A 288,358-nucleotide genomic window follows, 5' to 3' on the forward strand; every position below is an offset into this window, starting at 1 on the left:
CTACACAAATGGTATGCCTTTACTTCATGTACAGAGAAACAAGATATCCCATTTGTGTACAATAAAAATAAATTTAAAAAAATAAAAATAAACTGCTACTCAGTCATTCCTTGATGAATATTTGTTGAGTATCTACTGTGTGCCTCTGAAAATGCAAAGATAATTTTTTTTTTTTTTTTTAATAAGGAGGGGAGGGGATTACACTTCCCAGGATGCCTCTCCATACTTTCACCACCATGCTCTGGCCCAGGGCTGGCATCATTCTTGCTTTTCCATCTCTCTACCCTACCTCAAGAGAGTTTATTAACTAATATTTATAGATTATTTGGCCTTTTCTCAGCTTCTCTCACAAAAATACCCAGAAAAGTAAGAGTCTTAACTTTGTTCTGAAATATATTGATGGTTTTTCATTTTTTTGTATAAAGGCCTATCAATTTTGAAAGCTGCCCTTTTTGAGTCACACTATGAAAAACCTAATGTCAATCTCTTACAACATTTTAGTAAAAATTTCATCTCCTAGAAAAGTCCAGATTTAGATGATTTAATAAAAAAGTTCTGTTTCTATTTTACCAGTTAAATACCTCTTCAGTATACTGCTGAAGTAACCATAGTTACATCATTTTTCTTAGTTTCAACTTCTTAGTGATAATGAAGCCAGAATTGAGGACAGGCAGTTAGTGTAATGGAGACCATCATGGAATGGAGACCACTCCTGGGAGATTGGAATGTCAATGTCTCCAGAGCTATTTTGATCATCAAGGATACCTGCCTATACTATGCTCCCCAAAAGCTGCAGGCAGGGAATTGCTAATTAATGCCCCCTAGGCCCCTGCCTGCCTGAATGTCTCCTTGTGACCCTTCCCCCATCCCCCATCTGCTTCTCACCTTTTGCCATCTCACTGGCATCTCCTGGGCCTAGTCATGTAGGCAGGAAGGAGAAAGAAAAGGGGGGAGAGAGAAGGAGAACAAAGGAGATTCTAATGTATAAAAGATGCAGAGTGCACTCACTTCTTGCAATTTCAGAACACCAGTCAAAGTCCCCTTCTCCCTCCCAGAAGTCTCTGTTACTACCTTTAAATAAAACCTGCTTAACATGCTTGCTTTGGCGTGCTTCTCTGGTGTTATACTTCAACATCTGAGGAAGCAGAACTCATCACTGATAAACACGGTATCAATAGTACTTTGTCTTTATGATGAATATATTTCAGGAAAAAAAAAATCTGCACACTTGGGCCTAGAGTGAGGAGCAGAATTCTGTGGCATTGCCTTCTTTCAAAGTTGAGAAATTTGGTGTTAGCTCGGCAGGCACAGTTAGCAGCCAAATAAAATCAGTCAGAAAGTGGCAGGAGCAAGCTTTATTGGAATTTGGCTCTCGGGTGAAATTCCCAGACCCCCAGGTTACAGCTCAAGTAGGGACCAGGAGAAAATTGCAAGTGGCCCCAGCTGCCCAGGGTTTTTATAGGCCGGAGTGGGAGGGGGTCTGGCTGAGTGACAGGTGGATGTTAAGGTCAGTGGAATCTTCTAGCCCACTTGATCGATCACCTTTTGGCGGACTGGCCTTTGTTCCAGCTGCTGAGCTCTGCCCCCTACAGTTGCCTAAATTCCGACCTAACATTTGGGAACATGATCTCAATTCAAATATAAATGAGCTTTGGTCTCAGCTTTGGAATTAGAGAAATTCAGGGCCTAGTCTTGGAATCTGATGCTTAATTTTACATGTCAACTTGGCTGGTTCACAGTGCCCAGATGTTCAAATATTATTCCATAAGTTTCTGTGAAAGTGTTTTTTTAAATGAAATTAACATTTAAATTGGTATACATTTAAATAGACTACCCTCCATAATGTGGGTGGGCCTCATCCAGTCAAAGGTGTAGGTAGAACAAATACTGACTTCCTCTGAGCAAAAATTCTACCAGCAGATTGCCCTTGAACTCTGACAGCAACCCTTCCCTTGGTCTCCAGGGAAGGGGGACATTAGACTTGGTAAGCCAACCCTCCACAACTATGTGAGCCAATTTCTTAAAATAAATCATTCTTATATGTCCTTGGTTCTGTTTCTATTCAGAACCCTGACTAATACATTGGCAAGATGTTTAACCTTTCCAAGCCTCAGTTTCTTCAACTGTAAAATGAGGATTACAGACATCATAGAATTTCTGTGACAATTCAATGACACAGTGCTTAGGGAACAGTCCCAAACCTGCTAAGCACAAGCAAGCGTCAGCCATTTTGTGCTTACCTGTTCTGCATTATTTGCCTTAAAGAAACCTCATAATTTAATTAGTATGTTCCACTTTTAAAGAGTTTGAACAATTTAATAATCTAGCAGAACCTTATTTTTCCAGCTGCATATGTGACTGGAAATGTTCTAATGTCAGGTCTGACTTCATCCTCTCTCATTTGTATTTCCTGCTCATTCCCACCTTACTGGATGTGGTAGTGTTCCCACCACCTTTCTGCCAATTGTATTTCTATTCATTCTCTCTTCCTCTCTCCTGGTTCCTACCCACACTCATCTTCCATATCACTTCAACTCTTCTACACATGGTATTATGTCTTACCTTATTTTCTATTTCATTTGTGTACATTCTCTTTACTGAAATAAATCAGGATAAGGTATGCTATTATGTTACTGTAGTAACAAGTCATGCTTGAAATCTGTACAAAGTCAGACTGTAGGGCTGTCCTCCACATGGTGACTCAGGGATCTTGCTGCTTTCATCTTTGGTTCTTCCAGCTTAACACATGACCACCATAGTCACTAACAAAAGGGAGATGGGGAAGAAGAGCTACACTGATTCTTTTCAAGGGGAAAGCTTGGTGGTAGCCCAATCCCTGTCACATGGTCCCAGACCAACTGCAGAAGAGACAGGGAAATAAATTCTTCCTAAGTGCTCAAGAATCGGAAAAGAAAATAGGATTAGTGAGCACCATCTATGTCACATTTAATTAGTGGTAAAACAAATTACTAAATATCTATTTGAGATCCATAATCTTTGCTACATATCTTAGGCACCATAAGGAAAAAAAAAAGTTATTGCCCTCAAAGAGCCTACAATCAGTAACAAGAACATGATACAACCACAGAATGAAAAATCAATAATTACATATCAGTTTAATTGACAGTTAAAAAAAAAAAAGTCTTCCACCTTCCAGCACAGTATCTGATTAAAATTCCAAATGACCACACAAATAATAATTGGTACAAACATTTAGGAAAAGTAGAGATTTTGTTATTCAAAGGGATCATAAAAATGATAGGGAGGAGGAAATATTCACTGAATCTTGGAATAGTATTAAGATTTAGTTGGACTGGGGTTGTAGCTTAGTGGTAAAGGGCTTGCCTAGCACATGGAGGCACTGGATTTGATCCTCAGCATCACATAAAAAAATAAAGTTATTGTGTACATCTACAACTATATATATATATATGATTTAGTCAAGGGCCAGGCACAGTGGCACACACCTGTAATCCCAGTGGCATGGGAAGCTGAGGCAATAGGATTGCAAGTTCAAAGCCAGCTTCAGCAATTTAGCCAGGTTCTGAGCAACTTAGCAAGACCCAGTCTCAAAATAAAAAACAAAGTATATATCCATATATCAGAGAAAACATTTGGCCTTTGGTCTTTTGGGCTTGATTTCCTTTAGCATGATATTCTCCAACTCCATCCATTTTCCAGCAAATGCTATAATTTCAGTCTTTTTTAAATCTGAGTAATATTGCATCGTGTGTGTGTGTGTGTGTGTGTGTGTGTGTGTGTGTGTGTGTATAATATACACCACATTTTCTTTATCCAGTCATCTGTTGAAGGGCATGGAAGTTGGTTCCATAGTTTAGCTATTGTGAATTGAGCTGCTATAAACATTGATAAGGCTGTGTCACTGTAGTATGCTGATTTTAAGTCCTTTAGGTATAAACCAAGGAGTGGGATAGCTGAGTCAAATGGTTTATATTAGATAGAGGGAAGTGAAGGGAGGGGCGATGGGAGGGGGTAGGAAGGATAGAGTGAAACAGACATTATTACCTCATTTACATGTATGTATGACTGCATCACTGATGTGATCCAATATGAACAATCAGAAAAAAGAGAAATTATACTCCACTTTTCTATGATTTATCAAAATGTACAAATGCATTCTACTGTCATGTACAACTAGTTAAAAATTTAAAAATTAAAAATAACAATAATAAATAAATCAGGCTGGGGATGTGACTCAGTAGTAAGTGCCCCTGGGTTCAATTTCTGGTACAAAAAAACAAAAACAAAAAAAAACATTTAGTTGACAGAGTATAGCAAGAGGGTTGGGGAGGGGGGAGGGCAGGGAAAGGGAAGAAACTGGGAAATGAGATTGATCAAATTATGTGCATGCAAGAATATGGCATAATGAATTCCACTATTATGTATAATTATAATGTACCAATAAAAAGATTTTGTCAAAGGTGGGCATAGTGGCACATACCTATAATCCCAGCTCCTCAGGAGGATAAAGCAAGAAGATTGCAAATTTGAGGCCAGCCTGTGAAACTTGTGTGGAAAGAAACTGAAGACTTTGGAGTCAGGGACATGTCTTTTTATTCATCTTATGGTGGGTTTTTGGTATATTCTCAATTTTTTACTGAATTGAATTCTTAGAGCAGTGGTACTCAAGAATGTTCTGGACATTCGTTAGTGGGGACCATGAGGTCAAAATATTTTCATAGCACTATTACGTTTATACTTACCCTTTGTACTCATTCTTTAAGAGAGAGTATGGTGAAATTTTTCAGAGGCTCTGTGATATTTGATATTGCAACAAATTGAATTGGAGGAAGATGTGACAATCCAGTTATCTTCTGTCAAGCCAGATATGGACAAGCTTTCCAAAAATGTAAAATAATGTCAATCTTTTCACTAATGTTTTTTGTTTGAGAAAGTGCAGTTATTTTCATAAAAATGTCTTGTGTATTAACATGTTATGAACCTCTTATTGTTATTTGTGTGTTATTATTAAGTGAATCAACAATTTAGTGGAGTTTTCTGTTTTTTGTTTTGTAGTGGTAGCACTGGGTATTGAATCCATTCATGCATGCTAAGCATATGATCTACCTTTGAGCTACACCCCAGCCCTTAAGTTAGTATTTTTAAGTTTTCTCAGGTTTGATTTCTAGCATAGTAATATTAATAGTTCTAATTCACTGAAATAAAAGCTCCTTGGAATCTTTAATAATTTTTAAGAGTATAAAGGAATTTTGAGACCAAAAAAAATTCAAGAACCTATTTTAGAACATTAAGCTAGACATAGAGTCTACAAGTTTCTGTTCCTAGAACCCATCCAAAGCTAATTTTCAAGTTTCTAGAATTTTGATATATTGAGACCTCGAATGCTTCTTGCTACCTGAAACCATCTGCAGTAATTATCAGGAAATGTAATTCACAAATACAAATGAACATGGCATTGATAAGCAAACATGCTTTATATCTAGCTCAAAATGTAGATACAGAAATGCAGATAACTGAAAGGCTTTTTGGTACGCGATGCTGGGATCCAACCCAGGGCTTCACACATGCCAAGCAAGCACTCCACTGAGCTATATATCCCAAGACTTTAAAGATGAATTTTTAAGGCATCAATAAGTATAAACTGATAAAGTCAGAAAGATTATTTAATTCTAAACATTCTCATTCTGGTCACATCTTTTTTTTTTTTTTTTTTTTTTTTTTTTTTTTTTTTTTTTTTTTTTTTTTTTTTGGTACTCAGGGGCACTTGACCACTGAGCCATATCCCTAGCCCTATTTTGTATTTTATTTAGAGACAGGGTCTCACTGAATTGCTTAGCATCTCACTTTTTCTGAGGCTGACTTTGAACTTGTGATCCTCCTGCCTCAGCCTCCCAAGTCGCTGAGATTACAGGCATGCGCCACCATGCCTGGCTTGTGGCCACATCTTAAGTCTACCAAAAACATAACATTCTCAGTCCTCAAAAAATAACAATGAGTAGTGTACCCAAAAATGTTTGAGAAAGAGATTTTGCAGTCAAGTGACTTTAGGAATTCTTCAGTTGAGCTGAGCTGACTGCATTTCTGTGACCATCTTAGATCCTTTTTGGTTATCCCAACTCTAAATTTCTTAACTGGGAGAATCCTTTTTTTGCAAAATGATAAACCTCGTATCCCTCAGATACTTTAAGAAATGGTGCTGTAGATGTATTAGGAAATGATGATGCACATGTAGAAATGTCTGCATGCTGCTACTGACGTGTTTAACAAGCTCCAGCTGAATACATGCAGCTAAAGGGAACACAATGTGATGAAAACTACAGAACTAAATCCATATTTGTTATAACATGGACTTAGACTACATATCCTGTGCTCTAAAACATAACCCCAATCAATCAAAGCTTCTAGAACATGATTCACTTGTAAAACAGGTACAAGACATCCTGTATCCAGCACTGTGAAAGGATCCCGCTACATTTCATAACTTAATATGACATTTGAGGAAATCTGGCAGATTTCCATTTAAGGCCACAGGTTGTATTGTCTCTTAAAGGAAAAGACAGGAAGTTGACAGAAGCCATATGTTTCAAAGAGTTGAACGGTAATAATTCCCTCTGGTAATATAAATGGAAGAAGCTGGCTGGAAAAGACCTTGTTTAAAGGATAATAAAGTATAAAGCACTCTGAGAAGTGTCGAAGGTAAGACCTCAACCCTACAAGCTGATAAGCAGACCCAGACTTTTATTTATAGTGACATGAGTGACATTTATCTGCCTTCACTAGAACATCTAATCCACTTGTCAAGGTGTGTCTTAAATGGAGACCTGATTTCTGGTCATAGTTGGCAGGCTTCGAATACAAATGTGACTGCCTTGGCTGAAATTCCTGATTGGAAAAAAGAAATCATTGAGATATGAAATCATCAGGTAACTAACTGTGTAACTCCATTTAATTTTGCCTCAGAGAGGACAATCTCTGAAGTGGGTCTTGACTTTATGATAGAAATTATGGTCTGTCAATTAAAGTAGGAGTGGAATGAATTACTGAGGGATTCATAAGACTCAATATCGCCTTACCAATTCTCTGAATAGAATCCTAATAGAATTGCAGATGCTCCTTCCTTACCCCAAATTATAACCCAATCCAATTTCAGGAACTGAAAATCAAGACAAATCAAAACCATCTACAAAACAGTCCATAGTAAAGGAAACTATGGGAATCCAGGGTCCCATACTTTCTTGATGAGCTTAGTCTTGGATGATAAAGGATAAACACATCTAAAATTATTAAGTCAAATAGCAGTTCAAGGTGGGGGAGGCCACAGCTATTCACAAATAAACAGAATTTACTATAAGAGTTCAAAAGAAAGAAAAGTTTAATGTGGGTAGGGAGTCAAGCAAGAGCAAGAACTTATGAAAGAAGTGAAGACTCAAAACAGGACTTGATGGGAGAGAGAGACAAAAACCTCCACTACAATGATGGGTCATTAACTGAAGGGCATAGTGGTCCCACACCCCTCCTCCCCCTTTTTCTCTCTCCCTCTCTCCTTCCTCTTCTCCTCTCCTCTCCTCTCCTCTTTTCCTCTTCTCTTCCCCCTCCTCTTCTTCTTCCTCTCCTCCTCCTCGTCCTCCTCCTCCTTCTTCTTTCCCTCCCTCTCCCTCTCTCCCCTCCTTCCTGCCCCACTTACATCTCTACTTCTTGTCCATATGCGTCTTTGACCACATAATTCATTCTGCCTTCTGTTCAGTTAAGGGCCCTGTGTCATGGTTCTGCCCCTTGGCCTCACCCTAGATCATAGTGTGGAGAGTCTCTTCTGTTTTCTCCTCTTTACCTTGTATATAGCTGTTCCTAGCTATAGTCCTTTTAAACAATAAAACCAATTTTATTGAGGTATAATTTGCACACATTAAAATTCATCCATTTTAACTGTAGGGCTCAATAAGTTTTGATAAACGTATATACATGGGAATCACCAGTATAATCAAAATATAGTCTAAAAGGTCCCCTTGGGCTCCTTGTGGGAGAAGCTTCCTCCCTACCCCTGACCCTGAGTAATCATTGATCTGGTTTTTGTCCTTCAGTTTTTTTTCAAGGATTTCATATAAACAAAACCATTCCATTTATGGTCTTTTGTCTGGCTTCTTTTATCTTAGAACAATGTTTTTTTTTTTTTTTTTTTGTTTTGTTTTGTTTTTAATGCATCCATGCTGTGTCAATCATTAGTTTTTGGTTTTAGGGTTGTTTTTTGTTTTGTTTTGTTTTGTTTTGTTTTGTTTTCAGTGCTGGGGATTCAACTCAGGGTCTCACCAAGTGTCTACAACTAAGATATACTCTCAGTCCAGTTTTTTTGTTTTGTTTTAATTGCTGTGTGGTATCTCATATGGATATACAACTTGTTTACCCATTCACCTGTTGATGCATATTTGGGCTCTTCCTAGTTTTTTGGAAAAAAGGTGCTATGAACATTCACATATATGTCTTTTAGTGAAAACATGTCTTCATTTCTTTGAAGCAAATGCCTGGGAATAAGGGTTGCATGATAGGCGAATGTTTAACTTTGTAAGAAATAGCAAAGTAGTTTACAAAAGGGGTTGTACTATTTTACCTAAATATAATGTTTGATGATTATAGAAATGGCCTTATGAGCATTTTAATGGCCTCATCAAAAACTGCGGGAGTTTTTGATGTGTGTTTGTGTGTTGCTGGGGATCAAACCAAGGTCCTTGCACATGCTAGCAAGCACTCTACTACTGAGCTACACCACTATCCCTGATTCCTACAGAATGGGATTCACAGTCCTGAGTCTATCATCTCTGCTCTCCACCATCTATCTGCCTTCATTTTCTTTTCAGATTGCACCTTCCACTGTTTCTTTTATGTGCTTATATCATGCAACATTAAACTACTTGCCCATCCACAACTGGGCCACACCTGAGTGGCAGTTCGTCCAGGACTGCAAATGGATTTACATTAACCATGCAGTTGTCTATGTGGCTGATGAAACACAGTTACCAATCAAAAGGTTCAGGGCTAGGACTCAACAGTCCTACTTGGTTAGGCACCAATGTGAATGTTTGACTGAACTCAGAGGTGCTTTACCTCTAGAGCTGCATCCCCAGACCTTTGATTTTTTTTTTTTTTTTTTAAATTTTGAGACAGGATCTCACTAACTTGCTGAGACTGGTGCCAAATTTGTGATTCTCCTGCCTCAGCCTCCCAAGTCACTGGGATTACACACATTTGCTACTGTGCCTGGCCAGACATTATTAATCTTGATGTTTAATTTGTCTCTAAGGAAAACCATACCAAACCTGTTTCTAGGATTTTAGAAATCCTGTTTTTGAATGGGGGGAAATACAAAGAGCATTCTCTCTTCACAGATTCAGTCAACAAACTTTTAATAAGCATCTACTATGAGCAAAGCTTTACAGAGATACAAGTAATATAATGTCTTTGTAAGATGAAACTCACTGCAGCCATCAAAAAGTGGGGACACTAGCAGATGGCTCTTAGAGAACCCGAAGTGACTAAGGGGACTGATGCGATTTTAACTGAAGCACAAACTGGAAAATTGGAATGTATGGATCGTGACAATTACAAAGAGGAAGAAAAAATAAAGAAAAATGCAACCCATCCTGCCTCATTATTCACTCATTACTTAAGCAAATAAAAGTAAATCATCCATTTGGTGATGCTGAATTTGAATTAAGTCTACAGACTATTAGAAGCATCATCAGGCAAGATTTGAACCCATAATGTCTCCTGGGTTCAGTTTGTCATTTCTTCAAGGTAATGCTAATCATAAAGATGAAAACAGAGATGGGAGAGGAATGGGAGTAGAAAATTATGTATTTTAAAAGTCACTACTAGCCAGTTTTTCTTTCTTATTAAGGTGATAGTAATTTGAAGGAGAAAATGCATTAGTAATTTGGTGTTCAGAGTATATAAGCCCCCTTTCTCACTTTTTCTATTTTTCAAACCTGATTCGCACTGTTCTGCAAATCCATATATATATTTTTTTCTCTGAAATGAATCTTCCACCTGAATTAGTAGTGTATTTCTTTGTCCTAACACAGGTTGTTCGAATAGGGTCATTCAAGAAACTTGAATAAAAACTAAAACATGGGACTAAGGATGTTGCTCAGTGGTAGAGAGTTTACCTAGCATGTGAGAGGCCCTGGGTTCAATCCCTAGATTTGAAAAAAAAAAAAAAAGCACTGAAACACAGAATTGGGCACTTGTGTTACACAAAAATGAGTCATTATCTGGCTTGTAGCTATACAATTTGGGAACTGCGCACACTCCAGGATTTAGCACAGCACAATAGGAGAATGCCTTAAATTAATTAGTGCTCTCAAAAATGAAACAAACATTTTCTTCCAGTGAATGGCAGGAACATATTTCTATCCGGGAATCACCTGCTTAAGGAGAACTAGAGAGAACTACCTTTTACAGAGAAAACTTTAGCCTATGGTTAAAAAAAAAAAAAAAAATAGGGGATTCAGTGACATCAAAAGACCAGGAATATTTTCTGTGTGGTTGATTCCACCACCAAAGGTAAACGAAATGACCCTAAACTTCAAAGCAAACACATTTCCCTTCTGCCTAGCACAAGGAGAACCAGTAAAGTGTGAACTTGACTTTGATGGTCCAATTCACAGAATCGGTTTCATTTCTGAAATCCCATCTAGCAGCAGGGTCTAAGCAGAGAGAACATCCAATCCAAAGGCCCCAGAAAGGAAACGAGTTTGGGAAACGACAGAGACTTATGTGACCTGAATGGAGTGAGCAGAGAAAGGAGCTAAGGGAAGGATAAAGGGTCAGAATAAGCAGTCTGTGCAGAATTAAAATGTTTTTTCTGGAAAAAAAGGGAGCAGCAACATTGGAGAGTTTTTAGGACTTATCTTTTTAAAGGAGATTTTTGGAAGTTATGTGGGAAATTTTGAGGTGGCAAGGATAGAAGCAAGTAGACTTGTATACTGACTAAAGATGACCACAAGTTCATTGCCACTCTTCCTATTGAGAAGTAGATTATATTTCTTGCTCCTTGAATCTGGGCAGAATCACAGAAGTGGTTCTATTTAACTTCCACAACTGTGATTAAAGAAATCTTCAGCTTGCCTTTCAGTGCTTGGAGTGTTCCCTCTTGAAACCTAGCCACCATGCTGTAAGGAAGCCCAGGCAGTTATGTGGAGAGGTGAGGCTAGATGGAAGAAAAACCAGGACCCTGGCCAATGGCTCCAGTGGGGCTCTGACAGGGTAGCTGTCACCAACTGTCAGCTATGGGAGTGAGGCTGTATTGATCCTTCTAGCCACCCTCGAACCCCACTGACATTGCGTGAAGTTGTGGAACCACTTGATCAACCCACAGAATCATGGAAAATTATAAACTGTTGTTGCTTTATTACCAAATTTTGGGGTTGTTTGTCATATAGCAAAAGATAATTGAAAAAAATCTGTTAGAAAACTATTCTTTACTCTAGGTTGGAGATAAAGGTGGCTTTGTCTAGGATAGCAGAAGAAAAGTGGGGAAAAGAAAAATGACAGGATTTGTTACTGTGTCATAAGAAAGAAAGAAAAAACAGGATGACACCAAGAATTTAAGGCCCAGTACTTAAAGGAATGGAATTGTCATTTACTGAGTCAGTAAAAATAACTCAAAAACAGGATTGGGGGAGAAATAAGAATTCAGACTTGGACATATTAAATCTGATAATCTGCGGTGTTGGGGATTGAACCCAGGGCCTTGTGCTTGAAAGACAAGCACTCTACCAACTGAGCTATATCCCCAGCCCCCTGGCTAGATTTTCAAGTGGAGATGTTGAGTAGTTAGGTCGATATGTGAATCTGAAATCCAGAAAGAATTTGGGCTGGAGACTTAAATTTGGAAGCCAGCAGCATAGAAGAGGTATTTAAAGTTATCAAGGGATGTGATTACTTAGTTTTAAAAAAGGAAGAGGAGAGTTATGAGGACTGAGTCCAAGGGTACTCACTATGATTTGGATAAATGTCCCTCAAAAACCTTGATGTGGAGTTGGGGTTGTGGCTCAGTGGTACAGAGCGCCTGCCTAGCATGCTTGAGGTACTGGGTTCAACCCTCAGCACCACATATAAATAATGAAATAAGGGTCCATCAACATCTAAAAATATATTTTTTAAAAAAGCCTTGGTCCCCAGCCTGTGACATTACTGAGTGATGGTGGAAACTTTAAGAGATGGGACCCAGTGGGAGGAAATTAGGTCATATGGGGGTGTGCCCTTAAGGAATAGTGGAAGTTTGGTCCCTCATCTTCCTCTCTCATTACATCCTTGCTGCCATGAGGTTAGCAGCTTCTTCTTTTTATTTTTGGTATTAGGGATTGAATTCAGGGGCACTCAGCCACTGAGTCACATCCCCATCCCTATTCTGTATTTTATTTAGAGATAGCATCTCACTGAGTTGCCTAGCACCTTGTTTTTACTGAGGCTGGCTTTTAACTCACAATCGTCCTGCCTCAGTCTCCTGAGCTGCTGAGATTACAGGAGTGTGCCTCTGCACCCAGCAATTAGCAACTTCTTATGCCACATACTTCCACTATGTTGTAATGCCTTGCTTCAGGTCCAAAAGCAATGAGGTCAAGCAACCAGAGAACCAGAGACTGGAATCTCTGAAATAGTCAGCCAAAATAAACCTTTTCTCTTTATAAGTCTATTTTTTTCAGATATTTGTTACAGTAACAGAAAGCTGACTAATACAGTGTTCCAATATTTATAACTCAAAATAATGGGGAAAAAATCTCAAAGGAGACTGAGTAGGAGCTTCCACTGAGATGGGAGAGAAGTCAAGAGTGTCCTGGAGGCCAAGAGAAGAACATATTTCAAGGAGGGAGTAAACAACTGTGTCTAATATAGCTGACCCACTCCTTGAATGCACTATTCAATCACTATTCATACCAATTATTTGATATTTGCTGAAACTTGGTCTGTGGCTAAATAGGCAATTGACTTATTAAGGTGTTGTCTATAACAGTGGGGTGTGATACTCTGTGTATGTCAGTTAATTGTCTGTCTATCTATGTCCCTGCTAATTGTGTTCACATCCTCTCTTTCATGATTTTTTTGTCTGTTTGATCTAGCCATTACTAAATGACATGTTCAATTTGCCCACAATATCAATGATTTCATATATTTCTCTTTGAAGTTCATCAATTTCTTCTTAGCATATTTTAGGTTATGTTATTAGAGGTATTCATGTTTACAATTGTTACAACTTTATGAAGTGACTATCTCAAGAAATGTTTTTGTTGTAGAAATTAATTTCATATGATGTTAAAATAACTATATTAGCTTTCTTTTGATATCTTTCAGATATATTATTTTTGAAACTTTTCCTTTAACCAGTTTCATATTTAGATACTTACAATGCAAATGGAAAATTACTATTTTTTCCTATTTCTCTTCTTCCTCCTCCTCTTCCTCCTCCTCCTCCTCCTCCTCCTTCTTCTTCTCCTTCTCCTTCTCATTCTTCTCCTCCTCCTCTCCTCTTCCTCCTCCTTCTTTTTCCATACTGGGGATTGAACTCAGGGCACTCAACCACTGAGCTACATCTCCAGCTCTTTTTATTTTTTATTTTAAGACAGGGTCTTTCTAGGTTGCTGGGGCTGGTCTCAAACTTGTGATCCTCGTGCCTCAGAAGACTGAGGCACGAGGATTACAAGTGTGTGCCATTGTACCTGGCTTGTAGAAATTTTAAAATTCCAAGGTAAAACTATAGGTAGTCATATTTTATAATTCATAGCACTTTTGTAATCAAAACCATAAAATTTTGGATTTCTAAATGTAAGTGTATGTTTGTAAATACACAGCAAAACACTCCTAAGGATACTTAACTATTTATTGTTTCAGTATTATAGATGAATTACTTGGACATTAAAAATAAAACTTTATAGAGAAATTAGAAGTAAATGAAGCTAAATATTTTTAGTGCTTTCTTAGTAGAGTAAGATTGATGTTTATCTCCTTGCATTTTCGTTCTTATATTTATTACATTTTTAGAATGGGTATTATTTGGGAAAGAAAGACAATGTTGAAATAATAATAGAATTCAGAAAAGAGATACCTTCTCCCTGACCCTCACACAAACACACATAGAATGTGCTCATTAAAGGATGTTAGAAATTACACAGTGAGTATATTCTGGAATCTTCTCCCCATTGGGCATAAACCTCCCCAGGGAGGACTGAGTATAGCAGTGGGGGTGGAGAAAGGTTGATGAACTTCTGGAATCACTCTTTTTTAGAGACTCATAATTGGAACAGAAGCCTGTTGTGACCAGGTAGTAGGGGCATCTCTGTGGGCACAGTTGTCTTGCTCCAGAGAGACAACAGATTCCACAGACAAGCTTTGCATGACTACCATGCAAAGCTGTTTGTCACAGGCAGAGCCAGCAACCCCACCATGCGTATCTTCTTCGCTGGATGGAATTGCATTCCCACCAACTGCCAGACACTGAAATTTCCCTTCATTTTCCCTCTGCCTCTACTTCTGCTGGTCTGCTCAAATGGCAGCAAACTGGTAGGGGTGGTTTGCCAGCCAAAAGACTGCCTGCCCCTGCTCAAGGATGTCTCCCTTTTTCTCTCCCATAGTGCTGATATTCTAAGACCATAGTCCTCCCTTGAGCAAAGGTTGCTCACTTAACCACTAGCACTAGTTTAGGGTCCACACCTTCCCATCCCCATCCCTGGTTTCCTCATCCTCTGGATTCTGCTGGTCCTAGTTGCATGTTAATTGACCAAGGACCTTGAATCTTGGCAGAGCTCAGAGGTCAGGTGTGAAACCTGAGTGTGGGGTGTCTCTGGGAAGTATAAACAAAACATGAGGTTGAACATTAACATTTTTTAGGACCTGATTCCTATTTCAGGCCAAAGACTGTGAACATGAGAAAGAGATCCTAAGAGATTAGAAAAGATTTGGCACTCCAGACTAGAAAGCTTTAAGACAAGAAGAGCACAAATAAAGCAAGGAAGTTGCTTTACTGTCTAAATAAAATTCTTTGAACATTTGGGAGTGAGAAAATACTGACATAACCTACGGGTACCAAAAAGGATTACTGGTGCCCTACATTAGGAAAGAAGACAACTGATGATTTCAGACACTTGCTTTATTTTTAGATATTTTCAAACTCCTCTCAGAAAAATTGTATGAATAGTACAAAGAACCCCTGTATGCTCTTTATTCAGATTTCAGGAATTGTAAACATTTTGCCTTGTTTCTTTCATCATCATTCTCTTTCAATCTCTCTCTCTCTCTCTCTCTTTCTCTCTCTCTCTCTCTCTCTCTCTCACACACAGTCACAATTTTTTTGAACCATTTGGGTAAAGTGAGAGATACAATGCTCCTTTATCCATAAATATCTGAGCACATTTTGTAAGAACAAAGAAACTCACTCTCACAACTTCTGTTCAATTATCAAGATTCAGAAAATTACCAATACAATGTCATTATTAAATATTTCACATTCAAATGTTGTCAGGTGTCCTAATGGCATCTTCAAAAGCATTTTTTTTCCAGTCCAGGGTCCACCAATGATCACACATTTGCACTGAGTTTCCATGATTCTAGTTTAACCTCTTTCAATTGGTACTGGTTTTTATCTTTCTTGACCTTACCATTTTTTTTTTTTTTCGTTTTGGTTTTGGTACTGGTGATTGAACCCAGGGCCTCTTATCCACTGAGTCACATCCCTATCCCTTTTTTTGTATTTTCCTTGAGATAGGGTCTCCCTAGCTGAGGCTGGCCTTGAACTCGTGATCCTCTTGCCTTAGCCTCCCAAACTGCTGGGATTACAGGTGTGCACCCTTGCAACAGGCTTTCTTACAATTTTTTAAGAAGCACAAGCCAGTTCTCTTATAAAGGGTCCCCCAGCATAGGCTTGTCTGATATTTCTTCCTGATTCATTTTAGATCACACATTTTGGGAGCAATATCACAGACACAAAGCTATTCTCTTCTTAGGGTGTCATATGCTGATATGTCTCATCAGTGACAATGATCTATTGTAATGCCACACATTGCAAAATGGCTGTTTATTAAAAGGGAAAACTTTTTAGAATAATGATTATTAGGGACTGGAAAGGGTTCAGCAGGTGGAGCTTGAAGGTGTAAGAAGACTAGATGGATATGATCCATGTATACTGTATGCATATGTGAAAATATCACAGTAAATCCTATTAATATTGTACAATGTGTGTTAATAAAAAATAAAGAAATTTTAAAAACGAAATAGACATATCCAGCAGGTATAAAACCAGTAAGGACAGAGTTGAACGTATAACACCATCAATCACCTGGCTATAATTGGCCTCTGTAGATTACTTCATCTGAAAGAGCAGAAAACACGTTCTGCTCTGTGAGCAGAACATGGAGCATTTACTAACATATACCATATTGTGGGTCCTAAACACATCTTAAACATTAACAAAGAATACAAATCATAAAATATCTGCTCTCAGATTACAATAAAATTTAACTACAAATCAATAACACAAAGAAAAATTGGAATATGCCAACATTTGGGTGGTGAAATAATTATAAGAACATTACTTTAAAAAAAGAAGGCTTTGGTTTTTTTTCAAGATGGTGGAATAGAGGAGGTCAAGTTCCTGGCTGCTCCATGGTGTGAAACCAAAAAGGGAAATAGGCAGCTTCTTGTGAGGCGGGTGAACATAAAAAAGGTTGTGGGGGAGACTTTACTGGAATTTAAAACTGGACATTCAAAGCAGACAGGGGACACAGGAGGCTGGATATAATAAAATGAGGAAAACATCCCCAGTGGCACAGCCACTCCACAGCCAGGCCACAAGCACCAGTCAGAGCAGTCCTTGCAAGAGCATAGTAGAGGGATAAGGAAATTAAAGGAACCCACATTTTTGAGAGGCCTGAGGCTTGTCTGGGTAAGGAGATCAAGAACATTGCCCAACAAACCTGAAAGATGTGCTGCATGATATCCATGTACAGGGAAAGAAGCCACCATCTCTCCAGGTGGTGTGCAGAGGACAAAGGAAGGAATCATTCTGCAGCCTCAGCACAGGGGCCGGCAATGGAGGAAGCCGATTCCTGGCAAATCCTAGTTTGGCCTGAAATACAGGCCCACTAAACACACACCGCACGACATAGAGTGAGCTTAAGTGAGCAGGAGAAAATCAAACGTGGAGAGAGGTTTACACAGGGAACAACTGGTCACAGAAACCCACCTGGCTCTATTCTTCCCCCTCCAATCTGACAGCTTGCAGGAATTGCTGGGACATCTGGCCAGGAACTTGGAATAGGTTGAGGGGCAGGAGAGATTGGAGACTGAATCTGAGACTAGGAAATGTGGGGTCTACAGGTGACATAGGGGACATAAGGGACTAAGAATTACCCCCCTATAAGATAAAGCTGCTCCCCCACCCTTCATGTTGCATTCACTTTCCCACCACCCAACTTCTTGTCAGTCTGTGAACATCCTAGCTAGCTATTGGTTCATCAGTCAGCTTGCAAGTATCCTTCTCCGTTATTGGTCCCCTGTTAGCCCCACGGAATTACAGCTTCCAGGCCATCTTTTCTCTTGCTTTCCTTCTCCTACTCACTTTTCTCTTTTCCTCCTTGCCTTACACACTCTTTATTGAGCGTGCCCTTTCTCATTTTCACTCATTTTCTCTCTTACCCTGCAAGGAGACACTCTGTTTGCTTAATAAAACCCCTTATGTCAATTCCCGAGTCCCGCGAGTGTTTTCTGGGTTCTTACACGGCGCCCCCCACACACATGAGTGGAACCATTGGAGATCCAGCTTGGACCAGCAAGTACTGAGTGTTGGAGGTGTGCTAATTTAAAATCTCCAGACCCATTGGCATTCAGCAAATAACCTGGAGCTCACCTAAGCCTAAACCCTGCCTCCAGGAATTCAGCCTACGGGATTACCTGTCTCGCTCTAGCAATCCAGAGGGTGGAGTATCATGCTCCTGATGACCCCATCTAAACTTCTGAGAAGAGAAGCTGAGGATATTTTTAACTCCAATGGAAAGAATTCTTTAACTTTTCATCAATATTTTGTTTTCTTTTTTCTCTTTCTTTCTTTTTTAAAAATTCTTTTTTCCATTTAATTGTGACCTTGATGGTACATGGACATTTATACATTTTCGTATTTTTTCTCATTTCTAGCATTTTTGAAGCCAGTTATGTTTCATGGATTAGTTTTTTGTGAACTAGGATATTTGATTAGTATATTTTGGTTTTGTTTTGTATCCCTTTATTTCTATTTTTAATTTTTAAAAAATTTTTACTTTATATATTTTTTCTTCTGTTTCCCTTGATTCTCTCTTTTCTTCCACCAACAGCCAATCTCTATTGTTCTCTCTTTCACTCTGCCTTTAATCTTTTACTTCTGTCTTCTCTACTACTCCCTCATAATTATCACATCCTGTGTCACTTCTGTTCTTTCCCTGTCCACCATTTGAAATTGTAAACCCTTTGACAAACTTGCTGCTTTTATTGTAGATAATAACTGATATCATTTGTTTATTGTGATAATTAACATTGTAGATGTCATAGTAGGAACTATTTGGTTTAATGCTGTGTATTGTTTGCATCAATTGCTGTTATTATTTGTCTCCACCTAAAGAGTGAGGTACTGGAAACATTCAGGGACACTATAAGTCCCCAGGATAGAAACTCTACTGTCTCAGATCTATACTGTTAGATGGGTAGACACACAAACAACATGAAAAATCAAGGGAACAAATTGTGGCAAACAAACCAAGATACTCCAATAATAGAATGCAGCAACACTACAGTGGAAGAAATATCAAAGAAGGAGTTTAGAGTGTACATAGTTAAACTGATTTGCAAAGTAAAGGATGGCATAAAGAATGAAACCAGAGAGGAAATACAGGAAATGAAAGATTACTTCAATAAAGAGGCCAAGATTCTGAAAAAAAAAAAAAAAAAAAAAAAAAAAAAAAAAAAAAAAAAAAAAAACCCAAGCAGATATCCTTGAAATTAAGAAAACAAACCAAATTAAAAATTCAATAGAAAGCACCACTAATAGACTAGACCACTTGGAAGACAGAACCTCAGGCAATGAAGACAAAATATATAATCTTGAAAACAGAGTTGACCACTGAGAGAAGATGTTAAAAAACAACGAACAGAACTTCCAAGAATTATGGGACAACATGAAAAGACCAAATTTAAGATTGATTGGGATAGATGAAGGCACAGAGATACAAACCAAAGGGATGTGCAATCTTTTCAATGAAATAATAACAGAAAATTTCCCAAATCTAAAGAATGAAATGGAAAATCAAATAGAAGAGGTTTACAGGACCCCAAATGTACAAAATTACAACAGACCCACATCAGGTTACATTATAATGAAAATGCCTAGCATTCAGAATAAGAATAGAATTTTAAAGACTATGACAGAAAAATATCAGATTACCTATACGGGGAAACCAATTCAGATCTCAGCTGATTTCTCAACCTAGACCCTCAACACTAGGAGATCCTGGAATAACATACCAATCTCTGAAAGAAAATGAATGCCAACCAGAATTTTTTTTTTTTTTTTTTTTCAGTACTGGGGATCGAACTCAGGGCCTTGTGCTTGTGAGGCAAGCACTCTACCAGCTGAGCTATCTCCCCAGCCCCCAACCAGAAGTTTTAAATCCAGCAAAATTAAACTTCAGATTTGATGATGAAATAAAAACCTTCCATGATAAAAGTTAAAAGAATTTGCAACTAGAAAGCCTGCACTACAGATTATTCTCAACAAAATATTCCAAGAAGATGAAATAAAAAAAAAAAAGTGAAAACCAGTCAAGTGAGGAACTACACTAAAGGAATAGTTAATCAAAGGAGAGACTAATTCAAATTAAAAATTAGAAATAAACCAAAATGACTGGGAATTCAAATCATATCTCAATAATTACCTTGAAGTTAATGATCTAAACTCATCAATCAAAAGACATAGACTGGCAGATTGAATCAAAATGCAGTCTGTAAAAATAAAAAAGATTTTAATTAAAAAAAAAAAAAAAGAGAGAGGGCTGGAGAGGTAGCTCAGTTGGTAGAGTGCTTGCCTGGCAAGCACAAGGCCTGGGTTCGATCCCCAGCACCGGAAAAAAAAAGAGAGAGAGAGAGAGAGAGAGAATTGTGTTCATAGCTGCTGTCGCTCTCTAAGGCCAGTACTGCCAGCAGAGCTCCAGCAGAAGGAGAAGAGGGGTAAGTAAGAAAGTCTTTCTACCATGGCTTGTACAAAGCACCCTGCCTGCAAATGAACCGGTGGTAAATCAAATAGACCACAACACAATAATACTGGGTGACACACCTCTCTCACTACAAACAAAAACTAAACAAATTAACTATATAACTAAATAATACAATCAATAATTTAGACTTAACAGACATATATAAAATATTTCATTCATCAATGAGTGAATACACTTTCTTCTCAGCAGTACATGGATCCTTCTCTAAAATAGACTATGTCTTATGCCACAAAGCACCTCTTAGCAAATACAAAAAAAAAAAAAAAGTAGAGATAATACACTACATTCTATCAGATCATAATAGAATGAAATTAGAAATCAATGATAGAATAAAAAGTAGAAGCTACTCTAACACCTGGAGACTAAATAATATGCTTTTGAATGATGAATGAATAGCAGAAGAAATCAGGGATGAAATAAAAAGAATACTTAGAGTTAAATGAAAATAGTGACACAACATCAAAATCTCTGGGACAGTATGAAGGCAGTGCTAAGAGGAAAGTTCATTGCATTGAGCTCATTCATTAAAAGAATAGAATGTCAATGAATAAATGACCTAACATTTCATCTCAAAGTCCTAGAAAATGGCACCAAAAAGGCATAGAAGACAGGAAATAATTAAAATCAGAGTTGAAATCAATGAAGTTGAAACAAAAGAAACAATTCAAAAAATTGACAGAAAGTTGGTTCTGTGAAAATATAAATAAAATTGATAAACCTTTAGCCATGCTAACAAAGAATGAGAGAGAAAACCCAAAGTGCTAAAATTTGTAATGAAAAAGGAAATATCACAACAGACACTACTGAAATATGGAACATAATCAGAAACTATTTTGAAAATGTATACTTCAATAAAACAGAACATCTTGAAGACATTGACAAATTTCAGGAGACATATGACCTACCCAAACTGAATCAGGAGGACATAAACAATTTAAACAGATAAATTTCAAGCAATGAAATAGAAGACACCTTCAAAAGTCTACTAATTAAGAAAAGCCCAGGACCAAGTGAATTCTCAGCCAAGTGCTCCTCAGTAAACTTGGAATGGAAACACCATTTGACCCAGCTATCCCACTCCTAGGTTTATGCCCAGAGGACTCAAAATCAGCATATTACAGTGACACAGCCACATCAATGTTTATAGCAGCTGAATTCACAATAGCTAAGCTATGGAACCAACCTAGGTGCCCTTCAACACATGAATGGATAAAGAAAATGTGGTATATATACACAATGAAATATTACTCAGAAGAATGAAATTATGTCATTTGCCAGTAAATGGATAGAGCTGGATAATATCATGCTAAGCAAAATAAGCCAATCCCAAAGAACCAAATGCTGAATGTGTTCTCTGATATATGAATGCTAAAACACAATAAAGAGGGGGACTAGGGAAGAATATAGGTACTTTGGATTAGACAGAGAGGGATGAAGGGAGGGAAGGGGTTGTGGGGGTAGGAATGATAGCAGAATGAATCAGACATTACCCTATGTGCATTTATGACTACATGACCTGTGTAACTCTACATCATGTACAACCAGAAGAATGAGAAGTTATACTCCATTTATGTATGTTGTGTCAAAATGCATTCTACTGTCATGTATAACTAATTAGAACAAATTTTTAAAAAGAATGCTTATTGCTTATATATGCATGTAAAACTACTTACCAATAAAATAATGTGATACCTTGCAGTTGTTCTAAAATAATATAGGTGGGTTATGGAGTAATGAAAGGAAATATAAGTGAAGCAAGGTTTTGTGTACATTTGAAATTCTCCATAATGAAAATTAAAAGGAAATAAAAATTAGCATCCAAAATTAAAAATAAATAAATAAGAGACTTTTGGTGTACTCTATGTTTATATGCCATATGAAATTTAGGAGAAAATATAACATGATTTGCTACCTTTAGTTTTTGTGTAAAATGAGCAATTGCAGCCACACCTAAGCCACTCACATAAGCTTTGACAGGCTGATCTGAACTTAGCCACCATAAAGAATACTTGTCATGAGAAAATGGGTTGAGGGTGAAACAACCAATTTATGAATTAACTTTGAAAGAATATTTGTAAAATTTAATCAAAGGTAGTTGAACTAGCTGATGAAGTTTAAATTCTCTTCCACTCCTGAAATTTCATTGCTTCTATTCATCTAGGATTACCTTTCCCTGTAAATCAATGCAAAGCTCGTCTTTATTTTCTTTTCTTTATTTTGGGGTTTGGGGGGTGCCAGAGATTGAACCCAGGGGTGCTTAACCACTGAGTCACATCCCCAGTCCTTTTCATATTTTGTTTAGAGACAGGGTCTCCCTGAGTTGCTTAGCGCCTTGCTAAATTGCTGAGGCTGGCTTCTAACTCATGATCCTCCGGTCAGCCTCCTGAGCCCCTGGGATTACAGGCATATACCACTGTGCCCAGTGCAAAACTCAAGTCTTACAAAAGCTCAAGTGCTGGAGATTGAACCCAGTGACTTTCTACCATTGAGCCACATCCCTGTCTTATTTTGAGACAGTGTCTTGTTAAGTTGTTAAGGCTAGTCTCGAATATACAATCCTCCAGTCTCAGCCTCCCAAGTCCCTGTGATTTAAGGCATGTGCCATTATTCCTGGCTATACTAGGATATTCTTAACAGAGAGGTCAAGGCCAGGGCTTAAGGCTGATGGGTGGGTAGGAGCAAAGGTCAGAGGAACTTCCCTCTGACCTTCTTATCTGTTTTGCCTCTTGAGGGCCAGGCATCAATTCCTTACTCCCACCCTGCACTGGTAATATGGTCACCTCAGAGTTCCCTTTTATAGTTGCTGGGATGGGAGAAGGTGGCTCTGATCCTAAAACACAACTATAATAATATTTGACACCCACTTTAACATCTCTGGATAAAACTTTTTGCTGCCCTAGAAAAGAGGTAGGTCATTTTTAGCAAATGAATGCAGTTAGGATGGAAGGGTCAGGAGAGGTCACAGACAAGTCTCGTGGAGGAGCTATTCCAAGGCAGTTCAAAGGTCATCTTCCATTTTCTGAAAAGGGAGGACAGGAATGACTTCAACCTTGTGCTCCTTCAGGAAATTATAAAGCCAGGAACTACCTATGACGAGTGCTGTTTGGACGAGGGCAGCACCGGCAAATTGAGATCCAAATGCTTTTTTTTTTTTGGGTTGTTGATGGACCTTTATTTTATATATTTATATGTGGTGCTGAGAATCAAACCCAGTGCCTCACACGTGCCAGGCAAGCGCTCCACCACTGAGCCACAACCCCAGTCCCCAAATGCTTTTTATTTAATGATGAACTCAGGCCAAGATTAACCATGGAGGGAAAACCTACCAAGTCTCTTTTCTCCTCACTCCAGAGCAGGGTTTGAGAGTCCTAGTGGGCTGAGAGGCTCTTCAAGGATCTCAAGTTTGCCCATCAGGAACAATATTGACCTTCTGTTTTTAATCAGTGGTTCTTCCCTAGAGGCTACACAGAAGATAGAGACTGCAATCTGTCCTTTTGCCTTCTCTCTCTCCGAGGTCCTTTCTCAGCCTGGCAGAGAGCTTTAAAAAGAAATAGGTAAACATTTACACCTGACTCCCAAGATCCCAGTTATAGCCTGTGGGGATTCACTACGGAATTCTGCTTTCTTAGCTTCCAAAGGAAGAGGGGGACAAGGGGAACTGTCTGCACGAGGATATGGTCCCGTTCTCACCAGGCAGAGTACTCTTGGTAAAGGGCTCACACCAAAAGGGCCTGAGACCAAAGAGAACCTTTGAACATCCTTGTAAACAACTTGTATTAAAATAAAATTATGACTCCTTCACTTGATATAAAGTCAGGATCAACTCACTAGGAGCCTTCAGGATCCTTTCATGCAACATGAATATGAAGTGTGTGAATTCATTTGGCTCTGGAGCAGTTAAGGTACCAACCAAGAAGAATTGGTGTGTGTATGATTTTTCATGCAAGAATATTTTGAGTTTGAATGTTGTGACTAAGGTTTATCGTCTCCTATATCTTGATGGTTCTGTTTCTAGAGATGTTCTGTCACCTCTTCTACCAAGAGAGACTGGAATACCATGGGTTTATTTTCTTCTCTCAACACCACACTGCAAAGACTGCTGGGGTGCCTTCCTCTTTGTTCTTTACCCCCAGGGCTCACTTTTTTTTTTCTTTTTTCCTTTTGACATTGGGGAAGGAACCCAGGGACGCTTTATCACTGAGCTGCATCCCAGCCATTGTAGTTTTTATTTTGAGAGAGGTTCTCACTAAGTTGTGAGGCTGGCCTCAAACCTGTGATCCTGCTAAGTCAGCCTCCTGAGTTCCTAGGGCCAGGTTTCACTCTTTCTTTCTTTCTTCTTTCTTTTTCTTTTCTTTTTTTTTTTTTTTTAAATATTTTTAGTTGTAGATGGAAACACTACCTTTATTTTATTTATTTATTTTTATGTGCTAAGGATCAAACCCAGTGCCTCGCAGGTGCTAGGCAAGCGCTCTACCACTGAGCTACAGTCCCAGTCCCAGGTCTCACTCTCTCTAAGCAACCTTCTTCAGAGTGATGTATTTCTAACTCCAAAATGGTACATTGAATGAGTTAGATATTTCCATAGGGAGATGTGCAGGTGGAATTGCTCTATAGAGAAATAAATGATCCATCAGGAAATAAAGTAAGAACATGGATAAGGTCCCGTGAAGAAGCCAATATGTGAAAATAGTAAGTACATTAGGTGTTTAGATGTGACTATAAATGAAAATAACATATGTGAAAGCACTTATAACCGAGAAAGGTCTAGTTTGGAATAGGGTTCACCATAAATGATGGCTTTTACTGGAATCTATAACCCAAGAAGTATGTAGAACAGGAATTCCCAATTGAGGTGAACAAAGAGTTGCCTAGGTAATAACTGCACAGGAATTTCTAGCTATAACCTCTTTCTTTGATAAAATTCCTTTCAATAATTCTTCATGGAGGAATAATTCTTCATGTCCATAAAAAACAAATGCAATGGATGAGTCTTAAGTGACTCCTTTAGTTAAAAAAAAAATACTCTGAGAGAACATTTTTTTGTACAAATAAGAAAATGTGACTAAGAACTATCTTTTGGATGGCATTATTGAGTTGGTGATATGGTCTTAAATGAGATATTAGTATTATAATCAGGTAGGAGACATTCTTTTTCTTTGAAGATGCCGGCTGGAACATTTAGGCTATCAGGAAAGAAGCAGACACCATAAAAGAATGGAGATTGAAGGTGTCAGAGGACCCAGCATATTAGTTCAGGAGTTCACTCAGTCAGAAGGAAAATACACTGTTTTGAGTGTAGTGGAGGCCTAAACCAACATAAGCTTATTTGCTGCTCCTGGTCTGCACTTTGAACACTCATCTCTTCTTTATGTGGCATCTCCTGTGATGCTCAAAAGATTGTGGCTGAATGGGATAACTTGCCATTGACTGGATTCCTTGGTTTCCTCCAGGTGCCCTCTCCATGTGGTTGGCTTGGACTTCCTCACAGCATGGTGGTCTCAGAGATCAGACTTCTTGCATGACAGCTGGCTTCCCACAACGTGCAAAAGAGGAAGCTGCCAGACCTTCATGAGGCTAAGGCCTAAAAGGGGCACAATGTCAATTCTGCTGCAGGTCACAGGGCCAGGGCAGCTTCAAAGGACTTTAATACCAGGTGAAAAGGCTCATGGTAGACCACTGAAGGGACAGTTACCACATGTAGGAAAGAGAAGCTGTGGTTAGTGCAAATTTCTTGGAGGTCAGCAACTACAGGAACAGGGTACCCAAAGGGAGACTGTGTTTCAAAATTCTTCATCTCCTTGTCTATACCAGTGTACTTCAATTGAAAAGCAGTGGTCAAAGCATTCCATGACAAAAAGGGAAAATAAGAGTTTCCTTATTGCAGGAACTTTCCAGGAACTTCAGCTAATGTGCTTGGGGATATAATGAAAAGCAGTTCCCATCCAGGGCATGTCCCCGATGACCTACCTCCTCCGGCCTTGTCCCACCTACCTATTGTTACCACCCAGTTAGTCCATTAAACTAGGATGAACTGAGTGAGTTACAGTTCTCATAATCCAATCATTTTACTTCTGAACATTCCTGTATTGACCCAGGAACTTTTGAGGGACACCTTATATCTAAACCATAGCAAAGTCAATTATGTAAACCCTCATTATAGGTACATTAGTTCTTGAGGAACTGCTGTGCCCTAGGCACTATGCCAGGTCAGATATATAGAAAGATGAATTTGGCTTGGTCTCTGCCCTCAAGGACTTTTTTATATCAAAGGAAAAATATAAAAAGACCATTTCAATATGAATTGTTTAGGGTGAGGTTTCAGCTGCTGAAAACAGGCCCCAAAATACAGTGGCTTAGGGAATATGAACATTTGTTCCGCAACATCAATAGCCCCAGAATTAGCAGATGACTCTGTTCCTTGTATTCAGAAGCCCAGATCCTTTCCCTTTGGTTCCTCCACTATCCCCCAGAGTACCATCCTGGTATGTGTGGTCACTCTGCATTCCAGGCTTTGGAAGATGAAGAGAGGAGAAATCCTAAGAAAGGTTTCACTTTCAGGAGTGAACTGGGAATTTCTTACATGTCATTGGTGAATACTTAGTTACTTGACCACACCTAGCCATAAAGTAGGTAGGAAAACATTTGCCAACTAGGCAACCATGTTCCTAGAGAGAAGAGGAAAGTCAATTTTGATGAAAAACTGAAAGTCTTTGCTCCCCAGTACCATATGCTAAATATAGAGGAATATTCAAAGAGAAACTGAACCATGCAATGGTTAAACATTTAAGTTCAGTAGTTAGCAAGCCTATACTTGAATCCCAGTACTTAAATATTATATACATATAGCAAGTCCAGTAAATATTAGCTGACAATAGCATTATTTGCCATTCCATCAAAATGCACTTAATGCATTAGAGAGACTGCCTGTGAGGTAGGTCCTAATAGGCTTGGATATGAAGATAACATTTGAGCCGAGTCTCAAAAGCCCAACAGAAGTTCATCAATGTGACCTCTGGGGGTTTAGTAATTCTCTGCCTGGGTAAAGGAGTGCATAATCAGGATATCACTTTTCTCTGTGAAGCAATTAGAATTTTCTCATACCAAGGGAGCTTGTATCAGACTCCCAAGATTCACATTCTGGCCCTTGGTGACACTGAACCTCAGAAGATCCCTTGGGAGGATGTGGGAAAAGAGAGATTATCAACACACATTTTGAGAATCACACGTGTCATGGTGACACTAAGGACAGGCAGCAAAACAGCCAGGACTATAATCCAATGAGAAACTAGTACTTCATATCTGGAGGATAAGAATCTAGACTGGAGCCTTTCTGGTCCTGATGTCCCAAATCAATGACTTAAAAAAAAAAAAAAAAAAAAGGCAACTATAGTAAGATGGACCAACTGGGTACTAACTATAGGTAGATGAGACAAGGTTGGAGGAGGTGGGTCACTGGGCGCATGCCCTGAAAGGATCCATTCATCTTTCTTGCAGCACCTTCCTTTTCTTTCTCTCTCTTTCATTGTGATGTTCTACCTCACCTTGGGCCCTGAGCAATGGAGGAGTCAGTTTACCACAGACTAAACCTCTAAACACATAAAGCCCAAATAAACTTTTTCCTCCTCCAAGTTGTTCTTGTTGGGTATTTTGGTCACAAAAAACTGACACAGGCTACTTCTAATATCATAGCAAAAATGCTTAGGAGAACTTTGTGCATTGAGACCGGATGGAGGTATATCTGAAAAAGGAGAAAGACTGGTCTAAGCAAGAATCCAGTCCACATGCAGAACTGACAGCATTCTTATGTGAATGCAGGGAGGGATGCACTCTGATTCAGTTGATTTCAGACAGTGGCTCTAAGTGTGCTTGCAAGGGCTAGGAAAATCCAGCCAGCAGTACCCTACAAATGCCATTTAGTAAACTACCATAGTGATTAAACTGCAGGATGCCACAGAATGGCTCCCTAGCTCTTTTCTCTAGCACATTTCCTGGGTTGAGTAGCACCCAGCTTTAAATTTGGGAAGGCAAGAGATGGTGTGGTACTGTCCAATGGTGTCATCTGTTGTCATCTTTGAGCTGCCAATGTGACAGCTGGGGAAGAGTAGGATCAAGTTGACTGGCAGAATGTTTTACATCTAATGAGTTTGTGCGCAATAATAGTATAATAAATAAGGCTCTAGAGGAACTCAGTTATCACTTGCATTCCAAAAGTGAGATATGGCCTTAACAGAAGCTCACAGAGCCATCTGTCATCAAATATTAGTCTTTGTGTCAATGGCTAGACTGGATGGAGGAAATGGAAAACATCAGTGGAGGAAAGGAAATGATGACACCGAGTTGTTCAAAAAGATTTAAAGGGAGCTACCTTAAGGAGCCAGAGATTTCCAGATGATTTTGAAATAAGTATTCGCAACTACTACCAAAAGCAGTTAGACTTGAAATCTTAGCTGCTGAATGCTAATAAGTCTTTCCATTGGACAAGTTCAGTTCCTGTCACTTGAGGCAAGTTCTTCAGTCATATCATCTTTATCTGCTTGGATTTGGGGCTGGAATTATTGTGACCATCTTTAATGTAATTTTGCTAGTTTGATCCATCGAAATCTGACCGTCACTGAAGCACTGTGCTGAGGACACAGTCATCAGTGACAGGAATATTGAAAGTGGACGAAAGCTTCAGAATCAGATAAAAGCTGTTAGGATTTGTAGTTGTTTGATTTTCTCTTTTTCTGGGGGATGTTGAGGGAAAGAAGGAAGTTCACAAAACTGTCACAAATATGAAAACCATGGTCTTAAAACAGAGTCTTAATAAAAGCTCATCAATCAATAACACAGCTAAATGCTAAGCATATCAAACCACATGGTAACTGGTAAAGTCAGTGACAGTATGTTGATTATTTTTTAAAATGTGAAATTAGCCAGATGTGGTGGCACATGTCTGAGTTGCAGCTTGGGAGGCTGAGGCAGGAGGATCATGAGTTCAAAGCCAGCCTCAGCAACTTAGCAAGGCCCTAAATAACTTTGCAAGACCCTGTCTCTAAATAAAACACAATGTGGCTCGGTGGTTAAGTGCCCCTGGGCTCAATTCCCAGCATCCCCCCACCAAAAAAAAAAAAAAAAACAACCAAAAACAAATGTGAAATTAGCTGGGCATAGTGGTGCACACCTGTAATCCCAGCAACTTCAAGACAGGAAGACTGCAAATTCAAGGACAACCTTTCTCAAAATAAACAAACAAAAACTAAATAAGAAAGGCTGAGGATGTAGCTCAGTAATAGAGTGCTCCTGGGTTTAATCCCCAGAACTGTATCAAACAATCAATCCATTAAAATGATTAAAAAAATGTGAAATGAGAAAAATAATTCATTGAAATGAAAAAAATTAAAGGACAGCCAAGTCCCAGTGACAGCAAATGCAGGAAGTTTTATGGGGCTTATCTGTGTAAAGTTTTCAGTCAAGACTTGCCTTGTTAGGGTTTATGTCTGGATGAAGTGTGGGAAATCACAGGGGTGGATTCCTAGGATAGGGATTTAGCACAGTTGATTTTAGTGGCTCTGATAATTCACCTCTGGAATTTGGTTTCCCTGTTGAGAGCAATCTTTCTAAATTGCATTTCTAGGCCAGGACTGGTGGATATTTACAAAGGTTATGGTAGAAAAACATTTAACATCCATTCTAGCCTTATGTGGTATGTCTGGTTATTTTGCAGAGCCTGAAAGCTAAAGACTATTTTCTTCTTCTTCTTTTTCTTTTCTTTTGTACTGGGGATTCAACCCAGGGGTGCTTAACCATCAAGCCACCCCCCCAGTCCTTTTTTGTATTTTATTTAGAGACAGGGTCTCTGAGTTACTTAGGGCCTTGCTAAGTTGCTGAGGCTGGTTTTGAACTCATGATCCTCCTGCCTCAGCCTCCCGAGCTGCTGGGATTATAGGCATGTGCCACCATGCCCAACTAAATACTGTATTTTCTAGACTCTGGTAGCTAGAGTTCTATTGTGATTTAGGTAGGTCTCACTAATCAGATGTACTTGGCAGATGACTTGGAGAATGAGAAGCAGGCAGGGCTGTGCTACAGCTTCTTGGGTTGCAAACTTGCTTGTGGAGATATCAGTGGAGGTCCCAGGGTGTTGAGGCACAGCACAAGACATCCATTTTGCTGTTGTAGATGGTAGAAAGGGAACTTGATTCTCAGAAACTGGCAGTTTTAATGGGATTTACGATCATGGCAGTTTCCTGATTGGGGCAGTTTTCTTATCACTGTGGCATTCTCATTGTGGCAAAGGGGATGTTTTTGAAACTGGAAGCTGTAGAGTAGCTTTCCAGTTTGGTGAGTGGCTTCCTCTGAACAAAAGGCAATCAACAGATCCTTTGATGGTCCAGTTTCTGTGGTGTGTGGCTTTGTTTTTCAGTCTTCTTACCACTTCCTTAAGCTATTCAATAGTCTATTGTGTCAGAGAGTTTCCAAAGATGGGCTTCAGTTGTTTCCCTTCTCATATACAAAGGCAATTCCACCTAGTAGGAGGTGGAATCTAATCCCCGCTCCCCTTTCTGGCATTAGTAATTTGCTTCATGGATAGGACGCTGTGGAAGTGATGTTCTGGGACTTTTGGGGGTAGGTCACAAGAAGCATTGTAGTTTCTTCCTGGGTCTCTTGGAATGCTCAATTTTAAAGAACTGAGCTTCTATGTAGGGAATCCAACTTGGCTTGAGTCTTGCTTAAAACTGTCATGCTTTGAAGAAGCCCAAGATAACCACATGGGAAGCCAACTATGGTCAGGAGATAACTTGCTGAGCAAGAAGGAGAGCAAGGGGAGTGAGTGGATAATATTTCTGCGATGGTCTGATGTGCTCTTCTTCACTGAAGCTCACTTCCATGCCCCATGAATCTACTCTATGTACTGGATGGGAAAATGGAAGTGTCACGTCACAAATACTTGCCTTTTGGGTGTCCTTCCAAAGAGCCCATGTTAACTACTTTTCATTGTACTGGTGATGAGTGTACACATTTATCAAAACTCTACTTAATATTGGAGGATTTTATTGGATATAAATTATACCTCAATAAAGTTAATTTGAATGAAGTTGTCAGCTCTCTGGAGATCTATCCATGCCCCAGGTCTTAAAAGGTAGGTAAGGGGGTGACCTCTACAGATGTGTCTGATACCTGGCTTCATAGAACCCAGATATTGTACATTATCAGAAATCATTAGGGAAAAAAATCTTTCAACCTAATATGTCTGTTATATTATGATCATATACTCTTTTTAAAAAAAATTTTTAGTTGATGGACCTTTAATTAACTAATTATTTATAGGCAGTGCTGAGAGTTGAACGCAGTGCCTCACATTTGCTAGACACATGCTTTACCACTGAGTCACAACTCCAGTCCCACATACTATAATATTTGTGTGGTATTCATTCAACAAATTCCTTGGAATGGAGTCAATACATTTTTCCCTTCAAAGACAGAGGGAAAAAACTTTCATAATAAAAACTCAGCAATGTAGCAAGCATTTGAGACTGATGATAACTCCTATTTGTCCTATTTTATTAAAGATAAACAGGACTTACTGGTTACAAATGATGGATTGGGGTTTTGCCTGTTCCAGTCTTGATCATCTGCCTTATCTGATTGCTTTTCTTCTTCTGATGTTGACACCTTGTCTACTTCATATGCCCCATAGGTCCCAAGCTCCTATTTTATTGCATTTGGTAAAGATATGAAATTAACTATTTATAGTTGTTAATTATTTAAACTTGAGTTTCAGTCCAGGGGTTTGGCAGCTACTGTTAAATTTATCAACCTAACCCACATTTCCTATTCCAACCCCTTTTATTTGCCTTCCTATGTCATGAAGGTGAGAATGTGAAAAATGAACTTTCTTAGATTCCTTTGCAGCTGTGAGGCAGGCAGATGACCTAGGACCTTACAATCAGACATAACCCTACAAACTCTGATGCAGAAGTAAACCATGGGGTAACCCTGCAGCTTGGTGTGAAAGCGAGGCATTCTAGAGAACATGGTAGCAGAGGCAACAGGTTCCCCAAGAGTTCAGGCAGAGTGGTGATATCACAGTTATCAGGCAATGGAAGTGGAAGCATTTTCACTACAACAGTAACTTGGACATTTTTCCTGTTTTCCTTGTAGTGGCTGGACACTTCAAGACACAAGTCATTTACTGTTCCTCAGTAAATCTCTTCCTGACTAATCTCAGTGAGAGTGGACACCATTGCCCACAACTAAAGACTGATCATTGGGAGTGATTACTGCAATCAGGCAATCATATTTTAAATGTCTCTCATTGTGAATCAAAATTGAGACTTTTTATTCAATGAAAGGAATTAGTGACAAAGGAGTAGAAGAGAGAGGAGGCAATCTAAGGATTTTCTACAATAGCAACAGTTGTATTCCTGAGACAAATTCTGATAGATCCAATTCTGATAGATCTGATTTGGTTCTTTTAGAAGAGAAGTAGAGTTTTCTGTGTGACTCTAAGTGGTCTCCTGTCACTAAGGAGATGGCACCCCCCTGCTTCTTTTCCTGTGAAGGAAATAACATTAAAACAAACACACATTGACATACCATCTCCTTTTATTTCTCTTTCTCTTTTTTGGCAAACCCAGATTTGCCTAAGTAAAATTATGATAATTTGTTGCCAATTCAATTATTCTAGTTCATTTACTATATTTGGATTCAAAAGAATCCAAATTAAATAATAATTATTTAAATATATTTTAAGTCCTACATTTGTATGTGTGTCTATAAATATATCCACACACATGTAATACATATACACAATGGAATACGGAAAATTCTTCAGTTAATTTAGAAAAGAAGGAAGTTCTAATATGCTACAACAAAAATAAACTGGAACACATTATGCAAAGTGAAATAAGCCAGACACAAAAAGACAGAGATGGTATGATTCCACTTATGTGAGATACTTAGAGTAAGCAAATTCATGAAGACAGAAAGTTATTCAGTCACAGTGGCACACACCTATAATACCAGCTATTCAAGAGACTGAAGAATGAGGCCAGCCTGAGCAATGTAGAAAGACCCCGTCTCAAAATAAAAAAATAAAAAAGGGCTGGGGATGTAATTCAGTGGTACAGCACCACTGGGTTCAATCTCTAGTACTGTTAAAAAAAAAAAAAAGTTAAAACATAGTTGCCTGGGACTGGAGAAGAGAGGAATGGAAATATGGGGAAGTATGGAAGTTGCTGTTTAACGGTACAGTTTCAGTTTTACAAGATGAAAACTTGTGGAGGTGGATGGTGGCAAAACGATGTGAATGTGCCATCAAACTGTACATTTACTTACGGTTAGATGGTAAATTTTGTGTATTTTACCAAATTTTTAAGAAACAATTTAAAAAATCTCATTCTTGTGCACCTATAGAAAAGAATATTCACACCACTAAACAAGTTAATGCTTTCCCCAAACTCCTCCACATGTAGAAGCTGCCTCTCATAAATAACTTTTGAATTCCAAGTGGCTGATGTCACTATTTGCCACACCATGTCTTCCATGGCACCCTTAAGTGCATTTGGTGATGTAGCATGCTCCTCCACTGCCTCTGGGACTTCACCTGAGCAGCGGACATCATTCTGCAATAACCATGTTATGAGTGCTGTCTGACCAAAAGGACACATCTTTATGTTAAAATATAAAAAATGTGGCAGAAGCAAAGAAATATGGTAATGCTTTCCTTGACTTTCATTAGTGGGTAGGCTGGATGATCCTACAGGAAAATGACAAAATGCAAATGTGCTCTCAAAATGGAAATCTCCAATTTAAAATCCTTTAATGGCTTCCAGAATAAAGTCCAAATTCTTATTATCACAAAGCACTTCATGACCTATCTTTTTAAAATTATGAATTATTTTAAACACAGAAAAATGCAGAGAACATAAAACATGTAGACACCATTCAGATTTGACAAATATTTGATAAATTTTGACATTTTGCCATATTTGCCTAGAATATATATTTTTGTATGGTAAACATAAATAACATTTATAATAGATCTTAAAATTCAGGATAAATAATAATAAAACCATTCCAGTAGGGTGCTGTGGCATATGCCTACAATCCTAGCAGCTCCAGAGGCTGAGGCAGGAGGATCATGAGTTCAAAGCCAGACTCAGCAAAGTGAGGTGCTAAGTAACTCAGTGAGATGCTGTCTCTAAACAAAATACAAAATAGGATTGGGGATGTGGCTCAGTGGCTAAGTGCTCCTGAGTTCAATGCTTGGCACCACCTCCCCCCAAAAAATTCTGAAAAATATAAATTTTCCAATGTATACTAGTAAATTCTAGAAAGACAAAACCGAAAATTACCGTGTAATATATTCTAAAGCCTTTGGCTCCATCGTACATTTTTATAGTAATCAATCTTTGGAAAATTGTTAGGAAATGAGTGGTTATCAATGAGTGAAGAATATGGCCTTGTCTTTTTATACTCACAAGTACATGAAGTTGAGGGAATATTTTGACCAGCATGTGTGTGTGTGTGTGTGTGTGTTATATATATATATATATATATATTAAAGAAATAAGTTGCTACTGATGCACTGACATAATTCTTATCCCACCCACCTTCCTGCCCCTTCTTTGCATTCTTTCATTTTTGTGATCAAATCCAGGGCTTGCTAAGCAAGCACCATATCACTAAACTGTACTCCAGACTTATTTTGCTCATCCTTTTCTCTTTTCTTCCTCAGAGCTTGAAGAAGATCAATCACTTTCTTGAAGATCTCATGAATCCCTTATGCATGTTCTTACCTTTACTACATGTGAACCTTGTTATATATGGTTTAAATATGAGTTCTTCCCCAAAAGCTCATGTGAGACAACAGAAGAATGTTCTGAGGTAAAATAGATTGTGAGAGTTGTAAGGTTACAATGATCAGTGTGTTAATCCATGGATATGAATTAAATGAGTAAGCAGGTGGGGTGTGGCTAAAGGAGGTAGGTCACTGAGGGTATGCCTCCCAAGTAGCTGCGACTATAAGTGTGCACCAACATGTCCAGTCTAAAGTTAACTTTTGTGTATAACGTAAGGTAGAGATCCAACTTCCTTTTTTTGCATGTGGCTGTCCAGTTGTTCCTTCATCATTTGTTGAAAAGCCTGTTCTTTCCACACTGAATAATTTTGACATGCTTGTTGAAAATTATTTGACCATAAATGTGAGGGATTATTTCTGAATTTTCAATTCTAGATTACTTATACATCAGTGGAATCAATATTCCATTGATCCGGGTCTATTCAGGACCAGACCATCTTAATTACTGTAGGTTTTTATAAGTGTTAAAATCAGGAAGTGCAGGTGTTTCAACGTTTTCTTTTTCAAGATTGTTTTTGGTTATTCTAGGTCCTTTGAATTTCATCTTGCCAATTTCTACAGAGAAACAAAATTGAATTCTTATTTTCAGAAACACAAAGATTTATTTAGGAAAGCAAAGATACATTCAAGGAAAAATGTGGGCTATCGTGAGAGTAAGAAGCTTTGGCGGTAAAGCAAAGAACAGACATTCAATGGAGAATATGGGCCATCTCCAGAGGGAGAAACAGTGGCCAACTTGAGTTTAATGGGCATTGAACTCATCACTTTGCTTCTTGATGACACTTATAAATGAATATGCTAGTTCATATTTCTATCATGAAATTTCACTTGAATAGCAAATGCGTTCCCATGTTTTCCTCTTGAACAAGGATGTGTTTATTTTGGATACCACATATAAATACAGGGTTTCAGTTTATTTAAAGCCTTTATTTTCCAACAGATGTTACAGCTTACTAGTCATAAAAATCATCAAAATCATCAGCGGATGTGTTATAGTTTTTAGGACGCAAAGCAGCTTCAATTTCTGAGTTACTGTCATCAGACTCTCCCCAGAAGGCTGGAAAAGAAAAGCAGGCAGTTATGCAATGTTTTCTGCATTCTGATTAAGAGTTTAAGAAACAGCACTCTATGTCATGTATATCTAAAAAGAACAAATAAAAAAAGTTTATGAAACAGCACAGTGGGACTGGTTAATTAGAGCACTGGCCTGCAAGAAGTCTAATAAGTATACCACATAAGGTACCTTACAGATACACCCAGAATAGATGTTGGTACTGTAAAAAATCTAGATATTTCACACTATGTTCTATGCTTTGTTATGGAAATTCTTTTGCAAGAAATTCTTTTCCTTCTCCCTTCTCTTGTGCCCAATTTTTTACTATAGGATAGGGATTTAAAATCAGGCTTAACAAGGATGCAGGGCTGCCAGGGGTTTTCATCAGGTCTGATATTAACTACCTTCCTCTGTTCTTTCTAAGAGCAGAGAGGAGAAGGGAAAGGCATGGTAGAGGAATAAGCAGTGAAGCTAAGCCTAAGAGAGGACTTGGAAACACATCACTTATTTGAGGGGTGATCTTATGAACCATGTGGAGGAGAGTGGGGGAGTGCCACAGGGAAGAGAGGAAGCCAGTAAAAATTATATTAACAAGTGGGTGCTGGCAGGGCACAAAAAGGACTCAATTCTGCTCTGAAAGCCTGGGTAGAACTAGAACTCTCTTTACATTATCCCAGTGAAGAGTAAAGAAGTAGAGTTATTGATCTATCAACTCCCATCTCCTGGTTGAGAGTTCTCAACTCAGGGCATCAACTCCTTGCACTTGGGCTGCCTTCTGAAGGCTGGACATGGGGCATCCTGTGGCCAGAGAAAGCCTTTAGACAGAGATTCACAGCTGCCTGATAAAGAAGGCAGCAGGCATGTCCATGAACTGGAGCTGAGGTAACCTCTGGACAGCTGTTAGGATGTGGTAGGGTCATCAATAGTGACTACTACCCTGTCAACTGCATGACTACTGATATCTATATGACATGGCCTGGCAGCTTTTTGCTGACTTCTTATAGATGACTCCGTTTTAATTTTTCATCAACCTGGTAAGGAATTATTAATATCTCCATTTTACTAAGCAAACTGAGGCTGTGGGTGGTCAAGCTGAATGTCCCACCCGGGTCATGACTCAAACCCATATGTTCCATTACCACCTGCTGGGAATGGGGGTTAAGGAGACAAGAGGAGAGAGAGTCCAAGGTTGGTAGGGGAGGTGCCACACACAGTGTTAGAGTAAGAAGAGAATTAGACTCTCACTTCATCTTGGCACTAAAGGATAAACAGGAGCTCATGAGGCTGAGAGGAGGGGAAAGAAACTTCATGAGCAAAGGCACAGAGGCATAAATGTGGTGTATACAAAAAGGCTGGTTGTGGCTGACCCAAAGAGGACAGAACTTGGGAGGAATGAGCTGGAAAGTGGGATTGGCCACACCACAAATGGAAAAAGGTTAGACTCTATCCTGCAGGTAGGGGGAAACACTGACAATTCTTAGGAAGGTAAAAAGGGGAAATCAGGTTTTGGATTCTTGGTAATCAAGTAGATGATACCTGGGGCTGAGGAGAGGACTGAATGCGAAGAAACCAGTTAGAGTTACTGCAAGACCCCTGCCACACCATGAGCAATGGATTTGAAAAACCATGTCTTGAGAAGTCCTCAGATCCCACCCTATGGGTACTACAAGGATGCGGGCACACTTCACAGTCCTCACATAAGGATGTAGAAGACTAATACATGTCACATACAACTGTTTTGATTAAAATTAAAAATGAAAATTCATGTCTAGTTATTTCTCTTACCATTTGACTTTAAATTGGTCATTATTTTCTTTTTGTTTTCATGCCTGTAAAATAAAGAAAGAGCCTGAAAAAATTACAGACTAATAGTTTTACAGAGTACATTGGGGAAGAAGCACTGTTATTTACTAGAAGGCCTGCAACTTAGTATACTTCCCAGATTTTTAAAAGCACAAAGAAAGCACAAAGAAAATGTCAAGACTCCTTGTACCTATAGGTATTTGTTGGTGCTTTGGTGTGTACTGCTACTCCAACAGCATCACCAGTGACCTCTGTGTGTTTCCCTCAGCAGGCTCTGCCCGCATCCCATCTGCCCTAGTGCCATGTGTGCACTGGGCACTGTAAGTTCTTGCTGGAGGGTGGTTACGTGGGAAGGGAGACAGAGGAAGGTTTCTATCCAACAGTTCTCTGGAAACACTGATGTATAAAGTTTTATTGCTTTTAGGCAAGCACAAAGTGAACTACCTGAAGTAGGGAATTCAAGACCTTAAAATGTAAAGAGATGTTAGTGAGGGAGTTAAAATATGTATCTCCCTACTGCCAGTAACAGCAAAACTAACAGTTTAACAAAGGAGGTCACCAACAAACAATAGAAAAATACAAGCATCATGGACACTTACATGCTTAGGTTTCTATGTATCAAATACATAAAAATGCTAGAGTTGGTGGCATCTAGTTAGTACCCACTAACTGAAGACAACAGGACAAGGAACCTGGCTCTGTGGGATGGGATTTCTTAGTGTGCCTTTTCAGGAGCTTTTGCAATTTCAATAGAATGGACAAGTGCTCAAAGGAGGTATTAGGAAAGGGTGAGTTATTCTCCCTACATGGGGCCACTACTGCTCTTCTCATGGCTGGGACCCTTTTCCTCTTGATGCAGAAAACCCTAGAAATTCATAGTTTCCTTTCCCTCGGGCCAAGCCTGGTTAACTTATGGCTTAAAAATCTGCCTTTTGTCATAGCTGCCATAATTTGCTTATGTTTTTCCTTCAGTAAAATAAGTTTCAATGAGGTAAAATTTTCTAGGTTCAGTAACTGTCAATATTCCCTTGAAATTTAGTGCCTATTATTTGCCATAATCAAATACTGCCTGTGTCATTTCTCCATAAAGAGCAGAAAACCCCTATGACCCTCAGCAAAGACCGAGAAGCTAACCAGTAGTCAAGCTACTATGAAAGTGGGCACCAATGAAGGGAGTTTAAAAGAATTCATATTACATAAAGTACAAACACATGTGTGTGTACATGTAGACAGTAAATGTAACTGGGGGTTAAGTTACTACTTACCCAACTGAAGATATTGGGCTAAGTGTTCAAGGGGAGGGGTGGATTATAAAAATACTGGTAGGCATTCAAGGATGCAAATTTGCCAGGTATGGTTCAAATAATAAGCCTCATGGGGAAAAGGCAAGTTTGCTGCTGGCTGGGAGAACTTTGTGCTCAGTGGTGAGTGATGGGTAGGTGATTACAGAATCCCCAAGGAGGCAAGATGCCTCTGGACTGAGATTTTAAAGATGGAGAGGATGTCACAAGATAGGATGTGGGAGGAGGAGGCAGTAGGGAGCCTTGATACAGGAGCAAGGGCACAGAGACAGGCAAGCTCAGGTCAGGTTCCTAGAATTTAGGCCACTTTTCTGAGCTCCAGAAACATGTCCAGTGTCCGTCTGGTATTACCATTTGGCCTCCTCCAAAGCACCTTGTGGTCAATACTTCCATCATGAACAAACTCACCATCCTTCCAGTGTGGTCCCCTCCCTTGCCAAGCCAGGGCTTTCATCTCATCTCGGTAAATGATCCACAACTTTCTATTTCCTCCCAAGCCACACCAGGACATACACTTAATCCCAAGCCTGTTTGTCCTGCCAAGCTGACCTCCCAATACTTTTCAGGTCTTCATCATTTCCGTGTATACTGCTACCATACTGGTAAATGAATCGATATCTCCTCCCTGGATATCTGCAAAAATCTCTTCACTGCTGGTCATATTTCCTTGTCCTACTGTCATCCACTTTCTACTCAGTAGCAAGGAGTGAGCTCTTTTGAAACACAAATCTGATCATTCACTTTCTTGCATAAAACTCTTCAAATGCCTCTACAATGCTTTTGGCACAAAGACCTAAACGCTGAGCAGTGCTTCCAAGATTGATCTCCTTAATGACATTGAGTTCTCCCACTACAGCCTTTCCTATTCTTCGCCCTACCCTATCCCACCACCAAGTCCTCATCAGAGTTGCTGCTTTACACCCATTTGTGTCACTGATTGATTAGCCTCTGCTTCCCCACTAGACTATTAGCTCCACGATGATAGCAACCATATCTGCTCAGCTCACCTGGGTAATCTGGTGCTTAGCACTTAGTAGGTGCTCAGGGTGGAGTGAATAAATGAACCTCACTCAGCACTGGGCCCTGCTTGAAGGCACATGATCAATGTTTAATGATATAATATCAATGATAAAATATTTGATTTGCATGTTTTAAACTAATATGTAGCTTTAGAATCAGTAAAGTTACATATTAATTAAATTTTGTTCACCTTTTTGGCTTATATGCTGGCAAGTGGTGGCATGAGGGGGTAGGGGGGACCCAGAGAAGACAAAAAAGAAAAAGTCTTGCACAATGCCACATCATGGCTAAGTGGAAATCATCTATGTAAGTAACTGTTCATAATCACACAGCTCATCAAAAGCAAGTGAGCTAGCAATGCTGAGTGCTACCACAGAGGTGACCCACAGAGTATGTCAGGGACTCTGCATTCTAAGTTTACCATGTGTCTGTGAGGCTACTTGAACTTACATTTTCTGTTTGTCCTGTAGTTACACAATGTGACTTTGAGAACATTTAAGTCACAGGGATCCAGTGAACATCTCAGTGAAATATAATTGTGCAATGGTTCCTAATTGTCTGCTTTATTAGATTTTTCAGAAAATATATTTTAGAACCACAATGCACCACAGTTCACCCACTGAGAAAGGTGGAGGACACTTTTTAAGTGTTTTCTACTCCACCCTCACCTAAGCAGCAGTTATTTTTTCTTTTGGGAATCCATCTTTAAGACTCAATGTGACACTGCAATTCAAGGTCAATTTTTATTAAACACAATTCTTAGGGTCAACATTTCTTTCTCTGGGTCATACCTAATAAGTAAAGATATGGAAAGGATGAATAGAAAAGAGGGAAAGTTTCCCTTGGAGTATTGGATAGAGCTAACTTATTAGCTGCCATAGTCAATTAGAGAAAAACAAAACCAAATTCACTTCTGAAAGCAAAAGAAATGGAAGAGTTAAAGTTACAGGCTAGGGGATATGATCACCATACTCCATCGTACGTGCTTGGAATCCGACTGCCTAATCTCTGAGAGGGTGAAAGTAATGTCTGTTTTATATGGCAGAGGTTGGCAAAGATTTTCTGTAAAGAATCACATAGTAAGGAGTCAAGATAGTAGATCAGAAGCACCTAGCATTCTCCTGTTTTCCCATGTGAGAAAGTCAAAACAACAGCTGGGGATCAAGACCAGAAATCTGAACACACAGGGTGGGTGCTATGCCTCTGAGTGAGAGGAACTGCATCTAACTCCAGCCATGATCCAGCCCTGCCCAACCTTGGCAGATAGACAGACAGACAGAGAGACATGGGGTAAGGGAAGAGATAGATATCTCAAATAAATAACCTAATGACATATTTGAAATTGGGAAAACAAGAAAAACCTCAAATCCCTAATCGATAAAAGGAAAGAAATAATAAAGATCAGAGCAGAAATAAAGAGACTAAAAGAACAATACAAAGCATCAATGAAACAAAGAGGGGTTCTTTGAAAAGATAAACAAAATTGACAAACCTTTAGCTGAACTAACTAAATGAGAGATTAAGACCCAAATAAATAAAATTATAAATGAAAAGGAAGATATTACAACAGATATCACTGAAATTCAAAGGGTCATTAGGGAATACCTTGAAAAATTATATGGCAATAAATTGGAAAATCTAGAAGAAACAAATTTCTTGATACACACACCTGTCAAGATTGAACCAAAGAGGATATAAATAATCTAAACAGATGAATAGGTCAACAAGTAATGTGACTGAAACAGTAATAAAAAGTCTCCCAACAAAGAAAAGACCCAGGACTAGGTGGATTCAAGGCTGAATTTTACCAGATTTAAGAACTGACACCAATGTGCCTCAAACTATTCCATAAAATAGAAGGGAAAGGAAATTTTCCAATTTCATTCTATAAAGCCACTATTACCTTGCTACCAAAATCTGATAAGGATACAACAAAAAGAGAACTATAGACCAATATCCCTGATGAATATAGGTAACAATAATTCTTACTAAAACACATGCAATTCCAATTCAATGGCACATTCAAAAGATCACTCACCACGATCAAGTTTATTTCATTCCAAGGATGTAAGGATGGTGCAACATATGCATATCAAAAAATGTAATACACCACATAAATAGATTCAAGGATAAAAATCACATGATCATCTCAATAGATACGGAAAGTCTTTGATAAAATTTAACATCCCTTCATGACAAAAGCTCTGAATAAATTAGGTACAGAAGGATCTTATCTCAACAATCCATAGCCAACATCTTACCAAATGGGGAAAAAGACCACTCTCAACAACTCTCATTCAATATTGTACTAGAAATTTTAGCTAGAGCAATCAGGCAAGAGAAAGACAGAAAATGTATACAAATAGGTAAGACAGAAGTCAAATTATCCCTATTTGCTGATGATATGATATCCACACAAAGAAGAATGAAACTAGATACCGCTCACCCTATACAAAACTTAATGTGGACCAGAGATAAAAACGCTTGAGGAAACACTTCAAGATACTGAATATCTTATAATAATTTCTTGTATAGGGCTCCAACAGTTCAGGAGAAAATATGAAAACTGAATTAACAAGTGAAATTACATCAAATTAAACTAAGGAAACACGAGGATGAAGATAACCTATTAAATGGGAGAAAATCTTAACCAGCAATTCATCTGACAAAGGATTAATATCCAGAATATGTAAAGGACTATAAAACTTAACAAGAAAAAAACCAAGTAATTCAATTTTCAAAATGGTTATATGACCTAAATAGACACCTATCAAAATAAGACGTATGAGTGGCCAATAAATTTAGGAAAAAATGGTCTAATTTAGCCATCAGAGAAATGCAAATTAAAACTACATCGGGGCTGGGGAGATAGCTCAGTTGGTAGAGTGCTTGCCTTGCAAGCACAAGGCCCTGAGTTTGATCCCCAGTACTGCAAAAACAAACAAACAAAAAACCCAAAAACAAACAGACAAAAAAAACCACATCTAGGCCAGATGTGGTGGCATGCATTTGTAACACCTGTAACACCAGCAACTCTGGAGGCTGAAGTGGGAAGATGAGTTGCTAGCCTGAGCAACCCAGTGAGACCCCATCTCAAAACAATAACTAACAAAACAAAAGAACTACACTGAGATTCCACCTCATCCCAACTAGACGGTTATTATAAAAAGAAAATGCTGGCAATATGTGGAGAAAAAGGAAATCTTATACACTGTTGGTGAGAATGTAATCTAGTACAGTTACTATGGAAAACAGTAGGGAGTTCTTTAAAAAACTAAAACTAGAATTACCATTTGATTCAGCTATACCACTCCTTGGTTTACATCAGAAGAAAATGGAGTTAGCATACAAAAGAGACACTTGCATACCATGTTTACTTGCATACCATGTTTATTGTGGCACTATTCACAGTAGTCAAGATATGGAATCAGCCAAGGTGCCCAGTAACAGATGAACAGATAAAAAAAAAATATGGCGTGCACACAAACATGAGAATTCTTAAGCCATAAAAAGAATGAAATCTATCATTTGCAGGAAAATGGATGGAACTGGAGGACATATCAAGTGCAGTAAGTCAGACACAAAGAAGAGTATCCATATTTCCTATCATAGGCATTAACAACAACAACAACAACAAAAGTAGAAGTAGAAGAGGGACTGTTAGGGTCTGGGAATGGGGGCAGAGGAAAGGGAAAGAAGAGGGCAAGAAAAGGTAAAAAGGAGGGTGGTGTGATAAGTGCACATCATATATATATGTGTAGAAATGTCACAGTGAAACTCATCGATTTGTACAATTGTTGCTGTTAATTAAAGAAGAAAGAAAGCACCAGATAGTAAACAATTCAGGCTTTGTGGAACATGTGGCCTGTCATAGCTACTCAGTTCTGTGGTTGTAGTAAGAAATCAGCCATGGACAATACCTAAACTGATAGAAGTGGCTGTTTTCCGAAGAAACTTCATTTTACAGATACTGAAATTTGAATTTCATATACTTTCAGGTATCATGAAACATTCTTCTTTGGACTTTAATCACTTCAGAGTATAAAAATCAATTTTAAGTTGTAGGCCATACAAAACCAAGTCTGGTCTTGGTTCAAGGGCTGTTATTTGCTGAACCTGTTACCAGCACTGCCAATGTGTGACACATGTGCAGCAAAAGAGAGAGCCCACTTTTCCCCTTCATGGTATCTCAAGGGTAACTCTTGGAACCTAAAACAGACCACTTGAATTTTTTTCCTTAAAAGTTTACAATTAGACTGGTGGTCCCATTTCAAACAAACCACAGACAACTGAGTAAATTAAAATATAACTGCATTATATTAGACACTTATCTGCAGAATTTCTCAGTAGGTTTGGTAATTTTCCCCCAGCTGTATCGTGAACAACCACATACTCATCAGGGGGATATTCAATAATTAACATCTTGCCATACTTTTCCATTTTCTGATGACTTTTGGTAACTATTTGAGTTCTTCTGCTATTGATAAATCAGATTAGAAGGACTGTAATTCAAAGCCACTTTCTTTGTACTCATCCCTTGTTAAGTTTAAGAAGTCAAGGTCAGTCATGATCTTGTAACAGCTTCTTTAAACGCAACCCTCGCACAGATGAACACCCCTACCTAAGTAATCATAGTAGCACAGCATACTAATGAAATAGGAGAAATTATATGCATCAGGTGTTAATTTTATATGAGCAAATGGCTAACATAGCTAGAAAAAGTCTACACAATCAACATAAACACAAAATTAGATGGTAAAAATTATTTTAAGTACTAGGTTTTGCTTTGTGGAGCTGGCAAATGGAATACAAAATGAGATGCAGAAAACCTAAAGGTAAGAAATCCACATTAAAGTAAAACAGAGCATTTATGTTCTACAAATCCAGATCCTTCAATGTATGGGCATACTGAGTCCAAAGGGGTTGAGGGATATGTCCCAGAATGAAGTTAGCCAACAGTGGAATAGAACTGGAACAAAAAGCTCTTCTGGTATACTGATCAGCCTTGTGAGAAGCAATAAAATACCAAGGTGAAGGAGAACCTTCTGTCAGTTCCATTGGGCCCCCACCCCAATGTGGGACTGATTGTGTGAGTTGCTTTCAGGAACTGGGATGTATCTGCTCTGTGACAGATGGTCTTGGCTTCTAATGCCCAACTCTGCTCACTTTGTGGTTATGGGCAAATTCCCTACCTCTCTGAGCAGCAGTCTTCTTGTCTGAAAATGGGAATAGTAATTTCTTTCTTAACATGTTCTGAGTAGTTAAAAGAATGCTATATGAGAGCATGGAGCAGTAGACTTCAGTACAGAGGTGCTGCACTATCAGAGCATTTGCATGAACAAAGGCACGTAATTGGCTGGTGATGTGCAGGTGGTGGTGATCAGCCATCAGGCACAGGGCCAATGAAAATTAAGGTTTGGGGCAGACTGAGAGGAGACAAGCCTATATGTATGTATTCCTGAGGGGCCTGACAGGTGGGAACACTGAGGATGACTTGTTAGGTTCCTAGAGGAGGAGAAGTGCCTTAGCCGGGCCTTAAAACAAGGGTGGGCAGAGTATCTAGTTTGAGTTCATGCACTCCTTCACTCATTTCCTCTCTGAGCAAATGAAAAAAAAAAAAAAAAATACGATAAATAGGACATCATGAGCCAGGCTCTATGCTGAGGCAATAGTGAACAAAACTGACTTGATCTCTGCCCTCAAGGAGCTCATGCTCTATTGGGGAAGACAGATACCAAAATACTAACTGTGATACAGGCAAACTATGGGGCTGGCAGATAATTTAGGGCAATGGAACTAGAGGATGACATTTCAGGTCCCTGACATGTGCCAAAAGTTTGTACACCCCTGCCAAGGTCAGGGCCAGAAGGCAGATAACCTTTCCATCAACAGGATAGCAGTCAGGAAGGAACCCGATAAGGCTCTCTGTAAGTATATTCCTCCAGGTTCTGCTTCCTGAAACTGTGAAAACGTATTGCAGAGCAGAGAGAAACTATTCAAAACTGTCCATGATTATTTCTCTTTAAACATATGTACATGCACACATGTGCATGCAAACGTATGCAGATAATTGTACAGAATACACAACTCTATCTCTACATGTGATGCCATATGGAGACGAGGGCACTTTATACAATTGACTCTTGTAAGGAATAACACTTGAGTAAATGGTGAAGCTCTATACTGATGCTCACTGTCTCAGGAAGTACTGGAGATTCAGAAACCTGCCACCCCAATGGAAAGCTCACACAGGGGGAGGGAGCAGAAGACGCATGTGTTAGATGATGGTAGGAACAGCCCCAGGGGCCATAGGAAGGGCATCCTGTAAAGCCAGATCCTTTGCTCAAGAAACTTTGAGAAGGTTGAATGAAACCCGGTGAAGAGCATTTCAGCAAGAGAACAGGTATAAAAGCCATGGACATGGAACCACATGTTGCATCAGGGTATGACAAGTAGCCTGGTGCTGTGCAGCATATTCTGGAAGCAAGGGACATAGAAGATAGGCTGGCAAGGGCATACCGTGTATGGCTGCTCTATACTGGAAGGGGTTCAGGTGACAAGGGCTTCTTGAAAGACACGCAGCAACAGAGGTGAAGATATTGGGATGGGGACTCAGATTCTTGTTTCTGGCTCTCAGGGGAGGGGAAATTTGTAAAGAGCAAATCTGGGGAAAGTTCTGTTAATAACACATTGACTCTCAATTGCATGAACACTATCTTCTTTTTCTTTTTCTTTTCTTTTTTTTTTTGGAACAGAAAAATATACCTCAAGTCTATTAATAAACATACCCAAGTTACTGCCACTTTGAGGACATGTCAGTTGCGTTTGGCAATGAAATTGAGGGTTCTGCCAAGAGAACAGTCTGTGGTTTGTGCTAGGGAAAAGGAATGGCTCCAAGTAGAAAGTGTCCTTCTAGTTCTAGGGCCTTGGTATAATGATGACGGAAACTCATCATTATAACTCATGTTGTGGTCTCTAGGCTTTGAATTCTAAAAATTTAATGATTGCTAGCTGAAATCAATATTAAATTTCTTAAATAGCATCTTCAGTTAGAATATTCCTAAAGCAGACATATGTTTCTAAAAAACAGAAGGAAGAAAATAATATAGAAAGAAAAAAATTCCAGTGACCATGCCAACAAATCTCTGTAAATACTAATTTTAAGTTTTAAAGACCCATTCAAGTTGGAGGCAGTTTTGATTTGAAAAGTCTGAGTGCCCCCTGATGGTTAATTGAGGATCCTACAACAGATACCATTTTCAGCTGCCTGGGGACAACTTGTTAACTTCTTCCCTTCAAACAATGGAGTGAACTGTTCTTATTACAGAAGTGCTGTGTGCATTAAAAAAATCAAAGTATATGGGCTTATGATAAGAAGTGTGGGATATTTTGGAAGCTACTAATTCAGTAGAATTTAAAGAGAATGCAAATTTACTAAGCCAGAGACAGAGATGGGCACTTCTTTTTATAAGAGAAATTAAAGGACTTCCAGGAAAAACTTATTTTCATTTTACTGGAAAATTTGGTTCTTTGTGATCTTTGTATTATTCCAGGGAAAACAGCACAATGACCAGGCAAGAGGAATCCATGGCCCCTATCAGTGCATGGAGCATCAGCAGCAGGCTGGCGCCCTCCACTGGTCGCTCCCATTGCTGCAGGGCTGGCATAGAATGCCACCCACAGCGGCCCTGCCAGTGTGCACTGGCTGGGTGACTTCTGCTACCTTTCCCCCAGGCAATTATGTTGCAAGTACACACCCCTTTTCTTTGGGCAAAACCTGGCATTTCTAACCAACCAGTAAGCTGAAGTTACAAGGCAGGAACCAGTAAGCTGAAGTTATAAGGCAGGCAGTTAAGATGTACTCTTCATTGAATAAATGGATCCGGGAGAGTGAAAATCGCTTCCTGGGGAAGGTAAAGCGAGACAATGTTTGCAGAAGAGAGGAAGCTCTGGCATGCACCCCTGAACAAAAGGGAACAAGTGGTCTTTACTTGGAGAACAGCTTCCTATTAGGACTCACTCCTTCGTACATTATGCCTTTCATCCCCACTCAACCACAAAATGATTTTGCTGAAGCAAATACAATGGTAGAAAAAGATTTACACTGAAAGAATCTTTAATAATAAACTGTTGCCGATCTGCCTACTTGCCCGTGATTTATAATACAATAAACATCGGATTCTATTACGGCTCATGCACTGAAGCTGCTGCTCTGAAAAACGGAATATGAAAGCACCCAGATCCCACCACCATCACAATGAAATGAGCATGTATAAATGTGCTAAGAGTATCTCTTTGCATCTTTTATAGCTTGTGTGTATTAATCTGTAACGCTTATTAAGAAAGTCATTGCTATGCAAAGCAGCACCCAATCCCTTTCTCTGGCTTTTCAACAGAGTGCACTGTTTAGCCAATAGGACGGACCCTCTGGCCTTCATTCTGCATTCATCACAGGCAACATTTGCACAATGTATCTCTCAAAGGCGGCTGAAAAGAAGGCCTTAATACTCATGTAAACAACTGCAAACCAATTACTTAATGAATCAGGCCCACACATAATGAGGTGCAGACAAAGAGCTATAAATGCATTTTTGCACCCAAGCTGCTGCTTTAAAGTAAAATCCCTCAGCTGTAGTTTGGGCTTAACTAGCACATCATAATTATTGTCTCTAGGACATCAGAGGAAGCCATTTTTTTTTTTTTTTTTTTTTAGGTCCAGCGGGGTCTTTTTTTTTTTTTTTTTTTTGAGGTTGCTCATCAGCTCACTGACAAAATAGAGCAAAGAAGAATTTTTAAAAGTGCTACAGCAGCGCTGCACTGTTATGTTTATTCTCAAGTACTAGGTTTCGAGACCACTTGTAAAAGCAATAAAGCACAAGGAGTGACTGCAGTAAGTGGGATCCTTAAATGTAAGCCTTTAAGAAATTTCAGTGAACCCAGGCACAAACAGCAAAACCAGAGCTCTCCAAAGCCCAGGGTGGGGTATTAACAATACCAAACCCAGCACAAGAACCAAACTGTGACAAACAGAGCACCAAACCCAGGCACTTGATGGCCAAGTCTTTTCATCACTGGATTATTATCAAGTGTCTAAAACCAAGGGTTCATTGAAGGTCTTTTGAGGTTTTTTTTTTTTTTTTTTTTTCTTAAAGCTGATGATATTACTTGTAATTCATTATGAAATTAATTTTATGAAGAAGCAATAGTAATAAGAAAAGATCCATGCCTTAATTTGTAGGACAAAGAAGTTCAATTTTAGTTTGGTGAAATATAGACATGATGTGAAATTATTAAGCTGAGAAAATGTTCTGTAAAACCCAATTACTTTTGAATATATTAAAAATTACCCAAAGATCATATATAAAGTAAGTTTAAGAAGAATTTGGGTTTTTAGTGTCTTTAAGCCAAACTGTATCATTAACTCTGAAAGCTATCTATAAATTTATTGTCCTTTAACAACTTGAATTTATAATATAGTCATAACAATATAATACTTTAACACTTTTCCTGACCCAGTTATTTCCCACTTTAACAATATGGATAAAAACTTGAATATTAAAGACAATAATTTCTGATAATTAAATGAGCAATCTGGATGCTTGTCAAGTTCAAAAAACAAGAATTTTAGAAAAACTCCCTCATTTTATTATATTTCAAGTTCTAAAATATTATGTTTTTACAAAATATAAATCAAAGTAAGATTTTTTAAAATTTTCATTTTCACTTCATTTCAATATGACATTTCTGGATCAGATCATTTTATATTACGGGACATACTACATAACATTAGAAATGTAAAGTTCCTGTTTCAAAATTTCACTAGGGTCAAGTACAAAATTCAAATGTAATGCAATCATCTAAAGGTCATCTTTTTAATGAGCAATGCTATTACAAAGGGAAACTTGCTATGCTGTTTTAATGGCATTTAGCCTAAGTAAAAGGGCAGATAATTGCTTATATTCCCATCTATAAATTCTTTCTACGACTTGAAGGCACTGAATGCTTAATATTTATCCTGATGACAAATTCAGCACACAACTCACTTATCATTGTTCAAAAACTTACACAAGATGTGCCATCGTTTAACAAATGTAAAAAGAAAAATTTTGTTCTTTAAGTAAAATAAGAAAGTGCCAGTAAAGGCAAGCGTACTGTAGCCTAAATACTTGACATAAAAGAAGAATACAAAATCTAATATCCAACAATTGCTAGTTTATATATCAGCGGTCTCAGAAAGAAGAAACATGTCACTTTATTTCTTTTAAGGCCTGATGTTTTCTCTCTGCCCTTTTTCTGACAACCTCCATTGTGTGGTCTCTAAGCAGTCCTACTGCGAGCAGCTGTAGACGCTAATTTGTGGTTCACTGAGGTGTCAATTGAGTCTTAAACCAAGGAAACAACAGCTGCAAAACAATACTTGGCTCTGGTGCAAACATTTTCAAAGGTAGACTAAAGTTTCAACTGTTATTTTAGATGAACAAAACCCCAAACCATCACCCCTCCATCAAGTCACAAAACAAAATAATATGTGGCCAGAGTTTAATTCATTGCACGGTGACATTTCTCATCTTGTTGCTGCTATTCAAAGAGGCTTTCACGACTTTACCTTGACAAAAGACTTCCTTCGCTAGATGAAAAACTAGCTTCTGAAGCGATTTTGTGAGTTGTCTTTGTCTTGAGTGTACTGCTGCCAATATTCAAACCTGTGGTAAGCACAAAACACGGAGAGCAAGCCTTAGCGGCTGTGCAGCAATGGAAGAAATGAATGATGAGCGGCTTCCCACTAACTTAGGTAAAACAAACACCAACAGAGAAAAATGTTGTTCAAGCCAAAGAAGTCATGGGAGCTTCTGGGGCAGACTGAAATGTTTCTAACATACTGAAAAGAAATGATACTCAAACAGAAGCCACAAAATGTAAAAAATAAAGCCACCCAAAGAACTCTATTTTAAATGACAAAGATGAATGTAGGTATAAGCACAAAAGTCTCTATGATGGGATGGAGTACTGGATAATTCAAATTGTTATGACAAACAGGCAGTGACAACTCACCAAAGTATCATGTGCTGGGAGCCAGGGTTCAGAAATAATCGACAGTCCTGGATGACAGTTACCTACCCCATCCACTTTTAAGCCCCTCTGCCAAATCCTATTTTTCACACCACAGAGGAGAATGAATCTCCATTGAAAACCATCAAGGCCACTCTTCCCAGTTTGAAAAGGTGGAGGAAGAAGATGCACAATCCACCTCTGCCTAGGGCTGGAGGAACTGAACTGTCTCCACTGTTCCCAGCATCCCTGATCTCTGCTTCCTGGGTGTCTTCAGCCTTGGATATTTTGCTACATGTCTGGTTCTTAGATGGCAGTCACTTGAGATCCCAGATAGATAGTGCATGGGCATCTTAGCAAAGGATTTGTTGAGTTTCTAGTCTGTAACCTGTTTGCCTTTATGTAACCTCAGTAGCAAAGCATTTCTCTGAACCATGTTGTCCACATTAAGCCTGAACAGAGTTTCCAACATGCTTAATAGGAGATGGACTTTTGGAAATGAAAACCTAGGCTCAAAGTTTAAGTGGCTTTCCACAGTGACACCCTGAGACAGAGACCTAAAATATCTGATTCAGAAAGTAACTGAAAAATACACTGCTTCTTTCATAGTTAGATTTGGAGGTAGAATTTAAGTTCAGAGCACACATTTCCATCACTACCTGTAACAGTGCTGTGAAGTTCCCCTTTACCTTCCCAACTGGCCTTCTGCTTCCCATTGGAGCTCAGAGGAGAGGAGGGATAAAAAGGTAGTTCCTGACCAGAAGTAAAAATGAATACCAGAGGTCCTATCTAACTATAATGACTGCCAAGGCCACCAGAAGCACTTGTGTCTGCCTGCCCACCTTCCTTCATCCCTTCTTTCCATACATACTGGGGATCGATCCCATTGGTATTTTGCCTCTGAGCTCCAATCATTTATACTTTTTATTTTGAGACAGGGTCTCACTCAGTTGCTGTGAGTCTAAGTTGCAAAGGCTGACCTCAAAATTGTGATCTTCCTGCCTCAATCTCCCAAATTGCTAGGAACCTGGCTGTACTTGTGATTCCAATACCGGAACATTTGGAATCTCGTAAAGTATGTAGTATAATTTGCAGTGTGGAGTGAGGGGACTGATTTGTAAAGTATCATTTTACTTATAAATACATTAATAAAATGTTAATTATTAGTATATTAATAGTACTATACTTTTTGATACATATCCAAAGGACTACAATTATGCCAAATTTATTCATCTTTTGTACCTGTACAATTAGGTACCAAAATATACTGACCAAAAATATTTGTGGAGTCACTATGTGTGTTTGCTAAGCAGCTGTCATGCTCAAAGCAAGATTTATAGTCTTTTCGTTAAAAGAACTCAAAACCTGCAAACATTCTAGTGATGGAGGGCAGCCCAGCACATTGCCCATTTGATGATTAAAGAATGAGGACAGGTAGAGAAGAGAAGGAATTTGGGGCATCTCCTTTGGTGGTTAGTGACAAGCTACCACCATGACATGGCAGGCAGAATCCAAGGTCTGTATGGGGTACTGCCACACTGGGCCAGTGCACATTCAAAAGGGAAGACTTCCAAATGACTACTTCCCTAAGATGAAAAGGTGCTCATTCACTCTGATCCACGGACAGACTGCTACAAAGTAAGTTCTAGAAACCTTCAAAGAATGACCACCCTTCCATGAATTCAGTACTGGCTGCTGCCCTAGGACCCTGTGGCTTTGAGTGCTGATTCTGCCCTTATTTACCTGAAAATTGTGATGTAGAAGCACGTGCCTTTGGAAATCTGTCTTCAGTTTGATTTGTATTATCTTGAAGGGTAGACTTCTTCAGTAACTTGTAGGCTTTTGTTTCTATAATTTAAGAAAAGCACAGAAATACTGAATTTCCTACTGCACAGAGAAGTTTCTTAAATGCTTCCCATAATGTTAGTTTTTCAAATGCATAAAAATTACTTTTTTTGAAATGTTACCTTTTTAGAAATTCTGAAAAAAACAACAAACACAATTTAGTTGAATCCAGGTTTCAAGACTCAAAGATGAGTTGTAAGAGAACATTTGAGGCAGCAAATGACAGTTATTTGGGGGGGTGGGCCTATGGAAAGGTTAAACATCACACTAAAATAGATCTCTTTCAACCAGACCTTGCAGAAGCATCCCCAGGAATGAATTAGAAGAGACAGCACTGACTTCCTAGGTGGTCAGATCACTAGGGATGCTCCTGCTCCAGATGTCAGGTTCTTGCCCTGGAGCTGGGAAGTTCTGGGAGAGGGCTGGGTGAGTGGTGAGAGGGTCAGGAAGGACAGTGATAGCAGGGTAAGCTCAGAGTTCCACAGCCGAGGAAATCTAACCCCATGTGGTAGAAGAAAGAAATATCTGAAGAGAGCAAAACCAGATGTCCAGAGGGATCAGTAGCAGTCTAAACCTGGCTCAGGTTCACAGGATGCCCTTGGTCATGCAGGGTTTCTAACAGCATTTCCTGCAAGTTACATTGAAGGTTGTTGGGAAAAACAGAAAACAAAAATTATGTAAAGGACCCCAGTGATATAGCCTTTTCCATTACCTTACCTCTTGAGGACATCTGCATGAAATGGAGAACAGAAAGTTAAGCGTTTTAGCACAGACAAGACAAGCAGCATCCTTGTCCACGTCTTCAACATGGCCACTGCTGACAGGGTCAGGAATCAGTTGTATTCCTGCTTTTGTTGGCTCAATTTAAGAACTTAAGTGCAGCCTCTTTATTACTAAATAAAAACTACTATTACACTGAAGAATAAAGTATAACAATCATGCTTTAATGAGAATCATTCAAGTTAAAAAACAAGTCTTTGAAATGAGCACCATACTTGGAAATATTAAATGTTACATAATTAAAATATTACAGATCTGGTAGTCTTAACTCTGAAGATAAGAAATCCTAAGGCAACACTTTTTTAGGCTACTGGATTATGAAATGAATTTGATGTGATGGAACTAGCATTTTGAAAACATTAATCAAGAAACCATGAGATTTAGGGAAAATATTGCTTTGTGCTTTATAGTGTGCATGAGTGTTGGCCTAGGGCAGGAAGTATTTCCTGGTGGAAGAATGGCTCCAATGGGATGGCTCTGCAATCCTAATATTTGTATTACTGCCAATGTGTTGTTAAGTGATTTGGGGAGGGGGAAAATCAGAGTGTCTGAATTTAAAGGTAAAAAAAATCAGTATAAAAGGAATTTTAAAAAAAAAGTGTTTTATTTTATAAAAATCAACCAGAAAAGTTTTTCAGCTTTTAGGATACCAGTCCAGATCTTAATGACCACAAGTTTATTACAGTATTCAATTAAATTTATTCAATCAAAAAAAAAAAAAAAAAAAGACAGCAAAAATTAAAATTTTTAAAAAAGAATAAAAAATGAAGTAGCTATTTTAAAAAAGGCTCCTGGTTCCTGGCCCCTGGAAGCTAAGCCAATGTTTATAATTCCTTTCTACTATTTTCAAGGTAATAATCATCTGACTCCAGGGAGACTCTTCTGCTTTTCAGAAGCTGGGTTGTGTCACAGACTTTCAGAAGAGGATTTCTGGGAGAAATATCAGGTTCATGAAATAATTTCAGACTGGGGGAAATTAAGCATTCTGACCAAACATAAGTCAATGCTGATGTTATACTGGTCTGAGAAGGGAGAAGATTATCAGTGTAAAGTGAAATGACTTTAAACAACACTCTAAAAAAGATGGGCCCTATTCATTTCCCTCACACTTTCTATCTGGTTGCTTTCCTTTCCTTCTTGAAGGACTTAGGCTCTGTCATCAGGTTTTCCCTCAAGGCTGCCCAAGTCTGCTATCTGCTGACCTACAGCCGTGGGGGAAGATGGCTCACTCTCCTATCACATCCCACCAGGATTACCCTTTCTCAACCATTATTCTCTGGTATTGCATCTATAAGCCTACTGTGCCCCTTCTCCAATCAGAGAGTCATTGACAGTTGCCTGGAGAAAATAAATTTTTATCTAGGATGCAGTGGCCCTGACCTGAATAAAATCAGGCTGATAAAATCAGGCTGAGGACTGGGCACATCACTTACTACCTGCTCAGTGCATGCTTCTTCTAATGATTTAAGGACAAAGTGAAGCTTAAAAGGAACAAAGATGAAGTGCAAACACTTGGAGGAATTAACAAGAACTGAGGCAGGACCACAGACACAAACCAGCTGCAGGAACAGGACATTCTGTATGGAGAGTTAGATGTATCAGAATTAAAACAGTTCTCCCCAAGGCATGTATCACTTATTTTAGTCATAACTGCTGCACAAAACAACATATAAAAGATCAGGAGATGATCCAAAGAAGAAAACCAAAATTAGTAAGGTTTGATTTTTAAAAATCAGGAAAAGTTAAAGGATAAACAGCCTGCATAGAAACAAGGTTGGGTAAGAGAGGGAGAGCTCAAAAGACATAGATATTGCAAATGGAGTAGACAGGAAGGGTTCTATGATTGCAGATACCTTTTGGGGCCAAGCAAGTACACAAAGAAGTGACTCTAGTCAGGTGGACACAATGAAAAGGGAGAGCAGCAGGCTGGGTGGCACACCTCTGTCCACAGGATTAGCTGGTCCCTGGCTATAGCCTATTGTTGCCAAGTGGGAAAGTGGGCCTAGCTTTGTCAGATTTGGACCTTTTTTTTTTTTCCCCCTTTACATGAAACACTGCATGGGCTACAAGAAACATATTAGCAACCTAGAAACTAGATGTTAGTGAACAAATTTTATGTTTTCTAAAAGTGGCACAAGAACACTTAGGAAAATTGCAGCCAAAGGATACTAGCTAGATGCTGAGAAAAGCTTTCCTGTTGAAAGGGTTGAAACCCTAGAATATTATTCAAGGGAGGCTGCAACAGCAAAGTAGCTATCTATATTAAAGGGACCAGGTTGCAGATTCTTTGAAGAGAATACTTTTTGCTAGGGGTTCTCAAACAATTCAGACATCCTCAAACAGCCTAGAAGACCAGCCAGGATGCCAACTTCGTGATGTAAAATACACATGAACTCCAAGTAAATCATAAGTCTGAAAATTTGAGAACAGGGTGATCATTAAAGGCTTCACTTCTTGTAGCCGTGACTTAGAACTCCAGGAAAAGATTTTCTCCCATCAATAATATTAAACTATCAAAAAATATTAAGTAGTGAAAATAATGAGATAAAACAAACATTTCTAGAGGATTCAATTATTTTCAGTTGGAATATTCTCATATACACAGAAACAAATACACATGTGCTCAAACCTACAGTTCTGAATCACAGTCAAGCATCTATTATATACTTGAATCAGTGTCAAGATTTAGTTTGTAAAGTGGAAAATACAGCAGTTTCAATCCTAAAACAAGGCAAGGGGTTCCATCCTGTGCAGTACCTAGCTCCAGGAGATTAAAATCTATCATTGTCTATTCCAGACTGATGCACAATAAGATAAATATATTGTCCCCAACTTTGTTACATAAGCTGACTGAAGCCATCTTCTACCTTCCTGCACAGTGCTAAAGGATCACTTATACTATTTTCTTTTTCCTTTTTGATATGCATTTTGTGCCTAGAAAATAGAAACAGCTAGAAAAAGAAAGTGAAAACCTGAATAAAGAGACGTAGGAGAGAGATGATGTTGAAGAGAGGAGAAAGAAAAAGCCTAACTTATCTTTTATTCTCTTTTATATGCAAATGTACACCTGCTAAAATACTTCTAAATCTACAAATAAAAAGAAGAAGAAAATATCTGATGAACAAGTGCTTTTTGCAACCCATTACAAGAGCCAGATAAAGGCGTGGTTCATCAGCCTCTAAGGGGCGTCTGGAGGTAGAGAATCTGCCCATTGCTTTTGCAGAAATCCTTAATGAAAAAAAGAAAAGTTGGGCCCCGAAAGGAATAACAAAGGGAAATGCAAACAATACTATTACTAAGGCAAGAAAAAAACGACCTGGAACCCACGAAGAACTGGGCATCTTCGAGTAAGGATAAGCACTATTCCTACATGAAGTGGGTAGAAATTTTAAAATTAAACTTGAAAAATACTTTATGTCTACTGGATTCCATAGTACTATTACTTGCTTTTGCAAAATAAAGTAAAACATCTAAGACATATTTCTTAAATTAATTTAAAAGACAAACATCATCACTGAAAATCCAGAAATTATAATCTGCTCAAAAGAAAATGATAAAATATTAGGCTATAGGTACCTTTTCAGTTCTTAAAATCTAGAAAATTCACCTATATTATAGGACTTTAAATAAAACTAAGTCTATGAGTGTGAGATATAGAAGTTTTGGTCCAAAACAGAAATTATTCTTCACATATAGACTTTCTACGATAAACTCAATTCCTCTAGTAGACTTGTGCCTGCAAATTTAGTGTGGAGGTTTCTCTCTGTGGTTTCACCAAGAGAGCTGATGCATGAGATGAGAAACTCCTAATTCATAGGAGCTGCCTGGGGATGCCCCACAAAACAGAGATTTACATTACAGCCTTAATTTTTATGGAGCAACTCAACACTGAAACTTGAAAATATATGCCAGGCTTGTAACTGGTCTCTAATGAACATTCCCAAGATGATCTGAGACATTTTGGGGAATATTACATTAAGCCTTCTCTATCATCGAGTTCTGCAACCAGATTCAAACACAGATTGGAAATATTTGGGAAAAAAATGCATGTGTACTGAATATGTAGACTTTTTTCTTATTATTTTTTCCTAAACAAGACAGTATAACAACTATTTACATAATATTTACACTGTATCATATATCCAAGGACATCTAGAGATACCTTAAAGTATGTGTGTGGGTTATATGCAAATACAAAGTCATTTTATATATGGGACTTGCAGTCTTTGTGGATTTTGGTATCAAGAGAATTCTGGAACTGATGTCCTATGTGTATCAAGGGATATACTTCCAACACGGTTCATGGGAGGTGATTTTTCATCTCTCAAACTCATGGAACCCTTAACTTTTCAAAGCTGGAGTAATCTTGATCAGAAGCTAAAACTTTTTTTCTGGTGCTAAGATTGAACTTAGGGCCTCATGCATGAAAAGCATGTGCTATACCACTGAGCTATGCTCCCAGTCCTAAATAACTTTTTAAAAACAATATTTTAATCAATTTGTACTCAATAATTCATGAGATGAATCAGAAATAATGACAACACCAGTATTATCTTTATAATCTAAAGAAAGACCAGGAATAATCTGTATGGGATAATCTAGATGTTAGAAATGTCAAATACGGACCACCCCCTCCACTGGCTATAGCCACCCCTACTCACCCACCTCAATTCACGTCCACCCAGAAACTCAGAATGTATTCTTATTAGGAAATAGGTTCTTGCAGATGTACTAGCTAGAAGGTCAAGATGAAATCATTGTGCACTTCTAGTGGGTCTTAAATCCAATGGTTGATGTCCCTTTAATAAGAAGAAACGACTCAGAGACAGAAAAGAATATAATGTGAAGATGGGGGCAAACACTGAAGTTATGCCACCACAAGCCAGGAGCCATCAGAGGCTGAAAAAGGCAAGGAAGAATGCTCCCCCGCCCCTGTCTCTGGAAGTCTCTGGAAGGGGCACAACTGTCCTGACACCTTGATTTCAGACTTCTGCATCCAGAACTGCAAGAGAATAAATTCCTGTTGTTTCAAGTTTATGTTTTGTTTTCAAGGTAGAGTTGCCCAGGCTGGTTTCAAACTTCTGGAACTCAAATGATCCTCCTGCCTCAGTCTCCTGAGCAGCTGAAACTACAAGTTTGTGCCACTATGCCTCACTATGTTTGTGGTACTTTGTTATAGTAGCTCTAGGCAAATAATACACCCTCTGACCTCTGATTTTATCAAAATATCTAAACTGTGACTTCCTTTGTCTTTTAATTTGTCTCCTGTGCAAAATGTGGGTGATTCAAAACACCTTTACAAGGGACAAAAAACCTTTACAAGGGACTATGATAGCTTTGAGACATCTGCTGTATTCCCCAAACTAGGAATTCATCTGGATGTGTTAGAAAATGCATATGCCTGGGTTCCACAACCCAAAGGTTCTGATGTAATTGGTCAAGGGTATGTCATGGGAATTCCACATGGAATTCTACTGTGCAACCACGGTGGAGCATCTCTCTACAGAAGCACTTAGAAGTTAATTTCTTTAAATGCAGAAGCATCCAATTAACAGTACTCCTCAGAAAGGTGTCTTTTATTCTTTAATGACCCCATTAACTAAATACCACCACCCAACAATGAAATAAGGAATGTTGGTTATTGGAAGTAGCAGAGAGAAGGTCCCATGGGAGAAGCCCTAGCAGGCTGACTCCTGCCCAAGAGATAGGGCCATGTGGACAGCAAGGGACAAACACACAGCATATGATGGCTGCCCTGGTTTTATAGATGTTGTGGATTCCCTGTCCCAGGCACAGCAGGTAATATGTCTCCACTGATTCTAATTAGCAAAGTACTTCTGGGACAAAACAGGGGAAGTACATTCTTAGCAAAATCTTGGTACTGGAGATGATATGCCACTATACTTTGAAGGAGGACCAAAGTTGTCAGTGAAGTCTCTTCTTCCAAGATAGATCTAGTCACCGATGACAACCTGGCCATTGTACGTTTCCAACTCTTTTCAAATTTGTATAAAACTCAAATAACAATGTTTGGGGAGGTAGTTTTCCAGAACTCCAAGTGGCACCCTGCAAATCTATGCTGACCCCCTGGAAAGATGCTAAATGGATGTGTTAGTATGATCTGAAATATTTCAGCTTGCTAAAGAATATCAGTGAGGAATAGCACAGTGAGGCAATCACTTTCAACACAGCTTGACCAAGAGAATTGGTGTCAAAAGAATGAGAGGCTGAATGGACATTCTTAGAGGCTTAATCCTCTTGAGATAAAAGCTGAGAGGCCTTTTCACATGGAGCTTAAGGAGATGAGTTTTGCCAGGATGGGCACGTGGGGTGGGAAAAGTGTTGGTGGAGTAAATGACTGAAAGAGATAGTATTCTGGCCTGAATCAACAAGCATTTAAGGAAACTCCTTAATATCCCCATTTTTATTCATTTGTTTGACAAATTAAGTGCCCACTATGTGGGAAACATTGTGTTAGGTGCTGGATTTTTATGAGATTTAGTGTAAGCTACAACGAAAACTCATTGCTAAAAGGAAAATTTAGTGTACATATAAAATTGACAACATGGGGAATTTGGAGAGTATAAATAGTTCAAAAGGTGATATTCTCTCAAAATCTTGATAACCCTCACTTTCCTCCTGGTATGAGTATTTCTGGGAAACACTGTTCAGAATTTCCTTTTACCTGCACACTATCTCAGAGGCCTATCTGTGCTGACTTGCCCCACTTTGGAAAGGGCATTCCTCTCAGTATAACCTGTACTTGGAAACTGCTGGGAGCTGCTCACTTCTCTAGACATAGCCCAAGAGAAAGAAAAGGTGTGGCTTTGTTCATCATTGCTTTCAAAAGCATTCTTGTGAAGCTCACCTTTGTTATGATATACACTGATATTCGATTGAACCAGATATCGTGTTGCAATTGCCTTTTCAGTAAAACAAGAGACAGGGTGACAGAATAAAAGGAATTCGAGATTCAGATCCTAAAGTCAGTTTGATTCCTGATCCAACACACTAGTTACATAGCCCTGAGCAAGACATCCTTTCTAAGTTTCTGTTTGACCACTGTAGGATGAGTTACTAATATTTACCTTACAGGATTATTATGAAGATTAGAAATGATGGAGGTTTACTGAGGACAGGGGCCTAGTCTTTGTTGTCCTTGGTATCCTAGAATTCAGCAAAAGATGTAATATAAAAGCAAATGATACTACTTATTATACATAGAAAACTATATGTAGATATCAACATTAATCTTTAATTTCTTCCTGGATTCTTTAGTGAGAAAAACCAGACAAATAAAAGATGTAGATTGTGTTAACAATATTGGATCATTCAGACTATGGGAATGTTTACTCTGGTTTTGTGTATCGATCTGTGTACAGGAGGGTTTCTATGTACATCTTAGGATAGAAAACTCAGGCTTTCCACAATGGTGATTAACAAAGCAGATGCCTTTGGAATGACAGCAAAATCCTTAAGGATGAGCCCCTCTGCCAAGAAGACTCAAGTTTTGGGGTAATCAGGAAATAAGAAGGGGAAATATAAAAGAATGTTGGCATATTGATTCCTTTAGTATAGAATGAGAATTATGATCTCAGCATTAGAATGATACCAAAGTCCCCAGAAACAGGAATTTGTTCCTCATTGCCCGCTTTAGAAAGCCATGATTCCTGTCATGGTTAAATAACCAGCACAGAATCTTAACACCTAGAAGACATAGCTTAGTGTTGCTGAACTGAAGAGCTTAAAAGTTTTTTTGTTCAAAACTACACTCTATAATTGTGTTCTAAATGTTCTGCCTTGTATATGGCAGTCTCTCAAATATTTAAAGATAGCAATTGTGCACTTCCCAGGTTAAACATAGCAGGATGTTTCATCATTGTGAAAATGGTATAACTTCAGAGTTTCACACCTGAACCTCTTGTACTTGCCCTGGATCCCACGTCAGCCTCCTTCTTTACTACATGTCTTGTGTAATGGCTGCAAAGCTAACAGACACAGACAGAGGGACCCACACTGAAGAAAAGCACTTCTGGACTATTCGAAGTTACTAGTACTAGGAGCGATGCTGAATGCCTGTAATCTTGGTATTCAGAGGCTGAGAGCAGAGGATAGCAAGTTCAAGGCCAGCCTTGGCAACTTAAGAGACCCTGTCTCAGAATAAAAAATAAAAAGGGCTGGGGTGTAGTTTAGTGGTGGACTGCCCTAAAGTTCAATGCGTAATTTAAAAAAAAAAAAAAAAAAGTAAAAAAAAAAAAAGTTACTACCGTAACCTTCCGGTCAATTTGAGGAATTGCTTTAACAAGTAGCTTTGAACTCAAACACTTGGGTGTAGTTATACTAGAGTAATCCAAAGTCTCATTAGAAAGCAATCTTGTCCACCAGGGAGGTTCCCACAAAACAGAACCACAAGAAAACAACAAAGATAACTTTATTGACAAAAACTGCCCCCATTAGATTGGTTTTCAAAAAAATTCCCCACATGTGTATGTACTTCCCACTCCATGTTCCATGAAACATTAATTCTATTGGCTGTTAATAGGAAGGATTCCATTTTCAAATAGATAACTTAGTGTAAACTCTAGGTTCATACTTTTAAAATAGTTTCTCCACTGAAGGTCTTCTGCACATCTTCAGTATGCCTCTGCATTCTGTATAATGCAGAGGGAGACAGATTATGCAGGATTTGCCCACAAAAAAATGACACATTATTGGAGTGTTTTCTAGGTAAAGCATTGCATAGGAGACATTTTGGAAAATGCTGCATTGTCCATAAACACTTATGAAGCTGCATATCAGGGGAGGCCTGCTGCCTGGTGATCAGGTGCCCTGCAATGCCCTCAGCTGTGAGCACATGAGGGCTGCTGGGGGGGCAGGCAGGCATTCATGGACAGAGATCCAGTTTTGATCAATGAGAACCCAGGAGCTACTCCATCAGCTTTCTAAGATTCTTTTCTACAGGTTTCCTCATGGGACTAATAAGAAGTCCCAAAGTAACATAAAACTCTCTTTAAGATTCCTTTTTGATAAGTTAAACATCCTTCTGGATTCAAATCATCAACTATGTTCTCAAGTGGAAATGTTTTGCAAGAACTAATTCAGTAGTATTAAATCACAATAGAACGATGTTTGGGCTAGTCTTGGTCCCAGGAGGCTACCATTACTCAGGGAAAGAAGACCAACAACACTACTATTATTCTATTACTACACATCAGAGATAATATGCATTGAGCATCTAGTATCCACTTGGCAGATATATATGGCAGCATTTGAACTTGAAGACAATCATTTTAAGTCTGTTTTCTCTATACAAAGGCTCAGTGGGTGCAGAAACAGAGGAGGGAGTGAAAGACATTGATGGCTGATGCCAAAGCCCAGGCTCAACTGCTACACTGCCTCAACTTCGAGAGGAAAGTCTCTGATATTCCTTTTCTTTGGAATATTTTAGAAGGAATTCAGACCATACAAACACAACCAGTAAGCACCTACACAAACATAAAACTCCAATACAACTATTATAAAGCGGTGGGTAGACTGTCTTAAATCAAACTATATACCTTGCCTTACTCTGCTAAAAGACAAATCTCTAAATAATTATGCCAAAACCACAAAAATTTAATAATGGTCAGGAACTGGAGAGACCAAAGTGGCTGCAATGACAGACACAGCAACAGTATTAAGCAGAGCCAAAATGCAAGAGGCCCTCAAATAGAAACTCTGTGGGAAATTCAAGGGTGCAGGGTACAGAAGAATGAAAGTGTGGTGGCAAGGTCAGAATAGTAATGCTCTAACAAGTAAGTGGCTTTCCAAAAATTTTTCATGTCTGGGAGGTTGTTGGAATTATGGTTTCTTTTAAAGTCTTAATGACAAATAGCCTTGATTACTTCTAGGCATATCATGCTTCTTTCTGCATGAAAAGAAGAAAAGATTTAAAACACTGTACTTAACCATCTCTTCCCTGAGAAAGAAAGTCTATGAGATACAGACAAAACAAAGAATGAAATTATGTCATTTGTTGGTAAATGGATGGAACTAAGCTTGACTTAGAATTGAATGTTTTCTCTCATATGTGGAACTGAGAGGGGTGGGAGAGGAAGGGAAGCACTGAAAGTACAAAATCTACCAAACAATGCTGTGCCCATGTATGAATATACCACAATGAATCCTGCTTACATAACTATAATGCACTAGTTAAAATAATAATAATGATTAAAGAAGGGAGATCAGTAGAGCAGAGCAAGAGAGTTGGGGGAGGAAAGAGGTAGAGAAAGGGTAGGTACTGGGGAATGGGATTGATCAAATTATGTTATGTACATGTAGGATATGGCATAATGAACCCCACTATTATGCATAATTATAAAGTACCAATAAAAATTTTTAAAAAGAAAGTCTGTGAGATAACAATATTTGCATTAATTTTGGGGCATTACCTACTTGATGCAAGGGAGACAGGAAAAAGTACAGGAAAGAGAAATAAGAATGGGCAATGAGGTCATTTTCTGGTTTCTCCTCAACAAGCCTGAATAATTTGAACTGAAATAAATCCAGAGACCATTCCTTACATACTTCTACATTCAAAGGTAAATGCAAGGAAAAGGCATACAAATGATTTTCTGGTTATTTGCAGTTTAGGATCTTCTACTTTTCTCCTATTAATAAAAATAATCAAGTGGGGACCATAATGGTTTTCTCAAAACAATAAACATCATTGGAAAAAAAATTAAAAGAAAAGAAAATCTCTGTATTTTGGAGTGAAATACTATCTGATACACAAAATAAATAATAATTGCTCTATAATAAGCTCCTTTTTTGAAAACCAGAGTTCATCATAGAAACATGAGTTTAAAAATTAATCATCATGCCATGAATTGTACTGCCATAAAAACAAACCATTCTTTTCTGCTTATAAACAAGAACAAAACTACCACATATGCAAATGCATGCCTCAGTACCTCGGTGCAATGGTGTATTTACTTGTATAAATATTTAAAGTCAGACCTTTGAATTTATAATGAAGTAGTGTGCCACTTTACAAAATAAGGTACTAGTAAATTTAGATGTACAACAAATGGAACTCTGTTCAGAATACTAATTGCTGCTGTTGATATTCTAAACCTAAAAACAGTAATTATATCATTCAGATTCCATCTAAACACACCTAATACATGTGCAGAAATCTTAATAGGTCCTGATGAAGGCTGACAGGTGAAATTTTTAAATTACCAGGTGGAATTTGTAACTAAGGCACAAGCAAGTTTTCCATCTGGTACTCCTACAATTATTATAGGAAAGAAAAGAGTAAAATCAGAAACGTATGTAGTTCACCATGGAATGACTGGGTGTTCCTCTGGGAGTCTGATCGTTCTCACACAGATGCAAGTGCTAAAAGGCTGCATGATGGAGGATGCTTACATGTGTAAATGCTTACATGTATAACACCATGATGAAGAGTTCAATGGACATGGTCATCTGCCACCCTAGTCTAGGCTAATGTAAACTTGGTTATAGTCTTAAAATTAATGCTCCAGCATGCAGTAGCTGAATACACTTGGTCCTAGCAGGATTCACAAACCACTAATTAGAATGTTCTGGTTATACAAAAAGACTACAGTCTATGTTTGAAACTGTCAGGCAACCATAATTTTACCTGTGATTGGGACCTTTGCAGTCAGGCTTTCTTCCTTACTCTCATCTCTGTTGCCACTTGAAGCTTCTAAAAGTTGAACACAAGATAACAGGAATGTATTTTGAAGTTATGGAACAGATCTTTGTTTCTTCCATCCCTCCCTCTCTTCCTTCCTTCCTGTTTTTGTTGTGCTAGGGATGGAACAGAGAGGGTTTTGCACATGCTAGGCAAGTGCTCTACCACTAAGCTATCTCCCAGCTCCATTTTGGGCTTTTAAATTCTATTTCTTTTATTTTCACTGCCTCTTCATTCCTATTTTTGGTTAGTTTATTTCTTGTCTAAAATAGCACTGCTCGTAAGAAGAAACTTATTCTAATACTAAGGTGTCTCTGCTGATTTCATGCAAAATAATTTAACCTGACATCTATCAAATTTGGGACTTAAAACAAGTGAGTCTCAAACCCTCTGCATGTAAATTGAGTTCTGAATATTTTCTAAGCAACTAACACCTGTCTTAGAAATATGATTAAAGTGGTTTACCAGCATGCCTTACCAGTAATGCTAAAATAATCACAATTTTTGGGTAGTAACAATTGGTTATTAAATTTTGGGGCATAAATTCACTGATTTCTAATCATCTGTGTACACCTTGATAAGGTTCGATACAATTTAAAAGCATGTTTAAAATTATGAGTAAATTCTATTAAGTGGTATCAAAAACTTCATACTACTTTATAGAATCATTTTAATGGAATCATATCATCTTTGTGGGACCAAAATTATCCACTGCCAATTGATTGCTAAGATTTCATAACTTATAAACTCTAATTTCATTAGAAATTCAGCAGAGCTACAGACATCCAATTAAGTTTCCAAATCCTGTTAAGACTAAACAAAAATGTATACATCTACTGTAAGGTAAAATAGAACAAAGAACATTTTGCATCTTAAAGTCAGAGAGAGCCGCTAGTCAGTGGTATTTTATAGGTATACCTTGAGAAAGACAATGCTGCATCCACTTTGAATGCCTTTTTGCTGTGGACAGACTAACAATAATTACCTTGCTCCCTTGTACAAACACTGTTGAGCCACAGAACGGGTTTTGCTTCCTTTATTCCACTATTGTCATTCAGAGTACATGGCAAGCTGCAAGATGATTCATTACTATGAATAGCTGACCTATCGCCACACTCTTCTGTAAGGGTTTTTTTCAATAATGCTGTTGCCTACAGTGTTTCAAAGAAAGCACAAAGAAATCAAAACAAATTGTAACCACATTCTCCTTGGTCTCAAAGACCCAGCCTTCAAATATAATTTGGATTAAGCTTTACTTAGGATTTAGCTTGCTTTCTGACATTAACTGAAATTAAAATGTCCTCAAGTTAAAATAACATCTGTTATTTTCCAGCATAACTTAATTCTTTACAACAATTTACACTTATAATAATATATTTTCTGAGGAATGAATCTTCTACAGTATAGAAGTGTTCTACTTGTGAAGTATATGTATGAGATATGATCACTTCTGTTAATCTGAGCGGTTTTATCCTTTCTTCAAAATATACAAAAGTCAGAGTGCCTGACCTCCTTTCTGAAGAAAAGATTTACACTTTCATTGCACAAATCCTATTTTCCAGGCATGTAACACAGAGTTGGTCTGGACTGAGAAAGAGATCTGGAAAAAAAAACCCACATGATCTTGTAGAATTCCCCAACCTCCTAGAAGTGACCCCTGAACTCCCTTCCAAATAGGAAGATGGCAGAAAAACTTTGTGGTCAAAGAAGAAACATTAAGCAAAAAGATAAGTGACCTGATTCTAAATTCTGATCTTCAATCAAGGATAAAGAAGATCTGCACTTTGCCTTTAAGTCTGCTGGTGAGATGGGGAAACTTAACTGCCATACTGCCTATTTTTTTTCAAAGTGCACTTGACTGTCTTGCTTAAGTAGGGGGTCACAGATTTTATCATAGCCAACTTGAGAGATGAACAAAAAGTGGCAATAAGGAGGACCTGGGTAACTATCAGCAATGTGAAGAGAAAGCCTACAGAGTGGGAGAAAATCTTTGCCACTCATACTTCAGATAGAGCACTAATTTCCACAACATATAAAGAATTCAAAAAACTCTACACCAAGAATACAAATAACCCAATCAACAAGTGGGCTAAGGAAATGAGCAGACACTTCACAGAAGAAGATCTACAAGCAATCAACAGATATATGAAAAAATGTTCAATATCTTTAGTAGTAAGAGAAACGCAAATTAAAACTACCCTAAGATTCCATCTCATCCCAATTAGAATGACAATTATCAAGAATACAAGCAACAACAGGTGTTGGCGAGGATGTGGGGAGAAAGGTACACTCATACATTGCTGGTGGGGCTGTAAATTAGTGCAGCCATTCTGGAAAGCAGTGTGGAGATTCCTTAGAAAACTTGGAATGGAACCACCATTTGACCCAGCTATCCCACTCCTTGGCCTATATCCAAAGGACTTAAAATCAGCATACTACAGAGATACAGCCACATCAATGTTCATAGTTGCTCAATTCACAATAGCTAGATTGTGAAACCAACCTAGATGTCCTTCAATTGATGAATGAATAAAGAAACTGTGGTGTATATATATACAAAGGAATATTACTCAGCCATAAAGAATAATAAAATTATGGCATTTGCAGGCAAATGGATGAAATTGGAGAATATCATGCTAAGTGATATAAGCCGATCTCAAAAAACCAAAGGACAAATGATCTCGCTGATAAGCAGATGATGATACATAATGGGCAATGGGAGCAGGGCAAGAATGGAGGAAGGAGGGACTGTATAGAGGGAAAAGAGGGGTGGGAGGGGTGGGGGGAAGGAAAAAATACAGAATGAATCAAAAACTATTACCCTATTTAAATGTATGATTACACGAATGTTATTCCTCTACTTCATGTACAAACAGAGAAACAACATGTATCCCATTTGTTTACAATAAAAATAAATTAAAAAAAAAAAGAGGACCTGGGTTAGAACCCACATCTCCCAATTTCGCAGTCAGCATCTTCCCCCAAAGACGTATAAATATGCTGGTAACAAAGGTTAAAGTTTGGTACACAACCACTGATCACATCATCCCACATCCTATTAACAAGTGGCAATTTGCTCCAGTAGTTGAAGAAGAAATTTGGGTGGTGATGGTGACCTTTCACTGCTATTTGAAAATGACAAAAAGACAGGACAGTGTCCAACTCAACTTGTGAGGAATGGACATAAGACTTTACAGTATGAAAAAAAGAACTGGCCAAAGCTTCACAGGTCATCTTTAGTCCATGAGTATATGAGTAACAATGCAATTATTCAGCAAACAATGAGCAAAAGAATAATCTTTACTTGTAATTAACATGGAAGAAGACAGAGATGCTCTGGCAGGGAGAATCACTGAGGCAGAGCATAGGAGACCTAGCCTTGCTCATTTGGCTCTGAAGATATTTAAACCACTGTCTTTGGTCCTGACACCCTTCAAGGTTCTTGCCCTCTGCTCTCCTAGAACTGACTGGTTTCCTGGACCCAGAGAAGGAATGGCTGGTTTGGAAATTAGGGTAAAGGAAATCTAATCATTGGTCAAAGGACTTGGGGTCAAGTTAACCTTGTAGGCAGGACCTTGCTGCAGTACATTTCTAGTGACCAGAGGCTTTTACTCTATTTGTATAAACCAGTTCCTAGATTTTATTCTAATTGAGATAAATCTCTGTTGGAATAGCCTGCTCAGTATTCTCATTTTTGAAGACTGGGATACTGGGCCCTTGAAGCTCAGGCTGGTTCCCACCACTGAACGTCATACTGCCTCCATCTCAGCAGCATATATGGCCCTGCTTCCAAAATCTGCCCAGAAAAAGAAAGGGAAAGGGTGGATATTGCCCCTGAATTGCCATCACTCAACTGTCAATGTGCCCTCTGAACTGTCCTCAGGGGTCTCCACCCATCCTGATCTGGTCTTTCATAGGCCTAGTAATCCTGGGCATATGAAAAGCATTTAAAAATATGAACAAAAAGAACTGGCCTAAATCCTGTACTAAAAGCTGTAATTTTCATTTGCTGAGGGTTAAAAAAAAAAAATTGATATATTTTCAGAGACCTTCAAATCTGTATTTCTAAATTATATTACCTTATATAATAGCTATAACTAATAAAATTTATTGATATGACCTCTTAATCACTTTTTTAAAAGATTGGAGGACTGAACCCAGAGGCACTTTACCACTGAGCTACATCCTCAGTACCCCCACCCCTGTTTTTTGGAGACAGGATCTCACTAAATTACCCAGGCTTGGCCTCTTGAACTTGTGATCCTCTTGCTTCAGTTTTCTGAGTAGCTGGGATTATAGGCCTGTGCCACCATGCCTGGCAGTAATCACTATCTTAGCACACATTTTAAGAACAAAATTGTTAAAAGTATGTTGAAATTTTTTGAATTTTTTTCCCTGTAGAATTTGTAATGTAAAGATTCATAGTTTTTTTTTTTCCTTCTCCTAGTACTGGGGATTGAACCCAGGGACTTCACCACTGAGCTACAACCCCCATCCCTTTTGTTTTTTGGTTTTGATTTTTTGGTACTGGGGACTGAAACCAAGGGTGCTTAACCACTGAACCACATCCCCAGCCCTTTTTAGTTTTTGAGATAGGGTCTCACTAAGATGCTTAGGGCCTCACTAAATTGCTGGCTTTGAGCTCAGGATCCTCCTGCCTCAGCCTCCTGAGCTGCTCAGATGACAGGTGTGCACCACTGTGCCTGGCCCAGATTCGTACATTTTTAAGTAATTTAAAATAAAACAACTTTATCATTGTTCTCCTCCCCTTAATCCTGAAAATGTTTTAAATTATCAATGACTCAAGATTATATCTCTCATCCCCATGCAAGTTATCAGAATCAAAATGGAGTCACATCAAATGAACAAATTTGGAACCAGAAGGCCATGAAGGAAAAGTCCTCATACACATATGCTTATGACAGAATCTATGCAAGGAATTCCTTAAAACTGTACTATTCCACACAAGCCAGTTGCAATAATCCTGGTATGCTGTTTACACAAGGACATTTGCATAACAATGGCTGTCTCCATCAATGCATTAACACCAACTTCCGCACCAGCTCCTGTAATCAAGGTCTTTGTTTCAAGATAGCTTATGTGGACTTCTCCATTTTCTAACACTTCTACTCTTTTAAAACTTCCCCTTTGCCTTAACCACTTTGGAAGCACCTATGGTTCACCACAGCATGTACATCCAGGATTGCATGTACCTGCTAGTTACAAATAAACCCTGCTCTGGAGAGCTGGAACATGTTAGGCATTTTTTGACACTCTCAATGACACAAAATTGATCTCACTGTTTCATGTGTCTGTTTCATACAGACCCTTTCTTGTTTTAAGTGGATTTGAACTGGGCTTCAAAAAATACAGAATAAAATGCTGTAAAAATATTGTACATATCTTTCTAATATGACCTCATATGCTAGATAAGAATACCATCACTGCCACTAGTTCTGTGCTGAGATCTCTTCTCCATGGTGAGATCTCTACTTCATGGTGAGGTAAGTAATGTGGTGGGCATACCAATCCACCAGTTTAACACATTATAATCCCAAGTTTTCAATTCTGTGACTATTTCAATAAAATTGACACTTAAAATAGGTTGAAAATCATAATCTAAAGTTTATATATCCTTTTTTATCCTATGAATTTTTCATATATATATGAAATATACATATTTTTCCAAATGCTTGAATCACTCACTTATTTATTACTTTTCTCAAGAGAACAGAACTGTAAAAGCATAATGTTATTTCAAAAGTTACCATAAGTGGTATATTTATTGCCCAATTTCTTTCATTGGTTTTGCTCATCTGGGATGATGGGACTTAATGGGTTAATTGATTTTATCTATTTTATCCCATTTATGTTCACTACTCAATGTTCATCTCCAGGATGTCTCTCTCTCTCTCTCTCTTTTTTTTTTTTTTTTTGATATAAACATTTATAAAAGCACTCATCTTTTAAGATACTTCTATAGACAATTTCTCAAAGATGAGTCATTTATATTCATAAAGATTTTGGTGGATGGTCAAGTTGCAACATAAGAATGAATGATTTGACTCTACAAGACCATGAAACCAAAACAGAGAGAGCCATAGATCTGCCCAATTAGTCATCTGTAAAGGAATCCACAATACAAGTCCCTAACAAGCAAGAAATAATAAGGGAAGGGACAGAAACAAAAGTTAGTCTCAGACATAAGTTATAAGGATTCTAGTCAAAAACAACTTCTGCAGAGTCAGGAAAAACATCTGTAACACATGCAATGCTTGCAGATGTCTCAAAAATAGGTATTTCTGAGGAAGTCCCAATTTGAAGGAGCTTATCTAAGAATGAGGAAACAAACTCATGCCTGCAAAGGGACAAAAGCCCAGAAAAGGGTTAGCAAGCTGCTTTACATGTCTCACACTGGAACTGAATAAATTTTTCAAATTAGAGCTCCCTCTGAAAAAATACTGCCAATCTACCAAGGGCTTTCTGATAGTGCTTATGAATGAACTATGCATAGCTTTTAAACTTGTCTGCTACTAATAAAGGCTCTCTTTGAATTAAATACTTTTGGATTCCAGGAAGGGAAACAGTGTTTTACTGTTCTCAGTAGCCTCAAGCCTAAGTCAATACCAACAAATAAGATCCTCACCTTTCTGCCTTTCCAGGAGCAGGAAACAAGACTAGGAAATCAAATGCCAGGGCATACATCTATGAATGACTGATGCTGACACCTCCATATTTCAGATCTTGTAGCAGGTAAGTCACTATATGAACTATACTTAGTAATATTTCTAGAATTATTGACTCAATTCTATTAGAACCTTCCTCAAAGTTCAGTTTAAATATGGATCCTATAATGTTTAGAACCACAAGGGTCATCTAGGCTGACTTAACTTATACCCAGAAACAACCTACCAATTGATATTCAAATGCATAAATAAATAGATGAAGCTATTAATGGAAAGGACATTGTATCCTAAGGTCATTAAGAAAAACGAAAGACTGCTAAAAATATTTCAACGAAATGTATAAATTTATATTTTAAAAAGTTCTTATAAATCAGTAAGAAAAAGTATTACTTATCTAATGGGCAAATGAGCAAAGAGCATGAACTGGCAAATTATGAAAGAAGAAATACAAATGGCTTACAATTAGGTCAGAAAAAAATCTGACCTCAATTGTAATAAAAAGGTCAAATGAACAAAAAAAAAAAAAAAAAAAAAAAGTCATTTTCACTTTTCAAATTGGTTCCAAAAAATTGATAGTACTTAGTATTTATAATGAACTCAGAGAAATGATATTTGCATAGCAAAAGCCTAAAAGATATACCTGTCTTTTGACCTAACAATCTATACTTAGGAATTCATTTTAGGGAAATATCATAGATACTTGAAGAAACTGAATTGTACAGATGTTCTCTGAAGTTTTCTTACTAGAGGAAATATTAGAATAAATTTATTTGTTCAACAACAGGTAATTAGTTAAAGAAAGAGTGAACAGGGAACCTGGGTAAATTCATTTGAAATTATTTAGAAGAACAGTAAGAAAGAAAATTCACTTTGAAGTGAGTTGGGAATAAAGGAGGTTATGTATACAAAAAATGGAATGCATGTTTGCCAATAATATTAAATTTTAAAGGCCATATACCTCAATGTTAACAGAGTTATATGTGGATTATATTTGTTTATGTTGGTATTTCAAAGTCTTTTTTTTTTTTTTTTTCTTTTCTTATACCTGCTTGTTTTTTAAAGAAAACACATGATAGTTCTAAGGAATCTGATTTCAGTAAGGGTGACACAAATATAAAGAGAAACTGAATATGAAAGTATCTAATAAATTAAATTCCATTCCATATGTAAACCAGTGCTACTAACACAGCTGCAAAAAAGCAAGGAAATTAAAATCCATGGCTATAAACAGTAGATGACATTTTCCCCTGGCACACAGATTAAATTGACTTTTCCTCAAGAACCTTCTTCCTGGACATCAGAAGTGAATTATTTAATGTTTAAAAGGAAAACAGCATCATCACTTAAATTATACTTAAGTGAAAGGAGTGGAAAGTATTTTGTGCACTTAGTGATTAAAAGAAAGGGGAAAATATTCATATAAGTCTGCAAATGAATATTTAGGAAATAAGAACAAGAAAACTGTCCATCATTCATGGACCAAATCTTACTGATGAATAAAACTGGTATGTGTATGATGGGGGAAAGGACTTCACCTATTCTGAGTTGCTCTGCCTTGTTGAAGTTCTCCTGATTGTAAATAAATATCACTTGGGAGAAAAAGGAATACTAAGCCAATTTGTATTTTAATAAAGCACCCAACTCACATTTTTTTTTTACAAATAAAGTAATTACATGTATTTCTGAATTGAAAGCATGCAGCTCAATTATGTAATTGCCTAACAGTTTATGTGGGCACTGTTGGATCTTATCTGGTCTCAAGGGGACATAATCCTGAGTTTCTGTGGCTGTGATGATGTATTTACTCAAGAGAAGGGACTGACTGGAGCTGACAGCACAGGGACCCACAGGTAAACATCATTTACATGTGGCTGTTTAATTAGTCATTTACCCAAGAGATCAGAGTAAATATTTTTAATCTTTACTAGACTCTGAATCAAGTAATTTCTAACAGAGCTTTCTTAAATTTTGAAAATCACTTACTTTTAATATTTTATCTAAAGAGAGATATTTCACCCAAAGTATTTACTAAATTTGTATATTGTTTCAATACACAAAACAACTAAAAGATACTTTATTTTGCTACTCATAAAAGGATGGTGAGGGTTGGGGATGTAGCTCAGTAGTAGAACTCCTGCTTAGCATGTGTGAGGCCCTGAGTTTGATTCCCAGCAACACACACACATACACACACACACACACACACACACACACACACACACACACAGTGTAAACCTAAACAGTTTGAGAGTCCACAAAAACATTTTTAAATATTTTTTTTTAGTTGTTAATACACCTTCATTCTATTCATTCATTTATATGTGGTGATGAGAATCAAACCCAGTGCCTCACACAAGCTATGCAAGCTCTGCCACTGAGCCACAACTCCAGCCCCAGAAAAACATTTTTAAAATTTCTGAAGTTCACAAGGCTTGCCTTGCTTCTATCATTTTGGTAACATTGTTTCTTTGGGGCTGTGCATTTCTTCAGCCACCTCTAAAGGTTTAAATGTTTGAGAAACTGCCTTTTCCATTTAAAAAAAAAAAAAAATATATATATATATATATATACATAAACACACACACACACACACACACACACACACACACACAGAGTTTTCAATGGATTTTTTAAAATTTATTTATATGTGGTGCTACCGATCCCAGGGTCTCACACATGCCAGGCAAGGGCTCTACCACTGAGCTGCAACTCCATCCACTGCCTTTTCCATTTTTAAAGATAAGTTTTAGATGAATTTGTTAGTACATTTTATGATTGTCACTAAGATGAGATCACAATAATTCAAAAAGGAATAAAAATCTACTGGAGGAGACAGAATATTATTTGATTCATTAATTATTAGTTGGGCAGCCTTCTTTCCCACTAATAATGAAGGTATTATTTGAAAAATTATGAGGTTGGTTGTTTAGAAGTTGAAGCATGTTTTCTAATATAAACAATGCCTTTTAAAAAATTAGATAATAAAGGGAAGTCGACCAATAATTATTTTATCCTTAACATGGCTGAGATATGATTTACTTAGAATGAACAAAAATGGAAAACAACGTTGTTACAAAAGAGTGCTAAAATGAAAAATGGAAACAATATTCTTAAATCAGCTGTGCACAGTGGAGCCAAGTCTGTAACCCTAGCAACTCAGGAGGCTGAAGCAGGAGGACTGCAAATTTGAGGCCAGTCTTGGTAACTTAGTAAATTGATAGGTTATTTATTGAGTCGCACACAATGCAGTAAATGAAAACTCACAGGAAGGACATACACAAGATTATCTCTGAAGATGGGCATGTAATCTATAAAGGGCACACAGGGGGCTCTATCTATATCTGCAATAATTTATTTTTTTCTCCCTAAGGAAAAGGTAGGGAGAAGGATTAGCAGAGGGGAGGGGTCAGACTAGAAAAAGAACAGGAGAAAAGGACAAATGATGAGTGAAAGGAGGGCAGAAGAAATGGGGGAAGGACTGGTGGGTTATGGGCATGGGATTGGTGGGTGCATACTATTCTATATACAGATGTGTTTGAAATGCTTAAAGAAGAGTCCTTCTACTTTCTTTTAATTGGAGGGTAAGGAAAGGAGGGGCTTGAGGAGGACAGAAGGTGCTTTGAAAGGCTTGAGGAGTGATCCCAGATGCTTTAGAAGGCATGGTCACATGGGTATGTGACTTTGAGATAAGGGGTAGCAAGGCTTGCTCTGGGAGGGACACATGTAGAATCCCTGAACTATATGGATGATAAAAACAAACAAAACAAAACAAAAAACGAACCAAACAACCAATTTAGAAATCAGAAAATCTTGTGTTATATATAATGGAAAAAATCATACATTGAAACAAGACCTAGTCATATGACATTCATCTTGGGAGAAGAAAGGCGTTTTCCTGAATAAGACTTTTCAGGGAATGATATATACTATGATGGAAACACTCAATCTGGGTTTCTTGTTTCTCTCCTTGTGCTTTCCTCAGGAATTTGCTCACTGTTTCCATTTTCTATTCAGCACGCTCAAACTCTCATAAGTAAGGTTTTTCCTTTCTCTTGCCCAAACCATGGCAGGGCTCCCTCTTACTGCCTCAATCCCAAAATAACTAGATAAAATTCCCTAAGGGACTACAGAAATCATTTTATAGCACTGCCCAAACACTTCCAGTAGCTCTCCAAAATCTACTAACTGAATAAAGTCTAGCCTGGGGCCACAGTGGTGCACAATATGGCCCACAACAACATGTTTGACTCTTTTCCACCATCTCCAACCTTGAGCCTATATGCAGCCACAAACATGGCTATACTACCTGCATATGTATTGGATTTCCTGTCTAATCTTTGGCTCCTAACATTTCTTCTCTGTTGCCCCAGTCATCCTCTCCTTCTCTTATCCTATCAAAAGTCTGTCTCTTTTAAGGGTCACCTCACTTGTTCATCCATCTTAAAATCTGGCCTCACTGCTTCTCCAAGTGGTTTGGCTCCTTTATCTGAAGGCCCATATTCTTTGCCATTTTCTTATTACACATACCCTGCTAGGTCATCCCCCAGGAGGGGGCTATATTTTCTAGGATCTGGGCTGGTTTCTGTGTATTTTAATGGATCAATATGTGTTTGCTGAATTAACATGAATGACTTTATAGTTTTTTAAGTTTGGAATAAAGACAGAAAACCAAAAGGTTGTAAGATACCTCTAAATTCCTTGGAAAATGTTATGTAAATATGTTTACTAGGTTACCTCTATGACCTAAATTAACATGTCAGAAGTTGGGAATTACTCCACAAAATATCATGCAAAAGGTCTCCAATAAGAAAATTTAAAAACGCACCACCAAGCACAAAACTTCATTTGCTACTTTTCTTTATTGTTTCAAATATGTCAACCATTCTTAAGAAAATACTATTTCCTCAAGTGTATAACTGTATAATCTTGAAACTTAAAAAAATTACTAACCCTTTTCCTCTGGTCCACAATTTTGATGAAGAAAACAGGTTACTCACCTCTTCTTCCAGAGGATTATCATGTTCTTTCAAGGTGGTAATATACTGACCCAAATGCACCCTCAGTAAGTCTGAGTCTGGGACTTGTTCAGATCTGTAAAACAGAAATAGAAGACATACCATAGATTTGTAGCATTGTATTTCCACATTTATTTATTTTCTTATTTTTACAGACTGCATATCAATTCATTGTACACAAATGGGTACGACTTTTCGTTTCTATGGTTGAACACGATGTAGATTCACACAATTCGTGTAATCATACATGTGCATAAGGTATAATGTTTGTCTCAGTCCACTATCTTTCCTTCCCCCAACCCCTCCCAACCCATTTCCCTCTACATAATCCAAAGTTCCTCCACTCTTCTCTTCCCCCCCCCCCCCATTATGTATCATCATTCACTTATCAGAGAAAACATTTGGCCTTTGGGTTTTTGGGGTTGGTTATTTCACTTAGCATGATATTCTCCAATTCCATCCATTTACCAGCAAATGCCATAATTTTATTCTTCTGTGTGGTGGACTAGTATTCCATTGTGTATATATACCACAGTTTCTTTATCCATTCAACAACTGAAGGGCATCTAGGTTGGTTCCACAATCTAGTTATTGTGAATTGAGCAGCTATAAACAATTAATGTGGCTGCTTTACTGTAGTATGCTGATTTTAAGTCCTTTGGGTGTAAACTGAGGAGTGGGATAGTTGGGTCAAATGGTGATATTCCCATATTTTTAAAGTCAAGTTAGCAGGAGAAAGTTTATCCAGAAAAGTCTGGAACCAAACAAATTCTGGACTAAAGAAACTTTTTCTTTTCTTTTTTTTTTTTTTTTTTTTTTTTTTTGGTGGTGCTAGGGATTGAACCCAGGGCCATTTTCATGCTAGGTAAGCATTCTACCAACTGAGCTATATCCCCAGTCATGGACTAAAGAAACTTTGAGCTTTAAGTTCAAGTATCTTTTTTTTTTTATTCTAAAGTTTTTGGTTCTGATTTCATTGCTAAATGAGCATTCTCAACTTTGGCTAAACACAGAACCACCTGGGAAGCTTTATAAAATCTGATGCCTAATATTCTTAAAACAGAGTCTAATGGAATTGGCCTATGGTGTGGCCTGACCATTGGGTTTTTAAACTCATGGAGTGATTGTAAAGTGTAGCCATGAACTTTGGAAGCCCCTATAATTAAAAGAAAGTAGAAAGACTTTTTTTTTTTTTTTAAGTATTTCACACATTCCTGTATGCAGTGTAGGAAGTACTGTGTGAATGGCCAATCTCCTAAATGTTTTTAAGAGAACTAGATCACATTTGTTACACTTTCACTATGGGCTGCTTACAATTTAAGAAAAAATTGAGATACTATTAGCATAAAGTTACATTGCTATGCAGCCAGTGATATTATTAAACTAAAAGCAACCAGGATCCTTTAAAGAAATGTCCCATTCTATGGTTGCAGGAAATGTACAAGATGAACCTGGAACACCCTGCTGTACCAGCAAATAAAGAAGCTCTCAAAGATTACTGAGTCATGTTAAAAAGACTTAGGGGCTATCATCTTGAAGGGGCTCTTGCTGGGCAAAGATGGGACAATCTGAGCCATAAAAAGTATAATAACTGAAACATAGTATGTTCATAAAAATCCACAAGTTCACTTTAAAATAAATAAAAATAAAACTTTAAAAAATAATAAACCTTTGGATTCAGCCCTAAAAAATCCTGTCACATGTATGACATACATGAATCCTGAGGACATTATGTTTTAAGAAATAAACTGAGACAAAAAAAAAAAAAAAAAAAGACAAAGACCATATGATTCCACATATATGAGATACCTAGAGTAGTCAAATTTGTAGAGTGAAAAAGGAGAAATCAGACCTGAGGAGAAGGGAAATGGAGAGCTGTTTAACAGACATTGAATTTCAGTTTTATAAGATCTGGAAAACTGCTCAACAACAACGACAAAACACACACACACACACACACACACACACATACACACACACATACACACACACGCTTAAAACTACCAAATTACAGAGTTAAAATTTTTGAGAATGCTTGTTTAGCAATGAAATCAGAACCAAAGAAATAATTAAAAACTTCTGGAAGCTGTGAAAGCAGCAACTTATTATTCTGGAAATTGGTCTAAAAAAGGACTGAATCAAGCATTAATCCTGACTCTCTAGTAAAAAATGCAGTTCAAAGTTACTAAGTAGTTGATGAGGAAAAGTTCCTCCAATAAATGCAAAAGAATGTTCAAGTTAGAAAAGTCACCAATTTTTTAAGTCCAAATGAAGTGCATCTAGGAAAGGATAACATTTTGTGAAAATTATATAACAGTACACTTTTATACTGGAAGAGACAATCTGCCAACACAGTCTCAACATCACTAACAATGTGATAATCAGAAGTCATACGCTGCCTGAGGAGATAGAATGATAAGTATCAGTGTCACCTACAACATCCTTTTGTCAAAACACTTAGTCTGGAACATAATAACATTTCTGGATCTAACCACCAGTTTAGAGGTAATACTGGGAGAGAGGAACTGGTTAATAAACAATACCACAAAAACGTAACCAGCCAAATCCAGCATGTGAATTCTCCAGGATAAATGACCAAACTCCTTTAACAAACTGAGGGTATGAAAAAAAACAGAAGAAGAGAATGTTACAAAATTTTTAAAAGGAGATTTTTTTTTTTTTTTTTGGGTGCTGGGGATCGAACCCAGGGCCTTGTGCTTACAAGGCAAGCACTCTATCGACTGAGCTATCTCCCCAGTCCCCTAATAAGAGATTTTAAGAGACCTACCAACCAACTGTAACAGGAGGACCTTATTTGGGTATCTGATTCAAACAAAACAAATGTAAAAAGACATGGATTAGGTAAACTAATTGAAATCTAATTAGATAACTAAATTAATATCTAGTCTTTGGATAACTAAAGAATTTTGTTTATATCAAGTCCTTATATGCTAGCAATATAAGTATTTGTAAGTGAAGTGATATGATGTCTGTTTTAAATTACTCAAGAGAAGAATGGAGGTGAGGGAAGAAATAAAACAAGACTGGTGAACTGCGGCAGTTGATGGGGCTGAGTGACAGGTATGTGGGGCTTCAAATGTTTAAAAAATTTCCAAGTTAAAAAAAATTTTTTTAAAAAGGGTACTAATATCTGACACTTACTCTGAAATACACAGAAGTAAGAGACTGATAAATGGACAGAATGATGGATAGAAAGATACATATAAGGGTGCATTAAAACATCAATGCAGAATCAGAGTGGTAGATGTTCACTTTTCAGTATGCTTGCAATTTTTCACAGTAAAATGTTTTAAGCTGCTTCATTGTCATTTGGCATCACTGCCTATGCTCCTCGAGGGTATGATGACTCCTTTGTCCTCACTGCCCTCTAATGGGGAGGGTTATGGGTTTCCTGTCACCACAGGGCCATGTTGGGCTCTGCCCTCATCAAGATTAAGGTCCCAGTCTCACACATGCTCTGAAAACCAAGTGTCAGAGCCCCTTTTCCTTATTTTACTATTATAATTAATATCACCTTCCTTGGAACAGAAATAAAGTTCAAAAAAAATGTTTAGAAGGGCTGGAGGTATAGCTCAGTAGTATAACATGTGTCTAGTATGTGTAAGGCCCTGGGTTTGATCACCAACACCAAGAAAAATCCATTAAAAAAATTAATTAAATGGGGAAAAAAAGTAAGGATAGGTACAATTCAATTTTTTAAAAAAATGTATCTTCTGATAACATTTGGCTGACCCCACTCTAGTTTTTACCAAGGTTTGAATAAAGTGGGATAAATCAATGGAATCCTTTAACTTATAGAAAAGCTTCCAAAGATGATTCTAAGGATTCTCATTTGATAGAAAGCCCTTTCAGCAACTTGCCTTTCCTGGTTCCTACTATACCTCAATGATGTAAAAATAAGTAAATAAATAAAAAATAACATTCAATTCCTTTGTTCTGACTCCATGCAAGAGATGAAGACAACTTTACATCTATATTTAGTTTCTCACTAGATTCCACTACTGAGAAAATACACTGACTAGTCTCTAGCAAATGCTAGTCTATTCAGCAGTTATATTTCTCATAAGTCACTTACGTTTCTGAAAGCAAATTTAATTAGGATCAATTAAGTTATTAAAATTAGCTGAATTAAATAATGAGAGAAAGTCTCGCTGGTGACTAAGATGTGGTTTTCTGCAGAAGCAAACCAAGGTGAGACTCTGCTTACTATCACTCTAGCCAACTGCAACTGCCCTTTGGATGCCAGCATTCAAGAACTAGTTAAGGCTTTCAATTATTATACTTATTTCCCACAAAAGGACAAAACTAATCAACTGATTTGCTCATGGTCAAATAGCAAATGAGCTGTTAAAGTATGTATAACAGACCCAAGATGGTGGACAAGAGAGAGGTTGTGTTCCTTGTTGCTCCATAACTTGGGATTCAAGCAGAGGAAAATCTGTTGCTCTGTGAGGCAGTCTTTGCAGCTCATCCATCCCCTGCTGTTCACATAATTTGTCCACCAAGATAACCTGCTGCCTGCCAGCATATCACCTACTTTTTGAGTGCAGATCTCTCGCTGACTGCCGCCTATCACACACTATTTGCTCATCTGCCTGCCTCTTGCCTGACCATTGCCTGCCTTTCACCTATCCATCACTCGCCACCCAAGGCCCACCTGCCGATGGTCCACCATTAACTGCAGGCTGCCTGAAGATAGCCAGAGGATTACCTGCTGCCTGCTGCTGCCCTGAAGTCCATTGTCACAGTACCTGCAGGTTTGATTACATGTGGCTGCTGCCATTTGGGGACAACAGCCAGGACCTGCAGGACCCCTGGTTTGACTGACAGGGGCCAGCCTCCAGGACCCCCGGCCTGACGAATGCACCCCACCCCCAAGGTCCCTAGCCTGTCTGACCGTGCCCCACGTGGACTTGGCACCTGCATCCCGTGCTGTGGCTCCCCATTTGCCAAAACATTTGGAAGCCAATGCAGCCATCTCAGATTATACTGGAAGCGGAAGCCGCCAGCTTTAGGTGGGGCAAATCCTATCCTGAGAGCCTGCTGGAGACTGGAAGCTCATTGTCAGGTACCTCTCATGCATCAGGCTACTGAAGACTGAGAGGTTTGAATAGTATATGACTGTTATAAGGTAGATTTTTTTTTTCTCCATTTTGAAAGATTTTAAGGTTTTATTTATTTTTCTTGCTATTTTCCTTTTGTTTACCTGTTTCCTCACAGTCTTTTTCTCCCTTTTCTCATGCTAAAAACCAACTTCTTTTGATTCTACTCGCACACTTCCTACAGTCTAGCACTGCTATATACTCTTTTCTTATCTCATTAACAGTTACATCCTACAACCCTCCACATCCTCTTTGTCCACCATTAGAAACTGTAGACCTCACTGCATATCTATTTGTTATACTACAGATAATAATCGAACTCATCCTCTCTGTTTATTATGACAATACTATTAATGTCTTCTTAGGGGCTATTTGGTTTAGGGGTGCATATTGTCTGTACTGGGTGGTGCTAATATTGATCTTCCCCTTAAAGAAGAGGTTTTGGAAACCTGCAGGGTTACTATAAACCTATGGGGGAATCTGCAATACCCCTGATCTGCACTGCTAGAGGGAAAGATACATGATCAATGAAAAAACAAGGGAAGAAAGTGTTCCAAACAAACCAAGATTCTATATTAATAGAATGCAATGACAGCATGGTAGAAGAAATGTCAGAAAAGAAGTTCAGAATATACATCATAATTAAAATGATCTGTGAAGCAAAGGATGAGATATGAGAGCAAATGCAGGCAATGAATGATCACTCCAATAAACAGTTGAAAAAGCAACTGCAGGAAGCAAAAGATCATTTCAATAGAGATTCTGAAAAAAACAAACAGAAATCCCTGAAATGAAGGAAACAATAAACCAAATAAAAAAACTCAATACAAAGCATCACCAAAAGACTTGATAATTTGGAAGACAAAATCCCAATGAAGACAAAATATTTCATCTTGAAAATAAAGTTGACCAAACAGAGAAGATGGTAAGAAATCATGAATGGAACATCCAAGAACTATGAGATATCATGAAAAGACCAAATTGAAGAATTATGAGGACTGAGGAAGGCACAGAGATACAAAGGAAGGAACAACCTACTCAATGAAATAATATCAGAAAATTTCCCAAACCTGAAGAACAAAATGGAAAAGTCAAATACCAGACGCTTACAGAACACCAAAGTACAAAATTACAATAGATCTACACCAAGGCACATTATAATGAAAATGCCTAACATTCAAAATAAAGATAGAATTTTAAAGGCAAGAGAGAAAAGCATCAGATTACATATAGGGGGAAACCAATACAGATATCAGCAGATTCCTCAGCCCAGATTCGAAAAGCTAGAAGGACCTGGAACAACATATTTCAAGCTCTGAAAGAACATGATTGCTAACCAAGAATCTTATATCCAGCAAGACTAACCTTCAGATTTTAGAATGAAATAAAATCCTTCCATGATAAAAGTTAAAAGACTTTGCAAATAGGGCTAGGGATATAGCTCAGCTGATAAGAGTGCCTGCCTCACATGCACAAAACCCTGGGTTCAATCCCCAAGACCACCAAAAAAAAAAAAAAAGAAGAAGAAAAAAAAAAAAAACTTTGCAAATAGAAAGTCTGTGCTACAGAACATTCTCAACAAAAACAAAATATTCCATGAAAACAAGATGAAATACAAGAATGTAAATCAGCAAAAGGAGGAACTACCTTAAAGGTAAAGCCAATCAAAGGAGAAACCAAGTCAAGTTAAAAACCAAAAATAAGCCAGAATGACCAGGAAAACAAATCATATCTCAACATAACCCTGAATGTTAATGGTCTAAACTCATCCATCAAAAGACACAGACTGGCAGACTGGATTAAAAAGAAAGACCCAACAATATTCTGCCTTCAAGAGACTCATCTCGTAGACAAAGACATCTACAGACTAAAGGTGAAAGGATGGGAAAAAACATATCATGCACACATACTCAGTAAAAAAGCAGGGGTTTCCATCCTTATATCAGATAAAGTGAACTTCAAGCCAAAGCTAGCCAGAAGTGATAAAGAAGGACATTTCATACTGCTTAAGGGAACCATAAATCAGGAAGACATAATGATCATAAATATTTATGCCCCAAACAATGGTGTATCCATGTATGTCCAACAAATCCTTCTCAATTCCAGGAAGCAAACAGAACGCAACACAATAATTCTGGGTGACTTCAACATACGGCTCTCATCACTGAACACATCTTCCAAACAAAAACTGAACAAAGAAACTATAGAACTCAATAACACAATCAATAACTTAGACCTAACAGACATATATAGAATATTCCATCCATCAACGAACAAATACATTTTCTTCTCAGCAGTATATGGATTCTTCTCTAAAATAGACCATGTGTTATGCCACAAAACAGCCCTTAGTATAAACAAAAAAAATAGAGATACTACCTTGTACTCTATCAGATCATAATGGAATGAAATTAGAAATCAATGATAAAATAAAAAATAGAAACTACTCCAACACCTGGAGACTAAATAATATGCTATTGAATGAAGCATGGATAACAGAAGACAGCAGGGAGGAGATAAAAAAAATTCTTAGAGGTAAATGAGAATGACGATACAACGTATCAAAATCTATGGGACACTGTGAAAGCAGTACTAAGAGGAAAATTCATTGCATGGAGTGCATTCAAGAAAAGAATAAAAAGTCAACAACTAAATGACCTAACACTACATCTCAAACTCTAGAAAAAGAACAGAACAACACCAAAAGTAGTAGAAGATAGGAAATAATTAAAATCAGAGCTGAAATCAATGAAATTGAAACAAAAGAAACAAAAAAATTGACAAAATAAAAAGTTGATTTTTAAAAGTAAACAAAACAGATAAACCCTTAGCCACACAAAGAGGAGCGAGAAAACTCAAATTACTAAAATTCGTGATGAAAAAAGGAAATATGATAGACACCACTGAAATACATAATTAGAAGCTACTTTGAAAATCTGTACTCCAACAAAATAGAAAAATTTCAAAGATATTGACAAATTTTTAGAGACACATAATCCTCCCAAACTGAACCAGGACAACATACACAATTAAACACATCAATTTCAAGCAATGAAATAGAAGAAACCATCAAAAGCCTACCAACCAAGAAAAGCCCAGGACCAGATGGATTCTTAGCTGAGTTCTACAAGTCCTTCAAAGAAGAACTTATGCCAAGACTCCTCAAAGTATTCCATGAAATAAAGAAGGAGAGAACTCTTCCAAACTCACCCTGATACCCAACTCAGACAAAGACCCATCAAGGAAAGAAAACTTCAGACCAATATCGCTGATAAACGTAGGAAGGGAAAGAAAGGGGGGAAGGATAGTTAACTGTGACAGACATTATTACCCTATGTGCATGTGTGATTACATGAATGGTGTGAATCTATCTACATCATGTATAACCATAGAAATGAAAAGTTGTACCCCATTTGTGTACAATGAATCAAAATGCAGTCTGTAAAAATAAAAATTAAAAAAATAAAAAAAGAACATACAACATCTAGGATTTGTGATTTCTGTACAGCTAAACCAATCCCTAAAGCCCCAAACCAAGTTTTCCTGCAGATTTATTTCAATACACATTAGGCAAGAAGTGTAAGAATCATGGCTATCCTTGAATGGAGTCTTGCCTATCACTCTACATAACCACACCAAATCAGGAACTGCAATGTGGTACAAAGAATTTAAATGATCTTTTTTATTTTACAATTGGAAAATGGGTAACACTTATGCCTCACAGAAAAACAAAACAAAACGACAACCACCACCACCGCCACCACCACAAAAAAAGAGAAAAAATGCCATGAATGCCCCACAAAAAAAGCTTTATGTTAGGTGTTGATGTACTTCTTTACATTTTTAAAAATCTAAAGACTTCCTTTATTTTATTTTTTTTTTAATGTGGTGCTAAGGATCAAACCCAGTGCCTCATGCTAGACAAGTGCTCTGCCACTGAGCTCCAGCTCCAGTCCTCCTCTAATTTAAAATATAATAAAAATACTGTAAATTATGTATAATTAGTTTCATATTCTTAATTCGGCTTCTAATCAGAAAACTACAAGTTAAATATATCAGCATTTTCTAATTACGAGTGTTTTATAACAGACTGATAATTTTACCAAGGTTTTTAATGAAAAGTAGCAAATATTTTGAATTTTATTCCGAATATAGGCAGACTCGTTTTAAGCCTGAGTTTAAGAGCATAATATATCTGAAAGTAGCCACTAATAGACAATTAGTTGCACCTGGAAAAATGAACAGATGGTGGGTAGCCTCATGTTTTTCACACATGATAAAACTAATGTTAAAATAAGTTTTCCTGAAAGTTATAATGAACAAAATTTTTAATCAATTACCCAAATGACATGGGTCATATTTTAATAATTCTTAACTGTCTAAAGTAATAATGGTCCTCCACCTGATAGTAAAAAGGTTTTCATATGAGGGTCTTTGAACATTTAATCCTTGACATAACATAAATCAATAATAATGATAGCGGTGGTTTTGAACTTTTTTCTTCTTCATTCTGTGAGCATGAATTCAGAAATCTTCACAATATCTTCTAGAGTATGCCCCACTTTACAGTAAAGATAAAGAAAGATGCAACTGCTGTTGTTTGGTCAGGGGCTTGGCAGGGCCACTGCCACATTGAACATGGCTCTATCTGACAGGCTTTAAGGATTTCATTACCTGCTAGAGCCTTTCCATCTTGCCTGGATTAGAATTCTATGACATCAGAGACTACTAACAAATCAAAATATGGCTGGTGATACAGCTTAACACTAGAGTACCTGCCTAGCATGCTTGAGGCCATGGGTTCAATCTCCAGTATGGGACAAAATAAAAAATACATCATTCTCCCCAAATCAGTGTTTCTGGAATAGTTGATTAAATTGGCTGGTTGACTACTTGGACTCAGGATAAGATCACGAACCAGAGAGGAATATTTCACTTAGGGCAGTTTTCAGCAAGAACTCCTGGATGTTAGGGGATTCAGCAAGTAGCTGGTATAAGGAGGATGGGGTGAGGGGGAAAGAGGTCACTTGCTGATTAAAGTCTGTTAGAAAGAATCTGTATTTAAAAACCTGACTGATTATCTTTCATAGGTCAAACACAGTTGGTACTTATTCCAAGGCCAGGGAGTGAACAAGTGAAAATCAGGGTGCAGAATAAAACAGCATCTCTAGAGACAACATATGTGGCAATTCTAATCCTAACAGAACATAATGCTGACAGCAGACACCATTTCTGACTTCTTTATCTGGCTTTAAAAAATTACTGTGGTAAAAAAACAGTTCTGAAATCTCCAGATATTAATTTTAATTTGTGTTGGTCATAAAGAAGGATTGCTTCTTATGGAAGGCTGATTTATATGTAACTATAGATCAATAGTCCTGTAAAATGCAACCTTCTATAATGGATATCAAGGCTGTACAATGAATGTTGAAAAACTTGAACAATCGTTAGTCTAGTCATCTTATCACCCACAATCTCAGTTTGGCAGCCTGAGTTAAAAGAGTTACACGATGAATCATTTAGGATAAAAAGTCAGTTTCCAAGAGAATTATGAATGCAAATAGGCTTTCTATGACACATACCACACTATTTGGTTTATGCCAAATAGTACATAAACAGATATAAAAGGCAGAGAGAAAGAAGCAAGAGATCAGTTAAAGAGCCTTGCAACACATCATCCCCAAACAACTGTGGAGCTCCTCCCATGACAGCTTCTTCCACCACTTTGTAGAAGAGCATTTTAAGATCACTTTTCTTTCTCTAAAGAAAATGCAGTTGTCCAGCCCTATTTGTACCATGAGCATAAAACAAAGTTTTACATGAAAGGTGGAGATGGTGTTAGATGAGAGCCAAGCAGACCCAAAGTCATTGATTCTCTTAGCCAAACACATAGGATGGGTTTTCACAGATAAGCATTTACTGACTACTCCTGGGTAATAATTTGTTCTCTGCTAGTAAGCAGTGTACATATATTTTAATAAGAGAAAATATAGTCAGTCCTCCCACCAAAAACAGGAGTAGGACATTGATAACATTTATGCTCTACTATTGAGCTACAACCCCAGTTCTTTTTATTTTGAGTTAGGGTTACACCAGGCTTGTCTTGAACTTGTGATCCTCCTGCCTCAGATTCCCAAACAGCTGAGATTATAGTTTTGTGCCACTGTGCCCAGACACATTTGTGATACTATGCACGAAATGGCCCAGATGCCACAAAGTTTTTGAGGCCATGAATAGAAACTCAAGACTATCTAAACAGTGGGTGAAGGGTATGGAATAGATTTCTGACTGACACAGAAAGGAGGTCTAAGAATCTTGACCTAATACGTGCCTGCTACCCTGGATACCATTATCCCTCTATCTCATCCAGTCTTATTGTTATTTAAGGTACACCCTTAGGGTGGTGGCTCTCAAACTGGAGCAAGCAGAATCCTCTGAAGAGTCCATTAAAGTCCAGATGGCTAAGTCCCACAGTCAGAGTTCCTGAGTCAGTGGTTTGGGATGGGGGTCTAAGAACTCAATATTTGTAACAAGCTCTCAGATCTTGTTGATGCTGCCGGCCCAGAGATCACACTTGAAGAACCAGCTAGGCTGCCTTGAGAATCTGGGAAAACATCTGGGACTTGGACTTGCTAAGGACTTCCATCTAGCTATGTGTTGTTTACCAGGCCTGGTAATACAAATACACTAAAAGCCTCCCTGCCTCTCCAGTCAAAGCAAGCACTTTTCTGTATCCCTTAGTTTAAATACAAATCTGAATCAAACACTGCTACTAGCAGGCACTGAGTGGATAAGTCCAGTTAACAATTAGAAACAAATACATTTACAAATAAATGGATAGGGAAGTCCATGAAAACGTTATATTGATGACTACAAGTATGTATCCCCCGGCAGGCAGTGTGGACTAGTATTTTACCACTTTGTGATCCTTTTGATTTTGAAGCATTGGGAACAAGAATGGCTGGCTATCCTACCACAGCAGCAATAACATGCCAGTAATACCTGACTTGCTTTTCATTGCTGCTGCCCTCAGTTAAGAGTCTGGAAAGCTAGTGAAGGACAGCTGCCCTGTGAGCTTCAAGGTCTTCTTTCAGAATGTCACTGTGATTACAGGGCCTATAAAATAAAACAGGTGCTGCTAGGAGAAGTTTATTTAAGCACAAACTGCCAGCTTCTAGAATCTATGGTGGTTTGCTGTGGTTTATTGAAATATATCTGTAATATAATCTACACATAAAAATGCAGCAACTATACTGTCTCTCAACAAAGATGTAAAATAGGGCGGTTTGAAAAACTTGTTTGTGTATCTGTGGCAGTTTTAAATCCATCTGAGGAAGTAACTTTTAACCCTTTGATGACTTTAATGATGTTCAAATCCATAGCTGGGCAATCTCATTCCACATTCCACAACTGATAGGAATGCTAGATAATCTTAACAGCATAAAAGGTTAATTTCATATTGTCAATCATAACAGAGTTAGATCTCTACAACTCACATGAAAATTTACTTAAATTGTCACTACAAAGAAATTGAAAACATGGCTGAAGTATAGGTTACACACTCTATTTCTAGATGCCACTGCAGTAACATTCTTTTTTTTGGGGGGGGGGTTTACTGGGGACTGACCCAGGGGTGCTTAACCACTGAGGTACACCCCAGCGCTTTTTATATTTTATTTAGAGGCAGGGTCTTGCTGAGTTGCTTTAGGGCCTTGCTAAGTTACTGAGACTGGCTTTAAACTCACAAGCCTCCTGCCTCAGCCTCCCAAGTAGTTAAGATTAAGTGTCTGCCACTGTACCTGGCAGATTTTCCATGAACTCAGAAAGAAAAGTAAGGTTAAGAGGAAAGGTAACCACTGACAAGTGAGCGAATCTTATAATTTGGTCACTGTTTTAGGTTAGGTGTACCACTATATCATAGTAGTCTCCAAAAAGATTGGGTTGTGACTACCTTTTAAAATAGGTCTATACGCTGAATTCTACAAGACCTTCAAAGCAGAATTTATACCAATACTCCTCAAAGTATTTCATAAAATAGAAAAGGAGGGAACCCATCCAAATTCATTTTATGAAGCCAGTATCACCCTGATACCAAAAGCAGACAAAGACACATCAAGGAAAGAAAACTTCAGATCAATATCCCTGATGAACATAGATGCAAAAATTCTTAACAAAATTCTGGCAAATTGCATAAAAAATATTAAAAAGATAGTGCACCATGATCAAGTGGGGTTCATCCTGGGGATGCAAGGCTGGTTCAACATCCGGAAATCAATAAATGTAATTCACCCCATCGACAGACTTAAAGAATCATATGATTATTTCAACTGATGCAGAAAAAGCATTTGATAAAATACAGCACCCCTTCATGTTCAAAACACTAGAAAAAATAGGGATAGTAGGAACATACCTCAACAAGGCAAAGACTATCTATGCTAAGACCAAGGCAGACATCATTCTAAATGGAGAAAAACTGAAAGTATTCCCTCTAAAAACTGGAACAAGACAGGAATGCCCTCTTTCACCACTTCTATTCAACATCATCCTGGAAACTCTAGCCAGAGCAATCAGATAGACCAAAAAGATATTAAAGACATATGAATAGGAAAAGAAGAACTCAAACTATCACTATTGCAGATGACATGATTCTTCATTTAGAGGATCCAAAAAATTCTACCAGAAAACTTCTAGAACTCATAAATGAATTCAGCAAAGTAGTAGCAGGATATAAAAACAACACTCATAAATCTAATGCATTACCAGTCATAAGTGATGAATTCCCTGAAAGAGAAATTAGGAAAATTACTTCATTCACAATAGCCTCAAAATAAAAAATAAAAAATACTTAGGCATCAATCTAACAAAAGAGGTGAAGGACCTCTCCAATGAAAACCACACAACACTAAAGAAAGAAATTGAAGAAAACCTTAGAAGATGGGAAGATCTCCCATGTTCTTGTATAGGCAGAATTAATACATCAAAGTGGCCATACCACCAAAAGTGCTATACAGATTCAATGCAATTTCAATTAAAATTCCAATGATATACTTCATAGAAATAGAGAAAACAATCATGAAATTCATTTGGAAGAATAAGAGACCCAGAATAGTCAAAGCAATCCTCAGCAGGAAGAATGAAGCAGCAGAAGGTATCACAATACCAGACCTTCAACTATACTACAGAGCAACAGTAACAAAAATGGCATGGTATTGGCACCAAAATAGGTAGACCAATGGTATGGAATAGAGGACACGGACACAAACCCACATAAATACAGTTATCTCATACTAGACAAAGGTGCCAAAAACATATAATGGAGAAAAGATGGCCTCTTTAACAAATGGTGCTGGCAAAACTGGAAATCCATATGCAGTAAAAGGAAATGAAACCCCTATCTCTCACCCTGCACAAAACTCAAAATGGATCAAGGGCCTAGGAATTAGACCAGAAACACTGCACCAAATAGAAGAAAAAGTAGGCCCAAGTCTTCATCGTGTTGGTTTAGGACCAGACTTCCTTGACAAGACTCCCAGAGTGCAAGAAACAAAAACAAGAATCAATAAATGGGATGGCTTCACAATAAAAAGCTTTTTTTCAGCACAGGAAACAATCAATAATGTGAAAAGAGAGTCTTCAGTGTTGGAGAAAATCTTTACCACATGCACTTCAGATAGAGCACTGATCTCCAAAATTTATAAAGAACTTACAAAACTTTACACCAAAAATACAAAGAACCCAATCAATAAATGGGGTAAGGAACTGGGCAGATGCTTCACATATATACAAGATATACAGGTGATCAACAAATACATGAAAAAGTGCTCATCACCTCTAGTAATTAGAGAAATGCAAATCAACCCCCCCCCACGGTTTCATCTAACTCCAATTACAATGGCTATATAGTATCAAGAACATAAGCAACAAAAAGTGGTGGCATGGATGTGGGGAAAGGTACACTCATACATTGCTAGTGGAGTTGCAAATTTGTGCAGCCACTCTGGAGATTCCTTAGAATGTAGTGTAGTATGGAGATTCCTTAGAAAACCTGGAGTGGAACCACCATTTGACTCACCTATCCCATTCCTTGACCTATAACCAAAGAACTTAAAATCAACATACTACAGTGACACAGTCACATCAATGTTCATAGCTGCTCAATTCACAATAGCTAGATTGGGGAAACAACCTAGATGCCCTTCAGTTGATGAATGGATAAAGAAACTGTGGTATATTTACACAATGGAATATTATTCAGCCATAAAGAAGAATAAAATTATAGCATTTGCAGGTAAATGGATGGAGTTCGAGAATATTATGCTAGGCTAAGTAATCCAATCCCAAAAAACAAAGGTTGAATACGTTTTATCTGATAAGTGGATGATGATACATAACTGGGGGTAGGGGGTAAGGGAAGAATGGAGGAAGGTTGGACTCTGTAGAGGGAAATGAGGGGTGGGGAAGGGGCAAGGGGAAGGAAAGATAATGAAATGAGACAAATATCATTACCCTATGTACATGTGTGATTACACAAACAGTGTGACTCTACATTGTGTAAACCAGAGAAATGAAAAGCTGTACCCCATTTGTGTACAATGAATAAAAAAATAAAATAAAATAAAATAAAATAAAATAAAATAAAATAAAAAAGGTCTGTATGGATGGGGGGAAGCATGATTCTAAAACACTATAGGAAAAGATATCAAAAACAACACAATGAGTCAGGCATGGTGGTGCATGCCTGTAATCCCAGTGGCTCAAGGAGGCTGAGGCAGGAGGATTGAAAGTCTGAGGCCAGCCTAACTAATTTAGGGAGGCCCTAAGCAACTTAATGACCCTGTCTCAAAAATTAAAAAGGGCTGGGGATGTGGTTCAATGGTTAAGTGCCCCTGGGCTCAATCCCTGGTATGAAATACACACACACATACACACACACACAAACACACACACAAAACACATACAAAAAAACCCCAAAACAAAACAAAATAAAACAAAAAACCCAAAAAACCAACACAGTGTTTTTACTTTAGAGGAGTTGATCACATTGGGAATATTTTTCCATATTTTCTACTGGTGCATTATAATTATGTTTTTGCAGTACTGGGGATTGAACCAGGGGTGCTCTACCACTGTGCTACATCTCCAGCCCCTTTTTATCTTTTGAGACAGTGTCTTGTTAAATAGCTCAGGTTGGCCATAAACTTGTGATCCTCCTGCTACAGACTCTAGACTAGTTGAGGTTACAGGCATGTGTCACCACACTTGGCTTGGTGCATTATAATTATGCATAATAGTGACAGTTGTTGCATATTTGTACATGTACATGATATAACAATATACAGTTGGGACCTAGAGTTGTGGCTCAGTGGTAGAGCTCTTGCCTGGCATGCATGAGGCACTGTGTTTGAGTCTCAGCACCATATATAAATAAATAAATAAAATAAAAGTCCACCAACAACTAAAAAAGTATTTTTAAAAAAATATAGGTATATACACACACACATAGTTGGGAATATTCAACATGTGCTGCAAAAAGATTATTTACAAATCAGCTTATAAAGCAATATAGTAATTTACAAAATATTCCTCATTGCTAATTAGTATTACAGTTGCATAAGTTACTGAATCTATTTAATGGTCATATGTCTGACACCACAAAAAGGACAGAGGAGATGTGGTCCATCTGCTAAGAGGGTGAGGTACAACTGTGGACTCAGACCCTGTGATGGATCCTCTGCCCGTGAAACTTTGCTGCCCTAAAACTTTCTAACTCCAGTCCCATTTGACTTATTTTACATATGAAAATCTCTTGCTACTTCGGTAAAATCTAGATTTTTTTAAAAAAATTAATTTATTCTAATTAGAACAGTAGAATTCTACATGACAGAATGCATCTGGCACCTTGTACACAAATGGAGCACAACTTCTCATTCCTCTAGCTATACATGATACAGTCACACCAGTACTGTAATCATACCTGTATATAAGGTAATAATGTCTGTTTCATTCTATATCCTTTCCATCCCCACTGCCCCACCCCTCCATTTACTCCTCCAGCACAATCCAAAGTTCCTTCATTCTTCCCTGCCCTCCCCGCCAGCTGTCCCGCACTATGGATCAGCATCTGTTGTTTATCAAAGAAAACATTCGGCTTTGGTTTTTTGGGAGTGGATTATTTCACTTAGCATGATATTCCCCAGCTCCATCCATTTATTGGCAAATGACATAATTTCATTCTTCTTCAAGGCTGAATAATATTCCATTGTGTATATGTACCACATTTTCTTTATCCATTCATTTGTTGAAGGATATCAAGGTTGGTTCCATAGTTTAGCTACTGTGAATTGAGCAGCAATAAACACTGATATGGCTGTGTCACTGTAATATGCTGATTTTAAGTCCTCTGGGTATAAACGGAGGAGTGGGATAGCTGGGTCAAATGGTGGTTCCATTCCAAGTTTTCTGAGGAATTTCCATACTGCTTTCCATAGTGGTTGCACCAATTTGCAGTTCCACCAGCAATGCATAAGTGTGCCTTTTCCCCCACATCCTCGCCAGCACTTACTCTTGCTTATATCCTTGATAACTGCCATCTTTAGTCTTCCTGGAAAACTTAGATTCCCAGAAAAATACCTACCCTTACCTCCCAAGAGGTAAACCAATTTCAGAGTAGTTAATGATAGCATATAATCAGTGGTAAGAGACCATCAGACTAGCAGGAGTTATGAAATAAGAGAGAGATCAAGATCCCTGGAGTCGCTGGGGAGATAGCTCAGTTGGTAGAGTGCTTGCCTTGCAAGCACAAGATCCTGAGTTCAATCCCAGCACCACAAAAAAAAAAAAAAAAAAAAAAAAAAAATCCCTGGAGTCCAAAGGATCTGACTGAAAGAGAGGAACTTTATGCCAGTCAGATTTTAGACTGGAGAGTAGGGGGGGTAACATTTGAGGCCAAGGAATGACACAGGCAAAGTGACAGGAAATGTCAGGGTAACAGGGGTGTGAAGACCAGCCAGAGAGAAAAGTTTGACTGGGTGGGAGTTGCTGTTGGTGGTATAGGATAGTACCAGAAATAATTTTAACATGAAACTTTGACAGAATATAGCAATAAACTCATGGATTTCTGATCCATCTCTTATTTCTCGAAAGCAGTGTTTTTGAGAGGGTTTAGCCTAGCAGTCTTACACAGACAGAGTTGATGAGGAGATGAAACAAAGTCCCTTTGAAATTAAAAGCTCCCAAGTGTTTCAGCTCCTGAATTTCCTTATACTGAGAATGAAAACTAAAACAACCCCATTTGGGGCGGGCATCTAGGAAGCTAAATCTGACATGTTCACTAACAAAGCCTAGTTAAATCTATATATGCATATATCTCCTGGTTTTTGTTTCCATAAGTTAAAACTCCTTCTGTAAGACTGGCTGAGAAACAATCTGGCTGCTTCTCCCCAGTGTGATAAAATTGCATTAAATTCAATTTTCCTTTTCATATTGTTTGCCTATTCCTTAGTGTGGGTGGAGGCTGAACCCTACCACCAACCAGGATCCAGGCAGGTTCCCTGGTTTTGGCAGTCAGATATTTTGCAGAGGGAAGCAGGTTAAGTGTGAGAAGGAGGCAGGTGATCACTGCCCATTGGGAAGATAATGGAGAAGGCTAGAGTTGGAGCTCGGGCTGGCTGCTGGTGGGGCTGGGGCTACAGAGAGCTGGGGCAAGTGCCCCCATCAAAGCGTCAATCACCCTCAGCTCCTACTGTGTGTCCCAGTAAGGCTAGATCTTCCTAGTTCTTAAGAGGAGCTAGAAATTAACAACTGCAAACTTTATTTTTATGTAAAATCTCCTAATTTTTTAACTGTGGCAACAAATTCAAAAGGATAAAAACTACACTGGATAAATGGAAGCCCATGGCAGGCCTGTGGATCACTGGCTGCGATCTTCAGGTTCACTTCCCCACCCAGGCTAGATCTTTGCACATCCTCTAAAATGTGAATGCAATGGTGGAACTTGGCAGGCTTGCGATAATGCTGGGGGAAATGTGAGTGTTGCAGTGGGTACAGTCTCCTCCATGGGGGACAATTTTATCTGGCATTCTTAGTAACGGTGGTAAGAAAATACAGTCTGATTTTTAGTGGTTTAGTTACTGTTTTAAAATTCTCCACAGAAAATGCATCCCCTTATTGCAGGCATCTGAATTGCCCCGATTCCCTCTTACCACCACCACAGCATGCTGTGCTCAGTAACACCTAACAGCCTCTCCAGGGCAAATGTCAGATAACCTTTGTTCTTTTCCAATCTAATCACTCCATTGTCAGGCTTACTTGGACTGGCTCATGCCCCTCTAGAAGTTTCCCTGACTACCTCATGCATAAGGATCTCCTTATCCCTGAACTCCTTTAGCACAATGTAGACAACATCCCATACTGCATGGTTCTCTGGTTATATCATGTCTGCCTAATCTCTTCAACAAGACCAAAAACTTGTTGAGAACAGAACTGAATTTCTGAATTTTTAAGTTTCTCACATAACTCAGCACAAGGCTGAACACACAATAACACTATGTGTTTAAAGACAGACCAAATGTAAACCCAGATAAAACGAATTGAATGACACATCTGTTTTTACAGTAATCCTTTTTTTTTTATGGTTATTCTATTGGTTCAGTGCTTCCTACGGTCTTGGCACTGGGTGATCAATAAAACGGCCACAAGAATTGTCTGTACAAAGCTTATGATCTACTGCAGATTAACTTAGAATTTTTTCTAGCTAAAAATGACTTGGTCTGTGCTCAGGAATTCTAATAGAGTTCTCTCCAAGCGATACTGTCCCCCAAGGGGGTGCAAGGAGGCTCCAGAAAGGAAAACCACAATTCAGGACAATGTGGTCCTTGAGAGAAAATGTACATGACAAAAAAGAATTTCAGCATACTTCAGATGCTGAGGCATGGAGATATGTTTAGGAAAACAAGGAGTACATAAACAAGGGAAATTGTGGACTATTAGTGAGATGCACTTTGGAGGTTTTACATCCTTCTTTTAAAGGAAATTGATGAAAGCTGGGCATGGGAATGTATGTGGGGAAGACAGTCTGGTAATCAGGAGAAGTTTATGGTGGTCTGAAGAGCTCAGGATCCTTAGGTTGATGTCTTCTCCATTTTCTGACCAATAGATAACATTGAGAAAATATCTTCTAGTATAGGTTTTGTATCTTCCTTTGCTCAATCTATTCTAAAAATATATATATATTAGTGGTATAATGAATGGTGCACGGGAAAATTTTCATAAATGGTGTACTTTTAAGATGGTGAGTTAAAGGTCTGCAGATTTCCCAGAAATTTGAGGGTAGACAGGCCTGGGGAAAAACTGGCTTTGGGAATGAAGGTATGAGGAATTTAATAAAAAGCTTTCAGATTAAGGTTATAATCTCCTTGTCCTTCCTTGTGTCTTCTTTCTATCTATTTTTTTCTACCAAACCTTTATACCAGACTTTAATTGTAAAATATTCTGTAGTTCTTTTGCTGAAAATAACTCTGCTAAAGAATTCCAACACTGTACGGAGCTAAATATTAAAGATTACGTGTAATAAAAACACTATTAACTACTTTAGAACTCAAGACCTCAATTTCTTTCATCTCCTATGTGCATTCCTACAAAATAATCCCAGTTGGAAGGGAACTGACCTGAGGAACCTGTGTCCGTCTTTTACGGGAATATGTGAACTGGTCTGTCACCAATATGCCAACCCTACCATCTTCTTGTTCTCTGTAAAGTCTAGCAAGTGAACAAATCTGCTGAATGATGAGCAATTCCTAGAAACACCAATGACACTTTAAAGAGGGATATTTTCTTTTATTCAGCAGCAATCAAAGTATATATTTAAAAATTTTGGCCAAATTTAAAATAATTGGTTTCTCACTATATTCATCTTTCAGTCACACATAATTTAGGTGATAACTTAAAAGAAAACAACTCCACTCCAGGCCATTGTGAACACTCAAGGAATTATTTTTAAAAAATAACAGAAAAGGAAAAAGGTTCTATGCTTTTTCTTTTGATATTGCCAATTGGGAACTACATCATGGCAAAAATAACCTGATAAGAGTTACAGAAACTAAACTTGTCCTTAACCCTACCAGATAATTTCTGCAGATTTCTGGAATGTTACCTTTTAGGGAATTAAACTCCATGCTTCAACTGCAGCACAATAAGCTTGACTTGCAGGTATTATTTTCTCTACGGTCAACAGTCTCAAAACAGAGTGGTAACTACTGATTATAAATAGTGACAAGTTCAAATGCATAATTTACATGTTACTTCTAAAATATTTTTACTAGGTGTTTAATGAGACCAAAGAATCATAAAGTGGGTGAATTTTCAGTAAGAAGCATAGTTGGTCACGTCCAGAACAAAGTTTTAAGGAAGGAAACTATTTCAAAATGAAGCACACACACACACAAAAGGTAACATTAGAGAGGTGGCCCATATGTGCAGAACATTTAATTTAGGAACCACCCATATCCAGAGATGGGAAAGGGGCAAGGCAACTGACATGTTTCCAATTCTAGTTCTTGCTGAAAACTGGTTGGGAAACTCACTTGCCTTTCTTACAGATTTGGCCCTATCTTCCTGGGCCAGTTCCCAGGAATTCTGGCTTCCCTTCTTCCAATGCCAGTGTTCCTCCCCTTACTCCATATTGCTGCCATGATCACTAATGGGTAAGGTTGAGGGGGAATGGGAGGACTGTCTGCTCTCAGTAGGAACACAGGTTGGCATAGTTCCTGGCAAGAATCAAAAGTGAGTTCTTTTCTGGATTTCCCCCCCTTTGTTCTCTTTTGGCACGTGTGCACAGATACATAAAAGCAAAATAAACAGGTCTCCCTACTTCATAATTATTTACAATGTTAAATCATAATACGTTCTTTTTGCCTCTGTGAGGTCCAGTCACTGTCTCAACATTTTTGAGATTATAAAACAAAAAATAATCCAATTGTGGCTGTTTCCCTGGAATACCAAAGGCCCTGCTGTTGCCCACCTTCTCCTTCTATCCACCACCTCCTGCCCCCAATGCATGGCCACAGTGTCTTTCCTCACAGATCTGAAAACACCAAGATGTTGCTTTCATTTCCTGGGGAGCCATCAAATACCCTCCAGCCCCATGCATTCAATTCTCTTTAAGACTTCTTAAAAGGGTGATATTTACTAACAGACAAATGCATCTATCTTCCCTCTGTCCACATGTCTGTTACATAGAAAGTGTGTAGACTGTAGGGTCCTTTTAAATTTTATTTTCCAAGTCGACCATTCTCAGTAACCAAATAATTCTTTTTGCTTCATGCACAACATCACTAATTTTAGTGGCTAGCACAAAGTTTGGCATGGAAATAATAAATATCTGGTAAATGATGGACAAACACTTCATGATGAAAAAATGGTGGAAATGGTCATTCAAATGTCCCAAATTTTCTATTTCCATACCAAGCAGGCATTTTATAAATTTTCCCTCCCCTCCTCACTCCTCCCTCCCCCGCACCTTCTTTTTGTAATAGGGATTAAACTCAGGGAAGATTTACCAATGAACTACTTCACCTTTTTATTTTTTATTTTGAGACAGGTCTAAGTTGTTGAGGCTGAATAACTAATGGACCAAAGTAGACTAATCAATCAAAACCTGAGACACTAATGCAATTTGTGTGTGGCAAACTGGTCATCTGAAACCATTTAGTACCTTCACCAGTAAGAGAAACCCTCTAGTGACCTCTCACCCTCAGGTATACAAATACAACCCAGACCACAGAGAGGTCTGTAGAAATGCTACCTCCAATAAGGATGCAAATTAAGATTTAAACAGTGTAACAATTGGCTGGAGCTAATCCTTCTACAGAGGTGTAAATGGCTATTGAGAAAAAATTCCGGGCTGCTAGCATTTGTTAAGTAGTATTACAGACAAATTTCACTCAAGAGCAATGCCCAGACTCCAACTCTGAGGCCTACTGATAAAACAGCTTGATAAAGCCAATGCAACTTATTCATTTTGATATCAAATTTCCTAGCCATAAATCCAAGCATGTGAATATAAACCACATTAAGAATTAGTGCCCTGGGAAAATAAACTGGAGGCAACTATCTCAAGCCTGATACCTGATGGCTGGAACAGCTGTATGTGAGGCCACAGTGAAGTTTATATATAGGGTTTTGTTTGCCACACAAAACGGTTGTAGAAAGGACAAACACATACATAGTTAAACAGTATTTTTCTTTTAACAGGCTGTCTTACAAAACCTATGTTTTGGTGGCTACCTCGGTCCCCATTGTGCAGTTCCCTGGGTGGTCCCTTCCAGGGGGCCACTTGAAGGGAGCACAATGCCCAAAAGGGGGGAAGGAGGGGACAGTGATACAAAGGCCAAAAGAGCAGGGCGGTCTGTAGCAGGCTGTGGACCAGGGGTCAGCAAACAACACTGCTTCTCTTTACCCAGGAAACAAGGACTCCTTCTCTTTACCTGGAAACAGTGTGATTAAGCTGACAGCTTGAATTATGGGTTACATTTTGCAGGGTACTGTCTGTCTTTGCTGAAGTCCTCTTCATTGTAGCAGTGACTGCACAAGCAAAACCCTTGCGTTTCCTTCACCTTGGCTTCCAAAACAGAGCTCATCATTCTGTTCCATTTTCATTCTCAGAACTAGCCCCTGCCTGAACCACCTTTTTTTTTTTTTTTTTTTTTTAAGTTCCTTAATGAGGAGCTGGAAGGCCTGGGAGAATTTATAATGGATGCTTCCCTCCACCCGTAAAGGGATAACCAGCCTGAACCCGTCATGTGTTTCTAGTAGCTAAGAATCATTAGTGACAGCTGCAGATGCCCTTAAAATGGATAAGTGTTCTCTGTCCATTCTCTGATAACTCAACCATCCTACACTTAACAAGTACATTGATAAAAATTCTCCTGGTAGGGAGGGTAAATAAAGATTGGAAAAATTTATTCGTGCTTTTCTGGATTTCTTTTAAATCAGTATCTACAGGTTGATTGAGGGCATTAGGGTACTGGCTGAGAAATGAAGCCAAGGATGGAGAGAAAGACAGGGCTATGATTTGCCATCCAGCCCCAGAAACACATGCCAGCTGCTCTGATGAATCAATCACAACTCCCCCAACTGAACCCATACATGTTGGATGGGGCACGAAGCAAAGGGTCCAGGTATAAACCAATGATACACTCCTCTTGCTACAGTGATTGTATAGGGGATGGGCACATGACATGGTCACAGTCATTGAGAGATTTTGATTCAGAATGATAGGACAAAGACCTCTGGCTACTGTATCTGAGAACTGAGCCAATCTAGAAGGAGAAACAGAAATCAGAGCCTACTGGCAACAACTGAGCGTTAGGCAATGCCACCTTGCAGACTTTTGACCACTGGGTTTCATTAACATGTGCTAGTGGAGTCTCCTTTTACTTAAACCTATTGAAATCTGGTTCTATATTATTTACAACAGAGTCCTAATGGACCTAAAGATGAAATTAAATTTTACAAAGAGATGAAAAGGATAAAAATATCCAATGGTTTACTACTTCTGTATCAGTTTTATTTTTTATTGTAAGCATACAAAGGATTTGACTATAAAATATAAAATATTTTGTATGGCATGAAGAATACTGGGTACAGATATTTTTAAAAATGGGGATTAAAAGCAATCCCATTACAGGAAGATCTTGAAGGCCATCAATGAAAGTTGTGATACCAGCTACACAACCAGAGGTGCCCTTGCTTCTACAGGCAAAGTTACTCCGTGCTTGGTTCAGGAGTAGATCATGATTGATTAATCTAAGTTAGAGGTGACATATCCAGCCTCAGCCTGTTTTATACAGTCCTTGAGGTAAGACTTAAAGGGGAAATAATGAGGAGGAGGAGAGAGAAGCCTAAATTATTTATTATTCCAGACTTTTACAGAAAAGGCTTCTCTTCTCTAAGCCAATTATAATACATATTGCCAATAATTATATTTGGAATGGGCCTGTGATCAAATTTTAGTCAACATGACGTGAAAGAAAGTCTACGGAAGGCTTTCTTTTTTGTTCTCTCTCAAAATGAGACTCTCTATCTTTGGAAGCTGTGGTATCCAGACAAAATTCATGGCATGTATGTCTGCTCAGGATATTACAACAAAACATGATAGACCAAGGGACTTAAACAACACAAATCTATTGCTCATACTTCTGGAGGCTAGAAAGAATAAAATCAAGAGTCAACCCATTTTGTTCCTGTGACAGACCACTTCTAGGCTTGCAAATGGCTGCCTTCTTGCTGTGTACTCCCATGGTGGAGAAAGGGAGAGCTCTCTTATGTATCTCCTTTCATTAAAGCACTTACACCCATCATGAGGACCCACCATTTTGACCTCATCCAACCTTAATTACCTGTCAAAGGTCCCATCTCCAAACACCATCATACTGGGAGTTAAGGTTTCAATTCATAATAGCACTCCTGCTACCATTTTGCTCATAGCCTTAGGATGAGGTCAACTTTTGATGACAAAAGTGAGGAAACATCAACCAACTAAAGGGCTGCTTTACCTTTGGATTTACAGAAATAAAACATAACAAATATGCTTATTATTTAAGGCAGTGTTCCTGTTATTTGCAGTCATATCCAGAGACATCAAGATAATTAATAGCTGAATGTTCAATAAGGCCAAAAGGCTGAGTTTGGAAAAAAACTCTGATGGAGGCTTTTCAGTCATTCAAATTTATGTTTCACTTTTTTCAGTGAAATGTAGGGGTTATCTTAAAAAGACAGATAGGCAACTTATCTCTGTCCTCCTGTTCCCCTACCATATCTCCTCTCTGGGGGAAAAAAAAAAATGAGTTAGCAGAATTCTTGCCCTTGGTGTGACTTGACCAGTATGAATGTGGACTATGTGACTGCTTACATCATGGGACTAGAGAAATGAGGAAAAGACTGTGCAGATCCTGAACGCAATTGGCCTGCAGTAGTGCTATATGTTGATTTATAAGCTACCACTTTGGCTAGAGCAGACAACAGTCCTAGACAAAGGCCATACTGGCTTTTCTTCAGGTCTTTGCCATACTGCAGACTCCCACATAATCTGGAAAGACTGATTTCCTTCAACCAGCCAAATCAACCATCATGGCTATTCTACTTGTCTATTACTATGTAACAAAATAACACAAATTCAGTGGTATAAGCAATCAACAAGGTTTTTATTTATTTATTTTTTTAAATGTGCATGACTTTGGTGGGTCAAGAATTTGGATAAGGGCAGGGCACAGTATAGGTGGCTGGTCTTTTGTTTCATAATGTCTGAACTCTCAGCTTTAAAAATCTTGGTGTGACTTGAAATGCAGGGTCAGGAATTATTGGAGGTTCCTGCTCTCACATCTGAGGCCTGATCTGGGATGACTGTAGGTTCAATGGGACAAAAGGCCATGGCCTTTCTCTGAGGCCTGTTTGTGATTAAGCTCATTTTCTTGGAATGCCCATGTTTTGCTCTCTTCTACACTATTTGCATTGGAACAACCAGGTTCTGACTCCCAGATCTAAGTTCTGAAACCATGGGTAAACCTGTTCCACTTTGAATAAACTAGTATTAGATCTCAGCCGGGCGTGTTGGCACATGCCTGTAATCCCAGCAGTTTGGGAGGCTAAGGTAGGAGGATTCCAAGTTCAAACCAGTCTTAGCACTTGGTGAGGCCCTAAGCAACTTAGCAAGATCCCGTCTTAAAATAAAAAATTAAAAGGGCTGGGGATGTAGCTCAGTGGTTATGCAGGCCTGAGTGCAATCTCTGGTTAATTAATTAATTAATTTAAAAAATTAATTAAAAAATAAAAATAGAACTACAATATGATCTTGCAATCCCACTTCCAGTTATTTATCCAGAAAAGGAGAAATCAGGATCTCAAACAGACAAAACAAAAAAACCCCCAAAAACCAAATCAGCATTCCAATGCTCATTGCAGCGCTATGCAAAACAGTCAAGATGTAGGAACAATCTAAATGCCCATCAACTGATGAAAGATTAAAGAAAATTAAGTACCTACTTTGGAGTATTACTGAGCCATAACACAGATGAACCCTGAAGACACTGCTGAATGAACTAATCTAAACACAGAAGTTTCTAATGATCTATCTTCCAATAGAAACCTAGTGGTTCCTCTATCATGTTCAAATCATGACAAGCCCATCAGAGATATTCTTCATTTCTGTCACTGTGTTTCACATCTAGCATTTTATTTAGATTCTTTTTGTTTTGATACTGGAAATTGAACCCAGGGCCTTACACATGCTAAGCATGTCCTCTACCCATGAGCTACAGCCCTAACCTATTTTCTGTCTTTCTGCTTACATCACTCAACTGTTTTTCATGCTGTTCAATTTTTTTCTATTCTACCTCTACCACTGTTAAATTCCCAGTCTGATTTCCCAAATCTGCCATGTCTGAGTCTAGTTCTGATGCTTCCTTTGTCTATTTCAACTGTAGTTTTTGTCTTCTAGTACACCTTTTAATTTTCTATTAAAAATCAGAAATGATATACTAAGTAAATAGGTCTCTAGGGTAAACAGGCCTTCAAAAAGAGATTTTATGTTCTCTGGTTAGGAATAAAACTGTATTTACTGTTTGCTATAGTTGTAAATGTAGGAACCAGAAGCTAAAACTTGCTTGTATGCCCTTGTTTTTATCTCCCTATTGTCTTCTGGTTTCCCTAGAGACTCTTCTTTTAATTAAAAAAAACTTATTTTAGAGGCACAGAAATTTACTTAGGAAAGCACAGAATACACATTCAAGGGAGAATGCAGGCCATCTTGAGGGAGAAACAGCCAAGACTCTTTCTTAAATAAGGTCTGGACAGACAATTCTTTTAGCTGTACTCTGGTTATTATATAGGAATCCTACTGACATGGTGATAAAGTGTGTCTGTGCCCACAGGTGTGTGTATGCAAGAGGGCTGGGGGTGAGGAGCAAGAGAGGAGTGTTCTATAGTCTAATGATTAGCGACCTATGCTCCTGAGCACTTTTACAAGTACCTCTCAGTCCCCTGATCCCTTTTGCTCTAAGTCACCCTTACTCTAACAAAGGCCAGCAGCCTTTGGTGAGACAGCTGACAAAGGCCAGGGAACTGGGTTCAAGTTAGATAATGGAGACTTCTTTTAACTCTCTTGTATAGAAACCTGGTGACAATAACTGTAATTATCACCTACTTTGTTAATGATCAGGTCTCAGTACTCCTTTCCAGGAAACCTAGTTCTGAAATTTTGAATATTTAAACCAAAATCAGGATAAGGGAAGTCTTAGATTTTTCAAATGAAAATAGGTCAGCTAACAGGAGAGAACAGGCCAGACTGGGAAAAATGAAGTGCCAGGCAGAACACAAAGGGAATATCCTGTGGCCGCACCTAGCAGCACTGGGTTGTTTTTCCAAAAGTATAGCACATAACCACCTAACTTTGGGAACAATGGCCAGAATCTGTATGGTGGCAGGGGTCACCTGTATTAAGGAGGCAGAGGTGTTCATGTGTGTGTGTGTGTGTGTGTTTGTGTGTGTTTGTGTGTGTGTATACATACATACATACACATACTGAAGAAACGAGCCACCTAAGAACATATGAACACATCATCATATTTGAAGAAATAGTGAATTTTTAAATATGCTTCCAGTTCCTTATAAATTTAAGTTGTAAGAGAACATCATTCTAACCTATTATTCTAGGTGATATGATTTCCAGCAGCAAATCTTTCTAGATGCAATAACTTCTTACCTATATTTAACTTTGAAGAGGGGTTAAATTAAAATCACTGGAATGGGATTCCATCTATGTGATCACATTTTTATGACCTTGAGAAACCAAGGCTTTCATTTCACTTAGTTTAAAAGGCAGCATTATATTCTGCTTTCAGTCACACTCTAGGCAGAGAAAGAACAAAGCAACTTTGTAATTACTTTGTTAAGCTTGAAGAAAGGCACATATGTGAGGCTAGAAGGCACAAAAATCAGTATGGATGGAGCAAAAGGTCAAATTGTCACTGCTTAGTTGTTCTTGTTTTTTCTCTAATTAAAGAATCTAATTTGTTTATTGAACTTCCATATTTAACCTTACAAAATATCCTTGATGATAAACCAGCTATGAGTGTTACTGCGAGACAGTACACTAGGGAGTAGAGAGTTATTGATAACAATTAAGAATGCCAACTCTGGACCCAGCTGATCAAGTTTAAAGTTCACTGAGCCACTCTGTGACTCTGGGTATGTTACCTAACTCTCTGTGCTTCAGTTTCTTCATCTGTAAAACAGTGATGATGATGATAGGATTAAACTAATCATTAAAAACAAAACAAAACAAAAACTCTTACAAGACTGCCTGGCAGAGTTGGTGTTTTAAAGGGTACATCACCATTATGACTGGGATTTGGGTGGTAGAACATAAAAGATTAAGAGCATGAATTTGGACATTACATGTCAATTTGGACCCTGGCAGTACCACTGACGAGTTTTTTTTAAGGTTATGTACTCTTTCTAAATTCCACCCGAAACACTACTTGGCATCTGCAACAACTTGATTCTCCTTGTACTTCCCTACAGTTCCTCAGACTCTTCATTAGTTCTTTTTCATCTTCCTGACCTTGAATGTGTAGTTAGGCCTTGGGCCTCTTTTTTATTTAGGTTCACTCTCTAGCAATCTTCTCAGGGTACGTGGCTTTAAAATACATTTATAGTCAGATGATTTAAAAATTTATTTTTCCAGTTCTGACTTCTCTTTAAATTTCAGATTCATAAAATCCATCTGTCTACTCAGCATTTCCACTTCAATGATAAAAAGGCATCTCAAGTTAACATAACCCAAACTTCCATCTTAGTTTTCTTTCCCTCAAACCTATGTCTCCTATATGCTCCTTATTCTCAATAAATAACTCAATGGTTATTCACCTGGTAACTCTGCCCCCAAACTGGGGTCATCCTTCTGCTCCCTTTTGCTCACACTGTACATCTAATCTGTATCAAATTCTGCTGGTATTTGTAAAAATATACCCAGGATCTATTCACTTATCATTCCACTGCTACCATCCTAGTCCAAAACAATAGCACCTCTGGCCTGGATCACTTAAAAATTTTGTTTTAAAAATAAAACAAAAACAAAACCAAAAAAATTTAGTAGCTTAAAACAATAACCAATTTATTAGTAGTTCATGGTTTTGTAGATTAGGAAATCAGGCAGGGCTTGACTGGGCAATACTCCTGTTTCACATGTTATCAGGACAGTTCTTTTGGTGATATTGAAGAAGGACTTGTCTGGGAAGTCATCTATGCATCTTAAACCTTGGTGGGGATAGAAGGAAGAAGACTCAACGGGGACAACAGACCAGAATACCTAAGCATAATTTCTTTTTTTTTTAAATTTTTTTTATTATTATTATTTTTTTTTTTGTAAACAACTGGGATACATGTTGCTTCTCTGCTTGTACATGGCATAAAGGCATACCATTTGTGTAATCATAAATTTACATAGAGTAATGTTGTTTGATTCATTGTTATTTTTTCCCTTCCCCCTCCCCTCCCACCCCTCTTTGCCCTCTATACAGTCCTTCCTTCCTCCATACTTGCCCCCCTCCGTAACTCTAACCCTAACACTAACCCTTCCCTCCCCCCATTATGTCATCATCCACTTATTAGTGATATCATTCGTCCTTTGGCTTTTTGAGATTAGCTTCTCTCCTTAGCATAATATTCTCCGATTTCATCCATTTCCCTGCAAATGCCATAATTTTATCATTCTTTATGGCTGAGTAATATTCCATTGTGTATATATATACCACAGTTTCTTTATCCACTCATCAATTGAAGGGCATCTAGGTTGGTTCCACAGTCTGGCTATTGTGAATTGAGCAGCTATGAACATTGATGTGGCTGTATCTTTCTGGTATGCTGATTTTAAGTCCTTTGGGTATAGGCCAAGGAGTGGGATAGCTGGGTCAAATGGAGGGTCCATTCCAAGTTTTCTAAGGAATCTCCACACTGCTTTCCAGAGTGGCTGCACTAATTTGCAGCCCCACCAGCAATGTATGAGTGTACCTTTTTCCCCACATCCTCGCCAACACCTGTTGTTGCTCGTATTCTTGAAAATCGCCATTCTAATTGGGGTGAGATGGAATCTTAGGGTGGTTTTGATTTGCATTTCTCTTATTACTAGAGATGTTGAACATTTTTTCATATGTTTGTTGATTGCTTGTAGATCTTCTTCTGTGAAGTGTCTATTCATTTCCTTGGCAAATTTGTCAACGGGATTATTTGAATTCTTGAAGTAGAGTTTTTTGAGTTCTTTATAGATTCTGGAGATTAGTGCTCTATCTGAAGTATGATTGGCAAAGATATTCTCCCACTCTGTAGGTTCTTTCTTCGCATTGCTGATAGTTTCCTTTGCTGAGAGAAAGCTTTTTAGTTTGAATCTATCCCAGTGGTTGATTCCAGCTTTTATTTCTTGTGTTATGGGAGTCCTGTTAAGGAAGTCTGATCCTAGACCAACAAGGTGAAGATTGGAACCTACTTTTTCTTCTATAATCTGTAGGGTCTCTGGTCTGATTCCGAGGTCCTTAATCCATTTTGAGTTTAGTTTCGTGCATGGTGAGAGATATGGGTTTAGTTTCATTCTGTTGCATATGGATTTCCAATTCTCCCAGCACCATTTGTTGAAGAGGCTATCTTTTCTCCATTGCATATTTTTGGCCCCTTAGTCTAGTATGAGAAAATTGTATTTATTTGGGTTTGTGTCCGTGTCCTCAATTCTGTACCATTGATCTACCTTTCTATTTTGGTACCAATACCATGCCGTTTTTGTTACTATTGCTTTGTAGTAGAGTTGAAGATCTGGCATTGCAAAATCCCGTTTCACTCTTCCTGCTAAGGATTGCTTTAGCTATTCTGGGTTTCTTATTTTTCCAGATGAATTTCATAATTGCTTGCTCTATTTCTGTAAGGTACGTCATTGGGATTTTAATTGGAATTGCATTGAATTTGTATAGCACTTTAGGTAGTATGGCCATTTTGACAATATTAATTCTTCCTATCCAAGAACATGGAAGATCTTTCCATCTTCTAAGGTGTTCTTTAATTTCTTTCTTTAGTGTTGTATAGTTCTCATTGTAGAGGTCTTTCACCTCTTTTGTGAGATTGATTCCCAAGTATTTTATTTTTTTCGATGCTATTGTGAATGGGGTAGTTTTCCTAATTTCTCTTTCTGAAGATTCATCACTTATGTATAAAAATGCATTGGATTTATGAGCATTGATCTTGTAACCTGCTACTTTACTAAATTCACTTATGAGTTCTAAGAGTTTTCTGGTGGAATTTCCAGGTTCCTCTAAATATATAATCATGTCATCAGCAAACATGGATAGTTTCAGTTCTTCTTTTCCAATTTGTATCCCTTTAATTTCTTTGGTTTGTCTAATTGCTCTGGCTAGAGTCTCAAGAACGATGTTAAATAGAAGTGGTGAAAGAGGGCATCCCTGCCTTGTTCCAGTTTTTAGGGGGAATGCTTTCAGTTTTTCACCATTTAGAATGATATTAGCCATGGGCTTAGCATAAATGGCCTTTACAATGTTAAGGAATGTTCCCACTATCCCTATTTTTTCTAGTGTTTTGAGCATGAAGGGGTGCTGTATTTTATCAAATGCTTTTTCTGCATCTATTGAAATAATCATGTGATTCTTGACTTTAAGTCTATTGATATGGTGAATTACATTTATTGATTTCCTGATGTTGAATCAACCTTGCATCCCTGGGATGAAACCCATTTGATCATGGTGCACTATCTTTTTAATATGTTTTTGTATGCGATTTGCTAAAATTTTGTTGAGAATTTTTGCGTCAATGTTCATTAAGGATATTGGTCTGAAATTTTCTTTCCTTGATGAGTCTCTGTCTGGTTTAGGTATCATTGTGATATTGGCTTCATAGAATGAGTTTGGGAGGGTTCCCTCCTCTTCTATTTTATGGAATACTTTGAGAAGTATTGGAATGAGCTCTTCTTTAAAGGTTTTGTAGAACTCGGCTGAGAACCCATCTGGTCCCGGACTTTTCTTTGTTGGTAGGCTTTTGATGACTTCTTCAATTTCAGTACTTGAAATTGGTCTATTTAAATTGTGTATGTCCTCCTCGTTCAGTTTAGGCAATTCATATGTCTCTAGAAACCTGTTCATGTCCTCGAAATTTTCTATTTTGTTGGAATATAGATTTTCAAAATAGCTTCTAATTATGTTTTGTATTTCAATCCTGTCTGTTGTGATATTTCCTTGTTCATTCCGAATTTTAGTGATTTGGGTTTTCTCTCGTCTTCTCCTTGTTAGTGTGGCTAAAGGTTTATCAATTTTGTTTATTTTTTCAAAGAACCAACTATTTATTTTGTCAATTTTTTGTATTGTTTCTTTTGTTTCAATTTCATTGATTTCAGCTCTGAGTTTAACTATTTCCTGTCTTCTACTACTTTTGGTGCTGGTCTGTTCTTCTTTTTCTAGGGCTTTGAGCTGTAGTGTTAGGTTGTTTATTTGTTGAGTTTTACTTCTTTTATTAAATGCGCTCCATGAAATAAATTTCCCTCTAAGTACTGCTTTCATAGTGTCCCAGAGATTTTGATATGATGTTTCTTTGTTCTCATTTACCTCTAAGAATTTTTTAATTTCCTTCCTAATATCTTCTGTTATCCATTCATCATATAATAGCATATTGTTTAATCTCCAGATGTTGGAATAGTTTCTGTGTTTTATTCTTTCATTTATTTCTAATTTCAATCCATTATGATCTGATAGAATACATGGTAGTGTCTCTATCTTCTTCTATTTGCTAACATTAGCTTTGTGGCATAATATATGATCTATTTATAGAGAAGGATCCATGTGCCACTGAGAAGAAAGTGTATTCACTCTTGGTTGGATGGTATATTCTATGAATGTCCGTTAAGTCTAAATTATTGATTGTGTTATTGAGATCTACGGTTTCTTTGTTCAATTTTTGTCTGGAAGATCTGTCCAGTGGTGACAGGCATGTTAAAATCACCTACTATTATTGTGTTATGGTCTATTTGGTTTCTGAAATTGAGAAGGATTTGTTTGACATACATGGATGAGCCACTGTTTGGGGCATAGATGTTTATGATTGTTATATCTTGCTGATTTATGCTTCCCTTAAGCAGTATGAAATGACCTTCTTTATCCCTTCTGACTAACTTTGGCTTGAAGTCCACATTATCTGAAATGAGGATGGATACTCCAGCTTTTTTGCTGAGTCCATGTGCATGGTATGTTTTTCCCCATCCTTTCACCTTTAGTCTATGGGTATCTTTTTCTATGAGGTGTCTCTTGTAGGCTACATATTGTTCGATCTTTCTTTTTAATCCAATCTGCCAGTCTATGTCTTTTGATTGATGAATTCAGGCCATTAACGTTCAGGGTTATTATTGAGATCAATGATTTGGTTTCCAGGTCATTTGGTTCACTTTTAAAATTTTATTTATTTGTTTGTTTGACACAACTTGGTTCCTCCTTTATTTCACAATTCCTTTAGGATAATTCCTCCCTTTGCTGATTTGCTTCTTTGTTTTTCATCTCTTCCTCATGGAATATTTTGTTGAGAATGTTCTGTAATGCTGGCTTTCTTTTTGTAAATTCTTTTAGCTTTTGTTTATCATGGAAGGATTTTATTTCATTGTCAAATTTGAAGGTAAGTTTTGCTGGGTATAAGATTCTTGGTTGGCATCCATTTTCTTTCAGGGCTTGAAAAATGTTGTTCCAGGCCCTTCTAGCTTTTAGGGTCTGGAGTGAAAAATCAGCTGATATCCTTATTGGTTTCCCCCTGTATGTAATTTGGTTCTTTTCTCTCACAGCCTTTAAAATTCTGTCTTTATTTTGTATGTTAGGTATTTTCATTATAATGTGCCTTGGTGTGGGTCTGTTGTAATTTTGTGTATTTGGAGTCCTATAAGCCTCTTGAACTTGATTTTCCGTTTCATTCTGCTGATTTGGGAAATTTTCCGATATTATTTCATTGAATAGATTGTTCATTCCTTTGGTTTGTTTCTCTAAGCCTTCCTCAATCCCAATAATTCTTAAATTTGGCCTTTTCATGATATCCCATAGTTCTTGTAGATTCTGTTCATGATTTCTTACCATCTTCTCTGTTTGTTCAACTTTGTTTTCAAGGTTAAATATTTTGTCTTCAATGTCTGAGGTTCTGTCTTCCAGGTGTTCTATCCTACTGGATATGCTTTCTAAGGAGTTCTTAATTTGGTTTATTGTTTCCTTCATGTCAAGGATTTCTGGTTTTTTTTTTTTTTTTTCATTATCTCTAACTCTTTATTGAAATTATCTTTTGCTTCCTGTATTTGCTCTTTGAACTGTCAACTGGTGCGATCATTCAATGCTTGCATTTGCTCTTTCATCTCATCATTCAGTGCGTGCATTTGCTCTTTCATCTCATCGTTTGCTTCCCTGATCATTTTAATTATGTACATTCTGAACTCCTTTTCTGTCATTTCTTCTGCCATGCTGTCATTGGGTTTTATGGATGTAACATCTAGATTTGTTTGCAGCATTTTCTTTCCTTGTTTTCTCATATTGTTCAGGTATCAGTGGATTGCTGATATATTGTAGGTTTCCTCTATTAACTTACAATGTCCCTAAAGATTTCTATATATATCCCCTCTTAGCCTTCAGTAGGCTGAAGTCTTGGAGGAAGTTGATAATGCGGTGCTCCACAAGGAAGCTGCCTCTCTAGGGGTGGTGGCCTTCAGGTGGGGTATATTCCCTGCTAGTGGGCAGAGGTGCCTCCACTTGTTGACCAATTGTCATCCAAAGGGGAACTAGACTGCGGGCTGAGACAAGGCCTGTTTGGGTCTATGTCTCTGGTTTTACCGTCCTTGTGGGGAAACCTCACCCGGCAAGGAAGACTCACCCAGTGGGGCGGTCTCGTTGGTCAGTTCCCTCCTAGAGGTTCCCCTCAATTTACATCTACCGCCTGGGCTGGGCTGCCTTCCTTTGTAATGTTCCTAGGGGCCCGGACCTACCTCCTGGGCCTGGGAGCCTCACCCTTCGCAGATGAATCTCCTTAGGCTGCCCTTCCTCAGAGAATCTGCCCGCAGGCCTGGAACTTCGCTGCGCCCCTAAGCGTGTCTCTGTGGGGCTCTTCCACCAAGAAGCCTCCTAGATCTTGGGACCCTGCTGTGCACCTAATCGCCTGGCTATGTGGCCCCTCCTCTGTGCAGCCACGTGGGGCCCCGTACAATCGCTCTGAGTCCCAGAGACCCGCCACACACCTCTTCCTCCAGATAGCCACCCAGTATTCCGGTGCGGTCACTAGGAGTCCAAGCAACTCATTGCATGCCTCCTCCCACCAACCACCCGTAGCCCTGGGCAATCAATCACTCCAAGTCGAAATGACCCTCCCCGTTCCTCCTCCTCCTCCTGGTAACCCCCTGGGTGTTCAGGAGCGGTCGCTCTGAGTGGCTCTGAATCCACGTGACCCGCTGCACGCGTCCTCTGGGCAACCGCCTGGAGCTCTGGTGGGGCCACTCAAGACCAAGCGACCCACCGCGCTTCTCCTCCAGGCAGCCCCCCTGTGTTCAGGAGCGGTCGCTTTAAGTCCAAACAACTCATCACTCGCCTTCTCCTCTGAACAGCCGCCTGGAGCTCTAATGCAGTCACTGCGAGTTCAAACGACCCGCCTCGCTCCTCCTCCTCCTCCTCCTCCTCCTCCTCCGGGCAGGCCCCGGTGTTCAGAAGTGGTCTGAGTCCAAACAGCTCGCCACGCCGCTTCTCCTCTGGCAACCGCCTGTAGCTCTGGTGCAGTCACTCTGAATCCAAGCGCCACGCTCCTCCTCCTTCTCCTCAGGGCAGGCCCCGGTGTTCAGAAGCGTCGCTCTAAGTCCAAACAGCTCACCGCGTGGCTTCTCCTCTGGCAACCGCCTGCAGCTCCGGTATAGCCACTCCGAATCCAAGTGGCCACGCTCCTCCTCCTCCTCCTCCTCAGGGCAGGCCCCGGTGCTCTGAGTCCACACAGCTCTCCTCGCCGCTCCCCCCGCCCGGGCAGCCACCAGAGCCCCAGTGGTTGCTCTGAGTCCCAGCGCTGCGCCGAGCGGCCTTCTCTACGATGCTCCCAGTTGTCCGAGCTCACTGCTCCAGCGGGGGGAGGGGCGTCTCGCCAGCAGCTCTACTTCACAAAGTTCCCTGCGTTCTGGGACCACCGTCCCATCCGGGACGCCTCCCCAATGGGAGAGACTCACCCGGCTGCTTTGAGTTGGTCCCAAGTCTCTCAATATCTCCTCTTTTGAATCCTGAGTCCTGGAGCAACGTGAAATGCAGCCACCCTCTAGGCCGCCATCGTGAAACCTCCTAAGCATAATTTCTTTAGCAACAATAGCCATGGCATGACCAGACTTCTTTTATGATAGCTCTTGGTTCTAAGAGTGAGTGTTCCAGCAAACAGGGATAAAAACTATATGACTTTTTATAACTCAACTTCAGAAGTCATAGTATTAACTTCTACTCATGCTCAATTTGTTTGAAACAGTTATAAGCCCACCCAGATTCAAAGGAAGGTGAAGAGGAATGCTAAAGAATTTTTAGTCATATTTTAAATTACCAGAACTCATAGCTTACACTACAAAGCTTTGGGCCTAATAGTATTCAGGAAATTTTGGTTGAATCAAAATGGAATTAAAGGATAGATTTTATTCATTAAGGTACTATATTGGAAGGGAGACTGTCTTAATTCTTTAATATGGGGCCTTAAAAAGAAGAATTGCATACTTTCAAAACAAAAAAGGTAAACATTAATATTTAATACATAACATCTGGTAGACTGGACATAATCAGGAAAAGAATAAGTAGCCAGATATGGTGACACGTGCCTATAGTCTCAGCTACTCAGGAGGATCAGGCAGAAGGATCCCTTTATCCTCCTTGAGCCCAGGAGTGAAAAGTCAGCTTGGGCAATGTAGCCAGATTCCCTCTCTTAAAAAAATAAAGAACTGGTGGGCTTGAAGATCATGTCAAAACAAACCTCCGAAATTAAAGTGTAAAGAAAAAGAAGGACTAGAAAAATGGAATAGAATATCCAAGAACTACTGTTGGAGATCTACTAAGGATATAATATACATGTGATGGGAATACCAGAAGAAGAATGAATAGAGAAAGGAGCAGAAGAAATAGCTGCAGTAACGATGGCTGAGAATTTTCCATAATTAATGACAGACCAAACCATAATCCGGAAAGCTCAGAGAACACCAAGGAAAAAAAAAATCAAAAAATTATATCTATAAATATCATTAAAATTCTTAGTGTGTATATATGCCTGACAACAGGGCATCAAAATACAGAGGCAAAAACTGGTAGAACTGTAGAAAGAGATAAATCCACTATTACAGTTGAAGGCTTGCACATACCTCTATCACTAACTGACAGATCCAGCAAGCATTTAGTAATGAAAGAGACAAACTGAACAGCAACATCAGTCAATTAGATCTAAGTGACATTTACAGGATACTTCATCCAACAACAGCAAAATATATTCTTCTCAAGCTCACAAGGAGCATACATGAAGAAAGATCATGTTCTGGACAACAAAAACATACCTTGACACATTTAAAATAATGAAATCATTACTGGGAATAGAAGTATGCTTTCAGAGCAAACAATATACAAAATGCTTAAACAACCAAAATTTGTTTCTTACAGTTCTGGAGGTTGGGAAGTTTAAGATCAAGGTATCAGCCAGCTCAGTTCCCAATAAGGCCCGCAGGTGTCCATCTTTTCATTTCTTCACATGGTAGGGAAGAGTGAACTCTGGTGCTTCTTCCACTGATAAAGGCAAGAGCCTGAGGGATTAGGGGACCATCTTTATGACCTTATATAACCTTTATTACCTCCTCACAGGACCTATTTCCAAATATAGCCACGCTGAAAGTTAGGTTTTCAACACAGCAATTTAGTGGAGACAAAACTATACAGGTCCATTACATCAAGCTAACCAAGGAAAAAAGACAAATATAAGAAGATGTAAAAATCAGAAATGAAAGAGACCATTATTAGTTATTCCACAGATATTAAAAGGATAATAAAGGAACAGTACAAACAACTTATGCCTAGAAGCTTGATACTTCTTTGAAGGGCATAATTTACCAAATTTCATACAAAGAAAACTAGATAATCTGAATATATGTATGTATTTAATAAATTGAATCAATATTTAACCTTCCAAAGCTAAGCTCAAATGGGTTCATTAGTTAATTATTATTATTATTATTTTTTTTTTTTTGATGCTGAGGACAGGGCTAAGAGGTGTTCTAACACTGAGGAGTTACATCCCAAGCTCCTGGAGACAGTATCTCCCTATGTTGCTTACGGCCTTGGTAAGTTGCTGAGGCTGGCCTTGAAATTGTGATCCTTCAGCCTCAGGCATTAGTGAATTCTATCAAACATTTAAGGAATAAATTATGCCAATTCTCTACCATCTCTGTTCTGCAAAAGACACTGTTAAAAGAAGGAAAAGACAAGCCACAGACCTGGAGAAAATCTTTGCAAAACATATTATACTTCTGATAAAGAACTTATACTCAAAATACAGAAAAAGCTATTAAAATGCAATAAGAAAATACACAACTGAATTAAAAATGGGCAAGAGATATGAGTGGATTTCTCATCCAAGAAGATAAAGAGACAACAAATAGCATATGAAAAGAATGTTAACACCATAATAGGAAATTACAAATTAAAACAATAGTGAGATATTACACACTCATAAAAATGGCTAAAATTTAAAAAAACAACTGAGAATACCAAATGTTCACAAGTATGTGGACCAACAACAACTTCTCATCCAGTACTATTGTTAGTGCAATGGTATAACAATCCAGAGGGAAGTTTGTAAGTTTCAAAGCTAAACAGAAGCTTGTCATATGATTCAGCAATTGTGCTCCTGATATACACCCAAATAAGTTGAAAATGTAAGTCCACATACCTGTTATTTGTTAACTGTGTTAATTGTGGCTTTTTAAATAACTGACAAAACTTGGAAGCCACCAATAAGTGAAGTCCTTCAATAAGTGAATAGGATAAATAAATCATTTTATATCTAGAAAATGAAATACTTTTCAAAGCTAAAAAGAAATGAACCAGTAAGCCATGAAAAGACATGGAGGAACCTAAAACAATATTGCTTAGTGAAAAAGTTAAATCTGAAATAGTCAATTCCACCTATATGACACTCTGGAAAAGCCAAAGCTACAGAGACAGGTTGAGGAAAGAGAAGAGGATAAACAGATGGAGCATGAGGGATTTTTAGGCAGTAAAACTAGTCTATACTATTCTGTATACTGCTATAAAGTCAGATATGTTATTATGCATTTGTAAACAAAACAAAACAAACAAAAATCCTGAATATATTACTGCATTCACTAGAGAAGAGCCAGAGAAATATGTTAGCATGAGAAACTGCTTGTTGGTTAATGCAGATGTGCACAGCCACTTTCCTAGGTTTCTATTAATCTCCCTACCATGGTCTATCCTTGCTTACCTGAAAGTGGCCATGAATGGAAACACACTTGCTAAAATGATGAGAGTACAGTCCAAGGGAAAGCTCAGGTTCCCTTGGCTGCTGGGTTGCTTGTTGCTTGACTCCCTGTTACCATGTATTCACACACTGGGCCCTGAACACATCTGACTGAGCCTGCTTCTGGTTGTTATGGGTAGGCAATTATAAACCATACAGTCCTTTCAAAGATAAAATCTTTGCTTCCATTTCTTCAACTGGATTGTATTAATTTTCTATTACTGCATAATGAGTTATCACAAATTTAGTACAAACATTATAACTGTTATGGGACAGGAATTTGGATATGAGTTAGTGGGGTCTTTTACTCAGGGTCTCATCAGGCTGAAATTAAGGTGTTAGCTGGGGCCGTAATCTCATCTAAGGCTTGGGGTTCAATTTTAAGCTCAATGGTTACTGCAGAATTCATTTTCTTGCAGATGTAGGACTGAGGACTCAGTCCTTCAAGACTGTAAAAAACATTCCCTGCCATGTAGTTTTTCTACAAAATGGCATTTGGCTTCTTTCAGACTATCTCAGCTGCTTTGAATCTGATTTTAGTAAGGGCCCATTCTCTTTTAAAGTCTCATCTGATTAGGTCAGACCCACCCAGATAATCTTCATTTTGATTAGTTGAAGGTCAACTGATTCAGAACTTTTATTATGTCTATAAAACCTTTACCTGTTATATAAAATGCTATAATCACAGGATTTCATTGGAAATCCATCCAATTCAAAGTGAGGGGATTATACAGAACATGCAAAACAGGGGGCAAGTATCTTGAGGCCATCTCAGAATTCTGCCTACCACATGGAGAATTAATCCTGATGTAACTAATATTGTCAGACTAATCCTTCTAAATCTGGCTACTCATTATCTGACTTTCTCTTAAATAACCTTCAACAGTTCTACAAAACACACACAAAACGGAAGTCTAAATTCACAAACCTGATATTCAAGGCCTTTCTCAAATTTTCTCAGGTGACACTAAAGCCCAATTCCCACAGGACCCCTCAATAAGCCCTCAGTCATAGGGTCCCTTTGCTCTGGCCAATCCATGCCCCCATGTCCTCTGTGTCTGCATTCCTTCATGTGTTCTTCCTCCAGACCTAAATTGCCATTTCCATCATTATTTAAAACTCACCCAGCCTTCCAGATGCTGCACTGGCCCTCCCATAAACCTTTTCTGGTTCTTTGGACTCACACTAACCTTTTCTTCATTTGCATTTGTCCGGGATCACTATGGTAGATTTCCAAAAACAACCATAAACTTCCTATCCCTGTGTGTGCACCCTTTTGCAATGCAATTTTATTCCTCCTCCAAAGAGATGAACTGGATTTCTCCTGGGCCCTGTGACTTTGTTTACAAAGTGGGATATTAGCAAATATGATACAAGAATACACTAAAAGGCACTTGTGTGCTTGGGCTTGCTCTCTTGCTGTCTTGGGAACCTTGCTACTACCACTAGATTATAGGCCAGACTAGCCTCTCAGATGATACCAGCCAATAAGTCAAGTCATTCTAGTGGCCTCAACTGACACTGGGCCAACTGTCACATGAAAAATAACAAACCTTAGTACTTCAAGTTATGCAGCTCTGTACCAACATTTGCACAAAGAAAAGAATAGAGATTCGAGGTCATCCTTTTTAGTAACATTTATTTTACTCACTTTAATTCTAGTATGCTTTCTTGTGAAAAGAGTTCAATATAGCTTATGATGGAGAGCACATGAACTACAGTCTGGTTTTCAATGTCTGGAAGCATCCTTTGGAATGGATCATGAAACTTAAAAAACAAACCTGACTTTTAAGGTTTAAATAACCCAAATGTCCATTAACAGATGAATGGACAAATGAAATGTGGTATATACATATAATGAAATATTTTTCAACATAAAAAAGAAATGAGGGTCTGATATATATTACAACATGGATGAATCCTGAAGACATTATGCTAACTGAAATTAAACATAAAAAGGAAAAATACTGTATGATTCTACTTATAATCAGTACTTAGAATAGGAAAATTCACAGAGCAATAAATTAGCACTTGCCAGGGACTAGAGTATAACTAATACCACCAAATTGTGTATTTAAAGATGGCAAGTTCTGTGTAATATATACTTTACTGTAACATTTAAAATTAATGTAATATATTCAATTGCCTTAAACTGTACACTGTAAATGGGTGAGTTGAATAGCATGTAAACTATACCTCAGTAAAGCTGTTTTAAAAAATTTAAAAATACAAGCAAAAAAACGAGACAACACTTGGTTTCAACTGTCTCCTTAAATGGGAATTATCCAACAATATTGCACATCCCTTCTCACATTAGCTGCTAGGAAATGAAAGACCAAGTTTAAGCACAGTAACTCAGATGGCACACAGATGTGCTAACCCATAATAGCTATCATGATTGTTTTTATCACTATCACCAAATCAGAGGTTCCAAATTCCTGTTTACATCCTCTTTTGTGTGTTTTTCTTTGCCCCATTTCTTCATCTTTGCTAACTAAAATTCATTCACATGATTTTTAACCAGGCCCCTGGTATACTCTAAAGTAAACTGAGATTCTAAACTTCTGAGATTATGGCATTACCTCTGTAAATATGATACTATAGTCCCAGACTAATAACTCTCAAAGCAAAAGAAAATAAGAGATCATGCTAATAAAGTAAATTAAGAGAATATGTATCTTTAAAAGCAGTGAGGAGCAAGTTAACCAGCATTATTTAAAACCACTTTTAACCTATTTCACCACAAAAAATCAAATTTGATGTGACACAACCATTATTGACTGACCTTTTCATCTGCAGTGTGTCTTATTAACACAAGTATTCAAAATTTTACCAAATGCCAGTATTTTCTAATACATATTTGAAACTACATTCCAAAATTCAAAGACCTTGGATTTAAGGTCATAGAAAAAGGTCATTCATATAGGAGAATGGGAGATAGAACATTTTTGACATTTAGAGAAATGTTAAACAGTAATTCCACATACTTACACAACGATTTTTTAACCACCAATTCTTGGGTAAATATGGTAGTCCCTTAGTTAGCCTACCACAGTACTAACTTTTCCAATATGTTGCCATAAAAATAAGTCTACAAACACAAAATGCAAAACAGATAAATTCTATTTCTAGTAATAAAGTTTCTGGTGTAATGATTTGTGATGTAATATCCCCAGCTCTTTATATTTTTTTATTTTTTTAAAATTCTGAGACAAGGTCTCACTAAGTTGCCTAAGTAGGTCTCAAATTTGGATCCTCCTGCCTCAGTCTTCTGAGTAGCTTGGATTATGGGCATGTGCCACCATATCCAGCAAGAGGCAATGTATTAAAAGGTACAAAGGTGCTCTGAAACATAACATATACCCTCATATAAAAGAATGGTTACTTAGTTTTCCACTGTTGTCAGGATGGTTGGGGTGAAAGGTGACCAGCATCACAGTGTAACTGAAAGTTCTGGGGGTGGCATGGGGGTTGGAAGGCTATGGAGGGTTCTGCCCCAGTGATCTATGTGACACCTGTAGAAGGTGAGCTTTACCTTAGGTTCCTTTTGCTCTTGAAAGAGATTTGATTATGAGATTGATATTGTAAGTGCACAAAATATATAATTGTGTTCCTGTCTTAGAGACTCCAATATCCTCATATTTATACTCCTAAGAGGAAATATGCCTTAGATATACATGACAAAAACTTACTAGCTTATTTAATCTTACAATAAAAAATGACAAGTAATTTGAGGATAAAGTAATTAATTTAGTCTCTAAATCTTTAAAGTTTTTAGTCTCTACAGCTGAATACCTAGTAAGTTTACCCATTTGTCACCTTTTATCGTAGCAAAACTTCAAAATGGATTTATTTTAAAAGGCCTGAAGGCAGGAAGTGGGTGAAATGACTTATGAACAAACCAGAGATTGTTTGGGTATGATTATAAATTGCAAATCACCACAATTCAATGATACTTAGACTTTAAAAAGCTATTGTGTTTTTAAAAAAAAAAAAAGGAAGAAAATCAGATCTCACCTAAAGGACTAATTATGAAACTTAAGTAATTTACACATTCATGGTTGAGTGCTGAATAAAACATTAGACTATCTAATTATAGATATTCTGAAATATGTACAATTAAATACAGAACAGTTTTTTTCAAAAAAGACTTACTTTCTTGGTGAGTTAGCAGAGGACTCCTCTTCTGAATCAGGAAAGCTTAGGGTCTGCAAAATATGATTATTTTTTTCAGTGGAAAGGGCATCTCTTTTTTGCTCAGGGTAGATTAATTTTAAGGTCTCTTTTCCATTTTTTCCCTCTATCTTGTCACTTGGATTTGGTTGTGGTTCTGGACTCCTTAAAATCAGATCATCTTCACTTATAGAGACTGTGAGGTCATTGCTACTGCACAAACTTTCCTCCTCCTGTTCTTCCTGCATTTTTTGTAACTGTGGATCTTCATGGGCAAGATGATCTGTAAAAGGGGATATAAATAGGTTACTGATCATGAACTTCAGGGAGAATCAAGGTAACATGGAGCAGAATTACTCAACAGTTAAAAATATGTAGAAATAATCCACAACTAATTATAGTATTTAAAAACTCAAAAATATTTTACCTTACTTTTTTTTTGGGGGGGGGGGCTGGATTTGAGCAAATCCAGGGCCTCATGTATGCTAAACATGAACTCTACCACTGCCCTCAAAAAATATTTTAAAATATTTTTTAGAAAATCAGTGAGTTTGAAAATCAGAAAATTAACTGTAAAAAAAGGTACACATTTATGAATTCAATGAAACGGAATTTCTTAACATAATTACTATTTGAGTTTTTGACAAAGAAATAAAATTAGAGTATATTTTATCCTTATGTAAGATCACTAACACCCAGAAAAACTAAACACTAACAAAAATCTACAAACTCACTCAGCCTCTCATCCCACCTGAGAAACCTTCCCAAGCAGAATGCTTCTCTTGAGACCACTTATTTTCAGATGCACAGTGTTCTGAAACTGATATCGCAGAGACAGGCGGGCTGGCTCTTTCTTCCTCAACTTCAATATGTTCTCGTGTCAGTATTTCTCCCTCTGATCCCTCTGATCTGCTGGAACTGTCACACTTTAAATCAGTGGTTCTGTTCTCTGGACTTAATCTTTCCTGTAACGAGGAATGAAGTTCAGCAGACTTTTTGCCTTCAGATAAATTACTCTTGCTGTGATGTATGTTGCTTCCTATCTCCAAGCAATGAGTTTGTTCCTCCTCAGACAATACACTGGCTGTGACTGGCATTTTCTCACCAATCTGAAGAGATGTCTTTCCATCTATTTTGTCAGACTTATTTAAGCACTCTGTGTCACTATTAGTTTGTACTACACAGCTGTCTGTCACATTGCTTCTCTGGGCTGTCTGTTGGTGTGAATGTGGGTCAAGAATTGAAAAGTTCTTTGTGGGTTGGGGAGATTTCTGCTCTGTACTGAAATCTCCAAGGCTTGAGATGGCTGACATTTGGCGGCCCATGAACATTGTTGCTGGTTGATACAATCCTTTTGACATAGTTGTCCCCAAGTTAATTCCTGCTTGCACTGTAACCTGCAAAGAGATGTGAGTTAAACATCATGTATAAACAATTAGGATGTTTTTAAAAATAAAGGAAGCACAACCGTAGAAATCACCACTTATCATGATTTATAGAACTTGCTCTTTCCTACATAATGAAGAAAAAACAGTATAGTCCATGCTATTTAATTTTAATAACAATGGTGCTTTACAAAGCGACATTTGCCAAGGAACTATAAAATTTTGCAAAAAAAAAAAAAAAAAGAAAGAAAGAAAGAAATTCAGGTATTTCACATAATTAAGCTGCATGCTTAAAATTAAATTAAAATGGAAATTTTATGTAATGTATAGATTTTGCAATAAAAATGAGAAAAAGCTATGAGTTCTAAAAGGACTCCATGGAGAAGCTCAGATTCAATGGAGCTACAGAGTAACTTGACCAAAGGAAAAAAAACATCAAGGGAGGGGGTATACAAAAGACTTTTGGAGGTTTCAAAACTCTATTTCTAGTATTAAATGTAATATAAAAATTTCTGATAATTACTTTAAGGATAGCATTAGAATATATTGCATCATGTACAAAACATTGATAATTTATAGTCCAACTGTAAATAATGCCAGTTTTTCCTGACCATCTTTTTTCAAGTAATTTTAAAGAAATTTAAAGCAGTTTCCATTTATTGGCATGTGTATAGGAAGAATGAGATCTTACAGAGACAGAGAAAGAGAGCACAAGCAGACACTAAAGCAGCTGGTTCGATGGCTTCATCAAGGATGCACAGAGGGAAGAGAAACTAGAGGTAAGAAGCATGAAGCCTTGAGAAAGTTTCAGTGCTTTTCTTCCAAAGGGACCAAAACACTTCTGCACATATAAGAACATTTATTTCACAGACACAAATAGAATATATGGGGGGATGTATCTATACCCCTCTGTAGATGAAAAAACCAAGGGCCAAATATTAAGACAGAAAATGTCATACACATAGTTGAAACAGAATCCAGACTTTGCTTCTTTTCAAATACACTGTCTTTTCTATTCCAAAGTAAAAGAAGTAACTCTGAAGTGAACCAATGACAGGGATGTCAGAGAAAGTGGTTGAATCAGAACCTTTTAATTTCTCTGCTCCACAAGAGTGATAACACTGGGAAAAAATTTTCAGAATGACTTTTCAGAAATCTGGAAATTAACCAGGCTTGCAACAACCTGGGGGAGCATTTATTTAAGAAAAACAGCTGTATCTTGATAAGAACAGAGAGCTTTATGGTGTTTTAACTTATCTTATTCCCATTCCTTCTCCCAGAGGTATGTAGTAAATTTGAAAACCTGTACTGACAATGAAAACCAGCTGCAAACAATAACAAGCTTAAAAATTTAAAGGAAAAGCTGGTGAAAGAGCTGTTAGCGGGCGGGTCTGCAAAGCTTGAGCCTATTTCTGGGAATCTGGACAGTTACCTACAAGCTCAGGGATGTAGGTATGCTCAGGAAGTGTTTCAAGAAGTTCCTAAACTCTCACCTCTGGCTCACCTTGAAGCACTGTACAAGCAGGAAGTAAAGACTAAGGTGAGATTGTAAACTGCCTAGATGAGTGTGAAAAGCATGTCCCAACACACACCAGAGCCTCCTGGCAAAGACTATGAGAATTCTAATTCTGAGTATTTAAAGAAAGCTCTAATCATTACCCACACTCACTAAATAAACTTAACACAAACATCAATGAACACACATGAAAAATAGTACAGACTTTACATAATTAGTTCAGAAAGTCAAACAGAAAACACAAAAACAACTCTGGGAGGGGGAGAACTGCCACATTGTATTATTTAAAATATCTGTTTCAACAAAAAAGGATGAGAAATTAAAATAAATAAATAAATAAATAAATAAAAACTATGGGTCTTACAAGGAGGAAAAAAAAAGCAGCCAATAGAAACTGTTTCTAAGGAAGCCCAAGTATGGAATTATATTAACTCAAGACATTAAGTTATATTAGATATGTTCAAGGAACTAAAAGAAATCACATCTAAAGAACTAACAAAGTATAAGAATAATGTCCAAATATAAATTATTAATAAAAAATATTAATTATAGGGTTTGGGGGTAGCACAGTGTTAAAGGTGCTTGCCTAGCATGCACAAGATCCTAGGTTCCCTCTCCAAAACCACATACAAACATCCCAAAAAAATCAATACAAGTAATATAAGTTATAAAAAACAGAACTGAATATAAATGTGGAATTTATACAGTTAAAAAATACAATTGCAGGCTGGAGATATAGCTCAGTTGGTAGAGTGCTTGCCTTGCAAGCACAAGGCCCTGGGTTCAATTCCCTGCACCACACACACACACACACACACACACACACACACACACACGCACACATACATAAAGTACAATTGCCAGAATGAAAAGTCAACTACAGGGCCTCAGCAGCAGATTTGACTAGGCAGAAGAAAGAATTAGCCATCTTGAATATAGGTCCATTGAGCTTATTCAGTCTGAGGAAAACAAAAGAGAACGAAGAAAAATGAACAGAGCCTCAAGAGAACTGTGGGACGCATAAGCATAAACTAAAAGTCTCGGAAAGAAAGAGACAGAAAGAGTTTTGAAGAAATAATGGAATAAAACTTTCTAAATTAGATGAAAATTAAGTTATACATCAAAGAAGCTAAATGGAGTCAAAGTGGGAGAAACTCATAAAGATCCACATCTAGACAAATCATAAGTGAAGACAAAGAATCTTTTGGTGTATGTGTGATGCCAGTGATCCAACTAAGAGCCTTGCACATGCCAGAAAAGCGTTTTACTACTGAGCTACACTCCAACCCCAAAGAATCTTGACAGCAAATATAGAGAAGTGATATGCTCACATCCAAGGAATCCTCAGTAAGATTAAAAGCTGATTTCTCATCAGAAACCATGGAAGTCAGTAGGCACATTCAAAGTACTGTAAGTAAAAGACTGTCAATCAAGAATTCTATAGCTACCAACACTTTCCTTCAAAAGTGAAGGAGAAATTAAGATAGTCCTAAATAAACAAAGACAGAATCTGTTACTACCATATCTGCCATACGTGAAATACTAGAGAAAACACATCAGGATGAAATACAGGATGAAATAAAAGAACATTCAAGAGTAATCCAAATCTACATTAAGAAATAAAGAATACTAGTAAAGGAACTAAACTGGTAAATACAAAAGATGGTATATATGTATTTTTTGTTTGCAACTTTTTTCTACTATATGATTTAAAGACAGCTTCGCAAAACAATAATTAGAAATCCGTATTAATATTTAACATGTAAAGGGCTGGCGTTGTAGCTCAGTGGTACAGTGCTTGCCTAGCATGTGTGAGGCACTGGGTTCAATTCTCAGCACCATAAACAAACAAATAAATAAATAAAGGTCCATCAACAACTAAAAAATACTTTTAAAAAATATGCAACATATAAGACTCAAAACTATGGCTTATATTATAACAATATGACAAAAGAGTAGAAAGAGAATGGAGTTATACAAAGTTTTTATATGCTATTGAAATTAAGTTGATATTAATACAAACTAGATTATTAGAAGTGTAGTCTTAGTCCATTTTCTACTGCCATAACAAAGAATCTGAGGCTGTATACTTTATAAAGAATAGAGGTTTATTTATATATCGAAGTTCTAAAAACCCAAGATCATGGTGTTACCATCTGGTTGGCTCTTGTGAAGACTGGCTTCATTACATGGTAAATGGCATTATGGTGAGAGCATGTATAAGAGGGAGAGATCACATGGTGAGTCAGGAAATGAGAAAGATCCAGGAGTCATGCTTGCTTTTATAAATAACAACTCATTCTTACAGGAATTAACCAGGGTTCTACAAGAATGACAATTAATCCCTTCTAAGGACAGCACTCTCAATGTTCTAACTGCTTTCCATTAGGTCCCACCTCTTAAAGATCTTGTCACTTCAATACCATAATGCTGAAGACCAACCTTCCAGCAAGTGAACTTTTGGGGAACACACACAAACATATCCAAACTATAAATCATGCTAACTGAACTATGAGGGCACTAATAGGAAAAGAAACATCAAGAGAATTAAAATTGCACATTAGAATATTGTTTAACAGAAAAGGAAGTAGTGTTGGAGAAATAAAGGAACAAAAGAGGTACATACAGAAAACAGATAACAAAATATCAGATAAAGATTTTATCAGTATTTCTATTAAATGTAAATGAATTAAACACTTCAATTAAAGACAGAGATTAAAAGAATGTGTTTTAAAAGAACATGATTGACCCACAATCCAAGAGACTCGGAAGGCTGAAGGATCAGAAATTTGAGGTCAGCCTGAGCAGTGTAGTGAGAACTTCCCCGCCCCCAAAAAATAAATAAAAACGATAGGGGAATAGCCAGACATGATGGTGCATGCCTGTAATCCCAGTGGCTCAGGAGTCTGAGACAGGAGTTCACAGCCAACCTCAGCAACTTAGTGAGGTCCTAAGCAACTCAGCAAGAACCTGTCTCAAAATAAAATATAAAAAGGGTATGTGGCTCAGTAGTTAAGAGCCCTTTGTTTAATCCCTGGTACAGAGAGAAAAAAAAAAAAGCCACAAAGCAGAGTGGTGCTGGGTATGTGGCTCAGTGGTAGAGCATTCCTAGGTTCAAATTGTGGTCACAGACACACACACACACATACAAAATATGACCAAACTATATGTTATCTACAAAACACTCATTTCTGATTCAAAAACAAAGTTTGAAAGTAAAGGGATGGAAAAAGATATAAACAGTGCCTTGTGAAAAAATATACTATGAAAACAGTGACCAAAAGAAAGCTGGAATGGCTATACTAATATCAGACAAAATAGACTTTAAGACAAAAACTGTTTCTGGGGACAAAGGACAATTTATAATGATAGGATAAAACTGTGAAGAGAATATAACTATTAGAAATGTGTACAAATAATAACAGAGCCCTAAAATACATGAAGCAACAACTGAGATAACTCAAGGGAGAAACACACAATTCAATAATAGCTGATGACTTTTATACACAACTTTTAATAATGGACAGAATTAGACAAAGATCAAAAAGGAAAAAGAGAACGTGAACTGACCTAACAGACATATACAGTAGATTCCTTCACTCACCAGCAAACTATGCATTTTTTAAGCCACAAGGAAAATATTAGTTATTTATTTTCATTTCTCTCATTAAAGTGTCAAAAAGAATTTGACACAAATTGAAAACTAAAAAGCAAATACATGCTTACTCCAGGAGCTTAAACATCTTGTCAACTCCCTGTATCAAATTCCTTTCTGTTGAGATAGATACCTACAGTTTTTTCTTTCTGAATTGACACCTGACTGATATTATATTTATGGATTAAGATATTTAATATTTTTAAATGACATTTTGATCAATTCAAAATATAAATCCAATGAAACTTGAATAAAAAATTCATAAAGAATGTGCAAACCACACCAATTTTAAGATTCAGAGGCAAGAGCTAAAGATCAAGAAATGTGAAAAAATGGGAAAGCAATTTCTGTAAGAAAAAAAGGAGGAGACCTAATTTACCATATATTAGAATTTATCATAAAGAAGACAATGTGATATTGATTCAGGACTAGGAAAAAATAATTATAAAACAACTAACTAAATTTCTAATCCAGAAATATTAGGGTTTAGGTAGGCCATAAATCAAGTCTTAATAAAATTCAAATTATTGGTGAGTCTCTCCTGTTGGGGAGGCATCCTGGATGGGGCGGTAGTCCCGGAATGCAGGGAACTTTGTGAAGTAGAGGTGCCCAACGAGACACCCCTCCCCCTGCTGGAGCAGTGAACTTGGACGACTGGGAGCATCGCAGAGGAGGGTTGCTCTGCACAACGCTTGGACTCGGAGCAACCCACCGGAGTTCCAGGTGGCTGCCCAGAGGAGGAGGTGCACGCCGAGTTGCTTGGACTCAGAGCGACCGCACTGCAACTCCAGGCAGCTGCCCAGAGAAGGAGGTGTACGGCGGGTTGCTTGGACTCGGAGCAATGTACCGGGGCTCCAGGCAGCTGCTGTGAGGAGGAGGTGCACAGCAAGCTGCTTGGACTCAGAGCGACCGCACGGAACACCAGGCAGCTGCCCAGAGGAAGAGGCGTGTGGCGGGTCGCTTGGACTCAGAGTGACCGCACTGGAACCCCAAGCGGCTGCTTGGAGGAGAACCGTGCAGCGAGTTGCTTGGATTCAGAGTGACTGCACTGGAACACCGGGCGGCTGCCTGGAGGAGGAGGCAAGTGGCGGATCGCTTGGACTCGGAGCAACTGCATCGGGGCTCCAGGTGGCAGCGCAGAGTAGGGGCTGCACAGCCAGGTGATTAGGTGCAGAGCATGGTCCCAGGACCTAGGCGGCTTCTTGGTGGAAGAGCTGCATAGAGGCAAGCTGAGGGGAGGAGCGAAGGTTCCAGGACTGCGGGCAGAATCTCTGAGGAGAGGCAGCCTAAGGAGACACGTCTGCGAAAGGCGAGGCTCCCAAACGCAGGAGGTAGGTCCGGGCCCCAGGGAACGTTGCAGACGAAGGCTGCCCAGCCCAGGCGGTAGTTGTGGATTCAGGGGAACCTCTAGGAGGGGAACTGACCAGCGAGACCTCACTCACCGGGTGACTCTTCCCTGCCGGGTGAGGTTTTTCCACAAGGATGGTAAAAAAAGAGAAACAGGCCGAAACAGGCCTTGCCTCAGCCCGCAGCCTAGTTCCCCTTTGGATGACCACTGGTTAACAAGTGGAGGCACCTCTACCCACTAGCAGGGAATATACCCCACCTGAAAGCCACCACCCCTAGAGAGGCAGCTTCCTTGTGGAGCACCGCACTATCAACTTCCTCCAAGACTTCAGGCTACTGAAGGCTAAGAGGGGATATATTAGAAATCTTCAGGGACATTATAAGTCAATACAGGAAATCTCAGTGATCCACTGATACCTGAACAATATGAGAAAACAAGGGAAGAAAATGCCCCAAACAAATCTAGATGTTACATCCATAAAACCCAATGACAGCATGGCAGAAGAAATGACAGAAAGGAAGTTCAGAATGTACATAATTAAAACAATCAGGGAAGCAAACAATGAGATGAAAGAGCAAATGCAGGCATTGAATGATGAGATGAAAAAGCAAATGCAAGCATTGAATTATCTCACCAATCAACAGTTAAAAGAGCAAATACAGGAAGCAAAAGATAATTTCAATAAAGAGAGATACTGAAAAAAAAAAAAAAAAACCAGAAATCCTGGAAATGAAGGAAACAATAAACCAAATTAAGAACTCCACAGAAACCATAACCAATAGGATAGAACACCTGGAAGAGACAACCTCAGATATTAAAGACAAAATATTTAATCTTGAAAACAAGTTGACCAAACAGAGAAGATGGTGAAGAAATCATGAACAGAATCTACAACAATTATGGGATATCATGAAAAGGTCAAATTTAAGAATTATTGGGATTGAGGAAAGCTTAGAGAAACAAACCAAAGGAATAAACAAACTATTCAATGAATTAATATCAGAAAATTTCCCAAATCTGAAGAATGAAACAGAAAATCAAGTACAAGAGGCTTATAGGACTCGAAATATACAAAATTACAACAGACCCACACCAAGGTATATTATAATGAAAATACCTAACATACAAAATAAGGACAGAATTTTAAAGACTGTGAGAGAAAAGAACCAATTACATTCAGGGGGAAACCAATAAGGATATCAGCTGATTTTTCAATCCAGACCCTAAAAGCTAGAAGGGCCTGGAACAACATTTTTCAAGCCCTGAAAGAAAATGGATGCCAACCAAGAATCTTATACCCAGCAAAACTTACCTTCAGATTTGACGATGAAATAAAATCCTTCCGTGATAAATAAAAGCTAAAAGAATTTACAAAAAGAAAGCCAGCATTACAGAACATTCTCAGCAAAATATTCCATGAGGAAGAGATGAAAAACAAAGATGCAAATCAGCAAAGGGAGAAATTATCCTAAAGGAATTGTCAAACAAAGGAGAAATCAAGTCATGACAAAAAAAAAAAAAAAAAAAACTGAGCCAAATAACTGGGAATACAAATCATATCTCAATAATAACCCTGAATATTAATGGCCTTAACTCATCAATTAAAATATTTAGACTAGCAGATTGGATTAAAAAGAAAGATCCAACAATATGTTGCCTGCAAGAGACTCACCTCAAAGAAAGAGATACCCATAGACTAAAGGTGAAAGGATGGGGAAAAACATACCATGCACATGGACTCAGCAAAAAAGCTGGGGTATCCATCCTCATTTCAGATAATGTGGACTTCAAGCCAAAGTTAGTCAGAAGGGATAAAGGACATTTCATACTACTGAAGGAAAGCATAAATCAGCAAGACATAACAATCATAAATATCTATGCCCCAAACAGTGGCTCATTCATGTATGTCAAACAAATCCTTCTCAATTTCAGAAACCAAATAGACCATAACACAATAATACTAGGTGATTTTAACATGCCTCTCTCAGCACTGGACAGATCTTCCAAACAAAAATAGAACAAAGATACCATAGATCTCAATAACACAATCAATAATTTAGACTTAACGGACATTTATAGAATATACCATCCAACCAAGGGCGAATACACTTTCTTCTCAGCAGCACATGGATCCTTCTCTAAAATAGACCATATATCATGCCACTGAGCTAATGTTAGCAAATACAAGAAGACAGAGACACTACCATGTATTCTATCAGGTCATAATGGATTGAAATTAGAAATAAATGAAAGAGTAAAACACAGAAACTACTCCAACACCTGGAGATTAAACAATATGCTATTATATGATGAATGGATAACAGAAGATATCAGGAAGGAAATTTAAAAATTCTTAGAGGTAAATGAGAACAAAGAAACATCATACCAAAATCTCTTGGACACTATGAAAGCAGTATTTAGAGGAAAATTTATTTCATGGAGAGCATTCAATAAAAGAAGAAAAAAATCAACAAATAAACGACCTAACACTACAGCTCAAAACCCTAGAAAAAGAAGAACAGACCAACACCAAAAGTAGTAGAAGACAGGAAATAGTTAAACTCAGAGCTGAAATCAACGAAATTGAAACAAAGGAAACAATAGAAAAACTGACAAAATAAATAGTTAGTTCTTTGAAAAAATAAACAAAATTGATAAACCCTTAGCCACAATAACAAAGAGAAGAGAGAAATTCACAATGAACAAGGGCATATCTCAACAGACACGAGTGAAATACAAAACATAATAAGAAGCTACTTTGAAAATCTATACTCCAACAAAATAGAAAATTTCAAAGACATCAACAGGTTTCTAGAGACATATGAATTGCCTAAACTGAACGAGGAGGACATACACAATTTAAATAGACCAATTTCAAGTAATGAAATAGAAGAAGTCATCAAAAGCCTTCCAACAAAGAAAAGTCCAGGACCAGATGGGTTCTCAGCCGAGTTCTACAAAACCTTTAAAGAAGAGCTCATTCCAATACTTCTCAAAGTATTCCACGAAATAGAAAAGGAGGGAACCCTCCCAAACTCATTCTATGAAGCCAATATCACAATGATACCTAAACCAGACAGAGACACATCGAGGAAAGAAAATTTCAGACCAATATCCTTAATGAACATTGACGCAAAAATTCTCAACAAAATTTTAGCAAATCGCATACAAAAATATATTAAAAAGATAGTGCACCATGATCAAGGGGGTTTCATCCCAGGGATACAAGGTTGGTTCAACATTCGGAAATCAATAAATGTAATTCACTGTATCAACAGACTTAAAGTCAAGAATCACATGATTATTTCAATAGATGCAGAAAAAGCATTTGATAAAATACAGCACCCCTTCATGATCAAAACACTAGAAAAAATAGGGATAGTGGGAACATTCCTTAACATTGTAAAGGCTATCTATGCTAAGCCCATGGCTAATATCATTCTAAATGGTGAAAAACTGAAAGCATTCCCCCTAAAATCTAGAACAAGGCACGGATGCCCCCTTTCACCACTTCTATTCAACATTGTCCTTGAAACTCTAGCCAGAGGAATAAGACAGACCAAAGAAAGTAAAGGGATACGAATAGGAAAAGAAAAACTCAAACTATCCCTATTTGCTGATGATATGATTATATACTTAGAGGAACCAGGAAATTCCACCAGAAAACTTTTAGAATGCATAAGTGAATTCAGTAAAGTAGCAGGATATAAGATCAATGGTCATAAATCTAATGCATTTTTATACATAAGTGATGAATCTTTGGAAAGAATAATCAGGAAAACTACCCCTTTCACAATAGCATCGAAAAAAATAAAATACTTGGGAATCAATCTCACAAAAGAGGTGAAAGACCTCTACAATGAGAACTACAGAACACTAAAGAAAAAAATTAAAGAAAACCTTAGAAGATGGAAAGATCTCCCATGTTCTTGGATAGGCAGAATTAATATTGTCAAAATGGCCATACTACCAAAAGTGCTATACAGATTCAATGCAATTCCAATTAAAATCCCAAAGATGTACCTTACAGAAATAGAGCAAGCAATCATGAAATTCATCTGGAAGAATAAGAAACCCAGAATAGCTAAAGCAATCCTTCACAGGAAAAATGAAGCTGGGGGTATCACAATACCAGAACTTCAACTATACTACAAAGCAATAGTAACAAAAACAGCATGGTATTGGTACCAAAATAGAAAGGTAGATCAATGGTACAGAATAGAGGACACAGACACATACCCAAATAAATACAATTTTCTCATACTAGAGAGAGGGGCCAAAAATATGCAATTGAGAAAAGATAGCCTCTTCAACAAATGGTGCTGGGAAAATTGGAAATCCATATGCAACAGAATCCATATGCAACTAAACTCATATCTCTCACCGTGTATGAAACTCAACTCAAAATGGATCAACGACCTCGGAATCAGACCAGAGACCCTGCAGATTATAGAAGAAAAAGTAGGTCCATATCTTCAACATTTTGATGTCTGGTCTTAGGACCAGACTTCCTCAACAGGATTCCCATAGCACAAGAAATAAAAACAAGAATCAATAACTGGGATAGATTGAAACTAAAAAGCTTTCTCTCAGCAAAGGAAACTATCAGCAATGCGAAGAAAGAGCCTACAGAGTGGGAGAAAATCTTTGCCAATCATACTTCAGATAGAGCACTAATCTCCAGAATCTATAAAGAACTCAAAAAACTCAACACCAAGAATACAAATAACCCAATCGACAAATGGGCTAAGGAAATGAACAGACAATTCACAGAAGAAGATCTACAAGCAATCAACTAACATATGAAAAAATGTTCCACATCTCTAGCAATAAGAGAAATGCAAATCAAAACCACCCTAAGATTCCATCTTACCCCAATTAGAATGGCAATTATCAAGAATAGAAGCAACAACAGGTGTTGGCGAGGATGTGGGGAAAAAGGTACACTCATACATTGCTGGTGGGGCTGCAAATTAGTGCAGCCACTCTGGAAAGCAGTGTGGAGATTCCTTAGAAAACTTGGAATGGAACCACCATTTGATCCAGCTATCCCACTCCTTGGCCTATACCCAAAGGACTTAAAATCAGCATACTACAGAGATACAGCCACATCAATGTTCACAGCTGCTCAATTCACAATAGCCAGATTGTGGAACCAACCTAGATGTCCTTCAATTGATGAATGGATAAAGAAACTATGATATATATATAGACACACACAATAGAATATTATTCAGCCATAAAGAATGATAAAATTATGGCATTTGCAGGCAAATGGATGAAATTGGAGAATATCATGCTAAGTGAGATAAGCCAATCTCAAAAAACCAAAGGTCAAATGATCTCTCTGATAAGCGGATGATGACACATAATGGGGGTGGGAGGGGTTAGTGTTTGGGTTAGGGTTAGGGTTAGGGAGGGGGGCAAGAATGGAGGAAGGATGGACTGTATAGAGGGAGAAGAGGGGTGGGGGAAGGGAAAAAATAACAGAATGAATCAAACAACATTACCCTATGTAAATTTATGATTATACAAATGGTATGTCTTACTCCATGTACAGAGAAACAACATGTATCCCATTTGTTTACAATAATAAAAAAAAAGAATAAAAAAAAAGGAATGTCCAATGTGATCCTACAATCAGAAAAATGAGAAATTATACTCCATTTATGTATGGTTTATCAAAATGCACAAATGTATTATACTGTCATGTATTAACTAATTAGAACAAATTTTTAAAAATTTTATAAAAAGGAAAGATTTCAAGTCAGTAACCTAATCGTCCATGTTAAGAAACTTTTCAGAAAGAAAACTAAATGCAAAGTAGGAGAAGGAAGAAAATAATGATTAGAGTAGAGATGAACAATTTAGAGAAGAGAAATGCAATAGAGGAAAACCTATAAAAGCAAAAGTCAATTCTTTGAAAAGATATACAAACTGGTGAACATTTAGACTCAACCAAGAAAAAGAGAAGACTGAACTTATGAAAATCATAAATAAAAGTGGGTACTTTGTTACCAACTTTTCAGAAATAAAAAAGATTGTAAGGTGGCTGGTGATATAGCTGGCTGGTGATATAGCTCAGTTGGTGGAGTGCTTGCCTTGTAAACACAAGGCCCTGGGTTCAATCCCAAGCACCGCCAAAACTATAAAGGAAATCTTGAATAGGTTATATGCCAACATATTGGACCACCTAAACGAATTAGACAAAATCTTACAAAGTTACTATCAAAACTGACTCAAGAAAAAGAAAATCTGAATAGACCCATAAATGTTAAGCAACTTAATTAGTAATCAAAAACTTTTCACAAAGTACATCCAGGAGTAAAGGGGCTCACTGATAATTCTACCCATATTTTAAAGGATTAAAGTCAATTCTTCACAAACTATTCCAAAAATAGATAAGAAAAAAACATTTCTTGCCCAGTTTATCATGCTGGTTCTTGACACCAAACTCAAAGTTGTTACAAGAAGACTACAGGCCAATATTTCTTATGCATAGGGATGAAAAGTTCTCAACAAAATAAAGCAAACCAAATCATGCAACATGTAAACAGGATTATACACTAATACTAAATAGGAATTACCCAGGAATGCAATCTTTATTCAACATACAAAAATCAATTAACTCCACAATGCACATATACTTCAAAAACAGCATTTTGTACATGGCAAACACATACAATTTCACCTGTCAATGTAAAAAAAAAAAAATAACAAAATAAATCTGGTGATAAAGTAGAAAAAACATTTCTCAGATTAAAAAAAATCAGTTAAATATATTCTATTAATTGAATAAAGAGAATAAATGTTTACCTCTATACACAGAGAAAACATTTAACAACATTTAACAAAGTCTTAATGCATATTCATGATGAAAATTCCTCAACAAATTAGAAATAGAAGGGAGCTCTCTTGATCTGATAAAATGCATCTATGAAAAAAACCACACTCACAGTCAATAGTAAAAGATGGAAAGCTTTCCCCTGAAGATCAGAATTGACACAAGAATGCTGATCCCTCATCACTTCTACTTAACGATGTACTGCAGATCCTAGTAGCAGCAGTAAGGCAAGAAAAAAAAGAAAGACATCTAAATTGGAAAGAAGTAAAACTACCTTTATTTGAAGATGACATGATCTTGTATAAAGAAAATTCACAGGAATCTACACACACAAAAAAACTATTAGAAGTAAAAAAAAAAAAAATTCAGCAAGGTTACAGGATACAAGACAAACATGTAAATACCAATATACAAGTAGAAATAATTTATTTCTTGACATTAGCAATAGATAATCTGTAACAGAAGTCAATAAACAATTTTGTTTCCAATAGCACCAAAGAGAATAAAACACATTGGAATAAATTTAACAAAGAAGTCCAAGATTTGTACAATGAAAACCACGAAATAGAGATGAAAGAAATTAAAAAGCTAAATAGATTAGAATTCTCTGTTCACCAAATTCATAACTTAATATTATTAAGATGACAATACTACCCAAATTTATCTACAGATTTAGTAGGAGAGGTCTATCAAAATCCCAGTTGCCATTTTTAGAAATCGACAAGCTGATACTAATATTCATATGGAAATTCAATGAATACAGAATGCCCAAAACAATCTTCCAATGAAGAAAAAAGTTAGAGTACTCACATTTCCCAATTTCAAAATTTACCACAAAACTTACTTATTAGAGTAATTCTGTACAATGTGGTACTGGCAGAAGGACAGACATATACAGACAGTGGAACAGAATTGTTTGTTTAGAAATAAATGTGTCTATAGTCAACTGATTTTTGATAAGAAGTCAAGATAATTCAAGGGGAAAACAGTCCTTTGAACAAATAATGTAAGAACAGTCACATACTAAAGAAAAAAATTATATCCCTCCTTCATACCATATATAAATTTACCAAAAATGTAAATTCCCCAGTACCCAAAACAAAACAAAAACACAAAACACACACACACACACACACACACACACACACACACAACCCACTGCAATATTATACCACTTTACCCAATAGGATGGTTGTCTTAGTCCATTCAAGCTGCTATAATGAAATATTATATATCGGGTTGCTTACAAACAATAGAAGTTTATTTCTCACAGTTATAGTGGCTGGGAAGTACAAGATAAAGACAATGGCAGATTTAGGGTCTGGCAAGAGCCCCTTTTACCACAGATAGTATCTTTTTGCTGTGTTCTCATATGATGAAAGGGGCAAACAAACTCCCTGGCCCTTTTTATAAGACACTAATTCCACAATCACTTTTCAATGCTTACCTTTCTTAATATCATTACCTTGGGGTTTAGGATTTCAATATACTAATTTGGGGAGGGATCACAAATATTTAGGTCATAACAATGCAATAGCAAACATGGGCAGCTAGGTGCAGAAGCATACATCTCTAATCTCAGCAGCTCGGGAGGCTGAGGTAGGAGAATTGTGAGTTCAAAGTCAACCTCAGCAATTTAGGGAGGCCCTAAGCAACTTTGTGAGACCCTAAATTATGCAAAAGGGTTGGGGATGTGGCTCAGTGGTTAAGCACCCCTGGGTTCAATCCCTGGTACCAGAAAAAAACCCTAAAGCAAAACCAAAACGAAACAAAGATAGGCAATAACAAGTGTTGCTGAGGATATGGAGACATTAGACTTACCATACATTGCTGTGGGGAATACAAAATGGTACAGCAATCTTGTACAAGAATGTTTATAACACTATTCATAATAGCCCTAAAGTGGAAACAACTCCAAAGTCCATCATGAAATGACTAAATAAACAAAATATGATATATCTATTTAATATATCTATGTAATACCAGTATTATTTAGCCATGAAAAGAAATTAAACACCAACACCTGCTACATTATGGTGAACTTTGAAAACATTATGCTATGTAAAATAAGCAGCCACCAAAAACCCACATATTGTAAGATACCATTCATAGGAAATGTTTACAATAAGCAAATTTTTAGATACAGAAAGTAGATAAATGGTTGCCCAGGGCTTGGAGGCTAGATGGCAAGGGTGGGAGTAGTCAAGGGAAGTAGAGGGTTTGCTAAAGGATTTCTTTTTAAGCAGCAAAAATATTCTAAAACTGATTACAATGATGGTTACGCAACTATATAGAACACATTAAAACCCACAAAGAATAAAAGAACAAATGAATGAAAAATCTTCAAAAGAAATTATAATTATGTGGCTAATTTATGATCAGGAATAGTCTATCTGTGCTTATGGGGAAAGTAAGGGAATATAAAGATTCAAGAGGACAGAAGCTGTAGAGGAAGAAGGAAATTCTCTCTCCATGACCCCTTTGAATTTCCCCCAGAGGAAGTAACTCTAATGTTTCTTACAGATCTTTCTAGACACTTTCTATATATATATCATAAATTTCTCTGTGTGTAAAGGGTAGCATACTATATAATTTTAACAGCGGCATATTATACAGATTTTCCATAACTTATTCAACCTATCTGCTATCAAGAGAACTAATGTACCATGGCATTGTGATTTGTAAGTCCTCTTCCATTTTGCCACAATGGTAGATTACAGTCAACACCAAATTCTTACAACTGAGATCGCAAAGCAATATCTCTGGCCATTAAATCCAACAGTTGTTGGAACTATGCAAAATTTTTAAATGTTTCTGTTAAATTCAGATTTAATGGTATGTTCTGTGAATTATTTTACAGAATAGGTCAGTTTAAAAATCAATGAGTTGTTACCATCAGGTGGTGTTATCTCCCATCTCTTTAATTCACAGACTCTCTACCCCCACAGTGGCCTCTCCACTATCACAGGTAAGGGGTAAGAAGCCAGGACCAAAGAAAGAACAGCAGTCATGATGATAGGACAGTGGGGATGGTAAAGATGATGAGCATGGTAGCAGAATCAGTGACCATTTTTCAGGTACTTAAAAGGTGACAGGCACAAGCTAAGAGATTTACACTAATCAGCTTTTCTAATCCTTGAAATAACCATTATTATTATCCCTTCTCTTAAGAGAATTAGCCAGGTTGAGTAACTTGCCGGGGTCACAGCATTCAAACCCTACCACTAGGACTTCAATGCCTTTTTCTTGTGTTAAAATATTCAGTTAAATTCAAATTGTGCTACTGAACTACAGCTTTGAAAAACAAACATAAAAAATACCTAATAATGAATCAGAAATCTCTGCCTAATTTCCTCCTAAATTCAGTGAGTTCAAAAATTAGATCTCTCTATTATAGACTCTGAGTGGAACTTGTATCTGACCATTAAAATTGGGTCCATGTGGGGTAATCGGAAAGAGTAGGAGAAAAGCAGATTAAGCATTCCTAAATTGAACCAGTAGGTGATTTTCAAAAAACAATCACACACCTCAGAACTAATCTTTTGCCTAACATCTTCAGGCCTAACCAACTGCCTTGGCCAAAACAAAAGTCACGGTTTTCAACAGAAACTCAACAAGTATCTAAAAATGTCAAATCAATAGTCCTTTTTTAAAACAATAAAATTCAATGTGGCTTGTATGTATATGCTCCATAAGTCCCAAAGAGGGTAACTCAGGATATAATAATGTCTCTTTGAGTTCCCTGTTCATGAAATAAAAGTGCAGAACTACATCAGAAGGACAGAATGCCAATTTCATTTTCTATAATTCAGGAAGATTTGAGTAGGAGATAAGCAACTCATACTTTACCACAATTAAAAGAGCAGGTTTATCCTCAGGCAGGCTCTTTTTCCCTAAAAGGGATTAACCAACTTACCCGTTTCTTACTCAAATTTTACAAATTGTATTAGCATTAATAGTTATAGAAATAAGGCTCAATGCAAAGGTATGTAAAGAACAAGTTCTACTTTATTATTTCTCTCTCTTCCCCTCTCCATGAGGTAATTAAGCCAAACCACTTAACCATGTCCTTCATATTTTTCTTCAAACTCACATGAACCTAATTCCCCTCAGATAGGGGTTTGGGTATTTGTGCAAAAGAGAGAGCACGAACAACCAACCATTCACAGCCCTCTGCAACTTGATTTTCTCTCTTAACAATATACCCTGGACACCTGCTCTGCCCTGAGCAAGAGGAATACACTTGATTCTGTTTAATAATATGCAGAGTACTTGAAAATGAGGATGTACCGTCCCCACCCTCAGCACAGCCAACCGTCTATGGCTGGTCATTCAGATTGTTTCCATGTTTCTGCGATTGACTAACACTACAACAAAGGATATTTTGCCATTTTGAACTAAAGCTTTTATTTCCAAAGAACAGATGATCAAAAGCAGAACACTTGGACAAAATTTGTGTATATTAATTATGATGGTCATTGCCAGATTACTCCCAAAAAAGTTCTAGGCAGTTTAATATTTTTTTTTTTTTCAGATTTCATGAAGAATATTTCTTTCTAAAAATAGAGTGGAAAATTATAAGCATATGAAATTTGGAAAGTTTTCTGAAGAACAAGAAATCAATATTTGTTCTCCTGAGGAGCTTCTCTAATCCCTTGTACTATCAAAAGAAGAAACAGTATTTTCTACAGCATGCATCTTCCTCTTGCTAAACTTACTTATGCTTATTTTCACCTTCTCATTCATTTCCTCTCCTTTCCCTGTCACTCCAGGACAAGGTATGTACTTATATCTGTGAATACAACTTTCTCACTTGTGAGAGCTTCTGTTATATAACAAATATGTCACATATTTTACAACAGAGGAGAGCAAAAGAAGATAGTTGCCTAGCCAAATGTTCCCACAAAAGCTGTTAAAACATTTGTTATTCTTTCATTTGAGACTATGACAGAAGACAAATTCCTTCAAGAAATGCCCTCTCCTACTATTTTCCAAAGTAAATTACTTCAACCAGTAACTGAAAAGTGGGTTGATGTTTGTTTGTTTGTTTTGTGGTGCTGGGGCTTGAATCCAGGGCCCTGCGTGTGCAAGGCAAGTACTCTGCCACCACATGACACCCCGGTCCTAACAAATTTATTAATTAAGGCCAAGGACCAAAACAAAAACTTTTTTAAGAGACAAAAAAATAGAAAACAAATAAACAAACAACAACAAAAGCCTCCAAACCAGTTTGCTGAAATCTGAATGCTAACTCTACCACTTACCAGTTGTGTGACTTAGGGACAAGTTGCTTAACTTCGTTGAGCACCCATTTCCTAATCTGTAAAATGAGTATTAAAATAGTATATATTTTGTAAAGTTGTTGGAATAGATGTGGAGGTGTATATATATATAGGTACTGTTCTAGAGAATATATACACATATATATACAGGTATATATACATATATGTATAAATATATACAGGTATACATATTTAGGTAATGTTGTAGGGAATATATATATATATATATATACATATATATATATTTGAGGCATATATATCTCAAAACAAAGGAAGACTGATATAAATATTACCTGCTGATTTGAGCCACACTCCCCAACAGCCACTTGGAAGGTATCCCCAAGAGGAACCAAGGTAAGAAGAGTCCAAACTTCATTTATTCTCTAGCTCCACTGAAATAGGGCACAAACTTTGTTCAAAGAAAACAGTTCTCAGTTCCTCTTCCTTTCAAATTGGTAGGTCATGTTGGTGCAGTGGTGAAACAGCCCAGGCCCTGCCCTGCCCTGCAGCTGCTCATGATCTAGAGAACTTCGAGAAAAACATTTTCTACTCTCTCCCAGAAAAAAGGTTGCATCTAGGTTTAAGGCAAGGACTTGAGGAACAATGTGTAATTCAGTTTAATTTTTCACTTTTTTCTGAATAGAAACATACAAATAAAAATGCTATTAATGTAGAAGACATCTTGCTGAATACAAAAAGAATACCCTTTCTACTTGCCATGGCTCAAAATCAAATACAGCCATAACTTTGAGGGCTGAGGGTTGCCATCCCCATGAAGGCAGCAGCTCAGAACTTTACTTGGGAGCTTTAGTATTGTTCAAAATTGAGCAATGATTCAAGGAGGCTGTTTGTGAGGGCAGCACAAGAAACTGGCCTTGTATAGATAATTCTAATAATTCATCTCTACTTCCTCCACTCAGTTATTTCCCACTGCAGGTGTGAGAGGGACTGGCCCATATTCCTGGCCCCTCATCATTATAATATATGCCCAGCATCCTGCAAGCATCTGTGACTCTTGTCCTGAGCACTTTTGTCAGTAGTCATGCAGCAGCTGGTAGTGGAGCCAGATGCATCACCTGGTGGCTGAGTTACAAGGGAAACACCTTTCTTCCCTTCCTCATGGATAGAATACTTCTGGAACACATTCTATACAGTCTTCCAAGGTTCCCCAGTGGGTCGCTGTGCCAGGTACTCAGACTGGTAATCTACTCAATCACAAACTCACTGGCTGCTTTCCCTTCCCGGTGTCAACTTTCCTCCCTCCTTCACTGTATGTATTTACTGGGATCACCTCCTAAATAAACTACTTGCACTCAAATTCTTGTCTTGGGATCTACTTTCAGAGAATTCCAACCTTCCAACCTAAGTCATTGCTTTTTAAATGGGGACACTTCAGTACAGTTTAAGGATATCTTTATCTTTTGCAATGAATGATATTTATATCAGTCAGGTATCTATCTTGATATTTATACAAAGGTGTCTGTTCCTCTATCCCTAGGCAATGGCCCTGGCCCTACAGTGGCTGCCCTGATCTTATATATACTGTTCAGATCCTGAGAGAGGCAGTCTGTCCATTAGGAATGGAAGAATGCTTCTCGCCATCTAACACTGGGGTGTCACCTTCTGTCTGATGCCTTTCCTGCAGTGGGACTAATCCTGGTTATAGCTCTGTCAACTCTCCTGACAAGTTAAAATCCATGGCTAAAGTTACTGCATGGCTCATCCCTGCACAGCAGAAACACATCTGTTTCTGGTGGCTATTCAGGCTTTCTCCCTTCAAGTTCTTCAGTTGAGCTGAAGGTACTTCTTCTGCTTGACAAGGTCAACTTAGATGGATGCTCCTCTTATTGCAAACGTGGGCAGTTTAGAGATGGGCAGTCTGCTTGCCATGGTTCATCTGATTCAAATGGAATCTTACAGCACCAAGGGAGTCAATTTCATTCCCTCCCATGGTTAGGTTAAAATGCAGCACCTAAAATTGTTTTTATCACGATAGGAATTTCTCCAAACTTTGGAAAACATTTCCTTCATACTACCTTGAAGACATTGTGGTAAGATGGCTAACAGCACAAACACTGAAGCCAGATGTTCTGGATTTGATTTTTGCTCTGCCAAGCTGTGTAGCCTTGGTCAAGTTAACTAACCTTTCCGAGCCTTATGAAATGAGAATAATTATAGCATCTACTTTCAGGATTGTTGAAAGGGTTAGATTTGATGCACAGAAAATGTGAATGCAGCACCTGGCACACAGAAAAGTACAATGGTTATTAACCTTGCTTCTACTGGTATCAGAAGTAAAAATCTGCATAGCCATTCTTCCTGTAATCTCTGTAGGTAGGATTACAATAATGGAGGGGACACTCTCCAAGGAGACTTTAGTCCTGTGAATGAGATTCCCTGATCCTGCACTGTTCTCCAACCCTGACAGAGTATCATAAGTTCACTTCTGTTACTAATAGAATATTTTTCACAGCACAATAGAAAATTTATACTCTCATTTGAAAAGGCCAAGAGAACATAACATTTCAATGTATTTTTATATATATTCTCTAATCACTGCTCATCCAAATAACTCAACAATCAGAACATGCCCAGAGACAAACAGAATTAAAGGTTATCCCGAAATAAAAATTGACAATATATAACAGAGGGAAGGATTATTAAATTATAGTTAAATTTGTGAGGATTCAAATGAGGCCGTGACTTAGTCTTTTCACTATTTTTTCAAGTTTTTAACTAAATTAAGAGTGAACAAAGGGAAATAAAGAGAAGGGAGGGGGAATGGAAAAAACAGTAAAATGAATTGTACATGACTTTCCTATCTTCATACACGAATACATGATCAGTGTAACTCCACATCATGTACAACCACAAAAATGGGAAGTTATACTTACTTCATGTATTTGTGATATGTCAAAATACATTCTACTGTCATGTATAACTGAAAAGGACAAAAAAAAATTTTAGAAGAGTGGAAATAAACTCAGGGGATGAATAGACTAGTTATTCACAACTCTTAAGAGTAGCCACTGGATGTAGATAAACAATGAATGTCACATTACAACAAAACTCAGTCAGAGTTTTACATTTAAAAAACTGACAACCACTACTTGATGATTTTTCCTGGCGCAAGACACTGCTTATTGTTGAATTTTTAAAACTATCTTTTTATGACTCAGAATCATCACTAATTTGATAGAGCCTTTCCCTTTATTAGTGCTTTCCTCTGCAACAACCACCCAGAATCCAGGCCCTTGGTTAATTCCTCATGTTCTCATTGTTCCTGATTTCCTCAGCTCCATGCAGTCCTTCCCCAGGTTCATACTGCACTGTACTGCCAACCTCAATCTTCCTGCAGCTGCAGTCCCATGATGAAATCACTGTGCTCACAATTCCTTCCTTCATCTGCCCCAACACACACACATCCACAGGCACAATGATAATTCTAGGAAGAAATCTCAGTGCCTGAGCCAGGGGCCTTAGGTTCCAGGTACCAAGTCTCAAGATTTATCTGTCATTATCTCCACAAGCTGTTTAGATTTCAGCCAGACTGGACAACTACTCTCCAGTCTTTCCTGCTTCTACTCCTTTACTTAAAATATCTCCTACTCCTAGAGTATCTACACACCTCCACTGGCATTGCTCTCCTCATCCTTCAATGCTTGCTCAAATACCAACCCCTCCACCAAGGCTTGAGTTACTCACTGCAGAGAGAATAGTTTCACCTTTCTCCATGTAGCTCATGCCTGTTCCCTGTAATTTTCACTTATCACACACTATCCTGTGCCTTAGAAAGAGTATTGCTTTGTGAGAAAGTACCTTGCAAGCGAGAGTTTTGACATTTATAGAGCGGCCTACTGTGGCTTCTCAAACAGAACAGTTGCTCAACAACTACATACTGAATTCAATCAGTGAGACTGTATGTGCATTAGGTAAGACCTTGGAGGCCACACTGAACTCAGAGGATAATTCAGATGACTACCAAAAGAAAAAGAGCTTGAATTTCCAACAAAAATACAACATAACTCATATTCTAAGAAATCTTGGAATTAGTATATAGTAAGGATTGACTAAGTCATGATTTTATTGCAATGTATTTACCTTTTAATTGACTGAACATCAATGGAAAATTGGAAAAGGCAAGATATAAATTTCTCAAAATGTTACCTGATTGATTCTTACAGTCAAATAGTCCAAGATTAAATAATCAGAGATGATAACTTTCAATATAAAGGAAAAAACTTCTATTAGAGTTATTAAATTAAACATTTTATGGAGTTATCAGCACTATGTCTGTTGTCTGTTTAAATATAACTCAAAAGACAACTCCATAACTTTGTGAAAGGTAGGGAATCGGTAGTGCAAATAGAAAAAGTCTCCCACATTACTTAAGTACCATTGACACTGCCATACTAAGAATGTGTCTATCAGGAATGGCATAGAAAGAACATGCTGGTTTGTAGATTAAAAACATGTCAATTATTTCGTGACTGAATGTCAAACAGGAAAACTGCCTGAATGGTTTAGAAGTCTATCACATCATACCACATTTGGCCTACATCTAATGGCATATAAATCATTTATCATTAAAGGCCTTTTTATATAGGTCAAGGTTGCTGGAGCCTGGTATTTTGTATCTTACAGTTTAAAGAATGCCCTAAATTCTAGGTTTTTTTAACTTTTTAATCTATGGGGAAGGAAAACTAAAACTTCCTATAAACTCAGATTAATGCCTGCTAATGCACGGAAGAAAGAAAAACTAAAACCTTCCTCCTACTATAAAAACAAAATAGTGTGGCCTCTGTTTCTTTTCTGATAAGAGTCTTAAATACCAAACAGTTAACTGCATAATAACATTTACTGGCAGCCAGGCAGCCTGCTTAGCAGATATATAAAGCAGGTAAAAGGAGAAAAAGTTAATTTCTTGGCTGAATGATTCCATCGGTAGCTATAGGGCAAACCTGAAAGTCTTTTAGTAAAGTAGCAGTTGATTCTTCTATCAATCTGTAGCACACATACTCTTCCAAGGAAAGCATTAAATATGAAAATCATATCCCGTTATCATCTGTTTCCAGCTTTCAGCCCAGTAAGCTTTTCTTAATGAATGCTGCAGCCTAAGGAACAAGCACGCTGTTGGCTTTTCTGAATAATGGAGTGATGCTACCATTTTTGCTTATTACAATATCGACTGGCTGAGGGGGTTTCACATATAGTCACAAGTGACTACTCTTGCCAGCATGCTCCAAGTTATTACAAGATGTTTTTAGACATTTCATCTAAAAGAGCTTTACTGCTTTTAGTGAAGAAACATCTATGGTCTTGAACAGAATCATTTATATGGAGATAGGCAGGAGGATTAGAAGCCTGCATTATGGCAGATACATAGCAGAATTTATTTAAGTATTCCACGCCGGTCTTTTTGTCTATTGCTTAGATATGCAATCTTTTCTTGCCACTTCCTCTGTGAGAAGGTTAAAATGTACAAAATTATATACACAAAGGAAAGAATCAAAATGCCACATTTTCATTTAAAACATTTCTCAAATAGAAAAAAAGTAGCTACAAAGCATTATTTAGAAAAACACAATTTAACAACACTGAGGTTTTCTTGGGAATCTAAATCTTAACCCCAAAGTGACTGCCTTTCAGCCCATGTAATTAAACTAGACATTAGAACAATATGATATAAGCAAAAATCTTTAATCACTTAAAGTTTAATAAAAAAGATCTTATTTATTTAAAATAACATCTTAAATATGAACATTCTCGAAATCATCTACAAATTTTATCATTTTAATTTATTACCTTTTCTCTGTCTTCATCTTTCAGTTCACCCTTTATTCCCAGGTTATCTTTTGAGAGTAGCTGCATCTTCTTAATTTGAGACTCATATTCAATCTGAATAAAAACAAAGATTGATTTTGTGCTGGATATTATTAACTACAACTTATTCATATCTTGCAGTCTTAACAACATAAAAGAACAGGGAAGTAAAAAGTAAAGGCTGAAGCTGTCAAAAAATTCAACATCTCTTAGGAAATAGATAATTTCAAAGTAACATACACCAAAAGTTGAATTCAATAAAATGTTACATTTTTTTTTAAATAAAACAAGGTTTAATGCAATTTTACTTAGTTTTTAAAATCTATTTAGGGGATAAAATCTTGATATATTTAACAGCTTCATTATGCTATCATGAAAATCTAGTTATTGATTATGAAAGTAAAACATTTGACAGTGCGGTGTTTTCTTTGAAAAGTTATATCTTAAAGGGGAAAAAAATCATACTGATTTTTATCTACATGACATCTACATCATATCACAGTCCTAATGGTCACAACAATTATGTATATTATTTGCTAGACATCAACTTAAATTCCATTGTCTAGGATTAGAAATATACTGCAGACGGTCATCAGTATCATAAGAATCAAGTTTGTTCTGGTACTAATAACTACATAAAGAACATCTGCATCATTACCACACTGTAATTGATGAAAATGATTCGATCATCAAATGACGTTTCTTAAATGCAAGGCATAAAAAAGCACTTTGATTCAGTACACTAGTAATCAAAGCCTTAAAAAAGTCACTGGTTGTGGTCCACCACAGATAACTATCACTCTTATTTTCTAAATAAGGCAGTTATTCACTGTAATTAGAAACACACATGATAATAAAAAAGAACCAATAAATTTTTTAAAAAGTTAAGAAACACACCTTGAGATAATCAAATTAGAAAGCTATTTCTTCAGTTCTCAGTCAAAATGGTAAATAGCCTCGAGCTTTGTTTTGACACATAAAAAATGCACAGGCAATAATAGCCCAAACTGATTTGTTTTTCTCAAAGTATTTTAAAAGATATTATATGCTGTCCCATTTTTAATAACAGGGATTTTTTTCTGTAGCAAAATGCTATTAACATGATAGAGGGGGCTGGGATACAGTTCAGTTGGTAGAGTGTTTGCCTTGCAAGCACAAGGCCCTGAGTTCAATCCCCAGCACCGCAAAAAAACAAAAACAAACACACAAAAAAACATGATAGAGGGCAATAATAATCTAAATAGATAAAACAGATACTTAACTGAAGTTTTATAAGGTCAGTACAAATTATACAATAAACCAATAAAAGGTAAAGAAAAAAGGCAATTATGAAAATACAGTTTACATTGTAAAACATCTACTCCTTTGAATTTAGAGATATTTAGTTTTAACTTCAAGAGTCTTAAACAGGTATACTTTACAAATTTCAAAGGAAAGTATCCTTAAAAAGGGAGAGGAAATGGATTATGATATCTAATTAGAAATTAAACAAAAATTTTTTCTTGTGTCTACAAAAGTTTCCTTTTGCTCTCTGAGATTAGTGGGCTTTGTACCTGATATTGTTCTTAGGGGATCATTTAAGTCATACCTTCCAAAGACAGAACATTTTCTTATGGAAACATGAGTTTTATTCAATTCATTATGTTGAAGAAAAACAGAAGTGATAATAGCATAAAGGCTTCCTAAAGAATAGTTTAAAAAAAAAAAAAAGTTGGGTATTTTGGCACATGCCTGAAATCCTAGCTACCCTAGCTATCCCAGAAGCTGAGGCGGGAGGATCACAAGTTCAAGGCCAGCCTGGGCAACTTAGTGAGATCATCTCAAAATAAAAATTAAAGACAGCTGGGGATGAAGCTCAGTAGGAGGGCATTCCTGAGTTCAATTCCCAGTACCAAGGAAAATAAAAAGAGTAAGAAAAGTGTCTTAAAGAACCCAAGTTAGATTGTTCTTAATATAACTGAAAATTTTACTGAACTATAGATTACTCTTTTTTTAAATGACTGATGCACAGAAAAACTGTTCAATGCATTTTGAAACCAGAGTTGTACTACTGACAAATTGATAAGACTATAACTCTGCATCTACCAGGAAGACACATCACTACCTAAAAGTACTGTGTTCTCTTTTTTGCCTTTTATTTTTACATATTTATTTTTATTTTTTCTTGGTTCTTAACAATGAAATCTGCCTTCTAGGACTGGAGAGACGGAGTTTTCAACTAGGCTGTATGGGGCCCAGAGGTTCCCAAGTCCCATTTTCCTCTAACTGCATTATAAACAAAGGATTCTACTACTTTACAGCTTTTTTTAAGTTTGGAAAATACTATGTAGATGAATCTTGCTAAGACTTTCCCAGTTAAAAACATCTGATGCAACATCAGAGTACAGGACTTTATTTGCACCTCCATCAACAATTGTCAGTCTTTTGTGTTCCATTCCTAATTTCTTCTCCAATTAGGCCCTCTTGTGTTTCTCCTGTTTTCACAATACATCAGGTTTGGAATGTATTCCTGTTCCCTTCCTGCCATGTGACCTAGACTTTTCATGGTCAGATTTGTTGCTTCATGGGCTAAACAACTCATGCCCCAGTAGCATTGCCTGGTTTCTCTAAGGATAATGCCCTCATCTTTGCTCAAACCTGGGAAATAAAATCTGTTTTAATAAACACAAGAGCATTGAATTAGCCCACCTGGTAACTCACTCTTCTCATTACTGTATTGCTTTATGGTTTTGGCTTGATGCTGCCCACCTAAATGTTAAGAGGATATTCCCATTCAGTTCCTCACTGCACAATTTATTTCAGCTTAATCACAAAAATCTGTTAACAATGAGCTGGGAAGAGGAGAAGAAAGTTCTTGCAGATGTTTCAGATCATTGAGATACCTCTCCATGAGCATCATACTCCCATTTTCCTTTATGCTTCCTTCTTCCATATTTTCACTTTCCCTCCTTTCATTTTTTTCTGTCACACTGCTGTTTGCCTGATGGTGCCACCACTACCTTTTTTTCACAAGCTTCCTTTTTCACTTGGTCTTTGGGATTGCACAGTTAATTCTCAATTATAGAAACGTAAATAGTTCAACTGAACAGATATTTAAGATCTGGTGGCTTTGCCTCCTAATATTACAGTTGAAGAAATGGGTATAATTAAGTAAATTTGATTCTTAGGTGAATACGAAACATGAGACTATAGTTCAGTTTTTTTCTTCCTTTATTTTTACCAATATATGTGCTTCCTTCCAAATGGTGAACTTTAAGCAAAAGATATGGGGTCTAAATGAGAGCTCAAGAGAACTGTTCTCTAATTTTATCCCCTTTCAGCACACATAACCTAATGACAGAATTGTCAAGGAGAATCACATCTTTTAATAGTGACAACTTTTCAGGATGCCTCTGCTATTAAGCACAAATGCTTCCTGGGAAGGTGTAACATTTGGTATAACCAATTCCACATTAGTTCTCTCACAGCTGTTCATGGTTCATAAGAGAAGGAGACAAAAAATATGGTGGAATTAATTTTCAGTCAAGGAGGGAATCTCAATGCTTACTGAGTGCTTACTGCATGCCATATTCTGGGTCAGACATTTGAGAGCACTGAAATAATAAGACAAGGAACTCACAGTGAAGGGGGAAAACAGACATGTAAATAATTATAATACCATGAAGGAAGTGCTTACTAATTATGACACAGACCTAAGGCAGGTCAGGGGAGAAGGCCTTCTAGTTGAAAAAGGTTATAAGATAATGTGAAAATTTCAAAGAAATCTAAATTGCCCAGCAGGTTTAAAATACTGAGGATACATGAGAGTAAGTATGAGTATGTAAGTATCTATATGTTAGAGAGAAAGCACATGAGAGAAAGCAAGTACACATGTGTACAGGAGATAAAATATGTAGAGAAAGAGTGGGAAGATATGAAGGTGAAGAAGCTAGAGGATGTAGGGGAGAAAGAGGTGGGGAATTGTGGGTAGGGACAGTCAAGGAGACAGAAATAGGGAAGGGGAAAGAAATGAGAAGGAGACACAGAAATGGGAATAAACAGATGGTGACTGGTCAGTGAGAGATGGGGTAGAAAAAATGTACACATCTGAATATTTGTGTGTGAGAGAGAAACAGGGAGAGGCAGAGAGAGAGAGAGGGAGGGAGAAACTATATGTAAGACTGAGGCTAGATGGGCTGTATGCAGGCAGAGACCAGCATCTGGGGTTTGTCCTGAAAATACTGGCATAGCACTTTAGGCAGAGGAGAGATACACCCAGGTGATGACTCTCACCTAGTATAGGGACCCTCCTTGAATGCCCTGATATGCCAGCTCCATGCATGGCATTGCTGCTGTGAGGGGAGTTATGTGCATGTTGGCAATGCTGTACATATGTCCCTGGGACCTTTCTGGGTGTTTCCAAATTCCAGTATTTGGGTCTCTGTGCCTAAGGCTCCTCAGAACCCAGGGAGGCTGCTCTGCCCACAGGAGCATACAGTTGGCTCCCTACCACCTGTACCTCCACTTATCAGTTCTCAATCCATGCTGCTCAGGAATTACTGTATACATATCCCAAATGCTTCTAACCACTTGCCAAAGAATTTCCCTGTATGTTTAAGCTTCAGTGCCTACTGTAGAAGTTGGCTCAATAACATGCCCTGTGCCCTCATTTCCCCATTTGCCTACTAATGTGCCTTCATCTGACAAATAAACAACTTAGAGTCAAATCCTTATATCAGGGTTTACCTAGGAAGAACCCAACCTGAGACAAGGACAAAGGGCACCTGGGAAAAACTGCTCTAAGTTAAGACCAACTGGGGTCGCCTCTACAAAAACAGCTATTGCTGGGAGCTGGGGGCAGAATGAGGGAATGAAAAACACAATCTTCACATTGCGCTATTAATAATAAAATTTACAACTTTGTATTGAGTTTATTCAGTCTCTTCAACTGTCTGACAAGTAGCAACACAGTCACACAATATTCTTAAAATATTTAAAAGATCAATATCCTTAGCAAGCCCTAAAAATTATTTTGGGCCCTCAGAAAACATATTATGATTCATAAAATCAGTTGAAATTCTTTTCAGCTTTTACCCCATTTTAAAATATTTTAACATTACACATATAATAATGAGGGTTCATCCCATTTTGACAAAGAGGGAGAAATCTTAGCATAATCTGGGCAAAATACCCACCTTTCCCACACTGCTTCATTTTGTTTCACTTTCTCAAATTCTCATTTGAAGTTCATTTGCATTAAGTGTACACTACTCAAGAGGAAATATCCTTGGCATTTCAGGTGTGTAGGCAATGCACTATGGACACCATTCTCCTAAGATTTATTTGAGGTTGGTCAACAAAGGAGGTAAAGATCTGATACCTGAGTGCAGAAACATTAACAGGAGACAAGCGGTTCCATCATATCTAAGGTCATCAACAGACACTGGCACAAAAGAAAGCAGCAGAAAGAAATGAGAAGACACAAAGGACCAACATCCCGTTCTCTGAACCTCTGCTTAATGTCCAGCCTACTGAACTAATGGTATCACTGGCTGGGTTGCTGACACCACTGTCTGGTTTTATAGATATCCACAAGAAGCACTTGGCTTTGGACTCAGGGTGATGGCTAAAGAACAAGTTCTTCGTGGAACTCATGTCTTTCACAACTGTAGCTACATAATCTGCTCTTTTATGCCATTGGCAGAATCATTTTTAAAAAGGCATTTGTTATCCAAAATTCAAAAAATTTATGCAATTTTTGAACCATGTTTATGAATAAAGCTTTTCATATTTCTATAAATATTATTTGTCATTCTTTTCTTTAAAATTGTGTCCTATGCCCATATCCTTTAGTAGCTCATCATATATGTTCTTTTTTTTATCTAGCCTATGATTCACAACTAATATTCTCACTATAAAAATATTTGCAAATGATGATCTTTGAAATTCCTTGATTCACATTTGGTTATAATGAGAAATCAATATTTAAACAAGTCTCAATATGAAAGTTTAAGAGGATATTTTCTACTCTGTCCTGTATTCTGTTGGGAAGGCAAAATTCCCTGCTTTGTCTACCACTTTTATTTTCTCTGTGAAATCTCCAAAAAGTGGCTTTTGAAATTTAAACATTAAACTTGAATATTACTAAGAGACAAAACTGGAGTGCTATAGTCAAAACTAGCTAAGGATTGAGCATAGTTAGCCTCCAAGCTTGGTTGCTAAACACCATTCCCTGCTTAGAGCAACCATAGCTCCTTGGGCAAAAGTCTAGATAGATTTCTAAGGCAGGGAAAATATTGGGCAAACCTGGAATATGTTGTTATATCCAAAGCAAAGAAGGCTCAGAAGTAAAGGGGCTGTGTCAAAAAGACACAGGAGCCAATCTAAAGAGACTCTCCATGCTGGTGGTATAGCTTAGTGGTGGAACACAAGCTAAGCATGCACAAAGCCCTGGTACCATACGCAGCACCCTAAAATAGACTCCCACTGGCCAAGTTTGGGACAACAGGAACAACAAAAAATAATTACAGTAATTGATAATGTGCTGATTAAATAAGAATTCACAAGTCCACTGTGATATTAAAAAAAAGAAAGAGAATAAGTAGGGGAGGGAAGAAAATGCTCTTTGTTACAGACGAAAGTAAGCTACCAGAAGATAAAACAGAAAAATCACCATTTCACAATCTCCTCTGTAATAATTGATTCAGGCAAGATTCATCAACAGATCCCAAAACCACTAGGTAAAGTCTAGTGAGGAACATGACAGTCCAGTGGTGCCAAAACATCCTTCCATAAATAATTTACTACTTAGAAAGGGGAACAAAGATAACTTGCAATAAAGACATTTAGAGATCACTACCTTAATCAGGGGACCAAAGTCAGCATCACTCAGGTAGGACCTTATATGATGGGCCTCCTGATGGGATCCTGTGGTAAGTATAATATTGTCTGTGACTATTTAATTAAAGTTAACAGAATTAAAAATACAGTCCTCAGTGTCACAATTCACATTTTAATGATTCAGTAGTCACACATGAGTAGTAGCCATTGTATTAGCATTAGCAAAGATATAGAACATTTCTATCTGTAGAAATTTCTTTTGGGCAATGCTGGCCTAAACCACATTTCCAATTTACAGGAAAATGGGGAAATACACAATGGTCAACAGTTAGCCTACCTTCAAAACATCCAGTGTCATGGAAAAAGAAAAAAAGGAGGAATGGTAGGCCACAGGAGGTGAAATCAGATTAAAAGAAACTTAAAAAAGGACAATAACAACACAATACAACAAACAATAGTGGGCTCATGGTCTGGAAATACAAGATACTTTTTGAGAGAACTGAGGAAATTTGAATGTGAGCTCTATATTAAATCATATTATGGTATTATTAATTTTCTTGGATGTGACAATGCATTATGATTATGTAGGAGTCAACTCTTATTTTCAGGAGACCCACACTCATATGCTCAGGAGAAAAATGTCATGATATATGCAACAGACGTGCAATGGCTCAGGGAAAAAAATAAAAATGGCACACAAAAAGCAACACAGCAAACTTCTTAAACTGTTGCATCTAAGTAGAGAACATATAAATGTTCATTATAAGAATTCTTACAATTTTTCTGGGTATCTGAAATTTCTGCAATAAAATTAAGCTACAGAAAAACTGGTGGAGCAAAAAGAAAGTGCAATACACAAGCCAATTCTTCCTGTAACTAGTGTTTATTTGGTTAATTTGGGCAACAAACCTAATCAGGGCAAATACTAAGGAAGAATGTCTCTTTCCTGGCCTGCCACACTTAGCTTAATTTGTAGAGCAGCAGGAAGTCAAGTACTGGAGGGGAATAAGGTGCCAGAATCTGAGATGGTCTCAGAAAGCAGTCCCTCTGGGCCACATAGCCCAGGAGTATCAAAGAACCCCCAGGGCCTTTTCTACCCCTCAGGACTACCCTAGTGCATGCTTAACCTGAAGGAGCCCAGACCACATAAATAGGATTCTTTAAAGAAGGAAGCAATTTCTAAAGGAAACCCTAATGCTGCTCACATTCAATCATTCCTTCAATAAATAGCACGGCAGATCCTACACCTTGTACTGACTAGAGATCTTGCCTGTGTTGTAATATTCCATTAATTCTTCAACTATAATAGGAATATTAGAAAATGCAACTTAAAGGTTTCTGATCAATATTGGTCATGTGATAATTTACAAAAAAAAGCTGATACTTAGTCTTATACACAAACAACTGAATATTAGTGACTGCCACCAATTTGAAAAAAAATCTTTTTAAATTTTGTAATTATTTATTTATTTTTTATTTTTTAATTGAGTGCAATGGTGCACATTTGTAATCTCAGAGCCTCGGGAGGCTGAGACAGGAGGATTACAAGTTCAAAGCCAGCCTCAGCAACTTAGTGAGGCCCAAAGTAAGTTAGCAAAACCCTGTATCAAAATAAAATAAAATAATAAAAGGGCTGGGGATGTAGCTCAGTGGTTAAGCATCCCTGGGTTTGATCCCCAGTACCAAAAACAAAACAAAACAAAACAAAAAGAAAACAAAACAAAATATCACCTTCAGTTTTTGAAGCTTCTCTGTATTTGTGGTAAAGTGTCCAACATGAGCTTGAACACGCTCAAATCGCTTTAAATATTCTTGGTTTCGAGTACGAGCCTTCTTTTCAGAGTCACATATTTCCTTCAGGTATTTTTTCAGTTTTACATATTTCAGCTTAACTCTGAAATAAAAAGTTTTTAACAAGGGAGTTAGACTCTGACAAACCTAAGCAGAAGCATATTCTTTAACAAAATTGTTAATGAAAAAATGAACTCTAAGATATTTTACCCAAACACTAAGATCTAAAGGATAGAACGTGTATATTTTTTAGAGAAAATGAATATGATATCACTAAGATTTCATGTAGGTTACATCATGGCAAAACTCTCCTGAGAAATGTATATAAGAGTACACGATAACAGTCAAATAAAGATTTATATGGATTTATTTCTCAAAATTAAATGGGATTTCAAGAGTGGTGTCTATGGGTCATTTTCAGATGCACAGCCCACTGACATTTTTTATAAAACAATTTGAAAATTACTCGGTCATATGGAAATAGAATCAAACTATAAACCACAATCCAAAAAAAAATCAAGAAATTTTGAAATACCAGAAAAGTTTCATTTAGATAATGTAAAAAATATTTTTAGACATTATAATATTTTAAAAATATTTTATAATAATCTAGGGATTATAAAGCTACTTAAACTGTGAAAAAAAACCTTTAGTGACTTTTATTCAAAGTTTAATATCAAAAGACATACTGGATAGCTCAAGTTGCACAGCCTACTCTTCATGGTACCGACACTGCTAATTCTGATTCTTAATACTTCACAAATATTTAAACTGTAAGAGTGCCTGTTGAACAGCATAAATATTATTCAATATTCTTTCACCAAGCAAAATAGTTTAAAAAGTCACAAACAAACTTATTCTCAAAACACAAATTCGCAAAGATGCTGGAGGTTTCCAAAATTAATTAATGAGAGACCTTAATCTTCTAACACTAAGCCAACAATTTTCAAGAAATTATAGTGCTAATAATGCTGTGCTCTGGCTATGGTTGGCTGTCTCCACTTTTCTTACTGAACAAAAAATTTAAGACTGGTTCTATTGCTGCACATATATTTTTGACACAAATGACAGTGATGGAGGTAGACCCTGACATATTGTCTTTCATACTCAAGAACTTCTGTAAGCTGGTGGTAGTATTCAGAATCTACCTGGAGTAGGTACAATAGTAACCATGCCTTCTGCTATTCATTAACCTTCAAAACTGATTACATAAGTAAGTCATCCATTCATCCATATATGAATGATTATTCATATATCCAGTTATAGTCAACAGGAAAACAAAAAAGTAAGTAAAAACATTGCAATAAATGCTATGAGGCAAACTAAAGAAACTTTTTTAGACCAAGCAATCTGACCTAGTTGAAAGGGGCAGGGAGGCCTTCCCAGTGGAAATAAGTTTTCAGCTAAGACCTGAAAGACGAATAAAGTTAACCCAAACTGAGGAAAAGCAAGAATGAAGAGATATAGAGAAAACATTCCAGACAGGGGCAACAGCATGTTGAAAAGCTCAAAAAACTGAAATTCTTCATATGAATTATATAGGAGGCAATGCTATCCATTTGGCTTAAGGATGAAGTTTAATAAAATAAGAATATTAAAAATCTATTCATAACATATATTACATGTATATGTAAATACACATAAATATACATATATATGTTACCTACTGCTTATAATACTTTTAATAGTCATTCTCATATATACATAAACAAATGAGACACCAGGTTATCCTGCCTACGGCAATTTTCTTCAAAGATTGGCTATTATTGTTATATGCCTTAATCACTGCGGAAGCTCAATATGTTTAAATTGTAACCAAAAAGATAAGACTATATACTGTATCTCACATTAAAATACTTAAGCAAAATGGTCTTAAAATAACACAAATACTAAATGATTAAAATAATTTTACTGATAGTGATTATATTAAATTGCAGCATTTACTACAAATAATTACATGCTACATACACAAAAATGGTAAAAATATTTCAACTACAGAATTTATGACATAAATGATTAACATATGAAAACTGGCTTGAAAACTGTCACCACTGCATCTCTTACCTGCATATATCAGACTGATTATATTCACAAAGTTTCTTTTCCAGGTCCAACCTCTTCTTTTCACTATTATACAAAAAGAAAACATCTTATAAATTATTATATTGATAAGTAATAAACTGATAAATTTAGACCACGATCTCCTTCAAAAATCACATGGTTTTGAAAGACTAGAAAACAAATAGACACCAATATGAAGCAAAAACAAGATTCTCCAAAGTCGGGGAAAAATTCACCAAGGAAAGGCTGAGAAGCAATTTCATTAATTTGACAAGCATCTCTTGCATGCCTATGCTGAGTTAGGCACTGTTCTAAGTCTCGAGACTAACATGGTCAGCCAAAAGTCCTGCCCTAAGGCAGATGACATTCCAGGGGAAGGACAGACAACAATGAAGATAAATCAATAAAATAAAATATGGTCAGTTTTCTCCAAGTCAGCAGCATTTGAACATAGGCCTGGACATGATTCTTCTCCAAATCCATTGTGGACTGAAGATTGGTAGCTTCCTCTTGCTCCCAACCAGACAAGCTGGAGCACAGCCAAATAGCTGAGTTTAGAAGAGGATTCTGAAAAACAAATCTGGCCTCATAGTTGATGAGTCACTTAATACAATCACTTCAAATTTGAGGAAATTTCTTTTTATAATTTTCTAATGTCACCCTTACTTGTCAGCTACTACTAATAAAGACTCAACCTGTGATGTTCAGGTGAGTGCTGGCTGTGGGCTAAAGGAGAAAGCCTAGGAAAGAAGTTAGAGAAAACGGGCAGCAAAGAAGGCAATAGTAGCCAAAACCAAGAGGCTGGAGGACAAAACTATGAATGGGAAGTCATTAATTCCTAAGAAGGGTTCTTGGCAGGTTCAGCCACAGAGGGTTCCATCTAACCACCACCAAAGTCTGAGCTTCAATCTCACCTAACTGAATACAAATTGCTAACCTAAGTTAACATTAACTAAAGACTGTGAAAACAAATTCAGCATTAGAAATTTTTATTAGTCACTCTTCCCCCTTCAAAGATTTCATAAATCAATTGAATACTTAGTTCATTAAGAATGAACTGTCATGTATAACTAAAAAGAACAATGATAACAAAAAAAGAATGAATGGGTAGTATGGGCAATTTGTCATTAAATTAGTAGGACAAAGAGACTTTTAAGTGCATCTATGTATGACTCTGTGCCTCCAATGCAATGCTTCACTTCTATGGTATTCTTGCCAAGAATGCATGACTGGAGTCTGCTCATGAGGAGCCATTAGAGGGATTCAGTTTGAGGGTCACTCTTTAGAACAAATATTGAACTCTATGAAACTATCAAAAACTTGAAAGGTGAAAAACTGAGGAATCATTTCAGACTGGGGGAGGCTGAAGAGAGGTGGTAAACAAAATGCAGTCTGGGTTTCTGGATGAAATCCTGGGCTGGAAAAGAAAAATGTACATCATCAGGAACACTGGTAAAATCTGCTGGTAATCTATGGATTGGTACTCTTGGATGAATACTGGTTGAGGGGGTTGTATGGTGATTATATATAAAAGTATCATTGATTTATGGAAATACACACTAGAGATTTTAGGAGGAATGGGGCATCCTATCTGTCAATGGTTCCAAAAAGACTAATGATTTCAGATAGGTAGATAGAGAAATGAAAATGTAACAAATGGTATTCCTCTACTTCCTGTACGAACAGAAACAAGATGTATCCCATTTGTTTACAATAAAAATAAATTTAAAAAAAAGAAAATGTAATAAAACAGTAGTTGAAGAATCTGGGTAAGGGGAATACTGTAGGTCTCTGTCCCACATTTGCAACTTTTCTGTAACCTTGAACTTACTTTAAAGTAATTTTAAAAAATTAATCTATGGCATTGAGTGAAAAATGATCACAGTCTCTGGAAATCCAAGACTTGCTCCCAAGCTGCAAGCTCTTTGTAATAATGAAAGCAAAACTTTTGTTCCTATTGTCTCTTCAGTAGATGCACACATCTGCTGGTCACACTCTATCAGAACATTTCATATACTAAAAAAACAAAATCAAACCCTCTTGTCCTCTATTTTAGGCAAAATGTCACTAATTTTATCAATGACCCATTTGCTAACTCCCTCATCTGTGCTGCAGCACCTCTGAATGCTAAGTCCTTTACATCTGTTTCAGATGTAAGACTTAAAACTGGATATTTATTCCAATGAAAAGGCAGGGAAAGGCCTGTTGTTGGATTACCTTATAATTCCTACATACTAAGTTTCTACTTCAGAATCTTGAAACATCCTGCTCTGGGATACTTATATAGTCCACGTTTTCAGTCCCCTATACACCTTCCTCTTCTGGATCTTATGAAGTTTTATACAGCTGGGTGGTCCTATATGGCTGAATTACATCCTTTCAAGCCACCCGTTATTCTGTTTTTGCTTCAACAACACAATTCTCCATCGTTTTCAGCTTTATTCAACTAAGATCTGTGTCAATTTCTAGACTACAATATGCCGCCTTGAATCAATATTGGCATTGAAAAGAAATGAACTGGTTAATGGGCCCTTTAAAAGGATGTTTTTACATACAATAATTCTAAGAGTCAATTCCACTTATGTTTCTACCATGCTTGTATGCACCATACATACTATAACAAATCACTCCATTAGACTCTTCTAAATTCAATTACTGACTTTTACCACACAGCAAAGAAAATAGTATTACACACAGGAAAACATTCAGACTATAAGATACCATCTATGGGAGGATACAGATAAGATGACCTGGGCTTGAAACATGGAAGTTACAAGGGAAAGGCATGATTATTAGATCAGCTAACATTTCACTGACCACCTCTAACAGGGCTGAGAAAGGATAAAAGGTGTTTTGTTGTTGCTGTTCATTTGTTTTTGTCTTATTTTTAAACTCCCACTTACCAGAAGTTTCTGATTTTAAGTATCTGTGACTACTACCTAGGTTGCAACCTTTGAAATGATTAGAATTTTTGGGAAATTTTGGGACAGAGTGAATCCTGTGGTCAATGGGATTGGTTTTTTTAAAAAAAGGTACACCCAAACATTCAAATAGGACATGAACAATGATATTCTTTATGTACTGTTCTGTAAAATTAGTTTTCAATTAAAAAAAAACTTTCACACTCATTACTCGGGTAGAAAAAAAATCTGTGATCTTATTAGTCAAGTTCCCTTATTTCTGGGGCAGAACCAAGGTTTAGAAAGGCCAAATGACCTGCTCAATATCTCACAACTGGTCATGGACTAGAACTTGGATTTCCATGCTTTTACTGTAGCTTTCTATGTATTTAAAGTTATTTGCCTCTATCTTGTGTGTAATGTGCATTAATTAGAATTAGTTATGGATTCTTAAAATGAAAAATGAGATGTGTACTGAATTAAAAGTAAACAAATCTCTAAAACCAGAACTGTGAATAAAGACATAAAATTTAACTTGAATTTCTTAATTTCAACAATCTCACCTTGCTTAATAATTAAAAGGAATAAGCGTTAAACAAAAAGTGGGCAATCATTTCACAGTTATTGTACCATAAATACTGTAAACAGCCAGGTGTTCCTAGCATAGGAAGCAAAAATAATTCACAATTAACTTAGTTCAGAAAGAATGCTATTTACATCAGTAACATTTTAAGATCAGATCTTTGGCTGAGAGGCACAAATAACTTAAGGCCTGGGATAACTAAGCCACTCTTCGAATAGAACAGATACCAAGTTTTAAAAAAATACTGTAATACCGTACTGAAATAAATTATCTTGTTTTTTAATTATTGGGTATATGCAAACACTCAAGATTATCTTGGAAATATCATAGGAACCACTCTACCTGGCTGGCTGGAAAATGGTCATTATTTAGTCACAATATGTGGCTGCTCAGTTCTATATAAGATATTCACAACTCCTAGACATAGCTGGATGAGTTTGAAATTTCTACCATAAATTCAACAAATATTTATCAAGGACCTCCCTCACCACAGGTACTCTACTGTCAGCTGAAAATTCAGCTAGATATGGTTGCTGTGTCTCTAGAATTCTCAGTCTAGGCAAAGAGCAAGCCACTTAAGCCTCCATGGAGAGTGCTATAGGAATGCTGAGGGTACAAAAAATGAATCTGGGCCAGGAAGGCTCCATAGGGAATGAGTTTTGTTTTGTTTTGTTTTTTTTTAACTTGGTGATGAAGAGGATTCTGGAGTAGGTGAATAGCAGTATGTTAGAGAGAAACTAGGATGTTCAAAAGAAGATAAAATATGATGAGGACAATTAAGGAAGCCTGCTGTAGATGCTCTGTAATTGACAAAAATTAAATCCAGCATAAGATGAATGCAATTCCTTTTCAAAATCACTTCTGCCTTTACCTTACATGTAATGACTGTACTGTTATCATTTTAGAATTGTGACATATGCAGCTCTCCTGTTCACTAGAATGATTTTGTAACTTTTAATACTCATTAAACGTTTTGTTTATCAAGAGATCCAAAAATCTATTTCCTTTCTTGTCAACTAATGAGATTTCTAACTCCAATTAATTTAGTAGCTAAATAAGAGTTCCAACAACTTATCTTTCATTTGGTTATTAATAGTCAATTGCTTTATAATTTTCCCTCTTTATGCTCTCTTAGATCTAGCTGTTTTCAGTGGTTCTCATCTTTCATGTCTTAATCAAAGGCAACAGGAATCCTTTGGAAGCTGAACTTCTCTTGCTGGAAATTTCATCCTTTTCCTGGATATCTAGCCAGGCCCAGCTACCCTCCAAAAATGTCTCCAGCATTTGAATAGGCCATATGTTTGACAAACACTCACTCTCTCTCCCGCCTGCGTTCCTAGACTTGTCATCATTGATGCAGTGCAGCTGTCAAGGTGGGATGACAATTTGAAGAGAGAGTGAGGAGGGGGCATGTAGGGGGGCTAGAGAAATTCATAAGACTTGATGGAGAGTGACAGGCAGGAGAACTCCCACTCTCACTTCTGGGCAAATCCAGAGACGCGGTCGCATCCTCAAGCTGGGTACCCGGCTTTAGTTGCTGTAGGGGGAGGGGAATCTCACCTTTCTCCGCGCGCGCACCTCTAACCTAAGGGGTATTTTTGGCAAACTTTGAACTCCAGCCTCCACCCGGAGCTTGTGGGACGTCGCAGGCGGACCCCGGCCCAGGTGAACGGCAGGCAGGGGGAAATGGGAAAGAACGGAGGGCAGGGCATTCAGAAGACCCTCAGAGGCGCGGGCCCACTCCCCGCCCTCGCCCCTGGTCGCCCTACCTGTCCCGTAGCCCGTGCTGGAGGTGGCCCACCCTCTCGTAGTAGTCGGGGCTCGCCAGGGGTGCGGACGAGGCGGGGGCGCGGTGCATGTTGCCGCCTCTCCGCCCGCCCTCTCCGCCTCGCCGCTGGGCAGCCGGTGGGTCTCGGTTGCCCAAGGAGACCGCCCCACCATGCACTGCGGGTAAACACGCGGCCAGGCCGCCCGCAGGGGGCGGGGCGCCGTGGAGGGCGGGGCAAGATGCCCGGCGGGGCGGGGTGCCGTGGCGGGCGAAGGCGGGACGTCGCGGAAAGGCGGGGCGAAGGTCTTCAGAGAGCCTGGCAAGCGCTGGCGTGGTGAGGGTTAGGCTCGCGGCCTCTGAACCGTTGGCTGGGTAAGCGGCCTTGAGCACTAGGTGCCCTTCCCTCTTCTCCACTGTGTCTCACTTGCCTTCATCCTTCAGATTTCTCACAAATTGTTATTAATTTTACAAAATGCATTCTCTTGCTTCCTTCCCCTTCCGCTCCCTCTTTTCTTTTCAGGATTTGCTGAGTGCCAAGCACTGTGGTAAGCTTGTTTTCTTACCAGCACTTAAAAGTAAATCAGTATGCCACACAAAAGACAGAACGCCAAGTACTAAACAGCTGTGTTCTGCCCCTTATTTGAAAATCCGTGCTGTCTCCAAGGATGTGTTTAATGCTTCAGGTGCTGTAGCTCATGGGTGGAGAGGGGAAGGTTGTTAACTAGTTACTTGGGAAACAGACATTTATTTGTGCAGACATAGCTCTGATGGACAGTATTCCGGACAACCTGTAGAATCCTCCAGCAGAAGCTGTGGACCCAGAAGGGCCTGGACTCACATCTCTTCCACTGCCCACCTGTGGTCACCTACAGATTACCCTACTGAAGCCCAGGTTTCCTCATAGTAAAATGGGGAGGCTGTAACAGTAAGACTAATTTGATATTAGATTAGTTAATATGTTATTGTTTATAAGAGGACCCAGCACATAGAAAGCATTGGCTTTTATCATCACCCATCATCATGTGACAAAAAGCTTTCTGAAGAAAGGCAACCAATTCTAAAACAGAGCAGAAAAAAAAGAAAAAGAAACTTTAATCCCTTATTGTTCACTTCTTTTGGTGTCTTTTCTCAGTCATTAATTTCACTTATGTGCAAGGTGTGACTTAAGCTAGTAAATTGATCATTAGAACAATGGAACTCAACAGTCAACAATATAAAATTATGATGTTACTTAGCTAGCCTTCCTTTCACATTCCTGGGGTCCAGAGCAAGAATAGGGACAGAGGTCCTCCTACTATCTGCCTAAATATGAACGGTTACAAATCAAGATTACAAACTAAGTAAAAGATTACCTCTTCTCATTCCTTGACCAATATGCTCTCATAAGAACCTGGAAATCCAGGGTGGAATTTTGTTCTCTGACTCCTTCCCCAGTCTCCTCCCTAATTTCCCACCCAGGGTCAGTCTTGCACCATGAAGGATCTCACAAAGGGGAAAAGATATGTGTGCCTTTCCCACTCCCCCTACCCATAAATCCCAGATGTCTAGATGCCAACCTTCTCTTCACCTAAGGGTGAACTTCAGGTTGAAGTTCACTTCAGTGAACCAGGAAAGAGGTTTTTGAAGGCCTCTTTAAGCAGGACATGTCAGGGAATGGAGACCTGTAATGTGTCCTACAAGGGGATATGTGTGTGTGAGCTTCTGATGGGCATGTCCCCTGTCCCTGGGGCCTCCTTGCCTTGTTCATATAAGTGGCCAGAGGAGGGTCAGAACAGGCTAATAATATACAGAAGCTAGGGGCAAGATCCTCTTGCCTAAGTCTAAGGGTAGCACTAATGTGACTTTTATTTAGTTGCTATATCAAATCATTGTATCAAATTGAGTCTGTAGTAGTATACAACTGTTTACTGATTTTAGTGTGACCAAAATTTTACTATAACCCTTGCTAAAAAAAAAAAAATATGTATTACATTTTTAGGATATTTTATTTAGGTCCACCCCCACTTAGGTTAGCTATTGGGAGGTGGAATCCACAATGTAACTATTTTAATTATTTTCAGCAAATAGCACAGAGGAAGCAGATGATACAAATTTAGTATCATGTATTAGGATGATAATAGTAATTTATTAGGCCATTTTTAGGAGAATCTAAAATTAAGTGTAATTCAATAATAAATAGAATGCAAATTTTAATTGAAATTGAAAATATGTTAAATGCCTATGTTAATATGCATTCTGAATGGTGATAGACTTTAATAATTCAGAGTTCTTCACTTTGAATATTTAATTTGCTGGAACAATCTCTTTTAATAGTTTTCTTCAGTTCCTTTATATTATCAGAGTTGATTACTGTAAGCAGCTCTGTTTTTAACCTACCTGAACTTGAGCCATAGTCTGCTGGATTGTCAAGGCTTTCTATAAGACTCAGAATGTCTTAGCCAGAGAGGAGGAGGAGTATAGCCTCACCCCCTTATTTTAAAGAGGAGAAAAAAGTTCTGGGAGGGTGAGGGAGCTGACCAGTGTCATGTAGCTAGTAATCTGTGTAATAATTCTAGTTTAAAATATGTGTCCCTATTAGCCCTATTAAGCAAACAAAAAGGGAAACCCTTGGTTCAGCCCAGTAATCATGTAATCTTATGGTAAACCACATGAAGTTGTCATTTTTGAAGCTCAGAAACAATTTAATTAATGAATGAAAAAGTTGACTTTAGAAATATACATTTTAAAATGCATTTACCACATACTTTTCTCCACACACTAAATCCTGTATATCTGAATCAACAACTAATTGGATATTGTATTAGTTTTCTATTGTATTAGTGTTGCCATATCAGAGCACCACAGACTAGGTGACTTAAACAAGATTTATTGTGTCACTGTTCTGGAGGCTAGAAAGCAAGATCCAGATATCTTCAGGGTTGGTTCTTTCTGAAGGCTGTGAAGAGGCTCCATACCTCTTATCTATCTGCTGGTAGTTTTCAGGCAATCGTTGGTGTTTCCTTGGCTTATAGACCCCAACTCCTGCCTTGATGTTCACATAGTGTTCTTCCTTTGTATAAAGGCATCAATCAGATTAAGGGCCCACCCTTCTCCATTATGACCTCATTTTAACTAATTACATCTGCAATAACTCTGTTTCCAAATAAGGTCATATTCTGAGATATTGGGAGTTAGGACTTCAACATATGTATTTTAGAGGTGATGCAACTGAACTCATAGGAGATATGGGAAAATATTTCATCTTGTAATCACTATGTAGACATATTATTCATTGCATCCTGTGTTTTATAAGTAGAGGTATAACCCTACTTATAAAAGGTGTAACCCTTTCTGCCATTGAGGACTTAACTGATGCAAGCATTTATTGCTTCATTTAAACCTATGACATTCCTTTCAAGGATCACATTATTAAACAACTGCCTAAGATCACACTGTGAGTGTAGTTTGTCAAGCTAATGCTAGTGGTAGTATTTGGACACAGGCTTATTCCTACTCCAGAGTCCATCTGTCTCATCCTTCTTTTATTTAAAAAAAAATTTATTTGACAATGAATCTTTATTTTTATTTATCTATATGTGGTGTTGAGGATCGAACCTAGTGCCTCACACATGCTAGGCAAGTACTAAACCACTGCACCAAAACCCCAGCTCTCTCTTATCCTTCTTTGTATGGCCTTGAAACTCATTGACATTTTAAATTTATTTGTATGATATATTAATCAGTCTTCTATTGCTAATAACAAAGAACCACAGACAAGGGTAAGTTTTAGAGAAAAGAGTTTTCTTTTAGCCTATGGTTCTAGAGACTCAAAACCCAAGTTTAGCCATCCCCATTGGTTTGGTCTTTGGTGATGGCCTTCTTTCAGGCAGGGTCCCAAAGTAGCACACAGCATCAAGTGGCAAGAGACAAGGAGCACATATGTGAAAGTGTATCTGTTCTGGTCTCTCTTTCTTCTTATAAAGCCACCAGGATTCAATCACAGGGACTCCACCCTAATGATTTTCTCTAATACTGAGCACCTTCCAAAGGTGCTAAACACCTTAGTCAGATTAAGTTTCCATCCTCTTACTATTGCACAGTGAGGATGAACTTTCAATCTGGGAGGACAAATTCAAACTTTATCCAAATAGTTGCATATTAGATATGTAAAATATATACTATGTGACCCTTAAGGTTTTACATGTATGTGATTTATTGTTTGGAGAATAATATGCATTAACTTAGAATGCATTTTTCTACATGCTTTGATACAACATTATGTGTTCAGCATTCTGCTTAATTTCTCTTTGTATCTCAGAAAGACTACACTTTTTCATTATCTATAGCAGTTAAGTGGGTCTATGTGATCAAGTTTGGCCGATGAAATATGAGCAGAAACGATGTAGACACTTTCAGGCCAGGTCCCAAAACATCCTGCACAATTTACCGGTTTTCCATTAGTTGGATAGTTAAATGCAGAGGATCCAGTGGAGAACTCAGGCACTGGAAAAAGAGTGGATAACTGCAAACAGGATCTAAGTGTCTCTTGAGCAAGAAATAAACCTTAGTTGTGTTGAACCACTGGTATTTTGGAGTTTTGTTTCAGAAGTTTGCATTGCTTATCCTGACTCATACACAAACATTCTGTGGAGAGTATGAAAACACATCAAACTGTCTTTTCATAGAATTCTCAGTGAGGATTTATGTGACTGTGCAGATGAAAAGAGAGACCACAAATCATGAGATTGAGAGGAGAAGCTTAGATAATGAAGGCAAGATATAATGAAGAACCATCTAGAGCAGCTCTATCTAATGGTACTTTCTAGAATGATAGAAATATTCCATTCTGCTTTATGAATTTGGTAGTCACTAGCCACATGTGGCTTTTATGCAACTGAATGTAGTTAGTGCAACTGAGAAATTGAATTTTTAATTTAACTTAATTTTAATAATTAACATTTAAAGGGCCACATGTAGCTAGTATCTACTGTGTTGGACAGTGTAGATCTAAAATGGAAAGATGGATAAACATGGTAAGGAGATAGGGAGGACATAACTCACTGAGAAGTGGAAAAGCAGGAATTAGAAGGGGTAATGCTATCCTTGATGGGAGGTGATGGAGTCAAGAAGGGAAGCATGGTCAATTTTATGCATCAACCTGTATAGGTCATTTTATTGAATACCAGTCTAGATGTTTCTATGAAGTATTTTTGAGATGGGTTTAGCATTTAAATCAGTAGACTTTAAAGCAGATTATAGTCCATATTAGTCCATTTTCCATTGTTATAACAAAACACCGGAATTAGATACTTGGTAAATACAAGAGGTTATTTAGCACACAGTTTTGGACATGGAAATTCAAGTCAGGTGGTCCCACTGTTTGGGCCTCTAATTAGGGCCTAATAGAGGATGCCATCAGAATGGTGGAGCACATGTGAGAGCAATCACATGGTGAGACAGGAAACCAGAGAGATAATCAGGGGTCAGGCTCACACTTTTATAATAACCCACTCTTGTAGAAACTAACTGGGGTCCCATGAAAACTACATTGAACTCTTCTGAGGGGAGTACCAGCAGTGACCTAATTACCTTGCACTAAGCCCTACTTATTAAAGGTTCTACCACTTCTATACCACCGAATTGAGGACCAAGCTTCCCACACATGAACCATTGAGGGACACACTCAGATCACATCCAAACCATAGCACCTTCTCTTATGTGGTAGGCCTTCATTCAGTCAATTGAGGATTGAAGAGAAAAGCCTGATATTCCCTTTGATCTCATGAACCAATCCCCAAAATATCTGTGTGTGTGTGTGTGTGTGTGTGTGTGTGTGTGTTTCCTTTTGGTTCTTTTTTCTCTGGTGAACCCTGAGAATATAGGAAGGCATGAGGTTACTGAGATCATTTTGTTTAATGACATTTGTAATAGCTAATTTATGAGGATAAGAAGTGCACATTCCAATAAATAAAATGAAAACTCATACATAAGTTTTCCCAACACTAATAATAATACTAATAAATAAAAACATAGATTTCCTCATTTTATTTCAAATCATATAAACCAGCAGCTAATAAATGGATTTCTAAAAATACTTGAATGATATGAAAGTCAAATTACAACCCAAATACAGAATAATAGAGTAGTAGTAGAAAACAGTTATAGTTTAATGCCTGTGCTAACTAGAAACAATGTTTACATAAAATGGGCTCATTCGGTCTCAAGACTTTGGATACCTATGATTTCTACTCAAGTCCTTGAATTTGTGCTTCCCTGAGATCTCCAGGATTATCCCTTTGTAGACAAAGAGAAATTGGCCTTTTTGATTAGATTTAAAGCACCAAATACTCATACCCTTTTCTCCCTGCAGGACTGGACCCTTGATGTGCCAAGTAGGGACATCTCTGCAAACTTGCGTCCCCACGTACATGAGTGGCAGGCTGTAGGTGCTGATCTCACACATCAATGATCTTTCAGTGCCAAGATTCTCCTCAAAAATCATTTGATAGATTTCATAATTGCCACTTGGATGAACTTCTCATCAGGGTTCAACAAGTACTCCTAACTACAAAGGTTGGAAACAAAGGGATGCTCTAGACCATTCTCTTATGATTCACTCACAAGCAAGTTAAAACCAAGGACTTTTAATAAATGCCATTTCATTCAACAGTGATATGTTTATGTTTACAAAGTGTCAAGGCACTGGGTGTAGAATGTTCCACTTCTCATTGTCTACAGTTATTCATGTGTCTTTATAGAAATGTTGGCTTCATTCATTCCTGGGCATCTCTGGTGAAGCAGCACAGAACACCCTCCCTGCTCAAAGGAACACTTACCCATTATGTCCTTGAGAAGTGCTTGAATTCAGGGGTTGACAATTTGACTGAGGAGCCTCAGTGATATGGTATACTACTACCTCCTCTCACAAGTTGTGTGACCCTAGCTATACCTCAATTTCCTCACCTATAAATCAATGGTAGTAACAGTACTCTTCCACTTAGGGTTGTTGAGAGGTTTAAATGGAGTGAGCTGTGTGATGCTGTTGGAATCACACCCAGTAGAATTAGTCCTCATAAGCACAAGCAAGCATTGCTTTGTCAGGAAGCAAGAAGGATATCCCTTTGGGATCTTGGTAGAATATGTTGGTAGAGGTTATGGTCAGAGGCCTTGACCTGCCTTTCCACATAGTCCTATATCATTCTGTGGTTTAGCTTCTCTCTGGTGGTGGCTTCCAAGAGCTCACATATATGTCTTCATTATTATTTTTTAAAGCAAAACATGCAAAATTTAGTTGTGAAAAGGATAACACCATGAAAAATGTCCCTTTTATTATTCCTGTTATCAGCCCTTCAGTATCCTTTCCCACTTGTGTGTGAGTGTGTGTGTTACTGGTGATCAATCCCAGGGCCTTAAGCATGCTAAACAAGCACTGTATCTCTGAGCTACATCTCAAGCCCTTCTTTTCCACTTTTTTTTTTTTTCCCCTGGTGCTGGGGATTGAACCCAGGAGCGCTTAACCACTGAGCTATATCCACAGCCCTTTTTATGTTTTATTTTGAGACAGGGTTTTTCTAACTTGCTGAGGCTGGTTTGAATTTGTGTTCCTCCTGCTTCAGCCTCCCAAGCCACTGGGATTGCAGATGTGTGTCACCATGCCTGGCTTCCTTCTTTTATGTGGCATTCCTGAGTTATTCTAAGCATATATCTGTATTGTGTCTATGTGTATACACGTGTATGTGTGTGCATTTCAATATCTAGTTATTATATAATTTAAAAATATAAATGAACTGGGTTGTAGCTCACTGCCCAGCATGCACAATATCCTGGGTTCCATCCCCCTACCATACACACATACATTTTACGTAAAACATATGCCAGTGAGATGCCCAACATTGATGAGCAGGTAGATTTAAAAACCTACTTTCTCACCCTCAATCAAGATGCTTCTGTTCCATTCTACATGGTACCTTAGAGGTCCTCAGATTAACTAAGCCACAGCAGCTCACAGTGATAACCTGCTCATTCAGGTCCCTGGTATCTGGCTTCCTTCCTTTCCCTGTCTCATGCCCTCTCTATCTCAATCACTTCCTGGGATTGCCTCCTAAATGAACTAATTGTACTAAATAATAATTGTGTTGGATCTGCTTTTGAGAATTGAAACCAAGATAGCTCATTTGACAAATGATCAAACTAGTTCATAACAAAGGTATACTAAAAAGAAGTCAGGTATTCTGACTGTAGACTATGTCCTTTAGTCTTACCAGATGTGTAATAATACCCTTGAAACAATGGTAGCACAATGCCCACTAATCTATAATTGACAGTAACTCCTATAAACAGAAGCAGATATCAGGGACTGAGTGAGCAGATTACCACTATGGGCAGCTGTGGATCAATTCAACTGGGGACCCCTAAGGAACTATGTAGAATGGAAAAGAATCATCCTGATTGAGTATGATAAAGTAAGCTTTCTCCACCCACTCCCATCACTCATCAATGTTGTGTTGTTCCTGGGATGTTAACTTCAACTACAGTGTGAATGTCTGAGTTCCTCCCAAATCCACATGTTAAAATCTAGCACCCACTGTGTTGATATTTAGAGGTGTGGCATTTGGGAAGTAACTAGGTCATGATGGTAGAGCTTTTATGAATGGGGTTAGTGCCTTACAAAAGAGATCTGAGGTAGACCATTTGTCCCTTTTGCCCTTCTGCCACATAAAGACCCAGCAAGAAGACACCATCTGTGAAGTGGGAAGCCCTCGCCAGATACTGAATCTGCTGCCACCTTGATCTTGGACTTCCAGATCTCTAGACCTATGAATGATATTTCTGTTGTTGATAAATTACCCAATCTTAGGTATTTTGTTTTAGCCGCTTGAATGGACTAAGACAACTTCTTGGTATTTCCAGTCTTCTAAGTATTCTTGTCAAGCAGTCCTAGCCCCAAAGAATACTCTAAAAAAAAGAATGCAGGATGCTCTTAACTGCACAGAAACTATGAATGAAACCTCCAGGGAGGGCCAAGAGAAAATGGACTCTGACAGAATCTGCTGTTTAGAAACACAATATACATTAGCTAAGAATCAAGCCCTTATCTCCTTAATGGAACACTTTATGATAGGTCAATAAGTATGGACTTTTTGAGCACTTGGGCCTAAAGGGTACTACTTAGCACTTGGGGACACAAAAAAAAGGTTTCGCAGACAGCTTAAAATATGAGTCAAAGGACACTGAGTGCTCTGATTCAGCTCCAGATTCAGCTCCCAGATGGGCCTTTAACATTCAGGATCCCATCAATCCTAACGATAGCACAAAGTAAGCGCTTTTATCCTGAGACTCAGACAGTTTATTCTCTTGTACAAAGTCCCATAGAAGGCAGAGAAATCAAAGTTAACTCTTGTTCATCCACACAACAGATGTCCATTGTTTCAAAAGGTCCAAAAGGTCAGTCTAGGACAATGTACTCACTACAAAGATGGTGAAACTGAGGCACCTCCTGTTCTATCTATTGCTGCATGATAAACAATATTTTAAATTACTTTTTATGGTTTTTGGGGTTTTCTGGGTTCTGCTGGTTCTTATTTGGGGCCTTTATCAAGTTCTCAAGAGTAATTATGCAAACAAACACACACACACACACGTATACATATGTAGACAAACACAAACACAGTCCTCTGAATTCCTGGGTTTCACATTGCATCCATGGATTCAACCAGTTGGGGATTAAAAATTTTGAGGGGAAAAATGTGACATTGTTGCTTACATATATTATGTAGTTAGGCCTACAAAGGTTGCAACTCTACTGGACTTATACAAACTTTTTTTGTCATTATTCCATAAACAATATAGTATATCAACTATTTATGGAGCTTTTCTATTTTTTAGGTATTCTAAGTAATGTAGAGATGATTTAAAGTATATTGGAGGGAAGCTGGACAAGCAAAGCCTTCCATTCCATCTCTAGTGCAAAATATAAAGAAAAATTTATGGGAGGATATACATTATTATTTATATGTAAATACTATTCCATTTATACAAGGGATTTGAGTATGTGCAAATTTTGGTGTCCTTGGAGGATCTAGGAACCATCCCTACCAAGAAATGATTGTGTCTGTTTGTGTGTGTTTGTGTAAAGGAATTGACTCATGTGATTGCAAGGGTTGACAAATCTGAAATCCATATGACAGACTGGAAACTCAGGCAGGAATCCATGCTGCCTGCAGTTGAGGCAGAATTTCTTTTCCAGGAAATCCATTTTCCTCTCTTAACTTTCAACTAATTCCATATAGCCCACCCACATTTATCAAGCATAGTGTCCTTTGTTTATAAAGTCAACTGATTTTAAATTCCAGCAACTCAGGAGGCTGAGGCAAGAGGATCACAAGTTCAAAGTTAGCCTAGGCAACTTAGTGAGACCCTGTCTCAAAATAAAAAATAAAATGGGTGAATATGTAATTCAGTGGTGGAGCACTCTTGTGTTCAATCCCCAGAAAAAAAAAATCAATTGATTTTAGATGTTAACTACATCCATTAAATACCTTTACAGCAACACCTAGATTAATATTTGATTAAGTGACTGGATGCTATAGTTTAACCAAATTGATACATCAAACCAAATATTACTGTGACTCTTCTTGTGGTTAGTCTGATGTGGGCTGAATTGCAGTCTTCCAAAGGCTCAAGGGGACTAAAAGTCCAAGATGACGCACTCAAAAAGCTGCTGGTTCCTGATAACTATTTTCTGAGAGCTCACTGGGGCTACTGCACTGCATTCATGCTTATGGGTTCCCTCTCCACTGGTTTAGAGTTCTCTTAGCATGGTGCTAGGTTCTGAAAGGGTGTGTCTAAAGAGCCAGTATTTCAAGAAACAGGAAATGGAGGCTATGAAGCCAGTTAATGCCTGCACCTAGAATTCATACCATGTCATTTCCACTGTGCTCTATTGGTGGAAGCAATCACTGGGCCCACTCATTGTTACGGTTTGGATGTGAGGTGTCCCCCAAAAATCTCACATGTGAGACAATGCAAGAAGGTTCAGAGGAGAAATGACTGGGTTGTGAGAGTCTTAACCTAATTAGTGAATGAATTCTCTGATAAGGATTAACTGAGTGTAACTGAAGTGATAGGGTGTGGCTTTGGGGGTATATATTTGTATCTGCATGTGGAGACCTCTTTCTCTGCTTTCTGATCAACATGTGAGCTGTCTCCCTCTTCCACACTCTTCTGCCATGATGTTTAGCCTCACCTCAAGCCTGAGGAATGGAGTCGGCCTTCTATGGACTAAGACCTCTGAAACTATGAGCCCTCAAATAAACTTTTCCTCCTCTACAATTGTTCTGGGTGGTTCTTTTAGTCACAATAGCAGAAAAGCTAAAACACTCCAGTGGGTAGAGAAGTAGTTTCCACCTCTCAAGGAGAGTGGCAAGGCTACATTGTAGACCATATGGGCTGGGAGATAAAGATGTGGTCATTTGGGGAAAATACAATGACTTTTGCAATTTCCTCGCACACTGGTTTGCCATCCAGTACCTGCAGTTCTTTGCTTAAGGGCTTTCTTTGGCCAGAGTTGGCTTTGCCTCCTGTAGTGCCAATCTGAGCAGAATACATTAACACCTACCTGCAGTAGTGTTCAACCAATGACTGATAAGAGATGGATATAATTCTCTTATCCCTCAAGCTAAGTGTCTACACTGCCTTCCAGAGTTCCTCTAGTAGGATTAAGTTCCAAAGCAGAAAATGGTAACTTGCTTTATAATTCACCGTGTGTTGCTGTTTTCCCTTCCTGGTTTCTTTACTTCTCCTGCTTCCTGAGATGGAATCTTAAAACATCTACCTGTGTTCAAATCTTTGGCTTAGGGCTGTCTTCTGGGAGAATCAAATTCAAGTTGGTGAGTGACCTCTCCAAGGTCACAGACCTAAGACTTGGGGCTGAGATGAGATGACCCCCAAGTCAAAAGTATTTTTCCCTGGGACTGGGAGTATAGCTCAATTGTAGAGCACTTGCCTGAAAGAGGTCCAGAAAACCAAGTGTTCAGCTAGACTAATGGGGAAGGGTTTACAAAAAAGAATTATTCCTAAGTTCATATGTAGGCAATTTTAAGTAGTGTTGTTTGGAAGGAGCATTGGACTAGGAGTAAAGAAATTTAGGTTCTTGCTCTTGCTGTGAGTTGTGAACAAGTGCCATAACTTCCCTGAGCCTCAGGAAGAGAAATTAAATTTTCATCCCCCATTCACACCTCTACCAATCCAGCAAGAGTCAAATGAGATGATGTATGTAAAAGCAATATGATGAAGAAAAATAGGCAAATGAATGGAAAGAATTAATTTTTCTCATTTTGGTGACTCCAGTCAACAAAACTTCGTTTGAAAAAATTTTTGAGAGTTTCTTATCCAGTCATGACCCTCATTCTACATTTCAGGATCAGACAATTAAAATTCCACTAACTCATCTGGATAATTCAGATGTGTTCAGAGTTCTCAGTTTTAAAACAAAGTGTTCAGATGCTTTAAAAAAAAAAAAAAAAAGCAGTCAGTTGCCAATGGCCCATTTTAACTAGAAATAGATCATAAGGTGGAAAGTGATCTGTCAGTCCCTGATAACAAATATTTCTGTCATTGTAGAACATACGTAGGCAAGAACTGCCTGGATAAAGGTAGTCAAGATATTTATTTCTTCATTTTTTCATATGAAAAAATATCATGACATATTATGACTCTCCCCCACACCAGCTTTGTAGGATTTATGAATTTTACCTACCTCTGTGTGTATGTTGAGTTTTGATACCTATCTCTTTGTGTGTTAGTGAACAGAGTAGAAAAATGCAGACAACAGACTAATAGGAGAGAAAACATCTCATGAATACTCTGGGGCATGTTTAATATTATTGATGATTTTCTGTGATAAAACATGACCATGGGGCCAGGATTTATGTACTTATTTACTAAATTGATCACACCTTCTGGTAGGAAAATTAGATGCAATTTAACTGCTAAGGATTTTGAACATGACCTGGGTTGATATCTGTTTTTTATAGTTTAAAAAAAGGGAAAACAATTTAGATCTATGATTTTCTCAGAAAACTTTGCTTACTAACTTAGCTAAATTTGTGGCCTTTTCATATGGAAACTGGCCTTCTGATACATCCAGCCTAGGCTTATGCTAAGATGGGAAGAGACTGAACATGGGAGTAACATTTCTTCCAAAGATCAATTTCAAATTAGGTATTTAAAAGAATGTTTGTTGGCAGATACATATCTACACTACCTCTTCCAGAGGTGGGGAATGCTTTCCTTTTTGTTTATTCTGCTGGTGTGTGTCTGAATGCTGAGAGCTAATCACCCTTCTTTGTACTACCAGCAAGAGCTTTTTATGAGCACTTACTTCTTGTATTTTGTGGAATAGAAACATAATTTTAATTAGTATATTCACTGAAAAAGATCAATCTAACGGAAATAGGGAAAGGGGGAAAATCCTAGAAAATAAAGCCAGCTTCTAGCGACTTTAGAGGAAAACTCATCGACTATTTATAAAATAAAAAACCCAAACTAAGCATTTAACTGAAAAAGGTCTTTATTTTCCTTTCTTCGCATTTGTAGTATGCGAAAGACAGACCCATCTGAATTCGGGAAAAGTTATATTTCGAAATGACTTCAGAGATCTGGTTCCATCTGTATTTCAAATGCATTAACATACCATCCACAGTGGGTAATAAAGATGTGCAGATTCTGGTCAAATTCACCTTCCTGAAAAACTGCAAATTAAGATGTTGATTATACGCCACCTCTGTCTTAATGATCGTGATCAAAATCCAAATATTAAGAAAAGGGGCCAGAGAGGGATGCGTTTGGGCTTTTGTCAAACCCTCCACCAAACTCTAAAGCCTAGCCTGTGCTGCTCCCAATCTTTTTCCAGGCAACAGGCCCCATCAGCCTGCGTGGGGCTCGCAGTGTTTCTCAGGAGTGGTTAGAGAGCCCCCCACCCCCAAAACCCAGACACACCCCGAGTCCCGCGAACAATTCTGGGCTGTCAAAACACGTGGAGGCGTGTTCCGTCCCAATAACTCGTGTGATGATTAATGAGCGATTTGATCATTTAATATCACATGTGATTAAATTATAAGGCGTGGGGGAGGGGAGCTCTGCACTCTTCGACCGCCCCGGCGGAAGCCGACCAGCGAGCTGGTCTGGGCTGCGCAGGGAGACGCGCTCTTCTTGTGCACAGTGCCTGGCGAGGCTCGGCAACCGCGAGTCTGCGCCTTCCCAAGGTCAGTGGGTCTGGGGAGGGGAGGGTGCATGGGGTGGGTGATGGGGGAAGGGGGATTTGCCAAGGGGAGGGGAGGGGTAAGGCACCCGGCAGCTTGGGTTTGAGCCACAGAACAGGGCGCGCTGCCGGCTTTTCTCCAGGCAAAGGAGCCGAATGGGCTGGAAAATGGCCCCAGGCAGGGGGAGAACTGATTTTTAAATCCCACTTCTCTCCGCCACAGAGGCTTAAAAGAGTTTCAGGGACACCTAAATCCCCAGGAAGAGGGGGCGCGTGGCTTGGCCGAGCTCGGTCTCTTCTTGGTCCCCACTTCTTTTGACTAAGAGAGTGTTTTCTTGCAGACAGGGCCCAGGTGGTGGTCACCCGAAGCCGCGTCTATTCCGCAGTCCGCGGACCCCCAACCCTATCTAGTGGCACGCGGTTCACTCCAGCCGGGGTTCAGGCACGTTGTGGGGGAAAACTGGAGCGTATAAAGCAGCACAAGAGCTCGAAGCTGCCCAGAAGAGAAAAGACTCACTAGATGCAGGCTTCGCGGTTTCTAGCTCAACTCACTGGGGCAGAGGCACGGGAATCCCATGCAAACTGATGTTACTGGAGGGACTCCTGGTCGTCGCTCTTTCCTCCTGTACGGGTCCAGGAGAGACTCGGGCGTGGCCACTCCTTCCCCCGGAAAAAATGTGAACGCAGAACCGCATCAGGTAAACCACCGGCTGCACTCACAGGTCCCCGCTGCCACCGCGCAGTTTCACCTCCAGCGAGGTAGGTGGCTGTGTACTGTGCCGCCGGCTGTTCGCGGGGGACCCCAGCCTCAGAGTGGCACCTGAGGGGCCACTGCGGGACACTGGGAACACTCTGATTCCATTTTAGGGCTTAACCTCCAGCCGGGAACCGGTAGGCCTTCCAGCAGTAGGGTCCATAGGAAATCGAACCCTGGGGGTTTCTCCAGACCCGGAGCTAGAGGGTGAAAATTAAAGCTTCATCACTAGGGCCCCAGAGTACCCTGAGTCCAGGTCGTCCCCTGGTTGAACTTCCAGCCGGGATATGGTGTCCAAAAGGAGATGCACCCGGACTGAAATCAGGCTGCGCGCTTTCCTTCAGTCAGAGGCCGGAGAAAATGACAGGAACAGTGCTCCCGGAGTCCTGGGCCTCCGCTCCAAGTACCATGGGCCAAACCTTCTTCCGAGAAAGGAAGGGAATGGCAACTTCCTAGGACCAGCTCTTTGGGTATGCAGGAATGACTATTTCTTTGTCAGTTTCTTCAAATATTTGGAAATAGCACCAAGGAAGGAGGAAAATCATGAACAACCGAATGGTCTTGTATATAGAGGTCACTGTATGGAGAAACACACACACACACACACACACACACACACACACACACACACACACACCGCCCAAAATATCCAAAGAGAATTGAGTAAACTTGCCTAGCTAGAGCAGAAACAAGCCACATTGATTCTAAGAGGCTCAGCTTGAAATGCTCCAAATTAGCAAATCCAGGATATAGTCTGTGACTATAATTTCAGGATATCCGGCACACAGAAAACTCTACTTGGGCGGGGGGGGGGGGATCAAAAGGGGACAAAAGGGTAAGTGCCCGGAAGCCGTGTTGCGTTCCTAGAAGGGGTGGTTTAAAACCTGGATGTGCCTTTCTTCCAGGCCACCACCCTTACCACGTCTGACCCGGTCCACAGGATCTAAAGAGGCCACTCCCCTCAAGGTATGATAGTAATAATAAATGGGGTTTACCCGCAAGGCTGTTGCGGGCACCGGCCTCTGTAGCCAAAACTAATTTTCAGGAGAGGCGCTTGGGGGTATTTCCTGAGTGCCGGCTGCTGGTGTTCGACCCGGGGGAACTCACACTCCCCAAGGTCGACAGCGGGTTCCAGCGTGCCACTTTTGTCCCTGTTATTAAAGTAATTCCTTCAATTTGCTACTTGTCCGTGTTTCTCTCAGAAACAAGCTGATCTCCATACCTGGTTCCACGAAAAACAATGCTGGACCCATGTCGGACAATTTTAAAAGTTCAAGGCTAATATTTTTCTCCCAAAGATGACACACACTTTAGCATAAATAAGGTGCGTCTGGTGGACACAATACCTTTTCCAGGAATTAAATTTGGGTTCCAGAAACCAGACCAGGAAGGTCGTAGACTTAAGTGTGCCCTTGCAAGGCAGGATTGCGAGTTCTCAATAAACCTGGGGGTGGAGGGTAGGGGAGGTGTGGGGCACCAAAATAGGGTTTTTATTTCCCAGATTATCGTCAATCTGATTAATCGAGACCAGGATACTAACGATTCCCAAAGTTGGCAAAGGAGGAAGACCGAGATTTATTTTGTCATTCACATTAACATTTGCTTCTCATGATTTCGGATACCTGTAAAATGACATCGAAATCAATGGTGCGTTGGGTGGCATTGTTCGACGTTGCCAGGACGAAAGAGGTGCGGGAGTTGGCGCGCATTGATTTCACCCCTCACTCTCCGCCGGGCAGCCGAACACCATTTAGGCCAAGATCGGGTATAATGGGAAACACCATCAGCAGACAATTACCCTTTCAGAGGATTCACTTCTCCTCACAGACACTGTTATTTGAGAAATAGGATCATTTGATTTCATATTGCACTAAATAACACCCAGCCGGTTCAAATTGCCAGCTTCTTAAAAACCGCCCATTGGAATAAATTGCAGCGGCCTCTCTTGCTTTTTCAGGGCAATACGATGGGCACCGGGCAGAACTTGTAAAAATAACTACAAAGTCACTCCCGAGCTGTCACTATTGGTGGGAACAGCTCTGCCACCCCGCAGGCAAAGGCATCCAGCTACTCAGTTCTCTGCCACCGCCCCCTCCACCCGTGAACTTTGAGATGGTTCAACCACTTGGCTTTGGCATTAAAACGCACAATTCCAGCCACCCGGAGGAAGCGCTGCGAGCCAGAAGTCGCATTCGTGTAAAGCTAAGTAAGATAGGCAGATGCGCAAAAGACACAAATTTCTGTGTTTTGCTAAGTTGCCTGCAGGGTTTGCATATTCGGAGACCGCGCCGCGGATCTGGGGAGCAGCGACCCCAGAATGCGCCGAGTTCCAGGGTATCGGGTTCCTAGAGCAGAGTGTGCGGTGGTCACAGAACCGTCTGGGTCCCGTCGTCGCGCTCTGCTTACTGGTGCGCGCTCAAGGTCTACCAGACGTGGCACCCATTTTCCTTCTCACAACTGGCGCCAAGTCGAGGGCCATGGCTCGGAGGGTCGGACCAGGGGGCAGGAGGAGGTAGCAGCATTGCGGTATTAGCGCCAAGACGGAAAGAGGAGAGGGCGAGCAGCAAGCTGCATTTTGCTGCACACCCGCCACCAGAGACATTTCAGAAAGAATTAAGCCTTTTGAAGTCGACCACTTACTGTGGTTTAATTGACACTGTTCAACTGAGTGACAATAGTTCAGCTGGATGGGGGCGATCCACTCCCCACTTTTTTTTTTTTTTTCTTAATACGTAAAATAAGATTTGATGCCTTGGTTCTTGGTTCTTTTGTGCCAAGGGGCGGGATGTATTTAAGACCGCCAAATCTGTCCATTGAAGTGCCCCCCACCCTTTCCGTTAAGTCTTTATTACATGTGTGTTAATGCACTTCAGGAAGGCCAAATAAGAAACTCCCTCTCCTAAGCAAACTGAAAGCCTGATGCCGGAGCCTCGCCGGTGTACCCCTATTCGAGGCATGAGCTGGAAGAACCCTTTTAGCTGGTCTAGAGAACTGGAGCTTGTTAGTCTGGGCCTTTGGGGACAAGGTGGCGGAGGTGGGGTGGGCTGGGGGGGGGGGGAGGTTTTTCCGCTTCTTTGACACTGGGAGGAGCCAGGGAGCAGGGAGTTGTAGGCCCAGAGGGAAGAGTCCAGGAGCGTCGAGAGTAGGAAATCAAGTTCCCCTTTCTTGGATGGGCACAGACAGGCATTGGCCCTGGGACAAGGTCGAAGGTTGTTGGGCAGACCTAGGCACCCTTCCAACAGGGGAGGGGGGTGATGAGCAGGAGGTTTCAGCATGCCCTCATTCAACACTTGTCCTTGTCCTGCGGACCCTTAGCTACATCGCTCCGTAGAGGTTCTCCGAGACACTCTTAAACCCCGCAGATAAGAGCCTATCCACAAGGCCCAAGTGTACTCAAACCAAAATCTGGGCCACGGGACTTTGGCGTTGCACCCTAGGTCTGGGGAGAACGCCACGATGCCCAACTTCCCACGCCACCAGAGCTGACTCTCCTGTCCATATCCAAGGCAGGCCTGTGACTGACTGCCCAACGGAGCCCAGGGAGAGCCCCGGAGCCTGCTCCATTCGTCGATAGCCCGAGGCTGTGGCGCCCTCACCTAGCGCCACACTCTGCCACCTGTGCCTCCATCCGCGCCCGCATGCAGGCGCTTCCTTCTAATTCCCAATCTCCTCCTGGTGGATGGCTCAACCGAAGAACCCTTTCTTGCCCAAACAAGGCTACTTTTCCAAGATGCCAGGAACAGAATGGTTAAATTCGGAAATTCGGGAAAACCGGGACTTGCCGGGCTCCAAAAGTTCACTGCCCTTGGGAACCAAACCGCAGAACTACTGATTGAATGGCCGCACCGCCAGCGTAGCGACTCTGACTTGGGTCCGGAGCCCGCGGGTTGGCAGAGGCTGTTTGCGGCAGAGGGCTGCGCCCCTGAGGACACCAGAGGAGACTCCAGAACGGCGTGGGTGGGCCTTTCCCTCCGCACGCGCCTCTGTCGCTCTCTTTCAGGGCCAGAACCGGGCAGCGCTTTAAATTAGGGTCGAACTCCAGCACTGGGTGGGAGAATCTTGTATCCGCCCCGTCCAGGCCTGGGAGTCCTAAGTGAGGGCAATGAAGCCAGTTGTCTCAGTTCTGTCTGCTCCAGCCACCAGCATAGGCGGCGGTGGCCAGCAGGTCAGCCCCTTTGCCCATTATTTTGCGCCCACCCTCGATCACGTCGCGGTGCCGGCCCCCAAGTTACCCTCCTTCGCCCGCGCTCGCTCCAAGTCGCCGAGTTTACCAGCGCGTTTTGTTCCCGTGTCGGATTCCCGGCCGAGGGGCAGTAACCGCGCTGTTCTCCGACGGACGCTAATCAAGTAATTTCCCCATCCCAGCCCCATCAAATTGCTCTTTAGCTGTTGAACCGCGGAGTTTTGCTCGCCTTTTCACATGCTAATCACGCCCATTCAGCGGCTCTCGGTGGGGCTGTTTGTCGCGGGATAAATCTCCTTGTTTGCCCGCTGCATGATTAATTGATATTGTTGTCTGGCTTTTGTGGAGACTGCTCCGAGCTGAAAGGCGGCGCGTCGTGACTGCGCTGGGGGCCGCTGGCGACATCATCGGGCTGCTGAGGTCCCGACGAGGTCGGTCCGGGACTGATGACATTATGCGCCCGATTTGGTTTCCCTTATTAGAAAAATGATGAAAGACTTGGAAACCCCAGTCTTAGAACCCACCACCCGGGCGCAGAAACCGCATAGCGTTAAGCCACAAGCTCAGACAAAGCCAGGCGTTTGCTCAATTTAGGGAAACGAGTGGGTGTTACTTCTCCACGCAGGAGACAATTAAATCTTATTTCGGCTCACCCGGGATTTCAGTAGAATTGAACATGAGGTTGCAGAGTAGTGGTTTGTGTTTCAAAGAACAACAAAAATTTTTTGTTGGTTCGGGGTTTAAAGACAGGTTAACACCCTTAAAAGAAAAGTAAATGGAAGCCAGTGTTCAGATAGAGACTTCGTAGGCATCGACAGAGGGAAGCTGCGCAAAGGCACTTGCTACCAAGTTGGACCTTGAGCTTTTCGGTTTGCCAAAACGCTCAGTATTTATAGGTATAGCCAGCCCCCTTGAAGCCCACAGCTAACACCAAACTCGCGCGATCACTAAGACGCGAGTCCGCCGGTAAACCGATGTTTATTTGACTTCACCATTCGCTGCTCTCGGCTGTATTTTCCGCAAACCGCAGGTGTTCTGTCAAACTAACAAATTCCTCTGCCCCCTGCACCCCTCCCGCCTTCTCCCGAGTACCCTGGAGTTTTATCCTCCACGAACATGCCAGAAAACTAGGAGATTCAATTAAACAATTCCAGTTACGCGGTACTCCTACTGCCTGCTTATTGCAAATATTTCCTTTTTCGAGTTCTTAAAAAAAAAAAAAAAAAAAAAAAAAGGAAAGCGAAGAAAAGAAACTGTCGCCTTCGCTTTCACTGAGCGTGGGGTAATTGATAGGCGCCATCAGAGGTCAGAATTTGCATAAGAATTAAGAGCAGTAAATTAATTTAATATTCCGTGCACATCTCCAATTATTCCTGGAGACCTTTGTCTCCACGGCTGCCAGAGAGGGGATTCAGCTGCTCTTCAACCAAACAACATCTGTGCGGTTAATAATTTGATAAACAGCTCATACAAATAGTTTCTGAATTATCTGGCAGCCCAATGACTATTCAGTTTGGAAACGTTTTGGCAGGGTCTCCAGGAGTTCTCTGAGGGCTTCAGGCGCCCGCCCTAACAAATGTCTTCTTATCTTTTAAACATCAACAGACACAATGTGTAAAATAAGTCATTATCATTAAGTAATAACCCTAACCCTTAAAAAAAAATCCACCAGGGTCATCAAGGTGTCGCAGGTCCTCTGTTAGAGACTCTGAGATGAATAAATAGGCTGGGTTGTGAACTGAATGAACAACCTGCCAGGAAGGGAAGTCCTGGATGTTGGGGGGAGGAACTGGTTGGAACGAGTGTGTGTGTGGGGGTGATGTTTTATGTTTTCTTTAACTCTTGAAATTGAGTGACTAGACTTGTGCTTGGAAAAATCTGCAAGAAAGGGCTCTGGGGGTAGCTACTGGAATGGAACCAAGGTAGTGGGCTAGAGGGAGACAAACTTTCCACTGTATTGCTTCCTGTACCTTTCACTTTTCTCCCTATATGCAGACATTATTTATTCCAAGAATAAATATGTAAAAATAAGTTGAATGACCAGAAAACAGGGGTAAGTTATTTTGATTGGGTGTAGTCCTTAACTGATTTGTGCTCATTCTCTCTTTGGCCATACTCCCTTCCTTCCTACCTTCACCCCCAGATGATGCACCTTCATCCTGAAAGCAGCTTCCCACACAGCATAAATATGTGGGAAGACATGTGGAAAGGGCATACATTTTCCTACACTTCAGCCAAAATATTGTGTTGTCCCAAATAGGGAAGGAGCACTTATAGAATGATGCCAAACAGGCCCAAATTTAGACACATCCCCCTTGCTGTCCCTGTCTCTAGCACTGAAGATTTCATGACTGTGATTATGGTCTTTTATATTTCTGCCACCAGTAGCAGAGCCCATTCCTAATATAAATAAAGTCTAGAAAGGAACCATTTGATCTTGAATGAGACTCAGACTGCTCTAATTCTTGCAACCTGAACATTGCAGCTCTGTTGACTGCAAATCTGTGTTTACTCTGAAATTGTTCTGCAGCAACTTCAATACAACAGGATGTTGGAAGAGGGTCTTTATCTCACTGTCTATACATTCTTACATGTTTGATGTACACACCTCATGCATTCAATATTCTACTTTCTATTTCCTATACTGCTGACAATCTAAGTACTTGAAGCCACTGAAAACTACCCAGAAGCTCTGAGTAAGGTTGAACCAGTAATATGATAGAGTTTTGTCCTTGTATTCTAATGAGCCTTGGTAGCATCAAGCTTTAAAGACAGGCAAACCCTTCGGTCTATAGGTCTAAATATACAACTTTACAATGGATACAATGCTTGCCTGGGCTCAATTGAGGAATTGCTTTTCCAGAAAACAACTCATTGTGTGACACAAATAGGACAATAGCATTTCTACCAGGCATATTCATTTCTATATTTAACATTTTCTTCTTGCATTTCATTAGATTTTCCCCCTGTAGAACTATAGATACCGCCAGGCCTTGTAGGCTTTTATATGCATACAAATCATCTTTGTTATTTATGATGGGGGGGTCTGTCTGCACCCTTTTATTAATTTCTGACTTTGATTCAGACTTCTGTAGTCAGCAGAGTGATTTGAAAACATTTCTTTTCTTAAATGGAACATTATCAATTCTTTTGGGAGCCATTCTAATTTTAAACACCAACATATTCAGTTTCTTAATCTGCAACTCTGGTGTTACTCATTTTTATGCACACAACCTACCCCCTTTGGCAGTAGTTCGTTTATGCGCCATATTTATCTTCTTTACATTTGTTTGACTATTTTTCAAAGCAGTATATGGGCAGAAAATGGCTATTAAACAAGAAGGCAGGGAACTCTGGTTTTATTTTTGACTGTGTAAGTAAAACCACAGAACATGAAAATTTTGAGAATTTTTTTTTTCTACTAATGAGCCCTCTCCAGAAAAGCCGTCTGGATACCATTAAAGTTGATGAGTTTAGAAAGATTATCCTGATAAATGCTTGGCTTTTTGGTGATTAGACACATATTTTCAAAATAATCTGCTAACTGGAACTAAGGTTTACATTTGCAAGGAATATTCTGGTTATACTCATTTACCGAGTATATTCATTTATTGAATATAACCAGAAACTGTTGGATTAAAAAAACATCCAGAGTCCTGTGTTTGCATATAGGGTTCAAATAAGAGGAAACTGCTACTCATGTTCACATGTGCTAAACACATTGAGAATATAATAATAGGTAATATTCAATAATGACATAACCTTTGATGATTTCCGACCCATCTGGAAAAGATACATCCTTTTATTTTGGGGAAAGTTAAAGAAGGGTCACAGGACACAATAATGATCTAAAGACTCAGTGTAATTTCTTGTGGGATAAAGTTTCTCTCCCATTCCCTTGCCTGGTACTGGAGATTAAAGCCAGGGTCCTAAGTGCTCTCCCATAAGCTACACCCCCAGTCCGGATATTTTATTTTAAATTTGATAGATATGAGCAGTGCAGAGCTATTAAACAAATTCTACCAATTCATTTACTCCCATTGTCCTTAAAGAAAATACAATTACTACATATGTAGCCAGTTTAAATCCAACTCTATAAAATATTGAATTAGAAAAACAGGTTAGCAAGTAAAAGTTATGGATCAGGTTCACTTAGATGAACTTGTCTGCTCCCATTTTCCTTTGTTTTAATATTTAAATGAACAGGACTTAGCCTTCTAGCATCTCTATCCCTGATACTGGGTTCAAAAAGAAGCAGCTTTGTTGGTTTGCAGATAATTGGAAGCCACAGAAACAAGACCAAGTTCTTCAGATATAACAGTAAAATGTCTCTGTACAATATGGATGTCAGTGAGCCTCTTGGTTCTTTCCTTTCCCAATCCTGGCCAGGATTACAATCAGGCAGGCTGAGCTTCATATAACTTCAGCGGCACCCTACACACTATTGTCATTGTATAAAGCAGTACAATTCTTTGATGAAAGGTGTCATTTTTAAATCTGTACCAAGGGACAACATGGGCCAGCAGTAAAACTGGCTAGCCCTACTTAAAAGGAAGGGACAAAGGTAATAGGGGCTATGTGCCTCCTATGCTATTTGCTTTGGCTGGAAAGTTCAATCCAGTAGACTCAACAACATGACATTTGAGACCTACAGTCTGATTGGAATCACAGTGAGAACAGAAGGAAAAGAACAGTGGTAGGCAGAAAAACTGCAGGCAACTGAGCAATTGCCTAATGTCTCTGTGTCACACGCTCCTGTCTACCACTTCTCATCAATTTTTTTCTTATGGGACCCAGGGCTCCTCAGCTGAACTACATTTCCCAACTTCCTTTGCAACTATATGTGACCCATGTGACTAAGTTCTCACTGTGGCATGCAAGCAGAAGTGATGTGCATACTTACTATCTCATACTTGTAACTTTCTTTTCTTTCTTGTTCTCTGGGAATGATGCTAACAGAAGTCATGTATTGAGGATGGCAAAACATCCCAGAATGACCTGAGTTGCCACGATGATTTCCTGGAGCAAACCTGCCTTTCCACTCTGGACTGTGATGTGGAGACCAGTAAATTTATATTTTGGTTGAAAATTGCATATTTTTTTTTTGGAGTAAGTATTTAATAAGCACATTTTATTTAAATAAATCCTCCAGTAAATAAATGGAGAATTTACTGCCTTTACTGTGTAAATAGTTACATCAAATTTATATGTGCAGCTCTCCAACATTCCCTTATTTCCACATCCATATTTCCACATCACAGTTCCCAGAAAAACTTTTTTTAAAAAGTCTCAAAATTCTGTATCTCCTTTGGCTTGCTTCTCTCTTGATTCCACCCAGGCTTTATTAATGGTTCGCTTCATATCATCATCTCCATCTTCATAAATTTTCTTTAGAACATTCATTAATCCCTCACTAGGATCTGTTTCAGTGTCGTATGAAGGCTTTTCTTTCTCTTTACATTCCTTTTCAACCTGAGTCAAGTATTCCCACTGCATGTTTTCTGTTTTCTTTCTACATAAGATAAGAACTGTATCAGTCTTGACTTTTTTTGAACTGCCTTCCACAGAGATCGGTTTCAAGAGATTGTTCACAATCATGGAGTAACTCTTCCCATTTAGATTCTTTACCAAAAGATCAAATGACCTCTCTGTGAAATGCACCTGCACATTCTCAGTGGGAACCTGATGAACTCCCGTTAGAGTAATGTAGATTTTCACAAACTTATCTGACTGATCCCATCCATAATTACTGATTTTCACAGTATATCCTGTTGTAATGGGAGCAACCACAGCATCTGGCTTTTCATTGTCAAGAAGTTCTGGTTTCTTCTGTGATTTCTGTTGCATCTTGTTCTTTATTTCTGTCTCAATCTTGTTTTTTTCTGCTGTGAGGGCATCACGTACTCTTTTCCTAGTGGTCTTTTCCAGCAATACCTTTACCTCTTCTAGATCTTTCTGCAGCTCGTCCAGAGCTGAAGCCATGGTGGGGCTGGGTCTGGCCGCGGGCCCGCGCTGCAGCCGTGCACCGGAGACAGGAAACGCCGCGCCCGAAAATTGCATATTTTTGGATCGTTTTGTTACAGCACCCACTCAAAGTAATCTACTTCCTGGTTTTTATTTTTTTCTTAACTGTAAAATGAAAACATCTTAGTTTGGGTTTCTCCAAAAGCAAACAGTGTTTTGGAAGGTGATCTCAGGAAACATCAGTAGGGTTGAGAGACAAAGAAGGGAAGGCAGTCATTAAAGTGCATTACAATCAAGAATACAAGCAACAATAGGTGTTGGCGAGGATGTGGGGAAAAGGTACACGCATACATTGCTGGTGGGGATGCAAATTAGTGCAGCCGCTCTGGAAAGCAGTGTGGAGATTCTTCAGAAAACTTGGAATGGAACCACCATTTGACCCAGCTATCCCACTCCTTGGCCTATATCCCAAGGACTTTAAATCAGCATACTACAGTGATGTAGCCACACCAATGTTCATAACTGCTCAATTCACAATAGCTAGATTGTGGAACCAACCTAGATGTCCTTCAATTGATGAATGGATAAAGAAACTGTGGTATACATACACAATGGAATATTACTCAGCCATAAAGAGGAATAAAATTATGGCATTTGCAGGTAAATGGATGAAATTGGAGAATATCATGCTAAGTGAGATAAGCCAATCCCCAAAAAACAAAGGATGAATGATTTCTCTTATAAGTGAATGATGATACATAATGGGGGGTAGGAGGGAGGCAAGAATGGAGGAAGGATGGATTATATAGAGGAAAGAGGGGTGGGAGGGGTGGGAGGAGTGGGGGAAGGAAAAATAACAGATTGAGACAAACATCATTTCCTTATGTACATGTATGATTACACAAATGGTGTGACTCTACTTCATGTACAACCAGAGAAATAAGTTTTACCCCATTTGTGTATAATCAATCAAAATACAGAGCAAACTACTACTCTGGGCAACTAGAATTGATTCTACTGCAGGAACTCTGAGAAATGGTATAAACAACTGCCTTACAGTGAGTCCATTTGAGCTGGGATATGTATAGGTGAACTTCCCTCAGTCATTAACTGAGGGCTATTCTTTGCAAGTATGTCTTCCCCAGCACTTCCCCAGCCTGTTGCATAGACAGAATGAACTTCAGGGACCAAGAAACCAAAACAAAACACCAAGAAACAAAGCAAAACATAAAACCTCCCAAGCCACGAAATGCAGGTGCTCATGGTTAGACATTGACTGATACACACTGATGTGTAGGGGACAGGACATTGACAGCACCTACTACAGAGTGCACCAGATGGATAGTCTTGAAGATCTCTTTCCTGCATTAAAGTTGTTTGGGTCTAATTTATCAGTCAATATTCCTCCATTGCTAATCTGAAATGCCTGCTCTTGCCAGATTGGTTTACTCAATTTAGAGCTCCCCAAATACCATATGCATTAAATTTTATTTTATTTATGCCATTTTTAAATGTGGAAAGCAGTTTATCACTCTTATATTCCCTTTAATCTTTCCTGTATCATTTATCTATTGCTGCTTAGTCAACCATCCCATAATTTAGTGGTCACAAGTCTGTGGGTCAAGATTTCATGCAGGACTTTCTGGGCAAAATGGGTCAGCGGGGTTTACTCACATGGAAATTCTAAGATGGTCTCTCATCTCCTAGGGCCTTTATTCATGTGGCCTTTAATTGTTCCACAGACTAGCTTAGACTTCTCTACAGCATGACAATTGGGCTCTTAAGAAGGAGGCAGTAGAAATTGCTAGTCCTTTTAAGGCCTATATAACCAAATATCCCAGAATGTCACTGTGGGTTCATTTTATTGATCAAAGAAAGTCATAAGGTTGGGCCACAATCAAGGAGGAGGGGAAATAGTCTCCTTCTCTTGGTAGAAGAAATTTCATGGGATGGAAGGAACTGACAGAGGCCATATTTGGATACTGTCACATTTACTTACCCCTCTTTCTACTTATTCAAATCCCTAAGACTAATTTTCATCCCACTTTATATAGAAAGCTTTCTTATATTTATTTTTTTTAACTGGGGGTTAAACCCAGGGGTACTTAACCACTGAGCCCACTTCCCCAGCCTTTTTTATATTTTATTTTGAAACAAGGTCTCACCAAGTTGCTCAGGATCTTGCTAAGTTGATGAGGCTGACTGAACTTGTGATTCTCCTGCCTCAGCCTCCTGAGCACCTGGGATTACAGGTATGTACCATCATGCCCAGCTAGGTAACCTTTTTTATGATGCTAGTCCAAAAGGATCTTCTGTTTCTTTTCCTGCTCAAATTCCTGGGGCACCTCTTATTATACATACTTTCTATTTTGCCCTTAATCATTTAAGTTTGTGTGACACTCTTTGTTGATGCCTGTTGTTAGATCTTTAAGGACAGAAAATTCAGGTTAGAGATTCAAGAACCCTTGAAATGGTTTGGAGCACATGGTAGACTCCTAAGGCATAAATATGCCAAGACAATGTCCATAGTAAAGCCTGAGGGAGAGAGTAACCAGCAAGTATATGCCCTTATATTAATACCTAGATTAGTAGAGCTCATTTCTAGTACATTTAGCTAGAATCATCAACTGCATATTCTGAAAATCAAATATTTCTGAAATCTTCCTAGCCTATGTGAGACTCAGGTGACAGACATATCTACCTGCAGGAAATGTCCATATTTGTAAATGGAATGAATTGCCAGGAAGGCTTTCCTAGCTCAAATTCCATCCCTCCCCACATGATGTACTATTCCCTACATTGCCTACTTTCAAAATGTGACTACTGCCTGTTGGCAATGGAATAGGGAAAGAAAGGGTATGAATTTGGATCTGTATCCTAGTGCAAATTAACTGATGAGAACAGTGTTTCTTTTTCTCTCACAGAAGCTGGGGCAGCATAGATATGCTGGAAGATTAGAGATCCCTAATACTGAAGAAAGAGAACTGAGGAGGGATCTCTGTGGATGAGTCATCCCTCTTTACTTCAGCTAGACCACTTCTCCTAGTCCAGGAGGTATACCGAATGATGCATTATCTTGGGCATAAGAAAGTGGCTGTCATTCTCATGGACAGTGGAGAAAAATGGAAGCATGAGCCAAGAGAAGATTCCAGAACCTATGAACAGGTTTGTATGGGTTTGCAGTCAGTGAATGGATATCCTTCAAGTCTTTGGAATCCAGTCGCCTGTGTTGTGATTAGACTCTTAATCATGAATTTTCTAAAGGCCAAGTAAGCTTGAAGGAGGAATGGGCCATTATAAATCCCAGGAAATGTGTTATTGTTTTGCTTTGTTGCTTTTGTTTTGGTCAAACCACTAAAGGAAGATCAATGGACAACTGAGGTGAATAGAAGAGTCAAAGACTGACAAGACTTCTTCAGTTGTTCCTACTGATTAGTGAGGGCCATTTCTATAATTTCTTGAACATATTCTCCCTGCAACTCCCACCCTGATTTTTTTTTTTTTATTAAATGGCTTATATTGCCCTTTTGGATCAAAACTTTCTTCACTATATCAATGAAAGAAGGCTAGCATTGGCCCACCTCATTGCCAAGGATATCAGTTGTATCAAAGATAATGGTTTTGACCTATTTATGATCCCACTTTTTGTGCATTGATGGCTGGCCTGCAGAAAATGCACTTTTCTGGGTCATTTCTTATTATTATTATTATTATTATTTTGGCAGTACTGGGGATTAAACCCAGAGCCTCATGCATGCTTGGTAGGCATTACTACTGAGCTATATCCCCAGTTTCCTGTGTTCTTGGAAATTTGTAATTGATGCTCTGTTCTAGAGGAGGCAGAATAGAGTGCCATGGGTCACACCTGGGTTTAGATTCTGCCTGTGTCACTAGCCATGTGACCTGAACCCACTGGAAAGCTCTATTAGATGTGTGAAAAATTTTCCTCTTCTGTAAAATAGGAACTAGCAATACCTAAGTCACAGGGGTGTTGTGAGTAATAAATAAGTAAATGTATGTTAAATTTCTAGAAAGTTCCCTGACACAAAATTGTACTTAATAAAAGACTTAAAACAAGGTACTCTTTTGTTGGATATTATCTGATTATTTTACCTGTATCATTGTACTTGCAGACTGTTGTATACATTTTCCATTAACCATCAGAAAATGTAAGTAAGCACCTGAGACTTTTAAAGATAGGGAAGAAGGCCAGAATATCTAGGATTACTGGCCATTCTGTTAATTGAGAAGAATATTTTGGTACCCATTTTGGGATCCATAAAGAAATGAAGTGTTAAATCTATAATATATGGAGTTCTCTTTTATGGTTGAAATAAGAGATGAGCCGGTTATAAAAACTAGCAAAAACTTCTGGATGGAAGCTTCTGCCTAGAACGTTCAATCCCAAAAGTCCGGGCGATGAGCCATTGCTACTGTGACATCATTACTCTCTATTCTAAGTTTGTAAAGACTTAAAAGACATTCCTCTTTTGATGACTCCTAGGTATAGAGTCATCCTTTTTTATACTCCAAGTCCAATCACATTGAGACTTACTCCTCAGCTGGGAACCTGTGTAAACAGACTCTCTTGTTCCATTTTTATCCCTTGACCAAACTTCTTCACCTGCAATCATGTCTCCAAAAATAAACCCAGAATAATCCTTCCAATCATCTTCCTCTCTTCCAAAGGTTATTTGTTAATTGATGATTCTCCATAATCTGCAGTGACCTTAAGTACTTGATGGAGCAAACATCTCTCCATTGACTCCAATTTAGCTGAAGCACCTGATGTGGAGGATCTTTATTTATTCTTTATAGTCAGTCGTTTGTTAGAAAGCCAGGATTGAGAAATTTTAGAAAGAATAAGAAGGACTCAGTGTATTTGCAAAACTCCTGTATAAAAACTGAAAGAAAAAACATGCCTAGAGAAAATTAAAGATAACTACCACATAAATCTGGGAAAATTCTGGAAATGAATATACTACAGGTGTCACCTTTCTGATGGCAACCAGAATTATAAGTGGAATGGTCCTTCTTTTAAGATTCATTTAAGATGGGACACAAATGTTTGGCAGTCATTAAACCTACTCCAACCAATATTCATAAAAACAAGTTGAAAGTTCTCAATTCTCAGCACTGTTGAAGTTATGTCAGTAGTGACCAGTGGAGGGATATGTAAATCAGGTTTGCATGCTCAGTGCCTTCGATTCCAAACTAAGGCTTTATCTTTCCTGTTTTAGGGGTGGAGAGTTTGCACAATCTCTTTACTGAGTTTTTAATCGAGTTGCTATTCTACTCTTCCTTTTATGGAGCCACAGAAGTGTCTGTAATGAAAGATTAAAATGGTCCTGTGCAGTGGTTTGCAGTGGCCTGCCCAAATAAAATACGACAACTCTTGTTTAGGGCCTATATGAGCAGAGGGGCTTGGGAACAGGCCGAATCACACTCTGCAGTGCATACTGATTGCAAATTGTGTAGGTTATTCTGGATGCCATAAAAAATGTAGGTGGTTTTGTGTGTGTGTGTGTGTGTATGAGAGAGAGAGAGAGAGAGAGAGAGAGAGAGAGAGAGAAAGGGATTTCTTTCTCCTAAATGATTATGAACCTCATGCATAGTAAGTAATGGAGCAATGATGCTTAGATTTCCTATAACAGAGGTAACACACACACACACACACACACACACACACACATTTACACACTGACAGGCTAATGGCTACTTTCCCAAAGAGTGGTTAGAAAGAAGTAGTAAATGGGACTGTGTTGATGCCAGGAGAAGACCTGGGCAAAGATCAAGATACCCAGCAACATATCGGATAACACATAATTGGCGGGTCACAGCCAAATGAGTGTAGTCACGCATCTCCGGGCAGGCCTTTGCCAGCGATAAAGACACTTGTAAACAATTCAGTCCCAGAACATGGCAATAATATGTTGATCCGGCGTGTAATGAGGTGTTCCTGGAATCAATAAGCAGTCATGGAGAGCAGGGAGCAAGGGCAGCGGCTGTCTTTTTGATGACCTTTCCTCACCACTGAGGACCTCATCTCCCCTGAAGAGGACTTTTCTCATTTTGCAGCAAGCTCAGAGCGTCAGAACTTCCATTCGCAGCCAGCAAATGAACAGCCAGGCCCTGCATGCTAATGAAGTCCAGGCTATTTTGCACCTTTTCATCCGCACATTATGCTCTTGACTCTGGAGAAGGTGGGAATTAGGCCGGACCCCGGTGTCAGACTGCCTGATGGCTCGGCTCCGGAAAACTGGTAATTGAAGCTGATGACTGATGCGAGGGAGGCCTGAATTTGGAAATAAACAGTTTCAAGCACTGCATGTCATTTCTAGAGAGACTGCTGAGAGAATGGAAATGAGCTCCGTTTCTTGAATCTAATGCAGTTTCTCAGCAGGAAAAACACCGTCTTTTAGACAACAATGCCAGTCATTAAGATTTAAATGTTCTGGCGATAATAGACGAACTGGCCTTCATGTTCACAAACAGCACTTATGTAAATGTCTTTCAACACCCAGATCTACATTTAATCCACACCCAAGAAGAGAACTGTGTGGGAAAGAGGAACCAAATGCAATTCAGAGTCTATAAATATCTTACATAAGGAGAGAGAGGAAAACAGTAAAATTGTTTGCTAATATGTCATATTGCATTGCCTGTCAGTGCTCATGAAAGCAGCAACTCTATTGAAACAATGGAAGGACATTCAGAAGTCTGCAGAGAAGCATCCAGAAACCCCACTTTTGTAGATCATTTTCATTGCTGTATTTCATTCCAAATAACTAATATGCCATCCTTTTTACAAGGAAATGGCAAGAATATTCTTCAACTATATGCAGAATCTATATCTGGACAGTATATCCCCATGTTTAATGTAGTAGAAGCTCAAATCTGAACTTCCTGTAATCGATTATTTAGTTTTCTCTTAATAACATTACCAGCATGTCATAAAACCATAGACCAAACCCAGCAAGCTATTTTAGTTCAGTCTCCCCTGTTAGCTGAAATGAGTTGGACATTGCTATATGCAAAAAGAAGGGCTCATAACTGAAACACTGGTTTCTGTGCTTTAAGAGGCCTTAAAAATAATTTTTTACTATACATCCCTCCAGCCCAGTTCTTTCCATGTAGGTAAAACACCTTCAGGGAGAAAATTATGAGCCTGACAAAAAGAGAGAGCAAGGCCACTGTTATTTATCATGGCAGGCTGGGAGTGATTCATGAATAACCATCCATTTGCTCTTTTCTCCCTTCTCTTCCCTACCAGAAGTGAGATTTTGATATTTCAGGCCTTTTTCAATTTAATGGTGACATCCAGGATTCTCACAGGCAGTCTCTGGTTTGTTAGAAACATCAAGGGCATGAGCACAACTTGAGAGACACCGAATAAGACTTGGGTGTTATTGTCACTTTGGTTTAAAGGTAGCAAACCTATCTTGCAAAGGATCAACACTGAATTATTTCAACATTTCAAAACTATAGATAAGTAATGCATTTCTAATAGTGTATTTGTGGATACACTAGATAGATCAATGAATATTCAGCAATTCTTTGCATGAAATATATGAAACTCAATGAGAAATAGGTTAAATCTCAAGTGCATGCACGCGTGTGTGCATGTGTGTGCGCGCACACACACACACACACACACAGAAGAGAAGCACACCTACCCTTCACTGTGACAATGTTGCTCCATTCTGACTTTATTCCTGTGTCTCATGGGATCTCCCATGACATAATGGCTAAATAAGAGGGAGAAAATTGGGGTCACTAAAATCTGATAATGATAACTACAGGCTCTCTCTGTGCATGGGGACACATACACGAGGAATTCAATATTCATGTAATGATTCCTTCCATGTTCAGAGCAGCATTGATTTTTTTGAAAAAGCTTTTATTTGTATTTTGTTACTGCCCTGCACTTTGTGCCATAAGCCTATGGCACAAAGATCTATTTTATTAACATGTAAGAAAAGGGAGACAGAGAGAAATGCTGTGATTTAAAAAATAATAAGATCAACAGAAAACATAATGGTGAAGCCAGTGGTGATCCTGATGAAGCCAGGATCAGCACATTCTGTTTTAAACATTTGTCATGTGTTTTTTCTATAAATCCACACTCATCGGTGCAGATACAGTTACACAGTGTTAGGCTATTTCTCCTTTCATCTCCCACAAGCTCCACCTCTTCTATTGTTGTTGGGAAGTTGAAATTATTCCTACTTGGAAGCAAGACTTGCAACTCCAATTGTCCTGTAAAAGAACAGTCAGAGCAAGAATTTTCCAGTTTTTATTGGCCACTGATGGAGACTCAAATTAGTAATATCATCCCTTTTGAGTGGTAACTATTGCCTCGATAAGATAAAGTAACTCAATATAGTTTAAGGGTCAAGGACATGGGCTTTACTTTGGTTCAAATCCTGGCTCCAACACTGTATCGGTAGTTAAAAAAAAAAAGCATAGTAGGTTTGTTCATGTAACCAGAATTCCAGAAGAGGGTAGTCTAGGATGGAAGAGAATAGGCTCTATGATGCTGTCCATGTCCCTGTTTCCTTTGGACTTTCTACTTCACCTCTTTTAGAATCTCAAGTCCATCTCAAAATTGCCTCATGGTCTTACCAGGGCTGCTGCAGCTTCAGTCATGTCATCCGAAGGAGGAAGACAGAGGAATAGAAAGGTGAAAGAGTCAGACCAGTCACCACGCCCTTAAAGGAGCTTGAATCTGTAACTTAGGGTTAAGAACTTAATCATACGCTATACCTACCTAGAGGGAAATTGAGAAATGTGAATTTGAGGCTGGACATGCTACTCCCACCACAATTGAGTTCTTTTACTAAATAAGAAGAGAACAGATATTGTGGAAGAGAACAGATATTGTGGAATTTGCAGGAAGAATTTGTTGCCATGAACATTAAATGTGTGAATTTATGTTCATCACTTAACTTTTAAGTCTCAATTTATTCATTTGTCACATGGGAAAAATAGTGACTACTGTACCAGGGATCAATTGTGTTATAATTTGGATCTGAAGTGTGCCCCAAAGGCCCACATGTTAAAGACCTGGTCTCCAGACCCTGGTTCTGTTGAGAAGTAGTAAAAACTTCAAGAAAAGAGCCCTTGACAGGGATTGTGGAATGCCAATCTCTTTCTCTTTTTCTCTTTTTCTTTGCTTCCTGGGCACCATAAGGTAAGCAGCTAGCTCCCTGCCATATTGTGCTGCCTCGCCACAGGCCCTAAAGCAATGAGGCCAACTGATTTTGGACTGAAACCTCTGAAACTGTGAGCCCAAATAAGCTTTTTTCTCTTTATAAGCTCATTATATCAGATGTTTCTTAAAGTAATGGAAAATTGACCAGCACAAGTTGTAAAGACAAAAAGTTGGTCACATAAAATGCCCATTGTAGTTTCTGGCAAGTAAATGTTAAGATATGGCAACCCAAGGAATGAGGTATAAAAATATGCTCAGCCTTACCAGAGATTAGGAAAATGAAAACTAAAACACCAACAGGACACCATTTTTCTCTTCTTTCCAATTGACAAAAATTAAAGAGAACTCTACTTATGAGCTTGACAAGGTCATGGTAAAATGAGTACTCTCATAAACTACTAGTGAGAGGTAAGTATTTTTGGAGGGCGATTTGGCAGCAATCCTCCTTGGAATCCCCTCTAGGTAAATATTTACACAAATTTATAATGAGACCTGTCTGACAATAGCCATTGAAGCACCATATGTAATGAGAGTGAGGGTGGAATAACTGAACACAACCAAAGGGGAATGTTTCATTAAACCGTGGCAATTCTATGCCATGGCTTTCTATGCAGCAGGTTGGAAGAGGGGAAGGTTCACTGGCATGTAGTGACAAGGAAAGGAAGGAAAGTAATGCCAAGACCCTGTTATGCGAAAACAAGTTGCAGACTGACATGTAGAGCATGATGACTGCCTGCCTGTCTGTCATCTCTATTATGTCTGTGTATATATACATACATATATAATGTACATGTGTATAATGTATATGCATATAGGTACATAGAGATAGAAAGATGGATAGAAACTCTTGTGAGTGTGTAACTGATGTTTTGGAAAGACATGCACCAAACAAATCATGCTTACCTCTGAGACTTGGAGAAGGGGGATGTCAAAGGAACTTTATTTTTACTCTTGTCTGTCATGATTTACTTAAATTATTTTTTGGAATGTACATTTTTCTTTAGGCAGTTCTCTATAGAACTCTCATATTTCTGAATGTGCTGTGAGCAGAGGAATTGACAGTTTTTGTTCCAGACCATCTTTTCTTTTATTTAAAAATATTTTAAATTTTATATTATCACAACAATTTAATGCATAAAAATATAAAAATTACATATTAATGAAGTACCATGTGATGTTTTGATCCTTGTGTATACTATGTGATGTTTAAATACCTGTCTTCATTCATCCTTTCTTTGTGGTGGAAACATTCAAAATTCTTTCTTCTAATTCCTTGAAATAGGCATTACATTATCATTATCTATAGTCATCCTACTATATAATAGCACACCAAGATTTCTTATTCCTGTCTAACTATAACTTAGTACTCATTGATCAAACTCTCTCAATTCTTTCCTTCCCTACTCTCCCCAGCCTCTGGTAACCACCATTCTATTCTCAACCTGAATGAAATCAACTATCTTCTTGAGGATGTTAGTATAGTGAACAGATTTGGAAGATAGAGAGGGTTTCTCCCTCTGAAGAGATTGGTTTCCTATACAGTATAATATAGATAATGTCTCCTTTCAGGACAAAGTGTGAGCAGGATTGCTGATAGTTTCTTTAAAAGACTGTGGTTTCCTAAGTTAGAAGTTCTTAGATCTGATGCAAACCTACTGTGTGTGTATTACCCACTGTGGCTAACCTTCCTGCCACCCCTGTGGTACTTAGGAGTCAAACATAAAACTCATCATTCCTGTGAATAATGAAGTCCTCTATTTGTGACCAGGAATCTTGTGTCTTCCACCAGCATCCATGAGATTGTGGCAGGTTAAAATTTCAGACCCTTCATAGTTCATGTTACCAGAGAGTATAACGTACATATTGAAAAGTACTCAAGTGGTTAAGTGTGTCATCGAATCTTCATAAAATGAATCTGTATAACCACCACCAGATCAAGAAGAAGAACATTACCAGAATGACAGAAGCTCCTTTGAAGTCTCCTTCAGTCAATACCCTCCCAAAACCACATTCCTATCTAACAGCATGGATTAGTTTTTCTGCTTTTGAACTTTACATAAACGAATCATGCAATATATGTTCTTTTGTGTCTGGATTTTTTTCCTACAACATTATGTTTGTAAGATTCATCCACATTATTATATGTAGACACAGTTCATCATTATCATTGACGTGCGATATTTCATTGTGCCAATAAACTTCAGTTTATGTATATAGTCTACTGTTGACAGACATTTATATTGTTTCTATATCTTTACTATGTGATTATATATTAAATAAGAATGTATTTATGTATTACGTGATTTTTTATTATAAAAGTTTCTAATGTGAACACAAGTAAAAACAATAAAATAATGATGCCTTTATATACCCAAATTCAAGAATCAACTTCAGATATTTTGTTATTAAATTAAATTGTAATTACAATTTAAACATACTTAAAAAGACATAGGCTACTTAGGAATGATGTTGACCAAAGTATATTATCATATTGTGTTCATGTACGAGTATGCAACAACAAATTCCACCATTATGTACAAACATAATACACCTATAAGTAGATGATGATATATAATGGAAGAGTGGGAGTGGGGAGTGAGAGAAGAATGGAGGAACTTTAGATTATGTAGAAGGAAATGAGGGGGGAGTATGAAAAATCATGGAATGAGACAGACATAATTACCCTATGTACATGTATAATTACATGAATGGTATGAAACTGCATTGTGTACAACCATAGAAACAAAATGATGTACCCCATTTGTGTACAATGAATCAAAATGTAGTCTGTAAAAAATAAAAAAATAGATAATTTAAAAAATATGTAAAAAAAGGAATAGGCCAACTTTATTCTTACTGAATTACTTTTGAGGTGAAAGCATCTTGTTCTTTTCTATCTGATAATCTCTATAATGAAAGAATCATAGCAACTCACTCTCAGGGTGACCTCATCTTGTCTTGTGGCTTTAAGTTCTATCTCTATCTGGTCATCATCCAAATTTATTTCTCTAGCCAAAGCCTCTCTAATGAGTTTGACATATCCGCTTGGATGTCATTTTAGATCTGGTTCCTTAGAGGAGGGGTTTGTATTCCAGTGACCTATAAGGAGCTACTTTTAGGGGAAACATAAGGGAATGAGGAAAGCAGATGAGACAGAGGTAAGAAAATCATTAAGGTGCCACTTTAGGCAAAGATGTGTAGCTTTCTATCAGCTTATCTCTCATGTTCTGGAGCACCCGTGTTTTGCCAGTTCTTGATGATTTGGTCCTGTTAATATGATGTTATTAATACATAACATTGTGACTAATGTGTTTGCAGGGTATCTGCCCAGTCAAGTCTCTATGGACTATAGAGTGCTTGGTTCATAGGCTTAAGGGAGGGAGAATTTACCTAGCTCTGGGGCATGACTACATATGTATACTATTATCCATCTTAGGTGGACACAAACTGCTTGTGGTATTCATTCCTGACAAGTATGGAATAGAATATATTTTCCAAATCGATGACAGCATGTTATGTCAATTTCAATTGCAGTTTTGACTTGGTTGCATTTATACATTATCCACTATCATCCTGTAGTATCTGTCTTGTGTTTCTAAGATTGGTGAATTAAATGAAGATATAAATGGGTACATCCCTCTTTAATTTAAATCTTTAAGGGTGGCTCTCAGTTCTGCCATTGTCCCCAAATGCTATATTATTTCCATGTAACCTCTTGACTAGGTACAGAGGGGCTGTTTCTGAGGTTTTCAACAGTCTTCTCCACTGATAGTTCATACTCCATTGATAAAGGAACCACTATGGGGATTGTACCAATGACCAAATATGTTGATTTTATGCCATCAACTAAGTCCATGGATCCAGTGGAGCCACAGGGAACCTGGGCCAGGACTACTTATACTTAACTGCCCAAATCTAATCAGGATTCCAAGGTGAAAATTTCGATTCTCTGGGTATCCTGTCTTAGTTTGTTTGTGTTGCTATAACAGAATACCTAAACAGGGTAATTTATGAAGAATAGAAATTTATTTTCTCATGGTTCTAGATGCTGAGTCCAAGATCAAGGCACCAGCAGATTCAGTGTCTGGAAAATGTTGCTTTCTGCTTCTAGGATGACACATTTCCTGTGTTCTCACAAGTCAGAACAGATGGAAAGGGCAGGCAGCTCTCTGAAGCCTCTTTTTTCTGGTACTAGGGATTGAAACTAGGGATGCTTAATCACTGAGCCACATCTCCAACCCTTTTATTTTTTATTTTGGGACAGAGTCTTGCTAAGTTGCTGAAACATCTTTTATAAGGGCATTCCTCCCATTAATGAGGTCAGGGTCCTCATCTTCATCACTTCTTCCAAAGGCCCTAATCCTTTATACTACCACAATAAGGGTTACGTTTCAACCTGAATTTTAGAGAAACATGAACATTCAAAGCATCAGAGTATCACTCAATATGATGTTTCTCAGCAAAAGGGAATGCTGTGGTGTGTTGTCCAGGTCTCCCTGTCAAGACTGAGGCACTTAAGAGAAGTTTGGCTTACATATGTCATTATGGTTTTTAGTTATATTTCCCTGGTGAGTGAGGATATTGAGCTCCTACTCATAGACTTATTTTGATTTGGATATTTTCTTTTGAAAGTGCCTGTTCAAGCCTTTTGTTCATTTAAAAAATTGGGTTGTTTGATTACCTCTTCTTGTCAGAAGAGTACTTTGTAAATTCTATATGAGTCCTTTGTCAGATATATAGATTGAGAATATTTTTTCCTAGCATGTATCTTGTCTTTTCACTTTCTTTTTCTTTTATTTTGGTGCTGAAGTTTGAATCCAGGGCCTCAGACAGGCTAAGCATGTACTCTATCCCTAAGCTATATACCTCTAGCCTCTTTGCAATTTCTTAATGGCAGTGTGTTTTTTAAGGGTTAGAAGTTTTAAATTTTGATAAAGTAAAATTTATCAGTTTTTTTATATCCAGTAATTTTGTGTCTTTCTTATTTATTTATTTATTTATTTACTTATATATTTATTTATTTATTTATTTATATATTTATTTATTTATTTATTTATTTATTTATTTATTTATACCAGGGATTGAACCTAGGGTTGCTGAGCAACACCCCAACCCGTCTTTATAAAAATATTTTATTTAGAGACAGGGTCTCATTATGTTGCTTAGGGTCTCTCTAGGTCGCTGAGGTTAGTTTTGAACTTGTGATCCTCCTGCTTCAGCCTTCTGAGCCACTGGAATTACAGGTGTATTCTTCTTTACCAGGCTGTGTTTGGTTTAAGAAATCTTTCCCTACTCCAAATTCCAAATGTATATATGTATATACATATATATACTTGTATATACACACACACATATATATAAATTTTTTTTTGTTTTAACTTTCTCATTTAGGTCTATGACCAATCTTGAATTATTATTACTATTATGGATGGTGTGAGGTAAGAAGTCAAGGTTCATTTAAAAATCTAGACTTCACATTGTTTCGTACTATATATTTAAAATATTTTCTTTTTCCCTTTGAGCTGTTTTGGAATCTGCTGAAAATTAATTGAATACATTTGTGGGTCTATTTTTTTTACTATAGTCTGTTACAGTGGACTATTTGTATGTCTTTACACCTATACAATAGTGTCTAAATTAATGTAATCTTATAGTAAGTCTTGAAATCTGGTGTGGTATAAGTCCTCTTACTTTGCTTTTTTAAAAAATCATGATTACATTTGCTAATATAGGTCCTTTGCTTTTCCATATACATTATAAAATTAGTTTCTTAATTTCTAAAATAAAACTTTCTGGGTTTTGATTAGAATTACACTGAATGAATAGATTAATTTTTGGGAGAATTTCCATCTTTACAATATTGAATCTGCCAATCCATGAAAATGGAATATCTCTACATTTATTCAGATCTTTAGTTTTTATCAGCACTATTGTATAGTAGTGTAAATGTCTTGCATGTAATTTCTTACATTCATTCTTTGGTATTTGATTTTTGATGCCATTGTAAGTGAAATTTAAAGAATTCATTTTCCAATCGTTTATTTCTGGTATACCTCCAACAACTTGAAATGTCTTTTGATTTTCTGTTTTCTAATAGTTGCCTTCAAAACTCTATTTAATGTGGTCTCACTAGTTTTTGGCTTTTTTCTTCTCACTTATTCTACTGAACCTGTAATACTAAATGAGGGCATGGTTCATACACACCCTTTCCATGTCTTCCTCTCCTAATTTTTTGTAAGTAGATCTGTAGATCTGCTGGTTACTTTTACCAACCTTTCTTTCTTTTTCTTGTATTTCCTATTAAGCCACTCTGCATGCATTGCTGCTACAACACTACAACATATACCAAAAAAAAAAAAAAAAAAAAAAAGAAAAGAAAAGAAAAGAAAAAAGAAAAGAAAAGAAAAAGAAAAGTTTTGCTTTATGTATGTAAGACCAGATACTTATGATACTTATATGTCGCTCTTCTGGTTATAGGTATTTTTTTCCCTTTTTGGATATGAATGCATTTTTCATCTATGATTCAATCTGAATCACTTCAATTAAAGGACAGAAAAGCAAAACAACCCACCCGGGAATCCTTGTGTATGTGAAATGGAAATCTCATCAAATATTAAACCACACACACACACACACACACAACCAAACTCAACACCTGAGTCTTCCTTTTATCTTAGTAACAAGAGTGAGAGACTATTTGAAATCCTCCCTGGAATCCATGAAAATGACCAAGACAGGTAGCAAATGATCTTCAAAGCAGGCATCATTCCAACAAATGTTTGCTTTGATTTCATTATTTCTAAAAGCTGATTGATGCCAGAAAGAACAAAGAGATAAGGCAAAAACAGTGTCTTTGATTGCTTCCCACTTGTCGTGTGAGTAAGGAAAAGATACTAGACCGAGTCTCTGGTCATTTAGGGAATTTTAGATATTCCCTGTTGGTATTGGGATAAAATCTGGTTGAAGAAGTTTTGGCTGGTGGGTTAAGGACAAGCTTCATCATGAGAACAGGTGTCCGGATGGTCTATCTGCGGTGTGCTATTTGTTTTGCACAACATTGGGAAATTAAGCTGCTTCATGGAGGGTTAGAGTCTGGGGTATAGTGGTGAATAATGCAAGTGCTTAGCATATGGGGAATGGTCCCCTGCATCAAAAACAAACAAGCCTACCAATAAACAAAACCCAAAAAACTACAAGAAAGAATTTGAGACACCCAGCCAGTTATTCTGACCTACTAACAAAAATTATTTTGTTTGAATTTTAAACTTTTAATTCTTGAATTTTTAAAGTTGTAATGTTCAGTGTTTCTGTTTTTTAATTTGAGAGGATGACTTGCAATAGTTAGAAGAAACCCCCTCTCAAAAATATTTCTACAAAACCTTAGAATTTGATTCCTACAGCCCCCCCGCCCAAGCATTCCACTGTCATGCTGCAGATTCTGCTGGGCTCTTCTCAGCCATGTACTCTAAGCAGAGACCCCATGAGACCTTCTTTGCTTTTCCGCACTGCAGATGAAGAAGTCAGAGTGGGTTTACAGCATGTGTTAAAAAGAAGTAAGGAAGACTATCAGATGTCTTACCCTTGAGTTTCCTAGCAACTTAAGGAAGAAAGGTAAGTAAGTGGTATGGGTGGAAAAATTTAGCTAGGATGTTTTAAGGGGAAAACCAGGGGGTACCAAGATGGCAGGATTAATTTATAAGGAAGAATTTTTCATGATGGATAAAATTATCTTGATTCCTAAAATCATCTATGTTTTGACAAGATTTTAAGTTTGAAAATACTAATGAGAAAACTTACAAATATGGCAAGAAATGAGAGATTTAATAGTATCTGAGAAAAAAAGGTTGATTTTTAAATTTTAATCTTAGTACAGAAGATACAAAAGGACCTGCAAATTTAATTGTTTTGGCAAGAGTAAAGTATATTTTAGCTTATCACTGTCCCAACTTTGGTGAACAATGGAAGGACTAGTTCTCTAATCTGATCCTGTACCATAGAAATAGAGTGAGAGCCAGACATGTAATTTATATTTTCTAGTTTCCCCACTATAAAAACTGAAATGAAAAAAAGTAAATTAATTAAACATTTTTAAATTTATCACAATGTATTTAAAATATTTATTTCAACATGCAATGAATATATAAATTGAGATTTTTCTTTCTTTTTGTTCTAATTCTGAATTCCAGTGTGTGTTTTATTCTTACAGCAAATCTGAATTCAGACACTGCATTTTCAATGGTTGAAGTGAAATGTATCTCTATCAAAATAATAAAGCTGTCTTTAACAGAAAAAATATTTTTATATGCCCTTTGTTTTGAAATTTACATTAATTAAAATGGAAAATAAAATAAGTTCCACAGTCACCCTAATCACATATTGTGTATTCAGTAGTCATATGTGGCTGCGGGTTACCATTTTGGAAAGCATAATTCTCATCAAGAGCTTAAGATTTTCATTTAGTTCAAGTCTTATCACCAATCCTTCAGCACGAACTTGTTGGGTTCTCAAATATTTGTAGTTTGTGAATGGCTGTAATGGGCAGAATTGGGTCCTCAAATTTGTATACTGAAGTTCTAACCCCTTGCTGCATTGAGACGGACTATATTTGGAGAAAGAACCTTTATAGGTATGATTAAGGTAAAATAAGGTCAATATATGCTGGGCCCTAATTCAATATTGCTGATGTACTTATGAGAAGAGGAAATTTGGACACGCAGAGATACCAGAAATGCTTGTGCACATTGAAAAGATCAAGAAGGAAGTCATCTACAAGCCAAGAAGAGCAACCTCAGAAGAAACCAACCCTGCTGACACCTTGATCTCTGACTTCTAGTCTCCAGATTATGAGAAATTAATATCTGTCACTTAAGCTACCTAGTCTGTGGTATTTTGTTATGACAGCGTTTGCAAACCAATACAATGACCCAATGTGCTAAGGGGTAAGTAAAATTCAGATATGCTCTTTGTCATTTAAAAGGTATACCTTTCTATATAGTCACTGGCTTCAAATTCTGATATCTCACAATTCCTTATAGTTTGAATTTCAGAAAATCAATTTAAGGAAAATACAACTCCACAGGGTATTTTTATTTTTTTAAACTGGCCTCATTTGTGAGTTCTTTAAAAACTGGTTGACCAGGATGTTGTGTGTGTTTTCCATTTGGAAGGTGGGGAATGAGTGAGTCACACCCAGAAAACCACAAACACACAGATAGGAGGTTCAGAATGAAATATCTGTGCCCATCAGACAGAATCTCTTGCTTTTGTCCATCACAGATATTGAGCCTCTTCATGATTGCCAAAGTTCGTTAATAACATTTGTGTCTATGCTAATACAATCAGAAAATTATGCAGACCATCTATTTCCTCCCAGAGAGAACAGGGTGGTCAGCCATTAGTGATTCACACTGATGAGCCTCCACTAATTGCGCAGAATGTAATTAGTGATTATATAATATTTGAGCTCTTGCAACTGTCATTAATGTCCACGATTCACCAGAGATGGGCCCTACTGAATGGAGTATGATTGCTGCATGCTAAATCTAGTTAATCCGAGGTATGTTAATCAGCACAGGATGCACTTTAGGCGGTGGTTAAAAGCACTGGTGACCTCAGGAAAAAAACCCTGCCATCCACCGAAGTCTGAACTGCATACAATAAGGGATCCCTTTCAAAAAAGAAATTTAATAATTAAATGGCCTGGAAAATCCAAGGGCAGAGTTATTGCATGGTTTTAACCCATTTAGATTTTTCTGTAACAGATACAGTGATCAAAATGTTATATTGGTGCTGGCATTAATTTATGATACATTTGACTACCAACTCCGTGTAGAGTATGATTTTATATGTTAAAAGTTATGATGAGTTTGTCCTATGGCTAAGGATTGGGTTAAGAAATAGTTCTTTGGCTGGGGTGTAGCTCAGTGGTAAAGATTGTACTTAGCATGTACTTAGCATGTATGAGGTCCTGGGTTTGATCTACACACAAAAAAAGCACAATCCCAGCCAATAATAATAATAATAATAATAATAATAATAATAATAATAATAATAAAATAGTTCTTTATAAGAGGAAGACGATTATAATTATCCAGAGCTCTGTTTTGGAGGTTCATTTCATGGAATAAAGTTTTAGAAAGAATAACATTATAATTGAGTATCCCTTATACAAAAACCTTGGGACCAGATGTGTTTTGGGTTTTGAATTTTTTTCATATTTTGGACTATTTGCATATATATAATGATACATTGAGGATGGAACTGAGATCTAACACATAGCCCATTTATCTTTTCGTATACACTATAAATGCACAGTCTGAAAGGAATTTTTTATGTCTTTAGTGCACTTGCATTTTGCCTTGGACCTGTTACAGGAGGTCAGGTGTGGAATTTTCCACTTGTGGTATCGTGGTCAGTGCTCAAGGAGTTTCAAATTCTTGAGAATTTCCGATTTCCGATTTTCTGATGAAAGATGTTCAGCCTCTATAAGGTATTCTGCTTCCTATAACAAATAGAAGTTGAATTCTAAGATGGATTCACATGTTTATACATTTTGCCATGTCCTAAGACACAGTAGATTTTCAAGACATTTGTAGCTGTTCTTGTGGATGATTCACCTCTCCCCACCTTGGTCATTTCATAGGTCATGTAAACCTCCCATCCAAAGGAGCTCTTCTCCAAGCTCTTCTTCCTGAGTCTTTCTCTAGAACCCTGTGATGTTGGTCAACCCACTTGTAGGACAGTCTGTAAGTGTCAAGGGTTCAACAACTCTGGGGTAAGCCTCAACTAAAGGTGGATGGGAGTTGGTGGATAAATATCTCATCTCCCTCTCCATGTGTGGGACAATTCTGACAGGTATTCCACACTACTATAGTTTAGATCTTAAATGTTCTTTAAAGCTCATGTGTTAAAAGTTTTGGTCCCCAGAATGGTGCTAGTGAGAGGTGATGGAGTTTTTAAGGGACAAGCCTAGGGAAAGGTCTTCTTAGCCTTGGAAGGGATAATGGGACTCCAACTCCTTTTTCTTCCTCTCTTGTTATATCCTGGCCACCAGGTAAGTGGCTTTGCTCTGCCATGTGTTCCTTGCCATAAGTATGTATTGCCTCACCACAGGCCCCAAAGCAACAAGGTCAGTTAATTGTGGACTGAAACCTCCAAAACTGTGAACCAAAACCTTATATCTTTGTAAATTATCTCACATATTTGTAACGATGATAGAAAGTTGAATAACAGCAAACATTCTCTCAGAAGGTCCCTAGCAGCACTGAGCACTCTTTGTTCATAGTGAAAATCCATTTATGAATGCTGTATTTACTGACTTTTCTCCCTTCCCCACTTCACTTCCTGACTCCCTTGCTTGTATTTCCTGAAGTTACCTCCCATATGAATTATCTGTCCCCAACCCCTTACTGTAAGGTCAGGTTTTGGGAGAACCCCATCTACACAATCTTCCTTTTCCCTCTTCCATCCTTTCCCAATACCCGCTCACTGTAAGAGGATGTAACAAACTGTGATGATTTTCAGTGGCCTCTTTATATGCTCGGCAAACCCTGAGTGGTTCTCTCCTTTATGTGTTTTTACCAGTGAATTTATGTGAATTAAAATCTTTTATACCAACCATAACTTGTGTTTTAAGTGACAGTACAGATAAATGGCTGTTTCTAGTGTGGAATTTGTGCAAGTTTACAAATTTCCAAGGCCTGAATAATTTAATATGGTCCAGTTATTCATAAAATAATATGGTGGTTTTAGATCCTAAGGAGAAAAGCACCTTATGATTTATGAGATTTCCTCCCATTAATATATTTTATATAAATAATAAAAACACTGGCATCTTTGTTTTGTAAGATGCTTTCTAGTGATTGTTCAATGAGATCAAAGACTTTCAGATACTGTTTGTGGACACTGAGAAAAGTTTTCTGAACAATAATAATGACAGGAACTTGCATGACCACTTACTCTGTGGCAGGCTCTGTGCTGAACTTCCTGCAGTAAGAACTATCTTCAACTTCCAGTTACAGAGAAGGAAAATGTGGTTTAAAAAGTTTAAGCGAAGTCTTGCTTCAGAGCACATAAACTTCAAGTGATGGAGAGGAGGGTTGGCCTAGATAGGGCTTGCTTTGAGGCCCATCATTGGTTTTGATGCTGACAATTAAAGGGGTTAAAAAAAGCATTCCTTGTTTCACCAACTGATTCACCTTCAATGGCCTGCATGGGATTCAGGGCCAGGAAACTGCAGAAGTTGTGTCTGCCCAGGCTTTCTCAAGCACACTGGCTTCCCAGAGCCATTGCCTGTGTCTGTGTCCGCAGGCTGCCCTTAAGTCTTATCTCCTTAACGGTCAGTTGAAGCACCAGGAATTTATGTCTCCTTAGGGCAACCTTAACAATGTCAGACGGGAGCCGGACTGTGAAAAACGCCGCTTCCCTAGTCATGCTGAAGATGGACCCTTACTGTTTCCATACCTCCCCTGTTGAACTGAGGGGAATTCCGTTCATTCCTTGTTATCTTTCTGGGTGATGTGCTTTGATACTGTATGTGGCATATCTTCTTTCAAGTTCTACTTCCCACTCTCCACCGTTTTTTTTTTAAATAGGCTTGAGTCCTAATAAGCCACCTTTATATATATGAACCTGCATCTCAGGATCTGCTTTTGGAGAACACAACATAGGACAGAAAATATGAAAAGTTCTATTAATTCTTTTTATTCTTTTTTGGTACTAGGAATTGAACTCAGGGGCACTCAACCACTGAAATACTCCCCAGCCCTTTTTATTTTTAAATTTTCAAACAAGGTTTTGCTGAAGTGATGAGGCTGGCCTTGAACTTGCAATCCTCCTGCCTCAGTGGGATTACAGGTATGTACTACTGTGCCTGGCTAGGGTCAACTAGATCTTGAAGTCAAGGTACCCAGAAAGATAAACCTGAAGATGAACTTGAATAGGGAAGTATGAACAAGACTATTCATTTTTTGGAATAAAATGAGATTGGATTATAATTGGAAGCAACACAGATGTTCTCAGTATTGGATAAATAAAATATTAATCCACTCAAAGGAATTATAAAAGGCATAAAAAAATGAATTTTTTTTTTTTTTTTTTTTGGTACCAGGGATTGAACCCAGGGACACTTAACTGCTGAGCTATGTTTCCAGCTCTTTTATATTTTATTTTGAGACGGGTTCTGGCTAAGTTGCTTAGGGCCTTACTAAGTTGCTAAGGCTGGCTTTGAACTTGCCATCCTTCTGCCTCAGCCTCCCAATCTGCTGGGATTACAGGTATGCACCAGTGAAACTTCATTTTAAACCAGCAGAAGTAAATTCAATCTATATGATCTGAAGGAAAAGGAAAAGAGAGAAAAGAAAAAATGTGAAACATAGAAGATACAAAACAAGAAGGCACCAAACTTTCAAATATTAATATTTGTAATAAATGCATGTGACTTAAAAGCAGAGACTCACAGGTTGGATTTAAAATTTTGAAAAATATATTATACACAAAGGGAACTTTAAAAATGGAAAGGTAAAGTTCAAAAATAATAGGGTGAGAAAAGTGTATATTATGAGGTAAATATGAACCCCCCCCCAAAAAAAAAAGGCTGAAAATCACCAAGCCTGTAGGAAAGCACCAAGGACATATAGGACATAGTGAAGAGGTCAAAGCACATACATTTGGAGTCCCAGGAGGGGCAGAGGTGATATTTGAAGAGTTTGTGGCTGAGAATATTTCAAAGCTATATTAAGATTTTAGAAGCACTATGATCTTCACACATGATGCAGACAAAGAAACCATACCTAGGATACCATGCTAAAACTGATACAAACTAAAGACCAAGAGAAAAATCATGGAAGTAACTGGAAAGGGTGATGGTGGTAGTGGATTAACAATATAATGCTACAGTTTCTGTTGAAAAATTAGTTAAAAGACTGATTGTTGCTTCTTTGAAGGTAAAACATGGAAAGGAGACAACTCCCTATTAGAATTCTATATTCAGTGAAAAGATCATTATTGTGAAAAGACAAGGTTTTCAGGCAAATAGAAAGTGAGAGCATTGACTGTCAGCAGAATCATGCTAAATCAATCAAACAAACAAAAGATGAAGGCAGAGGAAAATGAACTGAAAGGAAACACAGAAATGCAAATGAACAGGGTATGAAAAGGTAGGTATGTGTAAATTTTAAATAGTGATTCTCAACTGAAGGTAATTTTGCCTCCCACCAGACTCATTTGACATTATCTGGAAACACTTGTTTTTCACAACTTGGGGGAATGCTACTGGTATTACCGAAAGCTCAGTCCTTGTCCCCTATACCAATCCAATAACAAAGACAAGGCTTTGAGAAAAAGGAAAAAATTTTATTGCTTTGCTAGCAAAGGAGAAACACAGGGGACTCTTGTCCCAAAGGCTGTGATTCTGCTCATCAGCAGAAACAGGGGGCTTTTTAAAGAGGTGATTCAAAGGCTGCATTCCATGTGTTCTCTGTTGGAGTTGTCATTCACTGGCTAATTTGGGAGACAATCATTTCTGAAATCCTCTGGTACAGTCCCCAAAGTCTGGATTACTTCATTCATATGGTGTGTGTGTATTCAGGGATAGATAACTCTGCCTAAAATGGGGAAGAAAGGTAACCCTGTTTCCCCCAAGATTAGGAAGGGGGAAAGACTAAGGAAAGGCAGGGAGAGGAAGAGAAAGAAACACATTTTAAAAATAACTTGCAGTGCCAGGCATGGTGGTGCATGTCTGTAATTCCAAGGACTCAGGAGGCTGAGGCAGGAGGATTGGGAGTTCAAAGCCAGCAATTTAGTGAGGCCCTAAGCAACTCAGTGAGACCCTGTCTCTAAATAAAATACAAAAATGGACTGGGAATATGGCTCAGTGGTGAAGCACCCCTGGGTTTAATCCCTGGTACCAAAAAAAATAGTTGCAGTGGCGGAGCAGCAAGGGCTATGCATAAGGTGGACCACTGTTACACTGGTATTTGGTGGGCAGAGACCAGGGATGCTGAACACCGTATGATGCCAAGCATGTCTTCCATACAAAGCCTGAAATGTCAGTAATGCCAAAATTGAGAAACACTAATCTAAATGAATATCGAATGCCTAAAATAACAAAATTCATTATTCAAGTATTCTAAACTGGAAAAAAGTCAAAAATCTATCAACAATAGAATGAATAAATAAATATTGGTAGAACTGTACACTTGACTGTAGCATTATAATAAATATGAAATAATAAATAAAATACAGTGGAATACAGTAATAAAAATGAAGGAAATATGGAACTACCTTTCTTTTCTTGTGTGTTTGTTTGTGTGTGTGTGTGTGTGTGTGTGTGTGTGTGTGTGTGTTGGAGATTGAACTCAGGGGCCTCACCAATGCTAAGCATGCTCTCTTACACTGAGTTATACCCTCAACTACAGAGCAATTTCTATGTGTAAAAACAGATGAATCTCACCAACTCACTTTGAGTAAACATGAAAGAATATATAATATATTTCCATTTATAAAAAGTTTAAAATAGGCAAAACTAATCTTGGTAATAAAGGATACAAAGTGCTTATCTTTTCAGGAGAATAAGTATGGGAAAGGAATCAAAGTATGGGAAATTTCTGTACTGTTTCTTCACTTTGATGATGGGTAGGCAAGTATATACAAAAAATCACTCAACTATACATATGACTTGTGCATTTTCTTGCATAATGTTCCTTTCCAACATAAAGGAATATTTGGAAAATTTTAAACATTAAAAGTGTGACATCAGAAATAAAATTCTTAACAGTATTCTTGCAAAACAAAGTTGAAGAAAATGCTAGAATATAGAGAAAGGAAATGAAAAACAGTAGCAAAAAAAGTTAGAGGAATAGTTCATAGATTCAACACCCAAAATAATGCAAGTCTGGGAATAAAGGGAAAAAAAATAATTGAAACAATGTGAGAAAAATATTTATAGTTTTTTAAAATGTGAAGACAGAACATCTAGGTAAGCTTCATCATATTTTTATAAATACTTAGTAATTCATACTGATCATGTGCTGAAGAAACTTTTATTGTCCCTAACATGCTGTGCAGACTGGATTGGCTGGGAGCATTCATTTCATCTCATAGAATTCCTCTATGTAGACCTACTCCTGAAAGACCAAGGCAGGGTATGCTGAATTTGGAAACAGAAAATAGTGAGAGCCAGGTGCGGAAGTGCATACCTGTAGTCCTAGCTACTCAGGAGCCTGAGGCAGGAGGACTGTTTGAATCTAGGAGGTCAAGGCCAGTCTGGGCATCAAAACAAACAAATAAAGCAAAATCAAACCAACCAATCAAATAGTAACAATAGCAATATCATAAAGGAAAAGACCATACAGAAAGATGAATGTTCACTGACTATATTCTACCAAGTCATCTAATGCTGGTTCCATCGAAGTCCATTTCAGATTCCTGATGATTTTAAGCTCTGAACTTTTGATTTTTTCCAAAGGAACTCTTGGAAACTGCTTGGATCAGCAATGACAGGCTCCATTACACAGTATCTCTTCAGCTTTCTCTAGAAGCTGTTGTCTAAGAAATGTAACCTATTCCATCTTTTTACTTTTTATATTTTGGTGCTGGAATTAAACCCAGGGTCTCAGGCATGTTAGACACATGCTGAACCACAGAGTAGCACCTAACTGTCCTTCCTTACACAGAGAAACTTGTGCTTCTCACTTACTTGAGAGAGAAAAAAAAAAAAAAAAAAAGGGCAATGTGCTGTTTAGGGATACATGAGAAGGTGCTAGGTGCATTTTAAAGCAAAATCTCAAAATAAAAATGATCAACATTGTGACGTTGTTTGTTTCTGGGAAGAAACAGATGAACAAGGAGAATAAGGTATGGGAGTTATGCACAATGATTTCTGTCTCTTAACCCGAGTGACAGGTATATGAGTGTATTTTTCTTTAAACTGTATGCCTTAAACTTTCTGTTTGCATTGTACATTTCATAATGAGGTATTATTTTTAAAAAAGGGCTCTGACGAAAAGAATGAGAACCTGACATTATGTGATTCCTGATGGAAATACACAACTCTACTAGAGTAGTTTTACACTAGTTCTACAAGAAAAGAAGAAAGAAAGGGCTGGGGAGATAGCTCAGCTGGTAGAGTTTTTGCCTCGCAAGCACAAGATCCTGAGTTCAATCCCCCAGTACTGCAAAAAAAAAAAAAAAAAAAAAAAAAAAAAAAAAAAAAAATTGGGGGGCTGGGGAGATTAGCTCAGTTGGTAGAGTGCTTGCCTTGTAAGCACAAGGCCCTGGGTTCAATCCCCAGCATACCCCCCCCCCCCCAAAAAAAAAGAACCTGTACGTGATCTACTTACACATTTAATGATAATTTTTTTCAGGAAATTCAGAGGACTAAGAAACATGATAAACTACACAATGAAGATGAACCCAGCAAAATCTAGACTATGTGAAACCATGTGAGCCAATCAACATACTTTAACAAATAAATTCAGTAAAGAAGGTAAAGATGCAAGTGGAAGACCTACAGAATTAAAAAGACCTAAAATACATAACAATCAAATAAAGTGCATGGGCTAATTCTTTTAATTTAAAGAAACAAACTAAAAATCATAACATTTATGAAATTCTTGAAATTTGAATAGCAAATGGATATGTGATGATATTAAGGAATGATTGATTTTGAGGAGTGATGCAAATTTGAAGGTCAGATTCTAAAATTCTATGTTCATCTTATTTAAATTCTTGATTTTAGTGTCAAAAAAGAAGGATATCTCACAAAATTTTGTTCAAATGGAAGAAGTACATCAGTAGCTAGGCTAAGGTGTAAAATACCTTTTAAATCTCATTCTTCAATTAAAAAAAATTATATTAGAATCTGACTAGTAAATTTTATCTTGCCTGAAGTCAGTCTTGTAAAGTGATTGAAAAGTAGTATATTTTTCTATTTTTGAAAATCTACTCAGAATGAAGAAAATTTGTGTATAGATCTTAATACAAGTTAAAATTTCTGTTTGTGAGGGTGCAGATATGGGAGCTTTGTCTAACATACTTGAGTTACAATGAAACATCCAAATGCAGGCTTTTCAAAAACCTTCAGTATAGGATGTGTTTCTTTTTAAAAGCAGCTACTATTTAACTCCTTGGTAAGTTAAGGGAATTGTCTTTTTTTTTTTTTTTAATTCTAAGCATCAGATTGTGTATTCATTTGTTTATTTATTTAGAAAATATGTGTGAGACAACATATTAGAGATACTCATCATTACAGAAAAGCCCAGAAATCTGGAATGCTTTTAATTTCCCTATTATTTTAGGTACATTGTCACTGTGTGGTTCAAAGGATTTTTATGGAAATTTTCACACTCATTTCAAAATGTGGTAAAGATTCAATATATTTTGCAAGCCTGCTTTTTATAAATTTAACCCCATGGGTGAATTCTTGTGGCACTTTTTCCCCTGTCAACTCTTGATATACTACTTGTTATGAGTGATTTAGTGAATGCATTTTATGTGTTGTGCTTTTTTCTTGTTAACAAAGTTAAAATTATTTCTTAAAAATATAAACCTGACTAACTCAGCCACTAGTGGTTGCACTTACAGATTTCCTCTCCAAACATTTTTTTGGTCATTAACTATTGAATATAATGGTTTAGCATCTTATAATATACCTCTCTCAGTTCATTTCATTTATTGAAATTGAATATAGAAAGTGCTGCAAAGTGAAACCTGTTGGAAATATCTGTACTTCCATTCACTTTAATGGCAAACCTCGGTTAATCATAATTTGTTCTAATGTGCATATCTTTAAATTTTCAGCATTGCTCACTATGCATTTTCAATGGTGTGACTAATAATGGGAGGCATTTTAATTTGTTGTATTGTTCAGGCTGTATTGTTGCAATCATTTTTACTGTGGCATAAAGAAGTAGATTTAAATTTTTTCCTTTATTTAAAAACTTCAATATTTTTCAGTAAACTGAATGAAATTTTGATAAATTACTGGATTGAATATCTCACAATCTTAAACTTTGCTGAAAAATCTTATGAACATTTATTTTCACATTCTAAAATCTATATCCAGATCTTGGTTATCACCATAACTTTGTATTGTTTTCAGTTAGCATCTTCAAATTACAATATATATGGAGAGAGCATTGTCAATGGTAATGGTTCTGTATGCTTACTATGAGTAGGCTTTATAAGTTCCAGATTTTTGGCTGAAATCTTGTCATACTGATTAGATCATTAAAACTTTTACCTTGTAATGGGGCTAATGGAAGGGTCAGTTCTTCCATTTCTTTTTCTTCCTTTGTGTTTATCATTTTAAGATTGTCTTCAATCTATGATTTCTTGGCTGTAATATTTTAAAGCCACTGCCTGGAGTAGGAGAGTTAATTTAGTTGTGGCTAGATTTATGTGATCTGTATACATTCATTTAATGGTGCTTTTGAAAGTGCCCTTTATTATAATAGCTGGAAAGTCACCAAGTATGTGTGTCATTCAACAATTTGGGTGGAGGAATTCTCCTGTTCCCTTGGGGGTACCTCGAGTACCAATAACCCAGAGAGGGCACGTGTGTCAATTACATAATATATTTCAATAAACTTAAAATATTTTTTTAAATAGAAATTTACAAAGGGAAGTCTTGCTATTTTCTTTCTTGGCTAATGTATTATAACATATACCCCACTTGTTGGACTTAAGCTTAAGGCTATGCATGTGTGTTTGTGTATTTACCTGTATAGCAACAGAAGTAATATTTATAGACCACATTTTACTGGCTAGTACTGTGTTATATGAGTTCCTTAAAAATGTAACAGCAGGTCATATCTATTGAGGCTTTATCCTGGAGGCCACCAGGCTAAGTCTTTTGCATACCCTGCAGCAACCCTAAGAGTTAGATGTTAATATTTAGCTCTTGTAGGTGAAGGAGGCTAGGTATTTCCTTGGTTCATCTAGTGACCAGATATGGGTATAGAAGAGATAGACTTCAATACCCAGAAACACATGAGTTTTCTCACCCCTTTTTCAAATCCAGCTTCAACATCTTTACTTAAGATTCTTCTGATTTTTAACTATTAAAATTCTGTGCTTTTGTTTTGGCAGTGCTGGGGAATCAAACCCATGGCCTTGAATATGCTAGGTAAGTGCTCACCACTGAGTTGTATTCCAGCTCAATTCTTTTGTTTTTTAACTAATATTTTTTAAAATAATGGGCATTCACATAGAATATGAAGTCTCTCACCTATCACTTGTGTCTGATTGGTAACTTTAAGGGGATAGGAACCCTGCTTTCTTTACCATCATTCTATCAGTGTCTAGGAGTCATGCAAATCTTTGTTGAAGGAGTGAATGAGTGAATTGAAAGTTTTGCTCTGGAGGAGAGAAAACACAGAAGTCTGTCTAAAATATATGATAACATTTGTCTTTTATAGCATTTAAAGAATGCTTTTATATGTATCCTTTAAATTTTTTCTTGGTTTAAGAAAAACTTGATGTTAACCTGAAAGTGTTAACCTTCTTTATATTTGACTAATTTTACTTAATACTGTCTTGAGAGAGACTTCCCCTCACAATTTGGCAATTTCCAAATAGGTGATTACAACATCAGCTGAAGTACACGGTTTTGCAATCTGGAAAAATAAAATGTCCTAAAGCTGAGACATAAACAGTTGGTTGACTCTTGAGAATTCTGGATATTTTTCTAAGGGTAGTTGTTTAGAATTTTAAATGGAGTTTTGAGTGCATTTACAAGATATATAGCTAAAGTATCTCCAACATTTTCTAAATAGGGGTTCAGTTTATTTTCCTTTCCTCACTCTGAAATGAGATGTCATTGGGTCATGCCCATAGGCTTTCTATGTATCAGCCAAGAGGCTGTGCATTTCAGCAAAAATAAGAGATTTTTGTACCATTCTGAGTTTGTTCAGCTGATAGACTTCCTTAGTAAGTTTTGTAAATAGTAAAGATTTTTAAGGAGCTCCTTTGGAAACGAGCTGAGACTCCAAGGATTATTTTGTGGCACACACACACACACACACTCTTGTTCCTTAAGTTCTTGTCTTCTGGAAAGACATTCTGTCTGAACCCCGCCCTGTCCCCCTCAGCCTCACAGAGGGCTCTAGTTCACAACCCTCCAGCTGCAGCACTTATTTGTTAAGGATTTGCATGGATTCCTGAGACTTTCTCTCTGCCAACTTAAATTCATACAGACGTTCCTCTGTATCCACCAACAGCAGATCAAAAATAAAAGATAAATAAATCGTGTCTGTACAGAACAGTTACAGATATTTTGTCATTATTTTCTAAACAATACAACTATTTATATATCATTCACATTATATAAGTCATCTAGTGATGATTTGAAGTACACAGGAGAATATGCATTGATTGTATACAAATGTTACTCCATTTTGTTGAGGATTAAACATGCATGAATTTAGGTATTCAAAAGGTCCTGGAACCAACCCCCACGATACTGAGGGGCAGTAATACACCATTTGAGCAACAGCTGAATCTAAAACTGTGACTAAACTGATAACAAGCAGACAAGGTCTTTTGGGTGTAGTATCTTCAAGGATGGAAGAATGTTTACATAAACATGGAAACGAATGTGTTAAAAACAGTCCCACTGGATTAAGGGTCCCCCAGCTTGCAAGCTCTACCAGCTAGACTCTTTCCTTTGTCTCAGCATGCCCCCAGCTGGCAGACGGGGCTCACAATTTGTTTTCAAATATCTTGGCCTGGCTATAGGATCTGGTGTTAAAAAGGAAAAGAGGTACATGAGATTTCCCCAGCCTGCAACACTCTGGGCAAATAATAATCTTCTCAGGGTGATCTTTGGGCTGTTGCAACACGCGAGGATTAGCTATTCAAATAAAGTTCTTCTCTGTTTGAGAACAAGCAATTCATTCAAGCACAGTTTATCTGCTCCAGGCTGTGGTCTTTTGCATTTTTGCGTCAACATTTTCCCACTCTCTCCATCCCTCCCCCACTCTCTGGGGCAGCAGAGAAGGGGACATAAATTATGGTCAGGGTTCCACTGACTGCTCAGTTTTAATCTGAATTGTTTAGTCAGTGGGTCTATCATGAGCCAGGAAATACCTTCACTCTGAATTTAGGTAGTTTAGCAGACGTGGTCCGCACCCTGTCCACATTCCCTTAGCCTACCCCGGAGGAGATCTGCAGAGAGTTCCCTCAGCCTGTAAGATTCCTACAACTCTCTGTTTAAGGGTGTCAAACCTTAAACAGTGCTCAAACATTGGGCAAACCAGAGTGCCACAGAGATAATACCCCAGGAGAGAACTTCAATCCATTGGGGTTGATGATTAGAGGAAAAACAACCCAGGATCCTAGCCTTCTAAGAAAGACAATTCCCTACCACCTCTTAAGGGGTTCTGGGGGATGAGTCCCAGGTTCCCACTGAAATAACCTGCTCACTCATGCACACTGGTACCCTCCTGCCCCACTTTCATCACTTGCAGGACTTCCTGGGATTAGCTTCCAGACAAATTGCCTAAACCCGAATCTCAGACTCTGCTTTGAAGGGAAACACACACCAAGTCTGGATCATTGGTAGAAGCTGCCAAGGGCAGGCCAGAGAGCCAGTGGACAAGAGGGTCAGTCTTCTATAATACCCACCCCAGTGCTTGGGGGTGTTTAAAACCTCTCTCCTCATTTTAATTTGATTCTTGTCTCTTATCTGGTCCCAACAGGACAATCTCTGGAAGGATGCCTGAGTGCTTGCACACAGGGTGCCTACTTGGGAGAGTGACCAGGGGAGGCTGAAATCCAGCCCTGCCTAGTTCTGGCTTTGTCTACCACACTTTGAGCCAATGCATGGGGCTGGGTAAACAAAGGGAAGTTTTTGCTTTTTGCTAATGGGTCCATCTAGAGGGGGCTCTGATCCTCTCCCCATAGGGGCATTTTTTTCCCCCCTAAAGATTCTTTAAGTCTAGCAGCCCAGGCCAATGGAGAATCACCAATTAAGTTGCCAACTTTGGGCTATTCCTGTTTATTTTTTTTCTTCATTAGAAAAAAAAATGAAAGCTGGAAGTAGACCTTGTGTGCTTGTTATCAGTTTAGTCACAGGTTGGAACCCAGGAGTACTTGACCACTAAGCTACATTCCCAGCCCTTTTATTGCTTATTTTGAGACAGAATCTTGCTAAGTTACCAAGGTTGGCCTCAAACTTACAATCCTGCCTCAGTCTCCTGAGTCACTGGGATTACAGGCATGAACCATAGTGTCCAGACATTATCAAGAAAGAGAAAGGGCACTCCACAGAATGGGAGAAAATAATCCCAAATCATACATGAATCGAGACTATATAAAGCACTTATACACTTCAATAATAAAAGACAATAATCCAATTAAAAATGAGCAAAGGATCTGCGTGGACATTTCTCTAAAGAAGATATAGGAATGACCATAAGCACAAGAAATGATACGAAATATCTTTAGCTATCAGGGAAATGTGACTCAAAATTGTACGGAATGCTACTTCACATCCATTAGGATGACTAGCATGAAAAAGAAAACAGTAGGAGGTATTGGGGAGAATATGGAGAAATTGGAACTCACATATCTGCTGGTAGAAATGGTAAATGATGCATCCACTTTGGAATACAGTGTCTTGGTTTCAGAACAAGTTAACATAGAATTACCACAGGACCAACAATTCTACTTCCAGCTCTATAACCGAGAAAAATGAAAATGTTTATGTTCATGTAAAAACTTGCACAGTATACTCTTATTCATAATAGTCAAAAGGTGGAAACAACCCAAATGTCCATCATCTGATGAATGACTAAACAAACTGTGGTATATTCACACAATGGAATATCATTTGACCATAGAAAAAAATGAAGGACTGATATAAACCACAACATGAATAAATCATGAAAACATTAGACTAAGTAAAAGAAACCAAGTACAAAAGGCCATATATATGATTCCTTTTATATTAAAAGTCCAGAATAGAGACAAAATGTATATTAGTTGTTGCTTAGTGCTGCAGAGGTCTACATAGGGCAATAGTAGGGTGTTAGTAAAGGTATAGTTTTCTTTTCTTCGTGATGGGGTCTTGTTATGTTACCCAGGTGGGGACTGAACTTGCAATCCTCCAACCTCAGTCTCCCAAGCATCTGGGTTTACAGGTGCACACCACTGTGCCCTGTGTGAGGTTTCTCTTGAGGTGATAAAAACGTTCTAAAACTGACTGTGACAGTGGTTGTACATATCTATGAATATGCTAAAAACCATTGAATTTATATATTTTAAATGGGTAAATTTTTTAATATGTAAGCTAAATCTCAAGACAACTGTTAAGAAAAGCGAATGGCAAAGCAGCTTTATTTGTAGTAGCTACAAATTGAAAGCAAGCCAAATGATTATCAAAGTACATTAAATAAATTGTGCCACATTATTCAGTGGAATCCTGCTCAACAATAGGAAAGAATGCATAATGATTACATGCTATGGCATGGATGAATCTCCTAGGTATTCTTTTGAGAGAAGGAAGCCACACACAGAGGCATGCATGCTGTATGAGCCTTTTATATGAATACAGTAGAAGTCTGGTGCATCATTCAGATCCTGCTCTCCTTTATGATTGAAGCCCTTTATGATTGACCCCAAGGGCCAGGAGTGTTCAGAGCTGGCAGCTAGGACCCAGTTTCTCTTCTTGCCGCTGTCCTTGACTGAAAACACCCACCTTTCCCAGGGTCACATCCAGTCTTGGAGGGACTCTGCATTCAATCATTGGTCAGTGTGGGGGATAAAGTTCATTTCATAATAGCAGTGTGGAACCACTCTGCAGGGCCATCCTATCTCCAAAGTCCCTGTAGGGCCACCCAAATCTTGGTGACCACATCCTAGTTCAACTTCTACCTGCTTCTTTCATACCCTCACAGGTAGTGATTCCAAGAGCACTTTCTAAAAATCTTCCTGCATGCAAATCTCCATCTCAGCCTCTGCCATCTGGGGGAATTGAGCTGCAACAATGAAGTTCAAGGCTGAGCAAACTAATTGATGATGATAGAATTCAGAATAGCAGTTACCTTGGGATAGAGGTCAGGGTTGTGCAGTTATTGTCTGGATCCAGACACCAGATCCTCCTTTGTCTTTGCCCTTCATGGGGCTGCACTACCAAGGCTGTTCATAATCTGCTTTGAGCAGCAGCTGGATAGACAACATGCTTTCCATCCCCAGGGCTGGGCAGGCACTGTGCTTACACTGCAGAGAGCCTCCAAGGCCTAAGTCCATGAGCACTGCTCCAAGCCCCATGTGCTCATCTGTAAAACGAGGGAGCCAAACAAGAAGATTTCTTCTTTTGATATAGCTTTAATTTTTTTTTGTTTTGCAGAAAAACTGCATACTTGTTATGAAAAAACCTAAGCATAATAAAGAGAGTAAAAAATTTTGCTTTTCAGGGCTGACCTCTGTCGACAGTTTGGTAAATATCCTTCCTGACACTTCTCTACGTGGATTGCACACCTCTTATGTTTCTTCATAGCCTGTTGACCCTCTGTTCTATTCCAGCTGTTGCCATGGTCATCAGCTGTGCAGGTATGACCCCAGCTCTCTGCCTACCCTTTGTTCTCTGCATCTCTGCCCCTGCAGGGTAGAGCACCTGTGGCCTCTGTGCAGGTACTCACTGGAAGCCGGAGGAAGTGAACACTCCTTGGGGCTCCTCTTGACCAATGATTGGACCTGAATCTGGTGGACAAATTGCCCCTCTCCTTGCTATGGTCTGAATGTTCCCCAAAATTTACATGTTGAAACTCAATTGCCAATGTGATTGTATTAAGAAGTGGGTCCTTTGGGGAGGTAATTAAGTCATGAGGTTAATGTCTCCTAGTTAATGGGAATAAGCACTTTATATTAGAGATCTCAATGGCCTTTTGACCTTTTTGGCTCTTCTCCCCTTCCACCATGAAGATACAGATTTTGTCCCCTTTTTCCATCTGTCCCTTTTGCTATGTGAGGATACCTAGATGGAGAACAGGATTTCACCAGACACTGAACCTTCTGGTGCCTTCGTCTTGGGCTTCCGAGTCTCAGAACTGTGCATAATAAATTTCTGTTCTTTATGAATTCCCAGCCTCAGATATTTTGTTATAGCAGAACGAATGAATGAAGACACTCTTGTTCTTCAAGTGGACAATTCTGTTTATGCAGCTCCAAGCTGGTCTGGGCACAGATGTTCACAGTAGTAGCTGGTTCAGTGCTGGTCCCTGGGTTGGCTTTATCTCTTTCCATCTCTCATTTTTCTACAGTTCACCTCTCCTATTCCTGTGATCACTTTCCAAAATTAACTGACCACATACAGGGCTTTGTTTCAGGCTTATGTGGAGGGGGAAAACCATACACGCTGACAGTGTGTGTGTGTGTGTGTGTGTGTGTGTGTGTGTGTGTGTGTGCATGTATGAATAAACTCATAAATAGCTGGATGAAGTGGTGCATGCTTGTAATCCCAGTGACCTGGGAGCCTGAGACAGGAGGATCATAAGTTCAAGGCCAGCCTTAGAAACTTAGGGAGATTCTGTTTCTAAATAAGTAAATAAATAAATAAATAAATAGAAATAAGAAAAGAGTTGGAGACGTAGGTAAGTTGGTAGAGCTTCCCCTAGTTTAAACTCTCTGTACCCGACAAAAAAATTTGGAAAAAATTAACTGATAAATATACAATATAAAAATAAAGAGGACCTTGCTGTTCATATGATTCTACATCCTCAATTTGCACTCTGTATGTGTATACCAATTCCTGTAATTATATTTTTTTTATTATTCTACATACCATGCTTTACCTAACTCATTAGATGGTTTCTAGTATTTTGTTGTCTCACAGAGGATTTTTACCCTTGAATGAAAGTAAACTTGGTAATTTCTAAAATATTGTCTGTTTGGAACTAGCCAGCCTATGGAGAATGGGTCTCAAAAATTCTACTCTGATTAGTAGCTGGATATATCATCTATATCTCTCTAGGTAATGCTGTACAGAGCTATGGTTCTTGCTTGGGGTCTTCAGCCTGATCCTATGGGAACTCTGGAGTGTGATTGCACCAAGAAGTTTATGACCCTCGAGGCATATGTGAATTCTATAGGATACAATTCTCCAGATTAGGCAGTTGGAATTTATTAGCAGCCATCACTCCCAGCAGCTGGGACATAGTCTTCTTGTGGCACCAACCACATGCACCGTGGCTCCTGTACAGGATTACCTTTTTCAGCCCACACCTTTGCTATATACTCAGTGGAGTTACCTTGCCTATTCTATTCCCAAATAACCCAATGAAGATGTATTAGAACAAATTTCAATCAAGCAACAGCAAAATCATTGCTTAGAATGCAATGCACTGTTAGACATTTTGTAGTAACTTACAGTCTTTAATGAGCCACAGCCTTTCAGAGCTCCACAAACACGAGTTCCCAAAGACTCACGAAAGCCTGGGGGACCCTTTTCTCTCAGAGTATAGCAATTTATCTCACTTCCCTGTTCCCTCAGGCTGCTATGTCAGCATCACTTCTCCACACCCCAAACTGACTTTTTGCACCTTCTTCGTGCCTTGGGGCTTTGCTCACTGCTGCCCTCTGGTGGGTTCTTTTGTGAGCATCCACATAGTTGCCCCATGGGCTCCTGGGAAACTCACAGGATGTATCTCAGCATATCCTGAGCTCTTTTGGAATGTCTGAGTAATGGCGAAGGAAGTCTACTTTCTGCTTTATCACCACTAGGCATTCTTGGGGTCACTGTTGCTCTCCTCTAAGCAACTGACCTCTCTTCTGAGCAACTGACTTCTGTCCAGTTTCTCTCTCACACCATGCATTTTTGCCAGTGAGCTTAAGGAAGGACTCATGGCAGTCTGTTCCCAGTTCCCCTGGTTAAGGAGCAGTAGTCATTGAGAAAAATCACAGAAAAGTCTCCTGATTCCATTTCTTGTTGCCTCTCAGAAATAACTGCCCAACGGAGGAAGAGCAGTATTGGCCTTGTTGGGTTGTTGTGAAACTTCCAGGGGGCTGACATGTGAAGGTGCCTGGGACTGTGCCTGGTGTGTGGGAGGAACATCATAACTGTCTATGAGGTCGAGGTCACCCAATCATGATGCCCTCCTGCCTCTCATCAAGTTTCATCATCAAATATGAATTTATTTCCCCCTCATTTTCCTATGTTTATATTCAATTAAATAAATTTGATTTGACAAGGTCAGTCTTAGTAAGTGCTGGAAAAAGTCTTTCTCGGTGCTGATACAACCAGGAAATAAGCAGTCACGATGCAGCTGAGCTCAATGCAAGCATTGTGGGCTTCAGGGGTGGATGGAATTGGATTAGAATTCTGACTAACTCTTGTGAGTCTCATCTCATCAATGAAATGAGAAAGCAGTATGCCCATCATACGGTCATCATGGGGTTTAAACGAGGAAGTGAAGCCTAGTGGTTGAAAGTGTAGTAAGTGCTAGAACCAGACTGTCTGGCAGTCCCAGTTTTCCACCACCTATTACTTGTATAACTTCAGGCAAGATACTTAATCTCTCTGTGCCTCAGTTTTTTCCAACTATTGAATGAATAAACAGCAACATTTCTTTTGTAGTAGATTAAGTAAGCTAACATCTATGATTGCCATGTTGTAAGTATTTAAAACATGTAGCTCAAAATCAGACACAGCAGTTCATGCCTGTAATTCCAGCTACTTGGAAGACTGAGGCAGGAGGATTATAAACCGGAGGCTGGTGTGATCAATCTAGTGAGACCCTGTCTCAAAATAAAACATACCCTATGTAAATTTATGATTACACAAATGGTATGCCTTTACGCCATGTACAAACAGAGAAACAACATGTATCCCATTCGTTTACAATAAAATTTTATAAAAAAAAAATAAAACGTAGAAAAGAGACTAGGGATGCACCTTATTGGAGGACCCCTTGGTTCAATCCCCACTACTGTAAAAAGAGCTTCTCTTTATTAATTATTATGTAATTATATGTTATACTCTTAATATACATATTAATAAATTTTAACTCTTAATTATTAAGATAAAAATACGGATGATAATTATTTGGTTATGACATATTTGGCATGGTTTAATTCAGCATAATACAAAATTTAAAAAATTTAAATTAAAAAAAATTAAATTTAAAAAATTAAATTTTGCTCCAAATTCGAAACAATGCAAATCTTCATGAAATAAAAATTGAGCTAGAATGTTGTTATTTCAAAGCTACTAGATTGAGGGAATTATATACTGGTTTATGCTGTTGCCACATGACTGGTAATCGGAAATACCTCCTTCCTTGGGACAAATGTTGAATTATGCAGACTTGGTATTATGCAATTTCTTCAGGAACAATATTTCGCTTCAAGTGCCACCGCCTTGAAAATAAATAGCCCTTGAATGCTGTCTGACATAGAGGAGACGTCCATGAATGGGAATTACCATGAAGGTGTAGTCTTCAATCTGGTACCAAGAAAATAACTTGAGTTCCCATGAGCTTGGTTGGTTGAGTTCTCTTCCATAAACTGCAGTGACTCCCAGGAGGAGAAAGACAGGTGATATTATTACCCTGACATTAGTATCTTCATGGAGATTCCTTCTCTATAAGCCTTCTACTAAAGTTACAGTGCACCATTTCTGTGTTCTTTCTGTGAGTACAGCTTACTTCTCTGACCACATTTTAAGTTCTGTGACACTGGGGCAAATATTTTCTCTTGTATTTGTTATGATATTTAACAGAGCTCTGGGCCTAGAGTTGGTATACAATATATACTTACTGACAAATATCTTTCAAAGTTTGGAGCAAGAATGAGGAAAGGCTGTATGTGACAGAATTACCCATTCAGGACATATGCATTATTTGTCTATGTGTGGATGTTCATGTGCACATCTTCTGGGCATCTACCTAATAAATCTGAATGAGTGAGGATCATTTTTACCTTCCTACTCTGGACTCAAGTGGGCTTAGTCATAGTTTCTCTGTTCAGCTTCTTCTTAGACTCCTCATGAGAACTGAAGCAGCAATAGAAAAGCTGGGGCCTATGTTGATACACTTTCCTTCAGCCTGGTTCCTCAGGATCTTGGTCTGGGTTCCTTCAGGAGCAGACCATAAGATGAGAATCTGTGGACAAGTGTCACTGTCAGGAAGCACCCATAGGGAGGAGGAGAAGTGAGGCCAGAGATGGAGGGCAGCCCATGAGGAGTATGTTATCTAATCAGCCACCACTTGTGACCACCTGGTAGGTGGGGAAGAAACTCCTCCAGAGATGGCAGAACACATACAGCCTAGTTTTCCCATCTGAGGGTTAAGAGTTGGGCTACTTATTAGGAAACTTCCATTGTCTATTAATTAAGGGCCTCCCTGGAGGCAGTAACTCCATGGTACTTCTGCACTTCCCCTCACTGACCATGCAGACTGATCTGGGAAAGTTCCAGGAAGAGAAGTGATTATAGTTTTCAATAAGAAGTTGACAGTTGGTTTGGGAATGATGAATGCCAAGGGGAAGTGGGCAGAACACCCATTAGTGTCTGCTCCATTCATTAAGGAAAATAAAATGTGTATAGAAATAGCCTAATCATATTCAGGTTCTTAGGATGTAGTATTCTCATTGTGCATTGCTTTGTGACATCATGCCAAAACATAATGGCTTAGTATCCAAGTAGTATTTTACCATTCATTTCTTGGGCTGGGAATCCAGGAAGGTTTTGTTGGGTACAACTTTCATGTGGTTGCCATCAGTCAGTACCTGGATCTGGCACAGCAGATGGATGACTGGTATAGCTATAGATGGCTAGGAATCTCTTTCTCCATGTGGTCTGTCTGCATGGGCTTGTTTGGGCTACCTCACAATACAGGGGCCTCTGGGCTGTTAGACTGCCAACATGGTGACTGAAAGTCTGTAAGAGTGGTCATTCCACCTCCCAAGGTGGGAGTTGTATTACTTTTTATGACCTTGCTTTGAAATTCACTTACGACGGACTTTGTTGGTTGTGAGTCACAGGCAATCCACGTTCAAGGACAAGTGAATTAGATTCCTCTTATTGACAAAGGAGTAACAAGGTTCTAAGAGATAATAGTGAAGTCACCTTTGAAAAATATGATCTCTCTCTCTCTTTCCCTCCACCATCTCTCAGTAAATTCTGCCATCTTTAAATACCTATAAAATAAATAGCATCCACAACAGCAAATGAGCAAGAGTCATCACAAACAACTTGACTAATATGATATGCAGAAAAGTACAAGTTTGGTGACTGAGGCTGTCTATCCACAGCCAATGTCAGTGGACTGGTTATATTTTTCAGCTGGCTAGAGTGTGTGTACACCCACACATGTGAATGCTTATGCGTTTTTAGATGAGACAGTATTGGCTAATGATTATCAGAAACTCCGGAAATGAAGGAAATCAGTGACACAATAAAAACTCTAATTGCTTGGCAACAGTGTTTAGGCCTCATTAGGTAGATCTGTAACAGCTTCAAGAGAAATAAACTCCTGTGTCAATAGATAACAAGGCAAGAAATAGGTTATTTCCTTTTTGAAAGGTATGAAAGCTTCCAATTGCCTGATATATTCGCTTAGTAGATTATTTTCTGTCATCTCAGTTAATTGAATTTTATCCCTTGCTCTTAAAATGCATTCCTTCAAAATAAGGTTACAAAGTTCAGAAAAGTCATATTTGAAATCATAGTCACAGAAGCCAGAAATCAACCTTATCTAGACAAAGTGCTCAAGGAAGAAATAAAAAATCCCTGAATCTTTGAAAGCTCACCTTTCCCCCTAAAACTTGGGTAAGATGGCATTCATATAATATTTTATAGAATACATCTTTGTAATATAGCATCAAATTTAAAATTTGAACTAAAAAGTAAAAATTATTTTTGTATATATAGTTTTTCTAGAGAATTTTATAAATGATTTCTTTGTTGAAAAGTTTTTATTTTTGTTAAAATGGAAAAAAAATTAGTTTTGTTTTACCACAATTTTGGCTTGCAAGATATTTGGTAGTATCAGAGTTTCAATCTGTCTGTGATGTATTTCAGGTCTTTCCCCTGGTTCTTCTTAAACTTTTGAGTCTTTCTAGATTACGCATGTGTGCACATGTGCTCACACACACATACCACTCCATATTACATAGATATAATGGTTCACAAATAAGCCCATCTTTTCCTTTGAGATGTGAAAAAGTGAACAAATTTAATGTAACAAAAATATGCATGACGTCTCACATCTGGATTTCTAAGCCTTAAATAGTCTTAACTTTACTGTTCATCACTTTGACTACTGAATTTTAAATCTACACTTTCTTAGAAGAAAAGAATACAAGCATTTGATGGTCTCCCTGTCTGTGTTGAATACATCCTCTACTTCATGACATTTGAAACCTGTTTACTGAAGTCCCTTGGAAATTTAGAACCAGCCAGGAGAGAAACAAACAGAAGTCAACACCTGGAGAAGTCTCCAGATTGAACTTGACTCTATGGTGCCACCCTCTTCTGTCTCACCAGTGAATACATGGAAGGGTTTGGGAAAAGAATAATATTCTACCTTTATTGATCTTAATTCTAGACCCTTGGCCAAAATAATTTTCTTAGAATGGTTCTCTGTGAGAAGTGATTGTCAAATTTGAAGCCAAGATGGAGATATTTACAGTGAAGCAAACACTGTTAGCACTACACATGTCCACTGTCTCCACCAATTTTGTACATGGCACATGGGAGAGAGAGCCTGCATGACTCAAGGAAAGAGCAGGTCAAAATGCCCAGAAGCAAATACTATTGGGTGCACACTTAACCAGTGGCAGACTGAATTGGGCAGAAAACCAACTAAGCTGACTTAGAGTGGGGTAACTCTGAGGTGAGTTGTATGTGGTCACCAGATGTCCCCAGGGGGATGGAACCCTAGTTTCTCACAACAGTAACATGCTCATCAGTGCACCTTGTATTGACTTTCTTCCCTTCCATGTCTCACTTCCCCTTTTCCCTACCATCCTTCCTGGAGTCACCTCCCAAATACTCTACATGCACCCAGATGTTTGTCTCAAGGTTTGTTTTGTGGGGAACTCAGCTTAGTTCCATTTCGGAGGGCAGTGACATCTCATATTAGATGACTTCACTTAACAAAGATGGGGTGAATCCACGTGGAACAGGTTAGGGTTGGCTGTGGAGTTCCTGGTCTCTTGTCTGCCACTGTGCACCTGGTCCTATCTGGTTCTGAAGTTAGACCAACAGATGCTTGCTTCCAGGCTTACCCACCAAGAACTGGATAATCGTGGACAAGTTACTTAGTCCCTGTAGGCCCAGTTTCTAAACCTGGGACTGTAGATAAGAAGAATAGCTCCTAAATCATGAGGCTGCAGCAAGAAATGGATATGTTTGCAAAGGGCTTAGTAAAGTCCTACACATAGAAGATGCTTAGTATATGTGAACTATTGGAGATGTAGTTCAATAGTAGAACTTATGCTCATCATTTGATCACCAGGAAAACCATCAAAAACAAAAACAAAAGTAAAATAGAATTAAAATGCTAACTATTGGTACTACTACTATTATTATTTTTATCATTACTATGTCTAATTTACTTCCTGGAATCATTTTTGTACATAATTTAAAAGTTTGCCATCTATTTCTTTTGCTCAATGATAAGATAGTTATGGCACAAAGATTTGGGAATGAAATTTTGTTCAGAATATTTTTTTAAAGAATTTTTAGTTTTCTATACCAAACATTCATAACCTCAAGGATATTTGTCTTTCTTTTTCCTAAAGGTACTTTTCAAACACATATTTTTATTTATATATTTATTTATTTTTGTAGTTGTAGATGGACTGCGGGCCTTTATTTTGTTTTTTAATTTTTTAATGCAGTGCTATGGATTGAACCCAGTGCTTCACACACGTGAGGCAAGCACTCTGCCACTGAGCTGCAGTGGGGCATATTTTTATGGCAAAAAAATATCAAAATTCTGCAGCTCAGCATTTTCAGATCCTAAGCTGTAAATAGTCAGTTACCCTTAAAAGGAGAAAGTTTTAGCTGATGATATCTTCAGACTTTCTGTATTTACAACTTCTTCTTCTGGAATATTTCTACTTGTGTGTTCACAATTTAGTGGAAGTAAAATTTGGTGAGATTATCCATTTTAAAGGTATTTTAACTTAAAACATTTTTAAACTACAAGTTTTCTCTCTTGTCTCTCCATAGTATTCTCCCATTTAATAGTTATTCCCAAGGACAGGAAAGTGACAAAGTACTATCTATCATCTTTAGGTGGAAAATTTATCTTATTAATTTTGCTCAGAGCCAGAACCATATAAAAAAGAAAAGCAGAATTATTTTGGAAGCCCCATCTACAGTCTTCCTTGATTTGTATTGCCGTATACTCTACCTTTCTTAGAAATTCTCCTATCTCAACCCTTTCTTCCTTTTCTGTCCTAACAAATCACTATGGTCCCTGAACATCAATTTCAATCATGTGAAAGTGTCCATCGCTGTGAATTCTTCCACAAATGATTTCTGGCCTTCCTCAGAAAAAGGCACTCTCTGGTGATCACATTGTAAATGGACACACTATCTTTATTTTATTTATTTATTTTTATGTGGTGCTGAGGATCGAACCCAGTACTTCACACGTGTGAGGCAAGGCCTCCACCACTGAGCCACCACTCCAGCCCTGGTGATCATGTTGTACAATTAAAGTATGCAAACCTGGGTGGGATTTTCCTCTTGTGGGCTCACACGCAGTAGGTGACACCAAATTGTGCAGAGGGATAGGTCTTTACCTATTTATTTATTTTTTTTTTGGTGCATCTTTTACATGTTTAAGCACTTCCTCATCATTTGTTCCATTTTGGTTCTCTCTCTGCTGTCAAAGATCATAAATAATCTACTGTAAGCTCATTCATACCATAATGTTTTTATTTAAAATAGAGTTATAGAGTTTGAGTATTGTTAGAATAGCATGAGACCTGGGAGAGTAAGCATTCCTAAATCCTATTCTGAATTACAGCTACTTCCCCTTATGGATGGATGACATGAGATAAGGAGAATGGACAGGGGAAGCAAGTTCCTCATTGCTCATGTCATGAATGGGCTGCCAACATGCAAGAGACAGAGCCGTGGTATTCTGGGTGTGTTAGTCAGTTTTTTGCTACCGTGACCCAAATACCTGACAAGAGCAACTTAGAGGAGGAAAAGTTTACTTTGGCTCATGGTTTCAGAGGTTCAGCCCCTGGTCCATTGGCTCCACTATTCTGGGTCTAAGGTGGGACAAAGCATCATGGAAGAAGGGCATGGTAGAGAAAAACTGCTTAAATCATGGCAGCCAGGAAGGAGAGGGGGAAGTAGGGAGAGAGAGGGAGGGGGAAGAAGAAGAAGGAGGAAGGGGAGGTTAGGAGGGGAAGGTGGAGGAGGAGCAGAAAAGAGAGGAGAGGAGAGAAGGAGAGGAGGAGAGGAGAGGCAGGGGCAACATTTAATTCCCAAGGGCATGCTCCCGGTGACCTACTTCCTTCAGCCATGCCTTACCTGCCTACAATTACCACTCGATAATCCACTGAAATTAATAAGCCATCAAAATGGATGAATCCACAGATTAAGTTACAGCCCTCATCATCTGATCATTTCACTCCGAGGATTCCTGTATTGTCAATCACATGGGTTTTTGTGGGGGACACCTCATATCCAAGTCATAACACTGGGCTAGAGAACATGACCCAACTCAGGACTATTTGCAAATACAAGAGATTGCAATGCTGCTACACTGGTCAGGCATTCAGCTCCAGAATCCCTGCCCAGTGCCAATAACATTCCACCATTTCCTCCATTGTGTGTCTACCACGTGGTGTGATCATTTGGGGCTCACTCATTTTCTTTCCCAGGCCACGTTGACTCCTTGGGGGTAAGCACTCTCATTTTTGTGCCCCAGGTGGTTAGAATTGGGGTAGGCAGGTGACATCTGGAAACATTAGGATGATTGGATGAATGTCCAGAGACAAGCTCATGTGCATAACCTTGATTGTCCCACCAGACAGGTCGGGGCTAGGGGACCCACAGAGGGAGAGAACCAAAGTACGTTAGGGAGAAAAGAGTAGAAAGCAACACAACCAGGCCTCCTTCCCCAAATGAAAAAGACTTGACCTGATCCTCCCTACCATGTTGGTCATGTGGAAGGAGGAAGCATGAGAGGCATCAGTAGGATGGAGCAAGAGGGCCAGGCTTCCTTCTTTGTGGCCAATCCTTGTGCCAGTTTGTGCTGTTGATCTTATGGCTTGAACAGGACAAGAGAACCACACAAGTAAACAAGGCTCAGTCAGTGTCTTGGAAACTGACTATAGTGGATGTGATGGTTAATTTTATGTGTCAACTTAACTGGGACACAGGATGCCCAGATATCTGGTTAAACATTGTCTCTGGGCAAGCCCGTGTGGGTGTTTCTGGAACAAATTAGCCTTAGAGTTGGTGGAGTGAGTAAAGCAGATGGCTCTCCCCAGCGTGGGCAGTCCTCCTTCAGTCTGTTGAGGGCCTGAATAGAACAAAAGGACAGAAGCAGTTTGGCTGATTGAGTTGAGACATCCGACTTTTTTTTGCACTTGGCATTTCTGGTCCTCAGGCCTTCAGATTTGGACTGGAACCTCCACCATCAGATCTCCAGCTCTTAGCTTTTAAACTACAACACTGACTCTCCTGGGTCTCTGGCTTGCAGATAGCAGATTGTGGGACTTCTCGGCCTCCATAATTGTGGGAAACAATGACTTGTAGTCAGTCAGTCTGTCTATGTAGCTATCTATATATCTAAGTCTATCTTCTGATTGGTTCTATTTCTCTAGCCAGCTTCTCCTCTCTGGCAGGGGCAGTGGAGAAGGAGATTTAGAGTCATAATAGAGTGGAATGAGAAATCCCTATCTCTTAAAGTCTAAATTATAAATTTAAATACAATAATTCTCTCTCCCAAGTTCATTTACATTGTTAAGCCTCTACTAAAGGCATTTCAGGCATCACTGGGGAGGTGGAAAGGGAGAGAAGGAATTGGGACCCATATAATCTTCCACTCTGTCCTGGAGGTGTAACCCTGTCATGAATCAATAAAGGCCAGGCAGTCAATAAAGGCCCATTTAGTGACTTACAAAGCTGTGGCTGAAGTAACAGCCTGAAGTAGTCAGGCTGGAAGTGCCTGGGAGGGTGGACAGATTAGCTCTCCTTATCTCAGCATCAGCTCATGCGGGAGCTGAATTGAAGGTCAATACCTTGGATTCTCCTGCTGTAAGCAGGTGTCTAGAGAGTATAGATTTTCTGCTATGTAAGCTCGACTCTCCCTTTATTGTTGGCCTACATCAGGCCAATTTCAAAACCATCAAAACACATTATGGAGAAGCCAACCTTGAACAAAAACCTACACAGAGTGTTTCTGGAATTCAGGGCTGATATTTCATAGTATCCTCTCTCTTCCTCCTCCTCCTCCTCCCACCTTTTACCCTCCTTTCCTTCATGAAAACATACTCTGACTAATAGCAGCAGAGTAAAGATGCCACACTCTGAAAGTATTCACATAGTTTTTATTCATCCACTGCTATAGGTGTTTTGGAAAGCAATGGATGGTGGATGAGCCACCTCTGCTCTGGGTATTCATTACATAGAGAAGGTCCATTGAAAACATGCTAAAACATACATAAAACCAGTGATAATGGATCTCAGGGTGCCCCGATCTCTGGTCAGATACCATTCTGTGTACTTCTGTCAGGGTAATTTTGGGTGTGATTAATATTTAAATTAGCAGATTGAGTATAATAGGCAACACTCCCTCATATAGGTGGGCCTCATCCAATCAGGTGAAGGCCCCCATTGAACAAGAAGGCTGTCCTCCCAGAATAAGAGAGAATTCTTCCTGCGAGAAGATCTTTGAGCTGGAACTCCAGATTCTTTCTGCCTTTGGACTTGAACTGGAAACTTCAGGTTTTCCTGAAGGTCTTGAGTCTGCTAGGTTTAGGACTGGAACTACACCATCAGTTATCCTGGGTAGGCCTTCAGATTTGGGCTGTAACTCAACTATTGGCTTTCTTGGATCTCTAACTTGTTGATTCACTCTGAAGATCTTGGGACTTGCTAGTAACCATAATCAAATGAGGATTTCCTTATAATAAATCTCTTATATGTACACATCCATCACACACACATATATATTCATTACACATAAATGTTCTATCATATCTATTTATCTGTGCATATATACCATCCTATCTGTTCTGTTTCTTCAGAGAACATTGACTAAAATACACCACACCATAAAATAGGCATTGAGCTTTCTCAGTGTTTTCCTTTGTTATGCATTCATTCATTTTTTCATTTATCGACTCACTCAAAAATCATCCATAATGCACTATTATTTGGCAGACATTAACAATAAGCACTCATTTAGCTCCACTGTTTGTAGACTGGCTGGAGGTGAGATGATCTTGGCTAGGTGGCTCTGCTTGTTTTGGCTGGGTTGGTTCACATACATATCTGGGATTTAGTTCAGTTAGCCTGGTTTGGATGACAGCTTATGTTAGTTAGCTTGGACTGCCATGACAAGATACCATAGACTGGGTGGATTAAACAATAGGAATTTATTTCTTACAGTTCTAAGAACTGGGAAGTCCAAGATCAAGGTTCCCACTGTTCCAGGTGATGAGATTCTCTCTTCTGGGCTTGCGGTTGACCACCTTCTCACTGTGTTCTCACATAGAGGGGAGAGAAGGAGAGAGATAGAGGAAGTGGGAAGGGAGAAGGAGAGGGAAAGGGAGAGGGGGAGGGGGAGGAGGAACACGTTTAAGTCTCTTCCTGTTCTTATAAAGACTATCATTCCATCATGGGGGCCCTACCTCATGACATCATATAATCTTAATCTTAATCACCTCCAAAGACCATTACACCAGGGTTAGGTCTTCAACATAGGAATTTTAGGGGGACCCCAATTCAATCTGTGACATAACTCTACTTCCAGATATGGATCTGGTAGTCTTGGCTCCTCCCTAAAAGTTGGGCTCAGGACAGATCTCCTTGTGTCCATCTGGAGTTCAGACTGGAGGGGAAGCTGTCATCCTAGGGGAGTGCCTGGTGTGATGGCCAAGGTATGTGCCCCATCATCAGGCCTCAGCAAGACTTCAGTCCTGCCACCTTACTCACATTCCATTCACCAAATTGAATCACACGGCAACCTAATGTGAGGAGGGTGGGAATATATTCTACTTCTCTAGTGGATGGAGCATCAGAGTCACCTGGCAAAGGGAGGGCTGAAGAGTAGGGCCATTAGTATAGTCATACTCATACTACTAACTTCATCTCTCCGGGAGTACCCCAAGATCCAAGCAAAAATTTCACCAGAAGAGGCTGAGCATTAGCAATTGACTGGCTTGGAGGGTTGGGGAACAAAAGGGTAGTATAGGGGATGGTGTCTGTTATAGTTTGAATCTGGAATGTCTCCCAAAGTCTTGTGTTGGTTTCTAATGCAGCAGGGTTCAGAGGAGGAGCCTTTAGTCAGTTCTTACCTCATCAGTGGATTAATACACTGATGGCTGAATGGATTTCTGGGAGGTGGGACATAGTTGGAGGAAGTGGGTTGCTGGGAGTTTATCTTCTCCTTGACCCCTTCTCTTTCTCTCTGCTTCCCTACTGCCATGAGTTGAGAAGATTTTCTCCCCTATGCCCTCTGCCATTTATTTTATTTTTATTTTTTTGCCTTGGAACCACCTAACTATGAATTGAATCCTCTGAAATCATGAGCCAAAATAAAATTTTCCTCCCTGAAGTTGTTCTCATCAGGTATTTTGATCACAGCAATGAAAAGATGACTAACACACTGTCAGACCCACACATCTGTTGGTGAGAATTGGCTCAAGGGGATTCAGGAGAGAGACCTTCAGGAGAAAGATGATGGTGGATGGAAGAATGGGTGATCCTCAAGCTGAGGAAGGGCTCAACTCACCTGATGACATGGGATATTTGGGATGTGATTGTACCAATGTGTGCCTGTGATTGGGGGAATGTGCTTGAGTAAGGGGAGAGAATTGAGAGAGACTCCTACAATACTTATTATTATGATGTGAGGTGTCCTCCAAAAAGCTCATGTGTGAGTTAATGCAAGAAGTTTCAGAGGAGAAATGATTGGGTTGTAAGAGTCTTAATCCAATCAGTGAATTAATCCCCTGATAAGGATTAACTGAGTTGTAACTGAAGTGGTAGAGTGTGACTGGAGGAGATGGGAATTAGGACATGGTTTTGGGTATGTATTTGTATCTGACAAGTGGAGACCTCTCCCTCTGCTTCCTGATCACCATGTGAGCTGCTTCCCTCTGCCACACTCTTCTGTCATGATGTTCTGCCTCATGTTGAGACCTGGAGTCTGCCTTCTAGGACTAAGACCTCTGAAACTGTGAGCACTCAAATAAACTTTTCCTCCTCTACAGTTGTGCCGTTTGGGTTATTTAGTCCCAACAGTGAAAAAGAAAACTAAAATACTTGTTTTGGAAATAATTTATGAATAAAAAATTGATAAAATTTTTTAAAATTATCTTTGTGTATCGGAATATTTTAAAAAAGTACCTAGCATTGTCTTATTCCTTGGGGTTTCTAATTTAGCAGTGCAGGGAGAGTTCAATGAGTTTGATATAGTCAAACTCATTATATTAACAATGTTAATATAATATATTAACAATGTTTATATATTCTGTTCTAAAATCATTCTTTGTGCATCTGTGTAAGGTTACACTTTTTTTTTTTTTTTTTTTCTTTTTTTTTTTTTTTTCTTTTTTATTTTTTTATTGTAAACAAATGGGATACATGTTGTTTCTCTGTTTGTACATGGCACAAAGGCATACCATTTGTGTAATCATAAATTTACATAGAGTAATGTTGTTTGATTCATTCTGTTATTTTTTCCCTTCCCCTCACCCCTCCCACCCCTCTTTACCCTCTATACAGTCCTTCCTTCCTCCATACTTGCCCCCCTCCCTAACCCTAACTCTAACCCTAACACTAACCCTTCCCTCCCCCCCATTATGTGTCATCCTCCACTTATTAGCGATATCATTCGTCCCTTGGCTTTTTGAGATTGGCTTATCTCACTTAGCATGATATTCTCCAATTTCATCCATTTGCCGGCAAATGCCATAATTTTATCATTCTTTATGGCTGAGTAATATTCCATTGTATATATATACCACAGTTTCTTTATCCACTCATCAATTGAAGGGCATCTAGGTTGGTTCCACAGTCTGGCTATTGTGAATTGAGCAGCTATGAACATTGATGTGGCTGTATCTCTGTAGTATGCTGATTTTAAGTCCTTTGGGTATAGGCCAAGGAGTGGGACAGCTGGGTCAAATGGAGGGTCCATTCCAAGTTTTCTAAGGAATCTCCACACTGCTTTCCAGAGTGGCTGCACTAATTTGCAGCCCCACCAGCAATGTAAGAGTGTACCTTTCTCCCCACATCCTCGCCAACACCTGTTGTTGCTTGTATTCTTGATAATCGCCATTCTAATTGGGGTGAGATGGAATCTTAGGGTAGTTTTGATTTGCATTTCTCTTATTACTAGAGATGTTGAACATTTTTCCATATGTTTGTTGATTGCTTGTAGATCTTCTTCTGTGAAGTGTCTATTCATTTCCTTAGCCCATTTGTTGATTGGGTTATTTGTATTCTTCGTGTAGAGTTTTTTGAGTTCTTTATAGATTCTGGAGATTAGTGCTCTATCTGAAGTATGATTGGCAAAGATATTCTCCCACTCTGTAGGCTCTTTCTTCGCATTGCTGATAGTTTCCTTTGCTGAGAGAAAGCTTTTTAGTTTGAATCTATCCCAGTGGTTGATTCTAGCTTTTATTTCTTGTGCTATGGGAGTCCTGTTAAGGAAGTCTGATCCTAGACCAACAAGGTGAAGATTTGGACCTACTTTTTCTTCTATAATCTGCAGGGTCTCTGGTCTGATTCCGAGGTCCTTAATCCATTTTGAGTTTAGTTTCGTGCATGGTGAGAGATATGGGTTTAGTTTCATTCTGTTGCATATGGATTTCCAATTCTCCCAGCACCATTTGTTGAAGAGGCTATCTTTTCTCCATTGCATATTTTTGGCACCTTTGTCTAGTATGAGAAAATTGTATTTATTTGGGTTTGTGTCCGTGTCCTCTATTCTGTACCATTGATCTACCTTTCTATTTTGGTACCAATACCATGCCGTTTTTGTTACTATTGCTTTGTAGTAGAGTTGAAGATCTGGTATTGCAATACCCCCTGTTTCACTCTTCCTGCTAAGGATTGCTTTAGCTATTCTGGGTTTCTTATTCTTCCAGATGAATTTCATGATTGCTTGCTCTATTTCTGTAAGGTACGTCATTGGGATTTTAATTGGAATTGCATTGAATTTGTATAGCACTTTAGGTAGTATGGCCATTTTGACAATATTAATTCTTCCTATCCAAGAACATGGAAGATCTTTCCATCTTCTAAGGTGTTCTTTAATTTCTTTCTTTAGTGTTGTATAGTTCTCATTGTAGAGGTCTTTCACCTCTTTTGTGAGATTGATTCCCAAGTATTTTATTTTTTTCGAGGCTATAGTAAATGGGGTAGTTTTCCTAATTTCTCTTTCTGAAGATTCATCACTTATGTATAAAAATGCGTTGGATTTATGGGCATTGATCTTGTAACCTGCTACTTTACTGAATTCACTTATGAGTTCTAAGAGTTTTCTGGTGGAATTTCCAGGTTCCTCTAAATATATAATCATGTCATCAGCGAACAGGGGTAGTTTGAGTTCTTCTTTTCCAATTCGTATCCCTTTAATCTCTTTGGTTTGTCTAATTGCTCTGGCCAGAGTCTCAAGAACGATGTTGAATAGAAGTGGTGAAAGAGGGCATCCCTGCCTTGTTCCAGTTTTTAGGGGGAATGCTTTCAGTTTTTCACCATTTAGAATGATATTAGCCATGGGCTTAGCATAAATGGCCTTTACAATGTTAAGGAATGTTCCCACTATCCCTATTTTTTCTAGTGTTTTGAGCATGAAGGGGTGCTGTATTTTATCAAATGCTTTTTCTGCATCTATTGAAATAATCATGTGATTCTTGACTTTAAGTCTATTAATATGGTGAATTACGTTTATTGATTTCCTGATGTTGAACCAACCTTGCATACCTGGGATGAAGCCCACTTGATCATGGTGCACTATCTTTTTAATATGTTTTTGTATGCGATTTGCTAAAATTTTGTTGAGAATTTTTGCGTCGATGTTCATTAAGGATATTGGTCTGAAATTTTCTTTCCTTGATGAGTCTCTGTCTGGTTTAGGTATCAGTGTGATATTGGCTTCATAGAATGAGTTTGGGAGGGTTCCCTCCTCTTCTATTTTATGGAATACTTTGAGAAGTATTGGAATGAGCTCTTCTTTAAAGGTTTTGTAGAACTCGGCTGAGAACCCATCTGGTCCCGGACTTTTCTTTGTTGGAAGGCTTTTGATGACTTCTTCTATTTCAGTACTTGAAATTGGTCTATTTAAATTGTTTATGTCCTCCTCGTTCAGTTTAGGCAATTCATATGTCTCTAGAAACCTGTTGATGTCTTCGAAATTTTCTATTTTGTTGGAGTATAGATTTTCAAAATAGCTTCTAATTATGTTTTGTATTTCAATCCTGTCTGTTGTGATATTTCCTTGTTCATTCCGAATTTTAGTGATTTGGGTTTTCTCTCGTCTTCTCTTTGTTAGTGTGGCTAAAGGTTTATCGATTTTGTTTATTTTTTCGAAGAACCAACTATTTATTTCGTCAATTTTTTGTATTGTTTCTTTTGTTTCAATTTCATTGATTTCGGCTCTGAGTTTAACTATTTCCTGTCTTCTACTACTTTTGGTGTTGGTCTGTTCTTCTTTTTCTAGGGCTTTGAGCTGTAGCGTTAGGTCGTTTATTTGTTGAGTTTTACTTCTTTTATTAAATGCGCTCCATGAAATAAATTTCCCTCTAAGTACTGCTTTCATAGTGTCCCAGAGATTTTGATATGATGTTTCTTTGTTCTCATTTACCTCTAAGAATTTTTTAATTTCCTTCCTAATATCTTCTGTTATCCATTCATCATATAATAGCATATTGTTTAGTCTCCAGATGTTGGAATAGTTTCTGTGTTTTACTCTTTCATTTATTTCTAACTTCAATCCATTATGATCTGATAGAATACATGCTAGTGTCTCTATCTTCTTGTATTTGCTAACATTAGCTTTGTGGCATAATATATGGTCTATTTTAGAGAAGGATCCATGTGCTACTGAGAAGAAAGTGTATTCGCTCTTGGTTGGATGGTATATTCTATAAATGTCCGTTAAGTCTAAATTATTGATTGTGTTATTGAGATCTATGGTTTCTTTGTTCAATTTTTGTCTGGAAGATCTGTCCAGTGGTGAGAGAGGCGTGTTAAAATCACCTAGTATTATTGTGTTATGGTCTATTTGGTTTCTGAAATTGAGAAGGATTTGTTTGACATACATGGATGAGCCACTGTTTGGGGCATAGATGTTTATGATTGTTATATCTTGCTGATTTATGCTTCCCTTAAGCAGTATGAAATGACCTTCTTTATCCCTTCTGACTAACTTTGGCTTGAAGTCCACACTATCGGAAATGAGGATGGATACTCCAGCTTTTTTGCTGAGTCCATGCGCATGGTATGTTTTTCCCCATCCTTTCACCTTTAGTCTATGGGTATCTTTTTCTATGAGGTGAGTCTCTTGCAGGCAACATATTGTTGGATCTTTCTTTTTAATCCAATCTGCCAGTCTATGTCTTTTGATTGATGAATTCAGGCCATTAACATTCAGGGTTATTATAGAGATATGATTTGGTTTCCCGGTCATTTGGTTCATTTTTTAAATTCTATTTATTTATTTCTTTGACACAACTTGTTTCCTCCTTTATTTGACAATTCCTTTAGGATAATTCCTCCCTTTGCTGATTTGCTGCTTTGTTTTTCATCTCTTCCTCATGGAATATTTTGCTGAGAATGTTTTGTAATGCTGGCTTTCTTTTTGTAAATTCTTTTAGCTTTTGTTTATCATGGAAGGATTTTATTTCATCGTCAAATTTGAAGGTAAGTTTTGCTGGCTATAAGATTCTTGGTTGGCATCCATTTTCTTTCAGGGCTTGAAAAATGTTGTTCCAGGCCCTTCTAGCTTTTCGGGTCTGGATTGAAAAGTCTGCTGATATCCGTATTGGTTTCCCCCTGAATGTAATTTGGTTCTTTTCTCTCACAGCTTTTAAAATTCTGTCTTTATTTTGTATGTTAGGTATTTTCATTATAATGTGCCTTGGTGTGGGTCTGTTGTAATTTTGTGTATTTGGAGTCCTATAAGCCTCTTGAACTTGATTTTCCATTTCATTCTTCAGATTTGGGAAATTTTCTGATATTATTTCATTGAATAAATTGTTCATTCCTTTGGCTTGTTTCTCTAGGCCTTCCTCAATCCCAATAATTCTTAAATTTGGCCTTTTCATGATATCCCATAGTTCTTGTAGATTCTGTTCATGATTTCTTACCATCTTCTCTGTTTGTTCAACTTTGTTTTCAAGGTTAAATATTTTGTCTTCAATGTCTGAGGTTCTGTCTTCCAGGTGTTCTATCCTATTGGATATGCTTTCTATGGAGTTCTTAATTTGGTTTATTGTTTCTTTCATGTCAAGGATTTCTGTTTGGTTTTTTTTCAATATCTCTAACTCTTTATTGAAATGATCTTTTGCTTCCTGTATTTGCTCTTTTAACTGTCGATTGGTGCGATCATTCAATGCTTGCATTTGCTCTTTCATCTCATCGTTTGCTTCTCTGATCATTTTAATTATGTACATTCTGAACTCCTTTTCTGTCATTTCTTCTGCCATGCTGTCATTGGGTTTTATTGATGTAACATCTAGATTTGTTTGCAGCATTTTCTTTCCTTGTTTTCTCATATTGTTCAGGTATCAGTTGACCGCTGAGATATTGCAGATTTCCTCTATTGACTTACAATGTCCCTGAAGATTTCTATATATATCCCCCCTTAGCCTTCAGTAGGCTGAAGTCTTGGAGGAAGTTGATAATGCGGAGCTCCACAAGGAAGCTGCCTCTCTAGGAGTGGTGGCCTTCAAGAGGGGTATAATCCCTGCTAGTGGGCAGAGGTGCCTCCACTTGTTGACCAATGGTCATCCAAAGGGGACCTAGGCTGCGGGCTGAGGCAAGGCCTGTTTGGGCCTGAGTCTCTAGTTTTACCGTCCTTGTGGGGAAACCTCACCCGGCAGGGAAGACTCACCCGGTGGGGAGGTCTCGCTGGTCAGTACCCTCCTAGAGGTTCCCCTCAATTACAGCTACCACCTGGGCTGGGCTGCCTTCCTCTGCAAAGTTCTCAGGGGCCCGGCCCTACCTCCTGGGCCTGGGAGCCTCACCCTTCGCAGATGAATCTCCTTAGGCTGCCCCTCCTCAGAGAATATGCCCTCAGGCCTGGAACCTTTGCTCCGCCCTAAGCCTGTCTCTGTGCGGCTCTTCCACCCAGAAGCCTCCTAGATCCTGGGACCCTGCTCTGCCCCTAATTGCCTGGCTATGCGGCCCCTCCTCTGAGCAGCCACCTGGGGCCCCGTACAATCTCTCTGAGTCCCAGAGACCCGCCACACGCCTCTTCCTCCAGACAGCTGCCCAGTATTCCGGTGCGGTCACTAGGAGTCCAAGAAACTCACTGCGTGCCTCCACCTCCCACCAACCACCCGTAGCCCTGGGCAATCAATCACTCCGAGTCGAAGTGACCCTCCCCGTTCCTCCTCTTCCTCCAGATAACCCCCCGAGTGTTCAGGAGTGGTCGCTCTGGGTGGCTCTGAATCCACGTGACCCGCTGCACGGGTCCTATGGGCAACCGCCCGGAGCTCTTGGTGCGGCCACTCAAGACCAAGCGACCCACCACGCTTCCTCTCCAGGCAGCCCCCCTGTGTTCAGGCGCTGTCCCTTTAAGTCCAAACAACTCACCACTCGCCTTCTCCTCTGAGCAGCCGCCTGGAGCGCCAATGCAGTCACTGCAAGTCCAAAGGACCCGCCGCGCTTCTCCTCCTCCTCCGAGCAGGCCCCGGGGTTCAGAAGTGGTCCGAGTCCAAACAGCCCGCCACGCAGCCTCTCCTCTGGCAACCGCCTGAAGCTCTGGTGTAGTCACCCCGAATCCAAGCGGCCGCGTTCCTCTTCCTCCTCCTCGTCCTCAGGGCAGGCCCCGGGGTTCAGAAGCGTCAGTTCTGAGTCCAAACAGCTCGCCGCGGAGTTTCTCTTCTGGCAACCGCCTGTAGCTCTGGTGCAGTCACTCCGAATCCAAGTGGCCACGCTCCTCTCCTCCTCCTCAGGGCAGGCCCCGGTGTCCTGAGTCCACACAGCTCTCCTCGCCACTCCTCCCCTGGGCAGCCGCCGGATCCCCAGTGGTTGCTCCGAGTCCCAGCGCTGTGCCGAGTGGCCTCCTTTTCGGCGCTCCTAGTTGTCCGAGTTCACTGCTCCAGCGGGGGGAGGGGCGTCTCACTGGCAGCTCTACTTCACAAAGTTTCCTGCGTTCCGGGACCACTGTCCCATCCGGGACGCCTCCCCAATGGGAGAGACTCACCCGGCTGCTTTGAGTTGGTCCCAAGTGTCTCAATATCTCCTCTTTTGAATCCTGAGTCCTGGAGCAACATGAAATGCAGCCACCCTCTAGGCCGCCATCTTGAAACCCAAGGTTACACTTTAAAACCAGCATCTAGTGTTTATATTATTGTGATTACATGATTATTTGGTATTCACCAAAGTGCCAAATACAGGACTAATGAAATTTTTTTCCTCTACCTTCCCAGTACCTCTTAAGGTAGACTCCTGTGGCTTCAGGGTGAAGTCGCTGGCTGCTGGTGGAGGGAACCTGTTGGTTTCTACAAAGACCTTACAATAGTAGTCGTTAGCCCTGGCTGTACATTAGAATCACCTTTCAAGCTTTCAAAGCTCTCAGCACCCAGGTTGAACATGAAACCAATTAAATAAACTCTCTCAGGGTGGAATCCAGGCACTGTTGCTTCTCAAAGCTCTCGGGATATTCCACAGTGCAGCCTGGGTTGGTAACCATACCTCCTTCCTTCAATGTTCAGTCTTGACACTGCACCGGCCAAGACTGTCTACCTCCCAGCCTGTGAGGTTCCTGTGGCCAAGTGGGATTCTGTCAGGCAGGTGGGCCCCCCCATAGCTCAACCTCACCTGCAAAGCTTTTGCCTGAAGTTCCTCTAACCCACTCCCACCTTTTCCTGTCTTTCAGAAATGTGTAAAATCTCACGAACTTTTTTTTAAAATTTATTTTTATTGTGAACAGATGGGATACATCTTGTTTCTCCGTTTGTACATGAAGTAGAGGCATACCATTTGTATAATCATACATTTACATAGGGTAAAAGTGTTTGATTCATTCTGTTATTTTTTTCCTTCCCCCCACCCCTCCCACCCCTCTTTTCCCTCTATACAGTCCCTCCTTCCTCCATTCTTGCCCCCTCCCACCCCTCCATTATGTGTCATCATCCACTTATCAGTGAGATCATTCATCCTTTGGTTTTTTGAGATTGGCTTATCTCACTTAGCCTGATATTCTCCAATTTCATCCATTTACCTCCAAATGCCATAATTTTATTATTCTTTATGGCTGAGTAATATTCCATTGTATATATACACCACAGTTTCTTTATTCATTCATCAATTGAAGGGCATCTAGGTTGGTTCCACAATCTGGCTATTGTGAATTGAGCAGCTATGAACATTGATGTGGCTGTATCTCTGCAGTATGCTGATTTTAAGTCCTTTGGGTATAGGCCAAGGAGTGGGATAGCTGGGTCAAATGGTGGTTCCATTCCAAGCTTTCTGAGGAATCTCCACACTGCTTTCCAGAGGGGCTGCACTAATTTGCAGCCCCACCAGCAGTGTATGAGTGTACCTTTTTCCTCAAATCCTTGCCAACACCTATTGTTGCTTGTATTCTTGATAATCGCCATTCCAATTGGGGTGGAATGGAATCTTAGGGTAGTTTTGATTTGCATTTCTCTTATTGCTAGAGATGTTGAACATTTTTTCATATATCTGTTGATTGCTTGTAGATCTTCTTCTGTGAATTATCTGTTCATTTCCTTAGCCCACTTGTTGATTGGGTTATTTGTATTCTTGGTGTAGAGTTTTTTGAATTCTTTATATATTCTGGAAATTAGTGCTGTATCTGAAGTATGATTGGCAAAGATTTTTCTCCCACTCTGTAGGTTCTCTCTTCGCATTGCTGATAGTTTCCTTTGCTGAGAGAAAGCTTTTTAGTTTGAATCTATCCCAGTTATTGATTCTTGCTTTTATTTCTTCTCACAAACTTTTAATGCTTTCTTCACCTTCTTTGCTTGGCTGTTACTAGATTTTATTTTCTTTAAATTCATTTTCAGAATTTTAACAGGCTCTCATAAAAGTGTGTGTTCAATTTAAATAGTTTTTTTTTTTTTTTTTTTTTTTTTTAATTTAGCTGCCCGATAGTGACTCATGACCATGAACACAGTTGTATGCATTAGTGAACCACTGGAGTTTGTTTTTTTTGTTCTGGGAATTAAACCCCGTTGTGTGTGTGGGTGCTTTACCACTGGGTCATGTCACCAGCCATTTTTATTTATTATTTGGAGACAGGATCTCGCTATGTTGCTTAGGGCCTTGCTAAATTGCTGAGACTGAGTTTGCACTTGCGGCCTCCTGAGTTACTGGGATTACAGGTGTGTGCCACCACACCTGGCTCCATTTTTTTTTTTTTTTTATAAGTTCACCTTTTTTTTTTTTTTTTTTTTTAACATTTCTTTTACCTTTATTTTTATGTGGTGCTGGGGATTGAACTCAGTGCCTTACATGTGCTAGGCAAGCGCTCTATCACTGAGCCACAACCCTAGCCCTCCATTGGGGTTTTTGAGAGATTTGTTGATGGCATCTGATAGCATCCACCTGCTGGATAATATGGTTGTTTAATCACAAGGTACTGTAGTCAGAGGAATATGGTTTTGGAATCACACAGTTGTAAGGTCCAGTTTTAATTCTTGGGAAATTATCTAACTTTTCCAAGGCATAGTTTCATTGTGGGGATAATTATACTTGCTCTGCAGGTTTATTGTGAGAATTTAAAATTCTCTCCCATTTGGGGGATTCTGGTACACTGCCTGGCACAGGTAATTTTCCTTTCTGTTTAACAGGTGCCCCTGGGACCATGCAATGAACATGACCTTGCTCCTCCATCACACATCTCCCTGTTTTATTCTACCACAATGCCAGGTGTACCATGGCAGGAAACTGTCTGCATTTTCAAATGAATTTAACAGGCACAGGCAAATGTAAGGAGAAATTGTTATGTCATCATGGGCAGGACTCAAAAGTCTCTCTCCTGTGTTGAGGCATGCTTGGCCATGCACACGTTTTGTTAGTGACATGATTTCATAGGCAGATGTTTTTACCCTCTTGGTTATCTCTGGCATATGTTGCTCCTTCTATTGTTTGATTTTCTAAGTGATTCCTAAAACAATCTCTCCTCCATCCACATCATTATTTTAAAAAGGCCCAAAACAAACTTAAGGATATTTCTAACATCTGTAATTTTCCAGCTGTTGCTTCTTGGTGATTTGCTGATAAGAGTGAAATTTCACAAGAGACAGAATGCTGAGAGATTGAGACCTTAGCAAGTTGGCATCCTGAATATTCTTTTAGCCAGGATTCTGTCGCTGTGTTAGAGACAGTGGGGCAGGGGTTGGGGCTTACCCTGGCAGCACAAACTCTAATTTTCTTGTCTTAGACCAGGACTTTCCTCTTTTTGTTACTCATTAGCACTGTGCAGTGTTTAAAACCAAAGTCTTTGGAGAAACAGATGATGGTCTGAATCCCCACTGGACCTCTTATGGCCTGTGTGCATTTGAGTCTCCACCTTCTCCTATGTAAACTGGATGTGGTGATCATTATCTGGCATGCAGATTAATGAGGATACAGTGCAGGGTTTGGTACATGGTGTTAGATACTGTCCATTATCACTATACAATTGATTGGGGACACAGAAGAAAAGAGATAATTTTCCTTATAAGCCTTGCTGGAGAAATGGTTGTCTTCAGCCATCTATAAGAAATTGGTACTTGCTGATAGATTACAAGTTAATAATGGAAGCTGGTGTGAGGTCTGTATTTAAGGAAATGTGAGCACAATCTTGTCTCTAATTAATGATAATGTGCACTTTTATATGTAGAGTTTCATTTTACCTTCAAACATCTGCATGGAGCCAGCATGGCAGATATAATCTGTATTAGCTACAGATTTTAATAGGGGTGAAATACTGTGATCTGAATGTTTGTCCTCCTCCCATCCCCACAAATTTGAAACACTAATCTCCAACATGATAGTATATGGAGATGGGTTCTTTTGATATAATTAGGGTGAGATTAGCTCATGAGTGTAGAAGTCCCATGACAGGTTAATGACCTTACAAGGAGTAGAAGAGAGTTTTCCTTCTCTCTCCACCATGTGAAGATATAGCAAGAAGGTGGACATCTACAAACAGGAAGCAGGTCCTCACCAGGAAGTAAACTGGCTGGCACCTTGATCTCAGACTTCCCAGTCTTCAGAAATTGTGAGAAACAACCTGACATTTATGCCACCAAGTGTGCGGTTATTTTTGTTATAGCTGCATGAACTGACTAAGATGGAAATTCTAATGACATCATTTTCCTGTTAGTATTGCTGCAGAAATGGTTGAGAGAGAAGATGGGATAACATGAGGTGTGGGAATTGATTATCTGTTGTTTTTGGAAGCTGGCATAAACTATATTTATGAATATAGGAGCACAAAATCTTATCTCTAATTAAAGACATTGTGATCTTGCAAGTGCAAAAAAACAAAAACAAAAACAAAAACAAAAAAGTACTTTCACTTGACCTGCAAACATCACCATGGCAGGTGTTTTCGGTATTGGTTCCAGATTTTAGGAACATCAGTGTTGGTTGAATTTGCCCTTGAAAATGAAGAGCAGAACAAGAACTGGAATCTTAGAGTTGTAATCAAGTGCAATGTACATCAAAGTGAATCTGATGCATTTAATGAAATGTGCCATCATCTCTGGACTGGGTGTGAATTAGAATGTCAGGGAAATGACTTTCTGTTTCCTTCTGAGTGACTTAAGCAGTGGCAGTGTGGGAAAAGAAGAAAAGAGAACAGCGATGAGTATCTTGTGTCTCTGGGTGGCTGAACCCAAGGGGCCTGAGCTTCTGCTGTTTCATCCAGGAATACCTACAACCATGTGTTTATGGAGCCTGGGCTCAAAAGTTCAACTACTCCAGATGTGGAGAATGGCAGCAGGATGAACACTGAATATGCCCCTGCTCATTGAGGAATGAAGGTCAGAAAGGGCAGCTCAGACTAAAAACAGCAACCAATACATACACTTAGTTGGGGAGAGTTTGTTAGGGAGGTGAGACAGTATGTGTGTAGTGGTGATCCCTTTCCATTCAGACCAATTTCAAATAGCAAAGAAAACCAAGTATCACGAATTGTAGAGAGACTTGCATCAGGATTCACAAATTCCTTCCTACATGATTTTCAATACAATTAATTGACAATTAATTTTAGCGAACAAGTGTCTGAAAAAAGATAAGGACTGTAGAAATGTATATTTACAATGTGAATGCTATGTAAATAGTTATACTGTATCGTTTAGGGAATAATGACAAGAAAAAAGTCTCTCATGTCCAGTATAGATGCAATTTTTTAAAATATGTTTTGATTCATGATGTGGAATCTGGATGGATGTGTGACTGGAATAATTACCTACTATGTGCAGAAAAAACATTCTAGGTCCTATAGGGCAGTGGTTCTTAAACATTTTAAATGAAAGTATCTTTTATTATGAAAATATATTTAAGGCTAACTCCTGCATAATACTTATTTTTCTATTTATTGACTGAAAAACAATACAATGACAAAAAGTTAAAGCAGACCTGGCTTAGGTTCAGAAGGTTAGAAACTATTCTATGGGGACTACAAAGATTAATTAAATGTAGATGTTGTGATAATTGTAGTGGTCAATATTTCCTCAATATTTACTAGGTTCCGGGGCTGGGATTATAGCTCAGTGGATATAGTACTTGCCTCACATGCTCAAGGCCCTAGGTTCAATCCCCAGCACCACACACTCACACACACACACATACACACACACACACACACACACACACGACTCTATTATTTACTTGGTTCCAGGTCAGCTGCTAATAGCTTCACATGGACTGACTCAGGTGGCCACCACAATAAACCCATGAATAACATATCATTCCTGCACCTATTTACAGACAAGGAAACTGAGGCTTAGAGATAAGTAACTCCACCAAGCCTTTACAATGAGACCGTGATCTCTGTGATCACTAATATCCATGTTTTCTTTCTCCTGAACATTTAGCTAGAGTATATTTCCCAGGTGCCCTTGCAGATAAGGTGACCACATGACTGAGTTCTGATCAATCCAATGTGTGCAGAAGTGGTCATAAAAAGTCCTCCATCATGGTTTATATTTTCTTCTCAAATCTGCTGTGTATGGAGGACCCATCAGAGGAGTCTGGGAGTTTCGGGGTGGTGGATCTACAAGATGGAAGGAAATTGGACTCCTGAATGATCATTTGGAAAGCAACTTCTGACTGGGAGACTTTTGTTTTTTGTTTATACAAAAGACATAAACTTTTATTGGGTTAGAATGCTGAAATATAGGACTTTGTTTATAATGGGCCCTCCTATAATACAACCCACGTATTTCACATAAATTGCAAGCAATGGAGCCAGGATTCATACAGACAGGATCTGTGAGCTAGACTACTGTGATGTGCTACACACAAATATTACAATATAAAGGAGAAAGTGATGAATGTCTTTCATAACTCTTCTTACCCCATTTTTGGTACTCTCTAGATTGACTCATGTCTTCATTTTGTCTTTGAAAGAATAGTCACTTGTAGATGCAAGCAGATGCTTTGTAGACAGTTGTTATCCTGTATTGTTTAGGGAATAAGGACAATGAAAAGAAGCACTGGAAATCTGGAAAGGGAAGTATGGTGCAGAGAGGGGATGAAGTGAATCGTACAGTAAGCCATCATGAAAGAAAGGTGCACACTGGGGCAAATTGCAGCTCAACTGGAAACCTGGTGCCATGTGGGACTGAGATCGCCATTTTTTATCACTAACAGTTTCAATTTCTTTTTTGAGATTCCCCACTTATTTCCAATTATGGTAGGTTTCTCTTAATACCTTTGAATATATTTATGTTAACTGTTTTAAAGTCCTTGCCTGCTAATTCCAACAATGACGTCACCTCTGGGTCTATTTCTATAGTCTCATTTTACTTCTCATTAGGGGGCACATTTTTCTACTACTTTTCATGTCTGAAACTTTTTGATTGTATGCTCCTGAGTTCCTGAATTTTTTGAGTGCTGGGAATTCCTAATTTTTTGAGTTCTGGGTGTTGTTCTGGCAGTTAAATTCCTTACAGATCTCTCTGATCCCTTGGAGCTTGTGGATCTAGAGTTCCCTTCACTTTGGAGCTAGTTTATTCAAGAAGGCAACTTTTCAGGGGATTTGATTCAATGCCTGAGTCAGTTCTTGATGTCTCTCTGCCCTGGCTATTAAACCTCTAATACCCCCTCATTGTACACAAACTCTTGAATTTCCATTTAGCTCACAGTCCCTAGCAATTGCTCTTTCCTAGATCTCATACAGTCTTGCTTTGTACAGAAGCAGGTTGGTATTTAGCCAAAGGTTTAAGGGGATCTTTATGCAGATGTGTGGGGCTCTTTCCCTGCACAAATTGATCTTCTTCAGCATCCTGCCTCTCATATTCCAGTCTTTCCAGCAGGCCCAAACTCTGATCTCTAACTGCTCATCTCAGTGAGACCATGGTCTATTTGGTCTCCACCTCTCTATACTGTGTTCTGGAAAGTGACTTCATGTAGAAAGGTGGGGCAATCATGGGTCTCAACCTGTGTGTTTCCCTTCCTTCAGAGACAAAGTCTGGAGTTGTATTCCAATGCCCAAACATAGTTTTGTTCAGTTTCATAGTGAGAGGGTTAGTGTAGAGCTTGGAACATTATCATGATGTGAAACAAAAATTATCATGGAAAGAGTTAGTTATCTCTTTTACCCTCTTTGTACTCACTCAATACCTGTTGTGGCAAGCAGGCTGGAGGGCCCTTCAGTGAGGGGTCTTGGAAGAAAGCCCCTGAGCTGTGGATGGGATCAGACCCTCAGACAGGCAATGGTGTATGACCAGGGGTTCTGCCCTCCTGCCCCTTTTCTTTTCTCTTCTTTTAATAGAGGAGTGGGAAGGAACTGGGAGAAGTAGTAGGAGGTCCAGACCAGGAGATCGGAAAACCAGGCCTAGTTTCATCCCTTATAAGTTGTGGGATGTTGGACAAACCATTTGGACTGTCTGGACTTTCATTTTCTCATCTGCAAAATAGGAGAAATAGTGCTAGATTCATATGACATCAGTGAGCTCATGGATGTGAAAGTATCTTGCAAACCATGAAGACTCATAAAGCTGAAGAGGTTTGCCATTCAAGGAATCCAGGTGAGATAAATAGAGTGTGATTTGCCCAAGGCTCTGGTATCTCTTTGGAGAAATTCCACATTATTGAAAGAAGCAACCACTAAAAAGAATGAGGCCCTTGGATGCTGGACTCCCCCTCCCAATATCTCCCTCCAGACTTAATTGGTTCAGTTGTTCCTCAGTCCATTGTGATGTCAAACCTGTCCTCTTGTATGTGCATACGTAGTGATCTTTAGTCCAGAAAATAAACAGGCAGTCATTAAGCGTGTAGATACCCTGATGAGGCTTTCGAAGGCCCACCTGGCCTACGTCCATATCACAGGGCTGTTGGTTACCAAAGCTTATGCTTTGGTATAGGTCCCCCAAACGAACCTATAGAAGTGACAAGCCCTTCTCTCGGTGTGGATTTTGACTTCTCTTACATCACCCCACCATGACTTACAGACTGCAATACAAGGACAGATACACAATTGCCTGTGAGGAAGGACTTGGTAATCTCCCAGGGCCCTGAGGCTGAACAATGGGGACCACCAGGGGGAAGTGTCAGTTTGGCCTGCAAGGCTGACCCCAAGGCTTTATCAGCAGGATCAGGCCATATGTCCTCATTAATCCAACATTTGGGTCACAGGGTGAAGAAGAGTATAAAGCATGGCTAAACCCATGGCTTAACTCCTCTCCCAAGTTACAATTCTGAGACTTAGTGGCAGAGGAAATTTAGTTATTGAGAGATAATAGTGGGTAACGCAGAAAACAAAGCAGATTTTGAAAAACAAGCACATTTAATTTTCAGGTAGAGTTCTTGAGAGCATAATGGGTCACATTTAACATCATTCTATCACTCCCTTCAAAGATTAAACAAGAAAAAGTGGGGATAGGGTGAGAGAGAACAGAGTCTTTATGGAACTTTTTACTATGATGTGGGATTTTGCAGTTTTCTCATTAACCTTTCTTAAACCCAAGTTATATCCACACTCCACTTCCAGTTATGTTTTTCATTGTTTTAAAAGTGAAATTTAAGTCTAACATAACATAATTAAATACCCTTCCTAATGTTTTTAACACAGCCCTGGGAAACTGATACTCATAGTTAACTCTAAGGAAAAAAAAATGTGTCTTTGCAAATTAAAAAGAAATCTTGAGGACTTGAGAACAAATACTTGAGTCGGGGTTTTCAGCTCTATTAATTTAAATTGTGTAAGCACTTTCCAAAAGTTCACTGATACATTTCAAGTTCATTCTCCACTGGTAGAATTTTCTACCTGTCAGAAAAAGTACTGTCCTCCCTACTTCATATAACAGACATAGGTGAACTAACTAAGAAGCAGTTACTCCCCACATCTCACCAGAATTAGCTTTGGGAAATGTTCCAAATCTTGAAGTACTGGCAAAAGAGGGGGGTCTTGGGATGGGTGGGCTGGCCAAATCTTACCAGAAACAGCTGATTGGAAACACACAATTGCTTGCTGTGCCTTTCCTGAAATCACAGGTAGACAAACTTTGAGCTACTCATTGTCAAGAAGGAAAACAAAACAAAACAGGATTTCTACAAAATCCTTATATTATAAGGATTGTGTATTTTAACAAACATCCTTCCATCATAAGAATAATAGATTTCCTTCACCAGATCCTTTGCTTTGAAGCACAGCCTGGCTGTTAACAGGGGCTTATGACTCTCCCACCATTTTCTGAAATGGCTTTTCAGGGTGGGATTTCAACCATTATTGAAGACAGCTCCATTTTCTGCTTTGGTGAGTACCAAGTGTCCCTAGGTATATTAGAATATATTGTACAATAAGGTACTACATGATTATAAGGCTCTCAACTATTACAAAATAATTTCTACCCATCACTTTTTGGTGGTCCTGTTGGGTAGGATGATCCTGGGAAGTAAGAGACTGTGGCACAAATGACTGAAACCTTCTTGCTCCCAGTTCCCCACAGAGGCACAAGTGTGTGCAAATAATTCTGGGGGCTTTTTTTAAATTTTATTTATTTTATTTATTTTTTTATTGTAAACAAATGGGATACATGTTGTTTGTTTGTACATGGGTTAAAGGCATACCATTTGTTTAATCATAAATTTACATATAGTAATGTTGTTTGATTCAGTCTATTATTTTTTCCCTTCCCCCCCACCCCTCCCACCCTTCTTTTCCCTCTAAACAGTCCTTTCTTCTTCCATTCTTTTCCCCCTCGCTAACTCTAACCCTAACCCTAACACTAACACCCCCCACCCTCCCCCTTATGTGTCATCATCCACTTATCAGCGAGAACATTCGTCCTTTGGTTTTTTGAGATTGGCTTATCTCACTTAGCATAATGGTCTCCAATTTCATCCATTTGCCTGCAAATGCTATAATTTTATCATTCTTTATGGCAGAGTAATATTCCATTGTATATATATACACCACAGTTTCTTTATCCACTCATCAATTGAAGGACATCTAGGTTGGTTCCACAATCTGGCTATTGTGAATTGAGCAGCTATGAACATTGATGTGGCTGTATCTCTGTAGTATGCTGATTTTAAGTCCTTTGGGTATAGACCAAGGAGTGGGATAGCTGGGTCAAATGGTGGTTCCATTCCAAGTTTTCTAAGGAATCTCCACACTGCTTTCCAGAGTGGCTGCACTAATTTGCAGCCCCACCAGCAATGTATGAGTGTAAATTTCTCCCCACATCCTCGCCAACACCTGTTGCTTGTATTTTTGATAATCGCCATTCTAATTGGGGTGAGATGGAATCTTAGGGTGGTTTTGATTTGCATTTCTCTTATTGCTAGAGATGTTGAACATTTTTTCATATGTTTGTTGATTGCTTGTACATCTTCTTCTGTGAAGTGTCTGTTCATTTCCTTAGCCCATTTGTCGACTGGATTATTTGTATTCTTGGTGTAGAGTTTTTTGAGTTCTTTATACATTCTGGAGATTAGTGCTCTATCTGAAGTATGATTGGCAAAGATATTCTCCCACTCTGTAGGCTCTTTCTTCACATTACTGATAGTTTCCTTTGCTGAGAGAAAGCTTTTTAGTTTGAATCTATCCCAGTTATTGATTCTTGCTTTTATTTCTTGTGCTATGGGAGTCCTGTTGAGGAAGTCTGGTCCTAGGCCGACATGTTGAAGATCGGGACCTACTTTTTCTTCTATAATCTGCAGAGTCTCTGGTCTGATTCCAAGGTCCTTAATCCATTTTGAGTTGAGTTTTGTGCAGGGTGAGAGATATGGGTTTAGTTTCATTCTGTTGCATATGGATTTCCAATTTTCCCAGCACCATTTGTTGAAGAGGCTCTCTTTTCTCCATTGCATATTTTTGGCACCTTTGTCTAGTATTAGAAAGTTGTATTTATTTGGGTTTGTGTCCGTGTCCTCTATTCTGTACCATTGATCTACCTGTCTATTTTGGTACCAATACCATGCCGTCTTTGTTACTATTGCTTTGTAATAAAGTTGAGTTTGGGTATTGCGATACCCCCTGCTTCATTTTTTCTGCGAAGGATTGCTTTAGCTATTCTGGGTTTCTTATTCTTCCAGATGAATTTCATAATTGCTTACTCTATTTCTGTAAGGTACATCATTGGATTTTAATTGGAATTGCATTGAATCTGTATAGCAATTTTGGTAGTATGGCCATTTTGACAATATTAATTCTGCCTATCCAAGAACATGGGAGATCTTTCCATCTTCTAAGGTTTTCTTTAATTTCTTTCTTTAGTGTTCTGTAGTTCTCATTGTAGAGGTCTTTCACCTCTTTTGTGAGATTGATTCCCAAGTATTTTATTTTTTTCGATGGTATCGTGAATGGGGTAGTTTTCATAATTTCTCTTTCTGAGGATTCATCACTTATGTATAAAAATGCATTGGATTTATGACCATTGATCTTGTAACTTTCTACTTTACTGAATTCACTTATGAGTTCTAAAAGTTTTCTGGTGGAATTTCCTGGTTCCTCTAAGTATATAATCATATCATCCCCAAATAGGGATAGTTTGAGTTCTTCTTTTCCTATTCGTATTCCTTTAATTTCCTTGGTCTGTCTAATTGCTCTGGCTAGAGTCTCAAGAACGATATTGAATAGGAGTGGTGAAAGAGGGCATCCCTGTCTTGTTCCAGTTTTTAGGGGGAATGCTTTCAGTTTTTCACCGTTTAGAATGATATTAGCCATGGGCTTAGCATAGATGGCCTTTACAATGTTAAGGAATGTTCCCACTATCCCTATTTTTTCTAGTGTTTTGAGCATGAAGGGGTGCTGTATTTTATCAAATGCTTTTTCTGCATCTATTGAAATAATCATGTGATTCTTGACTTTAAGTCTATTGATATGGTGAATTACATTTATTGATTTCCGGATGTTGAACCAACCTTGCATCCCTGGGATAAAACCCAATTGATTGTGGTGCACTATCTTTTTAATATATTTTTGGATGCGATTTGCTAAGATTTTATTGAGAATTTTTGCGTCAATGTTCATTAATGATATTGGTCTGAAATTTTCTTTCCTCGATTTGTCTCTGTCTGGTTTGGGTATCAGGGTAATATTGGCTTCATAGAATGAGTTTGGGAGGGTTCCCTCCTCTTCTATTTCATGGAATACTTTGAGAAGTATTGGAATGAGCTCTTCTTTAAAGGTTTTGTAGAACTCGGCTGAGAACCCATCTGGTCCTGGACTTTTCTTTGTTGGTAGGCTTTTGATGACCTCTTCTACTTCATTACTTGAAATTGTTCTATTTAAATTGTGTATGTCCTCCTCATTCAATTTAGGCAATTCATATGTCTCTAGAAACCTGTTGATGTCTTCGAAATTTTCTATTTTGTTGGAATATAGATTTTCAAAATAGCTTCTAATTATGTTTTGTATTTCAATCCTGTCTGTTGTGATATTTCCTTGTTCATTCCGAATTTTAGTGATTTGGGTTTTCTCTTGTCTTTGTTAGAGTGGCTAAGGGTTTATCAATTTTGTTTATTTTGTGAAAGAACCAACTATTTATTTTGTCAATTTTTTGTATTGTTTCTTTTGTTTCAATTTCATTGATTTCAGCTCTGAGTTTAACTATTTCCTGTCTTCTACTACTTTTGGTGCTGTTCTGTTCTTCTTTTTCTAGGGCTTTGAGCTGTAGTGTTAGGTCGTTTATTTGTTGAGTTTTACTTCTTTTATTAAATGTGCTCCATGAAATAAATTTCCCTCTAAGTACTGCTTTCATAGTGTCCCAGAGATTTTGATATGATGTTTCTTTGTTCTCATTTACCTCTAAGAATTTTTTAATTTCCTTCCTAATATCTTCTGTTATCCATTCATCATATAATAGCATATTGTTTAATCTCCAGATGTTGGAATAGTTTCTGTGTTTTACTCTTTCATTTATTTCTAACTTCAATCCATTATGATCTGATAGAATACATGGTAGTGTCTCTATCTTCTTGTATTTGCTAACATTAGCTTTGTGGCATAATATATGGTCTATTTTAGAGAAGGATCCATGTGCTGCTGAGAAGAAAGTGTATTCACTCTTGGTTGGATGGTATATTCTATAAATGTCTGTTAAGTCTAAATTATTGATTGTGTTATTGAGGTCTATGATTTCTTTGTTCAATTTTTGTTTGGAAGATCTGTCCAGTGGTGAGAGAGGTGTGTTAAAATCACCTAGTATTATTGTGTTATGGTCTATTTGGTTTCTGAAATTGAGAAGGATTTGTTTGACATACATGGATGAGCCACTGTTTGGGGCATAGATGTTTATGATTGTTATGTCTTGCTGATTTATGGTTCCCTTAAGCAATATGTAATGTCCTTCTTTGTCCCTTCTGACTAACTTTGACTTGAAGTCCACATTATCTGAAATGAGGATGGATACCCCAGCTTTTTTGCTGAGTCCATGTGCATGGTATGTTTTTCCCCATCCTTTCACCTTTAGTCTATGGGTATCTCTTTCTATGAGGTTAGTCTCTTGCAGGCAACATATTGTTGGATCTTTCTTTTTGATCCAATCTGCCAGTCTATGTCTTTTGATTGATGAGTTCAGGCCCTTAATATTCAGGGTTATTATTGAGATATGATTAGTATTCCCGGTCATTTGGTTCATTTTATTTATTTATTTATTTATTTTGACACGACTTGGTTCTTCCTTTATTTGACAATTCCTTTAGGATAGTTCCTCCCTTTGCTGATTTGCTTCTTTGTTTTTCATCTCTTCCTCATGGAATATTTTGCTGAGAATGTTCTGTAATGCTGGCTTTCTTTTTGTAAATTCTTTTAGCGCTTGTTTATCATGGAAGGATTTTATTTCATCGTCAAATTTGAAGGTAAGTTTTGCTGGGTATAAGATTCTTGGTTGGCATCCATTTTCTTTCAGGGCTTGAAAAATGTTGTTCCAGGCCCTTCTAGCTTTTAGCGTCTGGATTGAAAAATCTGCTGATATCCGTATTGGTTTCCCCCTGAATGTAATTTGATTCCTCTCTCTTGTGGCCTTTAAAATTCTGTCTTTATTTTGTATGTTAGGTATTTTCATAATAATGTGCCTTGGTTTGGGTCTGTTGTAATTTTGTATATTTGGAGTCCTATAAGCCTCCTGTACTTGAGCTTCCATTTCATTCTTCAGATTTGGGAAATTTTCTGATAGTATTTCATTGAATAGATTGTTCATTCCTTTGGTCTGTTTCTCTAAGCCGTCCTCAATCCCAATAATTCTTAAATTTGGCCTTTTCATGATATCCCATAGTTCTTGGAGATTCTGTTCATGATTTCTTACCATCTTCTCTGTTTGGTCCACTTTGTTTTCAAGGTTAAATATTTTGTCTTCCATATCTGAGGTTCTGTCTTCCAGGTGTTCTATCCTATTGGTTATGCTTTCTATGGAGTTCTTAATTTGGTTTATTGTTTCCTTCATTTCAAGGATTTCTGTTTGGTTTTTTTTCAATATCTCTAACTCTTTATTGAAATGATCTTTTGCTTCCTGTATTTGCTCTTTTAACTGTTGATTGGTGCGATCATTCAGTGCCTGCATTTGCTCTTGCATCTCGTCATTTGCTTCCCTGATCATTTTATTATTTTTTTTAAAATTTTTTTTTGTAACCAAAACCTTAATCCCAAGGATTCTCACAAAACATATTACAAATGACAGCATGAAAAAAAAATCTTGCATAGTAACTTAGAAGTTCAGCTCTACAATGTACCCTTAAACTGGCAGGACATTGGTATTTTAAAATGTCAAATTTCCAAATAATGAATGTTACAAATAGCTATGTATTCACATATAAGCAATCACATAAGAACTTATGACCTACATAAGCAAAGGTAAACTTTCTTGAAACAGATTCTATACCAGCTAGGCAACCTGTGCCCAGTGTGAAGACTAGTTGGATTTTATAAAACCTCTAGTTTAATAGTGCCGATTTCATCTTTACCTGCTTGCCTGTGTTCACAGCTGCATTTCAAGACTGCTTATTCATCTACACCTGCATACTATATTCCAGCTATGAAAAAAAGTAAATCTTGGTTTGATTTTTTGCCAGTTTTGTTCCTGTAACATTAGAACATCACACTTTAGCTGGGCAGGATTTAGAGGTTTATTTTCAGTCTATGCAAGAGTAAAGTTCAAAGCAAATTCAATTTTGCTTAAGGGAACATTGTAAAGTAACAATTCTTGGTATTACATGCCTCATATGATCCATTTCAAACCATAGGGAATTACATCGTTATGTGTCACTGTTCCAAGAGACAAATAAATTTGAACAGCTGAAACATCTTAAAAATGCACCAAGCTTATGAAGTCTCAAACAAAACTTGAATTTTCTGTACATACTCCTGTCAAATGAAGTTATTTCCTGTACAGCACTTCTCTTGCAAACTGGTCTTCTATTTCCTTTCATTTGACCTAGATCGGCTACGAGACCTAGAGAAGGATCGGGACGGCTTGTGATTTCTCTCCCGAGACAGTGATCTCTCTCTTCTCCTATCTCTAGAAAGGGACCTGCTCTGGCTGCGAGAGAAGCTTCTCCTTCTTGGAGATCTGCGGCGGGGTGGAGGACTCCTCCTACGATAATCATCTCGAGGGCGATGACCCCAAGAGGGAGGTGGGCCACGATTTCGACTTCTTTTTTCACCATTCGACAGTTCCACTCTTACATGGCAGCCACAAAGTGTTCTTCCATCTAGCTCTCGGACAGCATCAGCTGCATCTCGGGGATCTTCAAATTCAACAAAAGCAAAGCCGGGAGGGTTCCTAGCAACCCACACACTTCAGAGTGGTCCATAGTAGCCAAAAGCCCGTTCCAATTTGGTCTTGTTGCCATTGTTTCCAAGATAACCTACATAAACCTTACAGTCCAATGGACAAGAATCACGATGCATTTCAAGATCATGGGTTAGGAATGCGGAGGCTCAAATCCACACGATCCGATGGGTCTTGCCGCTCCTACTTCGGCTCAGTGTCCACAGATGCCTAAGCTCACCCGGCGTCCACGAAATGGCCCCTGATCATTTTAATTATGTACATTCTGAACTCCCTTTCTGTCATTTCTTCTGCCATGCTGTCGTTGGATTTCATTGATGTAACATCTAGATTTGTTTGCAGCATTTTCTTTCCTTGTTTTCTCATATTGTTCAGGTATCAGTTGACCGCTGTGATATTGCAGATTTCCTCTATTGACTTATAATATCCCTGAAGATTTCTAGTATATCCCCTCTTAGCCTTCAGTAGGCTGAAGTCTTGGAGGAAGTTGATAATGCGGTGCTCCACAAGGAAGCTGACTCCCTAGGGGTGGTGGCCTTCTGGTGGGGTATATTCCCTGCTAGTGGGCAGAGGTACCTTCACTTGCTGACGAATGGTCATCCAAAGGGGAAGTAGGATGTGGGCTGATGCAAGGCCAGTTTGGGCCTGTGTCTCTGGTTTTACAGTCCTTTTGGGAGAACCTCACCTGACGGAGGACTCACCCGGTGGGGAGGTCTCGCTGGTCAGTTCCCCTCCTAGAGGTTCCGTTCAATTCACAACTACCACCTGGGCTGGGCAGCCTTCTTCTGCAATGTTCCCAGGGACCCGGACCTACCTCCTGGGAAGGGCCTTGCCCTTCGCAGACGAATCTCCTTAGGCTGCCTCTCCTCAGAGAAGCTGCCTGCAGTCCTGGAGCCTTTGCTCCGCCCCTCAGTTTGTGCGGCTTTTCCACCAAGAAGCCACCTAGGCCCTGGGTCCCTGCTCTGCACCTAAACGCCTGGCTATGCGGCCCCTCCTCTGAGCAGCCACCTGGAGCCCCTTACAGTCGCTCCGAGTCACAGTGACCCACCACACGCCTTTTCCTCTGGCAGCCACCTGGTGTTCCGTGCGGTCGCTCTAAGTCCAAGTGACCCACCACGCACCTCCTTCTCCACCAGGCAGTCACCCAGAGATCTGGTGCATTCGTCACGAGTCCCAGGAACTCACTGTGCACCTCCTCATTCCGACTGCCACCCGTAGCCCTGGTGCAGTCACTTTGAGCCCAAGCACCCCGCCACACTCCTCCTCCTTCTCCAGACAACCCCCCTGTGTTTAGGAGCGGATGCTCTGAGTCCAAACCACTCACCACGCTGCTCCACCGGATAGCCGCCCGGAGCCCTGGCGCAGCTGCTCCAAGTCCAAGCGACGTGCTGAGCCCATATTTCTCCTTCTCCTCTGGGCAGCCCCCGTGTTCAGGGGTGGTCGCTTTCAGTCCAAGCAGCTCACCGCGCACGCTCTCCTTTGGGCAGCCTCCCAGAGTCCAGGTGGGATGTGCAGAGTCCAAGCGCTATGCTGAGCAGCCACCTCTCTGATGCTCCCAGTTGTCCCAGTTCACTGCTCCAGCGGGGGGAGGGGCGTCTCCCCGGGCAGCTCTACTTCACAAAGTTCCCTGCATTCGGGGCTACAGCCCCTTCCGGGACGCCTCCCCAAAGGGAGAGACTCACCTGGCTGCTTTGAGTTGGTCCCAAGTCTCTCTATATCTCCTCTTCTTGAGTCCTGAGTCCTGGAGCAACAGGAAACGCAGCCACCCTCTAGTCCGCCATCTTGAATCCTGTCTGGGGGCTTTTTCTTTATTTGATAAAAGTGCAAAAGCATTCAAAGATTGATGGAGATGCCATGACATTGAATTCTGAAGGCATGATCATGGAGAAAAGGCATCATTGCCTAAGATAAAAATTACCCAGCCTCAGTCTCTGGCCATTGCTGGCCGCCAGGCATACGTGCTCCAGCTTCTTCAGTACGCGAGGGCTGCCATCAACGTCGCTTCAGTTCCTCTAGGTTCATCTGCGCCACTCTCCTGCCACACACTCAGCCGTCATAACCCGCCATCATGGTGAAGTTCGCAAAGGCTGGTAAAAATCAAGGTGACCCCAAGAAAAAGGCTCCTCTACCAAAGGAGGTAGAAGAAGATAGGGAAGATGAGGAAATGTCAGAAGATGAAGAAGATAACAGCAGTGGAGAAGAGGTTATCATCCCTCAGAAGAAAAGCAAGAAGGCTACCACAACTCCGGCAAAGAAGGCGGTAGTTTCCCCAACAGAAAAGGCGGCAATTACCACACCTGCCAAGAAAGCAGCTGTCACTCCAGGCAAAATGACAGCAGCCACACCAGCCAAGAAGACAGTTACACCAGCCAAAGCAGTTACAGCACCTGGCAAGAAGGAAGCCACTCTGGGCAAAGCATTGGTAGCAGTCCCCTGGTAAGAAGGGAGTTGTTACCCCAGCCAAGGGGGCAAAAAATGGCAAGAATGCCAAGAAGGAAGAGCGTGATGATGATGAGGAGGAGGACATCGAGGAAGAGGAGGAGGAGGAGGAGGAGGAGGATGAATTTGTACCAGCAGTGATGAAAGCAGCAGCTGCTGTCCCTACCTCAGAGGATGAGGATGAGGATGAAGAGGATGAAGATGATGAGGAAGAGGATGAGGAGGAGGAAGATGACTCTGAAGGAGACGCTATGGAGATCACACCAACCAAAGGAAAGAAAGCTGCTGCAAAAGCTGTACCAAAGAAAGCCAACAGTGTGGCTGAGGAGAATGGAGAGAAGGAGGAGGAGGAGGAGGAGGAGGAAGATGAGAGGATGATGAAGAGGAGGAGGAGGTAGAAGAAGAGCCTTGTCAAAGAAGCACCTGGAAAACGAAAGAAGGAAATGGCCAAACAGAAGGCAGCCCCTAAAGCCAAGAAACAGAAAGTGGAAGGCACAGAACCAACTACATCGTTTAATCTCTTTGTTGGAAACCTGAATTCTAACAAATCTGCTCCTGAACTAAAAATTGGTATCAGTGAACTGTATGCAAAAAATGATCTGGCTACTGTGGATGTCAGAATTGGAACAACTAGGGAGTTTGGCTATGTGGATTTTGAATCTGCTGAAGATCTGGAAAAAGCCTTGGAACTCACTGGTTTAAAACTTTTTGGCAATGAAATTAAACTGGAGAAACCAAAATGGCAAATCTAAAGGGTATGCATTTACAGAGTTTGCTTTAAATTCCTGTAATAATAGGGAAATTGAGGGCAGAGCAATCAGGCTGGAGTTGCAAGGACCCAGGGGATTGCCTAACACAAGAAGCCAGCCATCGAAAACTCTGTTTGTCAAAGGTCTGTCTGAAGATACCACTGAAGAAACCTTAAAAGAATCATTTGACAACTCTGTCCGTGCAAGGATAGTCCTCCAAAGGGGTCTGGTTTTGTAGACTTCAACAGTGAGGAAGATGCCAAAGCTGCCAAAGAGGTCATGGAAGATGGTGAAATTGATGGAAACACAGTTACCTTGGACTGGGCCAACCCTAAAGGGGAAGGTGGCTTTGGGGGGAGGAAGAGGAGGCTTTAGAGGTAGAGGTGGCGGCAGAGGAGGCAGAGGGGTAGGAGGAGACCACAAGCCACAAGGAAAGGAGATGAAGTTTGAATAGTTTCTTCTGTCCCTGTTTTTCCCTCTTCCATTTGAAAGAAAGGACTCTGGGGTTTTTAAACTCTGGTGCTTGTTCAATGACAGAGCCTTCTGAGGGCATTCTAAGACAGTATACAGTCCTGTGGTCAACTTGGAAATCCGTATAGATGACATTTCAAAGGAGATACCCTATTGGTTTTGACTGGATAAACTTTTTAAAGAGATGAGTGATAGAGCTAATCCTTATCTGTAAGTTTTGAATTTATATTGTTTCATCCCATGTACAAAACTGTCTTTTTTCTTACAAATAGTTTTTTGTTTTGTTTGTATGGGGGGGGTATAAAGGAAAGCAGAATGTTTAATGAGTTTTGCTTCAGTGACTTTAGGACAAATGAAAAGTCCTAAACTCTGAAAAAAAAATTACTCAACTAAATGATGGGGGGAGTGATAGTGACAGACCAAAAAATCATCTCTGAATATAGTAGACTGTTAGTTCTTCCATGTCTGAAATGTGAGATTGATAGTTTGGAAAACTTATTGAGTAATTCTGAGCCACAAGCAGGCTCATATACCAGCATGAAAATACTGACTAAAAGAATTGTTGGTTGAGTATTCTTAGAGCTAAGCTAATGCTTAAATTGGGGTGCAGATGGGTCCTGCCTCTGAGAAAGAACACCCCCCACCCTCTGGGATGTGACCATTTGAAGAAAAGCCACAGCAAGATACACAGGTTACCTTTAATTTGTTATTAATTTGTTTGCTTTTCTGAAGGCTAACTCTGTGACCTACCATGAGAAGACAAGATCAAAAACTACAGCCCTATGGAGTACATAGGTAAGGGCAGGGAAAAAATCATCATCTTCATCATCCATAATGATGAGTGAGCATTCATGTGTGAGGTGTTATTTGAAGCGCTTTATGTATTTTCATTCAATTCAGAGGATGCCTATTTGATTCAGAGCAGGTACCATTTCGAATCCCATTTTAGAGATAAGGACATTGAGGCTAGCAGTAATGCCAGTTACTTGCCCAAGGTACAGAGTTAGTAGATATGTAGATATTTGTTTCATAAATCACTAAGCAAGATGTGGAGACTGTTGAGAAGGCAAAAATTAAATGCAATGATGATTGAGAAGGGAGAGTTAAGGAGGAGATGGCGGTTCCACGTAGGCTTGGAAAGGTAAATGGGAGTTTATCAGGTGGAGACCAGGGACTGGAAAAAGGGGACACTTATGGTAGATACTCACTGGTGGAGGCGCAGGCTAGGACTTTCCCCCTGTTCCTGAGAACCCTGGCCCAGGATTGAGGCCAGGTAGGCTCATGGTACTGTTTGTCTGTTCATTGTCAGTGATTACATTATCCAAAAATGCAGGTTTCTGCAACTTAAAAAATGTTAAGGTGATATCTACACGGAAGGGAAGGTAGGTGGAAAGGTCTAGAAATGGCAGAATTGAAAGCATGTTTGGGAAAAGGAATGAATAATGTTTTCTATTGGTGAATAGTTGGCAATAAAGATGGAAAGGGAAGAAAGAGTTAATAACTGCAGGAAGCCCATAAGATGCATTAAATAACAACCTCATTTTCCTGGGGTCCAAACCTTTGCCAACTACCATTCTACTTTCTTTCTCGATGAATTTGACTACTCTAGGTACCTCATGTAAGTGGACTCACAAAAATGTTTGTCTCACTGAATACAATGTACACAATGTCTTCAAGGTCATCCATGCTATAGTTTGTGTCAGAATTTCCTTCATTTTCAAGGATCAATAATATTTTGTATGAAAATACCACATTTTCTTTATCCATTCATGTATTGACTGACACTTGCTTTGCTTTCACCTTTTGGCTATTGTGAATAATAATGCTATAAACATGGCTATACAAATACCTCTTCTAGATCCTACTTTCAATTCTTTTGAATATACACATAAAAGTAGAATTACTGTGTCTTCTATTCTGTACCATTGGTCTGCCTGTCTATTTTTGTGTATGATTACACAAATGGTATGAATCTACATCATGTACAACCATAGAAAAAAAATGATGTATTCCATTTGTGTACAATGAATCAAAATGCAGTCTGTAAAAAGTAAAAAAAGAATAATTTTTTAAAAAGTAGAATTACTGGTTCATATGGTAGTTCTATTTTAATTAATTTTTTTTGGTTCTGGGGTTCAAATCCAGGGCCTGTGCATACTAGGCAAGCTCTCTACAATTGAGTTACACCCTCAACCCCGTATTTTCAAATTCTTTGAGGAACTACTCATGTACTCCATAGGGGTTACACCATTTTACATTCCAATATACAAGGGTTCCAAGTTCTCTATGTCCTTGTTATTTTCTGTGTTTTATGTAATTTTTATAGTAGATATCCTAATAGAAATGAGTTGATATCTCATTGTAGTTTTGATTTGCATATTCCTAATGGTTAGTGATATTGAACATCTTTTCATGTGCTTGTTGGTCAGTTGTATATTTTTTGAGGGGGATGCTAATCAAGTCCTTTGAAATTTTTGATTGGGTTATTTGAAGAGATATCACTTTAACTGTGATCTGAAAGGTCTGGAGAGGAATCCAGGCATGTGTAGGTTATAGAAACATTACAGAATATTTCTGAAATACATTAGGTTGGAGAGGCACCATGTTACATGACCAGAGAGCTGTCTCTGACAACTTAATTAGACAAGCACAGGTTCATATAAATGATCTTTAGATTGCCATAAGATTGTCCAATTTCTCTCTGTGTCAAATACTATCACTTTGATTTTATTTTGGTTCATAAATTATCCAGCTCTCCTTCCTAAACTTTAGACAATCTTAGGCTGAGGAGGGTAGGAAAAGAAAAGGGAGCTAAAGTCTAAAGAAGTAAGTGCTTTGGTTAGGGGAAGGCTGGTAGTCTTCTTCAAAGTGTAGTGGATACTATGTTTTTATTCTTCTGAGGACCACAGTCTATGTGTGAATGAGGAATAGACTTCAGAAACCCTGAGGGGAAACATCATGCCCAAGACATGATTCAGAAGAATCAGTCAGAGTCTAGCTCTGGTAGGTTGGATCAGCAATGGGATTTTATACAGAATATGAGTGATGGGAAATGAAGAATACAGAGATATAAATCAGCTAGAGATCTGTTTGCTGCAATTAAAAAAATTATTTCAAACTGACTTGGACAAAAAGGGAGAAAGAAGGATGAATGTAAAAAACTAGAAGTTGTCAATTCTCTCAAATAAGATAACTATAGGTTGAGGAGTCTTTAGTAATATGCCAGTATTGGAGATGGACAGGTAAGAGATCTATGGACATCAGAACATGTTATTCAAGTGATGGGTACTCATAGGATATTCTTGACATTGTTGGAGTTTCTGGGCCACCTAGAAACTTCTCTCAGAAGCAGGAGAAGGAGATCCTGAAGTGAAATGTAGAGATGTATTAAGAAGTGATTCCAGGAAAATTTAGTGGGGCCCCACAAGGAAAGAGGCTGTCCAGCAAAGTCCCTTAGAGGGCAACTTTGGCTCAATGCTTCAGGGGCTCTGGAGTCAGGATCATGCTTGTGTTGTAGTGTTCAGAGAGTGGGGACTAGAGTATTCATAATTCTATGTGGCTCTATATACATTCCTAAAGGTATAATAATTAACTAAGACATTATCATGCCCTTTTCAGCATCCCTCTGTGTGTGTATACGTGTGCACACAGATACATGCATTTGGTTGTAATAAATCCATAACTTCCCAAGAGTTTCTTTTGTAACCTTCCTTAGCATATGTGGTCATGGTACCTATTTAACAGCTCCTTTCATTTTCAGCTTTCCCCAAAGTTTCATTTGAATCTTTAATTCAGTTATGGAATTATCCTACTTTTAGATCACAATATTTTATTTTGTTTTTTTCTATTTTAAACATAAGAGCAGCATTTGGATTCCAATCAGATAAGGATGTTTCTTTCATCTGGGGTTTGAGCTCACCATTCTTCTCTCATGAAGGTACTTTTTGAGGGATTTCCTTTTTCTCATCATCTTGGCTGACAGTGTATAAAGATCTCACATCAATGTGCTCCTCATTCTGTCACAGAACGAACCAGAGATCAAAAACAAAACCACTGGGAAGCAGGGTCACACAGTGTTTGTGAGCATTGCTTCACTCCCTTGGGTATATCCTATATTTTCCCCTGATGAATTCTAAAAAAGTTTTGAGCAAGAAATAATTGGACTGGCACTAGGGTGTGGCTCTGTTGCTACAGTACTTGCCCAGCATGCATGAGGCCCTGGGTTTCATCCCTAGCAACACACACACACACACACACACACACACACACACACACACACACAAAACCAAACCAAAATAATTGACACATTTCAGCAAATGTATGACCAGTAATATTTAACCCAAATAAGCTCTTTATGATGCCAAATGTAGGTTCAGAGTGTTAATGATCTTCTTTATTCCTGATTAAGTATGAATATTTGTTTAAGTCTCTTCTGGTATATAGCAATGTTCTTGTGCCTTCCCTATCCTGGAGGTTTCTCCTTCTGTACTCTTGTTTAAAACTTGAGCATGTATTTCTTAAATTGAGACCCCTTCTTCTCTTCCCACCACAATACTCAAAAATTACCCTGCCCATTTTCTGTATGTGTAGCCAATTCACCTACCAACTGGGGAACCTATGTCTAGAGATGAATGACGGACTAATGGCATCCTTAGTTTCAAATATGAAATTTGGGTTAGATTCAATTCTGGCTGCTCAGCCTCAGAGGTTAGAATCAGAGGGTAGGTGGATCCAGACCATCTGCACATAGTGCATAGTTGCCCTGAGGTAAAGTGGTTTGGGCAATGAACACAGCAAGACTATGGCAGATGGCAAAAGTCTTGCCTGCACTTAAAGACTTGGTTGAGAAGTAAGGGAAAGGGATGAAGCCAAGCCAGGCCTGGCCAATATGGTTTCCATAGACCTCAACTGTCCTAGCAGAAATGAGCCAGGGAGCTCAAGACAGCAGCCTGTGAGAGACAGGTCCTTATTTGTAAGTAGTTAATGTTTCTTAGCAAGCACTTCTGAAAGAAATTGGTATGTAATGACAGCACTCACTGGAAAACAGGCCGATTAGAAAATGCACTAACTTATCTAGTATTCATTTGAAAAGTAAATGGATGCACGGCAAGGTGAGAGTTCACTATCAATTCAAATATTTTCCTTTAACAGGCTGCAGCACTCCTGCTTTAATTCAAGCAGAAACACAAGTATGAATAATCAAACTAGATGACGCTCATCAAGAACCTTTGTGCCTTGCACCATTTCAAATGGTCATTGAAGCTTAATGGCAAAAAATTTACATTCTTCCTTTAATTTGTATTCTATTCCTTCCTTCTGAGTGATGTGATTGTGGCTTGCTGTTGCCTGCTGTATTATTTTGATGCAAATGCTATGTTGTGTGTGCCCGAGTCCAATTTCCTGGCTTTTGCTGGCAAGAGGAGGGACTGTGGAAGTAGTTGAAAATCAGGGTTATTTAAAGAGTTTATAACTACTGCTCCTAATGAGAGAAACAATACAATTGATGAGCCCTCTGCTTGGAGATACCTGATGGCCCTAGGTTAATAGATGTCCACGAGGGAAAATAAAATCAACAGGAAAATCACTGTTTACTAGTCTCCTTTTCCCCGACTGAATATTAGATTTTATTCTGGTTGCAACTACAAAAGAATTAAAGGAAATTGTAATTCAAGCGAAACTCCCTTTCCTGTGACATACTCACCCGGGAAGGAATGCTTTATTGAGATACAGGGGCTTGCCCGCTAAAGACTGCAAACATGGAGCCCCAAGGGCAATCCTTGAATGTAATGTATGCACAAACTAATTTATGATACTGTGACTAATTTCCATTTCTTGTGCTTAGAGTTGCCTGGCTAATTACAGAGATGTTTTCTTAACTTTAGTAATTACGCTCTATGCTTTCGACAGGCAACAGAGCAAATGATCGAGGGCGGTTTGCGCAGTACTTGGAGACAGGCGCGTCCAGGCGAGAAGAGAACGCGCGCTGGTGCTGGCAGGGCCAGCATCCCTGATCAGAAGCCTCGCCAGCTTTGACCAGCGCCCGCAGGCGGCATCGAAAGCATCTGGAGAAATATTTGATGGAACATCCCATAATTAGACGGACTGCCTTAATTAGGAGAAGTTACGGGTGGAGGGAAGCTGGCAGGGGTGTGCTGGGATCTGAAGGTTTGCAGCCTCGTCCCAGGAGGCCTGGAGCACAAAGCTCTGCCCGCTGAGAGCGCACACACTGGCGTCTGTACATCCAAAGCTGCCCTGTGGGGGTCTGTGAATCCAAGGCAGGGGATCCAGAGGATTGGCCCCTGTAACGCCTTGCCAAAATGACAGCAGTCACTTTCACCCTCCCAGTCCCCATATAACAAGACAAACAGGAGGAAAAGTCAAATGTGGTCACCCTGTGGAAACTGGCTCTGGAAGGCATGTTTTAAGATCTGGAGCAAGAGATCGCTAGTGGTGGTGAGGATCTTGGACCATTGTATTTATCTTACTCCAAGACCCCTTCTCTGCCACAGACTTCAACATCCCAAGCAAGCACCGAGTCCTTCAGGAACCACAGTCTTCATCGTCTATTCCTATCAGTTAGGGCTTTCCAGAAAAAACGCTAAACACTGCCCATATAAGCAGGACACCTTGGGCAGCATAGGAATGACAGTGAGTGGAGCTGTGGACATTGCACACATCTGGGATACATCTGCCCATGACTTTGAAGCAGGTATCAATAGCTAGGAGAAAAGGGAAATAATAGTCACCAATGCATCACAAACTCTCCATGTTGACTTTGTTGCATTACCAGAGAGGGCTCTCCTTTCAGTCACACAGGGAAACAGCAAGGGAGGAACTGAAGGTGTGCAAGGATATGAGTGTTTTTGTGTGTGAATGTGAGTGTGCAAGTGTGTGTGGGTGTTGTTTTTCCCTCAGCTCAGTGATTGTTGCTTTCTGAGACATGGAGGCTATTTATTATTGACATACTATTAGAAAATATGAAAAGATTCCAATAATCTGTTCCCTTTTTACCAAATTAAAATGATTCCCCTGTTTTATGGAAATGACTTGATTTGTATATCAGGCATTCAAGATACAAAAATGGTCTGTCGCCTAAATATCTCATTAGATATGAACATTTGAATTTGACGAAATGCACTTCAAGCCACTCATGATATCAATTTTAAACTAAGCCAACCAGGTAACCTGCATCAAAACAGGCCATGCCGAGGACAAAGCTGTTGAATTTTTAATGTACCATTGAAAAACATTAACGGGCTTTATTGTGAAATCCTAAAAATGGATTTCAAACACATTTGAACAGAATTCTTCACAAAATGATGAAGTACATTTCAGCTACTAATGCTGACTCTGTTTTAAAGTTTGATTTCCATATTAAAGAATTAATGTTTCAGAGGAATGCTGCCTTTGGTAAAATACAAGGAAAAAGAAATGAATGGAGGAAATGCAAGGAATGGTGAAAATATTGACAATGCTTCAGAAATCAAACAGGACATTTGTAGTGCAAATAATTTGACAGTATGGCATCCTAATCACCTGTGAAACAAGAGGCACAAACAAACCCCAAGTCTTGGGTAGACTTAGCTCATGTAGTGCCTACTCCCAGTCAGCCATGACAGCATAGAGGATTCCTTGCTGCTGGGTGTATGTTCCTCTTAGAACAGCCCTCACTGAAAAAACAAAACAAAACAAAACAAAACAAAACACACAAAAAAAACTCCTCCTTTCATCCATTCAAGTGAGGCTGATGTACTTGCTCATGTGATGTGGAAGAAGGGAAAGCAACAAGAAATGCAATTATTTTGACACATTCTTTTTAAAAAGGTTATTATTCCTACTTAATGCAAAGTGGTTTACACTGCCATTATGAAAGAGAGTCCACTGTCCTTGGTCTCTAAACTGTGAGCACTCTGAAGATTCAATGCCAGACACAATCGGCAGTCACTAATAGTTTGATGACAAACTGCTGGGAGGGATCATTTCAGAGCTGTGAGAAATGCCCTTCCTTCCTTCCTTCTTCCTTGAATTCTCTGTGTCCTGCATTTTACCCCATTTTACAAGAAAAAGCTCATTTTTTTTTTAACCTTATGAGGAGAAAACAATTTTGGGGTATTTAATCCAGTGTGTGTGTTTTTTAAACCTTTTATAACTTATTTATTTTGAAATGCCATAGCATGAAGCCTTGCTTATATAATTCCTCAGAAACAAATTCTGTATGAGCATCTGACCTTTGAAGCATCATGATGCTGTCCTGCGTGCTGAGAGAGCAGTTATGGGTGCCTGTTAATCATTGTGTCTGAGCAGTTGCTCGTTCGGGGGACAAGTGTGCCCATTTCTGTCCCATCCCGTTTTGTCTTGAAGACGGTTTGATGATAGAAGATGAACACCTTAGAAATCCCCAACTCTGCTCCCTTTCTACCCACCCTGCATCCACAGAAGGGGCTCAGATGTTCCACCACAAAATACCATTTGTGAGTAGGAGATGAAAGGCACTCAGCTAACTCACCAGCCTTATCATGCTCCTTGGCATCCAGGGGAAGGAAAGGATCAAAGTCATAAATAGAGGCTGTATCAGTGATGAATAATTTACATGCACAGTAGGTGGGAGTAAGTTAGTACATAAAGGTCCTTTTGAAGAGGAGAAAAAAAAATGCTGCCTTTCCCAGTGAACACTGACTTTGGCAGTAACCTGTGAGAGGAACCCTTTCCATGGAAAGGTTTGACTTTGCTCTGACCATGGCCACAGTGTCCTGAGAGTCATCTGTGAACACTGGGACAGGATTCAGAAGTGGAGATGTTTTTTGGAACATACCTTTGTTCATTCATTGCCCAAATGGTGAGAGGGTTCAGACTCTGTGTGTGAGTTAATAACTCCAGCCAGGAGCTTGTAGTGAAAGAACCCCAGTGTCCCTGGCCTCTCCCTACAGTGTCCACTCTCATCTCTAGGGGTCCTAATAAAGTTATTTGAAATTAAAGACAAACTTCAAACTCCACCAAACCAAAGAATTACACCAGATTTTCCTGCAGAGCAATAATTATATCTGGAACAAAAGTGCTTTTAAGTATGTGCATATCTGAATTAAGTCAGGCTGCTGATATTCTACTATAAATGGAAATTTCTTTCTTTTCAGGATGTAGGCACAAAAATTGGCTTTTGAAAGCAGTTAAACTCATGATTTGAAAAGAAGAAAAATACAGAAAGAAATAAAGATGAATTTAGTTTTTCCTTTAAGACCAACAGAGTTGTTCTCCCAGTCCGTCTTAATTTTAGATACTGATGTCATCCATGCATTTTATATTATTAGGCTGATAATCACTTCCTTAAAATAATTTCAGCACTCAGCTACAATAAAATAGATTTCTTTCAAAGACCCCCTTAGTTAAATGTGCTCAGTGCTATTTTCTGTATCACGCAGGTCAATTTAATTCAGCACAGCTCTCTCTACCCAGCTAAACAATTGCTTTTCAGTCTCTGGAGAGCACAGTGAATGTAGCCAGGAATACCCATCTAGAGACGGCCTTGGACATTTGCTCATAAAGACTTGACATCTGAAGTCTCACTCTTTATTAATCTCTTGTCAAAGAGTTAGTCAAGATTTCTGAGAAAAAAAGCCAATGTCATATAAATCATTATTAATTACCCAATAATGAGGGAGATTAAAATGGAAGAATGAATCATTTCAAGAATGGTCAGCCAGGTATCCAGTTTATGAGTAGCCCCTCCTACAATAGCTTCAGCTCATCATCTGCAGCTGGCTTTTATCTGCAGCTTCAGCCTAGGTACTAGTACTGCACCTGATGGTTCAAGTGAGAGCAACATGAACATTTTGTATTTGTGTCTGTCTCTATCTGATGCTCTGGTTTGAATGATTTGTGTGGGTCCCCACAGGTTCATATACTGGAAAGTTGGTCCCCAATGTGACAATTTTAAGAGGTGCTATAACTTTTAAATGGTGGGGCCTTGTAGAAGGTGGTTAGGTTATTAGGGTGCTAACTTTCAATGGGATTAAAGTAGTTTTTGTAGGACCCTGGTTAATTCTTGAGTCAGTGGGGTGTTATAAAATGAGGCTGCACACCTATGCTCACCCTCTTTTGCACTGAGCCAAGTTCCCTTTTCACTCCTCCATCATGTGATGTAGCAAAGGGGGCCTTTTCCAGAGGCTGAAAAGAGGGGTTTGCCTGATCTTCGACTCTCAGGCCTCAAAATTGAGCTAAATAAATCTCTTATCCTTATAATGTTTGCAGTCTTTGGTATTTTGCTATAGTAACAAAACATGGGCGAATACACCAAGTATCTATCCACACCTTTGTCTCTTGTTACTTTCTAGTACGACCTACCATTTGATTTTCTTATAAGATGCCCTAGTTCATATTTCTCCAGAAGCAGACACACAGACAAGTTTTTTTTAAAAATACTTTTTAGTTGTAAATGGACACGATATCTTTATTTTATTTATTTATCTTTATGTGGTGCTGAGGATCAAACTCAGTGCCTCACATGTTAGGCAAGTGCTCTACCACTGAGTTACAACCCCAGCCCCTCAGACAAGACTTTGAGGGCATGTAGTTAGAGCTATAGAAAGTATTGGTGGAGAAGAGCAAAAGTAAGACAGTGAGGGAATGAATCAAGATCCTTGCTTTAGTGACTAAGTTACAGGAATGGGCAACAGGGTCTCAGTCTGCTGAGGACCTCTGGATATTGATGTGGAACACATCTCAGAATTGTCCTACATATGCAGAAGCAGGGTATGTATCTAGCAACTCTTCTTTGTTATTAGTTGAGGAACTAAATACCCTCCTTCCATCAGAGAAATTCCCCTCTGAAATTGTTGATTCATCTGGGAATGGTGAGTGTTAGAGGAAATGGGAAGAGTACCAATGATTTATGCCACACAGGCAGGCTGAACTTGTACATTCCATGCCAAGATGCTGGTCCAAAGTCTTGACTCCAAGCCCATTTCTGTTGCTAACAGGTTGTGAGTGGTCTCCAAAAGTCATGCTCCCTCCATAAGCAGTACATCTTTAAAGTACTGCTCTACCAGAATTGCCAATTACAGTGATTTTCCCATTGTCCATACTGCTGCAGAGTAGGAGATTGTGTCCTGGGACACAAGATCCTCTCTTTAGAATACAGATGGGAGTGGTCACCTGACCCTGAGCAACCAATCTGAAAGCTGGTTAGAAACGTTTCATGACTTTACTTAAAAAGAAAAGCTGGGATTATCATCAGAGTGCCTTTTGAGGATCTGAACTAAGAAACGGGGAAAATATACTGCTGAATGGAGAGAGCAGTTTCTAGGAGGTCATAAAGTATACCTTTAGCTCTAAGGAGTATGGTGAAATCAAGGTCAATGAAACTAGGTTTATTTGAATGATTTTCAATCCAATGCTCAGCTGATTATCTAATTGACCTCGTGTTGTACACCCAAGTGTTTAACAGTGCCTAGCACATAGTGGGTGCTTAGTAAGCATTTGTTGAGTCAATGAATTAATCAATTATGCAAGCTGAAGTAATGGAGGAGCAACAACTATGAATTGCCACAAAAGCCAGTTGGAGAGAAGAGTCAGAAGCAAAACTCATTCATGACAAACCCTATAATCAAGACAAAACTAACCCATCATAGAAATGATTTTAGATTACAACCTCATATAATAAGTACTAGTGTTTTAATTTTAACATATAAAGAAGCAGCAGAGTGGAGAGATTAAATAACTTTCCCAGGAAGACACAGTTACTATCAGGTGGTACCAGGATCTGAACCAGTCTGCTCAGTTCTGGAAAATGGCTCTTAGTACTATTTAACTTTTGCTAAGAGGACCAGGCCTCCTTGCATCTGGAACAGATCTCAAAGTCAACTGCAATGGGGTCTACCCTATTTCCATGTCTGGTCTTAGGTTTACTGCCTGATTGCACCCCTCTGCTGCTCTGTGCTTATTCCTACAATATCTTAATCCTTTTATTTTTTAAACTGTAGAAAAACTTAGGGAGTCTCATTATTTGCAATTAAGAAGCAATATTAAAAAACAGAGATATGGTTAAATACATGGTCTCAGTGAATCCCTTCCAGGTGTTTAGCCTATGGCTTGGTCTTGGCCCATGAGGGACCAGAGTGGTCCTAATGTCAGAAGGTCATTTGCTGAATAAATTCCGAAATCATCACCAGGAACTGAGTCACTAGCTGTACCTTAGACATGTTGATCTTTTGTTGTATAATGAATCACTCTAAATTTTAGTGACTCAAAACAATAACACATTCATTTAGTGTACTTTGTCAGTGTTATGGGGTAAATTGTTTCCCACATATAAATTCAGGTTGAAGTTCTAACCTATAGTTCTTCAGAATGTGATCATGTTTATTTGGAATTAAGGTTTTTACAGAGGCCGTTGGGTAAAAATGAGGTCATGGAGATGACTTCTAATCCAATATGCCTTATGTCATAAAAATAGGAAATTTGGGTAGATATACAGATGTCATAAAGAGATACAGGGAGAACCTGGTTAATTTAAGCCAACTGATGTCTAAAATGGATTCTTCTCTCCAGTCCTTTTGTGGGAATCAACTCAGCAGACATCTTGATTTTGGACTTCCAACCTCTAGAACTATGAGGAAATAAATTTTAGTTGTTTAAGCTACCCAATATGTTCTTTTGTTATAGTAGCTTTATCTGACTAATGCAGCAGAGGGAGCTCATTCTTGATCTCCATCAAATTAACTGGAACAGCCCAAAACCTGGGAGCTGAATTCATTCAGAGACTTTATTCACACATCTGATAACTGGTTGATGATGGTTAATGGCTAGACATCAGCTGGGCCTGGTGGTCAGAACACTTCCATGCCTCAGGTCTTTCTCACAACATGGTGGTTAAGTTCTGAGAGTGAAGCCTGCTAGGGGAAGCTGCACCTTCTATGACCTAACTCAGAAGTTATTCAGAGACACTTCTGATTAAATTCACTCATTAGAAGTGCATCAAAGAGGAGGAGGATTATATTCAATAGGAGAATTAGAGTCCCTACCTTTTGATGGAATTATAATTAAAACATTACAAACATGTTTTAAAATCACTCTCAACAAAGTGCCATCCTGCTCAAATGAAAGCCCCAGTAGACTGTGATTCACACCATCTTGTGCTTTTACCATGTTTCTTCCTACTTTGTTCACATGAGTGCAGTTTGCAGAAATGACACCTTAAATGTGTGCATATGGGTGGTTATTGTATGTGGTCAGTAGAAACCATTGAACTGGACATTACCAGATATTTAAAGCTAATGCAAACTACATGAAGTATAGAAACTTCAGCATCATTAATTTATTGAATGGTGGTTACACCTGCCCTATCGTAAAAGTTCAGCCTCAGGTGATGTTTAAACTGATAGGTCACAGGAAATTCAGTCAGTTAGAAATTGATAGTGTTCTGACCCTACCTGTTGTGGTTTTGATGTCAGCATTGGATTTTTTTTTTTGCCATGGGAGCTGCCATGTGAATAAACCATGGGACTGGTTGTTTATTTCTGTTGTCAGAACTTGATGACTAAATCAAAGACCAATGTAGATGTGGAATTTATAGAAAATATGGACAAGTGAATTGCACATGGATAATAACTAGTGATACTTTACTGCAGTTTTATACAATGAAGAAAAGTTGCTGAGAGGGAGACAACCTATCAGAGGGTAGGAACTGAAATCTGGGTGTGTTGGAGAAAAATTTGTAAGACTTTGGAATGCAACCTGCTCCTGCAATAACTTCTGTCTCTGACTTTATAGCAAGAGAGAAACTTCTAGTTGGGGAAAGGAAAAGGAGCTCGCTGCACTCAGTCAACTCTTTACCTTTTCTCCAATCTTTCCAACAACGGTATTTCAAGGTAGTCAGTTGGACTTTCACAGAGCCTATACTGTGAAGACTGCATGTTTCCTTCACCAACCCAGTTTCTCTTCTCCTATGATAGGAAGACTGATGGTTGCTATTCCTTGAGAAATGAATCCTATTTACTCTTCCATTAGAGGCACCTTTGCCTGAAAATCACCAGGTCACCCATCAATCTCAAGAAGCATAAAAATTAATGGCACTGGGGACCACAGAGTGCTTATTATAACAGAGAGGAGAATGCAGCATGACAATGGAAAGCATCATTAAGGAGGCATGTGATGTATGCATTAAGTAGCATCTTCACTATAGAGATGGCTGCAGAGAGTGAACTTGAGATGTGAGAGCATCATAGGCATTTGGCTGACTTTAGACTCATAATTCCTATTTGCAAAATTCTCTTTCATAGAAAACCCAATATGACCAGGTGACTGGGGACTAGGGGTCTGTAGGACAGAATATTTACTACCAGGAGTAATACTTCCATAAAATAAAAGTACAGTTTGTATCTGTGTTCTACCTCTGCAGATTCAACCAACCAAAGATCACATACTATTTATTTAGGCCAACAACAGCTGTGTTTGTACTGAACATATACAGCCATTTTTTTCTTGACATTATTCCCTATACAATACAGTATAACAACATTTTACATAGCACTTAGGAATTATAAGTAATCAAGAAATCATTTAAATCATGCAGGAGGACATGTATAGGTTACATGCAAATGCTGTACCATTTTATTTAAGCAAATAGAAGCAATCCACGGATTTTGGTATCTGTCGGGGTCCCAGAATCAAACCTCTATGGATACTCTGGAACAACTGAAGTAAAAAGAAAAAAGAAATATAGTTGATATCTTTAATCTGAAATTATGGGCATCCTAACTTTGACATACTCTTAATACAAATAATAAAAACTATGAATCAGATTTTTAATTTTCTCAAATTCTGATGTAAAAACAGAATGTATTTACTATTTTATTTTGAGAATTCTTTAAGCAGAAAAGCCTATTTAAAAACCAAAATAGATCCCACTTTACTGGTGGGAACATGCATGGATTGGAGATGGGAGCAAACATTTAAAAATGAAAGGAGGAAACCAATTCAGTAGTTTTCTTTGTCCTGTAGTTCTTCCTTTCCCATGGCACAAATCTCTTGATTTTTTTCAGAAGCAGAAGATATGATGCAAGAAGATCTTCAGATGACCACAGTGGTCAAGCAGATCCCGTCTATTTGGGTCAGAGAACAAAAAATTGACTTGGCTTATAAGCCAATTCCAAAAAACCAAAGGCTGAGTGTTTTCCCTGGTAAGTGGATGATGATATATAATGGGGGTGGGGGTGGGGGATGACAGAAGAATGGAGGAACTTTAGATTTCATAGAGGGAAATGAGGGGGAGGGTATGAAAAATGATGGAATGAGACAGACATCATTACCCTATGTACATGTATGATTACACAAATGGTATGAATCTACATCATGTACAACCATAGAAACAAAAAGATGTACTCCATTTGTGTACAATGAATCAAAATGCAGTCTATAAAAAATTAAGAAAATTAAAAAATATGGCTTGGATTAATTGATTTATTGATCATACAGATGGATGCTGAGGTCAGAATGCCTATGGTTCAATTATTTCAGTTACACAAATTCAACTCTTGAGAATGTCTGGACAACAGAGAGGGGCTGGAATGTCAAGTCAATTTCAAAAGAATAGTTATCTTTATGTAGAATTCTAGTCCCAGAACATGAATGGTGAAATAATTACAGAAATGTTCCCAATTTATTCATATCTCTTCATATACATACTTCTTGATAGTTCCTTTCATATTAACTCTGGGCTCAGTCATATAACTTTCTTTGGCTAGTGGGAAAGTAACAAATACAATGAAAGAAGTGACATAAAAAAAACTTGAGCATTGCCCTTTTTGCTGCCCTTGGAATCTTGCTGAGCTTCTATGTGAATAAGCTTGTTGGAGGATGAGAGTCCATATGGAGCCGAGATGAACCATTTTACACCAGTCAGTGTCCAGCTGACCTGGTAACTCACAAATGTCTTTACGTAGCCAAGATCAACTATGTCTGGTCCAGATAGGGTCCTGCCTGGGACCTATCTGGACCAGCCCAAAGTGCCATTCCTTATGATTGTAACTAAATAAGTGGTCATTATTTTAAGCCATTATATTTTGGAATGGTTTATTATACAGCAATATCTAAATAATATAACATCCCTTTTATTATTTGATATTAAGTGGACCAGACATTATTTTTAGCTTCCTAGGAGTGATATTTTAACTTAATGCAGCCAATTCTTACATTTCTGAATAAACAGGGAATAGAGACACAACTGAAAAGCAAAATCCACAGTTAACATAAAATTCTACAATCTGTTGAAAAGTTCTGGAGATGAATGGTAGTGATGTTTGTACAACAATGTGAATATATTTAAGGTACTGAACTATACATTTATAATACTAAAAATGGACACATGGTGAAGTATATGTTATGTACATTTTATAATAAACAATAAATGAAAATATTATATTATGATATAAATTTCAATTTCATTCTGGCCTGAATCAAGTTAAAAAAAAAAAGGACTCCTGTGGTTCTGAGCCCACCATTGCTCCTTTGTCATTGGTGCTAATGAGCAGTGAAAAGGAAAAAGGCGAGCAGCTGGTGGGAGTGGGAGCGAAGCAAGAAATCTGGATCATCAGTTTTAGTTAATGAGTCTACTAGCGCCAGGGGTCTACTGGAGGTGAGCACTTTTCTCTCCTGTGGTTTTTGATCAGCTTGAATCATAATGAGTGAAGACACATTGTAGCTCCTCTATTATACAAATCTAAGACTTACTTCTTAAATACACTCCAAAGTAATAGGTGGCAAACTCTAATGAATGAATCTTATTTTTGAAAAATAATGTGCACTCTGCCTACTTCTAAAAAAGAGTTTGAGACAGTGGAAAGTCTGCTATGATAGAGACAGGCATGAGATATTTGTAGCAGGAGCTGGTGCTTGGGAAACCACCAGTGCCCTGCTATACCTCCTTAGCCTGCCTTGAAGTCTCCTGTGGACAGCTCCTGTACATGTTGCTGACTTTCTGTGTTTCTTTAGGTGTGGCAACCCAGAGACTGTAGGCACAGTGTTCCCAGGAGTTACTCTCAACCAATATGGGACAAGAGATGTTTGACAAAGACTCAAGCTCCTTGACCTGAAGTGGGGCAGCTAGATATGGCCCTATGCAGTCTCTTGGGAAAATTCTCAGTTGCCCTGAGTGATAATCTTTACATGAACCTGCTTTGTGTTAGTTTTTCTCCTTTCTTTGGTCCCTTATAATGCTTCCTGGGGTCACTTCACTAATAAGTCACTTATACCCAATTTCTCACTTCAGAGTTTGCTTTTGGTGGGGCAAGGGGTGGGACCCAAATTATACCTAAGTCACAACAACTAGTATTCAGTATTCTCTTAGGTACCTAGTAAGCAAGGATAATAAAAATGCAAACTTCACTTTTCAGTGGAGCCTAGTATAAAACATTAGTTATTCTAAAAGTCTCCCTTTTTAGTGAATCTCCTTGATGTTACAGGGACAGCTTTGCCTCCTTTAGGTCACTGTCTGGGAAGCCCTTCCTGCTAATTGGAATGAACCATCTTGGACTATCTTGAACCTTGGAGGATTTTCTCAGGGAATGAAAGAGTTTATAAAGGTTCTGATGACAAGACTAGCTTTCCCAATAAGGATGATGTGAGACTTCATCATACAGAGGAATAAACAAAAATACTGTATTTACTTGAGTTGTCAGTAGAACCCAAATATACCATTTACATTGCTTTTGGTGATTTAAAAATACATCCAAAATTTGTTTGAAATTCTTCCCATCAAAAGGAGTTAATCCCCCTTGAGTTTAGGGCCCACCTTTGTGACTACATGACACAGAGAAGGGGATGAAAGTGAGACTGCGTGACTTGCATGACTGGCTTAGAATAGGCCTGTGTTCTCTTGGAACATTCCATCTGGAAGCCTTCAGCTTCCATGTGAATCTGACTTGATTTTCCTGAGATAGACAGACAGACAGACAGATAGATGGATAGACAGATAGGTAGATAGAAAGAATTGAGGAGCCCTGTCCTTCTTACTTCCAGTTTTGAGTTTCTCAGCCCAGGTGCTAGGCATTTGAAAGAAAGCACCTTCAGATGACCCAAGACACAGGCACCACCTGATTGCAACCATGTGGGAAACCCAAGCAGGTACTACCCAGCTGATCACCAGATTTATGAGCAAAATAAATGCTTACCTGCCTTCCTCTTTCCCTCCCTCCCTCCCTCTCTCTCTCCCTCCTTTCCTCTCTCCCTCCCTTCCTTCCCTCCTTTCTTTCCTTCCTTCCTTTTCTTCCTTCTCCTCCTTTTTCTTTTTATACCCTCTGCTTTCCCCTTCTCCTCTTCCTTTTCCACCTCCTTCCAGTACTGAGGATCAAACCCAGATTTTGCACATGCTAGACAAGCACTCTACCTCTGGGTTATACTCCAGTCCTAATGCTTATTTTTCTTTTAAGTTACAATTATAATGAGTTGTCATATAGCAACCTATTTATTTGATGGCAAGTATCTGAGTTCACTAATTCAGCTGCTCAGCAATGCCAAGGTCCCAAGTCAATATCTCTGCGAACATTTTGGCTTTCTCCTCATGATAATAAGAGGCTGCTGAAAATCCAAGCAACACATTATCACACAAGATCCAAAGGTGGCAGGAAGGGGCATTTCATGCTATGTGTCTTTCTTTTTATGACCTTCCCAAAAATCTCTTTTGGGACAGCCCCTTAGATCCTATTGACCAGAAAAGCTGGGAAAGTAAAGTAGGAGCTTGGCTCTACCAAATGGAAAAGAGTGTTGGGGATAGTTATTGAATAGATAACAATTAGTGTTCTCTAAAAATGAGTTTCCAGATAATTGAAGTTACCTGTCAGGTGGAAAGGTTTTATTTTAATCATTTATAATGAAAATACTTCCAAAATAGTTCCTGTTTTATGTTTTCTTTTGGTTCCTTTAACCATATGGAACCTGTTCTGCCCTCATTTGGGGTACAGAATCTATTCAACTGTTTGGGAAATACCAAAATTCCTGGAGGTTTGCTTCGCTGTTGACATTGTCTTATATGGTGACCCCTTAATTTTCACCCTGACCTGATTCTGGACTTCCTTCCCACTTTAGTGTTCAGATATGGTTGACTCTTAGCATTTGGTACCACCACCAAGCACACAAAATCATGCTTTGAATGCATGCTTTGTAGATTAGTTGTTAGCTGCATAACAAATTACTCCCCAAATTAGAAACTTAAAACAAAATATTTTTTTATATCACATAATTTCTGAGGGCCATGAATTTGAAAGTGGCTTAGTTGGGTGACTCTGGAACAGGGTTTCTCGTACACTGCAGTTAAGATATCTACAGGAGTGCAGTTACTTTAAGGCTGGATGGGAACTCCATGATCTGTTTCCAACAGCTTACCCACATTGCTGTTGACTGGAGGCCTCAGTTTCTTGTCTTTCCACAGGGCTTTCTGAGTTCTTCAATACGGCAGCTGGCTTCCTATAGATCAAATGATATGAGAGAGAGAGAGAGAGAGAGAGAGAGAGGCAAAAGTCAATGCCTTTCAGAACCTAGCCTAGCAGAAGTGACCTACCATCACTTCCTAAACAGTCTACTAAACAGTCTATTGGCCACATAGACCAATCATTACCTGGTATGGGAGCAGACTACTCAAAGTCATGAAGGGAGAATTTGGGGGAGGGGGCATCTTGAAGGCTGGTTACAATTCTCTATAATAAGTTTAATAGTCTGCCAAAACCCTGTGCTGGTTTGAGCTTTCGTTCTTTTTTTTTTTTTTTTTTTTTTTTTCTGTTTTTTTTTTGTTTTTTTTTTTTTTTGTTGTTCTGATTTTAAAAAAAGAATATTTGCTTTCTCCCTCTTTGCACTTTCTTCCACTTTTAAACAATTTTGATATTTCTCTATGTCATGTGTCCCTTAAAAGTTCCTACTACTAGAAAATGCTACTAGCCCTTTGTCCATATCCTCTCAGATGCTTTTTCACTCTTCTGCTGTGGATCTCCCCTTTCTGTGAGATGTTTTGAAGCTTTGTCTCGGGTGGAGGTAGCTGTGACATGTAATCCCCATCCCAGACTTCCCCTCAAGATCACACTCAAGCTATTCTTTTGCAGAATTTTACCTCAGATCCCACTCTTGCTTGGTTTGCTTTCTTCTCCTTTCTAGCTTCTCCTATATCCTCCCCTTCTTCCCTGAGAATTCTTGATTAAGAAGGCATTAGTTTAGCAGTCCTAGTCCAGGGTTACCTTGTGGAGCACCTGCCCTAGGACAGCTGTTGTTTTTGGAGAAGATATTGTCCTTGTTTTATAAGCTATTAATCTGTGTTTGTGAAATTACTCTGAAAAGGAACAAAAAGAAAATTTTCTTTTAAGTTTTCTTGATATTTTAAAATAAACAATGAAACATTTAAAACAGACATACCTACATTTATCAAAATACTAGTGTGCCCAAATAACAGAAAAATGTGCTGTGAATTTATTTATCTGCTGAACAACTCCTCACCAGCTTCTCTGCTTACTCTGAGTGTCCTGAGCATATAAAAGAGGGTCAGAAGGCAAGACATCATGTGCTGATGACACATTAGTAGGTTCATTAACTTTTGAAGGCATGTGCCAAAGCTACTCTGCAAAGTAAGAGTAAGCTCACTGAAAACCTTTATCCAGGAGCCCTCTTGGCTGCTCCCACATCTCTGGAAATATGAAGAGGGAGATCAAATCACTACTTCCAAAAATAGGCTTGCATTTGGTTGGTGACAGAATCCTTGATCACATGATCCATGATAACATGCTTATTGCTACTATACCAGATTCTTACATGTGTACAAGGTAAGACTTAAAAGAAGTCTTCAGTTTTTCAGCAGAGTGGAAGAGAACTTGCTTGCCTTCTCAGATACCTGAAATTTCTATTATAATATTCATAGAGCACTTGTGAACTTCTTTTAATGAATAGAAAGTTCATAGACTCTCTGTTTAAAGAAACCCACTAACTGGATCATGCTGGTTGGTTATGGTAATCTCCAATCTGCAAAGATTTGAACTTTCACTCTTGTGGTAACTTTTGTGGAAATTTTGGTGCATATCTGCAATTTGTCCTGGGAGACATATTTTCTCTGTATATATTCTAAGGTACTCCCTTTTTGGATACATTTACAAACCCCAAACTAGGATACATCCATCATCAGTGCTGCAACACATTCACCTGGAATAAACTTCTGTTTATTAGAGACAACCTCTCTACATTATTCCTTTCAGAAGCATAGACATTTCTAAGAACACAGTTGATATTCTTTATGCCCACTATAACTATTTTCTACAAAGGCTTCTGTGTGTTTAGAAGGCTGGAAAGTTTTCATTCAGACCTAGTAAGAGACCCCTTTCCCCTTCAGAATTGACTCTGTACTGTTGTCCTGCTTCCCTCCAACCAAATTGAATTTTTCATAGTAAGAACTCCAATGCACTCATTTTTGCTAATGCTTGTTGCTTCTGATTTGATGGTTTCAATGATATCTGAATATTTGCATTTCCATGCAGAGCATCTTTGTTTTACCTCTTTTCTCCCTAAGATACATAATGCCTTTTCGTAGTGTCTTATTTAAACCAAAGCTCTTTGAACTTAGCCAAATTTGGTATTTTGTTTCCTTCAGGGAGCTCAGTCAAAAAATATGGCTAGATCTAGTTTGTCCACCAAACAAATTCACAGAAAGTCAATTTAAAAAAACTAGGGTTTTTTTCTTTTCAATTTTCCATTTTTTTCTGTTGTCAAGCCAAACACAACCATCATTGTGAGGAAAATACCTTACAAGAGCCACTTAGAGGAGGAAAAGTTTATTTTGGCTCATGGTTTCAGAGGTTCAGTCAATGGTTGTGCAACTCCATTACTCTGGGCCAAAGATGAGACAAAACAGTATGGTAGAAGGGTGTGGCAGAGGAACACTGCTCCATTAATGGTAGTTGGGAAGCAGAAAGAGAGAGGGAAGGATTCACAGGGAAGTGTCCTTCCTCCAGCTATGCCCCACATGCCTATAGTTTCCACTCAATTCAAACTAGGGTGGACTGATTGGTTCACAACTCTCATAATCTAATCATTTCACCTCCGAATATTCTTGTACTAACACAGGAGCTCTTAGAGGACACCTCAAATCCAAACAACAACAACCTGAAACATTCTACCTTAATTTTTTTTGAAATTTAAATATAATCCTGGCCATCTTTATTGGTGACTATTTTTGTGCACAAGAAGATTAGTATAATAGATTTAAATAAACTGAAGGTAAACAAGTGTCCCCTGAATTGAAGGGATTTCCTTTCCTCTATATGTCACAATCTGTACAAAGAGGTGGGAGCTACATGTGCTCTGGCATCTGAGTGTCACTGTGCCTTGAGTTTATCTATGGTAGAAATCCCTCATCTGTACCCCTTTAATCATGAGATGCATTACTAATGAAAGAAACTAAACACACATACAAACACACACACACACCAGTAGCCACTTCAGGGAGAACTGCTTTAAAAACAAAACACAACAAAAACCATCCTTTTCTTATTCAAATTCACAAACTTGCCAGGA

The 288,358-nt window shown here is 38.7% G+C and overlaps 2 protein-coding genes, 1 long non-coding RNA gene and 2 pseudogenes across 7 annotated transcripts; 2 read left to right on the forward strand and 3 right to left on the reverse strand.

The window, feature by feature from the left end:
- Nucleotides 1-36,050: 36,050 nt before the first annotated feature.
- On the reverse strand, nucleotides 36,051-164,233 carry KIZ (kizuna centrosomal protein). Of its 3 annotated transcripts, XM_079123559.1 has the most exons (13): nucleotides 164,025-164,219; nucleotides 158,776-158,838; nucleotides 156,652-156,814; nucleotides 148,084-148,176; nucleotides 123,000-123,645; nucleotides 122,231-122,531; nucleotides 77,346-77,439; nucleotides 66,648-66,813; nucleotides 65,609-65,674; nucleotides 53,080-53,184; nucleotides 50,894-50,990; nucleotides 37,949-37,992; nucleotides 36,051-36,166 (listed from the first exon to the last, which is right to left on the reverse strand). In XM_079123559.1, exons 1-13 carry the CDS (start codon nucleotides 164,111-164,113, stop codon nucleotides 36,063-36,065), a joined length of 2,031 nt encoding a protein of 676 aa, XP_078979685.1. In that variant the 5' UTR covers nucleotides 164,114-164,219; the 3' UTR covers nucleotides 36,051-36,062. The 3 variants fall into 3 exon arrangements, with proteins under 3 accessions (XP_078979685.1, XP_078979686.1, XP_078979687.1); XM_079123560.1 differs by lacking the exon at nucleotides 50,894-50,990 and having other exon boundaries at nucleotides 164,025-164,233; XM_079123561.1 differs by lacking the exons at nucleotides 156,652-156,814; nucleotides 164,025-164,219 and having other exon boundaries at nucleotides 158,776-158,823.
- Nucleotides 164,234-177,571: 13,338 nt separating this feature from the next.
- Nucleotides 177,572-180,032, forward strand: LOC306651654. Its single transcript, XR_013761169.1, has 3 exons — nucleotides 177,572-178,266; nucleotides 178,604-179,486; nucleotides 179,922-180,032. It is a non-coding gene; the product is annotated as an uncharacterized lncRNA (long non-coding RNA).
- Nucleotides 180,033-188,310: 8,278 nt separating this feature from the next.
- Nucleotides 188,311-189,241, reverse strand: LOC306655580 (calcyclin-binding protein-like). The gene has a single exon (XM_079130144.1). The coding sequence runs from the start codon at nucleotides 189,179-189,181 to the stop codon at nucleotides 188,489-188,491; it is 693 nt and encodes a 230-aa protein (XP_078986270.1). The 5' UTR covers nucleotides 189,182-189,241; the 3' UTR covers nucleotides 188,311-188,488.
- Nucleotides 189,242-261,037: 71,796 nt separating this feature from the next.
- Nucleotides 261,038-262,397, reverse strand: LOC306649684 (serine/arginine-rich splicing factor 3-like; annotated as a pseudogene). The gene has a single exon. The product of its transcript is annotated as a serine/arginine-rich splicing factor 3-like (transcript).
- A 1,704-nt stretch (nucleotides 262,398-264,101) lies between these two features.
- LOC306652940 (nucleolin-like) lies at nucleotides 264,102-265,808 on the forward strand (annotated as a pseudogene). Its single transcript has one exon. The product of its transcript is annotated as a nucleolin-like (transcript).
- Nucleotides 265,809-288,358: the final 22,550 nt, after the last annotated feature.

Source organism: Sciurus vulgaris (genome assembly GCF_902686455.1).
Source record: "Sciurus vulgaris genome assembly, chromosome: 2".
Lineage (NCBI taxonomy): Eukaryota > Metazoa > Chordata > Mammalia > Rodentia > Sciuridae > Sciurus > Sciurus vulgaris.

Coding starts and splice junctions, on each gene's coding strand:
- KIZ (XM_079123559.1), bottom strand. CDS start 164,113: ATGCACCGCGCCCCCGCCTCGTCCGCACCCCTGGCGAGCCCCGACTAC. Junction 148,177..156,651: donor AGAAGCTTCAAAAACTGAAG/GTGATATTTTGT, acceptor GTTTTTATTCAG/ATTGAATATGAGTCTCAAAT. Junction 50,991..53,079: donor TTCTACATCACAATTTTCAG/GTAAATAAGGGC, acceptor TGCTTACCACAG/GTTTGAATATTGGCAGCAGT.
- LOC306655580 (XM_079130144.1), bottom strand. CDS start 189,181: ATGGCTTCAGCTCTGGACGAGCTGCAGAAAGATCTAGAAGAGGTAAAG.